The sequence below is a fragment of the Ambystoma mexicanum genome, chromosome 3q (genome assembly GCF_040938575.1).
Source record: "Ambystoma mexicanum isolate Mex_15411 chromosome 3q, UKY_AmexF1_1, whole genome shotgun sequence".
Classification (NCBI taxonomy): Eukaryota; Metazoa; Chordata; class Amphibia; order Caudata; family Ambystomatidae; genus Ambystoma; species Ambystoma mexicanum.
The window spans coordinates 628,446,041-628,734,398 of record NC_090926.1 but is presented as its reverse complement, the minus strand read 5'-3'; positions in this window follow the sequence as shown (position 1 = coordinate 628,734,398).

Below are 288,358 nucleotides of genomic sequence, written 5' to 3'. Positions count from 1 at the left end.
TAGCATAGCATTGAAACGATGATGGGAATATATTGATACATTTACAGGATCTAGAGAGCAGAGATCTCCTGGTGTTTTATATATCTATATTTGTTTTTTTTGTTTGCTATGTGTAGGAAATTGTGTAAATCTTCCCATGCATATTCTACAAAACTTAATGTCACAAACCAAGTGGGTGGGCCAAGGTTTCTTATCATACAGCCTACATTGATGTGACGTTGTAACCAGTATTCATTTGTACCACACGTGTTTGTTACAAGATTTGTAATGCTTGACTACAAAACCTCAACTTTTTCTTGCACTTTTTGTAGTAATTGCGTAGCTGATATATTTTAAAATTGGTACCTGATTTTAATGTTTGTGCAACTCCGTAGCATAGAGTTGCTAGTTCACTTTCAAAGAGAAGGTGGAATATATATTCCACCTTTTGTTTGAATCTGGGGTCTTCAGAATACATTCGTAAAGAGCGGTATTCTGATGCTGTTATTTGTGTGGGTCTTTCATTTTACCTTCCTCCTTTTACAGTAGGAAAGAGTGGAGAAAAGGCACATGCTTCTATAATTTTTTCCCATATACTGATTGGAGATTCTTGGCTTGTCACATTTAGTAAGTTTCCAGTGCATTATCTATGGTGTCTTTAGAGTGTAATGGGTGAATTGTAAAATGGTCTAAAATATTGGATTCTGTAGAAGGATCTGAAATTGACCAGTTTCTGATGAGTCTTGAATTATTTTGGTGGTTTCCCTCAGGTTTTCTTCAATATTTATTTCTTTGTAGTATTAATTGTTGTCTTTTAGATATTGCAGGGCTTGTCTAACTTTATCTAAGTCCACAAATTGTTGCCAATCTTTTTGTCTTTTGTAGGTACGCCATTTACTAAGATAATTCAACATTGATCTACGTGACGTTGCACTCCCAGAGCATATACATTTTCTTTGAGATCTAATGGCAAATAGACTACTGGGCCACAAATGCCTTTCACTAATTCAGAGAGAGGTAGTTTAGCCGTTTTTGTTTGAAGGCGTAATATTGCTTGAAATGGGTGCGCTATTTGAATTATGCTCTCATACAAGTTAAGGAGGGGTTTTGATAGTTGGAATAATTCCAACTTATTAGTGATAGCACGTGAAGGTATTTGGTTGTTGTCAAGTTTTGCAGTGCAGTAAATGCAAAGTATTAAGGTGTCAGAAATTTCGTATTTGTTTTCTGCTATAAGATAGAGAGCTAATTGGAACCATTTGAGATCTTCATTGTCTTCTATTTTGTACATTATGTCTACAGTTTTTGTGCTATTCTTATAAAAAGTCCTGCGGCAGCACACACACACATGGTTTGGTGCCTCAGCAGAGGTGCTTTTAAACTTTAGTATTTCTTTTTTGTATGTGTGTAGTAGAAGGTTGCCATCTGTAAAGTTGTTGCTAGTCTGTTGTAAAGCTATTGCATTTTGTTAGTGGCTTTCACTTCCAAAACATTTTCTCTGGATATGCTCTATTTCTTCGAGTAGTTCTTTGGCTGTACCATGTAGAAGTTTGTTATTTAAATTGGCTACTGCTAAAGCAGGACTTTTGGCATATTACAGTTTATTAAACAGATGTCTAATAGTTGAATGGTGTGTTGATATCATTTTGATATGGTGGAAGGTGCTTTTGCAAATAGGTCCAGAAATGCAGGCTAATGAATGTCCTTGTAGTCCTGTGCATGTTCACACTGAAAAGGAGTCCATACTTTGTAATAGTTTTATTTTCAATTTGTCTTTGCCTTTCACATATTGATTGAGAAACTGGGGTGAAGATGTAAAAGATGTTCTACCTATGTTACACATTGCTGTGCACAGCCATTTGTAGACTGGACGCATTGGTTCAGTGGAATTGAGAGTTGTTACAACGTTTTCTGGGGATATTTTTGTGAGCAGCGTTTCTTGTTCCATAATGGTATTGTTAAGTTTTTCATACCCTCGTCCACTGCTCTATATGGCAATTGGGTTTCTCTGCTTTCGTTTGTATGCTTCTTCATTGAAATATGGTTCTGTGCTGGTGGTGTGACTCCATTCACCTCCACAGATGTTTGTGAAGCTATCTTTGTTGATATTCTGTTTATTGAGAAGCCGTTTCTGTAGTTTAGTAGTTTGTTTTGTTAGTGGTTTCATTGTGTTTAAAACTAAAATAAATAATTTCCTTTTTAGAAGGATTTCACTGTCTATGAGCGCTTCCAAGATTAATTTTCTACAGTAGGTTTTAATGGTAGTGCTTGATTTCTCTCCTGATTTCATAAGGTTCTGACAGACTCATGGCGAAACATTTTTAGTAAAATACTTGTTTTGGTATGCTTACTTGTGGCTACATTGAGATTTATAGGTGCAGTGTTAGAACTAGTGGTAGCTGCAGTCTTTTCAATAACGTTCTGTTTAGTTTTACATTTTGAAAGAGCAGGCAAAGTTTCCTTACTGGAAGCTGCTTTTTTTCACTTAGTGACTGTATTAGCTGTTTTGTTGGAACTTTTTGTATGAATTCTGCTAGAGGTGAATGCTTATTTTGAACACTTTTATTTTGATTTTGTCTACTTCTGTGTTGCTTTCTACAGAGTTGCTTTTTGGTAGGCATTCTTTGGGATCAGTTGGAGAAAAAAAGGAAGTGTGGGTTGGGATGTTGTGCAATGTATGTGTGTTTTGTGCATGAGTGTCTGAGTATGATGGTAGGCATGTATGTAGAGGTGTGTGATTGTGCAATGGGCTGTTACTTCAGGTTGGGAAGTCTATTCTTATATTGTATATTTGTGTGTTATTAAACTGGTGTTCCGATGACAATACAAAATATACACCTGCTGAGGTGCAATCAGTAATACTGAATCTAATGCTGCAGGGTTAATACAATTGTTTGTTCTACAATACTAGAATTCTACAGTGTTTGAGTAACAGTTAGAACATTATGGCAGTATTGCACTTACATTTTGGGATGGAAAGAATAGGTTTCTTCTGAGTTCTGGTTCGTACTTCAGATGCTGCTGGTATTCAGGAGAGTGGTCTTCACTGAAATTGTGAAAGAAAGAAGTTAGTAAATATGTGTGTTAATAGCACTGTTGTTAATGTAGACATGAATTTGTTTGTTTTTGCTGTAATAGTGTTTTATGATAACTGTGCTTAGCATGTAGATGCAGTTTCCTTTGTCTATGTGCATTCTGTATATTTTACCTAGAATCTGTCAGTTGAATTTGCCTTAGAAATGATTACAATAGTAAGCACACTTGGCTTTTTAAGGCGCTGTTATTGGATGTTAAGAGATAGGATAAATAACCGTATGCTTTTCTTGCTATTTATACTGGGTAAATGGCAGGAACTGTGGGGAAAAGCATGCAATGTATGCATTTGTGAAGGGGTGGGAAATAAAGCAGAAGGATTTGATGGGTTCAGCAGCTTATTACTCTCCAGGATAGTTGTAGGGGAGAAGGTTCAAATAATAAAACCTGTAAAAGTGGCAAAGGTACACAGCAATTTTACCAGACTGCAGCTGATTAGCAAACTACTGGGTGATCCTGTGGTGCTTGGAGATGGGAGAATCAGAAATAAAGTAAGAGTTGAAATGAAGGGTCTGGTGCTTGTGTTGCATACTGAAAGGAAGGGGGGCAATGCTATATGTGCAGGTTTACTACACTGTTTGTACTTGATGTGATAGACATGACTGCACCTATGTATAGTTGAATGCTGTTGTAAATTCTAGAACGTAATGGGCAACCAGCTGGAATGGGAGAACTGGCTAGATTTTAAGAACAGTTGTAGAGGCAGTGGTGTTTCAGCTGGGAGCCTTTTAAAGTATATTGGCTATCTTTGTGCATGAATAAAGATGCATGTACTCATCCTGGCTGCATGTCACTTTATAACACCCTTCTTCCACAATGATACTGTTATTTCACCAACCTTTTAAAATGAAATTACACTTTGTTAGACTGCTGTGTGTGTTGTGTCTGATTACTATTATAATCATTCCTACAGGAAGTTCAAATGATAGATTGTATGTAAAATATCCAGAATGTATTGAAAGGAAATTGTATGTACATCATATGCACTAAAATGCATTAAATACTATTATGGTTGAAATGTGGATAAATCGGTGGCAGTGGTTACACAAATGACAGAATGAATGAAGAGAATAACAGTTTGCACATTGCAGTTAGTAATATGGGTAAATACAAATTTGGAGAGCAGACATCTTTTTAAGTGACACTTGATCATAGAAGATGGGAGAAATAAAATGTAAGCTTTTTTTACAGGTTATACAGGATAAGTGACAGTTACCCTGTTTATATGCATTCATACAAGAGCTGTATATGTACTGTGCAGAAAATATTCCTACCTGTAGTTTGTGTTCATGCACTCCCCCCGCCATCCTTATTGTAATATAATACAAATGCTGTCAGAGGTAACAGGGAGTACGAACTAGAAACGCTGTGAAGTAAATCGCGTGTGAACCGACAAGAAGTACAGAATTCACCCACCCGCTCTCCACGAAAAGAACGTACAAGGAAATGACATCCTACACGTACCTTTTGAACCAGCCCACATGTCCAACGTGACTTCCGCGTATACGCGCTAAGGCCCTAACCTCCAATTACACGAGCTGACACTCGGACGTGCAGTTCTTGGACATGTAACATGCACCCGGGTTCAGGGAAACGCCCGCGCGCACATGTCAAAGATGCGCTTACGCGCTAAGGGCCTTTCGTCCAATGAAATCGCGTACGCGTGCTGACGCGCTTACGCGCTAAGGGCCTTTCCTCAAATTACACGCTGACGTGCTAGATTTTCACATGCCAAATCACTCCGTATCAAGCTGGCCACGCGTGCGCACACGGAAGACCACACTCCTGCCCAGAAGGCCGAATTACTGCCCCCCAGAGCCCCAAGCACGCTCCCATCTGCCATCTGCTGCTGACTGATTGCTGGCTGCCCACGTGCCCTGCCATTTGCTGCCTGCACGTCAGCCCAGGGTGCTGTTGCTGTGACCACCCCTGCTGGAACCGAAGACTCCCGACTGCTATTCCATCGCTCCACAGCCCAGCCCCAGGACCCAGTTGCCCACCCACACCTGTCTCTGGGGTTGCCATGTCGGGCACTACACCATCTGGCACCACTGCCAACCCCCAGCCAGAGAGGCAGAGTGCCACCAGCTTCACTGCCACCAAAGTTGGTGTCCTGGTGGAGCAAGTCCTGGGGCAGTATGATGCCCTCTTCGGAAGGTCGGCCGCCGACAAGGAAGGACGGACTCGGATCTGGACAGACATTTTGACTGCCATCAATGCGGAGGGGGTGGCAGTCCGCAACTTCCAACATGTCAAGAAGCGCAGGGAGGACTTCAGGTCCAGGACCCTCAACAGGGCCCGGCGCCTCTTGAAGGCAGCGGATGCTAAGGGGTGCCGTGGCCACCTGTCGGAACATCAGATGAGGTCCTGGAATGCATACGCCCAGCACTCCACGTCCAGGTCCTTGAGAGGCAGACCCGTCTGGAGTCGAGCGGTAAGTGTACATGCATACTGATTGGAAGCTGTGCGTGTGGTGTTGTGCCAGTAGTGTGCAGGTTGTACATGTGTTTTTTTTAAGGCCATGTATGGATGTGTATGTACAGGGCTGTGAGGCTGACACATGCAAGTCCTTTCATGTGTGAGACACATGGATGGTGTATGCGTGGGTAAGCATGCAGGACAAATGCAGATGTGTGAGCACACATGTTTTGATTACTGTGTATGTAAGTTGGCATGGTTGTGGTGTCACACATGGATGTTGGTTCCAGCTGCATGTATCTGCACCGTGTACACACATGCACATGTACACGATGTACACCGTGTACACTGTGTACATGTGCATGTGTTTGTATTTGACATGGGTGCAACAGTGATGCAACATGGATGCATGTGAGACTGATATGTAGAAGACTGATTGCCAGATGTGACATGGATGCCAATCTCATCACTGCAACAGTTGGCGGAGGTGTACACATGCATGTAATTGTGTGTGCATGTCTAGTGCACTCCCTGTGTTTCATGTGATGTCTGGCTCACCTTTGGCTGCTCATGCTGTATGTATATGTATGGATGGTGCTGGCCGTTTCAATATGGCTGTGGAATAGCTCATGTGTGTGAGTTGCAATGACATGTGCGTTGGGGATTGTGATGCCATGTCTGAAGTTTGACAATGCCACTCATGTACAACTGTCATGTGTGTATGAGTCCATTGTACAGTGCCCTGATGCCTGTCTCCTATCTCTCCCTGTCTGAAGCGTCAACTGATGAAGAGGGCGGAGAAGGTGCTGTGGAGCACAGCGGCAGGGATCGCACCGCCAGTCGAAGACGCAAGGCACGGCTCCCCTCCCAGCTTGTCATCTCGTCGGGGAGTGAGGAGTCCGGTGCCGCGTCCCAGGTCGCAGCTGCCGAGGGGAGGTCCAAGAGGCGGAGGTGGGAGTTGGACTCCTCGGCAGCCGAAGGGGCAGCTGAAACCCCACAGGGCCTAACAGAGGAAGATGGCACGGAGTCATCAGGTTGGTGGGGGGTTTGGTGGAGGAGGAGGCCGTGCAAAGGACAGAGATGGGGTCTGGAGGTGGGGATTCCACTGGTGCTAGTGGTGCAGTGCAGGGGCAGGGACAGGAGGCAGCACAGGCCGCCGCAGAGGTGCCTGTGTGTAATCCTGTCCCCAATCCTGTGACTTCATCATCTTGCACCAGCAGGGATACCTGCGTCCAGACCCATTCTCAGGGAGGGGATTGGCTTACACCAACTGGCCTTCCTCTCCCTGCGCATGTGGCTATCTGGCACCGGGTTGAGCCTGTCCTGGGTGGGGTGGCGTTGCGTCAACGTGCCATGCAAGCTTACCTGCAGTCTTTTCATGAGGAGACTGCACGTCTTCTCGCATGGCTCGTTGACCGCGTTGACCCACTGGGACAGCTCACCATGGCCGGATTCCTCTGTTTTGTGGACCTCCTCAACTGAACCCCCTATGCGCCAGTCGTCCTCCGTGCCATCTTCACACCCATGTGTCACCTGGGTGCCCTGTGCAGCTGCCTCTGACCCTGGGGCCAGGCTGGTGGAGGACACATCCCTGCCACAGTCGGGAGTCAGACGTCCAGCAGGGGTGGGCACCTCAACAACTGCACCACAGCTGGAGGAGGATGTGCAGGCAGCAGGAGCCAGGGCACAGGCAGCGGCACAGCAGCAGCAGCAACAAGGTAGGAGCCATGATGGCTCGGGGCCTTCATCATCGGAGGGGCAGGCATCGGCCGGAGGGCAGGAGGACTCTGGACGGGAAGTGTCTTCCTTGTGGCAGCGGTTGGGCCATGCGATAGATGCGGAGCGGCAGCGGGCGGAAGAGGCGCGGCTCACGATGGTCAGGGCGGAAAACTCGATGCGTAGGGCCCTGAGGCGGGCTGAGTGCCTCGAGGCCATTCGCAGGGACCTGGAGTTCCAGATGTCATCTTCCCTGCGAACCCTCGGGTCCATGGACGAGGACCGCCTCCGGGAGATTGAGCAGGAGTTCGATGATGCCCTGGCCCGGAACATCAACATGTGAGCCGTTGCCCTTGTAAATAGTTAGATAGTGTTAGGTTTCCTTTGCTTTTTTCTTTATTTTGGTTGCGCTTGGACAATGCACCACCTTTCTGTATACAGTTTTTCATTAGGTAGTATTTTTCTTAAGTTGGGATCATGGACCCTGGATTGTTCTTCTGTATATAGTTCACTATTGGATTCATCTTTTTATTATTTTATTTACCCATGGATCAATGGTTTTCACTTTTGTTTTTCCCTTGGATTTGATTTTTTGAACTGTGATTTTGAACACCTTTCCTTTGGATTATGATTTGTTGTTTTTCATTATTTTACGGACATGCAATTTTCGTTTTTAATTCCCATTGTCGTTTGTTTGTTTTTAATTCCATTCATGTTGCTTTTAATACATTCATTTCTTAATACTTTGATGTGTGGTATTATCTCATTGGTTTCATGCGTGTCATGATATGGGTTTTCACATTCACTTGCACCCATTGTGTGTGTGTGACGGACATGTGTTCATTTACATACTTGCCTTTGGGGTTGTATCATGAAATTGGCATTTCTATGTGGGTGGATGCAATACTTGGGTGTGTCTTTGGCATGTGGAGGCTGGCCATAAGGGCCAGGGATCTAGATTGTGATGACGTGTTGGCTGGGGGACATGTGTTGGGGCCTGCTGGCAGGTGCCCTGCACTGCTGGGGTGTGGGGGTGCTGGGGGACATCAGTGGGACATGAGTGGGTGCCTGCTGGCAGGTGCCCTGCACTGCTATGGGGGGGGTGCAAGGGGACATGAGTGGGGGCCTGCTGGCAGGTGACCCTCAGTGCTGGGGGTGGGGGTGCAAAGGGACATGAGTGTGGGCCTGCTGGCAGGTGCCCTGCACTGCTGGGGGGTGGGGGCGCAGGGGGACATGAGTGGGGGCCTGCTGGCAGGTGCCCTGTACTGCTGGGGGGTGGGTGTGCAAGGGGACATGAGTGGGGGCCTGCTGGCAGGTGCCCTGCACTGCTGTGGGTTGGAGGTACAAGGGGACATGGGTGGGACATGGGTGGGACATGAGTGGGGGCCTGCTGGCAGGTGCCCCGCACTGCTGGGGGGTGGGTGTGCAAGGGGACATGAGTTGGGGCCTGCTGGCAGGTGCCCCTCAGTGCTGGGGGGTGGGTGTGCAAGGGGACATGAGTGGGGGCCTGCTGGCAGGTGCCCCTAAGTGCTGGGCGGTGTGGGTGCAAGGGGACACGAGTGGGGGCCTGCTGGCAGGTGCCCCTCAGTGCTTGGGGGTGGGGGTGCAAGGGGACATGAGTGGGGGCCTGTTGGCAGGTGCCCCACACTGCTGGGGGGTGGGTGTGCAAGGGAACATGAGTGGGGGCCTGCTGGCAGGTGCCCTGCACTGCTGGGGGGTGGGTGTGCAGGGGGACATGAGTGGGACATGAGTGGGGGCCTGCTGGCAGGTGCCCTGCACTGCTGGGGGGTGGTGCTGCAAGGGGACATGAGTGGGGGCCTGCTGCCAGGTGCCCCTGACTGCTGGGGGTGCAAGGGGACATGAGTGGTACATGAGTGGGGGCCTGCTGGCAGCTGCCCTGCACTGCTGGGGGGTGGGTGTGCAAGGGGACATGAGTGTGGGCCTGCTGGCAGGTGACCCTCAGTGCTGGGGGTGGGGGTGCAAGGGGACATGAGTGGGGGCCTGCTAGCAGGTGCCCTGAACTGCTGGGGGGTAGGGGTGCTGGGGGAGATGAGTGTGTGCCTGCTGGCAGGTGCCCTGCACTGCTGTGTGGTGGGGGTACAAGGGGGTAATGCGTTGGTGATCGCCAGTGCAAGGTGACATGTGGCTTGGCTGGGGGGGCATGCCCATGATGGATGGGCTGCCTGCGGGACATGGCCAGGGGTGCAGGGTAGTCCCCTGTGGTGTGGTCTGCCTGCAGGGGCCGTGGAGGGTGTAGACGGAACACCTGGGAGGACCCACACTGCCAATTCACGTGTAGGACTCCCCTGCAGCCCCGAAATACACGTACCCTACTCGCACAGGGCCTATCGCGTATGAAACTTGCCCACACCCCAATAATACATTTACCCTGCTGAAATCGCGTTTGGAACTTCCTGCGCACCCCAGTAATACACGCACCCTGCTGAAATCGTGTGTGGAACTTCCCGCGCACCCCAGTAATACACGCACCCTGCTGAAATCACGTGTGGAACTTCCCGCGCACCCCATTAATACAGGTACCCTGCTGTGATCGCGTGTTACACTTCCACGCACCCCAGAAATACACGTACCCTGCTGTAATCGCGTGTGGAACTTCCCGCGCACCCCAGTAATACAGGTACCCTACTGAAATCGCGTGTGAAACTTCCCCGCGCCCCAGAAATGCATGTACCCTGCTGGAATCGCGTGTGGGACTTCCGGAGCACCCCAGTAATACGGGTACCCTGCTGTGATCGGGTTTTACACTTCCACGCACCCCAGAAATACACGTACCCTGCTGGAATCGCGTGTGGGACTTCCCGCGCACCCCAGTAATACAGGTACCCTGCTGTGATGGGGTGTTACACTTCCACGCACCCCAGAAATACACGTACCCTGCTGTAATCACGTGTGAAACTTCCCCGCACCCCAGAAATACATGTACCCTGCTGGAATCACGTGTGGGACTTCCCGCGCACCCCTGTAATACACGTACCCTGCTGTAATCGTGTGTTGAACTTCCCCGCACCCCAGAACTACACGTACCCTGCTGAAATCGCGTGTGTAACTTCCCGCGCACCCCTGTAATACACGTGCCCTGCTGAAATCGCGTGTCAAACTTCCCCGCACCCCAGAAATGCACGTACCCTGCTGAAATCGCGTGTGTAACTTCCTGCGCACACCAGTAAGACACCTACCCTGCTTAAATCGCATGTTAAACTTCCCCGCACCCAATAAATACAAGTACCATGCTGAAATCGCATGTGTAACTTCCCACACACCCCAGTAATACAGGTACCCTGCTGAAATCGTGTGTAAAAGTTCCCCGCACCCCAGAAATACACGTACCCTGCTGAAATCGCATGTGGAACTTCCCGCGTACCCCAGTAATACTGGTACCCTGCTGAATTTGCGTGTAAAAATTCCCCGCACCCCAGAAATACACGTACCCTGCTGGAATCGCGTGTGTAACTTCCCGCACACCCCTGTAATACACGTACCCTGCTGTAATCACGTGTTGAACTTCCCTGCACCCCAGAAATACACGTACCCTGCTGAAATCACGTGTGTAACTTCCCGCGCACCCCTGTAATACACGTGCCCTGCTGAAATCGTGTGTCAAACTTCCCCGCACCCCAGAAATGCACGAACCCTGCTGATATCGCGTGTGTAACTTCCCGGGCACACCAGTAAGACACCTACCCTGCTGAAATCGCATGTTAAACTTCCCCGGACCCCAGAAATACACGTACCCTGCTGAAATTGCGTGTGTAACTTCCCGCGCACCCCAGTAATACAGGTACCCTGCTGAAATTGCGTGTAAAAGTTCCCCGCACCCCAGAAATACAGGTACCCTGCTGAAATCGCGTGTGGAACTTCCCGCGCACCCCAGTAATACTGGTACCCTGCTGAAATTGCGTGTAAAAATTCCCTGCATCTCAGAAATACACGTACCCTGCTGGAATCGCGTGTGGAACTTCCTGCGCACCCCTGTAATACACGTACCCTGCTGTAATCGCGTGTTGAACTTCCCCGCACCCCAGAAATACACGTACCCTGCTGAAATCACGTGTGGAACTTCCCGTGCACCCCAGTAATACACGTTCCCCGCTCACCGTTTGCGGTTTGGCAGCCCTGTATACTGGTCCAGGGTTCGCGCAGCCCTTTGCGATGAATTGGGAATTTTGATGGCGCTTCCTTGCGCGAGGGCGTTCTTGGGGGCGTAACTGGTGCAGCTGCATGGTCGCTGCGCCACTCTGCGCCACGGCTGGTTTTGGAGGCTGAAATCCATGAATACGCTGTGCGAGGATAACGATTTTAGCGCACGCGGCTGGCGCAGACATTCGCACACGCACAGTGTGCGAAAGCCACGTGCGCCACTTTTGTGCGAAATTCTATGAATTACCCTGTTAGTGTCCTGTGGACACCTCCATTTTGATTGTGGACAGTGTGGACAGGTAGAGTGTCCTTAGGACACCCACATTTCGGTTAATTGCTGACTTTCTGGACATCTGTGCTGTCCACTGACACCCTAACAGCCTTTTTAAAAAAACAAGACAAAGAGGGATATAGTAACAGCACACATAATATTTTATTATTGTATACAAATATAAAAATTATGAAAGAGAGGGGGAAGCTGACATTGCTACAAATACAGGGGAATTAGGGGTTTGTACATGTTGGATGGTAGGGGAGGAAGGGATTGAAATCTCATCATAACTTTTTTCGTGATGGGGATTTTTTGTGGATGATTGGCTGGGATATGGAGAAGCGGTATAGGTACATGTGGGACAGTGATATTTGTTTTCCTTTATATGGTTCTCTACAAAGTTTTTAAAAATAATGAAATTGGTCATCATTTGTGATGTCATCTTTGATGTCCTGGGTGTTAGTCTTAGCAGTGCACGGTGGTGGCGCGAGTTATGGTTGCTTAGCTCACCATAACTGGCGAATTTCAGGGGTTTTTTGGTTTTACTTGGAACCATAACGTCCCTTTAACAACGTTTTTTTCACTGAATTTCATAGGTTTTTAGTTGCGCATCTTAACCCTAACGTCCCGTTAACAAAGTTTTTATACTGAATTTCATAGGTTTTTAGTAGCACAACTTAACCATAACGTCCCGTTAACAAAGTTTTTTAATGAATGTTTAAGGGTTTTTAGTAGCGCAAGTTAACCATAAACTCCCTTTAACAAACTTTTTTCATTAGCACGCAGACAATATACAAAGATGGAGTGTAAAAAGCAATTTCTCAGTGATGGCTTTACACAGAATGTTGCAAAGTAAGAATTTATGCTCGTTCACAGTGAAGATCAGCTGCTTCCATTTTTTTACTCGCGGGCCGGAGTGGCCCACGACTCGCACTATAAGGTTCTATTGTTTTTTGACCTTGACAGACAGGGATTGTGCCAAAAGACTTCTTTTGAAGGAGGGGTGCAAAAACGTAAGAGACGATAAGGATGAAACTAAACCGCTTTTATATATTATATCACTATGAGAAAGATCGTTGGCACAGACGGAGTCGTATTTAGGGACTGCATTACGCGTAGACAATGGAAAATGCCAATATAATGTAAGTAACCCTTTAGATTATTTTATACCGGAATATAATAACAATACCGTGGCGTTAAAGGCCGGTTAAGTTATACTTGTTGGTTCAATGTGGCATATTGTTTTGTACCACGCACTATCACCGCAGAAGTGGTCCCCTGGCGCTCAGACAGCTCTGAAAAAGGCAGAGGAGAGAGGGTGGGTTAGTGGGAATAAGTTAACATACTCCGTTGCACTATCCTCGCTAGCAAATAGTTTCACGCCCTAATAAATAAAATGAATATTTTTAATGAAGATCGGCTCGTGAGACTAATTTATGTTTTTAAGAAAGGTACATCCTTCCCTACTGTCAATGCCACGATTTTCAGAGCCCGGCCGACGGATTTTTTAACTGCCAGGTGCAGCTACTTCTAAACAACTGCATGACCCTCACCATTTTATGGGACAATCACCAAGGACTTACACGGTACTAGCTGCTAGAAGCAACATACCAACCATTATGGTGGTCTAATGCCTCGTTGTTGGAACAGCCTTCCGATTATCAGTGCGACCATAGTGCTTCTTTTAACATAAACCAACACCCTGTGTACCGCAAAGGAACAGCGGGTGACTCAAGATGACCTTTTGCTGATCGACAGCAAAGACAAATGCAAATCGCTGAATATTCTCTAAACATTTGATGTCAAATAAAAGTACTTTACAAAATGTACAATCTTGCTGTTTGCTTTTAAATCACAGTTTCATATTACAAATTGTTGCGCGCTGTGTTGTGAGATGATCTGTGTTGTTTTCCGGGTTCTGTGTAAAGTCGCGTAGGACTGGAGACGACTGGGCGCGTTTGGCTACGCACCCTGCAACGTCACGGAGAGAGACGGGGAATATGAATGCTTTGATAATGTCAGGCTTAGTGGCGGGAGATATGATTTAGTGTTGCAAAAGCAGGTCAGCCAGGTCGATGGGGCAAGTGATAGGATTGTCACATAATGTCGGCGCACAGCAGCCTGATTTATCGTTTTTTTAGTGGACAAAAAGTCGGGTAAGGCCCATAGGAAATTGTAGTGTCAACGGACATAAGGAGGGTTCTTAGAACACTTTCAACCTGACAAGGAAAAATTCGAACAGCATTCTCAGAACACCCCCATTTTGTTTAATTGCAAACATTACCTCCACGTCCACTCTTCCTCGTCCCAGTACTTACTTCATGAGGCCACTGCCTCCGACACAGGACCTTCTTCGATTTCTTTAAATTCCTATAACTCCTCCCCCACATCCACATCACTCAGTTTCATATTACCAAGCCGGAGCATGGGACCTTCCCCGCAGGCAGGGTGAGGAGGGTCTTCAGTACTGTGACGAGGAAGAGTAGGACTAGGAGTAATGAAGATTACTGGTAAGTAATCAGAGCATTTCAGGACACCACGAGTGTTCTTAGAACACATTCAACTTGCCATAGTACAATATGGACAGCGTCCTCAGGACACCCCCATTTTGTTTATGTACGAACGTTAAGGACACTGCGAGTGTTCTTAGCTCATTTTTAGCTTGCTTGCGAACAAAACGGACACATACTCCGTCCTCAGAACACCCCCCCATTTAATTTATTTAGAACATTTCAGAACAGCCGTGTTGTCCGCAGACAAATCGAACACAACAAAAGTGTCTAGCACATGAAAAAATAGAACATTGAACCTATCTCATACTCCCCCACCCTCCCCAAACACTCTTACACACCAACACACTCCACTAAATACAATTTTTAATCCAAGTTTCACCGCGCTGTCCACGGTCGTCGACGAATGCAAGATGGCGGGCGCCACAGAAAATCTGACGCGCTTCACGCATCACGCCGTCCAATCAGCGAACAAGTTGCATGTCCGCAGACATCACGCAAGCCGCTCAGCCAATCAGGGCACTGTCTGCAGAGCGAACCGGGAAGTTCGCCCGCGGAGCGAACGGAGATATCACAAATTTTTTTGCCTTACATTTTGGTCATTTTAAAAAAAACTACTGAATGGAGTTACACCAAATTTGCAAAAGCACGCTTTCGGGACCAAGCCCCCGCTCCTGCCGCAAATTTGGTGTAAATCCGTCCAGCGGTTTGGGCTGTAGGCGTGCGCAACGTTTTTTCCCATTATGTCTATGGGAAAAAACAAAAGTTTTGGGACCTCCCCCTATAACTTTGCCCCCCTGGACCAAACCTCTCCAAACTTTGCAAAAAAATTCCGAGTGGGCCATATACTTTTTTTGCAAAGTTTGGTGAGGATTCGTCCAGAGGGAGCGAAGTTATAAGCCACCCAAAAAATGCTCTTCCTATGGAAACACCAACTTAACCATAACTACATGGACGCTAGTGCGTCCATGTAATATATATATATATATATATATATATATATATATATACACTGGAGTTAGTACGAGAAAGTTTGTAATCCCACCAATACCTGCAAAGAAAATGGGTGATTCATTTTTATAACACCAACGGTCATCAGAGATGGCAACCCTGACTTTATGGGGGTAATTCATAGAATAAATGTGCACCGAAAAGGGGAGCACAAGCGTGAAAAACGCAGCGCATGCGTGCAAAAGCCGCGCACGCAGCCGTTCGTCGATTCATGCAATGCGCTGCACGTGTAAATTCTGGGATGAGCGCCAAATCCGTGGGTGGTGCACGCGGGCGCACACGTCACCAAACGCTGTGCGCGAAGCGCACAGGGAAAGCGCACAACATGTAGCGTACACAAGAAAAGTGGGCAGAACACGGGACGTAACACACGGAATGGGGAACAACGTGTGAAATTGTGGGCCTAATGGGGATAGTACGGGAGGTAAATGCTCGGGAGGTAAATGCTCGCAAACGCCCACACGCGCGCTAACAACATGTATTCATGGAATCGAACAGGGGAAATCTGTGCGCAAACAATTATGCGCACAGGCCTAAACACGTCCGCCACACGAAGGCAGGCGGTAGCGTCCCTGCGCATAACAAAAGTGTGCGCAACAAACAAACACGTACATACAGCTAAGATGAATGTCCCATTCTGTGGCCCCCCAGGAGAAATGATGTGTCACGCAACACAGGCATCCCATAAAAGCAAGAAAAAGAGGTAAGTGACCCTTGTAGCCCCCGTGCGTGTTAAAAAACACATGCAGTACGCTGTGGCAGCCAGGAACCCCAAAAATATGTACGTGATCAACACGCAGGCTAGTATGGGTGGAAAAAAAGGGGTATGCGACAAACAGCGACACCCGCAGTGGGAAAATAGTGTGTGCGACTCACTGTCTGCCTTGCGTGTAGAAGAAGAACACGTAGCCAACACCCACCCGCTGTGAAGTAATTGCGTGTGAGCCCCTACGCCTGGAAAACACACGCAGCGCTTTCCACAAAAAGCATGTACAGACCGATGGAAACCCACGTGGGACCCTCAACCCGTTGCAGGCAAACACCTACGCATGTTACGTCACATACGCGCTTACGCGTTAAGGCCCTTTCCTCGAATTACATGCTGACGTGCAGTTTTTTCACCTGCCAAATCAATCCGGATCAGGCTGGCCATGCAACAACACACGGAACACCACGCTCCTGCCCAGAAAGCCGATTTACTGCCCCCAGAGCCCCGAGCAGCCTCCCACGAGCCAACTGCTGCTGCCTGCCTGCTGCCACCGTGCCCTGCCATTTGGTGCCTGCACATCTGCCATCTGCAGGGGTCAAGTTACTGCGAACACCCCTGCTGGAACATAAGACTCCCGACTGGTGTTCCATCACTCCACAGACCAGCCCCAGGACCCAGTTGCCGACCCACACCTGCCTCGGGGGTCGCCATGTTGGGGCAAACACCATCAGAGACCACTGGTGACCCCCAGCCAGAGAGGCAGAGTGCTACCAGCTTCAGTGACAAGGAAGTTGGTATCCTGGTGGAGCAAGTCTGGGGCATTATGATGCCCTCTTCACACGATTGCGCGCCGACAAGGAAGGACAGGAGAGGATCTGGGAGGACATAGTGGGTGCCATCAATGCAGAGGGTGTGGCACGCCGCGACATCAAACTCGTCCGGAAGCGATGGGAGGACTACAAATCCAGGACCCTCAAGAAGTCCCGGTTTCTCTTGGAGGCAGTGGATGCAGTGGTGCACCGGGCCCATCTTACCACCCAGCAGATGAGGGTGCAGGCCCGTCTGGAGTCGAGGGGTAAGTGGCCATGCATTCACGTTTGAAACTGTGCATGCTGAAGCATGGTGGTAGTTAGCTACTCGGCTGCATGTGTGACATGGGTCATGTTTGGATGTGTGTGTGCAGGGAAATGATGGTGCTGCATGTGAGTCTAGTCAGGGTGACTCACATGGATGGTGTAGGTGTTACAATGCATCATGCTGATTAGCATGCAGAATGCACACATGTATGCATGCTTGTGTCTGTCCCTTGACATGTTTGTGGTGTGATAGATGTGTGCTGCTGTCATGGACATGCATGATGTACATGTCCGTGTGTCAGAGTAATGTGTGCACCATCGATGCATGACACATGTCCATGACAATGTGTTGAATCACTGATACAGCCTACTAATCCGTGTATCCACTGTGTCTGTGGGCATACAGGGCCAGATGCATGACCCTCCGGCGATGTGTGTGCATATGATCAGTATGTCCCATGATGCATGTGAGTTGCAGCCCACCATTGGATGTATGTACAGTGCGGTGGACATGGATGCAAGTTTTTGTTGCATGTGCCATGCCGGTTCCTGCATGTTTGTTGCCTGCACTGACCCATGTGTTGTTTCGAGACATGATGGAAGTGATGTTTGACAGTGCCACTCATGTGCTATTGCTTCCTGTCTAGGGGACTATTGTACAATACCCTGATGCTTGTGTTCTATGTCTCCCTCTACACAGCGGCGAGTGAAGAAGAGGCCAGTGACGGCGCTGTGAAGCAAAGCGGTGGGGATGCCTCCACTGGCGGCGACGCAAGGCCTAGTCACCCTCCCAGAACTACCATCATCTGGGAGCGAGGGGACTGGTGCCGCGTCTGCCACTACGGCTGTAGCAGAAGGGGTGGGTGAGCCCCCACAGAGGCTTGCGATGGCGGAAGACAGTGTGGAGCCATCCAGGTTGGTGGTTTGCACAGAGGAGGAGGAGGCCGCTACTGAGCCGCACATGGGGCGATGGGAGGACTACAAATCCAGGACCCTCAAGAAGTCCTGGTTTCTCTTGGAGGCAGTGGATGCAGTGGTGCACCGGGCCCATCTTACCACCCAGCAGATGAGGGTGCAGGCCCGTCTGGAGTCGAGCGGTAAGTGGCCATGCATTCACGTTTGAAACTGTGCATGCTGAAGCGTGGTGGTAGTTAGCTACTCGGCTGCATGTGTGACATGGGTCATGTATGGATGTGTGTGTGCAGGGAAATGATGGTGCTGCGTGTGAGTCTAGTCAGGGTGACTCACATGGATGGTGTATGTGTTACAATGCATCATGCTGATTAGCATGCAGAATGCACACATGTATGCATGCTTGTGTCTGTCCCTTGACATGTTTGTGGTGTGATAGATGTGTGATCTGTCATGGACATGCATGATGTACATGTCCGTGTGTCAGAGTAATGTGTGCGCCATGGATGCATGACACATGTCCATGACGATGTGTTGAATCACTGATACAGCCTACTAATCGGTGTATCCACTGTGTCTGTGGGCATACAGGGCCAGATGCATGACCCTCCGGCGATGCGTGTGCATATGATCAGTATGTCCCATGATGCATGTGAGTTGCAGCCCACCATTGGATATATGTATAGTGCGGTGGACATGGATGCAAGTTTTTGTTGCATGTGCCATGCCGGTTCCTGCATGTTTGTTGCCTGCACTGACCCATGTGTTGTTTGGAGACATGATGGAAGTGATGTTTGACAGTGCCACTCATGTGCTATTGCTTCCTGTCTAGGGGACTATTGTACAATACCCTGATGCTTGTGTTCTATGTCTCCCTCTACACAGCGGCGAGTGAAGAAGAGGGCAGAGACGGCGCTGTGAAGCAAAGCGGTGGGGATTCCTCCACTGGCGGTGACGCAAGGCCTAGTCACCCTCCCAGGAACTACCATCATCTGGGAGCGAGGGGACTGGTGCCGCGTCTGCCACTACGGCTGTAGCAGAAGGGGTGGGTGAGCCCCCACAGAGGCTTGCGATGGCGGAAGACAGTGTGGAGCCATCCAGGTTGGTGGTTTGCACAGAGGAGGAGGAGGCCGCTACTGAGCCGCACATGGGGCCTGGTGGGGGTGGTACCACTGGTGCAAGTGGTGCAGTCCAGGGGCAGGGGCAGGAGGCAGCACAGGTTGCCATGGACACTGTGACTGCACCACCATGCACCAGCAGGGATGCCCCATCCCAGGCATGCCCGCAGGTAGGGGGGAGGTCCACGTCATCTGGCACTCCTCTACCTGCGGACGAGGGGACAATTGACCGTATGGAGACCGTCCTGATTGGTGTTGCGTTGTGCACGCGTGACATTCGTGATAACATGCTTGGTTCCTGGGGGAGCACGCACGTCATCACAAAGTGCTTCGTGCCAACGTGGCCCAGTTGGGAGGGGCCATAGTTGGGGGTTTCCTACATGTGTTGGGCACTCTGGCGGCCCTCTCCTCCTCTGTGCAGACTATGCGCCAGTCGTTCTCCATGCCGTCTTCCAGCCCAGATACCACCAGGGCCCCCTGTGGACCTGTCCCGACCAACACAGCCCGCTCGGTGAAGATCCCATCCCTTCCACAGTCGGGAGTCGGAGGTCCAGCAGGGGTGGACACCACAGCAACTGGACCCCAGCAGATGGAAGATGTGCCTGCATCATCAGGCAGGGCACGTGCACAACGGCGCAGGTGGATTCCATTAGCCCGGATGCCATCGTGCTGGCAGAGGTAGTTGCGTTGGAGGCAGAGGCAGGCTCAACGTGGGAGGCATCATGGCTCGGGGCCATCAACATCAGAGGGGCAGGCATCGGCCAGAGGGCAGGAGGACCCTGGAATGGGAGTGTCTTCCGTGTGGCAGCGGTTGGGCCAGCGGATAGATGTAGAGCGGCGGCGGGCAGAGGAGGCATGGCTCACTGTGGTCAGGGCAGAGAACTCCATGCTTAGGGCATTGAGGCAGGCTGAGTGCCTCGAGGCAACTCACAGGGAGTTGGAACAGGCCATGACTGCATCCCTGCGAGACCTCGAGGACAGGGAAGAGGCCCTCCTCCGGGACATCGACGTGGAGTTCATGATGCCCTGGCCCGGAACATCACAGTGAGCGCCATAGGACTTGCCCACCGCCATTGTATATAGTTAATTAGTCTTAGTTTTCCTTTCCATTTTACTTTAATTTGGGGTGCATGGACTATGCCCCCCCTTTTTGCATATAATTGTTTATTAGGTAGGGTTTTTCGTAGGTCTCATTTGGATTGTTGGGCTCATGGACGCTTGATATGTACATTGTATATAGTTGAAGACTGAATTAGACTTAATTTTTTTAATTTTTTACCATGGAGCAATGAATGTTAATTTTTCTTTTTTCCTTTGGATTTCCTTTGATGGACGAACCCTTTGGAGCCATTTTCATTTGTATTTCTTTGGATTCTGCATTCATATTCTTTTTTTTCTATTATTTTGGACATGCAGCCTTTGTTTATTATTCCTATCATTGTGTGGTTTTCTTTCATTCCCTTGCTTTTATATTTAATACATTTTGGTTTCATACTTCATTTGTGTGGTATTCTATCATTGCTTTCATGCATGTCACGATGTGGGTTTTCTCATTCACTTGCACCCATTGTGTGTATGTGACGGACATGTATTGATGTGCATACTTGCCATTTGGGATGTATCATGTAATGGGGATTTCATGTGGGGTGCATGGGATACTTGGTTGGGTGTTTGGACAGGGGTGGCGTGGTGTGGGATTTGGGTGGCCATAAGGGCCAAGAGTGTGGATTGTGATGATGTGTTGTGGGGGGACATGAGTCGGGGCCTGCTGGCAGGTGTCCGTCAATGCTGGGTGGCTGGGGGTGCAGGGGTACATGAGTTGGGGTTTGCTGGCAGGTGCCCGTCAATGCTGGGTGGCTGGGGGTGCAGGGGGACATGAGTCGGGTCCTGCTGGCAGGTGACAGTCAATGCTGGGTGGCTGGGGGTGCAGGGGGACATGAGTCAGGGCCTGCTGGCAGGTGACCGTCAATGCTGGGTGGCTGGGGGTGCAGGGGGACATGAGTTGGGGCATGCAGGCAGGTGCCCGTCAATGCTGGGTGGGACATGTGTTGGGGTTCACAAGTGCATGGTGCCATGTGGGCTGCCTGCAGGGCATGGCCAGGGGTTTAGGGTAGTCCTATGTGGTGTGGGCTCCTGTGGGGCATGGCCAGGGTGGATGGGCTGCCTGTGAGGCATGGGGAGGGTGGATAGGCAGCCTGCGTGAATTTCGGGTTTGCGCAGGAAGTTTCACACGCAATAGGCCCTGTGTGAGCGGGGTACGTGTATTTGTGGGGTATGCGGGAAGTTTCACACGCGATAGGCCCTGTGCGAGCGGGGTACGTGTATTTGTGGGGTACACGGGAAGTTTCACACGTGATAGGCCCTGGGCGAGCGGGGTACGTGTATTTGTGGGGTGTGTGGGATGTTTCACAGGCGATAGGCCCTGTGCGAGCGGGGTAAGTGTATTCTGAGGGGTGCGCGGTGAGTTTTACATGGGTTTTCACTAGCGCAAGAGGGGTACGTGTATTCTGAGGGGTGCACGGGGAGTTTTACACACGTTTTCGCTAGCGCGAGAGGGGTATGTGTATTCTGAGGGGTGCGCAGGGAGTTTTACACACGTTTTCGCAAGCGCGAGAGAGGTACGTGTATTCTGAGGGGTGCGCAGGGAGTTTTATACACGTTATCGCTAGCGCGAGAGGGGTACGTGTATTCTGAGGGGTGCGCTGGGAGTTTTACATGCGTTTCTGCTAGCGCAAGAGGGGTACGTGTATTCTGAGGGGTGCGTGGGGAGTTTTACATGCGTTTTCGTGGCTGAGGGGCTGTATGCTAGTCCACTGGCCATTGCACCATGTACTGGATTTGTGCGCTGTACATGGCGCACGGGGCGGGGTTGGGGGCGTAACTGGCGCTGCTGCAGGGTTGCTGCACCACTCTGCGCCACGGCTGGTTACGGATGTTAAAATCCATGAATACGCTGTGCGATGAAATGGGTTTTGGTGCACGTGGCTGGCACAGACTGCCGCACGCGACACTGTGAATTACCCCCTATAAGTCCAGCCCTACGATTAATGGAGCCTTGTGCTCAATGTTTGATGCATGTGTAAAAGCGTGCGGTCATGCATAAAGTTCACAAAGTATTTCTTAGCGAACAGGAACACGCTAGGGGAAGAATTCTGAAGGGTTGAAACGGGTTCCAAGAGTCACAGGAGGATCTGCTTCAATGAACAAAGCTGTTCACAATGTTCGAAGGGATTTAGGAAGCAAATACTACCCAAGCCAGCGAGAAGGCCAAAATAATCTTCAAAGCTTAAATGTGTTTGGATGAACAACGGGGTACCGGTAAGTGACTTCACTGCTCACCGCGCTTAGCTCGGTTTTGGTCCAGGCTAGGTGGGTCTAGAGGAGGTTGTCAGAGGTTGGATTTCCCACCCTCGGTTCGGCTTCCAGATGCGCAAGTGCTGCGGGTGTGGATACTAGTCCGCTTTGGGACATGAACAGTAACTGTTGACCAGGATGAAGAACGAAAAAAACACTGATACTGTAGGTTTTAGGAATCAGGGATGAGCACAGAAAAACTGCCTTATGTGCAGTGGCAGCTGTTTATTTGGGGTGCAGCCCATCCCCTCCCACCCTTGGAAGTGCAAAGAAAAGGCATGTTTACTTTTGTCTGTGTGCAGTGCATTCATTTTGACACGCAGGCTGCCATGTTAGTTTACCCGATCTGAATGCATAATTATCTGGCATCACTGCATAATGGATGGCTGGACCACACGGCCTGAGAACACAGAAGGGTGGGCGCATCCCATTTTATGCAGTTTTTCATATAGTATTTAGCGCAAAACTCGTAGGCTCACACTGTTTACTTTGTAGAAGGCTGGCGGGGCAATAAAGTTGTGGCCCAACAGTATTAATTTGTGCGCAAACAGCGCTGTGTCAGTTTACCATAGTGACAGAATTTCCATTGGCTGTTTCTCAGTGTTCGGGTTAGGTGATGAGCACACACGTGCCACCTCACTTCTGTTCTTCACAGATCACAGTTCGCTTGTGTTGCTTCAGTCACTCAGTAGAGCCAGGGCGTGGACGGCCAGGCCTAGGCCTAGCTGCTTCATGCAGAGAACTTAACGTCCAGCAAGCCAGACAGTGCCAGGTGTGCACTGTGGACTTGTGAGTGAGTCCGACTCCGTCCGAACCAGTGTCGTTCGGTAAGCACTATGGGCCTCATTACGAGGTGGGCGGTAAGGGATTATCGGCACCGATAAGGGCACCGGTGCCGGTAATCCCTTACTGCCCTACTATGAGTTCCCTTTGCGGGTCCTCCCTGAACGCCTGTTTTTTCCAGGCGTTAAGGACGGGACCCGCAAAGAGACTCTGGAGCTAATAATGGTACCGCAATTTGCGGTACCGTTATTAGCACCTTCCCCATTCCCATTGAGCCCTATGGAGGCTCAAATGGGAATGGGGAATGGCCCTGGTGAATGGGGAATTACCGGTCCCGCCAACCTTGGAATCGACCGGTAATTGCTCCAGAGTCGGAACGAGTTTGGAGGCAGCCATGGCACTAATAGAGCCATGGCTACCTCCAACCTCGTAATGAGGCCCTGTGTGTAAGTGTAGAAGAGTACCATGTCCATGGGCCTCATTACGACCTGGGTGGTAACCATGACACTATTTGTGCCATGGTTGTCACCAGTAAACTACCGATTTGGCCATGGTGAATGGCGGAATTACCGCCCCATTCCAAGGTTTACGGTGGCGGTAATTCCCCATTCACCGTGGCCCTTCACTATTCCCAATAGGGACTCAAATGGGAATCTGAATCCCGCTGCATGCACACCGACTGCGCTCAGAGTGCCTCTGTTGTTCTCCAACCTCCACTCAAATCAAGGGGGCCCCCTCGGTCATCAAATGGTACTAACCAGAAAACAGTAGGCAGCACAAAGGCCATACAATTCGCAGCCGAGTAAATGCTGATGATGGCAAAACCGGAAGTGCAGCAGATCATTCTTATAAGTGCAGCAAGACAACGTAAGCCACTTCAGCACTGAAATAAGTACTGCAAAATGTGCAGGTATTTTGTCAGCTATTTACAAACAGCAGATAACGGTTCTTATCATCTTTGGGAAAAGTGCAGCCGCCCTATGCACTCAAAACACAAAGTGGCAAATCAAATAATTAACTGCAGGCGTCTTAGTCAAGGAATTGCAGCCTATAGTGTTGTGGATATGATGGTTTTTAAGGTCATATGAATTACCTGGCCCCACGTTTAGCAAGCCAAGCTGACTTCGTTGTGCAGCTATTTCAGAGCTGGAAATGCAAACACTGTCCTCCGTCATACAAGAATACTAGTTCCCAGGCTGATGTGGGTCCTGGTTGGGGCACCTGTTTGTAACATAGATGTTCTTTCTACCTCTCACTTACAGGATGCCTTCTCTTCTTTCATATCTTTAGGAGTTGGGAATCCTTTCCCGTTTCCGGCAATGTTTTTAGGGTTTCTGGTTCTGTTCCAATCATAGGGATCATATGACTATGTCGTGGAGCATGGGGCAACTTATTCGGATTGCGACATCGGCATGTTCATCCTGAGGGGGTTTGACGGGTCCCATATTGGGCTTTCTGGTTCCTCAGGTGCAGCTTAGTGGCTGACTGTGTTGTGCTACGTGGTAGGAGGTCTCTCCTGTTTCGCCCACAGTATTTTCAGCACGAGTGCTTCTTCCCATGTATTTCCTGCAAGATGTATTGTGCTCTTTATTATTCGTTGTTTGACCATTAAGCAGAGGACTGGGGGTTGCATTGCCCACAGCAGTATCCATGCATAGGGAACGTTCCCTTTGTGGAGAAACACGTGTAAATCTATGGGGAGGGCATCAAAACATCAATAACCAAGCTATTTAAGCCGTGGGTTTGGCTTGCCATAAGCTTGTGAAAGTTACTTGTTAAAAGATGCAGGCTGGCATTATGTGGCAGACGGCAGACAGTTATTATAATGTTGTTAATGGCTTTCTCAATAGCTGTGTATTTTGTGTCTGCTTTCAGCATACAGTGGATGAGACATACTGTTTTGAGATGCTGCATTTTCTACAAATGCTTGATTCTAGATCTTATAGATTGATGTTTTCTTGCAGGAATTTCTGTTCATCTCAGCGGGCATTGTTTTCATAGGGCTATGGAACGGTTTTTGCATTAGGTTTGATTTGCCTGGCTTTGATAAGTGTATGGTTTCCATTCTTCATGTGTGGTTTACTGTTTGCATTTATTGTTGTTTTCCATGGTGTGCAATTTGAGGTGTAGAAGACAGCCTTGAGTACAGCACTGGCATTCTGAACACTTCTTGCGGATGGTCAAGTGGGCAACTATTCACTTGGAGTTTGGTAGCATTTCCAGTTGAAGACTAGTGGAAAGGGTCACTGAAGCACTGACCATGGTCACATGTAGCAGTGGCCAAGGATTGCACCTTTGGGGTAGGGCTCTGTTTGTAGGTTACAGTTGATGGTAGGGAAAAGTGTTCCTTTCTCTCTGGTGAAAGTGTTTGGCTGCCTTTCACTTCTTGCCGGGTCTGTGTTGCTGTGATGCCTGCCTTTGTGACTTGCCTTTTGGTGCCTTTCTGTATGTTCCCTCGCTCACTGTATAATGCCATGCAGTGTTGGAAGGGGGCATACACATTTCTTGGGCACCAATGAAAAAGTGTCCCACAGTTGCAAATGGCAATTCATTCCTTCCGTGACAGACTGAAGAATACCCAAAGGGGGAGTTTTTTGATAAAATGTGATGCAAATTGTGCAATTTAAATAATAATTATTCAGCAACAATGGTCAAAACAACTAGCCGCATAGTGAAGTAATTCATCAAACTGGCCCACATTGGCCCAAAAAGTGGCCCACTTTGGCCAAAAAACCTGGCCCACACTGACATTTCTTGTTTGACCAATAGGAAAGTCCGAGCCTTATGCCATGTTGCTTTGTTACGGCTAAATTCTATCCTATGTAGCGGATTGTGGGCAGTGTGTTGTTTTCAAAGGTAACACTGAAAGGTGTGGCCTTTTTGTGAAGGTTTGCGGTAGAAGCTTGGGCGTCTCCACTGTTTGGGCTCTTTGCAGATTTCTCATAAGGGAGCTATCTGGAGGTTCCATAAGGATAGCAGTTTGTAAAAAAAAACAGCTTTTTGATCTAACTGTTTGAGTCAAACAGATCATGATTGGTCCTGTAAGTTCAAGTTGAGCTACATCCTGGCCAAGGATGTGGAGAAGGAGGATGAGATAAAGTGATAATGCCTCACTTACTTACAAGTAATCTTCATTACACTGAGTCCTCATCTTCCCTGTCCCAGTATCCTTCCCTCCGGCCCTTCCTCACCAATACTTGTGCCTTGAAAATGACAAAACAAAATGAAATGGGTAGGGAATTTAATAGGAGGAGAAATTAGACTGGAAAGGGTGAGGGGGACAGTGTGAAAATGAAAGGGACAGACAAATCAGAAGAGAAAGGAAAAAGGTGACTCAGCGAGGCAGGCAGGCATTAGAGGTAGGGAGGTAGGACACATTTTGCATTAATTAAGTGGTAAACAAGTAATATTTTAGCTTAGTTTCTCCCTTTTCAGATAATTCCTAAAATCCCATTTTAGTAAGAGGATGAACGCATATGATTGCCAGTAACAACATGAGAACATTACATTTTTCCAGCATCACTGGATATTTATATAATGAATTTCTTTATGCATACAACACAGTACCAGCTATTCTCAATACAAGCTGCTGTAAAATAAACCATCACACTTGCACACGTAAGAATAATGTACCATTAGAGGTACCTAAAACCTAATGCTTTTTAGGTCATGTTTGTGTGGGTTTGGACAGTAAATTACACATTTTGAAAGCCACATTTCCAAAATATGGCCAGAGGGAGAACCCTCCCCACACCGTTTTTGATGTGTGGCAGCCTCGCTCGCTGCACTTGCTCGCTTGCAAATTAGCCCAGCAAAATGTACATTCCACCACATTTCAAAGTCACCAGTGTTGAAATGGGGATACACAGCTTGCATGTCGGGCTCTCTCACCACCTCATCTGCCATACTTGGATTTCCACACTAGTATACCACCACCACCGCTCCACAGTACCCATAGTCAGGGCCCACTGTCACCCCACCCGCCTTGGGTGCGCCATGTCTATGATATCCACCAGCACCCCAAAAGTGAGCCTGAGGGCTATTTTAACTTCTTAGCTGCCAAATTTGGCATCCTGGTTTAGCATTTCCTGGCAAATTATGATTCTCTCTTTTTTCCTGAGAAGCAGCTAGGAACGTGTGGGCATCAGGGGCAGTTATCATGGCTACCATCAATGCAGAGGGGGTGACAGTCCATAGAGTGAACAACACAAGGAATCGCTGGGATGAGCTCGGGATCCAGAGGCAGGCAAAGGCGGCCCTTTAGGCAAGTGCGTCCGTGTAGGTGACCATGCAGGCTGCCATCAGGTTGTCACCCTCCACCTCCGGATCCTGGAGAGGATAAACACAGTGGTCCATGGCCAGGTCCATGACCTGCAGGCACGCATACAAGTTGCTGGTGAGTACTCACAATCGAAAAGTTTCCCCCAGAATAATGTATGTCCTGCATGGGTATGAATGACTTCAGCTAGTTAATACTTTTCACAGCGTGTGTGTTGCACTGTGCTTCACTGGCATATTGGCATTTGTCGACGATGGAAGTATGAGATGGGACACATCTGTTGAGTTGACAGGTGTAGGCATGAGCACTGTCTGCTATTGGGTACATAATGTATTGGTGTGCATGCACTGTGTGATGCTGGCAGCAAGGCCTATGACAGGTATGGTTGCCAGAACGAGATGTTGAGGCCATGTGAGGAACAACCATGCAGGCTCCCATATGGGTTGTTCTACTGATTATGATGATAGTATCATCTACAAACAACAGCTGCAACTGACACATGGACATGAATGTGTGGTCATGTTATTATTGTAAAACAAAGGGGGGTCTGGGAATCTCTCTACCAGCACGAACAAAGCCCAATGGCCTGTTCTTGGGTGAATTACCCCTGGGAGAGACTCTACCAAGTCTTAAGATCACTGTCCCTTTCACAGAGAAGAAATTTCCCTGCTTATCAGTCTTTGTCCTGCCCAGGGGCAGTCCAGCACCGAAATGCTAGACAATTCTCCTAGGAACAAGAGTACCAACAGCAAGCCCATACAAGTGTTTCAGCCTTGTTGGGCATCATCAGTGAGGTGAAGCTGTGCCTCTCTAAGAACAGTGAGCAAGGAGTCCATGTCTGGATCGCCCTGGTAACTTAGGGTGAGACCCAAAGTTAATTTATGCAAAACAAAGGGGGATCTGGGAATCTCTCTACTAGCACAAACACAGCCCAATGACCTGTTCTTGGGTTAATAACCCCTGGGAGAGACTCTACCTGGTCTTTAGCTCACTGTCCCTTTCACAGAGAAGGAATTTCCCCACATATCAATCTTTGTCCTGTTATTATTGTACAACTGACTATCCTAATCAACATTGTGCCCTTTCAATCCACAGAATGACGGGCCATACATGGTATGTCGTCATTAGGTTAGTGTTGGGAGCAAGAGCATTGCTGCTTGATCCTCAGCAGCGGGTTACATGCTTCCATGTCGGACTGTCAGGTGTGCATGTTGCAAGACGTGGTTTAATGTGAATGTACATATGGTGCTATGGACACATGTGGCCAGGTGGCCTTTCCATGGTCAGGACAGCAGTTTTCACTTGGGTCACTGCTGCATTTGTGATGGTGATGTGAGATGAGTTGTAGTCATTTGCATGTGGTCACACATCGATGTGCTATGTTCACATATGCACATCTCATCATTGTGACTTCTCATTTTGCTTTCACTTGTGAGACTGGATCCTATGATTTATCATAGCATGGGCCCGTGTGTGTGAAACAGTTGATTGTTGATTAATGCTGACAGCATGTCACTGATAGAATTGATGGGATTACACATGCATTGGCACTAATGATTGATACCTATTTCCCTTATTCCTGTTCCCACAGTTGCAGAGGACGAACAAGAGGGTATCACTGGTGCTGTGGAGCTGCAACCCAGGGGCAAGGACTGCAGGTGCAGGTGCATATCCCGGGTATGCCCGGTTGTTTCCATTTCCTCTGAGGGTGAGCTGTCAGGGGTAATGCCGCATTCTGATGGCACTGCTGCAGAGGAGGAGTTCCAGGGTCCCATCCTAATGGTGGATATCTCATCAGCAGGGGGATAGGGTGGTGGTTATGTTGACACACACGGGCCCAAAGCATGAAGAGCTAATTGGAGGCATATGGGTGATGGAGAAGGAGAATGAGGAGGAGATCATTGCAGGATTGCCAACAGTGTCAGGTGGAGGTACCAAGGGGGATGTGCAGGCTGCATGCCTGGCTCCAAGACAGGAAGCTGTGCAGTCCACCATGGAGGGGTAAGCACAACCTCCTGTCTCTTTGCCAAGTGCAGCAGCACTGCCCGCTTCACTGATGCCTCCACCCAGACAGAGCACTCTCTTCCGACCATTGTGGCCAACTGGGAAGAAGTACTGCCCCTACTGATAGGTGACTTGAGGCAGCAGGCTTCTATGTGTGGTGCTGGGAAAGCAACCCATGTGTTGGTTGTAGGGCATCACAGACAGATGGGCTGCTTCTTGTCACAATTGGCAGCTGCACTACTTTCCGGTGCCCACTTTGGACAGTCTACTGCAATGGCCCCTCCTCCTCCTAATCCTTCTCTGTGCCACAGTCAACCTCAACTGAGGCCCCCATGCCAGCTACCACCACACCCTCTTTTACCCCTGTCCCACCATTGGCCAGTCTACATATGCATGCACCTCTGGTTGAGGTGGAAGTCCATATTGTGGCAGATGAGGTGGTCACTGAGCCAGACCTGGAGCAGACAAGGGAACAGGCTGTGGAGGAACACCAGGCACTTGATGTCAGTGCAGGAGCTGTACTCACCTGGCGCAGACTGTCATCCAGTCAGAGGTAGTATGTGTGCCAAGGATCCAATGCCAGGTAGCAGGAGAAGGTGATGTTTAGGAGGCAAGTAATGGAAGGCATCACAACCAGGAGAAGGAAAGCGGTACAAACATGGTGCCGGTGATGCAGGAGGCATAATGGCGAATACAGGCACTGGTGTGTTTGCTAGTGTCATTTCCGAGGCAGCAGCAGTTGGGGGAGCAGAGCGCACAAGAAGCAGAAATATCTAGGGCTATGGCTGAGGTGGATGAGAGGTCCCTGACCCCCCACATCTCTCATCCCAGCTGCTGTCTATTTTCTGCACTTACTTAGGCTCACCCTCCCCTCGGGAGGTTTCACTTATATTCTTCTCTTATTAGCACTTCACCCCACGCACATCCCCATGAGCACCACAGCACCTACCCCTCCTCTCCTCCCCCCTGCACTTGCACGTTCTGAACACTCACAAGGCATAGTAGGTTCGTCTCCCCTCCCTGTTATTTTCATTATTTGTTTGTACTATTAATTCCGTTATTTATCTTTTTTGTAATCCATTGTTTGCCTTCCCATTTCCCCACTCTTTTGCCCTATGGGTGCTTTGAAACAGTTGTTGCTAATTGTATAAGTGCCTAACAAATTACAAATAAATAAACAAATAAATAAATAAATAAATAAATAAATGCATGTTCTCTGAGTACGAATGTCCTATGGCTTTCCTGTTAGTTTATTGCCCATTATGTGCATCATGTTTTTACTGAGGTATTTTCTGGGGGACATCTGTGCATGCTTCATGTGTGTGCAATGTTTAGTGTGTTGCATTCCTGTTCAATGTATGTATGTGGTCTACTGTAGATGTGGGGAGTTGATATGTTTTGCGAATCATGTTTTTCGCATCTTTGTCATGCACTCCTGTTGCTTGCCTACTTCTGTGCTGTGCAGTACAGGCATGTTGGCTAATTGTGTACATGGTGTACATGGGTGAGTGATACATGTATGCTCTGGTTGACATGGCTCTTCATTTGTGAATATGTTCATGAGTGTTGCGTAATGTTATGGGTTGTTTGTGGTTGGTATGATTGTATTACTTTGATTGATATGGACATGTGTTTCATCACCTGCGGGGGAGGGACCTTCAGATGGCTTGAGTTGGCAATGGATGGTTGTCTGATGCCATTCCTTGTGCAGGGGCGTGACATATTTGGTGTCAGTGACTCAGTGTTAGTTGAGTAAGTGCTTGATTGTGTGTCTTATGGTGTCAATGTAAAGGTGCATTTGGTGATGACTGAGATGTTTCATGATGGTGTTTGGGGTCTCTCACTGTGGATGGGTACTGACTTCTTTATGTGTCTTGCTGGATATACCACAGGGTAAAGATGTTTGTGGTATCTGGTGACATTGCATTCACCTCTACCCATTCACTACTCAAGGTTCAGTTCTTTGTACATTGGGTTCCTTTCTGGTCCACTGATGTTTCAGCGTCCCTTTGGCACTTGCTTGTCAATGTAGGTCTTATTGGCATTGGGATGCTGAGAAGGGATGTGACCTCACTCTGGATCGCTGGGCTACACACATTACATGTGCATTATGTGACATGTACATCAATTAACCAAAGTATTGCTGCAGTAACAATATGAATAGCTGTTGAAATGCAGCAGTGTGATCCAACGGGGAGCCATGCAAGAGGTGACTGCCCCAGATGCAACGGCACTGCTTCCCCGAGTTCATGTTGGTGAAGGATGTCTTGCAGGTGTACTTCATGGTGGACACAGGCCAGGGAAGTTTAGGTAGGTTAGTGCTCCATATTGAACTGGAACAAAGTGAACTTGTGGGCGCTGCCCTATGTTAGGGGGTTGAGGTACAGATAAGTGGGGGTACTCGGATGAGGGTGGATTTACGGGTGCCGCCTTAAGTTAGGGGATTGAGGCGCAGATTAGAGGGGCTACTGGATCAAAGGTGGACTTCTGGGTGCTGCCTTAAATTAGGTAGTTGCTGCGCAGGTTAGTGGGGGAACTGGGACGAGGGTGGACTTGTGGATGATGCCTTATGTTACGGGTTGGGACACAGATTAGTCGGGGTACTTGAATGAGAACTTGTTGGTGACAGGAGGGGGGTGGAAGTAATGGTGATTGCTGGTAAGTAATCCTTGATTACTTTTTTACATAGTCTGGCGCAGAGGTTGTTCAACAGCACTATGTTCTGTTTGACATGGGGGCGTGTTGTGGGCGTTCCAGACGCTACTTGTTATTCTTTGCACTGCATGTTTCTAAATGTATTTAATTCCATAAATCGGCTCCCAGTGCTATTCTTATCATCCATGCAATGTTCTTGCTTGCGCTAACTACTTAGTGCAGACTGAGCGATTTTTTGTAACTTAGGTCCTAAAGGTCTGTTTTGTTAGAAATCACTAATATGAAATGAAAGTCATCATTGACATTCCTACACAGCCATTGAAACCAAGAACTGTGATTTTAAGTTTGCAGGGGGAATTCGCACACATCGGCTCACATTATTGCCACACTGTATTGCAATTCTGGGTCATATTACAGAAACATTTCATCAGAAGCATCAAATTGCTCATTTGGGTTTTGCGAACATTTCTTTCTATTATCCTTGAAGCACCGCAATTATGATAGGGTGATAGCATTACATTTGCATAATTACTAGCACTCCTATCCTGGAAAGAGCCCATGTTTAATCGCTGTAAACTGTCAAGATAACTCACTTGGAGAGGAAACTTGATTTAGTGATTAAATAAAACGTTCAATTAGCATTACACTCCATGCTTTCCCATGTTTCTTCTATTTTGGTATGTGCGAAGAAAAACATTTGAACGCTTCTGGTTTAAAATAAATATGCAAATGAAGGGGGCATTCCATAGTATTTCGGCATCCTCTTGCTTCACTGGCTGGACAGCACAAACCAACTCTTTTGCCCACAAAATCTATGGCCTGATTTACAAAAGTGTTTTACACTGGTACAATGACATTGAAAAAAGCTTTGTAAATCAGGCCCTTTTTATCGTATGTGTAGGTAATTCTATTTGAATGTCTGTTCATCTGGGAATAGAGCATTTGCGCAGCCATCTTAACCCTGAGACTTTACTCAAATTCTGTGCTGGAAAAGGAAACATTATTGGAGAACAACTGGGTGGAGCGTCTGATGTTGCAACCACTTAATCCTCACGTGGTATTTGTGAGGAATAGCATATGTGTTTCATAATTACAACCATTTTAATGTTTGGATGATTTTGTGAAAGCATGAAAAAAAAACACCAACCATGTGCATTACGTACTTATTGATTTGGATACTAAACCTTTTTTATAACAAATGTATTTGTCAAAACTGTGGTCAATCTTAAATTCCCCAAATGCTCTTTGATTTATTGCAAAGCAGACGGGAACCCTCATTTATGCTATTTGATCACTTCATCTTTCTCATAAGGGTGTTTCCAAAGAGTACAATAGGAGCATACTAGACGTTTCACTTTGGGATAATAAACTTATGTCAGGAAATAATGTATATGGTAATTCTAGGTTTTGATAATACAGTAAGACACATCTAACGTTCTTACTATTACTAAACATATTAGAAATGAACATCATATTGTTTTCAAAACAGCCGGTTTACAATCCTAGCACAAATTAATAATGTTCTTTTTATTGCTGCTTTTCATAGTTGCTTTTGCAAAAAGACAAAAATGACAGAAACAAAGAGTAAGACAAAGAGAAAGATACAGTGAGAATAAACAAAGATACAGAGAAAGAGAAAGAGTGCACAAAGAAAGAGAGTGAGAAAGAGCGATAGAGAACACTAGATCGTCAATTGACACACTGGGTACAGCTGCAGCGTACATTTGTATGTGGAGGTACAATGAATGGCTGTCGATGGTGTTAGAATGAACATTTGCAAAAAGCATTTAACTCTGCGAATATAATACTTTGTATAGCATTATTTTGCGAAAAGAAATTGCACTCCACTTGAACATAAACGCTATGTTTCGGTGGGGCAAAGATAGCACTGATTAATAATTAACTGCCGAAGGAATCAGCAATGCATCAGTGAGCCCTACTGCACTGCTGACCTGGTTCTGTCACTCAGTTCTTCTTAGGTCACATACATACTCCAGTCTCCGGAGACCACACATTGTTCGGTATAGTGATGTTTACTCATAATAGGAGATGCCATGCTCAGTTACCACTTAGTTGCACAGAGGCCTTAATTAGGCTGTTTTATTCTGCCACAGTAAATTATAAATCATGCACTCATAAACGTAATCCAGTTGATTAATGTGCTGAGTTCTACACTGAATTTCACCCAGTTTCGCCAACATCATTATTCCCAAAATGTCGAAGTGACAAATAAGGGCAGCTATAGGTAACTGCTTAATAACTTGGGTGAATGTATTTGCCGAATCCCAAACCATCAACATATTAGCCATATTTAGAATCTCCCGAACCTTATGGTTTTCAACAGATTCAGGACATTTCAAGTTCCGATAGTTTGAGTCCCCTTTCTCTTTGAGGAACTTGGTTCTGGCGTGCTTCATTGGTCACTGGGAATCTTTCAGAGAAGGAGGAAGGTGATGTATGTTGCTGTTTACTTAAGAGCTGGAGCATACTACTTAGGTATGGATTTTAGAAAATACATTTTGGAGTGATCGTAGGCATTGTTAAACAGCATATATGTTTATTTTTTTATTTTTGAAATATTTTAAAAAAAAGATTATGGGCATTTCATTGAAAAAGAAAGGGACGGAAAGCCTTAGTGGGCCAACGTGCTTGCATATTTTTTTGCTGAATTGGCTTGATTGAATGTGCACTCAAGAACAACTGAGTTGAGTGCAATAGCTGACCCATGCATTTGAATTTATTTACAAAATGTATTGGTACACTTGGTTGTGGGATACAACATAACACTCGCCTGGACAGAGGAGGAATTTGAACTGGAATCTGCCCACACACATCTCGGTTGAGAATAATAACTTGCAGGAACATTTGAATGTCTTGTCACATTTTTTGCATACAAGGTGGACAGAGACAAACTAAAATACTTCTAGAAAGAAGTGGTGTACTTGGATCAGTTCATATCTGCAACAAGGAGAAATATAAGCACAGACAGAGCCATAGCCATGTGAAAGACACCACCACCCAACAACATCAGAGAAATGCGACAATTCCTGGATTTGTGCAATTATTGCCGCACATGGTTATTTGACTACACAACACATTTTAGTCCCTTATTGCGGGCACTCAAGTTAGCTCAAAAGATTAAGGGTACAATTGCATGGACAGAAGAAATGGTGAATATTTTGAGGATCTTACCATTTCAATCAGCAGTACACCTGTTCTAGCAATGCCAGATTACAAAAAAACATTCTTCTTATTCTCACATTCAAATGGTCAAGTCATGACAGCAGTACTCACACATCGATCATCATATAAACATAAACCATTGGCATTCTATAATGGTCTCTTAGACCCAGGGAAGCAAGGACACTTTCCGTGGGAGCAAGAATTGGCTGCAGCAGCTATTGCAGTACCGAAATCTGCCACCATAGTTATGCAGTGCTCACTCACTTTGTACATTAAGCACGCAGTTCTTTTTCCATTTTGGATAGAAACAAGTCCATACTCACCACAAAGAGAGCAAGTGAGTATGAGGTAATTTTGACAAATCCAGCCATCACTATAGTAAGATTCCACACAGTTAACCCAGCAATTTACGTTGCTGAGCCAGTTGAGCCACAAGACGAAGTTCATGATTGTGCAATATACGAAGGAGGGCGAATTAGACTATTTCAGTAGGATCAGCGAAGACCCCCTTGACACAGGAGAAGTACTCAATGCAGATGGGGCATTGCATACAAATCAGGAGTGACCAGTGACACATGGGAGCAGCAGTAGTGAAATATGTGAAAAACCAAGAAGAGGAATGTTAAATAGTAATGAAGCAGAGATGGCCTTCACTCTACTCAGGACAAGCAGCACAACTCATAGCACTCATTGAAGCCTGAGACATATCAGCATACAAAAATGTCACTATATATACAGTGATTCGGCATACATGACATCTGCAGTACACTCGGGGATATCAAGATGGAAGAGGAAAGGATACATTGGGCAGATGGGTCCCCAATCCAGCATGCAATTTTATTATCAAGACTAATTGAAGCATTGAAGGGCCCTGTACATGTAGCTATAGTGAAGTGCAAAGCTCACTGCAAAGGAACAGGCTTAGTTTCACATGGAAACCCTGCTGCAGTGCAGCTGCAAAGCAGGCAGCATATATGCCCTTTCGCAAAGAAAGCAAACTGCATGTTATCACAGCCCAACCAAGAAGTTTACCAGAAGCGTACAGTGCATTATCGAAGGAACATATAATTACATTTCAGGGAAGTGCGCCAGCAGAAGAACAATCTTTATTGTTGCAAAGCGGATGCACCCTATTGCCAACCAACATTGTATGGAGACAAAACAGCATAGGTAAACTGATAATGCCCAAACAGCTATTAAGTATTGGACTAGAAATGCTCAATTTCTCCAGACATGCACCTAAGCAGCACATTGCTGATGACATAAGCAAGGACTGGTTTGTGCCATATCTGGCAGAACAAGTTGACAAGTTTGTGTCCCCCTGCACTACCTACCACAAATTCCATCCAAGACACACACTCAAGACATTGACGTGAGCATTGTCCCATCCCACAGGGCCATTAAAAGAACTCCATAGAGATTATATATGTATATATGGTGAACCTTTGCAACACATAAAGGTATGTACTAGTGGTAGTGCGCCCATACTCTTGTTGGATTGAGGCAGGTCCTTGTGAAAATGTCGATGCTAAATCCGCCACCAGGTTCTTAGTGAGGTAAGTGTTTCCTAGATGTATTTCTTTTTATTTTTGTTTTTGGGGTATATGTGTGAGACTTTGAGGTCCGATAATGGTCCCTACTTTCTGAATTAATTCCTGGGAGAAGTCACTCGACTGTTAGGATTGAGGTACACACTTTGTACTGCCTACAACCCACAGGGAAATGGGATGGTAGAGAGGCTGAATTGCCTACTGAAATCAAAACTGTCTACATTGTCTGCCCCTGGTCCTATTCAGTTTATGAAATCTGCCCAGAAAAGACCACCACCTCAAACCACAGAAGGTGGTGCCAGGAAGGAGAATATTTTCTCCAGCGGTGCCCCCATGAACAGTGTCAGATGTCCATCACAGTGCTGATTTGTTAGCGGAGGAATTCAAAATGTCTCGTAAGAAAAAGGCAACCTGTGCAAAGTTAATTTCTTCACAAATAAACATCAGAGAAAACAAAAGGGCCCCAACAGATCAGCGTGGCACAACAACAGAGAAACCAGCTCAGCTACAACATGGTGATATGATCTACACAAGGCCTGAGAAAATGCAGTGACCTGACATTGCACTGGTCCCTCTGAGGTGGAGCATTGGACCCCAACAGCCGCAAAGCTCAATTATTGCCATGATTGGGTGCACTTAACAGATCTACGAAAGGACACAAGAACAGCACCTCCATTTTGATGAACAACAGCCAGCAAGACTCACGTACAAGAACAAAGAACGAAAGTTGAGTATAAACTTTGAACCAAAAAAGCAACTGCATAATGAAAATGAAGCCCTTTGGGTACAGCAGAACACGTGCACCAATTAATGCAGAAAAATCAATACAATAATCGTAGAAATGTGAAAAATGTGTTGATAGGGATATGTCATGTATTTCTCTCTCTCCTTCTTCCTGTCCTCTTAACAGAACTGCTAAGATTAGGACTTAGTGGTACTAAGCATAATGATACAAAGGTAGACAATGTTTTTGCGCTTAGAAATAACCTCATGATTAGACACAGAAGACAAGTGAGTAAAGAAGCAAGTACCATTTTACATGAACATCATTCAGAGGGTACCAACATGTGGTATGACCTAAGTTAAGTATTTAGTAGGGCCCAGGTAAATGAGTCATGATTTATATGTGGGCTTATGTAGGAGGGGGTAGCTCAGGGGTAACATGTTTGTCTTATAAGAAAGACAGCGCATAACAACACAGGTAACAATTCTGGGCCTGCGCTTAGAAACCGGTCCCTGGAACTAAGCTAATTGTAAAAGAACAATTAATATAATAATTATCCCACATGCGGTTGGCACACCAGACTTTTGTTATCACAGAAAGTGGCAACTTCAGAGGCACAAATCTTGGCACATTTAGTAACTTGCAAGGTTCCATGACACACAGTTCACATACAAATGGAAAGGAGATGAGATCAAGAGATGAATTGGAAAACAAGAGGGCACAAAGTGTCCAGAAAAAACACTGATGTTCATAGAAGGTGCAATATTTTGGAACAGGAAGTGTGCTACAGAGCAAACAGTAGTAAATACTGAGGGACACATGGTATTCACAGATGAAAGGAAGAAGTAAAATGAAGAGATGAACTATGTAGACATGTGTGGGCATTACATGTAAATAAGATGTCAAGTTTGCATAAGCATGAACAACCTGTAAAAGTACAGAAACTCACTCAATCTTCATTTTGTTTCAGATGCAAAGGCAGCATGCATATTGGCAGCAATAATAATTGCACCAGGACATACTAGATGTCAGCATTGAATATAGGCACAGTCACAATAATGGATATCATCTGGCATTGTGGCGCCAAGGCCTACCATTTTTTGCCACCATAATGGAGAGGCCTCTGCTCCCTTGTCACATTACATGCACCTGCTATGGTCATTCTTGAGAAGTATGTACAAATGCCCAGAAGAGAATCAGAGTCCCCTCAACAGCCCCCAATGAATGTAAGACTTTTGGACTCACCTAGGCTGTAAAGAAAGAAGTGATCTGGATACTTTTCAAAGGAAGTTGATGAAGCATTGGAAAAGATGCCTGTCCAATATCGGCTTTTTACAAACACTGAGGTGTTCTATACCTTATTGATGGTGGGTTGGATGCAATTAGGTACCAATTCTAAATGGCTTGAGCTCATCTGCTGGAACCTGATGGAACTCTCAAATGCAACTGACCATGGACTGAATGCCATATGCGAGGAACTTCGTGCACTTAGGCTTGTGGCACTGCAGAACCGAATGGTGCTAAACCTAATTACAAGAAGGTAGGGCAGGGTCTGTAGGAATATTGGGAGCTCCTGATGTACCTATGTGCCTCCCAATGATGTAGACAATGTGGCACTGACTCTCACTATCAAGCAAATGGCCAAATTGACGGCTGACATGGAAAAGGAAGGAGGAATTGTTAAAGATGACAACTGGATAACCTAGTTTACAGCATGGATGCCCCTTTGGCTCTTGGGATTTTTGTTGCAGTTTGTTTCCTGTCCTGTTTCCCATGGTATTACGGTGGTGCATATATCATTTAATTGTCACCTGCTGTGTGTCCCGTGACAAAAAAGTAAATTTTCTTGCAGTTATTACAGGTAGTGCCACTCTCATTGGAAAGATGAAAGCTGTCAAACAGATGAGCAACCACAGATAGGAGATGCAAATAGGTACCCAGTGAATATGATATGATATTGCATTTATAACACACCTATATACAAGTGTTATAAGGCACGACAAGACAAGGAGGGGGCACAAGCGGAGGACAAAACAACAATCTTACTAGGCCTTGTGTCATTCAGAACGTGCAAGTGTGGGGAAGAGGGAGGGAGAAGTCACGGGGAGGGCTGCAGGTACATAATAGGTGAGGCCAGCAGGTGGCTCATAAGTGCAGGTAAATAATAAGATAATAAGTGCCGCCAGCAGGTGGCTCATAAGTGCACAGAACAGGACCGTATGGGTACAGGTAGAGACCCTAACCGCTGGGGGAGCCCTGAAGCAGTACAAGGGCTGCTGGACAAGCAGGAGACTGGGCTCAAGTTCAGAGGGTAGCCAGGTGACCTGTGTGTGGAGCAGTCAGGGCCATAAGGGGAGAGGAAGAGAGAAAGCTGAAGCAAAAAGGAAGGTCTTCATTTGCTTCCGGAACCGGAGATGGTTCTGATCAAGTTTGAGATTGGCAGAGAGGCTGTTACAATGGGACGCCCCAACCGAGGAGGGAGATCTGCCCTGCACTCTCTGCATGAAGAAGCTTCTGATCCTCAGAGAGTTGGAGGTAGATGAGCAGAGAACTTGAGAAGGAAGACGTTTAGAAAGAGAAAGTTGGAGGTAGAGTGGTCCCAGGAACCAGATAACTGTGTGGATGATGCAAAGGGTCTTAAACGTGATGCTTGCAGCTACAGGGAGCTAGTGGAACAATGTCAGAGCTAGAAAGATACAATCCCTGTGCTTTATAAGTTGTAGAGGTGGTAGAGTAGAGGCAAGCAGATATAGAAAGAGGATGTTGCAGTGGCCCATCTTAGAGACAAACAGGGCTCTGGAGACAGTGAGTTTCTGGGGGAAAGTGAGAAAAGGAAGAATACCTCTGAGGAGGTGCAGACGATAGTTTTACTTCTTAGAGACATCAGTTATGTGAGGAAAGAAGGAGAGGGTGGAGTCGAAGATGACACCAAGGTTCTTAGCCACACAGGAAGGAGCAGGAAGAGGGTTCAAGGTGGGCAATCAGTGAGAGAGAGAAAAGGGGGGAGCAGATGTCCTAGTGAGGAGGATCTCAGTCTTACTGGTATTAAGGGAGAGAGCATTAGTGGCACACCACTCCTGAAATGAGGCCAGACTGTCTGGTATCCGAGAAGGAGCAGAGGTGGCTGAGGGGAGCCTGAAAGAGAGCTGTCATCCACATAAAATTGAAAGGTGGAGCGGAAAGAGGTGATGCTGTGGGAAAGAGGTGCCAGATAGTGGTTGAAAGGGAGAAAGGTTGGACCTCTGTGGAACACCACAAGTAGAGAGAGAGATGGAAGAGAGAAAGGACCACACTTGGACCTGGGAGGGTTGGTCAGTGAGAAAGTAAGACAACCAGGCCAGTGCCAGTTCACTGAAACCCAGGTGCTCTCAGAGATGGTTGAGTAGGATGGTATGGTTGACCCTATCAAAAGCAGAGGATAGATCAAGGAGAATGAGGACAGAAAGAAGATTCAAGTCAAGGGTGAAGAGCAGGTCTTCACGGGTGTCCAGGAAAACGGTTTCCATGATTCTGGCTGCTCGGAAGCCAGACTGGTGGTCGTGGAGACAACCAACAGATTCAGCAAGCATGTTAAGCTGGGAGATGGTCAGCTTTTCCAAGAGTTTTCCCAAGAAAGGAGTGATGGAGATTACCCATAGAGGAAGGATCGGCAGAGGGCTTTTTTAGGGGGGGTCACAAAGGAGGGCTTAAAGAGGAAGGTTCCTGTGGTCGAAGGAGTGATTGCAGAAATTGGCCAAGGCTGGAGCGAAGGTGTCAATGTGGTCCTTAATGGTTCTGGATAACCAGGGGAGGAGCTACTTTCTCAAGACTTTCATAGATCGGACTTGTCTTGAAAAATTGTCGGGGTAAACAAGAGAAAGGAGGAGAAAGGAGGAGGAGAAATAGCCACAGACATGCCAGGAGTGGTAGAGGAAGAGGAGATAGAGGAAGAGAGAGTGGACAGGGTGTCCCGAGTTTTAGTGGTTAAATGAGAATCCAGGGCCATACAGAGGGCCTGGGAGGGTACATGAAAGGTGGAGACTGCAGCAGGATATGCCGGCTCCTTGCAGACTTTGAAAAGTTTGACTGAGTTGTTAGATGCTGCAGAGACATGGTCTTGAATGCATGTTCTCTTCTTTTTTTTTTTTTTACTATATTTATTGGTTTTACAACATGTAATTTATAATATTCCCTTCCACCTCACCTTAACCCGCCCCCCCACCCCACCCCTGGAATATTCCATACGTCATCCGTACTGTCCGAGGTTTCCTTCACATTGTCAGTTAAATATGTCCAATATTCTTATTTTATGTTGGCACCACTGCTCCATATTGTCACTCTGGAGGTATTCAAGGTTTGCTCCCCAGTCATCTAGAAATTTTTGGTGGGCCCCTTGTATGTTGTATGTTATCCTCTCCATGGTTATATGTGTCCTGACCCTCCTTATCCAGTCGTGGGCTAGGGGCAGCTTCTTTTGTTTCCATTTCTGGACTGTTTTTAGCCACGCGCCTATCAATAGGCCCATAAAGTTCAGTTTCTGTGTTCTGGTTAGTTGTTTATGGTTAGGGTCCCATAGTCCACCTAACCATACTTCCTCTCCTAGTATTTGCATTGTTGGGAAAATAAGTTTCATGTGTGATTGGACATCCCCCTACTACTGCTGTAGATTTGGGCATTCCCACCAGACATGTCACCAGTCCCCTTCTCCTCCACATTGCCTTCAGTATTTGTTCGGGGAGTTCCGAAAGATTTGGTGGAGTCTCTCTGGTGTATAATGCCATTGTAAGAGGATTTTCATCCACATTTCTTTTGTCTGTATTGCCTTAGTTAATTTTGGTATCATCGCCCATATGTGTTCCCATTGTCCTCTGGGGATCGTTTTCTGAAGGGTCTTTTCCCATCTTTTGAGATATGTCCATTTGATTTCTTCCCCCAATGTATTTATATATTTTTAGGTGTTTGACACAAACTTTTTTGTTCCAGTGTTTGTCATTATATATTGTTCAAAAGGAGCTAACACCCTTGTTGCAGCTTCTATGATTCTGCGTGTGTTTAGCCAATGGGTCAGTTGTTCGTATTTGTATCTATCATTGATGTTCAGATTTAGCAGAGTCTTGCTTTCCTCAAACGACCTTCTCTTTAGATCCTGGTACGTATCTCCGACCATTTTACATCCGGCCTCTTCCCACTTCTGAAATGCGTTTTTCTCCATTCCCCGTGGCAAGTTAGGATTTTTAAATAGGTGCAGGATCTTTGTTTAGTGTTCCTTTCCGTTTTGCCTGATCCCAGATTACTAGCATAGCCTTCATTATTTCACTGATTTGTGTGTTTGGATGTCTATATTTCTTCCCTAGCCAAAGCAAGCATCTGGTGGGTGTCTTCACCACTGCTCTGTCTGGTGCCGCCCATATTTTCTGGGAGTTGTCTGGTATCCATTCTTTCAATACCCATAACTATGCTGCTTAATAGTATTTCTTGAAATGTGTGAACGTGCAGCCGCCTTCGTTCCTTGGAGCCATGAGCACCGCTGAAGATACTCTCGGGGTTTTCCCTTGCCACATGTAGGCCATGGTGATTTTCGTTAGGGTTTTGAAGAAGGCTGGTGGTATCCTCATCGGTATGGCTTGGAATAGGTATAATCATTTTTGAAGGGTGGTCATTTTGATAGCCCTAATCCTCCCCCACCATGATATCAACATGGGGTTCCATCTGATCGGGTCTTGTTTTATATGATGTAATATTTTGGGGTAAATTTGTGCATATAGATCTTTAATTTTCCCTATCAGGGTGATCCCCAGATACTTAACCCCTGTTTTGCTACTTTCAGATGCAGGTCTGTCGCTGCCTTGTGTATTTGCATTGTGTCTCCCGCCAATATTAGTACTTCTGATTTCTGTTTGTTGATTTTTAATCATGACACTGAGCCAAATGCTTCAATCTCTTGCATGAGAATTGGGAGGGATGTCTCTGGATGTCTCAGCATGTCATCTGCGTAGGCTGCGATTTTGTGGGTATGTGCTGCTATTTCTATGCCCCTTATCTCTTGATTGTCCCTTATTCTCGCCAGTAACGGTTCCAGAAATATTGCATATAATAGGGGCGACAGCGGGCACCCTTGTTTCGTTCCCCTCCCAATAGTGATGTTGTTCGAAAGGGTTCCATTTAAGGCCATTCTAATATTGGGGGTATTATAATTTGCCTATACCTTCTTTATGAAGTTGTCTCCTTCTCCCATTTTCCTCAGCGTGTGGAAGATGAGCAACCATTCTACTTGGTCGAATGCTTTCTCTGCGTCCAAGGCCAGAACTATTGCAGGGGTCTGTGTTATACCTGTTATTTCTACTAGGTGAATGACCCTCCTAATGTTATTGTGTGTTTGTCTTTCTGGGACAAACCCGGATTGGTCTTGATGGATCAATTTCGGGAGTACTTGCTTTAGCCTAGTGGCCAATATTTTAGTGTACATTTTAACATCTTGGTTTATGAGGGCTATCGGACGGTATGACTAGAGACTTGTGGGCCTTTCCCTTGTTTGTGGATCAGATGTACCCCTTCTAGATAGTTTTTTTGTAGACTTTTGTCAGGTTGATCGAAGAGTAAAGGCGCCTGTAGAATTGCTCGAATATGCTCGCAATGTCTGCAGTTTGTATTTTCCTGTGCCCTTTCTCATCCACCAGCGCCTTCACTGTCTGGTCCTGCTCCTTCCCTTTAAGTTGTCTGGCCAATAGTGTGTCCGCTTTATTCGCCTTTATGTAGTACCAGTCTTTTATTCTCAACAGATGTCGTTCAGCATTTTTAGTGCGAAGGGAGTCTAGTTGGCCTTGGATATGTCTCAGTGCTGTTTGCAACTTAGTCGTGGGTTTCTGCATTATTTCGGCCTGGATTTTTGTTATATTAGCCTCTATTTCTTTTTCCCATTGGATATTCTGTTTCTCTCTTTGGGTTTTAAGTGCAATTAGCTGTCCTCTCATGACCGCTTTCAGGGCTTCCCATTGTGTTTTGGTGGAACACAAAGTTATTGAACGATAGATATTCTTCGATGTGTTCCCAGAGTGTATTCCCTAGCACTGGGTCCCTGATTATTTCTTCTGGGATTCACCAGTTCCACAGCCCCGGGGCCTTTGGGAAAAGTGCAATCTTTGCCCAAAAGGGGGCATGATCAGATATTGTGATGGAGCCTTTTTCTACCTTACAGATTTTCCCCAGAATACCTGTCGAGGCCCAGAGATAGTCTATCCTTGACATTGTACTGTAGACATGTCAAAAATATGTGAAGCCTTGCTGGTTAGTATTTGTGTGCCTCCAGACATCTTCCAGCGCGAGGTTGGACATTCTTTGTTTTAGTGCTTTTGATGGTTCACCCTGTCCCTGTTGTCTGGGTCCAGACCTATCACGCTTGGGATCCCATGCAATATTCAGGTTCCCTCCCATTTTAATGTCCCCCTTGGTGAATCTTTCTAATTTGTCCAAGTTTTCTTTGAGAAAACTCTCCTGTCCCGTATTTGGAGCATATAAGGCACCCAGCGTAATGGGCTACCTTTCTATTTTTGAGTTGGTGAATAGGTATCTCCCCTGTTTATCCGCCTCTGTGTGAGTTATCTGCATGTTGAGGGAGTCCCAGGCTGCAACCATGACCCCTGCTTTTTTTACTGAATTATTTGCCTGCATTATCTTATGGTATCCCCTCCAACTGCCCTGAGGTGAGCTCTGGTTCCTATGGGCGCTCAGGCATTGCGCTGTCAACACCATGCCCACAGTAACTCAGGGATAACTTGTAGGGTATTCTATAACCCTCTAGATTCCAGGTGATGTTCCAACTACCCTCCCCCCCTCCATCGCACCTATGAATGCGGTGCTGTGGCTTCTTTCTTTCCTTCGCTGTCGTTTGTACAGGTCAGAGAAACTCACATTCTCTGATCTTCTGTGTTAATTGCATGTTTGGTTTCTTCATCACTTTTTTTCAGTCCTTCTTCTGTGGCGCTTCCAATCTTCTGTCATTTCTCTTCCATTCCCATTCGGTTCTCTTTTCAGTAGGCCTTTCTCTTAACCTTGCTTGTCTGGGTCCATCTTGATCTTGTATTCCCAGTATCTGTTTTCGTTCATCGCAGAATGAGACCCTCCTTTGCTTCCCTTCCCACATGAATAGGAGCCCAAATGGCAATGTCCATTTGTATCTGACCTGCTTTGACAATAGCTCTTTTACCACTGAGCCCATTTCCCGGCGTTTCTGCAGTGTGGATTGCGCCAGGTATTGCTATAGTTGAATGTCTTTGCCATTAATTCTGATATGATCCATTGTTTGGGCTCTCCGCAGGATCTGTTCCTTTTGGGGGTACGATGTGAGTGCAACCAGGACATCTCGGGGTCTCGCTCCTGGTTCTCCTGTCCTCTTAGGGCCCACCCAAAGTACCCTATCTATTGCCACATCGGCTTCGTCTTTTGCATCACGGATGTCCTTGTATACTTGCTGGAGTGCATCCTTCAGATTTCTGTCCTCCATATTCTTAATTCTGATATTCGATCTTCTAGATCTGTTCTCTAAGTCCTCGCATTGTAGGTCGAGGTTGTGGGTCCAAGTCTGCAATTCTTGCTGGACCTCTGCGTATTGTTGTGCTTCTTCGTTGAGGTTTTGGGTTATTTTTTCCAAGTTGTCAGTCCTTTCCCAAGGTTAGATATCTCTGTTTTGAGTTCTTGTACTACTGTTCTCATGTCCGTTTTCATTGTCTCAAATTGGGATTGCATTGTTGCCATAAACTGGGATTGGAATTCCCCAAACCAGGTTTTCATAATTTCCCTTGTTGCCATGTCGTCGGGTTCAATTCCCGCTCCCCCTTTGGCTGTATGTGTCTCTTGATTTTTATTCCTTGTGGTGGTTGAGGGGGTCGCTACTTCTGTACCCCACCATTGTGGCAGACACTGATCCAGCTTCTTCTGAGATATTTGAGGGGTGGCTTGCGCCCCTAGATTTGGACCTAGATGCGGGTGAGTTTTTTTTCCCACATAGCCCTGTGCCTCGGTATGTCCTCCCCTTAGTGAAGCTCTGAGTCCTTGTGGGCCTGTTGTTGTTTTTTTGGGGTTATTTGCCTCCCCCTTTCTGTTTCCCCCTTAGGTGCCTGGTATTTCCTGTGGTATGGGACTCTGTGAGTCCTGGCCGCCTATGAATTGGGTTTATCAGGTGGCTCTGCTTGTTTTGCTTTCCAGGTGTTTTTAGTAAATGTTGCAAGCATTATAGGAGCATTTAGGTTCGTTTTTGGATAGGATGAGATGCCTCATCTATAGCGCTATCTGGGGGCCCCGGAATGTACCAGTGCCTTTGGTTTGTTGTGGTCCGCTGACTCTAGTTCCCTTTGTGGGTCCCGCCCCCCTGCCGGGCCTGTTTCTCGTTCCTCGACCTCCTCCGTGTCTGATTTAGCCTTAGTTCTCTGGATTGCTGGGTTCTGGGGAGTCTTTATTTTTGGAAGATCTCCCTCCTGGCTGTGGGGGGGTGCACTGGAGGGGCGGGGAGCACACTTTCGCACCCTTCCCCAACCCCTCGCTTCTTGTGTGTACGAGGAGGGGAAGATTGAGTCTACTGTGCTCCACGGAAGCCCGTTCTTCGGTTATGGACAACTTCTGTCTCCCTTCCCCTCAGTCCGGACCTCTGCAGTGGCGTATCTTGTTTCTCCGTGCTGGTCCGTCCATCTGCAGGGCCCCTCCAGTTGTTTTCTGCGGTCTCCCTTGGTGTTGGCTGGTTCCGGATTAGGTAGGTGGCCCCCTCCGGTCCGGCTCCCAGTCTGTGCTGTGTGTCCACTTCGATCTCCTGGTGTGTGTCAGGGCCTCAGCAGGCCGGGCCTCCCACTGCTGCCACACTCTGATAGTGTCCTGTTAAGGGGCTCCAGGCCGCGGCTGGGATCTTTGTGGGACGCTCCCGCGTCTTCGATTGCCCACGATCTTGTGTCGGCTGCTGCTGGCTCTTTCTCCCCAGCACTTCCTCCGGGGCTTTGCTGGTCCCGATTTTTTAAGCCTGCTTTGTTGGGCCGCCCGCACGGTGGTGCCAGCAGCTTCGGGAGCAATGGGCGCCTCCTCCCACCACTCTCTCCTGAGCCTTAATGGGCCCGGTATCACCTCCTCCTTGTCTTCCCGCGCTGTGGTTGTGGCAGCGACAAGCTCTTCTCCCCAGCGCAATGCCTGTCACCTGGCTGATTATTGTTTCTGCTGCTCTGAGGCTAACGAATGATGCAGAAATTCTCCTTTCTGCTGTGCCGTTTGGCACCTCAGTGCCGGCTAGCTGATGTGCTTTATTTTTGCGGCCTGGAGGAGAGAGGACGGAGCTGCACTCAAGCACATACTCTTTTTGCCGCCGCCATCTTGGAATGTATGTTCTCTTCTTAGACAGACAATGCCCAGATAATGGACAGACGCCCTTTTGGTCACAACCCATCAACCCCACTAATTACCTTGAATGCTACATTGACACCAGTTTAAAATGGCCAATTCATGCCATGGGATTATGCCATATATGGGGGAGACCTGAGAGATGTAGATACATATGGATACCCAGGAGTGTCTATGAGTGGCCATTAGATGATGGGGACTATGAGAGAGAGTTTAGAGAAAGATTCATCCCATAGGGGACAAAAGGGGGGAATGTAGGAGGGTATGAACATATGGGAGAGTACAGTCAATGTCCTAAATGTGCATAAAAATAAAAGCCGTGAAAGTCACTATGAAAAGGAACGTAGCAAAGAAGTGAGAAGGCCTATGTAATGAAGGGTTTCCTGCAAAGGCCCTATTAGGCACCAGTAGCCATGCTTTGATTAGGCCATACCACACCTCTTGTAGATGCACATGACCATGCACCGTTAACTAGATCCAGCAGTAGCTAACATAAATCAGAGAAATATAGAAGTGTTTATAATGATGAATACATGATCACCAATGATCTGCATTTGCTGACTACACACTACATGTAGATGACAGGGTTTAGTTAGTATTTCCTGAAGTGTAAAACTACCCATCACCCACAGCAGGGAAAATGAGCCAGGCCATCACAGAAAGGCACACATATTCCAAATTGCAACACACAAAGGCTGAATGTTGCACAATGATTGGTTAGAGCAAGTGGGGGCCCCAGCACATAAGGTCAGAGACAGGTTAGAGAAAAACATGAGAACAGGAAGGGTATGCAAGTAGAACAGGGTGGGCACGCAAGTAATCTCTCCAACAATGAAGTTGCAAAATGAACTGCCCTAGACACATCTTACTCCTTAAGAGTTAAACGTATTGCTGTTATTGATATTAGAATGTTTGAGTCTTTCTCATTCTCTGCTAAGGCTATTTTCATCAGTGAATGTAATGCTACTAGAAGTATTTGATTGGCTTCCATTAGCAATCAGTGGCAGATAACAAACAATCTCTGATGCCACAGTGTCTAATATATTTGTGATCGATGTCTGTAAGGTTCTCTTCGTTGAAGACATCAAGATTGAGAAATCATGAATTGTGACATCAGAAAAGGAGACGTTTGGATGATCTCAGAGTAATTAGAATATTTTGAGGGGGGTCTATTTTTGGAGGCCCACTTGTGGGCAGCAAAAACATAATTTTCTGGTAGCTGAATATCAAAAACCTGTACATTCAGCTCTCATCTCTAATTGTGCTGTCCTGGCTATATATAGCGATTTCAATCTGAACATTGCACCATATGTCATTTATTTAAATTTCACCCAAAATCCCGGAAAGGGGGGATACCTCTTTTGCCACCATTTGATTTTTGCAGGTTGTATATCTACCCTATCAGGTCAAATGTCTGCAATGTATTATTAGCTACCTTTGACAGGTCCTTCGCAGGTGTGTGGATTATGGTGTGGGCTACATGTCTTTCTTGTGAAAAAGGTTTAGGAGGACATTGTTGTATGATCTTGTCTGATCATGAGATGTTTATTTATCCTCTTAGTGTTTGCTTCACAAGGATTTAAACTGGAACAAAGAAGGAACTATGCGTAAGCATAACACATTTGCAGCTTCCTCCTTAGACCTGATTTACAAAGTCTGAAATGTGAGCAACTCCGAATATGTCTGAAGCATTTTTTAGGTGTTCATGTGCAAATGTAATATTCCAGTATAGAGGAAGTTTCAGATCCATGTTCGGATAACTAATTTATTGGTATAAATTCATATTAATCCAACGTGTCCTGCAACAAGTAGCAGTGTCATTGGGTGTTTTTTCATAGCCTTGTTTGCTCTTGGATGAAACCATGTAAGTATTTTACGTTTTTCCAGGCATACCTAAATAATGTTGTTTTCATTCAGTTGTAAAATGTACAACACATAGTATGTCCCAGAGTGTGTCAAGGCGAAATATACTAGCAGTAGCAGGTGCTGCCCAAAGGTTACTAGTGGAATGGTTGAATCAGGAAAAGAGTGAATCATTAAAAGAATCATCAGGCAATCACAAAAAATGTAAGAGAGGAAATAAATTAGAATCTCCCACGCTCCCTCCAACCAATAGCACCAAGCAAAGTACCTGGTGTGCCAACATCAGAATGCTCAACTAGACAAAATTGCTATGCTCCAGATTAATTTAAAAAAAAACACCCTGTGTAGCAACAGGCCTGACTCCCCCGCCACTCGGCCCCCGGCCTCCTTGCAAAACGCACCTCATTTTAACTTCAAGCCAGTTTCTGAAACAGAGGTCATCCACATTATCAAATACATTAAACACTCCCAATGCCAAGGGGATGTCTGCTCAGCTGCTGTTATCAAAGTCTATGCTGAAGCCCTTGCACCCTTCATCTCCGCCCTCACCAAATCCTTATTTGCCACTGGTTCAGTACTAACCAACACAAAAGATGTTTGGATCCTCACATTGCTAATTAAACCCTAATCTGGACCCGTCCATCCCAATGAACTACCACCCTATCACCATTGTCAACTTCCTCCGTAAAAACCTGGATCACGCTGCATACACCTAGATACATTTATACCTTGAATCTAAAAAACTCCTAGGTCTGCGTCAATCCGGCTTCTGACTGTCCATAGCTCTGAATCTGCATTGCTGGATTTGAAAAAACAAAAACTATTGGACACATTCAAAGATACAGCAATGCAGCCCTCCTCCTTCTGCTGGACCTGTCAGTGGCCTTTGACCTCATGGACTACCAGATTCTGTGTCATCACCTTTCCTCGCATCTCACTTCTCTGCTGAAGCTATTCCCTGGATCTCCTCTTTTCTCACTGACAGTTCTATGAGAGTTTTCTCAGCCCCTGCCTTAGCACCTCCTCCGCCTGTCGTCACCTGTGGCATCCCTCAAGGCTGTGTCTCCTCCACCCTTTACAATATTCATGCCAAACCTTTATTGGACCTCTTAGATGACCTGGGTATAGCCTACACCAGGGGTCCCCAACCTTTTGTTAGCAATGAGCAACATTTGAGCGTCAGATGAAATGGTGAGCAACTTCAGCACTTTGATGCAATTTATCGGCATTCAGTGGTAAAATGATTGGAACAAATCATAACATCATTTGACATTAAACTGGTATAGAAATACAATCTTTAGTAAATTAAGTGGCAAACAGTGCATTTCTAGGCACTGGGCCAGCAAAATTATTCAAAAACATTGCAGGATGTATGAAAATATTTGAGTGCTTGGAGTTCTCTCCCAGGAAATGTTCAAGCGATTTAATGGTAAATGTTTTTTAAGCACGTTTTAACAGTAGCATTTACTCCAAAATATAAAGGCTTATTTTGGTGCTGCCCCATCTATCCCTCCAAAGGGATTGTCAGGATCTTTTGGGGCAAATTGGGCATTTTTAGGAGAACAGGATGAGTAAAACTAGACAGAATATGGTAGAATTTAAAGATCATTTCAACCAGGCTTTGTGTGAGGGGAGGGTTATCCACCTAAGAAATCTAGCGGAAAATAGTGCTTTTTAAAGCACTCAAGGTCTGTTACATTGAAGACAAGTGATTAGGAATAAAAAAAACGATTTCTGATGGATTTGGGTACTCTTTCCCCAAGCAATCCCCTGGGAAATATAGTTGTAAGTGGTGCATTCTTAAGCATGCTAGCGGGCCAGTAACATTGTACACAAACTGGAACTTTTGAAGACCACTTTACAGAAGGGGTGGCATTCTTCCTTCATATTGTACACATTATATGTTTATGGTTGTATACCTCAATTGTTAAGTGCACTCCCTTGACATGGGGTCAGCCTGCACTTCGCATGTTCATACCTGTGGCAGGGTCGACTTAGCCATTCATTGCTCGAGGTTGATTAATTCATTACATTACATTGGGTAATATCCGTTCTTAAAGAATTTAGAAGCAGGAAGAATCTAGCAAGAAACACTATACTAAAGTAAAAATAATTTCTATGTCACTAAGAAATTATTTTCAGTAACATAAGTGAATTGCAATTGGTAGCTACACTAATTAAGTGTGCACAATTTGGAGCTCATTCCCCTTAGAAATCCATTAGTCATATGCCAGATAAGCAAAGCATCATACAATGTGAATGTTCCCACCAGGCACTGCAATACAAGTAGTATGTAACATTTGTGCCAATTATGAGGCAGGGGGCCTGCAAACACAAACTTCACATGTAAAGAAACTGGCATAAGCAAATTGTTTAAGGAAAGTTTGAGCATGCATGCCACTTATTTGCCCAATATGTCGGCACCAGCTGTATAAAGGCACAGAAGCTGGCAATTGTCACCAGAACACAAACACAGGCATTTGGTTCAATTATTTTCCCATTAATGCACTTCCATACTAGAAAGAAGAATCAGAAGATGAAAATGTTTTCACAAAGATTATGCAATTATTGTGAAACATTTTGGACCAAAAAATTACATTTTGGCAACAAACTCAAATCATACATGTACAAAAGAATCTTATTGGAACTTCCTTGACAGTTGGCCATTCAAGTCACTTATTTTCTACTTCTTTTCGTACTATTCGACGACTAAACCCTTTGCGGTCTACCTGAGTGCAACGGGGGAAGGCTCAGTTGGCGGCAACATTATCTTCGTAGATTGTATTCTTGATCCAGCCAGCGATGCACCTCATAGTGTACCAGAGTTTCAAGTGGCATATACATTTGAGTGCTAAAACAGAAATTGTCTGAATAAGGGTGGATTCAGTGGGGAGTCCTTTTTACTTCTGATTACAGAGCAGTACCATGGGTATTCACATGGGTGGCCAGGCCAGCTTAGTTTCTGTGCTTCAGGTTCTCTTCAATCACTGGGGACTGTCTCATCTGAAGCCCCAAGAGATTCATTTCTGTAACCGCCCCCCCCTTGCTCCCTGCACCCACCTGGCCTGCCCCACCACTCAGACCACTCTACTGATGCCTCCACAGCTAAAGCGTCAATACCTAACAGTATGTCATGCCTGTCAAATAGAGTAGGCTGATTGGCTAGCCTTCCTGCACAGTTCTGGCTCAGGGTACACTGCCATTGTTGTCTCATATCTGAATGTCCTTCTTCTTAGCCTTCACACAATGACCCAGAGCAATGGGCGAGCAACATTTTAAGGTCAGGAGAGCAACATGTTGCTCGCGAGATACACGTTGGGGATCACTGGCCTACACAAACAATGTGGATGATACACATATCCTCCTCCCCCGCACCAGAAACTGCTCCACTGACTCCAACACTGTGCACTCAGTCTACCAAACCATCCAGGCTTGCATGGCCTCCCATCTTCTTTGCCTCGATGATGATGGGACTGAAATTATTTTGGTCAGCTCGCAATCCTTACTCAGCAAACTTGACCAAGCCTACAACTCTTTCACTATCAATGGCATCACAATCCCAGTATCCAGTGATGTTAAGACCATGGGCATCTACTTAGATGCCATCTTGTCTCTAACCAGGCAGGTCAACACTATTGCATCCTCTGCTGCATACACTACCAAGTTAATCAATGCATGTAGACAGTTTCTGTCTACTGACAGCTGCCTCCCCATTACCCATGTACTTGTAGGTTCCAGACTAGATTACTTTAATGCCTTGTTTGCAGGCACCTCTGCTGGAAACATCAACAAACTTCAGATAATTAATCACAATGCTCTCAGGGCTGCACTAAACATCCTGAGGCATGAGCACATTTCAGCCACCAGGAGAAGAGCGCACTGGCTACATATATTCAAAATGCTAGCCATCACCCGCAAATGAACCTCTCGAACACTGGCCCAAGGTACCTGTCTGGAAAGATCAAAAACGTACAAGACCCACCTGCTCTTCCCATACTCACTGATTGCCAACAAGAACTGGACCACTATATCTCTGGAACTAAGAGCTGAACAATCGTACTGGACCTTCCAGAAACATCTTAAGACATTGCCCGTCCTTGTTGGATCCACATTCAAACGTTCTTTAAGTTAAAATGTATACTGTTCCACTGGCTGTTTAAATTCTGTAACCAGCTCCTTGATGCTTTTGGGTTTAGAGCGCTTGATAAATGCACAAATAAATAAATAAATGCGCAAGCACACAAATGAAGAAAGAATAAAATAGGACGGGAATGTGCGGTATGAAGACAACAAATCAAGTGCAACCCGGAAAAATACATTCTGGATTAAATTATGTAAATGAAGTGAGCAAATAAAGTGCACTTTCGATTCAGTAAGGTTACTAAATATCATTTTAGGAGGAACAGAAGAATGCCAGGAGTCTAGCTAAGGAATGTGTTTTGTATCGGAGAGATTGCCTTACAATCACCATACAGAATGAAGTATTTCCAAAAAGGGGGATTTACATAGACAGGGATAAACGTTGCTATGACAAGAGGACCCTGGAGGGAGGACACACATTAGTAATTAGAATGGAGTTGGTACCGCCCAAGAAAAGGGGCCAGAGGGCGCAGAGTGAGGGAAGTACAGGTGGAGGAGGAAACAAGTGCAATGACGCTGATATTTTAGGATGTAGACATGTTAAAATAGGTAGTGACATTGGGAAAGGGTTGCTTTATTTCATGGCTTTGAATCGAGCCCTGCGTTAGTGTCTATCTGTTTGTTTAAATGGGAAGTAATTATTGCGACTGGGGTGTTGATTTATGTGTTACGGACAGGATGTTAATGGTGACCATAATGTTTGGCTAATTTCGTTAATAGGACATGTGACCAGACGGAGGGCTGTTGATAATGTAATACTGTTTTTTTAACATACTTTTCCTGTCAGGAAGGACATCTATTTTATATTTTAGGATGTCATACATATGTTGTCTTGACTTCTTAGGATATGTGAGAAGGTGCAGCAATTTCCCCAAAACCTTTGGAACACTATTTGGACACATAGATCATTTTGGAAGTTCCTGTACTGTAAATGGTGGCGCTAAATATAGGTGTTACACGGTTACGCCTGTCTTAACGCCTGAATCCACAGTATGGGGAATTTACATTGTTTTTGAAAGCTGTGTACGGGGGCATAACGGAACTTACGTGCCCTCTGCCTTCAAAAACATCTTAGTTTCACGCCACCATGAGATTTTCATTCTGGCTTGGAACCAATGATTTTCTATGGTAACCGTGTTCTTTTTGCACATTTAAAGAGGAGGTGGTTTCCATAGGATATTATTGTAAAAGATGCTTGCCATGCGACATGGCAGGCAGCGTTTACAATTCCAAATAAAGGCTGTCCAATATGCTGGCATGTCGGACAGCATTTAATGTACATTGTGAACACTGCTTACCGCCGTAAGCAGTGTTCAGAATGAGCATTAACGCTGTCTGTAATTGCGAGCACCGCTTGCCATCACTAAACACTGCCTGCCGTGCTTGTATGCCAGGCAGTGTTTACTTCATTTGCACTGCAGACAAATGTAAAGGGCTAAAGGCTGCGTTCAATCTTGTACGCCACCTTTTGCCTTTTAAATATGCACCCTGCAGTGCAAAAGATGAAAATCTGGAGGCGGGGAATTGGCTACGCATCAGTGCAAACATGCAAGGTCCCCGAAGTCAAATTACTTCTAGTAGCAAATTGAGTTCCTCATTATTTCCCCTGGTCTATGAAAGGCGAGTAGAGGTGCATGTCTGCAAGTGAATAAGTGGGGTGTTTGAGTGGATCCCTGTGCGCATACACGTGGGAGAACTCACTGACTGAAACGCAGACACTCAAGAATCCAGTGGATGAGGAGATCTGCTGGGTAGTAGAGCAACGCAGAAGCAAAGACTGTGCTGATCTGGGGCCAGATTACAGAAACTTTGCGCCAATGCAAGCGCAACGTTGCACCCTATTAGCACTAGGGCATTTCTACTGCATTTTTGCACCAGGGCAAAGTTTGCCCTAGTGCTAATACGGAATGGTATTATCACTAGGGCAAACTTTGCCCTGATGCAAAAATGCATAAAAAGTGTATTTTTTAGCACTGGGGTAATTTTTGCCCTGGTGCTTTTAATATGCCTAACGGCCCTTGTCATGGGGCACTAGTTTTCTAATGTGTCCCAGTGTATTTAAAAATAGGGCAAACTTTGCCCTAGTGCTAATACCATGCAACTTTGCACTTCCACCGGTGCAATGTTTCTGTAATCTGGCCCCAGATGTGTGCAGCAGAACCATTATGAAGGGGGATATACGGACAGAATGTCCTGCCATCCATGGCGAAGAGGTCAGATTTGACCACTAAGTGGACCGACTCCCTTTATCTAGGGGTCTGACCGCAACATCCTTGCATTGCATTTGCTACATATCACCCCAACACCCAATTTCAAACCTGTCAGAGGAGTTGGAGAAGGCGATGTAGTGAGAGAGAGGGTGGGGCGAGAGAGAGAAATGTAGCCTCTTGAGGTGTGACGGGTGGACCTGTTGTGAAGGAAGGAGTAGAACAGAGAAAAGGAGACTTTGGGAAAAGACCGACTCCAAGAATGTGGATAGAATAAGAGATTGGTTACGGCTCTTTGTTGTTTTTTTCAGATTTGTAAAAGCATTCTTTGCTCCTGAGCAGGATCAATGTGTTACTAATGTGTTTTCTAGACTAGCAAACTGGCCAAAAGGCGAGTCTGTATTTGAGAACTCTGATTGGAACCCAGAAACATGTCATAGGAGCGGGGCTGGACTGGGAACCAAATGTGGTCCTGGAAAAGTTGTTCAAAGGAGCTCCATATCACACCACGTCAGTGAATACAGCGAACATGGTAAACCTCCCTAAGTAAGATATGGGGGGAGTGGGGGGGGTTCGCCACTCGAGAAAATGTCACAAAATGAATCAAAATGGTGAATTTTAAAGCATAATTGTTTCTATAGAGTATTCTAAAAAAAAAAATAGACATAACAGAAAAACAAACATAAAACATGTGTTAAGAGTGATGAATAACATCATTTATTTTTATGTATTGGGCGCTCATAATGTGCCTATACACAATGTATAATGGAAGCTTAATGACACATTATTTGCTTCAAAGCAGTGTGGGTGATGGGTAGAGATGTGAGGAAGGTGGTGGGGAGACTGGGAGAAAATATCAGAGGAACAGAAGTTCAGGATGTCCACACAAAATAGGCCCATGGTGTTCCCTGTAGTGCTGCCCACCACTACTTAGGAGGTAGCAGTAGGAGCTGAAGAGGGTGTTTGGAAGATCTCATTTGATTTTGAATAAGATAAAGTGAGAATTGATCAATGGAAGGATTTTAATTCAATCAGTAAATAAACAAGGTAAGAATGGCATCAATGGAAGAATTTTAATTCAATCAGTAAATAAAGTGAGTATGGAATCAATGGAATAATTTTAATTCATTTGGTAAATAAAGTGAGCATGGCATCAATGGAAGAATTTTTATTCATTTGGTAAATAAAGTGAGTATGGAATCAATGGAAGAATTTTAATCAATCGGTAAAGAAAGTGAGCATGGCACTAATGGAAAAGGAAATGAAGGAAGCGAATGCCAGCTAATGATCCTAGGACCATTTGGAGGCAGAGTGTTACGTTATCCTTAAGGTTCACATTCCCTAAAGAAGAGTGGGCAGCATTCCTGGTGCCCTGTGTTTGCTGAGAGGTGAGTCTGTCTCCTTGGCACTGGAAGTTGTCATGTTGATGGGGTAGGGTAGAGAGATGCACATAGAGATGGGTGGAGGCATTGTGCCATATGATAGCTCTAGGTTGTTGTGAGATTGCTACACACATAGAGATTAACTCAGAGGCTTCCATCTCCTTTAAACCCTCACAGGTTGCAATTCCTCACAGTTTGTGTTAGCCCTCTGCCACCTTCTCCCTTACAAACTCTTATCTGTGGTCTCATTGAAGAGCAGGGATGGCTGGGCTGTTCCATCAGCGCCTGTAAGCCAGTGTACTGCAACACCAGTCAGGAAGGAGTCAAGAGTATGGTCCAGGCCCAGCTGAAGATGTGTGGGGGCCCATTTCAACATGATGGTGCCCCCACTGCTTTGAGCAGACAAAGCAGTAAGAGCCACCCATGGGGGGCATACATTGTAATGGAGGTAAAGATAAGGTTAATAGCTGCCAATTATCATGAGACTGTAAGCCAGTAGCGAGCTGAAACACTGATTGCCTGCTGAATAGCTATGATTTGGACTATGAATCCGTCTTTGAAAGTAAGTGGCCGACGTGATGGAACCAGTGTTGAAATGCAACGATGTGATACGACTTCTGTTTTCCCCAATGGAAGTGGCAGCTTGACGGGCTCGAGCAAGTGAGTGCCGCAAGTGCTGCAAAGCAGACACTATAAGCCACAGAGTGGAAGTAATATATTAAGCAATATATTGCCGTTTTATTAGACTGCTGGCTGGCAATATTGGGGCAGTTGCCGTGGGCCCCTCATGAGGCTCCTGTCCCCTCTCATTTGAAAAAGGTCAAAGGCCCTTACACCATCCTTGGTTTGGTGACACCTTCCTCGTGAGTGGGAACGTGTACATAGGCAGGCCCAGAAGCTGGAAAGTGTTCTACGCTGGAACGATGCTGAGGGGATCGATGCTGCCTGCTAGTTAATTCCTAATTCAACAGAAACTTAAGGGTCTGCAGTCGATACTTTACAAATCACGGTATTTGCAGGGAAACACAATGCAAATGTCCCCTAAGCAACAGAAAAAAACGCACATTCAATGTGTCAATGTCTTTAATATCGTATTCTTAAATAGAGACATTCCTGCATAAAGGAATCAGGATGGCAAAATATGGACAATTGACCCCTCAGATTAGTCAACCCAATTCAATCAAACACAACCACTTTCTAATACATGAGCCACCCTCATCAGATGTATTGCAGTTCCTTCACTTTCTGGAAGATACCCAAGTAGTGTTATATGACAAATGACAACTTTGAAGTCTGATTAATGAGTTTCGAATGCGTTAAAACCTTCGAAGCAGCTCTGTTCATGTGTTGAACGGAGGCCCATGTGTTGGAATTAAACGGTCTACTGTTAAACACATCTCTGGGATTCTTGCCATATGGCAAACGCAGTTTGGCAGTAAACAGTACAGTAGCTCGCCAGTTAATGTTATTCAGGTCCTCTGAAGGGATGTTTCATTAATTAGTTGTAAGTTGACTTTCTGTCCTAGTTTTAAGTGACATTTATCCACAGCATCCCCGTAGCAGCTGATCTTTAATTCTAATGAAAATTCCCTTCAATCTTCCCACTTAACTTGCCTGCCTCTGACATTCTCGCTGCACTGTTATGATGGAGAGAGAATGCATCGCCTGCTGTGTCATCCCTGCGCAGAATGCGATCTCCATGACCCCACATCCCCCACCGAACAGCAGACATGCTATTAATTGTCCCGGTTGGCTTTCAATAAGCCCCAGGGGAGTTCTCATCCTCACTCCAGGAAGGATTATTGGCTGTTAGTGTTAATGTACTATTGATGAGGCGATGGTAGAAGCTGCTCTAAGTGGTAGGAGTGTTGTTACAGGAGTGCCTGCCCATATGTTCTCTACTTGTGCTCCCATTCTATAATGAATGGGATCGTTTCACTGGATACTCACATGACCGGATGAAGTGAAAATGCGATAAAGCAAAAAAAAAAAATACATTCATTAATGTGTTCCATATGTGAACTTCATGAAATGAGTCATAAGTTTGTTTGACACATTCTATTGATATGTTATAACTGCATAACAATTTTCATCAAGGGAATTTAGAAATGAATACTGTAGGTTTGTGATAGCTGAAAGCAAATTAGGAGAAACATTGTGACAAATTGGATTCTGCCCTGCTGAAATACAAGGATGCGTAGATGCTGACAAGCCCACTCAGCCCGCACACCTCTACAAGTCAAGAGCCAAAGCAATCATAAAGGTAAAGCGGGCACTGTTAAGAGATATACCTCCTTCACATTGTGTGCTGATGTGGGGCGAGCGAAGGCTATCATCCTCTTAAGAGGGGTGTGCATGTGATTCAGAAGTGACCAAAACAGCAAAGGATAACAGTCCAAAATAAAGGCAATGTTCAAAAAATGATCTATAAAAATAGATATACTTTAATAAAACACACCATCTGCAAAATAACTAAATAGAAAACCACAACTCAAACCCACCACAGAGGAAAGAACAGAGAATAAGCAAAGATGGCACAGTGCAGCTCTTTGAGTAGTGAATCAGGCGCGCAAGGCAAGTAAAAACCACAAGGTTATTTTAAAAAGGATATGCTTTCTTGCACACAAAAAGGTATTAATGACCTAACCAGTCTCTAGAGCCCAAAGCTGGACCAAGGGAATAGTTAATTATCAGGTGTACGTGGCGTGGTTCTTGGCGGTTCAACAGTGTCAAACGTTTGAGCTGTTGTGCAAGTGGGTTGAACGAAGTTTGAGGACTGTGCATCGTAATGTAACTGGAATGACAGTTACAGCAGGCTGTGCTGTAATTGCCTCTCTGTCAGAGCAGGCGCTGTGGTTGTAGGGATGAAAAAGCCCTCATGTGCAGGCAACCTAGCCCCATGCCAGTCTCTGAGGCAGGCCCAGCGATCTTTTGAGGACGGAAATTAAGACAAGGAAGAGGAGCCATCCATGTCCATGCATTCCCACCTCCTGCTGCAATCGTTTGGTTTTAACAGGTTCCATGTTTAGAGGAAGTAGAACTCTTCACCTGGGGCGGCGGCAAGGTATATCAGCTTTCTTCCATTTCTCCCAGGTTGGCTCTTATTTGACTGGCATAATACAGTAGAAGTGACTGGCAGTAGAGTAAGAAGATAGCACTGCTTTGCGGTAAACGTAGACTGTCCTTCTATCTCCGTTTCACAATGAGAGGAAGAGTCAAAGTAATGTGTCAGGGTATAGGAAGGGTTGGAGGGAATGGTTATTCTTGCACTTTTTTGTCAGTACACCTGCCCCACACCTCGTAGCCATGCTTTATAAGGGTGTTTTCTGTGTAGCATTTTGAGGAATTCATCACCTTCACACATCCTTGTAATTGTAAAAAGGTATCAAAACGCATTGATAGCTCTGAGTAGGGGACACAGTAAAGTTGTCATTCTGCACAAGTAAAAACATGATATAAGTTCACTACCATCCCAGTCTCCAACCACATTGCTGTGAATAGTGAATCCTAATGAAAACGTGTCTGTGATGTGTTGGTGGCAATGGGCCTCATTACAAGTTATGCTGTAGCCTTGCCGGTAAAACTGGGAGGCTGACGCCAAACTTGCAATTTTTTACGGCACTCGTGAATCAGCAATTACTGGGTCATTACGTCCCCACCAGACCCGGTAATTGCGCATTTGCAGGCACGGGAAAAAAATCCTCCCCATCCCGATTGAGGCCCATCGGATGAGTCCATGTCATTTTACATTTCAGATTGCGGTCAACATGGTATGCGTTATGGCATTTCTGAACAAGATCAAAATTAAATTATTTAAAAAAAAACATTTTCCTTTTTAGTCTGACAATTCTGATGGCAGGATATGATGTATTTTTGCAGTGTCAGTTTTGTCATATGCAGGTAAATAACTGGAATTGTGAAAGTACAAACTAGAATTGGTGGGCTCAATGTGATCAATATCATTACGAATAACTGCCACAGAAGGGTTCCTGAAGAGGTCCTCTGTCAGAAGGGCAAGGCCATGGCACAGGATCACCCGCAAACGGTACCTGTGGAGGATCATTGCATGATTTTAATAACATCAGTTGGTACATGGAACCACATTGAGTCTCAAACCCAAAAGACATACATGTCCCTTGTGTATAACAAACTGTTTTCTGTCACATATATATCAATCAATCATTATTTTGAAAAAAGCCATGCAACCACAGTATGTATTGCTATGTGACACTTCCCGTACTTCCTGCACAGCTATCAATTCCATTTTCTGTTGTTTCCTTATCTCTCCAGCTCTGTAGCCGTTCACCAATGAAGCAAAAGCAATATTTGTACTGTTCATATACTCACCTGTGTAAAAAAAAGTGCATATGAAATAGCTCAGTTACATGTTTTATTATTATCAGAAATGTCCACATTCCCTCATAGTTTTGCTTAATCTCAAGGCAGCCACAGAGTTAAAGATCTCTCTGTTGTCGCCAATGTAGCATCTTTATTGAAAGAATGGCAGCCCAAAAAGCCCGGGAATAAAAACAATCCAACTGACAAAATAATCACTGCACCTCTTTGCATTTGCAAGGGAAAACAAGGGTTATTACATGCAAAAAGGGTCTCAGATTGTCCCGAAGAACCAGACTGGCACAGAGATCTCTGATTTTCCACAGGGTTACAGGCTATATGGCAGCCAGATTGCAAATGAACAATACTATGCATAATAATGATTACAGCATAATCCCACCACCCTCACTGGCTACAACCTATAGAACATGCTATTCTCCCCTATAGTCTCTTGACTGATTGGCCACATCTATGCTACCCCTAAACATGTGGTCCCCTACATCGTCACTGTCAAACTCAGCTATGTGATTGGTGGGGTGATATGATATGATATGTCATTAAAAATGCAACTGTACACAAGTGATCCTAGGTGCGAGATTCTTATCATTAGGTTCGTAAACTTGGGACCATCACGTGATGTGTGCCCTCCTGTTCCAGACATGATCAAAGTATCTTGGCAAGACCAACTCTGCTTTGATTAGACAATAGGTGTCCTCATTAACCCAGACACCATGCTGCACAGGAGCTGCACCCCAACCTTGTACTAAATTTATTGGCATCAGCTCTGCTGCTTTGGTCCCAAATCACAAGATGTTCCAGAGATGGCTCCCCATTAGCTCTTCCCAGCCGCAGGTGCCAAGGGATGACGTGACCAGGGCATCGCTCTCGAGTATGAATGTTGATGATTTGTTGAGTTGTGTGTCTAGGTGTATTTCATATGGGGTGTCTTCCCCAGGGTGAGGGTGGTAGTGTTCTAGATCTTTGTCTTGCTCTTTGGCATCAAAGAGTCTTGTGGCATATTCTCATGAATGTGTCATTCAAAGGGCACTTCCCTTCCACTGTTTTATCAACTAACATTCCACTCCCACTATGTTCAAGCCGTGCAGCTGGATACAATTAATGCTTATCTGTGCATTATGGGTGTCTCAGACCTCGACTGCTCTCCTGCTCAACGGGAAAGGGGATTTGTTTTTGGAGCTGAACTAACAGAGCTGCAGCTGCAAACCAAGGCCAGCGTTCTGTTCTTTTGATCATGTGCTAGGCCTGAGCATTCAAAATGGGGACAATCTGGCAAGTTGATACACCAACCTTACTTCTACCACACTGCCTTGCTACCCTTATCCTCCGCTTATTTCAATCCTTCCTGCTTGTGCTATTCTATGTCACTTCAATACCTCAACTAAACACCAGCCTATAAAGCTGCCATATCTATGACCTCTGCAATGACAACATGAATACATTTGGTGATCTTTCTGTGTTTCAATAGGTAAGTATCTAATATGCATCCGACCTAACTAAGACAATGTATGTGCTGCCGCGGCACAACCACCACTCTGCTCCCACGATGTTTCACTCTAATAGGTTTTCCTCAACCAGAATATTTTGCCTGGCAGAGAGACTATGTGCATGCATCCGAACATTATCAAAGCCACACATGTCAATCTCTGTCATTAAACAAGCAATGCAAAGAGCACATTTCATGGTGTAACCTTTTTAATTCGTTGCTATTAGGAAAGGAAATTAATATTGTTTAATTTAAAAAAAATCAATCCATCAAAAACACTGATGGTGGGTGTTAATTGTTGGGAAACAGTAAATTTTAGTGTCTGCCAAATTCATTTGCAGGTGCCCAACTAATGAGGCTCACACCAGCATCGAACTGTGGTATAGTTTATTGCTACTTTACAAGGTACCTCATCAGCCATACTAGCCACTGTCACTAAAAGCAATGTCATGTGTTTCAATGCCTTTGTTCTTTAATAAATGCTTATGTCAAACACATATTCCACAGTGCCTCTCTGGTGAAATGCTATTTATTTATTTATTGTTTGATTTATTTATTGGGAATTTATAATGTGCCTATACAGAAAATGGTGTTTCAAGGCGCAAAAAGACAGAAGGGGGAGCAGATGAAGAATAACAATAAACACTCCTACTAGGCCTTGTGTCAGTCAGATCGTTCAAGAGCAGTAAGAAGAAGTGCAGGGGAGTGGGGGAAGTGCCGGTCACATTAGAATCCGATAATCTAAGGAGGGAAGGAAGTGCCAGTTTGAGTGGAGAGTGCGCAACTGCTGGGGATGAAGGGGGAAGAGGGCCCCTGGACTAGGCAAGTGCTAAGTGCAGGCCAGGTGGACAAGTGCCAGGGGAATGCAGAGAGTGCAGGGGAATTTAAGTCAACATGCTAAAATTGGGGAAGGGGCTGGATAAGCTCAAGGGGTGCAGGTCCAGCCTGGCTAATGCAGAGGGAGGAAGCCAGGAAGGGCAAGTTCAGGTTAGGGGGGGTCAGGCTGGATGAGGAGGGCCTAGTGCCCTGTATGAATCAGAAGGACTCAAACAGTCAGTCAAAAGCAGCAGACAGGAACATTAGCAGGGAAAGGGGAGAGGGAATGAGGAAGATAACTGGCCGGTCTTGAGAAGTTCCTAGGACTTAAGGAGATCTGGCTCAAGTCTGAGAAGGGCCGGAAGGCCATTCCAGCGGGAGGTTAGGAAAAACATTTGATCTACAGAGAGTTGGAGCTAGAAGATCAAAGACCTCTAGCAGGGAGGCATTTAGGCACAGAGAGTTGAATGTAGTGTGGTCCCAGGCCCCAGAAAGCCTTGTGGATGATTCAGAGGGTCTTGAACGTGATCCTCACAGCAACCGGGAGCCAGTGGAGAGATTTTAGGGCTGGAGAGATGCAGTCCCTGGCCTTGAGGCAAAGGATAAGTCTTGCAGTCCTATACTGGATTAGTTGAAGGGGGCGAAGGGAGGATTTAGGCAGATTGAGGAAGAGGCTGCTGCAGTAGTCCAGCCTAGAGAGGAACAGAGCTCTGGAGACATTGTGTTTCTGGGGAAAATTGAGTAAAGGGAGAATGCCTCTGAGGAGGTGCAGCTGAAAGTGGGCCTTCTTGGGAAAGGTCTGTGATGTAGGAGATAAGGAGAGAGAGGAGGCGAAGATGACTCCAAGTTCCTCCATTCAAGTTAGTATAGAAGCAGGCCACAGATCTGTAGCCATACACAATGGTACGTACATTCTAGCATAGGCAATGAAGGCTAAGATTAGAAAAGGGATATGTTCATTGTATTTAGAACTATGAAACACATTTCTTAATGGTGTGCAGCATAATAATGTGTACTATTGCTAACCATGCAGGAACATTATAGGGTGATACTTTTCTGAAGAGCTTACCCTGAGAACCATGTCATACCTAGGGACTGCCTTTTCTGAAAGATTGAGGCACTGGCAGGTTGGAGACCATGAGATTGAATTAGTTACACAGAATCATACATACATTTTGGTTAATATGTACATCAGGGATTTTTTCTCAGTGTGCTATTTCAGCCCACAAACTATATTATGCCCCAGTTATTGTTATTGCAATGGACAATGATGTGCAAATGTTTTCCTGCATGAAGGAAAAACATTCCTTTTTAGCAGCCATGAGTTGGAAACTATGTGAATCACATAGTAAACCATTGTGCATAGAGAATGTGCCCTGCAGGTTGTGATGTTACCCTATGGATTGTGAACTTTCTCTTTGCTGGCAGTGCTTCATTGGATTTTGGATTGCCGCCAGTTGAAGAAATATAAAATTGCCACCTGCGCCCAGCAGCGTATGTGCACAGTGAGAGTGCACTGCAGACTGTTCTGTTATGTTGTTGATTGCGGACTTTCTCTTTGCCAACACAGCTTCATTTGAATTAGGATTGCTGCCAGCCGAAAACTATAAAATGACACTGTGCACGCACCAGTCGGAGTGCACAATGAGAGTGCACTGCATTGTATGCTGTTATGCTGTTTTGCATGGTGCACAGTGTTCACTTGTTGTCAGGGAATTGTGCGTGGCGCATAATTTCAACGTGCTCCCAGGAAATGCGCTGGAGCTGAGGTGGAGAATTAAAACTCCTCTGCTTGACATTGATGTGTGTTCACACACAAAAGTACATGTAAGACTTCTAGACTGAGTAGCGAGGATGCTAGTTAGTAGACACTGATGCGTGCCTGGGAGAGCGGATTGATTTAAAGTTATGATTTATTGAATCAGCATTTTCTTGAAAAATGTCTACTGTCGGTCATGGCTTAACAGAAGTTAGACTGATAATTGTTCCAAATCAAAGCCCGCATTTACACAGTAGCTTATTTATTTAATAAGATGTCTTTAGTATGCCACAGATGGCCAGAAAGTATCAATTACACAGCAGAGTGCATGATGCAAGTATAAGAGACCTTAGAGTTGATAAAACCATTGGAAAAACAAAAGGCCGAAAGCTGGTAGGAAAAGGTGCGGCTGTAGGAATTATAAGTACTGTGAACGATAAGAGAGGCTGATTTGAAATGTATCCAAATAAAATCACAGATTATTTTAGAGAGCAGGGGCACCATTCGCAAGGTGAAAGACAAGAAGAGGAATTCATGGAGTATAATGAAGAAAATGAACAGAGAAAGAAACATTGAACCACAAAATATAATACCTATTGACAACAACTCCTTATTACATTTGTGCCTAGGTTTACAGAAAGATACAAGTGTATTACCTAATTCAAGGAAAGCACCTTACAGTGAGTAGGAGGAAATCGATATGGTGAAAATAACGCACACTATGGTTAATTTATCTAAGTCCCTGGACCCAGTAAAAATAGTTGAACAAGTTGATGCATCAGAAGAGGAAATACATACCGAGCCAGAAATGTTAATAATGAATAAAGCCATACTGGCACCATGTAATAGCCTCGATACTGCACAACAGGTAATAAAGGGGGGTCTATTATATGTGGTTGGCATGAGCCTGCACATAATGGGGAACTCAGTAAGCTTCATAATGCTAATACAAAAGCCCTTAGTTCAAACTGGAGAGCAACGCACAATAATAGATACTCAAAGTTCCAACGTGGAGGGGCGTAACAAAAATGTGGTGTCATAAGGCGAAGATATAGTAGACAACGGCAGAAATGGGAATGTTCCATTGGGCAAAGAAGCATATTTTCTTGATGCAGAAAGGAAACATTTTCATAAAAGTAGGTAGTCCAAGGCAAAAAGGATGTTTGTAAAGTTGAGAGACATATCTAACAGCAGGACCAGGATAGGGTTGTAGGTGAAAGGTTCGAATGAAAAGGATCGAATGACAAAAGGGTCAAATCAAAAGGACCGAAAACAAAAGGGTCGATATCTTTTCTTTTTGTTACATTTTTTTTGGGGGGGGTTGTCCACCCCAAACCCCCTTTTTTGTGATAAGAACCACTTATTTTTCCTATACGAAAACCCCCCGAAAAATATACATTTTAAAAAAAATCGACCCTTTTGTTTTAGGTCCTATTGACTCGACCCTATGGCATTCGATACTTTTGTATTCAAACCTTTGACTGGACACCGCCTCAAAGACTGCACGATCCCTTGCTAATACTACTGCTAGTGATGTGATTTTCCTTGAAACAGCAACTCAATATGAACTCATGCATGCAGATAACCCACTGGCAGCACAAGGGATGCTTACTACAAAATCACGAGCTACGAGTTCTACAGCGATAAAAAGATAATCTAATTTGCTAAGCCCAGACACACGGCTAGGAAGGAAAACAGGTTCAGACAGAGTTTTGTCTGGGTGCAAGTGAAATAGAATGAGAATCAGGATGATGAAACTGAAGAAGGTGATGATTATATAAAATACAGGGCTGAGGTTAATAGCCTTATTTAAAATCTAGCGACATCAGGAATAAACACAGACTCTTGCCAGCCCTGGTTGAAGGATAAACAACATATAAAATAAAGACTGGGTGCTGGGGTACACTTACATGGGACCACACCACAGAAGGAGAGGTGTTTGCAGAGAAAACAAATATTCAATGTACTCTCACCGGTTACCATTGGTCAATTGATCATTTATTAATCTTCAAAAAGCACAACGCTAATCACAATTAAAACTAGAATTGACTGTACAAGATAAAACTAATGGTTAATAAACTGATACTTAATACACAAATATAATCAACAATTCATTTCAACATCAATACATGGAAAAAATACAGAACAATTAAACTATTCACACTACAATTATTAATTCATAGCAGACAGCATACTTAATGTATAAATAGAAAAAGTTCTTAAGTGACAATATATTACAGTGTGTCTAGCCTTCAGAGTAAGACTAATCGCTGCCGAACATATTTCATTATAATCAAGATGTTCAATAGAGTTATAGGAATTCTTCAGGGGAATTCTGTTTAGATTCTGTGTCGTTGTGGTGAAAACAACCTCAAAAGGGAAGTTGCTAACTCCTTTTTTCGCCTATGGTATCCTGTATTGTGAAATATATAAGGACAACTCTTTATTAGTTGTTCTTTGTCATTTACTTGACATATTTATTGAGGAACGTTATAGGCATTCAATTAATATAGTGCTACAAATAGTTCACTCACTGAACTAATGTATATTCTTTACATAGATCGTCTCAAGGAGTTTAATTTCCTTCATAACCATCTTCCTAAAATAACACAAGTGCATGGACCAATCGTCTGATACCATTCTCTTCTATTGTATGATTAAAAGCCAGTAACTATTTAGAGCATTCACTTACTCACAAAGTTGTACTTTGTTTAGATGTAACTGATATGAGAGTGGTTTTCTTTTTAGCAGTAGACGTCGGTTTTGAACTGGGGATAAACATGCAACATCTGCAATTTAATTAAATTTATGATTTCAATTTAGATGTTTTTAGGTTATTTGGACATAGAGAAATGCAAACTAAAAAACATTGCAAAGGCTAATGGAAACTGATAGATGTTACTCTCTTAATTATACTGGATGACAGAGGACATGAGAGAGATAGCAAAAGTTGCTTTGAGCCCTTCCGACGTGCATCACATCACGTGTTAACACATCTAAAAGTCAATTGATGCTTAATTCCATATGTTGAGACCAGTTTTATTTGCACAAGCTTCTTCATAGCTGTCTATACTGACAACAGTACCCTGTTTGCAGATACGGGCATCAAATGTTCTGTTCTGAAAGAGTGAAAAAAATAAATAGTATATCGTGTGTGAAAGCTCTTTGTACTGGCCAAGTCACTAATCACATTAGACGGCACTGAATCATAGATCAGTGTTGAAGTCCTAACGACACACTCACTCGATAACTGCCCATGATCATATCAGTGAAAAAACGGTTATAACTATCAGTAAAGGGTCTGGAAGCTTCTCACCTGCCTCGCAGCTATGTCGATCACTACAGATGCCCGGATAGCCACTCCACTTGTGAACAGGCTCTGTTCTCGCTGGGATATAAGTTTATGATCTATTTGCTTATGCTTGTAAAACACATACACACTCGAATATAGAACAAATTGCAGTTCAAGTGGTACATCTTGAACTGGTGCAACCCATATTGCAAACAGATCCAAGTACGTCTTATTGGCCAACAATTTACTGATCATAGTTGAACATTGTGCTATGTCTCTTTGTTTATTTATCATTCAGTATGTGTATAGATGCACAAACAAGTGTGGGGTTTACAATGATCCCTTCATCTCTTCATCTCATCTTTTTTCTAACTATTGACATTGTAGCTGACTGATGGATACAGTAAGTACGGCATCTCTCTTCTCTAAGGTGGACATTATCCAAAAGCGTATTACGTGCTCCAACTATAATTCATAGAATTCAGCGCACAAGTGGCACACGCGGCTGGCGCCCAGTGTTTGGGTGCGACAGTCTGCGCCAGCCGCGTGCGCCAAAATCCATTTCTGCGCACATCGTATTCATGGATTTTAACATCCATTACCAGCCGTGGCGCAGAGTGGCGCAGCAACTCGGCAGCAGTGCCAGTTACGCCCCCAACCCCTCCCCATGTGCCATGTACAGCGCACAATCCCGTACATGGCACACAGGTCCCTGACCACGAAAACGCCTGTAAAACTCGCTGTGCACCCCTCCGAATACACGTACCCCGATGCGCGGGAAGTTTCACACGCAATTGGCCCTTTACGAGCAGTGTACGTGAATTTCGGGGGTGCGCGGGAAGTTTCACATGCGATTTCCCCTGTGTGAGCGGGGTATGTGTATTTCTGGGGTCCGCGCAAAGTTTCACACGCGATTCGCCCTGTGCGAGCGGGGTACGTGTTTTACGGGGGTTCGCTGGAAGTTTCACACGCAATTGGGCCTGTGCGAGCGGGGTACGTGTATTTCGGGGGTGTGTGGGAAGTTTCACACGCGATTGGCCCTGTGCGAGCAGGTACGTGTATTACTGGGGTTCGCGGGAAGTTTCACACGCGATTGGGCCTGTGCGAGTGGGGTACGTGTATTTCGGGTGTGCGCAGGAAGTTTCACACGCGATTGGCCCTGTGCGAGCGGGGTACGTGTATTAATGGGGTGAGCGGGAAGTTTCACACGTGATTGGCCCTGTGCAAGCAGGGTATGTGTATTACTGGGGTGCGCTGGAAGTTTCACACGCGATCGGCCCTGTGCGAGTGGGGTACGTGAATTACTGGGGTTCGCGGGAAGTTTCACATGCGATTGGGCCTGTGCAAGCGGGGTACATGTATTTCGGGGGTGCGCAGGAAGTTTCACACGCGATCGGGCCTGTGCGAACGGGGTACGTGTATTACTGGGGTTCACAGGAATTTTCACACGCGATTGGGCCTGTGCGAGCGGTGTACGTGTATTACTGGGGTTCGCGGGAAGTTTCACACACGATTTGCCCTGTGCGAGCAGGGTACATCTATATCCGTGGTACGCGGGCGAAGCATCACACGCGATTTCGCTGTCAGAGCGGGTACATGTATCCAGTGGGGTGGGTGGGGAGGCCCACACGTGAATTGGCAGTGTAGGTCCTCCCAGGTGTGCCCTCTACCCCCTCCACGGCCCAGGCAACCCACACCACAGGGGACTACCCTGCACCCCTGGTCATGTCCCGCACGCAGCCCATCCACCATGGGCATGCCCCCCAGCCAGCCCACATGTCACCTTCCACTAGTGATCACCAACCCATGTCCCCCGCACCCTCACCACCCAGCAGTGATGGGCACCTGCCAGCAGGCCCCGACTCATGTCCCCCAGCACCCCCACCCCCCAGCAGTGAGCCTCAGGCCCCAACTCATGTCCCCCAGCACCCCCACCCTGCAGCAGTGATGGGCACCTGCCAGCAGGCCCCGACTCATGTCCCCCAGCACCCCCACCCCCTAGCAGTGAGCCTCAGGCCCCTACTCATGTCTCCCAGCACCCCCACCCCCCAGCAGTGAGCCTCAGGCCCCGACTCATGTCCCCCAGCACCCCCACCCCCCAGCAGTGATGGGCACCTGCCAGCAGGCCCCGATTCATGTCCCCCAGCACCCCCACCCCCCAGCAGTGATGGGCACCTGCCAGCAGGCCCCAATTCATGTCCGCCAGCACCCCCATCCCCCAGAAGTGAGCCTCAGGCCCCGACTCATGTCCCCCAGCACCCCCACCCCCCAGCAGTGAGCCTCAGACCCCGACTCATGTCCCCCAGCACCCCCACCCCCGAGCAGTGGTGGGCACGTGCCAGCAGGCCCCGACTCATGTCCCCCAGCACCCCCACCCCCCAACCCCCCATCCCCCAGCAGTGAGGGGCAACTGCCAGCAGGCCTCGACTCATGTCCCCCAGCACCCCCACCCCCAGCAGTGATGAGCACCTGCCAGCAGGCCCCGACTCATGTCCCCCAGCACCCCCACCTCCCAGCAGTGAGCCTCAGGCCCTGACTCATGTCCCCCAGCACCCCCACCCCCCAGCAGTGATGGGCACCTGCCAGCAGGCCCTGACTCATGTCCCCCAGCACCCCCACCCCCCAGCAGTGAGGGGCACCTGCCTGCAGCCCCAGACTCATGTCCCCCAGCACCCCCACCCCCCAGCAGTGATGGGCACCTGCCAGCAGGCCCCCCAGCAGTGAGCCTCAGGCCCCAACTCATGTCCTCCAGCACCCCCACCCTCCAGCAGAGAGCCTCAGGCCTGCCTCATGTACCCCAGCACCCCCACCCCCCAGCAGTGATGGGCAACTGCCAGCAGGCCCGACTCATGTCCCCCAGCACCCCCACACCCCAGCAGTGAGGGGCACCTGCCAGCAGGCCCCGACTCATGACCCCCAGCACCCACCCAGCAGTGATGGGCACCTGCCAGCAGGCCCCGACTCCTGTCCCCCAGCACCCCCACCCCCCAGCAGTAAGCCTCAGGCCCCGACTCATGTCCCCCAGCACCCCCACCCCCCAGCAGTGAGCCTCAGGCCCAGAATTATGTCCCAACAAACAACATGTCCTAACAAAACAGACCCATGTCTCGAAAGCCAACCCTAATCCCCCTTGCCCCCCAATCCAAGCAGGCAACCATCCACAGAACCCACTCCCAAATTACCCATGCCATGATAGATGAAATGAACCACCATGTCCATGCAGGAATGCACAATGTAGCCACACAGTGGCATCATGTGACTGAGGAAAGGTTCAATGAGACATGCACAAAACCAATTACAGTACACAACACCAATTCTGAAGTAATAAATGTATTAAAAACATAAAGATCTGACTTTGAGGAATAGTAAACTGAAAATCAATGCACAATGACCGAAGTAGAAAAGAATTATTGTAAATCCAATGAAGTTAAAAAAAAAGAAAAATCACGTAGAAAAAAAAGTGGTCCATTACCAATGTCCATAATAAAAACATAATCCAAATAAAACAAAAAAAAAAAAAAAAAAACTGATCCATGGGAATATAGAAAAAGAAAGTATGTACAAGTCTGTAACTATATACAATGTAAGTCCAAATGGTCCATGATCCACAAACAAAAGGAAACATACAAAAAAGTCCTTGGAAGAAAAAACTATATACACACGAAGTGGAGCAATGTCCATTAACTCCAAATTAAAAGAATAACAAAGGAAACCTAACACTATCTAACTATATACAATGGCAGCGGGCAAGTCCTGCGGCTCACTCTGTGATGTCCCAGGCCAGGGTATCATCGAAATCCATGTCGATGTCCCTGAGGCGGGCCTCTGCCCTGGCCCCGAGGTCTCGCAGGGATGCACTCATGGCCTGTTCCAACTCCCTGCGAGTTTCCTCGAGGCACTCTGCCCGCCTCAACGCCCGATGCATGGAGAACTCCGCCATGACCATGGTGAGCCGCGTTTCTTCCGCCCGCCGCCGCTCCGCATCTATGCACTGGCCCAACCGCAGCCACACGGAAGACACACCCATTCCAGGGTTCTCGTGCCCTCTGGCCGATGCCTGCCCCTCTGATGTCGATGGCCCCGTGCCATCATTGCTCCCACCTAGAGCCTGCTGCTGTTGCTGCTGTCCATGTGCCCTGTCCGATGCCTGCACATCCTCCATCTGCTGGACTCCAGTTGTTGGGGTGTCCACCCCTGCTGGACCGCCGACTCACGACTGTGGCAGCAATGGGATCTCCACCAAGCTGGCTGTGTTGGTCAGGCCAGGTCCACAGGGGGCCCTGGTGGAATCTGGGCCAGAAGACAGCAGGGAGAACGACTGGCGCATAGTCTCCACAGAGGAGCAGAGGTCCGCCAGAGTGCGCGACACATGTAGGAACCCACCGACCAGGGCCCCTCCCAACAGTGCCACGTCTCGACGCTGCTGTTCGTGATGGTGTGCGTGCTCCGCCCAGGAAGCACGCATGTCATCACGAATGTCAAGCGTGCGCAACACGACACCAACCAGGACGGAGCCCATACGGTCGTTGGACCCCTCATCCATGGGTAGTGGAGAGGCAGATGACGTGGCACTCCCCCCTACCTGCGGACGGGCCTGGGATGGGGCATCCCTGCTGGTGCATGGTGGTGCAGTCACAGGGTCAAGGACAGCGACATGCACAGGCCCCTCCGCGGTGACCTGTGCTGCCTCCGGACCCTGGCCCTGGCCCGCACCACTTGCACCAGTGGTACTACCCCCACCAGGCCCCATGTGCGGCTCAGTAGCGGGCTCCTCCTCCTCTGTGGAGACCAACAACCTGGATGTCTCCACACCGTCTTCTGCCATTGCAAGCCCCTGTGGGGGCTCACCTGGCCCTTCCGCTACAGCCGTAGGGGCAGACGCAGCACCAGCCCCCTCGCTCCCAGATGTTGGCAATTCCTGGGAGGGTGGCTGGGCCTTGCGTCGCCACCCGGTGGAGGCATCCCTGCCTCTTGGCTCCACAGCGCCGTCTGCGCCCTCTTCTTCACTTGACACTGCGTAGAGGGAGACATAGAACACAAGCATCAGGGTACAGTACAATATTCCCCTAGACAGGAAGCAATAACACATGAGTGGAACTGTCAAATGTCACTTCCATCCTGTCCCTCCACAACACATGGGTGAATGCATGCAACACACATGCAGAAACAGTCCTGGCGCCTACAATCAACATCAGCATCCATGTACAAGGGCCTCTGTTAACCAAAATGTTGACTTCAAACTCACATGCATCATGGCTCACACTGGTCCCATGCACACACATCACCGGAGGGTCATGCATCATGGCTTGTACACCACAGACACAGTGGATAGCAACAGTGGATACAACAGTGACCGCACTGCATGAGTGAATCTACACATCATCACGGACATGTGTCATGATATGATATGATATGATATGGCATTAATAACGCGCCTATACACAAGTGTTTCAAGGTGCGACGAGGCAAGGGGGGGCAAAGGGAGGACAGATAACGATCTTACTAGGCCAGGTGTCATTCAGATCACGCAAGTGCATGGGAAGGGGGGACAGGAAGAGTGCAAGGGGGAAAGGGAGAGGGGGAAGTTCAGTACATGGGAAGTGGAAAAAATAAGATAAATAAAACACATTTAAAAAAAACAGGCAAGTGCAGGAAGTGCGGACAAGTGCTGGAAAGGGGACTGAAAGGATACAGAAACAGTCCCCAAGTGCAGGGGTTGCCAGGGAGGCAGTGCAGGTGGGCAGTTCACAGGGCCTGGGCCAGAGATCAGAGGGGTGGCCAGGTAACCAGTGCAATTTCAGTCAGGAGTTCAGCAAGGGAGGGGAGGAGAGAAAGCAGAAGCAAAGAGGAAGGTTTTGAGGTGTTTCCGGAACCAGAGGTGGTTCTCCTCGAGTTTCAGGGAGGCAGGAAGGCTGTTCCAGAGAGAGGCCCCTGCCGAAGAGAGTGATCTGCCACCATGGTGTTTCAAAGTGTCACACACACACTTCTGGATGTTACTCATGCTGCCCCGGCCCCCCTCCATGAGGCGCTGGGCCTTGTAGAGGGTCTTGGACCTTAGGTCTTCCCAGCGCTTCTTGACGTGCTGGATGTCGCGGGTTGCCATCTCCTCCGTGTTGATGGCAACTACTGCGTCCTTCCAGATCCTCAACCGTCCTTCCTTGTTGGCGCCTGATGTTCCGAGGAGGGCATCATAATGCCCGAGGACATGCTCCACCAGGATACCAACTTCCTTCTCACTGAAGCTGGTGGCCCTCTGCCTCTCTGACTGGGGGTCACCAGTGGCTCAGATGGTGTTTGCCCTGACATGGCGACCCCCGAGGCAGGCGTGGGTGGGCAACTGGGTCCTGGGGCTGGGCTGTGGAGCAATGTTATCCCAGTTGGGATTCTTCTGTTCCAGCAGGGGTGAACACAGCAACTGGACCCCTGCAGATGGCTGAAGTGCAGGCACCAAATAGCAGAGCACGTGGGCAGCAGGCAGACAGCAGCAGATGGGTGGTGGGAGCATGCTCGGGGCTTTTGGGGGCAGGAAAATGGCCTTTTGGGCAGGAGCGTGGTCTTCCGTGTGTATTCGCGTGGCCAGCTTGATACGGAGTGATTTGGCACGTGAAAAATTGCACGTCAGTGTGTAATCTGAGGAAAGGCCCCTAGCGAGTAAGCACATCAGTGACGTTACGTGCGCAGGCGTTGCCCACAACACGGGTGCATAGTGAATCAGCACGTGAGAAAACTGCACATCACCATGCTATTGGAGGAAAGGGCCTTAGCCCGTAAGCTCGTAAGTGACGTTTCATGTGTGGGCTGGCTTAAAAGGTACGAGTATCACGCTATTTCCTTGTACGTACTTTTTGTGGAGAGCGAGCGGGTGTATCTTGTACTTCTTGTCGGTTCACACGCGATTACTTCACGTTTCCGTTCATACTCCCTGTTTCCTCAGACTGCGTTCTTTTCTTCTTTTGGCGGGTGTGTTGCGCGTCTTTTTCATGTTCTTTTTCAAGGCAGATGGTGAGTTGCACACGCATTTCCCAACTGTGGTTGCCCCAGTGTGTCGCGTACCCCTTCAGTGGTCATTGTAGGCTCTGTGTAACACGCGTACGCTTATGTTTGTGTTTCTGGGTGCCACAGCGTAGTGCGGGTTTATTTTTCCATGCACGTGGTCTACCAGGGGTTGCGTGCACGGGTGCTTTTGTTTTTGGGGGGCCTGTGGGTTGCGCGACCTATCATCTTCACCCAGGGGTTACATACAGTCTTGCTAGAGCACTAGGGTACGAATTCCATCTAGTACCCTACCCCTTTCACCCCAATTGCCCAGGACAATTGTTTACTGCAACTCCCATACGCACAACAACATCAGTGCCATGGTTGGGAGGCGACCAAGCAGTAAGGGAGGCAAAGGTGGCCAACCTCCAAAAGGTGGGCGTGGTGGGCGCGGTAGGGGACGTGGCCAGGATTTGCAGGGTGCCCCTAGACCCCTGTGTGTGGAGGACCAATCAGGGACGCCCATGCCCCCCAGCATGGTTGTGGGAAACGTAGCTGACACCATCCCAGCTCAGCCCTTGTTGGACCGGCCCATTTTGGCACCTGAACTGGCACAGGATGACTCCCAGGCTGACTTCCAGGTCAGCAAGTCTAAGCCACGTGTGGCGGTGCAAGTTGCTGTCACCAGGCCACGTGGATCTGGGGCAGCAATGTCATCTGCTGCCCCAAGTAGGCAGGGTGGGGAGGCTGCAGGGGCAGCTGCAGCTCTATCCACCTAAGCTCTGAGTCTCCCAGCCGGTACAGTGTCGGTCCAGGTCCATCAAACCGATGTTGGCCCTGCCAACATCACCCTGAAGCCAATGGCTGCACCAAGACCTATGGTCATTGTGCATTCGCACACTTCTAGTACCCAGTCCACCTTCGCTTCTGCCCCTACTGACCACAGCGGTGTAAGCCACTCAGGATCCGCACCACCTTTGAAAAAGAAGAAGAAGGTGCTCTGACACTACAGGCACTACAGGCCGAGACCCCAGACACAGCTACACACTCCGGCACATCAAGGAAGCCTACCTTTAATGATGCGGAACTTGATGCACTTGTGGCCTATGTGTCGGCACATAGCCACGAAATGGTGGTGACTGCAGGGTGCAAAACTACACCTGGTCAACGTAGGGCACACTGGCAGACCATCACGGACCACAGTAGTGCCCTTGGATTTGTGAGGCACACAGCAGATGATTGCTACAAGCGGTGGAATGACCTGAAACGCAGAGCAAAGAAGAAGCTGGCCTCAAATCATGCCTCTACTCTGGTGACTGGCAGTGGGTCTCCACCAGAGGACAACCAACTCACTGAACATGAGTCTGTTTCTGGAACCTTCGTCACAGAGGAACAGATCCAAGGCGTGGGAGACCTACCAGATTACGACGCATTGTCCGGTGAGTTCCCATGCATGTGTGTGTAATCCATGTGTATGTTGTTTGGGTGACGGGTTCTGATTGAGTGCCAGGTGAGGGTGTGTACTCCTGAGTGGTATGGGTCACCTATGTGCTTCCTCCAAAACATTCACCGGCCTTGGATTTGGGTATGACAGTATCCCTTCTGCCCACAGTAGCCAATTAGCGCCACATTACTGCAGTTGCCCTTGAACTGTCATCTTGCAACAACATTGTTCTGAATTTTTCAGTGTTCATTCAGGCTGATTGTTTCAATTCTCCCATTTTTGCAACTCATTTTTCAGCCCTAATGCCACATATGTGACATGCTTCTGTCATTGATTACACCCCACATTGGCCCACTTTGGTAACCTTGTTATGTGAATGATTACATCATTCAGGCTGATTGAGTATTGGCCTGCTCACATTAATTTTTGGGGCCTGTTTGAATGTGGAACATGATAGTTGTTTCCTGTCATGTTGAAGTGACCAACCATTGATGTGTACATCTGTCTGCAATCACTGTATTATTGTACACTGGATGTGTTGCAGTGTGTGGCACATGCATATTTTGTCACACTATTTAGCATTTTTCATCTCATCATGTCCATCTCACATGATGGGTGACAGTACTCATTCACTGACATATGGCTGTACTTGTCAAATGTACCATGGCTATGCTACATGCCATCGGTGTGCTAGCATGTGTCATGTATGTGTATTGGACATGCCACTCACAGGCTAATGTGTGATGCCAGTGCTACCCAGGATGCAGCAAATGTGTTGCTTTTCCATCTTGGTGTCTCTAGTGTCTGCTTATTGCCTCCCCTTCCAACTCATTGACAGTGCATGCATGCCAGGGTTATACTCATGTTGGACATGTGTAATTCATGTACTGGATCTCTGGCTTGTCAGGCCTATGTGTGTGCTATGGTGCTCATGCCTGTTTCCATTTGTTGTCTTTCATGTTTTTGCAGGTGATGATGCACTTGATGCTGTTGAGGTTGAGGAGATGGTGCAGACCCAGGAGGAATCTAAGGCACGACCGGGCACCAGTGGAGGACGTGGTGTGGTGGTCGGTGAAAACCCAATATTACTGCAGACCATACTGTCCAGTGGTGTCTCCGGGTGCACCTCCCCAGACCTCTATTCCGGTGCTGAATCGGATGATGAGACTTATGTGCTGTCGCAGGTGAGTGTTTCTAGTAGGGATTCTATTCTGTCCAACCCACCTGCACCAGGGGTAGAACCCTCTATGGGGATGTCAGTGTTGGTAAGTCCGCCTTTGGCGGTTACGGATGCAGGGTCACACTCCACAACATCTGATCCTGTTCCTGGGCCAGCAGATCAGAGGCGGAATGCAGTCCTGCAGCCTCAGGCAGTACCAGCACAGCAAGGTGCAGATCGCCTTGCCCCGAACAGGTGTGGTGCCCACTGACGCAGTCGCCGTACGCCACCAGGCAATACTGTATGGGAAAGCTCCATGTACGGTATAGCAGCCCAACAGGGAGCATCGGTTGAAATGATGGCTCAGGCAATGAAGAGGGTGGCCTCTTCCATTCTCCCCCCTGAAAGGCAGATGGAGCAACAACAGCAGGCAACAGACTCCATTTGCCAATCACACAGGGAAGACATGTTGGCGTCCAACAGGGACCGACGGGCGGCACTGGACACTCTGCGCGTAGCTATATCTATAGAGTCACAGGGCAACAGGAAAGCCCTGAGGGTAGAACTCCAACACCTCAGGGAGACTCTGGGTGAACTTGAGGCTTCCTGGAATTGTAGGTCAGAACAGCAGCTGGAGCAGCTCACACGTTCACTCTCAGCTGAGCTGCAGGCAACTTGGGAGGAGATCCGGGCATCACGCGAGGCCAGCCATACGTGCAGAAATGCAGGCAACCCATCAGGTGCTGCATGGCGATCTCCATACTATCATCCTCCAGAATGAGACCTTCCACACCCGCATGCTTGCTGCCGTGGAGGACCATACCAGGGCTTTGCATGGGCTGCCTCCCATAGCACCACCACCTACTGATGCAGCAGCAGAGGGTGAAGAGAGCGACAGCAGCAGTTCTCCCACAATAGCGTAGCCGTGCAGGCAATTAGCCCATGGAGGTATTTTTGTTTTTCGCAACATCCACGCAGGTGGGTGTTGGTGTGCACCCTGTCCTCGAACCTCCTGGGTGCCCCCCCACCCCTGGCACCCACATGGGCATTTTTTATTTTTTTTTACAGTGTGTTGCCTTGTGTGGCTCCCGTGGACATCCACTGTGTATTCTGGCTGGGCACATGCAGGCTTGTCCTGTGTTTGGATCAGATGCTTGGGTTCCTGACACACACACCCCTCCTGCTTCCCGTTTACATGGGCTTGCAAAGGGTGTGACCAAGTGACAGTGACTTACACAGTGACATTGGGCTCCCATGAGCTGTGTGGGCAGTCTGTAGTCATAACTGTGTGGACATCCCTAGTGGGGATTGTTTTTATATTGAACACTGCATGGTGTATTGATATGTGCTTGTGCATCCATGTCTTCCTCCTTATTCACAAGTCTGTCTCCTTTGCAGATGCAGTTCATGTTGTATGCAGTACACTGACACATTTGCCAGACAGCAACACTCTGCAGTTGCAAGGGGTCGATGTGCTGGCTTATTCAGGTTGTAAGACTTGCAGTACTTTGAGTTTGTACTGTCATATTTTGGCAATGTTTCATGCTGTGTTGCTGTATTGTGTTGCTGGTAAGTATTTGGTCATGTGTGCTGTTTGTTATTGATTACTGGGAGCATATTGTCTGTGGCCTGTTTCAATTTGGGCCAATGCACTTTGTGACACTTGTGTCATGTGTTGTGCATTCCTTTGTTTGCTTTCACATTGCATGACATGCCATGGTGTGTTGGGTGGTGGAGATGGGGAGGGGTTGGGTGACGGTGCTATTTTCATGTTGTATTTTGCAAGGGGGTAGTCATTCATGCAGCATGAATGTGTGTCTTTTTGTGACACAGCATTGGTTGTTTTTCGGTAAGTAGGGATGCACACAATGTAACACTTCCAACTGACCAATCTCAGGCTGGTATGGTTGTGACAGTTGACTGTCCCTTTTGTCATCATCATTGATTGTTACCTGGAATGTGCCAGGGCTGTGTGCACTCCACAGAGGTGTGATTTTAGGTGAAGTAATTTGCCACCAGCTGCGTACGGGCTGCCTCACCACGTGCCCTTTCCCCTCCCATGCGCAATGGCCGTCCATGTGGTTGGGGATGTGGGGGCACCACCATGTCCACCGGCAGGCCCCGGCGTGTTGCAACATTGTGCAGGACACATGCTGCTACTATGATCCTGCACACTACTGGGGGTGCATATAACAGCTTCCCACCAGAGCGGTCAAAGGAGCGAAAGCACTCCGAATGTGCATTCCACTATGCCCCGGGTTGCAATATGGGCTGTGTTGTATCTTACCTCGGGTGGTGTGGTGGGGTTCCGAATTGGCGTCATCATGTGGGTGCTCAGAGGGTAGGCACTGTCCCCTGGGGAGGTGATGATGGGTATCATTAGTGGGGTTGTGACATTACTCAGTATCTGACATGCATGCATGTGCAGAGGCATTTATACTCACCAAGCAGCCATGTATCGACTTCAACATCCACCTTGATGCCTCCAGTCCCCCCACTGCTCTCTTTCGTGACCTCTGCGACTCTCTCTCACTCTCTATTCTCCCGTCTGGGCCTACTCACTCTGCTGGGCACACTCTTGATGTTCTGATCTCTTCTGACCTTCCCCTCACCATCCCTCTCTCCACTCCTCTCTCCTGGAGTGATCACTTTCTCCTATCCTCCCACCTCACCCTCCCTACCCCACAGGCAAAGCCACCCTCTTCACTGCCACCCACCTTCTCGGTCATCCGACCCATGAAGCGTGTGTCAGTTGAGGCTTTCGCTTCTACCTTCTCGCCCCCCCCTGCCCCTTCGGCTGACTCCCACCCTGACACAGCCCTCTCCATGCCCCACTCTGCTATATCTGTTACTCTTGATATCCTTGCCCCCGTCATGAGAATCCGCCTGAAGCCCAAAGCCAAATGTAACTCCTGGCATGACTCGGATCTCGCCACCCTAAAACGCAAGTGCAGGGTTGCAGAGAGGAAATGGCGTGCTTCATGTTCATCCTCTGACAAACTGGCCTGCCGCCTGCTACAAAGGCAGTATCGGCTCTCTGTTCTCACCAAGAAGAGAGCCCTTACCCAAGCCCGCATCTCTGCGGCATCTAACAACTCTGCCGAACTCTTTAAAATCTGCAAGGAGCTGGCCAACCCTGCTGCAGTCTCTACCTCTCCTGTCCCCTCCCAGGCCCTCTGCACTGCATTGGCCTCTCACTTCATCTCTAAAACTCACTCTCGCTCTCCTCCTTTCACCTCCCTCCCTCCCTTCCCGGCTCTTCCTCTGGCCCTTCTGCAGTCACCCCTCCTCCCTCTTTCTCTGCCTTTCCACTTTTCTCTGCTGACGAGGTTTCCAGACAAGTCCGATCTATGAAAGTCTCGTCTAAACAGGTTCACCCCTGTTCCTCCAAAACTATCCAGGACCACATCGACTCCCTGGCTCCTGCCCTGGCTCCTGCCCTGGCTGACTTTTGCAACCACTCCTTCGCCTCTGGAGTCTTCCCTTCCCCCCTCAAGCACTCCCTTGTGCACCCTCTTCTCAAGAAACCCTCTTCCGACCCCTCCTGCCCGGCTAACTATCGGCCTATCTCCATCACTCCCTTCCTGGGCAAGCTCCTGGAGAAACTGGCCATCTCCCAGCTTAACCTCCATGCTGAATCTGTTGGTAGTCTTCATGACCATCAATCTGGTTTCAGAGCTGCCAGAAGCACGGAAACTGCTCTCCTGAACATCCGTGAAGACCTGCTCTTGAACCTCGATTCCAACACTCCGTGTGTTCTCATTCTGCTCGATCTCTCCTCTGCCTTTGACACTGTCAACCATGCCATCCTGCTCAACCGTCTCCGTGAAAACCTGGGTATCACTGGTCAGGCTCTGGCGTGGCTGACCTCTTTCCTTTCAAATCGACCCTCCCAGGTCCAAATGGGGTCCTTCCTCTCCGACATCTTTTTCTCCACCTGTGGTGTCCCCCAGGGATCTAATCTCTCTCCCTGGCTGTTCAACCGGTATCTGGCACTCCTTGCCCACCGCATCGCCGCTCTCTGCCCTTATTTCCAGTGCTATGCAAACGATACCCAGCTCATTTTCAGGCTACCCTCAGCCTCCCCCTCTCCTTCCCTCATCTCTGACTGTCTGTCTGCTATCCAGGAATGGTGTGCCGCCAATGACCTCTGCCTTAATGCCAGTAAGACTGAGATTCTACTCATCGGTACACCCACTCCCTCCTTCCCTGCAGCTCTCTGGCCTGCCTCTCTTGGCCCCCTCCCTGCTCCTACCTGCAATGCAAAAAACCTTGGGGTCATCTTCGACTCCACACTCTCCTTCTCTCCTCATATTTCTGACGTCGCTAAGAAGTCACACTACCAGCTGCACCTCCTCAGAGGTATTCTTCCCTTCCTCTCCTTCCCCCAGAAGCTCACTGTCTCCCGAGCCCTGGTTCTCTCGAAGCTGGATTACTGTAACAGCCTCTATCTTAATCTGCCTGCCTCCACTCTCCGCCCTCTGCAACTCATCCAGAACAGAACTGCGAGACTTGTCCTTGGCCTCAAGCCCAGGGACCGTATCTCTCCAGGACTGAAATCTCTACACTGGCTCCCAGTGGCTGCGAGGATAAAGTTCAAAACCCTCTGCATTGTCCACAAGGCCTTCTGGGGCCTTGGTCCTAAATACCTTCAACTCTCTCTTCCCAAATATCTTCCTTCCCGAGCCCTTCGCTCATCCGCCTCCAACTCCCTCAGGGTCAGCCGCTTCTCGAAGCAACGAGCTGGGGGTAGATCTCTCTCCGCGGCAGGGGCCTCCCTCTGGAACAGCCTTCCTGCCTCCCTGAAACTTGAGGAGAACCATCTCCGGTTCCAGAAGCACCTCAAAACCTTCCTCTTTGCTTCTGCTTTCTCTCTCCCTCTCCCCTGCTGAACAGCTAATATTCTTCACTAAAACTGCACTGATTCTGCAACTGGACCACTCTTAACGGCCTCGGTCCTGGGCCCAGCCACTCTCCACTTGCACTGATGCCCTGGAATCCCCTCTGCACTGCGGGACTGTCTCTGTATCTCTACAGCCCCCCCCCCCTTTCCAGCACTTGTTCTGCACTTACCTTGCACTTGCCACCAGCTGGCCCTATTTATTTATTACTTTACGCCACTTACCTTGTACTGCACTTCCCCCCCTTCCCTTCCCCTTGCACTTTTCCCCCTCCCCCCACCCCTGCACTTGCGCGATCTGAATGACACCTGGCCTAGTAGGATCGTTGTCTGTCTCCCCTTGTTCCTCCCCTCCCTGCCTCGTCGCGCCTTGAAACACCTGTGTATAGGCGCGTTACAAATGCCATATCATATCATATCATGCGGCCCAGCTTCTAGGTCCCGGTTTAGGGTTGACATTCTGAAAATGAAACTGTCATGGGTGGACCCTGGATAGTTGGCATATACTGAGGTGATGATTCCCTTGGCATCACATACTACCTGCACGTTGTTGCAATGCCAGTGCTTGCGGTTTCTATAGATGTGCACAGTTGCCCTGGGAGGACGTAGAGCCACATGGGTGCAATCAATGACACCTAGCACTTTGGGAAAGTGTGCCACCCCGTAAAACTCCTGGACGGCAGCCTGCCTTTTTGCAGGTGTTCTGGGCAGGTACATGTGCCTGCGGACTGATGGGTGTGCAGTCATGATGGCCAACACCTGGTGTAGGCAGCGTGACTGCGTGGCCTGTGACACCCCCCCACTATGGCACTTGTCCGCTGAATTGAACCAGTGGCCAAGAAGTGCAGTACATTGAGCACCTTTTCCAAGGGGCTCAGTGCTTGGGAGCACAGGGTGTGCGATGTGAGGTCATCCTCCCACTCACTCACCAGGTCGAGTATTATGTGAGGTGGAAACCTGTACCTCCCATACACCTGGTCATCAGGCATCCCAAAAAGGCTGGTCCTCGGTGTAAAAATTCTGGCCCTGACTATCCTCCTCCTGCGGTGTCCCACGACCACTGCTGCGAGGAACGGTATATGCATAGTAGCATCTGAGCTTGTTTGTTGTTTGCACGCACTTTTATGCTGCACGGGTCCGCGTACACCTGCTTCCTGCTGGCGTACGTGTTTCCGGATTAGCGTCTTTTTTGCTGCACGCGTTTGCCATGTTTTATTCCATAAATACGTGTTGTAGGCGCGCGTGTGGGCGTTCTGCACATTTGCCTCCTGTACTTCCCCTGTAACGCCCACATTTTCACGCGTTGTTCCCCATTCCACGTGTTACGCCCCGTGTTCCGCCTACTTTGGTTGTGTGCGCTGCGCTACGTGTGCTTTCGCTGTGCGCGTAGTGCACGCCGTTTGATGACGTGTGCGCCCGCGTGCGCCACACAGGATTTTAGCACACATCCCAGAATTTACACGCGCACAGACTTCCATGAATCGATGTGCGTGGCTTTCGCATGCTTGCACTGCGATTTTCGCACTTGCGCTGTGATTCGTACGCTTTTGCACGCTTGCGCAGAGATTTTCGGCGCACATTAATTCCATGAATCGGCCTGTTAGACTGTTCTTTAAAAATATCAAGCCCATTTCTTCTCTTGTGAGTCTCAATTTATCAAATTTGTTGTCATTACTCACATTTATTTTTCTGAGACCTGTCCAGTTCAACTCATCACATTTATGTCCTGTTGTCATATAATGCCCCACCATTGGGGCATTCAGTGTTTCATCCAATGTGCAGCTCTTGTACTCACCAATGCAAACTTTGATTTTATGTTCAGTTTTCCCTATGTAGATTTTATTACAGGGACACCAAACTACGGATGTGATCCATGCAGTATTGCAGTTGGTAAAAACATGTTGTTGCCAAGGTGTGCTTAGACCAATATCGACTTTTGTTGATCTTCTCATTTGCAAACAACATCTACAGTTACCACATGCGCTGTGGCCAATTGAGCTGTCCAAACCCTGTTTTTCTGTATAGTTGTTTGCCTTGTTGTCCGGTTGTATACATAGTTTCTCGTCAACAGCTCTTTGAGGTTACTACTCCTTTTATAGACACATCTTGGTGTCTGAATTGGTTATGTACCCTTGGACAAAAGATGACCATTTTTGTTTATTATTTTCTTAACGCGAATAGACAAGGAATTGTAAGTACTTACAAACACAGTGGGCCTCATTACGAGGTGGGCAGAATGGGTTTAACAGTGCCGGTAATGGAGCCGGTGCCGGTAAACCCATTCTGCCCTATTACGAGGTTCCCTTGTGGGACCCGCTCAGAACGTCTGGTCAGACCAGACGTTCTTTGTGGGTCCCGCAAGGTGACCAGGGAGCTAATGACAGGCCCGTTATTAACGGGCCCATTATTAGCTCAATCCCCATTCCCATTGAGCCCTAGGGGGGCTCGAATGGGAATGGGGATGGGTTTTTTGAATGAGGAATTACCGGGTCCTCCAAGGTTGGAATGACCCGGTAATTCCTCATTCAAGGAACCTGGACCCGAGTTTGCAGGCAGCCATGGCGCTAATAGCACCATGGCTACGTCCAAACTTGTAATGAGGCCCAATGTCATCGCACATGTCTTTTTTGTTGCAGTATTCTAGTGGTGCCTCTCGATTGTTGAAAGCATTTCTTCTGTTTTTTTTATATCCTCTTTCTTATAAATTGATACTCAGCACTTGTCCTTCTTTTTCAAACTCACTCCTACTAGTGCTGTTTGGACTAAGCCGTAAAAACTGCCCTAGAAGTAGGTTTTTATGCGTGTGCTTAGGATGGAAACTGTTAAAGACTAGTAGGGAGTTTGTATCCATTTCCTTGTGAAAAAGTTTAACTTTTAATACCTTCTCATCATTGTACACATAGATGGTGATGTCTATGAAGTTTATTTTCTCCTTGCTACTACTACTACTAGTGAACTTCAAATACGGGTTCTGCGTGTTAAGCCAGTCAAAGAAAGCTTCAAGACTGAGGTCAATAGCCTTGCAAAGCAGCCTGACTTTGTTATGGCATTGAATGGGCAGAAATTACGACTGGAAGACCAGTGGGGTACCAAATACTTGTTGGATATAATTAGAATTTGGGAAACTGAAGCTACTAAGGGAAGCCTTTATCTAACTCGTAGAAATGTATGGACTATCCTTCACTCTTCTGTTGACCTCAGAGTTATTGCAACAAAAGATATAAAATTGGCAGAGGTACCTAATTCCATGTTGTATAATAATTGGGCATTGGACCATTTTGTATCTCCTATGGTGGTAGAAATATTCATGATCCATGCTAAAGATTTGAAGGTTGTGAGTTATATTGTAGAGAGAAAACAATATACTACAAAAGTAGTAAAGTAAATCACAGGGAATGGTTGAAAAATCAACGATAGTTCCACAGGTCGATATTGAGGGAGTAGCAGGGAGAGTCCTAGCTGTGATTAGAAGAATATGTGAACATAATCAATACAATGGACAAAAACACTTGGTGGAAGATAACTTGGATTCGGTTGCATGATTGAATTTTGATCTGCTTACTAGCACTAAATGTTTAAACTGGAACACCAGAGGATTTGGCTCATTCACAAAGAATATTAAGGGATTGGGATTTCTTCTCTCCCATGACATCTTTCTTTTGCAAGAGACTTGGATGATAGAGAACATTTTGCTATATGGTTATAAGATCTACCAGAGAAAGGCTCAATATAATGGAATTGGGATACCCTCCAGTGGCCTGATCATAGGAATTAAGCTTCATATACCGCTGGTAGAATAGGATTGCAGATTTATACATCTGGATATACAGGCCTTATTATATCTATTACAGTCAATATGAAGAGCCAGAAGATCATGCTAATTAATGTGTATAATCCCCCAGCGATCTCATGACTGACAATATCATCTCTAAGGTAGAAGTGATATTAGAAAGATAGTAATATGAGAATATTGAATGTAATTACGTATTGGTGGAGGATCTCAACTATCAGAGATTTATGGAGAAAAATGTGATTTAACATTTCGATGTGTATAGATAATGAGTATGGATTAGGCTTGGTGGTTCCTAGTTAAGAGGAATTAGAATGTCCGCTTGGAATTTGGATGTTATTCATTTCTGCACATGATTTGGGCCAACCCATTAACCAGATTGGTAATGTTCATTCTTTGACTTATACTTGGTATAATGGCGAAAAGTATTCTAGGTTAGATTATATGTTTCTCCCTAAAGCAATGTATGAACTCATTTGTGAATGTAGACAAACACACACTTGTCTTAGTGATCACACCCTAATTTACTTTAGAGGCTAATTCTACATGGTGTAATAATAGATCAATAGGTAACTATTTGATTAATGGAACAGATAAATAGAGTCGCATGGTCTGAACATAATATTCTTGCATTTAATGAATGTGTTTTAGATAAGTTTTTATGTGATCGTAGCTCCAATTTTAAATGTATTCATGCATTTGAATCTTTGATAGAGAGTATTTTACTGCATGTTAATAAGAGACAGAAACAATTTTGCATACAAAGTATCTGCATAATCATTTTAATGACATGGCTATAGTTAAGCAAAAGAAATTGCTTGAGGCAGATATTACACAGGTAACAAAAGAGAATAAGCCAGTTTTGGAGAGTGATTCTGTTGTTCTGTGACTGAAGACCAGATATAAAAACTGACTTTAAGTACACAAGGATTCTGCTGCTACTAAGTGGTTTTCTATGTTTATAACCCTCTGAGCAAATGACAGAAAGACATTTGGATCATTGATAAAGCTGATATCTGAAAGTATCTGGAGAATGCATGTATATGGGAATTTTTTAAAAGGGTAAACGGTATGGACAGTGATCCTGATTATGAAAAGAGTTCCCATAAAAATACACTGTGTATCTTAGGAGAAGAAATAGAAGGTGCAATTAAGAAAATGAAAAACGTCTAGGGCTCCTGGCCCAGATTGTTTGGCCAATCTATTTATTAAAAAAGATCCAACCCTATGGACAGCCATTATCCAGAATATATTTAATATAGTTGAAAGTACAGGAACATTCCCCATAAACTGGACTAAATTAATATTAATACCAATATACAAAAACGGCCCACCTGATAACCCGGGGAACTAACGATGATTAGCAATGATTGATTCTATTGCTAATATTTTTTCAGTGTTTATCCAACAAAGAATAAACAACTCGGTTAAGAGAGGAAATATTTTGGGTAATTGCCAGACAGCATTTAGGAAAGGGGCAGGAACAACCATTAACCTCAGAATATTACATTATCTGTTGAGGATACCCTGAGTACTAAGGGAATGGCACTGCATATCAAGTTTGTTGTTTATGAAATTGCTTTTGACACAGTGAACCGCTAAATACTATGGTAAAAATTGCACAGGTGTGGGTTTTATCCTGTGACACTGCACTTTATTAAATCCCTTTATGTTAATACTAAGGTGCAGATGAGGATGAATCAGGAGTGCCAGTGCATTCACAATGGATTTACCCAGAAAACATTACAACACCAACAACGCATTTTAACTCGAGTAAAAACGGATATTTTGTCTTTTTCTAGTACTATGAGCAATCCTGTGTCCTCTACATTTATGTTTAAAGAAGTATCGGCAAAAGAGATTATGGATTTTGTACAGAATAGTAAACCTACATCATGTAAAGGATTTCTCTTCGAACCTCATACCGTGGGTCACCAGATTTATTAACCCTTCCTTTCAGGAAGCAGTTGTCCCAGATAACATCAAAGAAGCTTAGATCACTCCTTTGTAAAAAATGGAGAATCTAGATCCAACTGAAGCGGGGAACTATAGGCTTATCACAAACGTTTGGTTCATGTTAAAAATACTTGATAACATGGCAAATAGTCAATATCAAACCTTTGTTGAGCAACAAGATATTCTTTTTGTTAGAACATTCTGGGTTTCATACTAACACTGGAACAGTTATAATTGAGAAAGGCAGTATGGCACTTCTCCTACTATTGGACATTTTTGCTGCTTTTGATTTAGTCGAGCACGCTCTTCTGATGCACAGATTAATCAAGGTGGGTAAATGTGCTCCATCAGCGGATTCCTGGTTGAAATAATTTCTTGGACCCAGAACGGCAATTGTGGTTAAAGCGAATGCCTAATCACGAAGAACGTCTCTCACCTGTGATCGTGTTTGTCGCAGCTGCTCTTTAAAATGTATTCTAGACATTTATGTGATCTCCTCGCTTCTCTGGGGGTACAGTTTGCAAATTATGCAGACGATACCCAGATTGTGATTGAACTGGCAGGCTCTTGCACCATTGACTCAGAAAGAGTCGTTGAAGTTTTTCTGGCTATACAGTCCTGGATGACTGTGAACTTGCTGGCGTTAAACAATTCCAAAACAGAGTTGCTTAATCTTGGCACAAAACAAAAGTTGAAAGAACTCGACCCCCAATACAAAAGTTTCATAATTGCTGGTAATGAATTTGAAGTATCTGATTCTGTTAAAACTTTGGGAGTTATTTTTGACTCTCATTTATCTTTTATCTTCCTGCTCCTATTATATTCACCTTCTGTGGCAGATTCATTCTGGCGCAAATATAGCCCTGATCGTTGCTGCCATTGTTAATATGAAATTAGATTACTGCAATAGCTTATTAGTAGGCACTACTCAAACTAGTATAAATAAATTGCAGGTTTCACAAAATGGAGCAGTACGAGCAGTGTGTGGTTTGAAGAGTCAATCCCAGGTATCTGAGCCTCGGAGGAAACTACACTGGCTCCTAGTAGACCAAATAATTCAGTTCAAGGGCCTAGTAATTGTCTTTAAGTGTCGTGCTGGAGAAGCCCCCACCTACCTCTCCTCCAGTGTCATTAACACTCCATTTAGACAAACCCTATGTTCTAATAATAATATGAGACTTCTCCTACCGAGAGTCCTCCTTAAAAAAACTGGTGGCGCAAAGTTTAATGCCTTGGCGACGGCTTTGTGGAATGCTCTTCCTCCGGATCTCAGGGATTGCGTATCATCGGCTCAATTTAAGAAACATTGTAAGACTTTCTTGTTTGACAGAAATATAGGTTAAATCTCACGTTCTTTTTCTCTCCTGCACCACTGTTCTGGCTGACTCTCTTTGTTTCTTGTTTTGTCTTTCTTGTGAGCACCCAGAGGACTTTGGGCGAGTGGCGCAATATAAAAAAATAAGTAGATAGATAAATAGAATAGGGATGTTAAACCCCAAAAATAAAACACATTCCGGGCTTAAACAATCATGTACACTATCACCTACACTGTTTATTCTTTATGAAGCTGATTTTAAAAAATGAATTAAATGATTGTAATCATTTTCCACCACTCATTGTGCTCCATCATGTGAGTTGTCTTATGTGTACAGATGACACACTCCTTATGGATCAAACCTTGATTGGATTACAATGGAGTCCTATGACATTGCAAGATAAGAATCATTTGAGGATTAACTACAAAAAGACAAAAATAATGATTGTGCAGGAAAATAAATGTGATAATAAGTATATATGGAAACTACCTAATGAGATAATTGAAGCTGTGAATAAATATATATATCTGTGAGTTGTACATAACAAATTCCTAGCAGTTGGCACACTAGCCTCAGGAATGATTGCCAAAGTGTGAAGAACATTTGGCCCAATTAAAGGTGTCATGGCGCACAAAGGCAGATACTTCACAAAGGGTGTGCTGGAAATACATAGATCCAGTATTGTACCTAGTGAAATATATAGAATGGAGGTATACCCTGTAAAGAAAACAGCTTGGCTCCCTAAATTGGAGGAGAAATTATGGAGGGCTACTTTGGGACTGCCTAATTCCACTCCTATGGAGGCTATACACAGTGAATTAGGAGCTATATACATGTAGACTACTAAGAAAATTGCTATGGGAATACTGTTGATGAAGATTTTATATTAAAAGGGTAGTGAACAATCTATGTATTCCTATTTTTTATAGATGTTTAAACCCAGCTTAGTTCTAGTGACATTTAAATCCTGGTTGGCAGATATTGATTTATTTTTTGATGAAATAGGATATCATATTGCACATCCTATTAATATTGGTGTAGCCATCAGGAAGACCAAACACTCGGCTCATGTCTGGGACAGAAATACTAATATGTTGATACTTGGTGAAAGAAGGATATACTGTGATTATGTCAATCAAGGATTTCCTGTTAATGCTTCCTTTAAATATATTATTAAGGAAAATAACATGAAGATTAAATGATTCATGTTAATGATGTGATTAGAGCAACTTCCGACATAAAGCAGGATAGGAGCCTGGACCAATCTTCCCCAAAGAAAATAGGTGTTGTTGTGTATGTAAAGATGAAATTGACACTACCAGACACCTTCTTATGGGTTTTGCTAAATTATATATATATATATATATATATATATATATATATATATATATATATATATATATATATACATACATATATATATATATATATATATATATATATATATGTATATATATATATATATATATATATAATGTAGTGATATCACAGTACATTTTTAGAGCAAGATCAAATGTGGTCTTATATTTATTTTGGAGAAAACCATGTCTTAAACTCCTATGCTTTTTTTTTTATATATATTTGGCAAGCGAGTATGATACGATTAATGAATTGTAGATGTGTGCCACTGTTTCTTTCTGTTAACTTATAAGATGGAGTTTTGATCAGACAGGTGAATTTAATGTTATTAAATGTAATGAAAAAGTGATGATGAAATAGTTTCTTGTATATGAATATATGTATTTATTTTAATGTTATTAAGGAACACTTTGTTAAGTATTTGCAAGGTTCAAATGTAATGAGGAACACTTTAATAAATAATACATATAAAAATAACAAAGGCACCATAATAATATTTGATTTGAGTTGTGAAGTGTTTCATCTGAGTTGTACTACTGTATTTCAGTTTTAAATAAACTCAGCCTGCACACCTGTGGATTGTTATTTATGATGTGAAGATGAAGTTTTGGAATTATATGAAAAACAGATTGTTTTTGTTAAATAAGCAGAACTGAAAATGAGCCAGTCATAGGTCTGTGGCGTGTGGCTGGTTCTCTTCTTTACAAAACCACTTACACTCATCTGCATAAAAATTGTAACACACTCTGAGTATGGAAACCATTTTACAGACAACAGCACAGTACTATAAGATGATTTGACCATATCCTCTATATCATATTGTGGATAAGATGGGATATAGGTGTCAACACTGTTTCCACAGTCTTGAATTTAACTATATAATTACCTTTACATGCTCACACTTCATCCTCGTCATTTGCAGTGGGGGACAGCGTTTACAATGTTTGTTTGTAAGAACAGAGCATTAAAACCTGCACTATTCTCATGCTCTACCTTTTGAAACTAATGTTATCTGTTGCATGTTCACTGTTATTTAGCACCAGAGGTGTTACTATCACCACATTCTAAATACACTCAGTTGACCTCAGGGAGACACAGGCTGACACAGTGCAGCCTGAATTTAGTACTGTGATCGTGAGTAGGAGAACTGATCTATATCACGCAGTGAACCAGCTTCTTAGCAAGAGTGTCACTCTAATTTATGAATGTCCATTTCAGCATTGCTTAACGAACATGATCATATGAGATATGTGCTATAGTTTAAGAACATAAAGTATCTGCTATTGTGAATATAAAGCACAACCGCCAGGCAGTAGGCTCAGGCAAGAGAGCGCCTCAGCAGTCTACATGGACAATATCATGACATCATAAATATCATGACATGTTTATTTTTTTGTTGAATAATGGAGGGACACTCACGCCACGAAAGAGGCATGCATTTGGTGGCCCAGAGTCCTGTGCCCCCTTTTCCTTCACACAATGATGTCACTGCCCCATCTTCATGCCACAGTTCTAGCCTACCCTGTTAAGACATGCACAGTACAGCAGTAGGTTTTCAAATAAACACAAATCAACCACAGAGCAATACACCCCGAGCTTGGGGGTCATTAGCACATGCCCTGGAGCATTACCGGAAATGGTAATGCTCCCTTCCCCATCGAAGGGCTTATTGCTATTAGTATCCCGGCACGTTGTACCAGGAAACTAAAAGTGTTTAAGTTGTAAAATGACATATTCGTCGTTCCACGACTTAATTCAAAAAAGATGGTAGCCCTGCATCGGGGAGAAGGGACCTCACATAGTCTCTTTTCCCTTTCCATTGTGGCCATTTGAATGTCAGACCTGCGCCCGGAACACTACCACTTTCCGGCGCAGAAAACCAACAAGGAAGCTGAAGGTAAGTGGGGAGGGGTGCGAAATGTGTGAAAAAGTGGGATGGATATGGGAGATGGGAAGCTGGGGAGCAGGGGAAGCACAGTTACCTGGCAAGCCGGAGAGGGAATATGGCAGCCTCCTGCTCTCATGAGGCTCTAAGCGGGGATGGTAGTGTGTGGTAAAGCCCCTGTGCCAAGCCTCTTCAATGGCTGAGAGGCCGCCACACGCCACCTCGGGCGTGCTAATTTGAAATATATATGCGGACACTTAATGATATGCATTCAAGGTTGTTTCAGCACATGGCCAATATATTTCCCAATGATGTGTAAAACGGCTACACAAGGGTACGTTAGTGAATGTGTGAATATCATTTTTTACAGTGTGACCAGAAGTCACTGGCTTATTGGTTGATGAAAGGAGCCTTTAATTATGAGCATAACAGATTCACAATATAAAGGGGAACACACAAGATGTTAATTCAAATTAGGGATTTCCCAAATAGCACATTTAGGGCCTCATTACACGGTAGGCGGTAAGGGTTTACCGGTACCGGTAAGGGCACTGGTACCGGTAAACCCTTACCGCCTGATTACAAGGTCCCTTTGAGGGTTGGTACTTTAACGCCTGCTTTTTAGCAGGCATTAAAAACCAACCCCCAAAGGGACCAGGGTGCTAATTACGTTACCGCAATTTACGGTACCGTAATTAGCACCTTCCCCTTTCCCATTATGCCCTATGGGGCAAAAATGAGAATGGGGAAGGGCAATGGGGGAAGGGGGAATTTCTGCCCCGCCAACCTTGGAATAGGGCGGTAATTCCCCTTTCCTCGAAGGCGGTGCCGGTATTTTACCGGCGTGGACCAAGGTGCTAATAGCACCATGGTTCTCCGCCTACCGTGTAATGAGGCCCTTAGTCTTTTTACAGATACCCACTAGTTTGCCAAGCAGTTGGCCAAACCTGAATATGAATCCAAATGCAGAGACCAAATGCACATAAGGATGTTGAATATGCAAAAACCACTGCTACTCGCAGTGGCAGGCTACATGAATGCAAAGTTTTAGGTTGCAATGAGCAACATCCATATTGCAATTTGCAAGCAACACAGTAAAACACAAACATTGAAATCTATTTAACAGTGCAAGGTAGCTTAGACAGGGACAGGGACTGAGTTTAGAACCTTCCTCGCAGCTGACGATTAAATGTACGCATGGCATCTGTCTGTTTGTATAGGACATACATCAACTGCAAATGATTCACGGTGGACATGTCAATGATACATGTGGACTCCATCTGCCGCATATTGGCCCCCCATCACCTGGATGAGTGAGAGGTAATTCTCAAAGAGGTTGAGAGGGTTGGATTAGGCTCAATTGCATTCAGACATCTTGGCATGTGAATGTATGGCCTGCCCAAACTAAACCCCATATGTTCCAAGAAGGCACTTGCTTGTCGGGCAGCTGCTCCAGTCCATCAATTCTCAATCCACGTTCACTTAGCTTAACTCCTTCCCATCACACCAAATGATGTCTCTCACTCTTTAAATTTTTAGCCTAAAACAACAGTAGATGATGTGTTCTCTATATCTCTCTCCGGTAGCAAATTCCCAACATGAAATTCCTCTAAGATGACTTTTATGTGGGGGCGTGTCACTCGTCTGCCATATAACTTGCTACCGCTGGCCTCCCAATCTCCAATGCCTGCTAATTCTTAAGGTTTCTCCATATGGCTTTCCCATAGGATCAAGCATGCCTGCTTACCTTTCACTCATTTCACCTCCACTTCTCTCCAATTCACAGATATTGACTTTTGTGTGAGTATGTATGTGTGTGTGGAGAAAGCACTGGCTCTCCCTTTCTCCTTCTGATGACAAGAAATAAAGTAGCTGAAAAGCAAAATGCACAGTTGTCACGTGAGGATATGGGATGGCTTAATACATTGCAGTAGGCGTAGACACTACACAGACAGATAATAGAACATGCTTGCTCAGAATGTAAACACTATACAATCTTCACAATGCTTTCCAATGCAACCGTGACAGGCATAACATACATAGCCTGTGATACGCAGGTTGTCCCAGTGCCCTCTTGTGCACATGCAATGAAATGAGCCAAAAGGGAAAATTGAGACATATAATGGACAAATGATATTGGGCAATACTTAGAACTTCACATTATCTATGTTATACTCTCTGGCTTGCATTAATGTTCAAAGAGTGTTGGTACAGCCATAGCAAGTTAATTGATTAGTCAGTCTGGGATGATAGCTCAACCAATGACCCAATGACAATGCAAATTGCCATTCTACTAACAAAAGAACATTCTGCAACGTAAAAAAAAAAAAAAAAAAAACAAGCATTGGCAATAGGTTCGGCTTTTTGTCTGGGCCTGGGAAAGCACTTGCTAGACACTGGCGTAGTGGTATTAACTGGTTAATGATGGTATAAGGTGCACAAGGGCCTGAGTAGCTGGGCATATGATAGCAGTGCCAGGCAAAGGCCTAATACTTATATGCAAGCCGCAATTGTTTTTGCTTTGCCAATGCTTGTTTTCAACAAGACTTCAGTAAAGGGCACACTCGTGCTTATAAATCGAGTGGCTGAAATCTGACCTGGAGCAATTTTCAATTTTGAATTCAATACTGATTCAATTAAATGAAAAATGTAAAAACATTAGATGACAGTCAAAGGCAAGCTGTTATTTTTCCATGGAAAAAGTAATAGGGACATTTCATGCTGGCAATCGTTTTTTGGAGTTGAACACTTTTTTAAACAAGCTGCACATCCACTTAGGCCAACAGGTTTTTTTGGATGTATAACCAACGGCAGACACACTGGTCCCAGGTACATCGCAATATGTGTGATGGCTGGACAGTTGAAAAGAAGCTTGTGAAATGTGTTAGCAGACAACAGAAATTGTTAATGAAGGTGAAAATGAGGTTGAGTCAGAATTGTCGGTAATCGAATCAGCAACCTGATCTTCACAAATACTTATTCAAATACTTATTGGGTTTAACTGAATTGTATGGTTGTAGAGCAGTCCATGATTGATGCAAAATACTGCTAGAGTATGAAAACCTGTTTGTTGATATTGTGGGACAATATGTTATATATAAGCACAATGAAGCGTGTATTTACCAACCCGGCAGTGGGCATGTAGTTATGGTTAAGTTCCTAAACTCATAGGAAGAACCACTTTTCAGTGGTTTATAACTTTGCTCCCCCTGGGGGAATCCTCACCAAACATTAGAAAAACGTATATGGCCGGCTCTGAATTTTTTCACCAGGTTGGGCAAGGTTTGGTGCAAGGGGAGCAAAGTTTTAGGGGTTCTCAATTTTTTTTTCCATAGACTGAATGGGCAAAATAATTGCACATGGCTATAGACCGAACGGTTGAATGGATTTGAACCAAATTTGTGGCAGGAGCGGGGTCTTGGTCAGAAAACGTGCTTTCGTTTGTTCGATGGGAATCCGATCAGTAGTTTTATTGCAAATGACTGAAATGTACGTCTTAGTGATATCTGGGTCCATGGACAGAAGTGTCATTTGCTTGCAGAATGGCATGCTGTCGGAGAACTTTGGACACGGCCGGTGGTTGGCTGGAGGGAAGCATGCAGTGCGTCAATATTTTTTGACTAACGCCGCCATGGTGTATAAGAGGACAGTGTGCTGGCGGAAGGGTCTGGAAAATATACCATACGCCATGTGGTGGCACCAAATAGGCAGGGAAAGGTTGGGGGTTTGAGAAGTGGTTCATGTGACATATGTAAATAGGTGGAAGAAGACAGAGGAGTGCCTGCAATATTCGTGTGTATTGTGCAACTTCGTGGGTGCCTAGACAGGCAACTACTTTGTGTGGTGAGTGGAGGCAACTGTCATAACGGCCGGATATCTTGTGCCGTGATCTGTTTGCGGCAACCACTTTCCGTGGTGAGTGGTGGCAGGTGACTTTCAGAAGGGTAATGAATTGCACATGGCATAGGTTGGGTGGGAGTGCAGGTGGCTGTTATCTGCAGAAGGATTGCAGTAGTTGGGCAAGTGGTGGCATGCATGGGTGCATGAAGTAGGCGGTAGGGCATGCACTCAAGAGCCTAGGGATTCAGAAAACCCACCGCAGCATGCAATCAAGAGGCTAGGGCTTCAGCACACCCACTGCAGCAATCTATGTCTGACTCTGTAGCCAGTGGAGGGTGGTGCTTGCATAGTGTGGTGTGTGCAGATTGGTTTGAGTAGGGCCCACGTTGCGAACAGTATGTGTGTAAGTTGCCAGTGACAAAGTACTTTCTGAATGGAAGTGGGTATGCCCATAGTATGTGAATGAAAGTGCACAGGGGTGTTCTCTTCCTACATTATGCTAACTGTTGCAAATTATTGCTGCATAGCTCCATGGCATGCATAGTTTGGGTAGGAGTGCTGGTTGCAGTGGTGTGTATGTGGATTGTCGTAGTTGGTGACATGGTGACATGCATGGTGGCATTACGTTGCAGTGGGTGTGTTCAAGGTATAGACTATTGGGTGCATAGCCGAAGGCCGTAGGCTGTAGGCCGTAGGCCATGCACTCAAGAGCCTAGGGGTTGGCTTGAGCACACCCACAGCAGTAATGCATTTTTGCCCCTGCACCAGTTAGAGGGTGGTGACTTGTACAGAATGGCTGTGGAGCACATTTTAGACACACTAAAGCAGATGAAGTGAGATGCCATGCATGTATGTTTGGTTTTGCAGGTCACTGTTAGATCATGGTAAATTTTGTCTTGTGTGGTTGGAGATGGTGCAGTAGAAGGTCACTGAGCGTGGGCACTGGGTGCAGTGTTTGCTTACTGTCAGCATGGAAGAGGTTATGGTTGAAGTGCAGCTTATATGTGCTTGCATAGTGTGGTTTGTGCAGATTGGTTGGAGTAGGGCCCATGTTGCGAACAGTATGTGGGTAGGTTGCCAGTGACACAGTACTTAATGAATGGAAGTAGATAATGCCCTTAGTATGTGAATGAAAGTGCACAGGGGTGTTCTCTTTCTACATTATGGTAACTGTTGCAATTTATTGCTGCATAGTTCCATGGCATGCATAGTTTGGGTAGGAGTGCTGGTTGCAGTGGTGTGTATGTGGATGGTCGTAGTTGGTGACATGGTGACATGCATGGTGGCATTACGTTGCAGTGGGTGTGTTCAAGGTATAGACTATTGGGTGCATGGCCGAAGTCCCTAGGCCATGCACTAAAGAGCCTAGGGGTTGGCTTGAGCACACCCACAGCAGTAATGCATTTTTGCCCCTGCACCAGTTAGAGGGTGGTGACTTGTACAGAATGGTTGTGGAGCACATTTTAGACACACTAAAGCAGAAGAAGTGAGATGCCATGCATGTATGTTTGGTTTTACAGGTCACTGTTAGAACATGGTAAATTTTGTCTTGTGTGGTTGGAGATGGTGCAGTAGAAGGTCACTGAGCGTGGTCACTGGGTGCAGTGTTTGCTTACTGTCAGTATGGAAGAGGTTATGGTTGAAGTGCAGCTTATATGTGCTTGCATAGTGTGGTTTGTGCAGATTGGTTGGAGTAGGGCACATGTTCCGAACAGTATGTGGGTAGGTTGCTAGTGACACAGTACTTTATGAATGGAAGTGGGTAATGCCCATAGTATGTGAATGAAAGTGCACAGGGGTGTTCTCTTTCTACATTATGGTAACTGTTGCAATTTATTGCTGCATAGTTCCATGGCATGATTAGTTTAGGTAGGAGTGCTGGTTGCAGTGGTGTGTATATGGATTTTCGTAGTTGGTGACATGGTGACATGCATGGTGGCATTACGTTGCAGCGGGTGTGTTCAAGGTCTAGACTATTGGGTGCATGGCCGAAGGCCGAAGGCTGTTGGCAATGCACTCAAGAGCCTAGGTCTTGGCTTGATCACACCTACAGCAGTAATGCATTTTTGCCCCTGCATCAGTTAGAGGGTGGTGACTTGTACAGAATAGTTCTGGAGCACATTTTAGACACAATAGAGCAGCAGAAGTGGGCTGCCATGCATGTAGGTTTGGTTTTGCTGGTCACTGTTAGAATATGGTAAAGTTTGTCATGTGTGGTTGGAGATGGTGCAGTAAAAGGTCACTGAGTGTGAGCACTGCTCATTTGCGATGTAGAGGTTGGGTAGGAGTGCTGGTGCCAGTGGGGCGTATGTGCATAGTGGTAGTTGGTGACATGCTGGCATGTATGGTTGCATTACAGTGCGGGGAATGTGTTCAAGGAGCATACCCACTGCAGCAATGCAGGTTTGACAGTGCATCAGGCACAGGGTGGTGATCTTTGGAGAATGGATGTGGAGCACATTGTAGACGTGCGGTGCGTAGGTTGGGTAGGAGTGCAGGTGGCAGTGGTGTGTATGTGGATTGTCATAGTTGGTGACATGATGACATGCTGGTGGCATTATATTGAGGTGGGTGTGTACAAGGTCTAGACTATTGGGTGCATGGCCAAAGGCCATATGCCGTAGGCCATGCACTCAAGAGCCTAGGGCTTGAGCACACCTATGGCAGTAATGCATTCTTGCCTCTGCATCAGTTAGAGGGTGGTGACTTGCACAGAATGGTTGTGGAGCACATTTTAGATGCAATAGAAAGCAGACTGAGCTGCCATACGTGTATGTTTGGTTTTGCATGTGAGGTCACTGTTAGAACGTGGTAACGTTTCTGAGTGGAAGTGGGTAAGACTATAGTATGTGAATAGAAAGGCATAGGAATGCTGTAGACAGTGTAATGTTTCAAGAATATGGTAACTGTTGCACTGCAGGTGTGCAAAAACAGGGGGGGTTCTGGGAGTTTCTCTACTACCGGCCCATATCCCGGGTTAGAGTCTCAGCCAGAGTCTTTAGCTCACCATCCTTTCACAGAAGAGAAATTTCCACTACATATCAGTCTTTGTCCTGCCCAAGGGCAGTCCAGCACCGAAATGCCTGGCAATTCTCTTCTGAACAAGATTACCAACTGCAACCCTTGACACGTGCTTGTCTAAGAACTGTGCGCAAGGGTTCCACGTCTGGATTACCCTAGTAATTTAGGGTGAAAACCCAAAGGTACTCAATATGCAAAAACAAGGGGGGTTCTGGGAGTTTCTTTTCTACCGGCCTATATCCTGGGTTACAGTCTTAACCAGAGTCTTTAGCTCACCATCCTTTCACAGAAGAGAAATGTCCACTACATAGCAGTCTTTGTCCTGCCCAAGGGCAGTCCAGCACCGAAATGCCTGGCAATTCTCTTCTGAACAAGATTACCAACTGCAACCCTTGACACGTGCTTCTCTAAGAACTGTGCGCAAGGGTTCCACGTCTGGATTACCCTAGTAATTTAGGGTGAAAACCCAAAGCTACTCAATATGCAAAAACAAGGGGGTTCTGAGAGTTTCTTTTCTACCGGCCTATATCCTGGGTTACAGTCTTAACCAGAGTCTTTAGCTCACCATCCTTTCACAGAAGAGAAATGCCCACTACATAGCAGTCTTTGTCCTGCCCAAGGGCAGTCCAGCACCGAAATGCCTGGCAATTCCCTTTTGAACAAGAGTACCAACAGCAACCCCAGACATGTGTTTTGGCCTGGTTGGGCCTCGTCAGTGAGGTGGAGCTGTGCCTCACTAAGAACAGTGAGCAAGGGTTCCACGTCTGGATTACCCTAGTAACGTAGGGTGAAAACCCAAAGCTACTTAATATGCAAAAACAAGGGAGGTTCAGGGAGTTTCTCTACTACAGGCCTATATCCAGGGTTAGAGTCTCAACCAGAGTCTTTAGCTCACCAGTCTTTCATAGAAGAGAAATGCCCACTACATATCAGTCTTTGTTCTGCCCAAGGGCATTCCAGCACCAAAATGCCTGGCAATTCTCTTCTGAACAAAATCACCAGCAGTAACTCCAGGCACGTGTTTCGGCCTGGTTGGACCTTGTCAGTGAGGTGGAGCTGTGTGTCTCTAAGAACAGTGAGCAAGGTTTCCATGTCTGGATGACCCTAGTAATTTAGAGTGTAGAGGTGCTACAACAGCACAAGTGAGTTGAAAAGCGTGTCTTGTGCGTTCCATGGTTGTGGTGATAGGTGCCACATGCTACAGTATTTGGTGTACAGCAGGGAATGGTGCAGTGAGAAGTTGTGCAGTGTGGCCACAGGGTGCAGTGCTTATATAATGTGAGTATGGAAGAAAGTATGGTTGAAGTGCAGCTTATAGGCACAGGGAGGTGATCTTTGAAGAATGGTTGTGTGGAGCACATTGTAGACGTGCTACAGCAGCACAAGTGTGTTGAAAAGCTTGTATTGTGTGTTCCATGGTTGTGGTGATAGTTGCAATATGCTACAGTATTTGGTGTACGGCAGGAGATGGTGCAGTGAGAAGTTGTGCAGTGTGGCCACAGGGTGCAGTGTTTATATAATGTGAGCATAGAAAAGGGCATGGTTGAAGTGCAGCTTATATGTGCTTGGTTACTCTGCTGTGTGCAGATTTATTGAAGTAGGTCCAACATTGTGCAGATGTTGTGCTTAGGTTGCCAGTGACACAACACTTTGTGAATGTCATTGGGTATGTGTAGTGCAGGCTGTGGTATGTTTGTGGATTCTGGTAATTGTGACACATTTTCATGAATGGGTGTTTTATGGTATGGGCGAGTTGGGTAATAGTGCTGCTACGTATGTTACGTTTGTGCATAATGTTAGCTGCCCACATGGTTGCATGCATGGATCCATAGTGTTGTGGTGAGTGGGGGCAAGAGCTGCACTGTTGTGTGCATGGCCAAAGGTGTGCTGGGTGCGCGCCTCAGGATCTTTGTGGATGATGCAATCGTGCATTTTTTAGCAGAGGTTTCTGGTGGTGGGGCTTTGGAATCAAACGGAACGAGCACTGAGACTGTTTAACGGTCAATATGGAGTGGTGTACAGAAATGATATTGTGCAATGCAGAGGTGTTGTATATGATTGCTGCATGCGTGTTTGAAAATTTGACACCACCCAATGAGGGAGTCCTGCAAAAATGACAATGCAAAGGGAAGAAGTATTGTGTCTGCTTTACTGGGCCGTGGCCCTCACTGTAGATGGGAAAGCACATGTGCCACATCCTGCCATTATGAGCATGGTGGCCATGGAAATGGAATTGTGGGAAATAGGCACTTAGGTGTTTAGGGTGTGGTTGACCAGAAGGGGCAGTACCATTTCTTCCCAATACTGTGTCATGAGGTTATCGAGATGGAGAGACACACCGTGCTTATCGTCGGTGATACCTTGGTGCGCCATCTGCACAGGTGTTGTGCGCAAAGAGGCGTTGCTGATAATTTCCGGTTGGAAGAAGTGGATGCTTTCTGGGGCTGTCAGGGTGACTGCAGTTTCGGCGGGATGGTACAGCTTTGCAGATATGTGGCCTCCATCACGAACATAGACTTTGTCGTGGTGCACTATGGAAATCTACATTTGGGTTGCATGTCGTGTGGATGTTTCATCTGTCACCCGAAGAGGTTGCTGAACACATTGATGTGGATTTTTCCTACTCCCAAGGTTGTTTTCTCATGCATAACACCAACAGGAGTATGGGCCCATGTCGGTGCAATTTATCTCCAGCCAGAGGTCAGAAGGTGTGTTATAAACAGAAGCATGTGTGAATGTATGCAGGCTGCTGGCATGTTTTGCTGTTTTCTTTTATGCCGTGCAAGAAGCATTGACCAGAATGTAGTAAAAATGTGAGGAGAGTCAAACAGAAACGCATATAAAGAGAAAAAACAAAAAAAAGGTGCTCACACGCATGTAAAAAAAAAATGTTTATACATCTACGATGGAACGCCCAATCCCCTACCCAGCTTGATATTGCTGTCAGCATGCTTTTCTAATGTATACCACCAAGATTACTATGCACATATTCAAATGATTGCTGCCACCAGCTAGAGGTCAGAAGGGGTCTCATCAACAGAAGCATGTATGCTTTTTTGTCCATTCGTGGGATGTTCTTCTGCAACAATGATCCCATCAGTTGTGGAAATGCATAGTTGTTCCAAGCAAATGGCATTTTGTTGTCGTCCATTGCTAATGCAGTTTTGTTTGCTTGTCTACAGGATGTGCTGAAGAGTTTACTGTAACAATGTGAGCACAAAAAACATAAAATCAGATAAAAAACAAAAAAAAGTGTTTCTCTGGAAGTATCTACAAAAAAAACTATTTTCAGAGCTGCTCCTTACAGCAAACTCCTCCTACCCTGGTTGCAATTTATTCCCACAAAAGCCACATCCAGAAACTTTTTCGATGATGGTAATGGAAATGGGACTGCGTAGGCAGAGGGATTGCGCACTAATGTTTATGGGTGTGATGTGTACGCAGAGGACTGTTTTACAGAACTGATACTGTTATATGGGGAGCTCTTCAATGTTATTGGTGGATGTGTGTGCAACTTTGTAACAGTACGCAATGATGGCGTGCTGGAAAGAAGACAGTAGAAAAGGAAGAAGGAATGTTGCTGATTTATTGGGGCATAGCCCTCATCGTTCTTGAGGAAAAGCACATAGGCATACTCCTGGTTTCAGCTTGCTACCCATGACATTGGGACAGTGGGGACTATCACACCTGCGGGTGTGGGTCACAGGAAGGGTCGTTCTTAATTTTCTAAATTACTGTGCACACTAAGCCAGACTGACATGGTTGTATTTACTTGCAAACACAATGTAGCACAGCCCATTTGGTCCAACATCACTTACACAGCAAACCTATGTGGCCTGTTACTGTGTTCTGAAATACTGCAAACAGACTGCGGAGCAGCTCTGGGGTATGGCCTTTTGTAGGGCTGCTGTGGAGAACTTGCCCCCGGAAAACAGGCCTACATTATTCAAAAACCTATATACATGTACAATGATCCATTGTGGTGTGTTTGTAAGCATGTTCTTTCCGAAAAACATTCCCTACGTTCCTCCAACACTGTACTTTGCCACTGTCCATGGGTCCGGGTCTTATCACCAAAATAAGGGCCTGCGCGTGGGCTCTGTCACTTGGTGACATCGCCACTGCTCTCCTTTTGAACCTCTGTCCGCAGGGCGCATTTTGGGTGGAATACGTTGTGGTCACGTGCATACGGTTGCCACTTCTATACTGAATAATAGTACACCATACGTGTGCTGAGCATTTTGGGAGATCCCGGCTGTTTATAGGGTATAGCAGGTGACATGTTTATCTGTATAGGTACATGTCGGCCCTGGGTGGGCACCGCAACCTAATTAATGTTAGTTTGCATATGCTGTACAGTGGCAATGTTACCAGAACACAGAGGAACAGATACACATGTGTGTACTTGCACAACTACCAAATGTCCCCTCCCACACATCATTGTAGGTGGAGGATAACATGCGGACATGCAGAGCATACTGGCATTGTACAGATGCCTCCATTGTCATTGTGGATAGGCCGGGCAACTGCAGTGTCCGTAGAACACCTAGCTTTTCCTTAATTGCGGTTATTCCAATGAGGACTATGTGCCGCTGAGTGAGAACAGCATTTCAACATAAACATCATATTACATATACACGCAACAACCTTTCACTTACTAACATTTACTTCTACACATTCATACAAACCATTAGCAAAGGGAAGGGGTAGCATAAGTGGATACTTATTGTGGGGAATTGGAGATTTGGAAGTTGGTTGTGAGGGGAGGAAGACATTGAGGCATCACCTTAACGTCTCTCATCACACAGGGGGTCATTACGAGTGAGGCGGTGAGGGGTTAATGGCACTGGAAAAGGTGCCAGAGCCGTCAACCCCTTACCGCCTCATTATGAGTCTGCTCGCGGGAACCCGCTAAGGACGCCTGGATTTTACCCAGCGCCCTTAGCATGTCCCGCAAGCAGTCCAGGGTGCTAATAACAGGCCCGTTAATAACAGGCCCATTGTTAGCACCCTCCCCATTCCCATTGAGCCCTATGGGGGCTCGAATGGGGATGGGTTCCTTGAATGAGGAATTACCGGGCCCTGCAAGGTCGGAATAACCTGGTAATTCCTCATTCAAGGAACCCGGACCCGGTACCTGGTAAGGGTGTAGCCATGCCGCTAATAGCCTGTCCTTTTTGCTATGCACAGACTTCTTTTCTTTGCTATGGCCGTATGCTGTTGTGGAAGGGTTGCTGCTTGTGCTGCCTTGCTTTCCTTTCCAATATGTTCTCTCACAGAAAAGAAAATGTGTTTGCTGTACATACAGCAATATATATTACATAATGTACGCTTCACAGTAGTGTGCGTACCGATGGGGTTAGTAGTGTAAGTCATTGCATCATAAGGGGAATTTTCTTCCAGCCACTCTAAGGTGCTTGCCATTGCTCCGTAATAAATGAGACATTATGCTTTTCTATTATTTTTCACTGCAGCAACTATGTACTTACTACACAAACTTCAGTGTGCTTACTACATCGTATTGACGTTCTGGTCTTGGTACTTTCCATCCGTACTGTCTGAAAACATGTTGTTAAAGGGATGTTATGATTCAGTTACACTACTAAAAAACCATCGCCTTTACTGAAAACACTATGCTAAAGCAAAGTTCTGGTTATAGTTCCCTACTAAAAATCTATGAAATTCACTACCAAAAAAACGTTGTTCAAGGGACATTATGGTTAAGTTGCACTAGCAAAAACCTATGAAATTCAATGGAAAAACGTTTTTACAGGGACGTTTTGGTTACAGGCAAAACCGTAACCCCACCAAAATTCACCAGTTATGGTAAGCTAAGCAACCATAAGTTGCGCCACCAGTGTGCACTGCAAGGACTAACACCCATGACATCAAAATACAACATGAGAGCAGTGCCATGTCACCCAACCCCTCCCCAGCACCGCCACCCAACACACCATGGCATGTTATGCTATGTGAAAGCAAACAAAGCAATCCCAAAAACCTGACACAAGTGTCACAAAGTACAGTGTCCCTAATGGAAACTGGGTACACACAATATGCTCCTAGTAATGTTGAACTAACAACACACATGACCAAATACTTACCAACTAAACAATGCATCTAGACAAGTTCAAACATTTCTAAAACATGACAGTACTAAGTTAAAGTAGTCGTAGTCATAGAACCTGAATATGCCACCACATCGCCCCCTTAAAACTGTAGTCTTGCAGCCTTCAAAACTGGTCTGTGTACTGCATACAACATGAACTCCATCTCCAAAGTAGATGGCCTTGTGAAGACATGAGGAATGAACCTGCAAATTCACAGCGATACATGGAAGCAAAATCATACATTAATACACCATGCAGTGTACAATACAACAACAATATACACAAGGAATGTCTACACAGGTCACACCCTTTGCAAGCCCATGGAAACGGGAAGCAGGAGGGGTGTGTGTCTCATGAAACCAAGCATCTAACCCAAACTCAGGACAAGCCTGCATGTGCCCAGCCGGAATACAGTGGATGCCCACGGGAGCCACACAAGGCAACACACTGTCAAATTATTTTTTTCAAAATTCAAAATTAAAAAATTAAAAAATCAAAAATCAAAAATGGCCATGGGGGGGAGGCCACCCAGGAGGTCCGAGGACAGGGTGCGCACCAACAGCCACCTGTGTGGATGTTGGGGAAAAAAAAACACCTCCATGGGCTCATGGCCTGCACGGCTTTGCCAATGTAGGAGAACTGCTTCCGTCGCTCTCATGACCCTCTGCTGCTGCATCAGGAGGTGGTGGTGCTATGGGAGGCAGCCCACGCAAAGCCCTGGTATGGTCCTCCATGGCAGCAAGCATGCGGGTGTGGAAGGTCTCGTTCTGGTGGATTATAGTGCGGAGATCCCCATGAAACACCTGACGTGATGCCCGGATCTCCTCCCGAGTTGCCCGCATCTCAGCTGAGAGCGTACTTGTGAGGTGCTCCAGCTGCTGTTCTGCCCTAAAATTAGCGGAAGTCTCAAGCTCAAGAAGAGTCTGTCTGAGGTTATAGAGTTCTTCACTCAGGGCTTCCCTGTGGGCCTGGGACTCTATTGAGATGGATTGGCGCAGAGTCTCCAGTGCCTGCCGTCGGTCCCTGTTGGACGCCGACATGTCTTCCCTGTGTGATTGGCAAATGGAGTCTGTTGCCTGCTGTAGTTGCTCCATCTGCCTTTCAGGGGGGATAATGGAAGTGGCCACCCTCTCCATTGCCTGAGCCATCATTTCAACTGATGCTGACTTTTGGGTTGCCATAGCGTACATGGAGTTCTCCCATTATTTATTGCCTGGTGGCGTACGGCCACCGCGTCGACGGGCAACACACCTGTTTGGGACAATGCGATGTGCACCTTGCTGTGCAGGCACCGCCTGAGGCTGCAGGACTGCATTCCCCCTCTGATCTGCTGGCCCAGGAACAGGATCAGATGCTGTGGAGTGTGACCCTGCATCCGTAACCGCCAAAGGCGCCTCTACCAACACTGACATCCCCATAGAGGGATCTACCCCTGGTGCACCACCCAACCCTGGTGCAGGTGGGTTGGACAGAACAGAATCCCTGCCAGAAACACTTACCTGTGACGGCACATAGGCCTCATCATCCGAATAGGCACCTGAATAGAGGTCTGAGGAGGTGCACCCAGAGACACCCCTGGAAAGTATGGTCTGCAGGAGGATTGGGTTCTCACCCACCACCACATCACATCCCCCGTTGGTGCCCGGTCGTGCCTGGGATTCCTCCTGGGTCTGCACCATCTCCTCAACCTCAACAGCATCAAGTGGGTCATCCCCTGCAAAAACATGAAAGAGAAAAAATGGAAACAGGCATTAGCACCATAGCACACAAATAGGCCTGTCAAGCTACAGAATCAGTACATGATTCACACATGTCCCACATGACTATAACCCTCCCATGCCTGCACTGTCACTGAGTAGTAAGGGGAGGCAAAAGGCAGACACTGATAACACCAATATGGGAGAGCAACACATTTGCTGCATGCTGGGTTGCACTGCCATCACGCATTGGCCTGTGAGTGGCATGTCCAATACACATACATGACACATGGCAGCACACAGATGACATTTAGCATAGCCATGGTACATTTGACAAGTACAGCCATATGTCAGTGATTGAGTACTGTCACCCATCCATGTGAGATGGACATGATGACATGAAAAATGCTGCATACTGGGATTAAGTACACATGTGCCACTCACTGCAACACATGCAAGGTACAAGAATACAGTAATAGTTGGCTGATCTATTTTTCGTCATATTGACATCGCAGGAAACATCTGTCATTTTCCACATGCAAACAGGCACTCATCTAAACATTTGTGCTGGCCAATACTCCATCAGCCTGAATGGTCTCATTGTGTACATAACCAGGTAAAGCATTGCCCCAGTGTGGCCAGTAAACAATGACTGAAGCATATCACATATGTCACAATATGGTTGATAAATGTCTAGCAAAAAAAGGGAGAGTGGAAAATATTATCCTGAAGGCACACTTACAGATTCTGACCAATGTAGTTGCAAGATGGCAGTACAAGGTCAACTGCATAATTGTGGACCTAATAGGATACTGTGAGCAGAAGGGATGCAGTCATAGAAAAATACAAGGCACGCGATCCCATATGAGGAAGGAAATGGGTGACCCATAACACTCTGGAGTACACACCCTCACCTGGCACTCAGTCAGAACCCGTCACCCAAAATATATACACATGCACTACACACACACGCATGGGCACTCATCGGGCAATGCTTCGTAATCAGGTAGTTCTCCCACACCTCGGATCTGTTCCTCTGTGACGAAGGTCCCAGCAAAAGACTCATGTTCAGTGAGTTTGTTGTCCTCTTGTGGAGTCCCACCGCCAGTCACCAGAGTAGCGGCATGATTTGAGGCAAGTTTGTCCTTTGCTCTGCGTTTCAGGTTGTTCCACCACTTGTAGAAATCATCAGCTGAGCACCTCACAAATCCAAGGGCACTCATGTGGTTGGCGATGGTCTGCCAGTGTGCCTTACTTTGACCAGGTGTGGTCTTGGACCCTGCAGTCATCACCATTTCGTGGCTATGTTGCGACACATAGCTCACAAGTGGATTAAGCTCTGCGTCATTAAAGCAAGGCTTCCTTGACATGCCGGAGCATGTAGCCGTGCCTGGGGTCTCAGCCTGTCATGCCAGAGCACCATTCTTCCTCTTTTTAGAAGGTGGAGCGGAGCCAGAGTGGCTAACGCCGCTCTGGTCAGTAGAGGCAGAATCACCGGTGGACTGGGTAATTGGAGTGTGCCAATGCACATTGACCATAGGACTTGGTGCAGGCATTGTCTGAAGTGTGATGTTGGCAGGGGGAACATCAGTATGATGGACCAGGACCGACACTGTCCTGGCTGGGAGAGTCAGAGCTGGGGCGAATGGAGCTGCAGCTGCCCCTGCAGCCTCACCACCCTGCATGCTTGGGGCAGCAGATGACATAGCTGCCCCAGATCCACGTGCCTTGGTGACAACTTGCACCGCCACACGTGGCCTAGACTTGCTGACCTGGAAGTCAGCCAGGGAGTCATCCTGTGCCAGGTCAGGTGCCATAATGGGCTGGTCCAACAGGGGCTGAGCTGGGATGGTCTCAGCCACGTTTCCCTCAACCATGGGGGGGAGCATGGGTGTCCCTGATTGGTCCTCCACACATGGGGGTCTAGGGGCACCCTGCAAATCCTGCCCACGTCCCCTACCACGCCCACCACATCCACCTTTTGAAGGTCAGCCACCTTTGCCTCCCTTACCGCTTGGTCGCCTCCCAACCATGGCACTGATGTTGTTGTGCGTATGGGAGGAGCAGTAAACTATTGTACTGGGAAATTGGGGGTCAAAGGGGTAGGGTACTAGATGGAATTCATACCCTAATGCTGTAACAAGGCTGTCTGTTACCCCTGGGGGAAGATGATGGGTCACGCAACGTACAGACAGCCCAAAAACAAAAATAAACGTGCACGCAACCCCTTGTAGACCACGTGCGTGGAAAAATGAACCCGCACTATGCTGTGGCACTCAGAAACACAAAAATAAGCGTACGCGTAATACACGCAGCCTACAATGACGTCTGAAGGGGAGTGCGACACACGGGGCAAGCACAGTTGCTAAGTACTTGCGGAACTCACCGTTTGCCTGGAATAAGAACGTGAAAAATACGCACGTGTGCGCTTTGGCAACACCCCCGCCAGAAGAAGAATTGTACGCTGTCTGAGGAGACAGGACGAAAGGAGAAGTGAACACTGTTTGAGGAAACAGGCCCAAAAAAAGTAGAAAAATGAAAGCTGTCAGAGGTAACAGGGAGTACGAACTTGAAACGCTGTGAAGTAATCGCGTGTGAACCGACAAGAAGTACAGAATTCACCCACTCGCTCTCCACGAAAAGCACGTACAAGAAAATGGCATTCTACATGTACCTTTTAAACCGGCCCAAACATACACGTCACTTACGCGTGTACGCGTCCTTTCCTCCAATTACACGCGCTGACAATCGGATGTGCAGCTTTTCCACGTGGGCTCTGTCATCACGTGCTATGAGGGAAATACCCGCACGTGTCATGTCACTGACACGCTTACGCGCTAAGGGCCTTTGGTCTAATGAAATCGCGTACATGCACTGACGCGCTTACGCGCTAAGGGCCTTTCGTCGAATTACACGCTGACGTGCAAGATTTTCACATGCCAAATCACTCCGTATCAAGCTGGCCACACGCTCACACACAGAAGACCACACTCCTGCCGAGAAGGCCGAATTATTGCCCCCCAGAACCCCGAGCACACTCCCACCTGCCATCTGCTGCTGCCTGATTGCCTGCTGCCCACGTGCCCTGCCATTTGCTGCCTGCACGTCAGCCAGGGGTGCTGTTGCTGTGACCTGCCCTGCTGGAACCGAAGACTCCCGACTGCTATTCCATCGCTCCACAGCCCAGCCCCAGGACCCAGTTGCCCACCCACACCTGCCTCTGGGGTTGCCATGTCGGGCACTACACCATCTGGCACCACCCAGCCAGAGAGGCAGAGGGGCACCAGCTTCACTGCCACCGAAGTTGGTGTCCTGGTGGAGCAAGTCCTGGGGCAGTATGATGCCCTCTTCGGAAGATCGGCCGCCAAAAAGAAAGGACAGACTCGGATCTGGACGGACATCGTGACTGCGATCAACGCGTAGGGGGTGGCAGTCCGCAACTTCCAACATGTCAAGAAGCGCTGGGAGGACTTCAGGTCCAGGACCCTCAACAAGGCCTGGCACCTCTTGAAGGCAGCGGATGCTAAGGGGCGCCGGGGCCACCTGTCGGAACATCAGATGAGGGTCCTGGAACGCATATGCCCAGTGCTCCACGTCCAGGTCCTTGAGAGGCAGACCCGTCTGGAGTCGAGCGGTAAGTGTATATGCATACTGATTGGAAGCTGTGCATGTGGTGGTGTGCCAGTAGTGTGCAGGTTGTACATGTGGTTTTGTAGGGCCATGTATGGATGTGTATGTACAGGGCTGTGAGGCTGACACATGCAAATCCTTTCATGTGTGAGACACATGGATGGTGTATGTGTGGGTAAGCATGCAGGCCAAATGCAGATGAGTGAGCACACATGTTTGGATTACTCTGTATGTAAGTTGGCATGGTTGTGGTGTCACACATGGATGTTGGTTCCAGCTACATGTATCTACACCGTGTACATGTGCATGTGTGTGTATTTGACATGGGTACAACAGTGATGCAACATGTATGCATGTGAGACTGATATGTAGAAAACTGATTGCCAGATGTGACATGGATGCCAATCTCATCACTGCGACAGTTGGCGGAGATGTACACATGCATGTAAGTGTGGTGGCGTGTGTGCATGTCTAGTGCACTCCCTGTGTTTCATGTGATGTCTGGCTCACCTTTGGCTGCTCATGCTGTTGTATGTGTATGGATGGTGCTGGCTGTTGCAATATGGCTATGGAATAGCTCATGTGTGTGAGTTGCAATGACATGTGTGTTGGGGATTGTGATGCCATGTCTGAAGTTTGACAATGCCACTCATGTACAATTGTCATGTGTGTATTAGTCCATTGTACAGTGCCCTGATGCCTGTCTCCTATCTCTTCCTGTCTGCAGCGTCAACTGATGAAGAGGGCGGAGAAGGTGCTGTGGAGCACAGCGGCAGGGATCGCACCGCCAGCCGGAGACGCAAGGCCTGGCTCCCCTCCCAGGTTGTCATCTCGTCGGGCAGTGAGGAGTCCAAGAGGCGGAGGTTGGAGTTGGACTCCTCGGCAGCCGAAGGGGCAGCTGAGACCCCACAGGGCCCGACGGAGGAATATGGCATGGAGTCATCCAGGTTGGTGAGGGGTTTGGTGGAGGAGGAGGCCGTGCGAGGGACAGAGACGGGGTCTGGATGTGGGGATTCCACTGGTGCTAGTGGTGCAGTGCAGGGGCAGAGACAGGAGGCAGCACAGGCCGCCGCGGAGATGCCTTTGTGTAATCCTGTCCCCAATCCTGTCACTGCATCATCTTGCACCAGCAGGGATGCCTACGTCCATACCCGTTCTCAGGGAGGGGATTGGCTTACACCAACTGGCCTTCCTCTCCGTGCGGATGTGGCTATCTGGCACCGGGTTGAGCCTGTCCTGGGTGGGGTGGCGTTGCGTCAACATGCCATGCGAGCTGACCTGCAGTCTTTTCATGAGGAGACTGCACGTCTTCTCGCATGGCTCGTTGACCGCGTTGACCCAATGGGACAGCTCACCAGGGCCGGATTCCTCCGTTTCCTGTACCTTGTTCCGACCCCCTCCTCAACTGAACCCCCTATGCGCCAGTCGTTCTCCGTGCCATCTTCCCACCCATGTGTCACCTGGGTGCCCTGTGGAGCTGCCTCTGACCTTGCGGCCAGGCTGGTGGAGGACACATCCCTGCCACAGTCGGGAGTCGGACATCCAGCAGGGGTGGCCACCTCAAGAACTGCACCCCAGCTGGAGGAGGAATTGCAGGCAGCAGGAGCCAGGGCACAGGGAGCGGCACCGCAGCAGCAGAAACAAGGTGGGAGCCATGATGGCACGGGGCCTTCATCATCGGAGGGGCAGGCATCGGCCGGAGGGCAGGAGGACCCTGGACGGGAAGTGTCTTCCGTGTGGCAGCGGTTGGGCCATGCGATAGATGTGGAGTGGCAGCGGGCGGAAGAGGCACGACTCACGATGGTCAGGGCGGAGAACTCCATGCGTAGGGCCCTGAGGCGGGCCGAGTGCCTCGAGGCCATTCGCAGGGACCTGGAGTTCCAGATGTCATCGTCCCTGCGAAACCATCGGGGCCATGGAAGAGGACCGCCTCCGGGACATTGAGCAGGAGTTCGATGATGCCCTGTCCCGGGACATCAACATGTGAGCTGTTGGACTTGCCCGCTTCCCTTGTAAATAGTTAGTTAGTTAATATTAAGTTTCCTTTAGTTTTTTCTTTATTTTGGACCACTTGGACAATGGATCACATTTTTGTATATAGTTTTTTCATTAGGTAGTAGTTTTTGGTAGGTTTCATTTCTTAAGTTGGGCTCATGGACCCTGGATTCTTCAATTGTACATAGTTCTACATCGGATTCATCTTTTTTAATATTTTTTTTGTGTTCACCATGGAGCATGGTTGATTTTTTGAACTGTGACTTTGGACAACATTTCTTTTTGGATTTCTTTTGCTTATGTTTTCTGGATTTTCATAATTTATCGTACATGGACCATTTCTTTTGTTATTCCCATTGTTGTGTGTGTAATTTTATTTACGTTCATGTTATCTTTAATATATATATATTTATACTTCCATTTGTGGTATCATCTCATTGGTTTCATGCATGTCATGATATGGGTTTTGACATTCACTTGCACCCATTGTGTGTGTGTGACAGACATGTGTTCATTTACATACTTGGCATTGGGGTTGTATCATGTAATTGTCATTTCTATGTGGGTGGATGCAATACTTGGGTGGGTCTTTGGCATGTGGAGGCTGGCCATAAGGGCCAGGGATCTAGATTGTGATGACGTGTTGGCTGGGGGACATGAGTGGGGGCCTGCTGGCAGGTGCCCCGCACTGCTGGGGGTTGGGGGTTCAAGGGAACATGAGTGGGACATGAGTCTGGGCCTGCTGGCAGGTGCCCCGCACTGCTGGGGGGAGTGGGTGCAAGAGGACATGAGTGGGACATGAGTGTGGGCCTGCTGGCAGGTGCCCCACACTTCTGGGGGGTGGGTGTGCAAGGGGACATGAGTGGGGGCCTGCTGGCAGGTGTCCCACACTGCTGGGGGGAGTGGGTGCAAGAGGACATGAGTGGGACATGAGTGTGGGCCTGCTGGCAGGTGCCCCACACTTCTGGGGGGTGGGTGTGCAAGGGGACATGAGTGGGGGCCTGCTGGCAGGTGCCCCGCACAGCTGGGGGGTGGGGGTCCAAGGGTACATGAATGGGACATGAGTGTGGGCCTGCTGGCAGGTGCCCCGCACTGCTGGGGGGTGGGTGTGCAAGGGGACATGAGTGGGGGCCTGCTGGAAGGTGCCCCGCACTGCTGGGGCTGGGTGTGCAAGGGGACATGAGTGTGGGCCTGCTGGCAGGTGGCCCGCACTGCTGGGGGGTGGGTGTGCAAGGGGACATGAGTGGGGGCCTGCTGGCAGGTGCCCTGCACTGCTGGGGGGTGGGTGTGCAAGGGGACATGAATGGGGGCCTGCTGGCAGGTGCCCCACACTGCTGGGAGGTGGGTGTGCAAGGGGACATGAGTGGGGGCCTGCTGGCAGGTGCCCCTGCACTGATGGGGGGTGTGGGTGCAGGGGGACATGAGTGGGGGCCTGCTGGCAGGTTCCCCTGACTGCTGGGGGGTGGGGGTGCAAGGGGACATGCATGGGGGCCTGCTGGCAGGTGCCCTGCACTGCTGGGGTGGAGGTGCAAGGGGACATGAGTGGGACATGAGTGGGGGCCTGCTGGCAGGTGCCCTGCACTGCTGGGGGTGGGGGTGCAAGGGGACACGAGTGGGGGCCTGCTGGCAGGTGCCCCTCAGTGTTGGGGGGTGGGGGTGCAAGGGGACAAGAGTGGGGGCCTGCTGGCAGGTGCCCCTGACTGCTGGGGGGTGGGGGTGCTGGGGCCATGAGTGGGGGCCTGCAGGCAGGTGCCCTGCACTGCTGGGGGGTGGGGGTGCTGGGGGACATGAGTGGGGGCCTGCTGGCAGGTGCCCCTCGGTGTTGTGGGGTGGGGGTGCAAGGGGACATGAGAGGGACATGAGAGGGGGCCTGCTGGCAGGTGCCCCTGACTGCTGGGGGGTGGGGGTGCTGGGGGACATGAGTGGGGGCCTGCTGGCACGTGCCCTGCACTGCTTGGGGGGTGGGGGTTCAAGGGGACATGAGTGGGGGCCTGCTGGCAGGTGCCCTGCACTGTTTGGGGGTGGGGGTGCTGGGGGACATGAGTGTGTGCCTGCTGGCAGGTGCCCTGCACTGCTGGGGGGTGGGGGCGCAAGGGGGTAATGCATTGGTGATCACTAGTGCAAGGTGACATGTGGCTTGGCTGGGGGGGCATGCCCATGGTGGATGGGCTGCCTGCGGGACATGACCATGGGTGCAGGGTAGTCCCCTGTGGTGTGGTCTGCCTGCAGGGGCCGTGGAGGGTGTAGAGGGAACACCTGGGAGGACCCACACTGCCAATTCACGTGTAGGACTCCCCTGCACCCCCGAAATACACGTACCCCACTCGCACAGGGCCTATCGCGTGTGAAACTTGCCCGCACCCCAGAAATACACGTACCCTGCGGAAATAGCATGTGGAACTTCCCGCGCACCACAGTAATACACGTACCCTGCTGAAATCGCGTGTGAAACTTGCCCGCACCCCAGAAATACACATACCCTGCTGAAATCGCGTGTGGAACTTCCCGCGCACCCCTGTAATGCACGTACCCTGCTGTAATCGCGTGTTAAACTTCCCCGCACCCCAGAAATACACGTACCCTGCTGAAATCGCGTGTGGAACTTCCCGCGCACCCTTGTAATACACGTACCCTGCAGTAATCGCGTGTTAAACTTCCCCGCACCCCAGAAATACACGTACCCTGCTGAAATCGCATGTGGACTTCCCGCCCACCCCAGTAATACACGTACCCTGCTAAAATCGTGTGTTAAACTTCCCCGCACCCCAGAAATACACGTACCCTCCTGAAATCGTGTGTGGAACTTCCCGCGCACCCCTGTAATACACGTACCCTGCTGTAATCGCGTGTTAAACTTCCCCACACCCCAGCAATACACGTACCCTGCTGAAATCGTGTGTGGAACTTCCCGTGCACCCCAGTAATACACATACCCTGCTGAAATTGCGTGTGGAACTTCCCGCGCACCCCTGTAATACACAAACCTGCTGTAATCGCGTGTTAAACTTCCCCGCACCCCAGAAATACACATACCCTGCTGAAATCGCGTGTGGAACTTCCCGCGCACCTCAGTAATACACGTACCCTGCTGAAATTGCGTGTGAAACTTGCCCGCACCCCAGAAATACACGTACCCTGCTGAAATCGCGTGTGGAACTTCCTGCGCACCCTTGTAATACACGTACCCTGCTGTAATCGCGTGTTAAACTTCCCCGCACCCCAGAAATACACGTACCCTGCTGAAATCGCATGTGGACTTCCCACCCACCCCAATAATACACGTACCCTGCTGAAATCGCGTGTTAAACTTCCCTGCACCACAGAAATACACGTACCCTCCTGAAATGGTGTGTGGAACTTCCCGCGCACCCCTGTAATACACGTACCCTGCTGTAATTGCGTGTTAAACTTGCCCGCATCCCAGAAATACACGTGCCCTGCTGAAATTGCGTGTGGAACTTCCCGTGCACCCCATTAATACACGTACCCTGCTGAAATCGCGTGTTAAACTTCCCCGCACCCCAGAAATACACGTACCCTGCTGAAATTGCGTGTGAAACTTCCCACACACCCCAGTAATACACGTACCCTGCTGAAATTGCGTGTTAAACTTCCCAGCACCCCAGAAATACACGTACCCTGCTGAAATCGCATGTGGAACTTCCCGCGCACCCCTGTAATACACGTACCCTGCTGTAATCGCGTGTTAAACTTCCCAGCACCCCAGAAATCCACGTATCCTGCTGAAATCACATGTGGAACTTCCCGCGCACCCCAGTAATACACGTACCCTGCTGTAATCGCGTGTTGAACTTCCCCGCACCCCAGAAATACACGTACCCTGCTGAAATCACGTGTGGAACTTCCCGCGCACACCTGTAATACACATACCCTGCTGTAATCGCGTGTTAAACCTCCCCGCACCCCAGAAATACATGTACCCTGCAGAAATCGCGTGTGGCACTTCCTGCGCACCCCAGTAATACATGTTCCCCGCTCTTCGTTTGCTGTTTGGCAGCCCTGTATACTGGTCCAGGGTTAGCGCAGCCCTTTGCGCTGAATTGGGAATTTTGATGGCTTTTCCTTGCGCAAGGGCGTTCTTGGGGGCGTAACTGGCGCTGCTGCAGGGTTGCTGCGCCACTCTGCGCCACGGCTGGTTTTGGAGGCTAAAATCCATGAATACGCTGTGCGCGGATATCGATTTTAGCGCACTCGGCTGACGCAGATATTCGCACACGCACACTGCGCCAGCCGTGTGCGCCACTTTTGTGCGAAATTCTATGAATTAACCTGTCTGTTTACAAACCAGTGTACTGTGCATTTTGCTCAGTTTCTGTGTTTGTTTTTCAAATCCTTGTGTCTGTGGGAAAAAATCTGTGTCGGATTAAAAAAACAACTTTATTTGCTATGCTACAAACTATTTCTTTGTTTTCTTTGAGTGTTTCCTTGTTCTTTCTGATTAATGTTATGTTTGTTGCCTTTTTGCAGATTTCTAACAACAGTTAGATACCTGTTGGCATATTCTAACTGTGCATTTGTTGTTACGGATTTGTGGTATTCATTTATCTGTGTCGTTGTTATACACTCTTGGGCAGTAAGATACCTGTTGGCGTTTTCTAACTGTTTATAGTCTTTTACTTGATTGTTTGGTAATGTTTAAGTACACATTAGTTATACCTATTGTTGTAAAGGTTTTCTTTCCAAGTGACACTTGACCGTGTGTGAATCCAGTCAGCTTGCAGTTGTTTTTGGTACCATCTGCCATATTCCGTGAACACTGTAGGTGTTGTCAGGATTGTTTGTTGTGTTTCTATGAAGGACTAACATTTGCAAACACAATTGGTCTGTACTGTATAAGTAAATATTGTTAACAATTGGTGGCAATTGAAATAGAATATTCATTGCTACATTCGCATAGAAACTTACACCTGTTTCATTAGAAAATGTGAATGGAACAGCTATTTCTGTATCTGAGTGCCTTTTTTGGAGTTTCTGTTCCTTTTTTGAAGAAGTACCTTGTTTACTTTCTCTAATAGATTCTTCTTTGCTTGTGGTAACTTATGAAGTTTTCTTTGAAGGATTTGCTGTCAGATCCTGTGGCATTTCTGTTTGAATTTTTTTTCTTTTACCATGTTTTACTTTTTCTGGAACAGGATATTGTTTCAGATAGGGGGTGTACAGTGAACGCAGTCTATTGTATTCTGAAATGCAAGGAATATCAGCTTTCAGTTTACTTGCATCAAAGTTCATTAGAAATAGACCGTTAAGTGTACCTAAGTGTGACTGTGCTAATTAGCTCATGCCTTCTTTAAAGACTGTGTTTCCGATATCTATCAATGTTTTGTCTAGGGTAAGACCTTGGGATTTATGAATGGTGACTGCATATGCAAGAGTCAGAGAAAATTGTTCTCTACGTACGTACATGTCTTTGAAGAGATGGAATCGAGCAGTTGAGCACCCTATCCTTTTCACTTCTAAAAGTTTGTCAAAGCGAATATTGACAAACTGAATGTTGTTGTCACGTGGGTATGTTTGAAAGCCAACAACTGTACCCAGTGCCCCATTAACTAGCCCTGCTCCACGTCAAGGTTACGTTCAAGCATTACTCTACAATTTAAGGATAATTTTAATATTTTTTCCAACCCGCTGAGTTGGAGATTGAATTTTCTAAGCTATTTAGTCTTGTTGTGGCTTGCTCACACATGGGTAGTGTCATACCATGTACGTCTAGTTTGTCTTTAGTGCAATTTTCCATTATTGGTTGCATTTATTTATTTAATATTGTTTCATTGAATTTGAAACAGCTTGTAAGAGTTGGCATTAAGGCCATACAATTGACATTTTTGTGCGCTAATTATACCATAACATCAGTAGCACATGCATTATCGCCATAAAGTGCATGAATGCGCCATTTTTTCAATGTTGCTTCTGCTTCTTGAGATAGTACACCAACTCTAATACTTTTTAAGATGTTTGCAGATTGCCACATGTTTTCTGTTAATTCTCTGGATTGGAAATGTTGCCAAAGGTTGACATTTCCTATGCTGCCAACAGCTTTACGGCAAAGTTTGTGTCCTAAGGTTTTAAAAATAGGTTCACCTTTCACTGGTATCAATTGTAGAAGATCTCTAAAAACAATAATGTGTTTCCCTGCAAATAGCTCTTTGTAGTTTGTTTTAAGTACTTCTTGCAATCTGAGGTGAATCAAAGCCAACATTAGGTTGGAAACCATGCTCACTTCATCTATTAGAAGCATTTTCATTTGTTTTAATACTTTGCGTAGTTCCATTGCAGCTTCTGCAGAAAGTTTGTAATAGTCTCATTTGCTTTAGTGTTCTACTGGAAGGAGTAGTAATCGGTGTTAAGTGACACCGCCTATGTTGTAAGCAGCTAAACCTGTTGGGGCAGTTACAACAGCTGACAGTTTGTTGTTTGTCAATTGTTGAAGGACTTTGCTGATGATTTTGATTAAGAATGTTTTTCCTGACCCAGCTTCACCACTGACGTACAGCAGTATAGGTTTGTAATTTTGGCAGGTACATTCTTTATTTTCGTGTTGTACACCATGTGCAATTTGTTTTGTTACGTCTTCAAAAATGGTGTGCTGATCTTTGTTAAGTTTTGCTTCTTGTACAGTTAAGTCTTGTATATCTTCTTGATAGTGACACATGGTGTTTTCAACTTCTGTCATAGCTAATTCTGCCTCATTTGCTATTAGTGGTTGTCCTAGTGGTTCTTGGCTTCCTGTTACAGAAGTTTGACTACTGTCGGAATAGTCCTTATCTTGTTGGGCCTGTAGTTCTTCGTGTTGCTGCTCATTGTGCAACACTGTTTTGTACTGCGTAAAGTTCACATCGGTGATAGCGCTTTTATTTGCTTTGAAAGCATCTTCATAGCAGTCATAATTATCTAGTATCTCTTCTCTTTTCTCCATGGTTTAAAAAAGTTGGAGCAGAGACATGTAATATAGTTTGTTTCTGTTGAGGAGTTTTTAATGACAATTTAACATGATTAATTAAGCTTCATTTGGTAAGTTTCACTAAGCTGCCTTCACAATCTGTCACTCTATATCCACCTTTGCTTTCATCTGGTTTTATATTATTTTTGTATGCACAGTTTTGAGCTATGTGGTATAGACACATGCTTTCCAAAGTGCTACTCCTGTTTGAATAGTATGTGTCCAGTAAATTGTTTTTTAAAATGTCTTGGCTGTTGGGATAATTTCTGTCAATTGTTTCTATGTCCTCAAATGATTTCAGAACTCTTTTTCTAGATTTAGCAGGACCAAGATTTAGCCATACTATGTTGTCTGATTTTCCATACAAAGCAGTACCAGTTAAACGATCTGCCACTTCATTGGCGCCACATTCTCTATGAGAGAGCATGTTTATGCCTAAGCTGTACAATTTCTGAGATAGTGTTTTGTCTGATGATAGGTCATCCCAGAGGTCTTGAAGCTCTGTTTTTTCTGCTTTTGTTAAGTAGGCTGTAACATATCGGGCAACAGCAGTGGAATTGTCTGCAATGTACTGCACATCTATGTTTGCATTCCATAAGAAGGCAATGATTGCATTGTAATCATTGATATATTTTGATTCTTCTGTTCTTTGTATGCAATATGTGTTCTTAGGTGATTTACCTTTAACACTATGTCGAACTGAAGACATCAAGTTGTTCACTTCACCTGTTTCTGTAACTGGTCTAGGGAAACCAAAGCTGTATTTGGTGTAGTATTTCCCTTTGTTTTTGTATTTGCGATGACAATATTTGCCACATTTGTGTCTTTGAAATTGTAAAATCTGCCCATGCAGGTCACTATGTGTCCGTTGTACAGGGGTTTCACAAGTGACATATTTTTGGATGAACTGAAAAACAGTGTGGATGAACTGAAAAACAGTGGCATCAGTGTCATGACCAAATTAAGGTGCACCTTTGATCCATAAAACCATGTGAATATGTGGTGCTCCTCTCGCTTGGTATTCTTTTCTCCAAAAGAAGTGTTACACTTCTCTGAGAGGAGGAACAGTTTTATTGCTAATAAAGTGTAGCATAGCAATGAAACGATGATGGACATATCTTGACACATTAACTGGATCTAGAGAGCAAATTTCTCCAGGTGTTAATATATCTATGTCGGTTTTGTTGTTGTTTGATATGCGAAGGAACTAATGTAAATCTTCCCATGCATATTCTGCACAACTTAATGTAACAAACCAAGTTGGTGGTGCAAGGTTTCTGATCATACAACATACTTCTCCGTGCCGTCAGAACTAGTATTCTTTTGTACCACACATGTTTGCTAACAGATTTGTTATACTTTATTGTAAAACCTCATCTTTTTCTTGTACTTTTTGTATTAATTGTGTAGCTGACATATTTTGAAAGTGGGTTCCAGATTTCAAAATATGTGCAACTCCGTAACATAGGGTTGCTAGTTCACTTTCAAAGAGTAGGTGGAATGTGTATTCCACATTTTGTCTAAATCTGGGCTCTTGTGAATACATTTGTAATGAGCGGTATTCTGATGCCGTAATCTGAGTGGGTCTATCATCGTATCTTCCACCATTGCCAGTAGGAAATAGCAGTGGAAAAGCACGTGCTTCTATACTTCTTTCCCATATGCTCATTGGTGACCCTTTGGTTTGTCGCATTTCGCATTTGGGTGTAGCTGGACTTTTAGCATAGTATATTTTATACACTAGATTTCTTACATTTGAATGATGTATTGATATCCTTTTGATATCATGGAAGGTGCTTTTGCAAATAGGTCCTGAAATGCAGGCTAATGAATGTCCTTGTAGTCCTGTGTATTTGCGCACTGGACAGATATCCATATTTTGCAGCACTTTCATTTTAATTTTGTCTTTACCTTTCACATACTGATTGAGGAACTGACGTAAAGATTTGAAAGATTTGTTAGGAATGGCGCACATTGACGTGTACAGCCATTTGTATACTGGACGGTCTGGTTCAGTTGAATTGAGAGGTAATTTTGAGTTTTCAGGGGATACATTTCTAAGCAGTGTTTCTTGTTCCATGATGGTATTATTGATTTTTTCATACCCTCACCCACTGCTATGGATGGCAATTGTGTTTGTTTGATTTTGTTTGTATGCTTCTTCATTAAAATATGGTTCTGTGGTTGTTGTGTGACTTCATTCACCTCCACAAATATGTAAGAAGTTATTTTTGTTCACATTCCATTTATTGATAAGTTTCTTTTGTAGTTTGGTACTTAGTTTTGTTTGTGGTTTCATCCTATTTAACACTAATATGAACAACATCCTTTTGAGAAGGATTGCACTGTCCATGAGAGCTTGTAGGATTCATTTTCTATGGTAGGTTTTAAGGGTTCAGGATGATTTCGGGCCTCTTCTTATTAGATTCTGAAGGACTCTGTGGCAAAACATTTTTGCTAAAATACTTTGTTTACTATGGGTTCTTGTTACTATATGAGGATTAATAGGAGCATTGTTAGCAGTACTGGTAGCCGATTTTTTTTCTGAAGAGTTTTGTGTTTCGTGCCACATTTTGATGGAGGAGGTAAAGTTTTGGTAGTTGAAGCTTCCTTTGTTTCGCTAAACGACTGTATTAGCTGTTTTTTTCCAACATTCTCTACAAACTGCTACAGATGGATGCTTAGGTTGGACACTTTTATTTTTATTTGCTATATTTCTGCGTTCCTTCATACAGACTTGCTTTTTGGTAGGCATTATTTGGGGTCTGTTGAAAAAGGCATGGTTTGGTCTGTTGTACAATGTATGTGTGCTGTGTGCATGCGTGCATGAGTTTGAAGGGGAAGCTCTTTGTGGTGGTGTGTTAATGTGCATTGGCCTCTTACAATGATTTGGGAAGGCTATTTTTCTGTTTGTATACTACTACAATGTGCTTCAGATGAGAGTACAAAGTGAGCTAGTGGTGAGGAGAAGCATTAATAGTATACGTAATGGTATAAAATTGAAAGAGCTATTTGTTTTCTAGTACTAACATTCTAAGGCTTCTGTATGTTATTTGAGTTCCAAAAACACAGGGATTTGTGAGCCATTCTGCCTGTTATTCTTTGTTTAATAAATGGGGATTTGTGGGTAGAATGATTTAAAAATCAATGTTTGTTTTGGTGCGCAAATTAAATAAATAACCCAAACAGTCTCTTTGAGGAATAGTTAGAATATAAAGGTAGTACTGTACTTTTTTTTTTTTTTGCGGAATGACCAGGTTTTTTCGGATATGTCGTTTGTAGTGTAGATGCTGTTGATTTTCAGGAGAGTAGTCTTCACTGTGATTGTAAAAAGAAAAAGTTAGTAAGTTTGTGTGTTTAAAGCAGTGATGTTACTGTACATGTTAATTTTGCATCCTTCGTCAGAGTATTCTCCTTTGATATTTCAACACAGTGCATGTGTGCATTTCACTTCACTGTGTGCTGCCTTTGTATGTTATTTGCAGTATGTTAGTTGCACGTGATTCAGAAATGAGTACAATTTTTATGTTATGAAAATGCCTTGTTTTTTTAAAGCTGTGTTATCCATAGCAGAGAGGTTTGTAAGTGATAGGTCATTATAGTGGATGGGAAAAATGTCACTACTTTCATATTATAAGTACGAATCCAAAAAATTGGGAGACCCTTAGAGGGAGATGTCACCACAGCAATCGGGAGCGTTTATTTTTCTCATATGATCGCATTGGAAGTAGCATTAATATAGGCGGTACACAGTAAAAAAATGTGACATTTTCTAATGGAAAATAGGGAGGGTTGTAACATATGTATAGGTTATGCGGGAGACAGTAAGAAGTAGTGCGATTTGTCAATGAAAAATCAGACATATTGCACTTAAAGGGGGAACGTTGGTATGTATTGGCTGTGCAGACTTAGTGGTATTAATTTGTTTAAATGAAATCATAAGGGTTGCACATGTTCTCTGATTAAAATATGCATACCTGTACTTTATACTCATGCATGTGCGCATGCATGGAGCTGTACGTAGAAATCCGCGACACTTGCACAGTAGTTTTTGAAGTAGGTGCTTTGCAATGATATGCGACTTGCATTCAGAGTGATCAATAGTACATTTGAAGTGTGAAATTTTGATGACAGAGTAAGATGTAGAGATGTTGAATGTGATTGGTGGATGGTTGTGTGACTTCTTAGCTGTGTCCAATGAGGGACTGGATTTGCGAGTGATGTGGAAAGGGTAGAACGACTGGCTAAGAGTTACCTGCCGCACTTAGACAAGGCTTGTCCACGGGTAGGGTGTGTCACATACAGGGTTCTACAGCAAATCCAGCATGGAAAGGGGACTGTAGGTGTCAGCCAATCAGATGTTCACATTGCTCTTTTGTGTCAAAAGACGGTGCATATATTGAAGATGGCAGAGGTGGCGACGGTCAGTGTTTTGGTGCTTGGAGATATTTTTTTCCATGGTTTACAGCACTATGCCGAAAGTAGGCATGTGGCACACAATTTCGATGTGAGAGGAGTGGAGGTGGTGTGGAGCGCTGAGACTGATCGCAATGTTGCGGCAATTCTCCAAGTTTGCAGAGACATGCGTACGATGACCACTCCTCATGTGGTACTTTTGCACTACGGTGGTTGCCATTTGGGCTACGTGAGTTCACGTACTTTGTTGGAAGATTTGGAACAGTTGGTTCAAGCAGTTATGAACATCTTTCCAACTGCGAAAGTATTTTTTTTTCGGTTACTCCCTAGAGGAAAATGGAACAACAGTTCTGTTTTCTGTCCTGATCAAAGTATTGGGAGGTGTAACATCAATCGCGGCATGCGCGCTTTCATTTTACAAGCTGGTATGTTTTCCTGCAGCCACGAGAACATTGTTCCCAGTAATGCGGCTTATTTTGAAGCAAATGGTGTTGCGTTATCTTCTTTGGGAAATGCCATGTTCTTTAGGAATGTAAGGCCTGCTTTGGAGAAGGTTCTGTAATGGTTGTAGGAGTAAACTAAGAAGAACAAATATTTAAAAAAAACAAAATAACAGGTGTCTGTAAGGCATCTGCCCAAAAAAATAAAACACGGCTCTTTTTAGAGCCCACCTTAAAGGGGAAAAGGGGAGTAATATTTAAATGTACAGTCGTCACCCCCTGATCCTCTACGTGTCTGCGGACATGGCGGTAATGTGCAGGCAGCGCGTATTACCAACAGGGATTCTGGGGTGTAGACGCATGCAAATGAGAATGTGCGAAGGTAGAGATTGGTCAGTAAAGTTCAGTGGGTGTGTTCTGAAGAGAGAAATCTAGTGAGAAGGTCTTTTCCCTGACAGGAGACCAGACAGCCATGGCTCTGTGTACTCGAAAACAGATTATCTGGATTTTGGGAGACTCATGGATACATTGGTTGAAGGTGCATGCAGAAAGTTATGGTCTGTGTGCAGATCTTGGATTTCCTCATGTGGAAGTGCACTGGCATGGCGTGCGTGAAATGAGGTGGCTGGACTTGGTACCTCTCTGTGCTACTTTACAGACAGACCGTCATCCTGATATACTTATCATTCATTGCGGAGGAAACAGTTTAGGCCATGTCTCTGGAATTTCTTTGCAATTTGCAATGAAGGAAGGACTTGCGAATGGCATGAACATGTTTCCAAATTGCCAAATAGTTTTTTCCTGTATTGCACAAAGACAAATATGGCTGCATTCTTCTGCATTTGGTCCACAAATGGAGAAAGCGATGCGTAATGTCAATAAGGCTGTTTGTGCCTTTCTAAGAGATGTTGACATGTCCTCATTCCACAATGAAAACAATTTGTTTCGCAGCACTTTCATTTTTCACAGAGATGGAGTCCATCTCACATATGCTGGCAATCAGATTTTTCTTCACAATGTACAAAATGCATTGCAACCTTTTTTGGATTCATAGTCAACTATTTGGCAATCCGTTTTTTTCTAATCTACAGTTTTTGAAACACACAAAACACCACCGAAAGGCTCTTTTCAGAGCCACCACTTACTCCCAGCGAAAAGTCCATTGGTTTTGCTACGCTTGCACCCTCCATTTTTGTGCATCCTACGACTGTCAGCAGACTTTTTGAAAAATGCGCGGGGGTCTACAACGGTCACTTGATAGTTCTATTGTTAAACTGAGAAAGGCGGCTCTGAAAATAGCCTTTTTTGTAATTTTTGTTGTTTTCCAGTTTACTGCCTTTGAGCACATGACACACTAGGAGAGGAGGGCAAAGGAGGGTAAGGAAGGGACACCAACCATGGGGATAAGAAAGAGCAGGTGGAGAGAGAAAGATGTAGGGTGGGCTTTACTTAGGTAGGGGACAGTTCTTCTGGTGCTCCGTGACCATAGCCTCAAAAGCACTTCGAAGACTCTCCCCCCTGCAGAGTACTGCATCGCAGTACATACACAATATTGTGACCCTCGAAAGGTAAGGGTCAACAGCATTGCAAATGGCTTGTGAGGCAGCTGGAGGGATGCGCTTCCCCACAGGAGTGTCTCTTGTGGTGAGAGGATCGGACACGGAGGATGCTGTGGAGGAACTCAATCTACTAGGTTCTTCACATGGCACCACCTTGTGAATATCCGCACTGTGGAATGAAGTTAGGTGTCACTTCATGGTTGTCGTACCAAAGCTGTACGCACCAGGTCTCCCGCGACTCAGCACCAACTGGCACTGGTTACACCTGACCAGGTTCGCACATGCTTTTGGTACGTTCCCAAAAACGGAAAACAACCGCCTGTTACAGCTGTCCATTGGGGTCTCGCTACTTCACTTTCCCGTGTGCCTATGCCTGCGGTTTTGCCCAGAATCAGGACTCGCAACATGGAGGATCCCGAAACCGTAAGCAGCACACTAGTGTTTCTCGCACCTCAGACCGAGCGAGTAGCCCCACCCTCGACTTCCGGAATTGTGTATCCGGCTACTGGGACTTCGGTACTACGCATTGCTTCTCTATTCAGAGTCACGCTGAATCCGGACCACATTCAAAACTAGCGTGAGTCTTCACCAGCTGCTTGCTGGAACCCACGCACCCCAGCAGCGCATCACAGGTTTTTTTCCCCTATTGGGGTTTTCCCTGGAGATTCCACTTCTACCTAGCCTTTTGGCTGGGTGTAAGAGGGTATTTTAGGTAATTCTCTCTTTCATCTATTACGAGACTGGTGATCATCACAGAGGTAAGTGTTATTTACAACTGCCGAGAGACATATTTGGTTTCAAGTGCTTTATTATTATAAAGTTATTACACTGCCACACCCACGACTCCCGGCGAGTGATTGTAGTGCGGAGTTCCTACACGTCATTCACTTTTTCCTCTTCTTCCTCGATCTCTACATCCTCACCCGTATTTCCCTATGCAGGCCATTGGGGAGGTGGTGGCGGTTGAGGGTTTAGGGGTGGTGCTGAGGCTACTGAAGCAACAGTAGCCATGGATGCCATAAGGATTACTTGGCTAATGGTCGCTACAGCAGTAAAGGCAGCACAACTCAATCTGCTATAGCCAGAAGCATAATGAAGATGAGCTCTGGGGTGTGGCCATTTATAGGGGTGTAGGGGTGCGGCTCATGACCATATTGATCACTCAAAAGCGTTGCAAAAATTCTAAACAATACGTTCAAAGGTAGAGCCATTGTATTGGACATGTGAATAGTGATTTTATACTGTAAAATAATTTCCCATGTTTGTATAAGTTCTTTTGCAAATTTGCGGAAGCAGATAAACTGTGCAAATTATTCCACATGCTCAGCGTGGGTGCGGTCACATGATGACGTCCTGAACACATCCGCGAGGGAAATGGGTGCCCGCTGGACAGCAAATGCAGAGTAATGGACCTACGCATGCGCGCAAGTGCTCTACGGACAGTGTTTGGGTCCTGAAACTAATTAAAAGTGCGACACAAGTGAGACGGACAGTTAGGGACAGGCGCGATGTTCGCAGTACTTATAGGTGTACTTCTCATGTGCGTACATGATCTGCTGACTGTACGGCTAGGTACAGTGTCCTTAGGACACCTCCAATTTGTTTGACTACGGACATGTCGGCCACCGTGCCTGTTCTACGGACGGTTCCATCTTGGCTGCGGACGGTACGGACAGGTATAGTGTCCTTAGGACACTCCCATTTTGCTCATTTTCAGACATCCCGGACACCTGGTGTGTTCTAAGAACATGTTTTATCTCGTTTGTGAGCGGTACAGAGAGGTATAATGTCTTTAGGATGCCCCATTCTGTTCATTTGCGCACAACTTGAACAGATGGTGCGCTCTAAGATCAGTTCCATCTTGGTTGCCATTGGAACGGGTAGGTGTATTGGCGTCAGAACATCCATATTCTATTGTTTACGGCTAGCTCGAACAGGTGTGCTGTCCTCAAACCCTTCCACTACACTAATATAAAAAAAACTTTCAATACACACACACACATCAATCAAGAGAAATACAGGGGGAAGCAGATACTGAAATGAATATAGGGGAATTAGGGTTTAACACAGGCTGGTTGTGAGGCGATGATTTGTGAGGGGGTGAAGGGATGGATGTTTCATCAAAACGTTTATTTTCTTCTTGAAGGTTTGGGGATGGTTCACTTGAAAATGGAGAATGGGCCAAGTACAGGTGGGACAGTGATAACATATTTTTCCTCTCACAAATTCCTCCACAAATTGCCTTAAACTGTTAAAATTGTAATTTAGTGTGTCTATTTTCACTTCTATCCTTTTTAGCCTGTCTTCCTCTGTGTTGTTTGTTGGCCTTTCTTCTTTTTTTCCTGGTCTGTTAAAAATAAATATATATATATGTTAAATGCCCATAAAATACTGACCATTAATTTGCTTATGCAGAGTAGTGTGTACCATTATTATCGCTATCTTCTGACATTTCCCCATGCGGAAAATTCTCCTGCAGCCACTCCAAAGTACTGCACATTTCTGTGTCAAAACAACAGAAAGAAATTATTTTTTCTGCCCCTCATATAAAAAAGTACACACACATATAAGAAAAATTAAGTTCACTTACTATTTTATTGTAATTTGTCTTCCTTGAACTGTGTGAGTCTACTGTCGCTCCAGACTGCACAGTTTCTGTGAGGTAATTACGTTGGAGGCATATTTTTTTTTGTTACGGTATAATCCATTTCATTCTTCATTCTACATGGTCATTAAATGCGTGGTTATTGTTTCAGACGTTTAGGTTTACCTATTTATTTATTAGTACTTATAATGTCTTTATGTGTCCTTTTTCAAAGTTGTGCATTTTTTATGTAACACAATAGTACAATTTCAGATACCCCCTGACTGTTTATGTACTGTTGACCTCATCCACGCCTGTCCGCAGACAGGTGTTCAGTCCGTGCCTTTCAAATATTGTTAGTGAGGGGGTTCAGTATGTTCTATGTTACATTTATATAAAGTAAGGAAATTATACTACATATCTCCCAAAATCACATGATGAAAGTGTATATTCAGCAAAAAAACTTTATTAACGCGATGTTATGATTAAGTTCTCCTTCTAAAAACCTGTGAAATTCAGTATAAAAAACTTTGTTAAAGGGACGTTATGGTTAAGTTGTCCTACTAAAAACCTGTAAAATTCACTAAAAAAAACTTTGTTAAGGGAACGATATGGTTAAGTTGCTCTACTAAAAACCTATGCAATTCACTAAAAACTTTACAAATGTACCATTATGGTTCAAAGTAAAACCGAAAAACACCTGAAATTCACCAGTTATGGTAGGCTAAGCAACCATACCTGCCCCCACCACTGTGCACTGCTAACACTAACACCCAGGACATGAAAGATGGCATCACAAATGTCATTGATGACATCACTGATAATATCACATGTGTAGCCCCTTTGTTTTTGTTCACTGCCATATAAATATATATATATATGTATATTCAGTAAACAAAATTGCTAAAGGGACGTTATGGTTCACAGTTAAACCGAAAAACACTTGCCATTTGCTAATTATGGTAAACTAAGCAACCATAACTCGTGCCACCTACGTGCATTGCTAAAACTAACACCCAGGACATCAAAGATGACATCACAAATGTCATTGATGACATCACTGATGACATCACATGTGCATTGCCTTTCATGAAAAGTCTGTACAAGGGATTGTTATTGTAATGTTAATAAAAAGTGTCAAGGATCATTGGAATAAATATCATGAGGTATGTAGTGCATTAAGTAATGCATTAATCCAAATAGCATTGAATTATGAAGTTTTTTCCAATATACTAAGGTACACATGTAGTAACATAGGCATAGTGTGCAGCAGACATGAGTGAGACCCTCCGTGCCCCTGTTATCTCCTCGTTTGGCATTTCCCACCATTTCTAAGCCAACGACACTCAACTCTTCCTTTCTTTCTCTTCTTTCTCATCTGACCTCCACCTGAAACTCTCTTCCTCTCTTACTGCCATAAAGAACTCGATGTCTTCCCGCTTTCTATCCCTCAACACTGAAAAGATTGAAGTCCTCTTTTTCCCCTCCATCTCTCCTCCCCCTCCCTCTCCTCCTCCTTTCATTCACTTCCCCCCCACTAATCTTCCAATTTCTCTCCATGCTCGTAATTCAGGCATTCACTTTGACTCCTCTCTTTCCTTCTCCCACCATATCTCGCTCACTTCTCGCGCCTGTCGCTACCACCTCATAATATTTGCAAAGTCCGTCCCTCCCTGACCTTTCATGCCACTAAACTTTTAATCTCCTCCATTATCTTCTCGTGCCTCTTCTACTGCTCCTCCTTACTTTTTGGACTACCTACTTCTCATCTCACCCCCCTCAAATCTATCTACCATTCTGCTGTTCGTACCCTCTGTCTCCTTTCCTCCTGTGACTCCATCTTGTCTTCTCTATCCTCGCCTGGCTGGCTTCCATTTCACTCTCAACTTAAAGTTTGCTGTCTCTGCCTTGTCTTCAAATCTCTCCATGATCTTGCTCCTCCTTACCTCTCCTCACTCCTCTCTTTCTACACTTCTTCCCGCTCCCTTCATTCAGCTGACCCCTTCCTTCTCAATGTACCTCCTTCCCCTTGTGCCCCCTCCCATTTCCGCTCCTTTAAGCTCCTAGCTCCCCTGCATTGGAACTCCCTACCTCTCTCAATCCGTTCTATTCCTACCTTCTCCTCATTCCGCTCCTCCCTTAAATACCTCGTTCTCCACCACCCGCCTTGAATCCTCTTCCCTTCTTATTCCCCTTCCTTCCTTTATCTCCCCCTCGTTCATCTCTCTCCGCTCCCCGCCCACCCCACTCTCATCCTTCCCCTTCTCTCCTTCTTCTCCTCCCCACCTCACCCTCTCTCTCCCCGTCCCACTGCGCTACTCTCCCTGTTCCCTTCAGATTAATTGCTCTTCTTACTGTTTTGTTGACTGATTCATTACTGTAATTTGCTTCTACTGTTATATTGTTTTATGTTTTTTTAAGTATCAAGTTGTTCAATTGTGCAGCGCTTTGGTGTAAAGCGCTATATAAAGCAATAAATACAAATACAAATACTAAAATTATAAATGCTTTCTTATTAGAGTCTTGCATACTGTGAAACATTAAATAAGTACCTAATCAAACCCACTTACTACATTATTGCATTACTGCACACAAAACACAAACAGACAACAACACATATAATAAGAGCATATACAGGGAAAGTGACGTAAGCAAAAAAACAACATTATTACCCAACAATCTTCATAATCTAACTCATTATCTTCATGCACAAAAAGTATTGCTCTGCTTCAAAGCTACTACTTCCCTATGTATAACTATCACATATTGTGACTAGACCCTAAGTAAAGTAGTGTAAGTGCAATGTGTGCAAGGCGTAGACTATTGGATGCATCGCCGCAGGCCGTAGGCTGTAGGCCTTGCATTCAAGAGCCTAGGCCTTGAGGACATGCACGCCAGTAATGCATTTTTCAATGTGCATGAGTAAGAGGGTGGTGACAGGTAAGGAATGGGTTTGGAGCCCATTTCAGCCGTTACAGGCCACTGTTGCAAATAGATTGTGAGTAGGTTGACAGTGGCTCAATAGTTTGTTAATTGTAGTGGGTACACCCATGGTATGTGATTGAAAGGGCACAGGGATTAAGGAGAGAGTGGGCCTCATTACGACTCAGGCGGTAAGGGGTTTACGCCGGCGTAAACAGCGCCGACCCTTACCGCCTGAGTACGAGGTCCCTTAGCGCCATGGCGGATTTAACACCTGCTTTTAACAGGTGTTAAAATCCATGGCGCTAAGGGACCATGGAGTTAATTACGCCACCGTAATTTACGGTGGCGTAATTAACGCCTTCCCCACTCCATTATGCCCTATGGGGCAAAAATGGGAATGGGGAAGGGTAAATGGGGATTGGGGACTTACCGCCCCGCCAACCTCGGAATGGGGCGGTAAGTCCGCCAACCACCATGGCGTAAACTTAGTTTACGCCATGGTGGTAAAGTCACGGCCCAGGCGGTAACTTACCGCCTGGGTCGTAATGAGGCCCAGTGTCTTGTTTGTACATTATGGTAACTGTTGCAATTTGTTACTGCATACCTTCATGGCAGTGCTCTGTGGTTGGAGTTGCTGCAGAGAAAAGTCACGCTGTGTGGGCACTGTTTGCAATGCTTGTATACTGTCAGTATTTTACATGGTACGGTTGAAGGGCAGCTTATATGTGCTGGTCCAGTATGCTGTGTGCACAATGCTAGCAGTATGGGCAATGTTCTAAACATGTTGTGCTTACGTTGCCAGTGAAACAATTCTTTCTGAGTGGAAATGGGTAAGAGAATAGTATGTGAATGAAAGGGCATAGGGGTGCCGGAGACAGTCTAATGTTTATACATTATGGTAACCGTTATACATGTGTATGTCCATTGCAGTGTCGAGGTTGGTTAGGAGTGCTGGTGCCAGTAGTGCATATGTCCATAGTGGTAGTTGGTGATATGTTGACATGTACTGTTCAATTAAGGTGGGGGGAATGTGTGCAAGGAGCAGACCCACTGGAGCAATGCAGGTTTGAAAGTGTATGTAGCACAGGTTGGTGATATTTGGGGAATGCGTATGGAGCACATTGTCATCGTGCTACAGCAGGTCAAAAGAGTTGCAAAGCGTGGATTGTGTATTCTATGGGTGTGGTGATAGTTGAAACATGCCACAGTATTTGGTGTGCGGCAGGAGATAATGTGATTATGAAAGTGGGTATGGTTGAAGGGCAGCTTTTATTTGGTTGGTTACTGTGCTGTGTGCACATTTATTGAAGTGGGCCCAATGTTGTGAAGGTGGTGTGCATAGGTTGGCAGTGACACAATAGCGTGTGAATGGTAGTGTGTAGGGGTCGTGCAGGCTGCGCTAAGGTTGTGACACACGTTTTTGTGAATGGGTGTTTTATGGTTTTATGGTCTTGGGGAGATGGGTAGAACTGGCGCTACATATGTACCATTTGTGCATAATGGTAGGTGACCACATGGTCACTTGCTTGGATGTGTAGTGTTGCGGTAGGTGTGGAAAGGGTTGCAATGTTGTGTGCATACCTAAAGGTGTGATGGGGGCATGTTAGGATGTTTGTGGATGTTTCAATAGTGCCTTCTTTAGCAGAAATTCTGGTGGAGGGGCTTTGCAAACAAACGGAACGTGTACTGAGTGTGTTTAATGGTAAAAAGAGGAGTGATGTATAGAAATGACCGTGGGCAATGCAGAGGTTTTGTATACGATTGGTGCATGCATGTTTCAAAATGTGACAGCACCCTATTTGGAGAGTGCTGCAAAAAGTGACCATCCAAAGGTAAGAAGTATTGTCAGAGCTGTATTGGACCATGGCCCTCACTGTAGATGAGAAAGTGCATGTGAATATCCTCCCATTATGAGCAGGGTGGAAATGGAAATGGAATTGTGGGAAATAAACCATTAGGAGTTTAGGACTTAGTTCATAGGAAGGGGCATTTTTATTTTGTCACAATACTGTGTCGTGAGGGTGGTCGACATGGAGAGACGCACCGTAGTGATCGTCAGTGATATCTTTGTAATTGTTATTTTAATAGTTTATTTATAGTGCGTCCCGGGCCCATAAGCATTTGGGTGCAGTAAAGGTTACATAGTTTCATAATGCCTGGACATTAAATACAAATATATTCAGGTACAATTTGTGGCAAGCATGGAAATTAACTACAGAAATACACAGTTACAATTTTGTGCTAAAATGTACATATCTACAGACGATCAGATTTCTCGTACTGTTTCTTTCTTAGGTAAATTCTACAGGAATAAGTAAAGTGATACAAGCCTGAATGATCACATGTTTAGGGAGTGCAGCCATTTCTTGACATTCGTCTTGAAGCAGTGGAAGGGAGATATTGCTCTTAATCAATCGGGGATGGAGTTCCATAATTGCGCAGCCAGTACTGGAAAGCTGGCGCCTCCTGTCTTTTTGAGTTTAAAATTGGGTATTCTTAGGCTATTGGATTGCGCTTTTCTGATAGTTCGTTCTGATGTGTGTTTGGTAAATCTGTCGCTTAGGTATAGGGGAGCCTTGTTGGAGAGGCATTTGTGAGTGAGGTTTATTGATTTGAGCTTGATTCTGTCATTTATGGAGAGCCACTTAGTGGCACGTCTTACATGAGATATATGCTGTATTTTGGGTATGCTTAGGGCAGCTCTTAGATCATTGTTTTGGATTATCTGGAGTTTGTTGGTGTTGCGTATACTAGTTCCTAAATATAGGGCATTGCAGTAGTCTACTTTGGAGAGGATTAAGGCCCTTGCAATTGTAGTACATCTGTCTGTGGACAAGAATGGTTTACAAGCGTAAATCAGTTTGCACGTATAGTTGGTGGCAGAGGCTGTGGCATTGATTTGTTTGTTAAGGTTGAGAGCAGAGTCCAGGTAGTAACCTAGAGTATTAACTTCTTTGGAAACTTTGATCTTATTACCGTCAATGAGGAATGAGGACAGAGTTGTATTGGATAGAGAGTTTGGTTAGCCTATTCAGGGAGCCAACAATTAGAAACTCTGTCTTTCCATCGTTTAGGCATAAGCCATGTGTGGCCATCCAAATTTGTATAATTACGTAGATTTTGTTGTTCATGGTTACATCTTTGTCATAGTCTCCTAGGATTGGGATGAGAATCTTGGTGTCTCAGCATAGTTGGTGTATGAGACACCCAGATTGTCAAGAATGTCAAAAAGTCCTTTGTATATATATTGCATAGGGTGGGGGTAACACAAGAGCTCTGTGGTACTCTGCATGTGATAGATACCGGGTCTGCTGCGGCGGAGGGTGAGAAGACTCTCATGGATCTGTTGTCCAAGAATGTGTATATCTTGGTGGTGGCTTCCTTGGAGAAATAGGTGGCTGTTTTAAGGTGATTGCAAAGGACTTTGTGGTCGACTAGGTCGAACGCGGCGGATAAGTCTAACAGGCGAAGAATGGAGACTTCTCCTTTTTCTTTACAGTCGTCTAATTGATTCTTCAGATCGATGAGGGCCGTCTCTGTCCCATGTCTCGGTCTGAAGCCTGATTGGCGGGTGCCCAGTAGGTTGTTGATCTCGAGATAGGCTTGAATCTGGAGATAGGCCACCTTACCCAGAATTTTGAGAAGGAAAGGTACGGTTGTGTTTGGCCTGTAGTTGGTGGGGATGTTAGCATCTGGTGGGGATGTTAAGGTCTGGTGGGGATGTTAGGGTCTAGTTTTTTTTTTTTTTAGTAGGGGTAGTACCCTGGCATCTTTGCAATTGGTTGGTACTGAGCATGATTTAAAAGAGGAGTTGATGAATGTGGCGATGAAAGAAGCCAGGTTTTTTTAGGCTTCTTTAATGATAGGTGCTGGACAGGTGTCCCCTAAGCATTTATAAGGTTTGAGGGAGGATATGATCTTTACAGCCTCGAAGGTTGAGATAGAGTTGAATTTGAATTGGTGACTGGGCTTGGTTTGTTTGAAGGAAGTTTCTTGCAGTATGGCTTCTTGTGTTTCAATGTCAATCTTGTGTACCGTGGCTGTTTTTGTGCTAATATTTTCTTGGAGCAAGGTTATTTTATTTCAGAGGGCCTCTTGGATGCCTATGCATGAGGATTTGTTTTCGATGGATGAGTCCCTGGGAGTGACCGGTAATTCCATTTCCCTTAGGATGCTGAAGATTTCTCTCATGCTAGAGTTGGCTTTTTTATTCTTTCATTAAAGGTGTCTTTTTTGGTTTGAATGATCTCCATTTTGTATTTAACAGCCAGTGAGGTGAGGAGGTGCTTGTTTTGATCTGTCGGGTTCTGTTTTCATTTGGCCTCAGAATTTCTTTTCTCATTTCATAGAGCTTTTAGACTGGGAGTAAACCACAAGTTTAAGTGAGCTATATGTTTCTCCTTGCTGAGTTTGAGTGGTGAAATGGAATCAATAGCTGGGTTGATATTGTTATTGTACAGGTCAACCAGATCTGTGGTATTGGAGTGTAGGTTAGTAAAATTGGTGATGGGTTGTAATAATGGTAGGAGGTTGGGGACAGTAATGTTTTTCCTATTTCTAGTTAGGGAAGGTGGGACCATGGGTCTAGTCGAGTTAGTTTGGGGACTATCTTGGATGGTGAAAGAGATCAGGTGATGATCTGTCCACACGCATGGCTCGGAATTTGTTATGCAGGATAAGCAGTTGATGTCTGCGATCCAATCCAGTATACAACCTTTTGCATGTGTATGTTTGATTTTCCTGAGGGTGAGGTCTGCTTTTGTGATGGTATTAGAAAGGATAGTGGAGTTGGTGTCATTGGAGTCATTCAAGCCTAGGTTGAAATCTCTTAGTAAAATAGTTTGGGAGCCAGGTTTGGTGTTGGTATTAAGGAGGGTCATTATGTCTTCTTTGAAGGTTCCTAGCGAGCATGGGGGGCGGTAACCAGGTGCACGGAAATGTTGCGAGAAGCAGATAGAAGTCATTTGACTGAGAGTAGTTCAATGGAAAGCAGAGGGGTGGATTCCATTTCTCTCATGTCAATACTAGCTTTGCAAATGAAAGCTATGCCTCCTCCTTTCGAGGTTTTCTGTCTTTCCTAATAATGGTGACGTTCTCAGGGACAGATAGGGATAGGGCAGGGCTAGCTGCTTTGTGGAGCCAAGTTTCTGTAATGGTAGGAAATGGAGCTGGTTGGATGTAATCATGTCAGCGATTTCTGTGGCATGGACAACTAGAGATCTGGCGTTAATGAGTGCTCTGCTAAATGTGTGGGTTTCCTTAGTCTTTTTATTAGTTGGTATTTTTTGGAGGGGTGATACATGGTCCTTAGTGAGTTTGGAGTTGTAGTTGATAGTGCGAGTGTAGACTTTGTAGACAGGTTAATGAGTATTGAGCCTAGTCTGTAGTTTCTCCAATTAGTGGAGCATGGTTGGTTAGGCTTTGGTTTACTTGCAAAACGAAGGATCCATTGATATGGGAAAGTGTCTCTGGTATGTATTGTGTGTCTTTGCTGATTGAGCATGTTTGTTTCGGTGCAGGAGTGAAAGGTGGTAGGAATTAGATTGGCCTAATCTGGTTAGGAGGTGGAAGAAGATTTTTCATGGACAGGAGCCTAGAGGTCATGATGGTGATGGCCAGGATGCGGCGAGCCACTGGGACAGATGATGGTGGGGCAATGTATGGAAGTTTGGCTGTGGGGAAAGTGAGGGAGATGACAATGATGCTGAACACTAAGATAGTAGTACTCTTGGCTAGGAAACATGACTGATGTGGTAATAGTGATGCTGAGGATGCTGTAAGTGAGGTAGGTGCTGTGGACAGATTGGCTATGGCTGGGATTCAGCAAGTGCGTTGAGGGAGGGATTGCTCAGTGATCAATCAGTGTAGATGCAGTAGGCTGTACTCATCAGAGAGCATCAAGTAGGATCAACTTGGGTGAGATGGATGGGCACTGTGCCGCTGCAGTGGGTTAGGTCAGTTGATGTCTCGAGCAGGGCACCTCCCTTGAAAACTATAGTGGGGCTACACAGCTGTTATCTAGACCAGGGCTACTCATTTGATGACTAGAGCAGGGCAGCAGAATTGGAAGCTAGAGCCGGCCAACACAGTTAATGGTAGGCGCAGGGTAGCACAGTTGAGAGCTGGAACATGGCAGCATGATTGATAGCTAGTGCAGGGCAGCACAGTTGATAGCTAGTGCAAGAAACATAAAAGGTGATTAGAGTGGGGCACATAATGTGTACTTAGAGTAGTGCAACACAATAGGTAACTAGAGTAGGGCACACAATTGGGAATTAGAGAAGGGCAACACAAATGGTAACAAGAGCTTTGTAGGGCAGCACAGTTAATCGCTAGAGTGGAGCCACACAGTCGGTAAATAGTGCAGAGCAACACAGTTGATAATTAGTACAGGACAACACAATTGATAACTGATAACTAGAGCAGGACAGCACAGTTAATAGTTGGCACAGTGCGATACAATTGTTCACTAGAGCAGGGCAGCACCATTGGAAACTAGAGTAGGGCAGCAAAATTGGTGACTGGCGCGGGGGCAACACAGTTCATAGTTGGCACAGGTGCAATACAATTGATGACTGTTGCCGGGCAGCACAAAAGGTAGCTGGAGCAGGGTAACACAATTGATCATTTGCGTGTAAGAAAAGGAGCAGGGCTACAGTAGCTTGATCAGTTGGAACTATTTGTGCACCATCTGCACAGGTGTTGTGTGCAAAGAGGCTACTGATGTGGTTGCTGACCGCAGTGATGCATATTTTCCCTACTGCCAAGGTGGTTTCCTCATGCATAACACCAAGAGCAGTGTGGGTCCATGTCGGTGTAATTTGTCCCTAGCCAGCGGTCGTAAGGCGTGTTATAAACAGATTTATGCCTCGTTTTATGCAGACTGCTAGCATGTTCTCCAAATACTATGAGATCATGAGGTCACAAAATATGCAGTGGTTCTGTAGAAATGGCATTTATTTGAGCGTCATTGGCAATGCCATTTTCTTTAGCGCTGTGCAAGAAGCATTGACCAGAGACTGAATCCCCTGCCTAGTTTCATATTGTTTACCACCACCCCCCACCTTCACTATCAACAAAAAGGTAGTGGATTACGCGGTACTTTCAGGGTGGCACGTGGTGGCCATGTGGATGTATGTGGATGGAGAAATCATGCATACTTTCATTGAACTTTGCTGCAGTGGACGTGCTTTGGAATGGCAAGACATTTGTACTGTGAATGTGTAACGGTACATTTCAAGTGTTGCACAGCAGTGACATTGTTAGATGATGGCGGCTTTAATGCAATTTGTGGATGCATGTGTCCTTATTTACCAGTAACCTAATGAAGTAGAGCTGCAGAGAAGGGAAGAATGACTGTTCCAGTTTTACAGGGGTGTGGCCCACACGCTACTTTGGGAGGCGCACGTGGCAAAATATGCCCTTTACACTACCTGCCCAATTGCATTGGCAGTGTGGGGATTAGCCAATCAAGTAGTGTGGGTGTGGTTAACAGGAAGGGGAGGTGAAATGGTTGCACATTATACTCTGCGTACTGAGGGTGGCTGACAAGGTGAAATGTATAGTGTTGCCTGCAGGCGGCTCCCTTTGTAATAGATGTGCACAACTGTTCTCTGCAAAGAAATTTTAATGTCAATTTTGGTTTGGAAGGAGTGGAAGCATCGTGGAACGCTGTTCATGAGTGCCATCTCATCGATATGCATGCAATTTGCAAAGACCTCACCACGTTTCCAGTAGTAGATATTATTCTAATTTATTACGGCGGCATGCATATGGGTTACCTGCCTTGCTTACATTTGTCCCATAGACTGAGGAGGTTCTTCTGCAACAATGACTTTATTACTTGTGGACATGCAGAGTGTTTCGAAGAAAATGGCATTTTGTTGTCCTCCATTGGCAAAGTACTTTTGTTTGCTCATCTAGAGGATGCGGCGGAGAGTTTACTGAACTAACGTGCGTAGAAGAAAACACAAAAGGTACTAAAACAGACTCTTTTTAAAGTCACCCCTTACTACAAACTCCCCCTGCTCTGGTTGCAAGTTAGTCCCCCCTGCCCGCACGCAACAAGAAAGTCACATGCAGGGATTTTGCGGGCGGTGGCCATGAAAATGGAACTGTAGCGATTGTCCAATGAGTTGCTTAGGATGTTTGGCAATAGGAATAGGGACTACTGCTGCACTAGGCATGGCCCTCGACGTTCTTGGGGCCCGCATGGGCCACATTCGACACTCCTCAACATGCTGGCCTATGGAAATGGGGCTGTAGTGATTGCCCTATCATGTGCTGCTCTGGGTGTGCGTCAGAGCAAAGTGTGCCAATAGGAAGAAGGACTCCTCCGGCTTTACTGGGGCACAGTACTTGGAGAAAGGCACGTGCCACATTCTGCGTTTGTGAGCATGCAGGCCAATAGAAATGGGACTATGCTCTTTGGCCAATGAGGTGGTCAGGGTGTACGTTACAGAAAAGAGCACCAATAGGGAGTAGAAGTCCTCCTGCTTCACTGGGGCACCTCCCTCACGGTGACTGGGGAAAGGCGCGTGCCACATTTTGCCCTTCTCACCATGTTGGTCAATGGAAATGGGACTATAGCCTTTGGCCAATCAGATGCTCTGATTGTGTGTCACAGGAAAGGGAGGCATTCACTTTTCCAGAACTTTGTGTACTGCAGCTAGCAAACATGGCAAGGTGCACAGTTTTCGGCATGGGTGATTACTTTGTGGAAGTGCGTGTATGGCCTCCAAGAAGACTTGTCTAGCAATTTAGGTTTGGAGGGAGTGGACGTTTTGTGGAGTGGTATGGAATCATGCTGATCCGGTGGATTGCTTCTAGAATGTCGACGCGTGGCCTCTTCGGCAACTGTACATGTTGCGATAGTGCACTTTGGAGGCTTCTTTTTGGGTTCCATGCCTTGTTCCTGTGTGTTCAGTCAACTGAAGATTTTGATGAAAGCAGTGCAGTGCAGTTTTCCTACTGCCAAGGTGCTTTTCTCATGTATACTTCTGAGAATCGCGTGGTATTATTCCAATGCTTCCTGTCGCCAGCCAGAGGTCGGAAGGGGTCTCATCAACAGAAGCATGTGTGACTTCTTCAGTGCTGCTGGGATATTCTCCTGTGAGAATGAGAACATTGGTCCCCAATACATATACCTTTTTAAGGGAAATGGCATGTCTTTGTCAGCCAGTGGCAATTAAATGTTCATGCACAATCTACAGACTGCAATAAAGACCCTACTGTAAGAATGTGAGCTGAAGTTCAAAACACACATTCAAATTTGAAAACCCGCAAAGAAAGTGTTTCTAGGGAAGCAACTTTAAAAAAATAAAAAAATAAAAAAACACAAAAAAAAACAAAGGTTCTTTTAAGAGCCACCACAACCAACAATGTGCGCTCCCCTGGTACAAATCTATTCCCTCACTCCCGCGCATGTGCAGCATGAAAAGTCTGCAAATATTGCGGTAGTTGCAGGGGGCACGTGGTACATACTCCCCTTTTGCAGATGACGCCTACAGAAATGGGCCTGCAGAGGCTACGGGATTGGGCCATGAAGTTTGTGGATGTGGTGTGTACGGACCGAAGGAGCTACACTGTGTGTGTATTTGTTCACAGAAATGCAGAGGGTGCCGTTATGGGTGTGTGTTTTACGAGGCACAGCGTGTGGATTTTAGGGTATGCCGACATATTTTCAGTGAAAGTGAATGCCGAACACTGTGCACTCGCTACTCATTTACCAATCTATGATTTACATGTGTAGTACTATGGGCTTGTTACAATGAAGTGCCTGATTTTGGTTTGTGTGTGTGATACGCAATTATGATGACATTATTGTTGTTCATTTTGCAGGGAACATTGCAAAGCATGTTACACATGTTTCAGTGCTGTTTGTGATGAAGGAGGCACTTGCCCAGTAGATGCGTTTCTTTCCGAGCTCTTGCATAACTTTCTATTGCAGTATGCAGCTACCGATGTGGCAGCTTCATTTTCTATTTGGTCTGTCAATGGACACAGCGCGGTACATTGCAAATAAGTGTATTTGTGCATTTCTTTGTCATGTATCAATGGCATACTTCACCATGGCATTATGACATTTCACAGCACGAACACTTTTCCCTACCTACAACGTTCATTTTACTGTGCCAGTTATCTCGATTTCTGCACACCCCATCTACATTGGCTTGGTGCCTTTCTTGCAAGTAGTGATATTTTCTTGTAGTAAGTGTTGCGCTGTGAGTGTCTACAAAATGCTCTGCAACACATAAGGAAACCTCTTTGTACAGCGCACTACTTTCCAACCGACTGCACTACAGTATTCTCCACAATGCCACGCCTCCCGCCCAGCATGCATGCATTGGCAATTCCGTTGTTCATCTGTCAACGGTTCTTTCTTTGTTTACCTTTTTTCGTTCCCCAGTGCATCTTTATTTATTATCGTTTTCTCACACACGCCACAGAAGAAAAGCCAGGAAAGGTCCATTACAGAAGGGGCATCACCTGCCTAGATACTATAAGGGGCATGCCGGGAGACGGAATTATTGGGTGACCATCACCTATATAGGCGGCACTCATTGTAATGCTCCTGTAACGACCATTGCAATGCACTTCCACGTACCTTCCCTGTGCATAGTAGCGCACTGCAATACATGTACAATACAATGTCATTTGCCGGGTAAGGGTCTGTAGTGCAGCATATGCTTTGGAAAGGTTGGATTACAGCTCCGCTGCCCCACAGGAGAGCCCCTCTTGTTGGCTGCAGCAGATGTGTCAAATGCTGTACATGAAAGTACCCAACGTCATTCCTTGAAAGGCGGTAGCCGGCCCACTGCTTCTTTGTCCTTCATTTTGAGTTGTCGTCACATGCAGTACAAACACTTTATGTCATGCCATTACTGTTAGCGGTACCATTCACGGATATACATACATTGTGGAATACAAGAATGTTTACAACAACGCCAACCACAGCTTATTTACGTATGCAACAAAGCCATTTATTCTGTGCAATCCATGCACATACAGTGCTTTTCTAACCGCCAGTAAGATTGTTTGTGCTCTGCATTCTCTGCTGTGTCCTTACTTGCCTTTACATGGACTAGTATGTGCGTGCATAAGGTGCACCAGCTTTGCAATTTTGCAGCCTTACTACAAACTGTCCCACTTGCAGTTACATGTTTTCTTCAACCTTATAACTGGCACGTGACCTGTTCATACTTTACATCACACAGTTCAGTGCACACACAATGTATCAGTTTCACGAGTCATGGAAAGGGAAGCAGCAGATACATCTAAGTAATGCCACATTTAATACGCCCACGTCACAGTGCAGATTGCTGTTTTTTGTTTACCAGTGGCCATTATACAGTTAGGAGTACATTAGCCACACATTGCTAAGTTTGCAGAGCCTCCCACGAAGTGGACAGCAATACTTTAAATGCAGTAGCCTACTGCAAGAATGTGTAGGGCTGGCGATAGAGGCAGTGTTATCAGCATACAGTGAATTACCTCTGCATGTGTCTAGGTGTGGAACGTAAACATGTGTGCTTCTTCAACTACTTAAAAGTGCATTTGAAGATGCAGACATGCAGACTCTAATAGAGTCCTATGGATACTTGCCGTGTAATTGCACATACGCCAAGCAGGTGAAGTCTATATATGTTACTAAAAATCTTTTCCCTTAACTGGAAAAAATACCCTAAAGCAACATTAAGCTTAAAGTACCCTACTAAAAACCTATGAGTTTCACTAACAAAAAACATTGTTAAAGGGACGTTATGGTTAGGTTGCACTACTAAAAAACCTATGAAATTCAATGGTTTTACCTGTAATCATAACGTCCCTTTAACAAAGTTTTTGTTAGTGTATATATATATATATATTAATTGTTGTGACATAGTTAATAATTAAAGCATTCTTTATATATAGTTATAATTTTCATAATTAATGTATAACAATTCACACTACAATAGAGACATTCCACACATGCCCTTCAAAAACATAAGGAATACAATTACTTAATTTAAGTGTAATACTATACAACATCAAAACCCAGTACATTGGACATTTAAAGTGTCAAGTGTAGCTTTTACCTACACATTGGGACATCTCAAATGATAAAGTTACAGCATAAACCCTCACCTTTAAACCAATAAAGTGTCAAGTGCAGTTTTGGTACTCACTTGGGTCCTTACCGCCTAGGACCGTGATATTTCAAATTGATAAAGTGTGAAGTGCAGTTTATTTATTATTATTTTGGTACATGTTTAGCGTGCAAACCCAGAGGAATCTAGGCACTTAAACTTAAGGATATGGTTACAGTAAGTTCATAAATAAATTTGCTCAATAAATGCAATCATTTGGCTTTGAAAGTCCAAATATAGTACATACTTAGCAGGGCTTACACTTGTTGAGAGGAAATACATCCTAGTACATGGGGACATGAGGGGTATATTAATTACATAATTTGGAGAGCTCACCTCATGGTGCGGGGAACTGCAACATAATATATATTGGGACATATCAGGTAAATAAACTACATACTTTGGAAAGCTCACCTCTTGGCGCGGGGAACTGCATCACTGTATACAAATGGGCATTTCAGGTACATGGAATGCATACTTTGGAAAGCTCACCTCATGGTGTAGGGAACTGCATCATTGTATACAAAGGGACATAGCAGGTACAAGGAATGCATACTTTGGAAAGCTCAGCTCATGGTGCGGGGAACTGCATCATTGTATACAGAGGGACATAGCAGATACAGCCATTATGAGGCCCACAATGTTCATGTGAAGAGGTCTTAATGGCAGATGCGAAAGGTAATGGATATGTGTACTGCATATTGTCATCAGTAAGGATAGTGACATCCATAGTGCCAGGATCAGTCAGAGATGTGAATGTTGTAGAATAGGGAGAATGTCGTGCATTGAGAGGTTGTAGGTCAAAGGATCGACAACCAAAGGGTCGAATGGTCAAAGGATCGACACCAAAGGACCGAAAACCAAAGGATCGAATTATTTGTTATTTTTTTTTACATTTTTTTTTTCACTAAACGAAAACCCAAAAAAAATATATAATTTTTAAAAAAAATTCAATCCTTTGGTTTTCGATCCTTTGGTGTTGATCCTTTGACCATTCAACCCTTTGTATTCGATCCTTTGACCAGACACCGCATTGGTATCTGGGCAAGTCAGATCAGCGCGGCGGTCCGTGGTTGGAATACTGGCGATCCATAGTGTAGACTACCGGGGTTTCAGGGAGGGGGGATCCGGGTGGTAGTGGTACATTCAACTTGAAGTGAGCAGCTTTAGAATACAGAGCAATACACATGAACAGCTGGGGAGAAAAAGTTACAATTTCTATATTTATCATTTTATGTCCAGCAATATTGTTCCTATAACATTAATTGAGGCCTGTATCAGGAAATGTGTTTGCCTGTCGATATGCAAAACCTTCCTTTTCCATCTCGTGACTGTATTTCATGAACCAATAGTTTCTTAATTTCTCCAATGCTGTGCATACTATAGACATGTGAAAGAGTGTCTCAATATAATTACTTTAGCAAAGGTGACAAGAATTTAAGATTTCATTATTTTTGTATCTCATGGGCATGATTTCTTGTGGCTCAAATACATGAATTCTTAATTTTAGTTACGTTATGTTATGTTATTTTGCATTTATATAGCGCCTTAAATACCATTGGGATGGTCTGAAGGTGCTGGTAGGTTGAACACCCTTGGGAACCGAAGTTCAGATCAGTAGAGAGAGTAGAGAGAGTCAAAAAGTGCGTGTGAGCACCGGTTATGTGTACAGCTCATGCGGTATCCGTGTAATAGCAGCTTCTTAGCGGTAGGTGTGGTGGTTGAGAGATCAGGAGTATGTGTTCGCTCTGGCAGGATTTATCCAGACCGGACGTGGCTGGGTTAGGACTGAGGAGAACGCCTGGCTGGGGGGTGTGTAGCCAGCAGTGTTTACTTAGAATGATGTGGAGTGAGCGGCAGATGTTGGTATGAGAACAGTTATACCGAATGGTGTCATAGTATCACTGTGTTCTAGTTGAGTGGTGATGTAAAGGAGAGGGTAAGCGTGGTGGTGTGATATGATGGTTTATATGCTCTTTCAAACGTTCTCTGCATTCCAAGCCATAATATATACGTCACGCAATTCTATGTGCTCCAGTCCGTTCCATGCACTCCTATCCACTCCATGCATCCCAGTCTGCTCCATACACTCTGGTCCGCTCCGCGAACTCATGCATTACAGCTCGTCCCGCGTGCTCGAGTCTGCTCCGCGCGCTTCAGTCAGCCCCACGCATGCACTCTTGTCTGCCCCACGCACGCACTCTTGTCTGTCTCACGCATGTACTCTTGTCTGCCTCACGCATGCATTCCGTTCGCTCCAGGCACTCGTTCGCTCCAGGCACTCATCCGCTTTATGCACTCACATGAAATATGCATTCACCTGTTCTACGCAGTCATCCCCTCTACGCACTCATCCTCTCTACACACATATCCCCTCTACGCACTCATCCCCTCTACGCATTCATCCGCTCTACGCACTCATCCCCTCTATGCACTCATCCCCTCTATGCACTGATCCCCTCTATGCACTGATCCCCTCTATGCACTCACCCCCTCTACGCACTCACCCCCTCTACGCACTCACCCCCTCTACGCACTCACCCCCTCTACGCACTCACCCCCTCTACTCACTCACCCGCCCTCTACGCACTCATCTGCTCCCCGCACACATCCGCTTTAAGCACTCATGCTTTTCACGCATTCAACAGCAATATCCTGTTCTATATATTCATCTCTATACTCATCTGTTCTATACCTTCATCCGTTCTGTACAATCATCCTCTCTGTACAGTCATCTCCATGCATCCGCTCTATCGACTCATCCGCTCTATCAACTCCTCCGCTCTATCCACTCCTCCGCTCTATCCACTCTTCCGCTCTATCCACTCCTCCGCTCTATCCACTCCTCCTCTCTAACCATTCATCCACTCCATATACTCATTTGTTCTACACACTTATCCGGTTTACGCACATCCGTTCTGGACATTCATCTGTTTTACGCACTCCTGCGTTCTACTCGCTTCTCTGTAGTTACGCACTTATCTGCGCTACAGGCTCATCCGTTCTACATACCCAGCTGCTCTACACACTCATCCACTCAATATGTTCATCCATTCCATACACTCATCCGATCTACATATTCATTCGATTTCCACACTCATTCGAGCTATATGGGAATCTGTTCTTCCACTCATGCATTCTTCCACTCAGCGCATTCATTTTTTCCACCTGTTTCATCCATTCTAACTAATTAATCCATGCCATTCACTTCGTTCACTTCTCATGCATTCTGTCTATTTCAGGAGTTTAAATCTTTCCGTATGATTTACTCTTATTGACCATTTCACTGCTTTGATCTACTTTATTCGTTTAATTCCGTTTGTCCTTCTAGTTTATTTTAGGGGTTATTTGATGTCAATTTCTCGTATCAGGTGGTTTGATCGATTGGTGTCGTTGAGTTGCTGTTGGTCTGTTTGGGTTAGTTTTAGTACGGGTTGGCTTTAGGGGAAGAGCCAGGTTTTCACCAGTTTGCGGAAAGACGTTAAATTCTCAGTTAGGAGGATGTGGGGTGGGAGTGAGTTTCATAGGTTGGGGGCTAAGGCTGAGAATGATGATCTGCCTAACCTGATTGAGTTTGTCTTCAGTATGACTAGGAGGCCGGCTGACTTTGATCTTAGGGTGCGTGGGGGGTGATAGGGTTTTAGCTTGGCTTGAAGATTTTGAGGTCCGGTTTTATGCAGTGCTCGATGGGAGATGCACAAGGTTTTCAAAGTCACCCTTTGAGCTACTGGAAGCCAGTGCAGCGTCTTAAGGGCTGGGGCGATGTGGTCTCTTGGGCTGAGCGCAATTTGGCTGCCGCGTTTTGTGCCCTTTGGAGTTTATTCAGCTGGCACGCGTGGATTCCGAGGTATAGGGGGTTTGCGTAGTCCAGTCTTGATATAACGATTGATTGGACCGCGGAGAGTCTGTTGGGAAAGGAGAGATATGGAAAGATGCGCCTAAGGGTTTTAAGGTGGTAGTGGCAGGACTTTGAGACGTTGTTGACTTGGCGCGAGAGTGTTAGATCAGAGTCAAGGGTGCATCCAAGATTTTTCACTGAGTTGGAGGGGGTCGGTGAGTTGACTTCCTAGGGAGTGGAGGTGGTCTAGGAGGATTGAGTGATTGATTGTGTCAAAGGCGGCAGATAGGTCAAGAAGAATTAGTGCTGCACATCCCACGGAGTCTGCTGTCATTTTAAGGTCATCCCAAATTGAGGTCAGGGTGGTTTCAGTTCCGTGACGGGCTCTGAAACCTGATTGATTGGGGTCTAGGAGATTGTTGGCTTCGACAAAAGCATTTAGTTGGGAGTAGGCGGATCGGTCAATGAGTTTGGCAAGGAATCTGGTGTTTGAGATGGGGCAGTCATTTTTGGGCTCGAGAGGGTCGAGCGAAGGTTTTTTATTAGAGGTTTGACATGAACCGTTTTGAATGCGTCGGCAAAGATACCAGAGGAAAGGGAGGCATTTATGATGGATCTTGCGTGTTCTCCTGCGCAGGTGGAGGCAAAAATTTCTTTGAGGGTTGTGGTTGGGTAAGGGTCCAGCGGCATGCCAGATGGTTTGCGGGCAGATAGATTTTGTGAAATTGCTCTGGTGATATTGGACTAAAGGATTCGAAGGTTGGTTGCATAGTGGTTGCAGCTGGTGGGCTGGCTGGTATAGGGGGAGAATTGCTTGGTGGATGTAAGAGAGCCAGTTTGGTGGCTAGGGTGTTTGTTCTTTCGAGAGCGGAGGGAGAGTGAGTCGCACAGCGATTGTGAGGCGGTCGGGACCGTCGCGTTGCAAGCCGGATTGGTGAATTCAGAGATGATTTTGTGGAGTTCTTTGCTTGGGTTTTTGCAGTTTAGGATTCAGGAGTTGTAGTGGGCTTTCTTTGCTTTCTGGATTTCGGCCTTGTACTGATAAATGTGTCGGGCCAAGGTGGCCCTGCTCTCCTGGGTTTTGTCTTTCTGCCATTTGCGTTCTAGGTATTTATATTGTTGTTTAGTGATCTTCAACTCAGGAGTGAATCATCTGGGCAAGAGGCCATGGCGGGTTGATGGTTTGCAAGGGGGTGTGAGCTGCATCAGAGGTGCGTTGAGCCATGAGTCAAAGGTGTCATGGGTTTGTTGTTTGTTGAGTTGGCAGGTAGGTGACTGGAGGAGTGCATCGGCTAGGTCCAGGACGATTATTCGATTTTTCCAGCATTTGTGTAGATTCGTAGGTTCAAATTCGAGTACGGGAAGGGGGTCGGGTGAGTGAATGGCGAACGAGAGAATGAAGTGATCGGACCAGAGGATAGGGGTGGGGGGCTTTAAATGAATCAGGGTGTTTGAGCTAAAAATGGCATCAAGATTGTGTCCTTTATAGTGAGCTGGGCCGTTTATGTGGGGTTGGAGGTTAATTGCGTCCAAACCGTCAACCAGAGAGTGTGTCATAGGGTTGGTGGGGATGTCGAGCCATATGTTGAAGTCTCCAAGAAGGGTGAGGTTGGGATGGTTTAGTTGAAGGGTGGCAATAGAGTCGCACAGGTTGTTTGCAAATTGTCTATCATAGCGAGGGGGGCTGTAGATTATTAGGAAGCTGTGTGAGAGCAACGGGGAAAGGGATAGTTTAACGAGAAGCAATTCGCAGGAAGGAATGGAAGGTTGGTTGTCGATGATTGAAGCGTGGAAGAGAGACTTGAAGACGAATGCAAGTCCCCATCCTCTGGAGGGACGGTTCAGTGGGATGAGGGAGTAGTCTGGGGTGAAGGCTTCATTAGCGATTGGGGCGAAGTCGTCAGAGAACCAAGTTTCAGTGATGAAAACCAGTTCTGGTTTGTCAGAGGCGAGGAGGTCAAAGATGCAGTCAAAGATGCAGTGTCTGTTTTTTGCTACGGATCAGGCATTAAATAGGATGCAATTCACATCGGCAGCCGAGGTAGGTCTTGGAGCTGGAGCGGAAGGGGGTGGTGGCGGAGAGAGTGGAGACTGGGGAGGGAGGGGGGTAGGGTGGGTGGTGCTCGATGGGAATAGTGGGTGAGCAGAAAAATTGGCTGCCTTCGGGCGGGATTGGGTGGCTGCGTGTGTTAGGATGAACGGGTTTGGTTCGGTGGGGTTGAAGGTGGGGTGTGGGCGGTTAGGAGTTTCAGTTGCAGTTGATGAGAAATCCAGGGAAAGGGGTTTTAGGAAGGGTGAAGGCACGGGGGAAGAAGGTGATTGCGGGAATGTGGTGGTGGGTCGAGACAGGGGAGGTGAGGAGTGCTTCTTTGTAGCGATTGGAGTGTGAGAGAGGGTAGGGGGGTCAGAGGGAGAGTGGGATGCAGCTTCGGTTCTTGCCAGTGCTAGGCGTGCAGTTTTTAGGGAGGGAAAAGGTGCGGTTGGGGGAGGAAGGTGGCAGGGGTTTGTGGGCAAGGCGGGGGGGTTGATGATTGCAGGGCGGGGTGTGCCTGTTATGATAGTGAGGGGGGCAGGCGTGGTTAACATTGGCTGGTCGGAGGTGGGGTTCAGGGGAGGGGTGGTTTTAGGGGGGTTGGCTCACCATCGTGCCCCTCTGGCTTGGTGTTTGGAGAGGGGAATGGTAGGGAATGCGAAGGGGGGTGGCATGATTTGGGCAGGGGGGATGGGATGGAAGGCAGATCGGGGGGTGGGAGCGGTCCATGGTGGTCGTTTCCGACAAACTCTGGTGGAGTGAGTGTACCCATGCTTGGTACAAACTTTTAGGTGGATTTTAGGAGGGCTTTCTAATTGTCATTCTAAACTCAGTGGGGGCACGCTTTAGGCACACTTCTAAGTTCAATTTGCACAGGGATGATATTAGACTATTAGGTGCACTTCTCAGGTCGACTGTAAATAGGCACACTTCTAAGTTCAATTTGCACAGGGATTATATTAGACTATTAGGTGCGTTTCTAGGTTCGACTGTACATAGAGGTGATATTGGGCTATTAGGTACTATTAGGTACACTTCTAGATTCGACTGTACACAGAGATGATATTAGGGTATTAGGTACTATTAGGTACACTTCTAAATTCAACTACACAAGAGATGGTATTAGGTCTACTTCTAGATTCTATTTTGTATAGAGGGGATATTAGACTATTAGGTGCAGTTCTAAATTGAACTGTACACTGAGATTATATTAGGCCTACCTCTAGATTTAATTGTATATACAGATGTTATTAGGTGTATCTATAGATTCATTTTTTGTGTAGAGGGGATATTAGACTATTAGGCACACTTCTCTCAATTCGACTTTATACAGGGAGGGTATTAGGCATGATTCTAAAATCAACTTTGTACAGAGAGGTTGTTAGGGAGATTAGTCAATTCAACCAGGCACGGTATTAGGTTAATAGGATATTGGGCACACTTCCAATTCAACTTCACAGAGGGGCAATTGGGATACTTCTAGATTCACAGAGGTTATTGGGCACACTTCTAAGTTCAACTTCTAGTGCACTTCTAAATTCAACTTTCACAGAGAGTCTATTGGGTGCACTTTTAGATGCAACTTTCACAGAGCGGCTATTGGGCACACTTCTAAATTCAACTTCTAGGAATATGGAATTAGGAATATGTTTCTAGAGGTACTACAGTGACATTTCATCAAATAAGGAGATAAAGGAGACACATTATTGTTATAAAGTCCATTATCTTTTTATGACTTCTATCCACTGTTTTCCTGCACCATTATATCTTTAAATAATTTATATTGGTGGAGATTATCTTCAATTTCTAACCATGCATTTTGCCACAATCCTTTCTTTGCAGTTCTTTTAACATTGTCAAACAAATCATTCACTCACATCATGTTCCTGTCAAATGGTTTAAAAAACAATTACCTATTCATCAAGGACCTATTACCTATAATATTACACTGTATGCCTCAAGGAACATCACATTTGCTGTTATGGCTCAGATTAGGTCCTCATTTTGAAACTGCATATGTTGTACATGTTTTATCTTTTGGTTTGATTTAAAAAGAAGAGTTGATGAATAGCACAATCCTAATCTTTAATAGCCATTTTGTCAGTGATCAAATTTGTCACATTTGCATTCACTTTCTTTTTTTTTTTTAAAATACATGGTTCAGAAAATTATTGTTATATGGCCCATGCTCTTTTTACGACTTCTATCCATTAGAGCTTGGGAATTCTTAATGAATTGAATGAACAGCACACACAGGGATCATTGGATGCACTTTAGTTCCAGGTCTACCTTGCATCCAACAAGTATATGCTCTGTATGCCACAAGTCAGTATTATCTGTTCAGAGGATTGGCAAAGATAATTTGATTAAAACGATATAAAATGAATGAAGCTTTTCGCAATTTTTTTTTTTTTTTTTAGCTATGAGACATTTGTATTATCCATGCCACACCTCTCCTCGCTGAACACACATGTAGCTTGACTGCAAACCACAAGGTGAGTTTAGGTTGGGGCAAGTATACAGGGGACGTTTAGAAATGACAAAATACAAGAGCCAATATCCTAGCATAGACTTGTTTCACTGATCAAAGGGTATGAATTTCTTCGCAGTGCAGCTAAGACCTTCGACCATTTTACATTAACAAATATCCATATAAATCCATATTACATTTATAAAATCCACTTTCAGCAATAATGAAACAGTTCATATCTTTTTTATTGTTGCATATATAGTTTGCAAGAAACCTTACACAACATAATACATTTTGAAAAAAACTGAAAAATGAAACAAAAAATCCATAAAAGAAGCATATATCGTACATAAAATCAGAGAATAAAAAAACAATCCATGTTCATAAAAAGTTCAGAACAAAAGTGAAAAGTAAACATTCAATTCAGTACAATTCCCCAAGATCTGATCTTGTAGTACTCTCATTATGACATTTCCAATTTTTTCTTATCAAGTTCAAAATTAAGAGAGGTTAAAAAAAATTCTAAGCATAAACCAAAGAAATAATTATGCTCCACATAAACCTGCACCAAAAGTACTTCCTTGATATTTCTGAGTTATCAGCATTTTTCGCCCTAAAGCATTTAACTTGTGCTTCCTCAAAATAAGTGCACACAGTAATTTCCTCAAATGTCTCAAGGTTTCTCGCAAATCAAGAACTCCACAAATCCTACATTTGTTGTCAGATATATTACTACCATTCAACAAAGGTGCGTCCCTCAAGTGCTTAATCCTCTCATAAACAGGCAGTTGGTTGAGCCTAAAACGCATGTAGGTCATGTGGATGATGGAACAAGGAAAGCGCTGGAGGTACAATGGTACACACTTTCTGGCATGGGGAAACTGAGAGTATTCCTCATAGGTGGTATAAGAGGAAATTCAGTCGACTTTCTTCGCCCAATTGGTCCTAAACAAAATCTTTTTGATTTGCCCAGGTCTTTCCACCAGATCTTCCTCAGAGACTCCAAATGTAGCTGACCGTCAAAGTGACAAGACACAGCTTGTGTCTAATGACCACATTTGGGATAGCCATTGAGAGACCTAATACCTCCTTCAAAAGCTTCCCTTGTAAGATGTTTAAAGTATTTCCCATTTCCCAAGTATTACAAACGTCAAAGCCGTACAGAATGATTGTCTCAAATTTGGCTAGATAATAATGCCTGAAGGGTAGCAGTGAAAATGTGCAGATTCTATGCTTCAGAAATCTGAGTTGAACAGTACGTTTTTTAGCTTTTCGGCCAAAATGCTTTTCCAGTATTCAATGCTAGCCCTATTAGAGAGGTAGTAGCCTAAATAAATTACCACCTTGACCTGTTCCACACTATCCAGTCCCATAGACCAAGCACAGTGCTGACTCTTAGTTCTTCGAGAAAATGTCCAGACCTTCATCTCTCAGGCCTCGCGGAGTTCTATCAAGGAGTATAAAGTCATCCGCAAAGGCCATCCACTCCAACCTAATACTCCCCAAACTAACTGGCGTGAGGGAAGGACCCTGCCACAGTCTCTCCACATCGCACACAAATAGATTGAAGAGACTAGGTGCCAGGGTGCACCCCTGTTTCACCAATGTAAGTACATATCTCTAGTGACAATAACCCATCCTCTGTGAGACATACTCGTATGGTGGTATGGAATGAAGGAGGGCAATAAATTGGACCAATTCGCGGAAGATGTTCAAGGTGAGCATTTTCTGCCAAAGCCTAGACCTTATGACATCATCGAAGGCACTGGTCATGTCCAGGGAGGCTAAGTACACATCCTCCACCTGTGAATGATGAACAAATTGTCTAAGATGGGACAAAATGGTTGCATTAAGTGAGGTGCCTAGTTCTTCCTGGAACCCCACCTGGAAATGACTCAAACGATTATTTCCCCAATTCGCACAATTGAGGTCCCTTAAAAAAAGGATAGAAAAGACCTTGCTGGTGGCATCTATCAATGCTATGGGTCGGTAGTTATTCAAATCCAATTTGTCCCCTTTTTTATGAAACAGAACAAAAATAGATTGTACACATGAGGCGGGGACAGTATATACAAATATAATCAAACATAGGCATCAAGAGCTCAGCCCATAAACCCTGTTCCTCCTTAAGAACAAAAGGAGGTATACCGTCCTGTCCAGGGGCTTGCGACGGCTTAAGCCGACCAATGGCCCACACAATGTACTCCCTATCCCAAGTACACACACCTTCAACAGGGATACTCAAGTCGAAACCTTCAATGGCCCTAAAGTCATCAGGTAGGGCATATTTATTCTAAAATTCCACCAGATTCTATCGGGCAGTCCAAGCCACCTTTAACATTACCAAATATCCTGTTGACAGAAGACCAATATTGTCCTCCTTTACCTTTACACAGGTTTTCAAACATATTCTGCTGAAGCTTGTGAAAAGCATCCATCTTGACAGATTTTACATAGTTGTTATGTCTTTTCAGGAGTTTGCGCTTGCGCACAGCATAATCAGAAGCAGTCAAGCACAGCCTTCCTAGAGCAACAAGTTCCCGTCTTTTATGATTGTTAGATTGGAAGATTCTATCATCACTCACTTACACAGTTTTCCTAACACTGGCTGAAGTTTGTTGTTCTCTGATTTGACAAGTACAAGCATAAATAGGATTATACAAATAATTCTTACATCCATCCCTCAAGATGCTTATGGGGGAAGCAGAAGCATGATCCTTCAATTATGCAAGCAACAAACTATTGAATTTAAGAATGGTTTTCCTATTCCACACCAAATTTGTCCCCTACTATTGGTATGCAAACCAGCCAAGTCCGGTCTAAGAAGGGGGTAGGAATATAGATAAACAGAGAGAAGGAAAGGGGTAAATGGTCACCCAGCTCAGAGGGAATATGGGTCAGATAGCTACAACTATTCTTGATGTCAATGGAAATATAAAAGAAGTTGATCCTATAGGTCATGGCCCCTCTATAAGAGGTGTGCTTGGAAGAGTGGAAGGAGGGGGACTGATCCAATAAAAACATATCCCAATCCCCCAGTAGGAGATCCCAGCAGAAACTTTGTTTGGTGTTCAGATGTTGGAAAGTTGGAATAGCCCCCATAGTATTCTACAAGGCTCCCTCTGCACAGAAGTAGTTAAAGTCCCCTCCCAAAATTACTCGCTTACTGCATCCCCTCTCAAATCACTCATACAGGACCCAAACCATCTTTGATGGTTTCAAAGGTAACCCTAATGGGGTTCCAATAAAGATTAAGTGGAAAAATGGGTTGAAGACCAGGCCCCAGCTCCAAGCTGGTTGCCAGAAGCCATTCATTGCTACATATAGTTTCCCATGTAAACCCCAAATTGCGATCTATGACAATGGTAAGGCCCCCTCTAGGACGCCCCCCATACCCTCTAACCACTGGACAGGAAACAGTATGAAAACTTTCCAAATGTGTGTTTGCCATAAGCATAGTCTCTTGGAACAAATACATTCTAGGAAGTCTGTTGCCTTCGGAATTGAGCATTAAACTTGTGCATATTAGCACTACCTCCTGCATTCCAGCAGATAATTTCAATCTCAATATTGTCATGCATGTCCTGGACCCTGCCTAATGCTCTCTTAGGTCTTAAGGGCCGGCTGAATCCAGGACCAGTCCTGACCATTGCCCAGAAGGTTAGAAATAAAGGACAACACATTGCCAGAGTCACTCAATAAAGCAGTTGTAGGCCTTGCCAATACATCTGCTATAGGCGTGGCAGATTCCTTAAAAGCGAGAAATGTGTTAGCTTCAGAAAGATTTTCCAATTCCACCAGATCGAATCCCATGGAATTAAGATGTTTCCATTGATCCCACACCATAGTAGCAGCCATTACCAGCATAACAGTTCATATCAAAATGAATAATTTGAAATGTTCAAGTGTCTGCCACAATTTCATTGTCTACTGACCAGATCTGAACCCCACAATCAAAGCCTTGGGGATGACCACAAAAATGTATAAGTAAAGAGACATTGATGACAAAATATTCTGCAGCCAAATATATTCATATTACAGATCGGGACTGATGGACGACTAGAAGGCTGGCAAATGCCACACACGTAAGAGCAGAAGGGTTATTATTTAAACATAATCCCATGGAAAATAATACAGCCATTCAGGCTGGTGAAAGTGCAGTCATGTTATCATTAGTGGGAGCCCCTGGATAAGCAGTTCCCTGGTTCATGTATCAATGCCATCAGCATATGAAGAATGGAATGTTTAAGACATACTGATCCCATATTTCTTGAGCAATTCAGTGCCCTCTTTGAGGTATATTTTTTGTATAGGTAGGAACTACAATTGAGATTAACCTAGCAATAAGTGTTTTCTTGTTATGTGGCCATCATTTCACTCTGCTGGCATTGGCACCAAATGGACATATTGTTCATAGGACTTGGATTAGGTTCGGGAAACTGGTCTTCAGTTTCAATGCCTTGTACAGGAAGTTTTTGAATTTGTCCTGCATCCTTTTCTTCATCAGTGTACTTAAATTTAAACACAAATGTGTGAAAACCATCAATTATAAATTTCATAGAAATGATGTTATTGACCTATGAGAATAGCAAAGATAAAACGTGTATTAGCTATATTCCTCCTAAACAACTTTAAAACAAATATGGAAGGGTGTCACAAGTGTCATGAATCAAATCTTTTTTTTTCATTTAATGTGGTCCTGTGTGGTCACATAAAGCTTTTGGTCAGAGGTACTTTCTCAGAGACCTCGTTGTGAGCCAATACTGAACTCATCCTTTCTCTAACTCCTTGAATGGAAGGGACAGTACCAGCAAGCATTGGTAAGTGTAAATTCTCATAAAGAGAATTTTTAGGGGGATCAATCATTACAAAGAAAGCTGTCTCCAAATGTAGCTGACCGTCAAAGTGACAAGACACAACGTGTGTCTAATGACCACATTTGGGATAGCCATCGAGAGACCTTTTACCTCCTTCAAAAGCTTCCCTTGTAAGATTTTTAAAGTATTTCCCATGTTGTGGATACAAACGTTGAAGCCGTACAGAATGATTATCTCAAATTTGGATAGATAATAACGCCTCAAGTGTAGCAGTGAAAATGTGCAGACTCTATGCTTCAGAAACTTCAGTTGAACAGTACGTTTTTTAGATTTGTCGGCCAAAATGCTTTTCCAGTATTCATTGCTAGCTCTATTAGAGAGGTAGTAGCCTAATTGAAAAACTGCCTTGACCTGTTCCACACTATCCGGTCCCATAGACCAAGCACAGTGCTAACTCTTAGTTCTTCGAGAAAAGACCAACACCTTGGACTTAGAGGCATTAGGCAAAATATTATTGTCCAGACCATATTTAAAGAACAGCTGCATTTCATCTCTCAGGCCTCGCTGAGTTCTATCAAGGAGTATAAAGTCCTCCGCAAAGGTCATCCACTCCAACCTAATACTCCCCAAACTAACTGGCGCAATGGAAGGACCCTGCCACAGTCTCTCCACATCACACACTTATAGATTGAAGAGAGTAGGTGCCAGGGTGCACCCATGTTTCACCCCAATGTAAGTAAGTATCTCTAGTGACAATAACCCATCCTCTGTGAGACATACTCGTATGGTGGTATGGAAAGAAGGAGGGAAATCAATTGGACCAATTTGTGGAAGATGTTCATGGTGAGCATTTTCTGCCAGAGCCTAGACCTTATGACATCATCGAAGGCACTGGTCATATCCAGGGAGGCTAAGTACACATCCCCCACCTGTGAATGATGAACAAATTGTCTAAGATGGGACAAAATGGTTGCATTAAGTGAGGTGCCTAGTTCTTCCCGGAACCCCACCTGGAATTTACTCAAAAGATTATTTCCCCTGATCGCACAATTGAGATCCCTTAATAGACAGATAGAAAAGACCTTGCTGGTGGCATCTATCAATGCTATAGGTCGGTAGTTATTCAAATCCAATTTGTCCCCTTTTTTATGAAACAGAACAATCATAGATTGTAGCCATGAGGCGGGGACAGTTTGGTACAAAAAATATAATCAAACTTAAGCTTCAAGAGCTCAGCCCATAAACTTGGATCCTCCTTAAGGACAAAAGGAGGTATACCGTCCTGTCCAGGGGCCCACGACAGCTTAAGCCGACTATTTGCCCATCGCTGTTATACGGCCCTTCATTGTCTTTACTACTTAACCACTGCATCGTATCTGTTTGTTACTGCATTGTGCTAATCATTGCAACTATGTTATACCCATATGCAAGCACAGGTTATCATATTTTGTACAATATTAGTGCTATGCATACATGTATATTTGATTTTTGAAGTGTCACACACTATATGTGTAGCCCATTGTCTATTTGCATATCATAGCGCATTATGCACTATACAGCAAATGTGTAGCCCATTGCCTATCTGCATATCATAGTGCCTTATGCACTATATTCCAAATGTGTAGCCCATTGCCTATCTGAATATCATAGCGCCTTATGCACTATACTGCAAATATGTAGCCCATTGCCTATCTGCATATCATAGCGCCTTATGCACTATACTGCAAATGTGTAGCCCATTGCCTATCTGCTTATTATAGCACCTTATGCACCATACACTTAATGTGCAGCCCATCACCTTGCTGTATATTTGCTTAATGTGTCTAGTAGTCTAACGTACTAGACCACTGTCCCATTTGACTATACTGGACTACCACCCTCTCGCAGTACACTATGTACCATGCATATCAAACCTTACGGCTATTCCTCGTAGTATGTCTTATCTCCATACTTAATTGCTACAAATCAGGCACTAAATTTAACTGCCACTGTGCAACCTACCCCCCCAATATGGATCTAGCAATTATTACACCCGCACAGAATCAATATATGAGTAACGCAGCCTTATGTATCAAACACTTCCCGACCAAACCAACACCTAACCAACCATGATCCACCAAATACAGGTACCTAAGACTAGGATCTAGAATTACACAGCAAACACCTAATAACTCAACCTCCTCCTCAACTAAACCAGGCCACTGCTTAAGCAATGCCACTCCCACTGTCATGCTTAAAAAAGTTATTTCTCTTAGCACTACTCTGCATAAGGCTAAAGACACCCTGATCAAATGTGCCCTTATCAATGCCAGATCTATCCCAGCAAATGCACTAGACATTGCTGATTTCATCGTAACTGAAGCCTTGGATTTCCTAGTCGTAACAGAAACATGGCTACATGCAGCATCGGGCCCCTCATTATCATTAGCAGTTCCCGAGAACTACGCCATAACTAGATGTGATAGAGACTCCCCCTTCTCCAAAGGTGGAGGTGTAGCCTTCATTTTTAAAAGATCTCTTAATTTGCGACAAATACTAAACTCACACATCAACTCTGCAAAGCTATTAACGGTCAAACTGCCGATATCTCCCACGTAAATAGTCACAATATACCTTATCTACAGACCACCTGGCCCAATCAACACCTTTGTCGTAGAAATAGCATCCCTTATCTCAGCTAATACTAAGCCCAATTCCCAAATTATCTTACTTGGTGATCTTAACCTAGGTTATCAAGACCCCAAGGATCTGGCAGCACAAGACCTAACCAACTCACTAGTAAACTTAGGATTCACTCAACACATCCGCGAACCAACTCATAGTAAAGGAATAACTCTGGATTGGCTTGCCGATCTCAACTGCTCCATCAATCTTGGATCTGTCACACCATGCACTTGGTCGAATCATTATAACATTACCTTCACCATTAAATCTATCCCCCTAGTCTCAAATCTAACCCTGCACCTCCCATCCACACTAGAAATAAAAAAGACATCTCCAAGGAGAAACTTCTCCCCCTAATCCTTCCTTTTCTTGACAAAGCCTCTGAAGCCTACTCCGACCCCAAAGTCCTGGTAGACATCTACAACATCTACAACCAAACTGTACTAAAGGCATTAAATGTCATAGCCCCTCTTAAACTAAGGAAATCTAAACCTCGCCCCCATTTGAATTCATGGTTTACTCCTCACTTAAGCGATTTACGTAAAGCCAAGAGAAAAGCTGAGGCACACTGGAAAGGCCACCCTACAGAATCTAACAAAAATATCCTAAACATGGCACCAGCTACTTACAAAGATGCTATATTCATGGCCAAAAAAGACACTTACAACAAGTGCATATCCCTGGCAGAATCGAACACTAAAGAGCTCTTCAAGATTGTCAAATAACTCAAATCTCCCATAGCCCCAATTGACAACTGTACCACTGACACCACTTGGTGTACTAATATCCAAAAAGCACTCCTAGAACAAATCTCCACTTTACAAAGCAAAATCAACTCCAAAAATGTAGCCTTCCTATAAACCACCTCTATAACCCTATTACCAACCACCACACCACTCATATAAGCATGCTCAAACCCTTTAACTTCTCCCCACTTTCCATTTGGGAAGTAGAAAACATCATTCAAAAAATCAAACCATCCAACTGCCAAGGCGATACATGCCCTGCCCCAATGGTTAAAGAGGCTGTGCACAAACTAGCTCCTTTTATCACCTCTTTCATTAATGCCTCATTTAAATCTGGGACTGTCCCAGGCAACCTTAAAGATGCCTGGGTCATCCCGCTAATCAAAAAACCTACCCTTGATCCTAACAATCCTACCAATTACAGACCCATCATAACGGTGCCCGTCCTTCTAAAAATTATGGACCGCGCAGCATACATCCAAATTCAGGCCTACCTAGAAGCAAATAATCTCCTAGGTCTACGCCAATCAGGCTTCCGACCTAGATATGGTACAGAAACTACCCTAATTGATTTAAAAACACAGATGGAGGACCTAAAAGACAAAGGCAAACTGGCTCTATTACTACTGCTTGACTTATCACCGGCTTTTGACTTGGTGGACCACCATATCCTTTGTCACCACCTTCAAATCGCTGCACATTTCTCAAACAAAGCCAATTCTTGGATGAAGTCCTTTCTGGCCAACAGATCCATGAGGGTCTTTTCACCTACCGCTTCTGCAGAGCCATCCCCTGTACTATGTGGGGTACCGCAAGGATCTTGTGTTTCCCCCACCCTCTACAATGTTTTTACTAAGCCACTCTTTGATATTCTTGACTATCTGGGTGTCACCTACACAAATTATGCGGATGACACCCAGATACACATACCTATCTCTGGTGACCATGTATTGGACTCCATCACCCTCAACAAGGTCTATGCGACCATCCAGGCTTGGATGCCCCACCATGGGCTTTGTTTGAACGACGAAAGAACGGAATTACTTATTCTAGGCTCTCGCCCCAGACTGAACAAACTTGATGCATCATTAAAAGCATTCAATATCGATGGGGATACCATTAAGGTGTCCAATGATACTAAAACATTGGGCATCTATCTTGACTCCACCTTATCTTTCAACAGACAAACTAATGCTGTGGCATCAGCAGCTGCTTATACATGCAAACTGATAACAGCCTGTAGAACCTTCCTCTCCACGGCTTACTGCATCATTCTTGCTAGAACCCTAATAATGTCTAAGGTTGACTATTGTAACGCTCTCTATCTTGGAACTAGGCACAGAAACATCCATAGACTCCAATTAACGCAAAACAACGCCATCAGGGCTGCCCTTAACATCCCAAAGAAAGCACATATATCAGACACCAGGTGGAACCTGCACTGGCTATCTAGTGACCAAGGAATAGCACTGAAAACACTCACCTTGACTAACAAGTGCCAAATGAACCACGCTCCGGAATACCTCACTAACCGCTTCTTGGCACACACCTCCACACGACCACTAAGATCCACCCAAACCCATTCGCTGCGCATACCCAGATTTAAACTGAAAAAAGCAGGTGGGGCCAGCTTCCCAGTCTTGGCAGCCACGCTATGGAACACCTTCCCTACTACAGTAAGACCTGTGCCTTCCTTCTACTCATTCAAGCACAAAGTCATAAATTGGCTCTCTAATTAGGATCTAGCTGCGCCCATACTTAATTGGCAATTACATTCCCTAACAGCACACTTGTACCACTGTAAATACTTCATGTAATTTGTCTAATGTTTCCGTGTGATTTTCGTGTATTTATCTGTAAATCTGTTACTACATAACTGTCTATAATTGCTTGTATTGCATATTCATCACTATGCCTGATTTCATCCTGAATTTAACTACAGATGGATCTCGTTCATGTATAGATTAGACCTACTCAATATTGCTGCAGCATAGGTCTTCTAGTGCAGGTATTTCACCTAATATATGTAATAAACAGGTGCTGTTCCAGTCATGCTTTGGGGAAGGATGGATTCTGCATCTTAAAATTAGGCTATGCAAGCATCGACTCTTATATTGTGTAGGTATTCTCAGAGTGGGGCTCTTGTTTAATGGGGAGGTTGAGTGTGAAATTGAACTTTCTTATTTTCACTGCCACCATGAGGAGGTTGTGAATACCGTTTCAATTAGCTAATTCTCAGTAGAGACACATTCGCCACCTGAGACGAAGTAGGTTGGGAGAGATAAAGTTGTACAGATTTGGCAATCTGCTCCCGCCTCTGTTCCAAAGTCTGAAAGTTTTCACCCTCTCTTATAAGGATTGTATGCTCGGGATTAGAGGTAGGTGTAAATAAATTGGGCTTTGTGCTTGTTACAGCATCTTTAATTACCACCAGAGTGATAGCCTCTTCATGGTTTTGTTCGCTTAACTTGACCAGAGTGTCCAGGGGTTCATATTCTATGACTCGGTCCTGTGAGTTTTGCACATACTTACGTTGTGTTCATTTGCAGTATTTTTTTGCAATTGCTGATCTAGTTACACTCATCTTTGTTTTCGGAGGTGTCAGATTTTGAATGAAATGTTGAGAGCTGGAGGTTTAAACAGCTTCGGTCAACTTCATATTGTTGTTTTTATTGGGATCTAGAACTGAAGTAGTTGGCTTGATATTAGTTTTAAACAAATCATAATTTAATTTACAAGGTAGTGCAACCGCTGTTGGATCTTGAGACACTTGTGAGTCAATTAATATTGTATTCATATAAGATTCATTAGGCAAAGGTTCTTCTTTTTTTTTTAAACAAGGTCTATCCGAATGGCATAGTGGATCTATGCTGCTATTGGAGGGGGAGGATGACAAACTGGGCATTTCAATCAGGGCTAGCGCTTGAGTGGAAGATGTTACTATCACATTCATTTTGTCTTGGATTGGTTGCCTAGGGGTATCATGTTGAGTTGAGGTGCTAGCATCTCTCATCTTCTTGTTTGTCAAGTTTTGTAATAAGTTGAACTGATTATTGAGTTTTTTAACTAAAGACTTGTATAGTTTAGAGAGCGAAAATAATGCAGTATTAATCGCCCACAAAGATGTTTCAACACTCACATTAGAGTCTGCAGCTGCAATATTAGCAGTCCGTGAGGAGAGATCTTCTTGCATCTGGGAGTTGTGTAAAGGGAATTGAGAGAATTGATAAGTTTTGTGCTCAGGGGTAAAACATAGCTGGCGACTGTGAGAGGTCTCTTGTCCTCGAGTCATTAATCAGGCCCTCAAGAGATTTATTTGGTTTGTCCCACAGCTCTTCCACTGCTACTTGGGTGGTTGACTCTTATATTGTGTAGGTATTCTCTTGTTTAATGGGGGGATCAAAACAAGGTATTAGTTCAATGTGATTGGCTGCCATATCGGAAAGTGGGCATGAGGTCAAAGTATCTATCGACCATATTGTAGGTATGGGGAAAGCATCTGCTAGAGCCATGATTTGCTCCCGTGGAGAGATGAGCATAACAGCTCATAACAGCTGGCAGCTGGCAGGCCCCATAAAAGGGTGAAGTTAGTAAAAGACCTACTTCAACGAGTGAGTCTGTGGGTGTAGCTGAAAGGTCCTTTTTCGTGGTACTCGCTTCTGCCACATGGGTGGAGTTCAGTACCGCAGTGGGTCACGCACCGGCTTGCTTTCCACAGCACAGAACTTCTGTATGTTGGAAGTAAAATAAATCGAATGGGCACGTAGGTTCGCATTTCTACTGTTCATTAAATTAATGGTATGTGATGTTGTTTTTGGGGTAATCTGAGCCTCAGAAAACCAGGTAAAGATTTCCTTGACAGGTGGCATATCGGAAACCAAGGTGTAGAAAACTGCATGAACAATTTTAACCTTCATAATCAAACACACACGTAGTTCAACAATCGAAGTTTGACCTCCTTAATATAAAGAGAGCTAAATACTCACACACCCCTTTCCCAGCATCCAGCAAGACAGCTAGACAGCACTTTCCAAACAGCATTACTCAAAATACACGTGTGCAAAATGCATGTGGCCCACAGAATGTAAAGGATGCTGGGAAGGGGGTGGAGGTAGAGCTGAATAGTAACTGAAAGTAAGAGGAAAAATAGGAATAAATAAAAATAAAATGGGTAAAATGGGAACATTCAGCATAGTAGATCTCAGCTCTTTTAAATTAAGTTCTTCAGAGTCTTTTAGGTCCATCCATACCAGGTTAGTAATTCTTTAGTGAATCAAGCAGCGTGTCAGTCCAGGATCCAGAAGCTAGACCGTACTTTCCAAACAGCACTTCTCAAAATGTGCGCATGCAAATTGCGCACGGCCCCCAGATTATAAAGGATGCTGAGAAGAGGGTGGAGTTAGAGCTGAATAGTAACTGAAGGAAAATAGAAAAATAGGAATACATTTAAATAAAATGGCTAAAAGAAGTAAATTCAGCAAAGCAGATCTCAGCTCTTTTTCATTTTCACACATTTTATTAGGTTTTTCAGCATAGATACACATCAACATCAGTAATGCACTATTCAACAGCATACAGTCTTAGTTCGAGCCAGATACAAATGTCAAACCAACCAGCGTAGAAACGGGCCAAATTTAAGTTGAATTCTTTAGAGTCTTTGAGGTCCACCCATACCAGGTTAGTAATTCTTTGGTGAATTGAGCAGCATGTCATGCCAGGAGCCTTGAGCTAGACAGCACTTTCCAAACAGCACTTCTCAAAATGCACAAGCACAAAATGTGCACAGCCCCAGATTATAAAGGATGTTTGAGGGGGGAGGAGTTAGAGCTGAATAGTAACAGGTTAGTAATTCTTTAGTGAATCAAGCAGCATGTCGTGCCAGGAGCCAGGAGCTAGACTTTATGTTATGTTAAAGAATTGGTAGAGCGTGCGTTCGCCAAAGGCATCTTGGCGCTGATAGTACAGTCCAATGAAGTGAATCCTGTGCAGATCAGAATAGAACAGTTTTCAGAGCGCGCCTAAACATAAGGTGATGTACTATAATTCGGACACTCCGTGGAAATGTGTTCCACAGCTTGGCCGTGGCTACCGAGAATGCAAGTCCATCAGTTCTGGACAGCTCGCAGAGAGGAACCACCAAGAGATAACTGTCCAGAGTGACAGAGTGTCCTGGTAGGAACATAGAGCTGAAACCTAACCCGAAGATATTCAGCTCCCACTCCATCTATGTCATGATGGATGACACAAATAGATTTGAATTCAATGCATTTTCCAACTGGGAGCCAGTGAAGATGACGTAAAATGGGTTTAGTATGCGTAACATAGAGTGTCCCAGTAGCCACCAATGCCTCAAGATACTGCAGTTGCTGAAGGCATTTCATAAGATATAGAGGCTGAGTCAAATACAGCGAATCACAGTAATCCAAACAGCTCATAGCCAGGGAGGCTACCACTGGTGCATGAAGAGGTCTTGGAAGATAATGGAGAACTTTCTCAAGTATTTTTCGCTGTAGATGCCCTCCATGACAGAATGTGAAAACCTGAGCTTCCACCGAGAGAGAAGAAGACAGCTTTACACCCAAATCTCTGACAACTGTCACAGGAGAGGGAAAGGGTCCCAATGATAGAGGCCAGAAAGAAGGGCACACAGGGCAGCTATAGCCAGAGGTCCAACCACAAATACCTCTGTCTTGTCCCCATTCAATTCAAGCCAGCTGGAATTCATCCACCGCCACATGGCCTCCAGGCAACTCCGGAACTGAGATGATGTGTCAGAATGCAGAAGATACATCTGTACTAAAATGTGTGTATCGTCTGAATATCAGTAACACCTAAAGCCATTGGAGTGGATGAGATCAACCAGAAGCTGCATATAAGTGTTAGACAGAATGGAGGACAGGTCTGAGGCATGTGGAACACCACAGGAGAGAGAAACAGATGCAGAGCGGAAAGGAGCAATACATAGTGTCTGTGCCCTTTCTGATAGGAACAAGGAGTACCATATCAGCACCAGGCCAGAGAGGCTTGCTAAGGCAAAGTGACCTGGCAGGATGGAGTGATCAACAGTATCTAATGCTGCAGAGGGATTTAATAATTCCAGCGCCCCTACTCTACCCTGATCGGAAAGCCTCATCAGATCATCCATGGCTGACACGAGCACACTCTCAGTCCCCCGAGATGGGCGAAAACCCGACTGAAAAGGGCTAAAGAAACCTGAATCCTCTACGAACCGGTTGAGTAAAGGAGAAACAAGAGACTCAAGAAGCTTCATTGGAAAAGATAGAAGAGAGATAGGTCGAAAATAAAGGGGTCCAAAGACTGTTTCTTTAAGAGCAGAACCACCAGTGCCTGTTTCAGCTCTATGGGAATCAACCCAGTGATGCACAAAACATTCACTGCCTGACCGACCCAAAGAGTTATTTTAGGCATGAATTCTTTTCAAATTTTCAAAGCGATAGAGTCCACAGGAGATGCCGACTTAAGTTTGGAGGTTGCCTGTAGAATGTCTTCTTCAGAGAATACCAGGAAGGAAGACCAGGATTGAATAGAGATTTCCAATATAGAGCTATTATCAGGATGGTCAGTGGCAGATATACGTGCCCAGATATCAGTTATTTTCTGGACATAAAAGGACAAAAGAGAGTCACAGAAAGCTTGTGATGGGGCTGCCCTGGATACCGAATTTGGGGTGGATGTGAGTGCGCCTACCAGGGAAAAGAGTTCCTTGGGCTGATTCAAAGCTACTTCAACTTTCTCCTGAAAACCTGAAAAAAAGCATTTGTACTAGCAGATAGCACTGAGACTATAGAGGCCTCTAAAATGGTTGCCTGTCACTCTGTGAATAGCCCTCCTGCCATTTGCGCTCGGCTTGACTGTTTTAGCTGCAGAGCTTTAAGATCTTCCACAAACCAAGTTTGCTACAGATGGTTATGGGTCTTAACCAGACCCATTGGGGCCAGCTCATCAGCATAACTGAGGGCTGCTTGTAGATGTGTGTAAGTCCGTTGTCTTTTCTGTCATCCAGGAAATAATGTGTTCCTTATTCACTGAGTGCCAGCTACGTTGGGAAACCTTTGCAGAGATGGGTTTTGTGTGATCTACCCATGTTTTAATGGAAAATGGCACAAAAAGGTGGTCTGACCATTTCATTTGAAAAATACGATAAACCCTCACAGATGGAGTTGCTGAAAACACTAAGTCAAGCATGTTGCCCCATCAGTGGGTTGGTTCACGGACAAGCTGAATGAATCCACAGATCTCCAAATTGCCGAATAAGTGAACTACAGGAAGATCTGACTTATGATTAAAACTAAAATTAAAATTGCCTACAATCAATAACCTATTCAATTTAAGGTTAAGATCTGCCACTAGATCCATACATAGAGCTCCGAACAATGAGGTATAACCAGCGGGATGAAAGATCACTAATAAATGAAGTACCATAGAAGAAGGTAAGGTGCAACAGACCAAAATCGCTTCAAGTTTGATAGAATGTGCTAGTGTCAATTGAAGTACCGTAATTGTAGATTGAAACACAACTGCACTACCGCCCCAGGATGAGACTAGATGTAGTCCGTATGAACCATATGATAATCCTCAGGAAGAAGCCATACAATGTCGGGGCCTGAAGAATCAGAGAACCAGTTCTCATGACACACAGGATATCAGGAACATGATCAATGATCAGATCATGAAAAAAGCAGCGTGTGCAGTTAATGATCGAGCATTAAGAAGAGAGTTTGCACAAGAATCCATGGATGTAGAGGAAGAGTTTATTTCAACAGTAGGGCAAGAAATGCATAGTGGAAAAAGAGTGTCCACTGGTGCAAGGGTTAGCAAAGTATCCCTAGATATACAGCCTGTGTTTATCTCTGAAGACACCATGGAAAGAGTGTCTATCCATGGCCCATCCACATTCATTAGGCACGCCCGCTGAGCTCGCCCGCTGCACCATCTCGGCTGCCGGCACATTTATGCCGCAAAAGAAGTCACATGACCACTATGAAGCAGTAAGCGATGAAGGACTTTGCACAGTGACGGAATGCCCCCACAAGTAATAATTTCAGCACATATAAACAAAAGGATGATTGGGCCAAGGAAGTTTAAAATAATGCATAAAACAATTTAGCAACTACATGATTCAACAAACCGTATCAGATTGCTAAGTGCTCTTCACCAGCTCGAGAATAAATACCAGAGGAGAAGAAACGTGACTGCTATGAATCAGCAAGCGAAGAAAGACTTTGCATAGTTACTGAATGCCCCCACAAGTATATTACCATAAGATGGTCATGGCGCACAAGGGTGGCTTGTAGTGCTCTGTAAAAAAAACACTTACAATGCATCTCTGTGTGGTGCAGAGTGGGTGTACTGATGATAAATCATGAAAAAGTACAGCTGTGAACCTTCCTTTATGAACACTGGCGTGTACAATGTTAGGGCGGAAATGTATCCCTGTGGTTATAGCCTCTGCTATTTACAAAGGAGACCCGTATATGCAAATATTGATTAAAAAGCATGTTCTCAACTTGCTAAGCAGCATTTCAACTATAATGTTGAAATAGGACTTCAAATACAATGTTTACAATGTTCAGGGCTCGATGAGCCACAGGTAACAAGGATGCTCAATCAGAGAAGGAACGTAGGCATCCTTGAATCTGTGCATTCCTCTACTTACATTATTATCTCCAAGAAAAATCAAGTGGATTATACGTTCATCCTGAAGACAGGATGAAGCATCCTGGCTCCAAAAGCAATGACCATAGAATGCGACACGGCTTTGTTGTTACACAAGGATCTATGTAGAACATATATCGAGATATAGCAGAAGGGATGATTAATGTTACATTGAGGATACCTGCAGTCCATGAAGCAGGGTCACCAACAAATTAAGTATGTATTCATGCCATTGATCAATAAAATATAACATGTAATGTCATTTAACAATCAGCTTAAGGTTTAATAGAATCTTTTCTCCAGTGTGATCACTCTTTTAAATTATTCAAACTATTTGTTTAAATCATTAAGCAAAATGATCCAAAAACGACATATTCCATAGATAACACATTACAATTTAATCCTTCCTCTTATTTGTATGTTGTAAAATATGCCTATTGCGTAAAACTAATAATTTTACAATAGAATCATTAACTTAATTTGTCTAGCTAGTAACTGTTAATAATATTACACTCATATGACTTGTAGAATAATTCATATTAACTCAATATAACTCCTTACTAAATGACTTCACCCATCAAGAACTACGGCAGCAACAACCGTTCTCATCCTGTACAGCCATGTTCAAATTTTCAGCCGAGTGTACTAGATTTACATACGGCATATGCACCATACAGTGCACAATGGACACTAAGTGCCTCTGTTTATTACACATTCTGTGAACATTCAAGATTGTTCACCTTGAGAGGTCAAGTTGAAACGTTGCATGTCATAGGGCATTTACTCAGCATGAATGAATGGACAGTCTCATGAAGTCCAGCACTGTAGAATAAATTGGAAAAAGCTCAAGATTTATATTTTTCCAGCCCTTTTATCTGTTTAGCAGCCCTTTTATACGCATTCATAATTTGAACACATATGGAATCGGAAGAATAGGGAGATAAAAAGAGTCATTTTGACAGAAATGCTAATTGCATGTAGGCGACCTCTAATTTCTGTCCGGTCACATGCGTGCAAGTTTAAACTTTTACAATGCGTAATGCAAAATTGAAGAGTGAAGTGAAGTCACTTATTGAATCCCCAGCTCATTGCACCTTGAAACAACGTTTGCTGTATAGGCGCATTATACACACCCAATAAATAAATAAATGAATACATCTGAGGCAGCTGCTATAGAGATCCATGTTTTCTTTTTCTCCTGCATCCTTAAAAATGGTGCTCTTCCAAGATGGTAGAGGAAAGCAAAGCAGAGATGCAAACTCTGATGTGTCCTCCTCGTTAGATTGGAAGGGCACGAAAATGAGCTGTAGCACAACATGAGGGTGTAAAGACATTATACCTTGCTGGTACACTTTTATTTTGCACTCCGCACATTGCAAAATAACCCCCAAGGTGATTTGGCCATTGGCCAACATCGCACGATTTTGGGAACCTGTGAGAGCCAAGATCGAACCATAATGTGCAGGTTTCCAAGTAAGCCAACTATCGATTAGATTTTATCTCTTGCATTTCTGTGAAGTAATGATGCAGTAAAATCCTCCAGGGCAATCCGCTTCTGCCGGTAACAACCCATTTGCCATACCCTAGGGTACAAGCAGAGCAAGGGCCCTTAAGGAGGGCTGCACAGGCACTGGTATGCATATCTCCATTAGAAACAACGATCGACAGATATGGGTACTAAGCACAACTTAATTGATTTCAGACAAGGTGTTCCTCTTTCTTTGAGGGTGCTTCCTGTGTTGATTATGCTGATGTAAGCAACGCAAAGAATGGATTTCTGTTCGCTATGTCGGTTCTTTTTTAGTTAATTTCTAGATAGTGAAAGGTTTGTAATAAACCATATACACTTAATAAAAAATAAGAATGGTCTTCAGATATACATCGTAACTTTCTGTATTCTATTTTTCTTTGTGAAAAGATGCTGTGCAGAAGGACATTAAGGCAATGACAGAGGGGACAAGGGTTCCATGCAACAACATTGCTATATAAAACGTACTTCTGAACAATGCCATTGTTCATGCATTGATCTGCCCCTACCAACATATTCTAGAACGAGTATAATTATATGAATACATCTAGTCCTAGAATTTTGGAGAAAAGTGCTGGATAGTTAGAGTAAAAATATGATCATTCTCTTGTGAAATGTGCTGTACATGAAATCACAAGTTATTGAGGTAATCAGCACTGAGCTCTCAGGCTGTTCAGAGCAGGTGCTGTAGCACCAGGAAAGCTAAAATGTGCTAGCTGGAACATAAATCCAACATCAGACAAGCATCTGAGAAATCAACAGTTGTGCAACACTTCAAGCAATCAAGACACACCACCACTGTGCAAATTTAATTAATAATTCTGGAACACGTAGTCTTATCCAGAAGAGGTGGTAACCTTAACAGATTATTGCAGCAAAGGGAGGTTTATTGGATTGATCACTTGGACTCCACATCCCCTCGAGGGATGAATTTACACTGGAACTTGAGTTGTTTTCTGTAGTCCTATAAGTAATCTGAACTCATATGCCTGGTTTCCCAGCTATTAATACAGGTGTGGTCCCTCACTTTGATGATGTCACCCATCCCCCTTGCTTGTTTAAATTGTGCCACATGCATATGCACAATTATATAATTTGCAGCAATGCAGATAAATTAATGACACACAAGTTTTGGTTATCTTCTCAGCTGATGTTCAACGGTTTTCAGGATAAATCCGTAAACCCACTCAGTCTGCATTAAACTACGTTATACGTACTGTAGCAGAAACACCCTTCCAAGATGGTGTTCTGTTGCCACCACAACCACAGCTATTGACATCACTTTTCAGCATCAGTGCACGTGTTTTCGTTGCGCAGCAACCAGAAATCCTTTCGGCCACAAGATTTATTGTTAAACATGTGCACATGAGCCCCGGTCGCCTAGTAACCAGTGGCGTCTTTGTACGCGCCCTGCCAGCTGGTCCTCTCCAAGGTTACGGCATTGTGCTCCGCATTCGCAAGAGTAAGTTAACTACATGTTTGAGTGAGAAATAGAGTGTTTGAGAAGTCATCTTTGATGTCCTGGGTGTTAGTCATAGCAGTGCCCGGTGGTGGCGCAAGTTATGGTTGCTTAGCTTACCACAACTGGCGAATTTCAGGGGTTTTTCGGTTTTACTTGGAACCGTAACGTTGCTTTAGCAAATATTTTTCACTGAATTTCAGAGGTTTTTAGTAGCGCAACTTAACCATAACGTCCCTTTAACAAGGTTTTTTCACTGAATTCCATAGGTTTTAGTAGTGCAACTTAACCATAATGTCTACGAACATCTGACTTAATTGCAGACCTTCCGGAGAGTGCCACACAACCATATGTTAGCACGCGACATGATAACGTGTCCGAGAACCCATACACACGTCACAATAAGATCTGTGCTTCACGGACAGTTCGGAACTGAATTTTCTACTCATCTAGGAACTTTCAACTTCAAGTTTTCCCTTGCACAGCTTCAACACCTATTCCTACTCATCAATTAACAATCTAGTACACAGTACATACTTTTAGCAAAACTGCTATTTATCTTAAAATGGCATCAGCTAAGGCCATCCCTCCTCCCCAAGAGACACCACCACTGCTGTAATCAAGGAGCATGAGAAACACTGGCCCCTACCTTAGAAATAACACACGGGCAACATTTTCCCCTGTACACCTGCCCCTCCATATTAGTGTTTGGTTCCTCTTCCCTCATTTCCTTCCCCACCTTTCGTTCTTAGCTCTCCTGCCAAAAAAAAAAAAAATACATCCAAAAACAACAAAAGAAATGTTCCTTTAGGAACCACCTTTCACAGTTGAAAAATCGAACTAAAAAAAAGTATAGACTCCATCTACTTTATATTTCTCAGTAAAGTAAGTAGACTCAATAAGATTTTCCAACATTTTCATTTGCATTTTGTGTTATACTAATGACAATATTGGGGAGTTCATCCTCCATTCCAGAGACTGGAACGGTGGATACTGGCCCAGCAACCCAAGTTATCAGCCCAAGCGAAGCGAGGGTGGATAATGAGATCTATGGACCATTATCCCGCCATTCCAGCCCCTGAAATGGGGGATGAAGTCCATTAGCAGCCTAGGTTCCCAAAGCGGGAACCCGTGGTACTAAATAAGAGGATTTTTCGTCCTACACCGAGACGCCTGTGGCGTCCCATTTTAGGAAGGAAAATCCTTTTCCAAGATGGCCACCATGGAAAGGGAAGGCGGGGGTTGCATACAGGCCCCCTCTTCGCTTTCCATGGCAGCCTGCAGAAGGCAAAAAGAACACCCTATGACCATATTACCACAAGCACATTTTCCTTCCCTTTCAAATATATCCTAATTTCGAATAACCTCACCACAAAGCCAGTCCCAGGTGGACATGGCTACTTTAATCCTACGTTTTGTCCCTTCTGGTAATGACCAGTAGCCAGATTGTCCGGATCATGACCTTATTCCATGACCCGGACATTCTGGCCACTGCCCATGGCCACAGGCTGCCCCTCAGTCACTAAAGCTATACTACATTATGACACTTATCAAATAAGAAAACACTGCCACATTTGCACAACCATACTTGTAGATCCTTGCCAATGCACCTTACGCAAGTTTGTTGGAAATCCACACACGTTTCATTTTTTCAAAACTGTCAAATGAATGCACATACAATCGTCATATAAACTCTGCACAAAATCCCACCAAACTTTTTAAACTCATTCAAAAACAGGTCAGAAATATTCCATACCATCCTCATCACCCCTAACCTCCCCAGAGATTATTTCATAAGTTTGAGCAGTGCAATGCTCAGAAAATATTATTGTCCCGAGGGTTCGGCCATGTAGTTTTATACATACGTTGATCTATCGCAAACATTTCCAATGCACCTTACCTGACTTTTCCTCTTTTATAAACATGCGAAATCTGGCAGCAGGGTGCGTCCATCTTGTGCTATTCTTATCCGTTGCTGCATTGGCCTAAGGTAAACTGCCCTGACATCACTAAATCATATGCCCCGCCCCTGAGCCTCACATCACCAAACCTAGTGATATTCTCCACCTTTCTCGGTGACGTTCCTCGTCAGCGTAGCCAAACCCGCCCATAATCACCTACGTGACGTGACGCAGAACCCGAAAATCAACACACATCGACTCACTACACAGCATGTCACAAATCGGAATACTAAACCATACTTTAAAAGAAAACAACACTGTACAATTTGTAAAGTACTTTTATTTCACAATAAATGCTCCGAGAACATCTGACTATTGCCATATTCAATCAAATTGCAAATTTGTTTATTCGCTCGCGATCCAAAATATTTATCGTGAGGCACTCGTTGTTCTTTTTGCGTGTTCGTTTTTGGTAAAAGAAGTGCTTGGGTCGCACAGTGAATTCCAGTGCTTCTGCATCAACATGAGCCTAGACCACCATAAAGGATGTTATGTTGCTCCTATTCGCTAGTACAGCGTAAGGACATATGGGCCCATGGCGATCGTCCCAAAATATAGTCACTGTCATCCATTTATTTACAACGATCTGCAGCTGCCAATTAAAAAAGCCGTCAATTGGCATCTGAAATCAATGACAATCACAGAATGGCAAGATGTACCTGTTTAGAAAAAACATAACAGAAAACGTGTCTCACTATCCGAACTTCATTACAATTCATTTATTGACTTATTAATTCGGCATAGAGTTTAAACTAACGATTAGCAGAGACATCAAACAATCTCAACAAAATGAAAACAACGTGGAAAGTGATACACAATTCGACATGGTCATACATGACATTTTAATGAAATATTAGCGTTGACCATGGGGGAACCGAGGGGTGGTCTACATGCACCTCGATGCTGAACTCCCCATAACCACGTTAAAGAACAACTGCACACAAACATTGTACTTGTGTTTCATTGCAATAAGCCACACAAAACAGATGAATAGTATGTAACCCAAAAATAATCTTCAGATAATAATAAGTTAATGCTTGTTCCGCTATACAATCGTCGAAAATAAAACTTACATTATATTCACCATTTCCATTCTCTTGGCGTAACTCAGACTGTAACGCTCACTGCATGCACACCAACGATTCTTCATAAACTAAATTTACATGTTCCTTACACACTTTTAGAATGCATAACCTTCTCTTACCTTCATAATTACAAACCTCCTTTCATTGAATTCCTGTGGGAATAGTCCCTTTCTCTCAAGGTCAAAAAACAATTGAACCTTATACTATGGGCCTCATTCGAGCTGGGCGCAAAGGTATACCGGCACCGTTAAGGACATCGGTGCCAGCAATCCTTTTGCGCCCTATTCCGATGTCCCTTAGCGGGTCCGCAATGGGCGCCTGGTTTTACCAGGCGCCCTTAGCGAGAGCCGCTAAGGGACCAGAGAGCTAACAACGGTACCGCAAATTGCGATACCGTTATTAGCTACTTCCCCATTCCCATTGGGGAATTGATTTTTCAATGGGGACTTACCGGTCCCTCCAGGGTCAGAATGGACTGGTAAGTCCTCATTGAACCAAATAGCGCCATGACTACCACCATACTCGGAATTAGGCCCTATGTGTCCGATGCATGGGCTTCCTTAGCTTGCAACTACAAATTCAAAGCTGGTGACCTTCACTCAGAATCAAAATACATTCCTACTTCACAACAACTTGCCTCACCGCATCCATGAGAAGTGTTATTCTCATCCGACTCCATCAGGCATTGCAGGTGGCTGCCTGACTTACCAGGCTCTAGGGGGCGCCACTCTGACTCCATTATTATTTTAATTACATTTTAACACAGACACATTAGCCCTTTATTTGCCACGCTCTGGGAGTACCACCATCACATCAATTTATAAACATTAAGCGTTTTACTTAAGAGTGTAACATAATCGGAAATTGCTTCTATTTAATATTAATAAATGTTGGGCAACCAATATCAACAATTTAGAGGAACGGGCATTCGGAATGTAGTATTACTCTGTAGTACCACAAGGTAAGGTTGGGATTGCAGACTGCAGAAGCAACAATCTACATTTACAAGTCCACAATTCCATGATTATACATCTCCATCCCTTGAATGCCAAAATGCAATGTCTTTCGCACATATTGTGGAACACGTCCAAATGTACTGTGTGACTTTCGTGACAAAAACACCCATTTTTTGCTTCTTGCAGCCATAGCCCATCCCATCCTCATCACCCCTCACCTCCCCAGACATTATTTGATAAGTTTGACAAGTGCAATGTTGTGTTTTTTAATATGTTGTTACTGCGATGTCCGCGGAAACCAAACACGGATCCAAGATGGCGGGCGCATCGGAAGAATCTGACGCACTTCACGCGGACATGACGCGAGCTGATTAGCCAATCGGTATCCCATCCGCGGAGCTAACAGCAAAGTTCTTTTCCCCATTCAGTCTATGGGAAAAAAAGACATTTTGGGTCCCCCACCTATAACATCCCCCCCCCCCGGACCAAACCTCACAAAACTTTGCAAAGAAATTCAGAATAGGCCATATACTTTTTTTTGCAAAGTTTGCTGAGGATTCGTCCAGGGGGACCGAAGTTATAAGCCGCCCAAAAAGTGCTCTTCCTATGGGATTAGCAACTTAACCATAACTACACAGCCACTGCTGTGGCTGTGTAATATGCTATTCTTGTACAGAGAATTTTGTTTGTGGAAAATAAATATGTGAATATATATTCTAACATAATTGTTCTTTGTTGCTCTGTTCTGATAAGCCTTTTTCTTAATTGTGTAATTTTGTCCTAATTCAAATAATTGGAAGTGTTGACCATCCTCTCTACTCCACCAAGCCATGCATTGTTCTTCTGCAATTGTATAATATGTCAGCACACTCATTCTCAACACAAGTAAACTACTGCCAGGAAACTATTAAATGTTCTCAAAGCAAATAGTGCAGTGGCAAAACATTGATAGGAGCTCCAGCTGAAAGCTACAGTTAATACTTCAACACATTTTTTGAGACGTGGTTCAATGCCAGCTCTGGCACTGCTTTTGACACTCTCCTCTCTGAGGGCTACAAGATGCTCTCCAAACCCAGACCTAATCAGTCTGGAGGCTGAGTGGCTCCTGTCTTCCCTGATTGGGTCCCCGCATCTGTCATACCCACTCAATCCTACTCCTCCTTTGAATTTCTTGTCTGTATTATGTGTGTATCACCTTCTTTTTAAAAAAAAGTGTTTATATGATTTAATTGCACTTGCAATTGTTACAAAAATAAGAGGTTCAATTTGCATATATTTCAAAACAATTAAATCCGCCTATATGTTAAAATCAATTCATCAAGTAGTCTTCTTAAATTCAATCTTTTCCCATCCAGGGCTGTCAGCATCAGTCGTTCTGGTACAATTTCAATCAATAGCTAATACGCCAGGATCTATATTCTCTGACTGCTATATTTGCTATTTGTAAATCCTCTGGGAAGTTAGTCCTGGCAGCAAGCCGCTTGAGTCTTCTCATGTCTCTTCTCCTTGTCACCACCAGTATATCCAAAATATTTATCGTGAGGCACTCGTTGTTCTTTTTGCGTGTTCGTTTTTGGTAAAAGAAGTGCTTGGGTCGCACAGTGAATTCCAGTGCTTCTGCATCAACATGAGCCTAGACCACCATAAAGGATGTTATGTTGCTCCTATTCGCTAGTACAGCGTAAGGACATATGGGCCCATGGCGATCGTCCCAAAATATAGTCACTGTCATCCATTTATTTACAACGATCTGCAGCTGCCAATTAAAAAAGCCGTCAATTGGCATCTGAAATCAATGACAATCACAGAATGGCAAGATGTACCTGTTTAGAAAAAACATAACAGAAAACGTGTCTCACTATCCGAACTTCATTACAATTCATTTATTGACTTATTAATTCGGCATAGAGTTTAAACTAACGATTAGCAGAGACATCAAACAATCTCAACAAAATGAAAACAACGTGGAAAGTGATACACAATTCGACATGGTCATACATGACATTTTAATGAAATATTAGCGTTGACCATGGGGGAACCGAGGGGTGGTCTACATGCACCTCGATGCTGAACTCCCCATAACCACGTTAAAGAACAACTGCACACAAACATTGTACTTGTGTTTCATTGCAATAAGCCACACAAAACAGATGAATAGTATGTAACCCAAAAATAATCTTCAGATAATAATAAGTTAATGCTTGTTCCGCTATACAATCGTCGAAAATAAAACTTACATTATATTCACCATTTCCATTCTCTTGGCGTAACTCAGACTGTAACGCTCACTGCATGCACACCAACGATTCTTCATAAACTAAATTTACATGTTCCTTACACACTTTTAGAATGCATAACCTTCTCTTACCTTCATAATTACAAACCTCCTTTCATTGAATTCCTGTGGGAATAGTCCCTTTCTCTCAAGGTCAAAAAACAATTGAACCTTATACTATGGGCCTCATTCGAGCTGGGCGCAAAGGTATACCGGCACCGTTAAGGACATCGGTGCCAGCAATCCTTTTGCGCCCTATTCCGATGTCCCTTAGCGGGTCCGCAATGGGCGCCTGGTTTTACCAGGCGCCCTTAGCGAGAGCCGCTAAGGGACCAGAGAGCTAACAACGGTACCGCAAATTGCGATACCGTTATTAGCTACTTCCCCATTCCCATTGGGGAATTGATTTTTCAATGGGGACTTACCGGTCCCTCCAGGGTCAGAATGGACTGGTAAGTCCTCATTGAACCAAATAGCGCCATGACTACCACCATACTCGGAATTAGGCCCTATGTGTCCGATGCATGGGCTTCCTTAGCTTGCAACTACAAATTCAAAGCTGGTGACCTTCACTCAGAATCAAAATACATTCCTACTTCACAACAACTTGCCTCACCGCATCCATGAGAAGTGTTATTCTCATCCGACTCCATCAGGCATTGCAGGTGGCTGCCTGACTTACCAGGCTCTAGGGGGCGCCACTCTGACTCCATTATTATTTTAATTACATTTTAACACAGACACATTAGCCCTTTATTTGCCACGCTCTGGGAGTACCACCATCACATCAATTTATAAACATTAAGCGTTTTACTTAAGAGTGTAACATAATCGGAAATTGCTTCTATTTAATATTAATAAATGTTGGGCAACCAATATCAACAATTTAGAGGAACGGGCATTCGGAATGTAGTATTACTCTGTAGTACCACAAGGTAAGGTTGGGATTGCAGACTGCAGAAGCAACAATCTACATTTACAAGTCCACAATTCCATGATTATACATCTCCATCCCTTGAATGCCAAAATGCAATGTCTTTCGCACATATTGTGGAACACGTCCAAATGTACTGTGTGACTTTCGTGACAAAAACACCCATTTTTTGCTTCTTGCAGCCATAGCCCATCCCATCCTCATCACCCCTCACCTCCCCAGACATTATTTGATAAGTTTGACAAGTGCAATGTTGTGTTTTTTAATATGTTGTTACTGCGATGTCCGCGGAAACCAAACACGGATCCAAGATGGCGGGCGCATCGGAAGAATCTGACGCACTTCACGCGGACATGACGCGAGCTGATTAGCCAATCGGTATCCCATCCGCGGAGCTAACAGCAAAGTTCTTTTCCCCATTCAGTCTATGGGAAAAAAAGACATTTTGGGTCCCCCACCTATAACATCCCCCCCCCCCGGACCAAACCTCACAAAACTTTGCAAAGAAATTCAGAATAGGCCATATACTTTTTTTTGCAAAGTTTGCTGAGGATTCGTCCAGGGGGACCGAAGTTATAAGCCGCCCAAAAAGTGCTCTTCCTATGGGATTAGCAACTTAACCATAACTACACAGCCACTGCTGTGGCTGTGTAATATGCTATTCTTGTACAGAGAATTTTGTTTGTGGAAAATAAATATGTGAATATTTTCCATGAAATAAATGTGTTTGCACTAAATCCAAAGATGAATTCAAATATTTCTGTACCTAATAACAGACAGATTATATTGTACATATATTGGTAGTGGATAAACTCAACCTGCATAGGCAATTGGGAAATGCACCCTTAATCGTATTATGAAACAGATTATAGCCTCATATATCAACAAGAAAGGGTCCTTAGCAAACGAAAGGATGGATCCTCATTAGTTCCAGGTGTGGCTGGTCAAAGATAACCTGCATGACAATACTATGTACAAGCAGATGTCTACACCAGATATGAAATACACAACAGCATAATTCGACTTGTCATTAATGGGCATCTATATACAACACTTTGCCACATTGAGCACAACAATTAACAACATGAACAACTACGTGATGGACACCAATGAATGCAGAAACTGTGATTATGAAAACTGGAAAAAGCAAATTCACAGACTACCTGATGTGGAAGAAGCGTTGGGACCTGTTGATGAGACAGCAGATCATGTGCATCTCCTGCAGACACAAGTGGATTAACGGAGAGCACAGCATACTGATCTGGGTGATGGCAGCAGTAATGATGAGCTGCTATTTATTGGATTTCCTGAAAATGTAGAATTAAATGACCCGATAGACTTTCTGAAATTGTGGCTCCCTGCCACGTTGAAAAGTGAGTTTACCCGCATGCTTGAAATCCAAAGATCTCACAGAGGTAGAAGAAGTGGAGTTAACATCTCCAGAAAACGCTCCCTTCTTTGCACATTTTCATAGATGCCAATGAGTGCATCAGGTCTTGGCATTGTTATGGAAAAAGAGCTCACACCAGTGGAAGACCACAACGTGTATATCTACACCAACTACTTTGAAGAGACCATAGATTTCTGGAAGTGTTTCTTGGAAATTAAATCAGAGCTAATACAATGGGATGTCTACGGAACAGTCACGCTAATGACACTACAGTTCTGATAAGAGTTATGGGATTTCTTACACACCCATGTGTAATCTTCCATGGGTGGCTCCAAGAAACTACACCTCTTGATCAAATAAAGAGAATGAAAACAGTTTGAAGAAAGTGTAGACCCTGGATGCTTGACCTCATCTAAGAGATAGTTGATTAGTTGGGAGAAATAGTCTTTTGATGTGTTTTTTCTGTAAATGGAAAAAAGAAGTAAAGATCACCATAAAGGGGTCTAGACAGTAGTCTCATTGTATTATGGAGTCATGTGTGCCCATATATCAGTGAATTACAGATATTCTTTAATGAAGAAATATAAACATCAGATAACTGCCTTCTCTATAAGGCAGGTTTCCAGTACAAGCTTGGAATTTGTATTCTGAAAACAGTGCCATGTGTTGACACAAAGCAGGTTCTAAAGTTCTAAAGTTCTAAAGAATGTTATAGGCCAGGACACATTAAGAGGAAGGGGAAAGTTGGGATTAAGATGCAAGGATTTTAACTCCAGTGACTAGTAAGTGGAAGCTGTCAAAGTAGGTCAATGGGCCTCATTACGGGTCCGCTGGTAACCCTGCAGATGTGACCGGGCTATTCCAAGTCCAGTGGCCGGAAGTCAGGCACCAGTAATTTTGTTAGTCCCCATTCCCATGGGGGACTCCATGGGAATGGGGACACGGGAACACTGGCACCTTTAACAACAGTGCCAGTGTTCCAGTGAAAACTTTGCAGGATGTCACCCGCCCGCAGAGTTGTGGTGTGCCGGTACAGAATCAATGGTGCCGGTGGCTTACTGGCACCGTTGTTTCCGGACCGGCACAATTGCAATGAGGCCCAATGTCTGTTACTGCAAAGGTTGAATCTGACACTCTGGGATCATTTTAGACAATCTTCCTGTTGACTTAACTGTTCAAAGGAATTCTGCTACATTTGACATGGTTTGGGTCAAAATAAGCCCAGCCGTGAGCATGTCTTAAACAAAATACACAGATTGGTGTATGAAGAGCCTATGGCATCTTGTGGGACTGAAGGCTATATAATATTATTACCCAAATATGTCCTGCTGGTTCGAGAAGAAAGGGTTCTGTTTGGCATCCAAATCATAGTAATTTAATCACTCAGCAAGGTTTAGTGGGCTTTTGGATGTTTGGTAACCCTTTTAAAGGACCAAATCATGCCCCCTTTCTTGTATAGGGGATGTGCTTAGCTACAGGTCTTCGCATGTGTTTTGAAGGAGTTTTGATAGATTTTGGAAGAGTTTGGTGATCTTTATTGACAGTGCATTAGATTTTAGCCCTCCTTGCTGAGTTTCCTGTTTAACCTTACTCAGCAGAATAAACCCATACACAACATTCCTTTTATTTGTTAACCTTTTGCGTCACCTGTTTGGAAGTGGGCAGCCTGCTCCAATCCCCTAGGCGCTTTAGAATGAGGCAAGATGCAGTTGAAGCCCTGTGATGGGCTATGCGGAGGGACGGTGAGAGGACCACCTGCCAGTACAAAAGGACCTCACTTCAATATAATCAAATATAATCAACACACATAGTGTAGCATCGGGCACAAGCAGAATTGCTATTTTGTGTAGATATTAGTTCCCATAGGTAGAAGGGAAGGCCTGCGCTGCGAATGCGGCAATGCATGCACTAGGCCCAAATTGTGAGACGAGGGAAATCTCCAGCCATGCCCAAGCTCCCATGAAGACAGCCCACACCCCCAACCGCCACAATGCCTATTAAGTTTTCTTACAGTGTTGCATAGATGTGTTTTTTACCCAAGAGGTTTGTGCCCTACAAGGTTGTGATCACAGACCGGTGCCTGGTGTGCATGTTAAATCACACTGGCCAAAGCATGACCCGGGCCCATCACCAGGTGACCACGAGTTATAGCCCATATAACTGAATAAACCTTAATCTCCCTAAATTCCTTGGCACCAGGTGCCCTTTGACCACCAACCCCAAAGTAACAAGTCCTGAAATGTTCAAAGAGGACGGACAGGGCACATCCTAACATACAGCTACTTTATCACTATACTGTGCACCTGGCAAGTCTTAAAGCGGGAGGTTTTGGGGCACTCTAACCTTCACACACACATTTCACTCGCTCCCTTTCGCACCATTCAGCTCCAAGTTATCCACCCTAATTTTGCACTAAAATGTATCCCTCCCAGCACTTAGCAATGAAAATCACACGATTGTCGCTCAACAAGTATAGTTAATTTTTTCTTTGACGTGAGAAGAAGATGAACATCGCAGCACCCACGTGTCAGAAGACGGACGGATTGGGCTGGAAAAAATGGCCTGGCATCTCTTATGGAGCAAGCGGATCATGCAGAGTCTCACAACAACCAGCTGTGCAGGGTTTTACTATATGTATTGCGTTATGTATTTCAATGGTTTCCTTTATAAGATTCTGCTTCTGTCTCATTTCAGGACTTGTTCAACTTGTACAACGTTTCGGCAGAACATTCTGGCAGCAGAGTTCTTTGCTGTTTCTCTCATCTGCGTGTGGGATTAAAACATGTTATCCTTATAAGATCGACTTGGGTTGTATTCTCTCTGATGTGAGAGTTTAGGTGCCTGCCTTCACACCCTAAAATGTTTAAAATAGCATAAAAGAGTCCATTAGGCATTCCTAATCCTGTTTGGCGTTGTATTTGTCATACTGGGAAGTGTGTTAATTGTTCCATTTGTTCCATTACCTTGCTTTTACCCAGAACTAAGAAAGCAAAAAGTTCCTTTTTATATCTGTTTGTTTGTGTATCCTTACCAACCAGATATGTCTTCCTGTGTTATTCATCTTTCTTTGTCTCTGAGAACCATGTGTGAATTCATCTGTTTGCCCTAATCATTCACTTGGCTCTGTTGTTACTCTCTAGTGTTTCAGTCCTTCTTCTAAGAAGAAGGTAACTGACATGAAATAGCATGCTGGGTAGATACAGTAATGCCTTCCAAAGGCCATTGCCACCATCCTGATGGGGGAGGACCAAGGTTTGGAAAGCAGATCTGAAGTTGTTTTCCGGGATGAAGGGCTTGATTTTCTTCCAGGAGATAAAGTTGATACCAAGACATTTGTGTTTCTATTGCTATGGGCTGTTTGAAGGAAAGGGCTCAGTCAATGTGGAACACAAGGGGCATGGGATCAGCTGAGTTGTGAAGCCCTCAAGGTTTATAGCAGAGAGCCAGGTCTGGATGTCAGATTGTTCGGTGTTGTTGGCTAGCAGTAAGAATCCAGTCTGGTATGGATTGTGCTTCAGGCAAGAACTGGGCATCCATGAATGGATCAATGTGAGCAGGTCTTGTACCTGTGGATGTCTTCGATGGAGGTTATCTTGAGGTAGAGCTGCAGGTCATCTCTACATTGGTGCCTATGGTTGTTGTATCGAGCGAGGAGGGTTCCATGCGGTTCCATGTAAAGACTGAAGATCACGGGGAAGGGGATGCATCCTGGCGGGATTCAACAGGTGATGGGTATTGTTTGTGATCTGGAGGAAACCATTTGTATGAACTGGTGGCGATTACCATGGTATGATTTGAGCCAGCATATTGCAATCTTGCTGATCCCAGCGATGTAGATTGTCAGTGAGTGTATTTTGGTCTATCGATTCAAATGCTTCTGAGAAGTCAAGGGGAACCAGAATGTGGGGATGAACATCATCGAGGATTTAAAGGGCAGCATCAATCATCTTGATGGTAGCCATTTGTGTGCTGCATATGGGGCTAAAGCCAAATTGGTAGAACTGAAGGAGGTTGTTGGCTTTGATGTGTTGTAGGAGTTGTGTTCCTACTGGTCTCTCAAGGATGTAAGTTAGGGTGGGTCATGGAGCATCAGTTGCTGAGGTCATCAGGCTCCTGTGTTGGTTTCTTGAAAAGTGGGAGGATTTGTCCAGTCTTGATTGTCAAGAGGAAGGTGCCTTGAGTTAGGGGGCTGCTAATGATGGTCAGGTAAGGCAGGAGTGCTCCAGTTGGAAGCATCTTTATTATGATGGCAGGGAGGATGTCATCCACATATCATGTGGTCTTAAGGGATGCTAGAGTGGCAGTGAGGTATTCGATAGTGAGTGTCATGAAAGTTGTGCAATGTGCTGCCAGTTGTGGTTTTGGTTTTATGTGCTGGTGGATCATGCTAATCTTGTTGATGAAAGAGTTGAAGTCGGTGTATTTTTTGATGGCGTGCAGGATGAGTGGGTCTGGCAGAGGGTTGATGTTGTGCTTGATGGCTTTGAAGAGGGGTCTGATTTCATGTTTGGCTTTCACTATAGACTTGCCAGTGGTGATCAGTCAGCTGTGTGCAGCACAGAGTTCCTTGCTCAGGGCAAGGTTGGATGCTCAGCAGGACTGTTACGAAGTAGTTTTTTTGTTTTTTGATGGTTCATTTGTTGAAATTGAGAGTACCAGAGTGTGGAAGGTTTATGGTTCAGTGTGAGCTGTTACACCAGTGCATGGCGATGGATGTTAGTTGTGATGGTGGTGTTGAGACCTTGGAGACGCGAGTCACAGTCCTGTTACATCAGAGCCAGATCAGCACTTCTAAGCTGGAGTTTGAGGGGTCTTAAATGAGACCCTCCTCTGGTAAGTTCTTGAATGACCTGAAGGTGTGGTTGCTGTGTTTCCTCATTGGTTTGCTTGACTGGTGTGGTGTGACTAATAGGTGAAGCGGGATTGGAGAGCTATTATGCAGGATATGCAGGCCAGTGATAATGAGGTTGAAGATATTACCTTTCATATGAGCTGGGCATTTTGTGTGCAGTGTGAGGTTCAGAGTGCCGAGTAGGCAGATGAGCTCTTTCTTCATTGACTTACTTACTGGTTGCCAGAAATGTTGAAGTTGCTGAGGAAGATGTTGTGGGCATGTGAGAGAGACATGGTGGTGACCAAGTCTGTGAAGTTTTTGATGAAGGAGGTGTTTAGCTGTGTCTGTTGGGGAGAGTTGGGTGTGACAGGAATGGTTTTCAAAGAGCCACTGGTGGTGATGCCTAATTGGGTGCACAGCCTTCTCTACTTCCATTTCTACTACCGCAAGTGATAGTTGTCTGTTTGTCCCAAGATTCATTCCCGCCCTTCCTTCTCTCTAAAAAAGACATGCCTTTTGGTGAAGCTCTACCTTGAGTTCTGCCTTTGAAGGAGCATTTATGTTCAGAATTTGATTCTCCTCTTTTAAATGTTTATGACGTCCCATCATGACTATTGAAAATGTCTCCTTCTTTACTTCCTTCAATACTACTGTAAAATGTGTCATGTAATCTTACTCACCTTGTCCTACTTTGCTCTACTTCTCCCTCATTGAATCCCTGTCCAAAACAGGGTTTATGTGTATCCAATACATATGGAAATGGATTTTCATGGGTTTGAATTGTTTAGGTCTTTTTTTAAAAACATATTATACATTCTGAAGTGGTGACATTTTTTAATTGATCCACTTCTTGATTCAAATTATCCACACTTTATTTTTAAGGTTTCCAGAGGGACACATTTCTATATATCCTCTTCCTGTTTGACTAATCATTCCTAAATGTGTTTAGCATTTTCCTGCACATTGTTGATAATTAAAATCACCCTGTATCTGCCACATTTATCAGTGATGTAACTCAATTTCAATCTGAATTCCTTATTATCTGAAAATAGTTGTGGTTAATTCATTTCTTATAACAATCCCTTTTGACAGGCATTTACGCTGCACATATTCTAACATAATTGTTCTTTGTTGCTCTGTTCTGATAAGCCTTTTTCTTAATTGTGTAATTTTGTCCTAATTCAAATAATTGGAAGTGTTGACCATCCTCTCTACTCCACCAAGCCATGCATTGTTCTTCTGCAATTGTATAATATGTCAGCACACTCATTCTCAACACAAGTAAACTACTGCCAGGAAACTATTAAATGTTCTCAAAGCAAATAGTGCAGTGGCAAAACATTGATAGGAGCTCCAGCTGAAAGCTACAGTTAATACTTCAACACATTTTTTGAGACGTGGTTCAATGCCAGCTCTGGCACTGCTTTTGACACTCTCCTCTCTGAGGGCTACAAGATGCTCTCCAAACCCAGACCTAATCAGTCTGGAGGCTGAGTGGCTCCTGTCTTCCCTGATTGGGTCCCCGCATCTGTCATACCCACTCAATCCTACTCCTCCTTTGAATTTCTTGTCTGTATTATGTGTGTATCACCTTCTTTTTAAAAAAAAGTGTTTATATGATTTAATTGCACTTGCAATTGTTACAAAAATAAGAGGTTCAATTTGCATATATTTCAAAACAATTAAATCCGCCTATATGTTAAAATCAATTCATCAAGTAGTCTTCTTAAATTCAATCTTTTCCCATCCAGGGCTGTCAGCATCAGTCGTTCTGGTACAATTTCAATCAATAGCTAATACGCCAGGATCTATATTCTCTGACTGCTATATTTGCTATTTGTAAATCCTCTGGGAAGTTAGTCCTGGCAGCAAGCCGCTTGAGTCTTCTCATGTCTCTTCTCCTTGTCACCACCAGTATATCAAAAATATGTATATTCAATTGCTGATCTGTATTACAATCTTTTTTATTTTTGGATTCAATAACATTCCAATAAGGGAATATAGTCAATTGAGTGGTAGTGTGGAGTACTGTTATTCCCTGTGTTATCGTCATACATTTGGGTGAATTGTTTCACGTAACTCCTTGATATTCTTAATCTCGTACCTCCATGATATTCTTCCCCAGGGAGGAGCATTTGGTGTTTTTTTTCCCCTGTGGCCACTAGCCACGTGGCATATATTAAGTTGTGGTCACTGTTCATAGTCCGGATCACCCTGAATGATGTTATTAACGTGTACAGACTTCTTGACATATATATCGTAATCAATGCCTGCGTGTTGCTCTTCCCTTTCCCCCGTAGGTGTCAATTTTTTGGGACCTGCAATGGAGACATTTCCTATGTAAATCCCACGATGTCATGAGGGTGTTCCATAATTTGTCTCTCTCATTTTATTTGTAATGGGTATTTTGGTCCAGACTCAGATTCAAGTCTATGCATGCTATAATGTACCTTGCGCTCTAGTTGGAATACGCATCCTCGATAAGATGTGAGACTGTTGTTAGCAAAATCAAATTTGTGATGATCTGTGGATTCCAGTACACATTTATTACTAATAGAGGTGCAGTTTCTGGTTGTTTAGTTTCTTCTGACGAGTTATTCCATAACAGTAGAAGCTCCTGAGCGAAAATGCTTGAGGAAATTGATCGCTTCACCATCAAACCACTTCCTGATCTAATTGCAATCAAAAACCTTTAAGTATGGTGTCCTTTAGCCTCTTTCTTTGCTGGGGAGAGGATAATTTCAAATCCATCCATTATTGGACTTCCTCTCAACCAGGTTTCTTGGAAGCAAAGTAGGTCGAAATCACCAAGGTTAACATCACTTAATGCTGTCAAATGTTTGAAGCCATGACAGTTCCATGAAGCCATTTTTATCTTTGATATCACCCTAGATATCGTCAGAAGACTCTTCAAGTGGGATTTATCCAGTTCCCTTGACTTCCCTTGCTATGGACTCTCATGCTGAGCCAGGGCTTCAGGGATCCAAGCCCATTTGTCTGTTTCATGGGTCTCATACTAGATACCTCCCATTGAGTCTGTTTTTTAAGCCCTTATGTAGAGGTGTTGGTTTGAAAGTGACATTTTGGCTTATTTTTGGTCCTTTAGGATGTCATCCAATATTCAAAGGATCCTTGTACAGTTCCAAGTCAGTTGATTTAGGTTGCAAGCTCAAATCGTGAAGAGGGATCTGTCTAGTCGACTTTAGTGCCGGAGAAGAGTACATTTTTTGTTCTTCCTGTGATATTGTCTTGTAATGCCTATTATTTGCCTGCCTTACTGCTGTCAGATCGAACCCCAGCATCAGCAGACTTTCTGCCACTTTCAGCAACATACCTATGACCAGTGGCGGCTGCTTACTTAGGGCGGGGGGGCGCCGCCCCCCCCTCCCCACCACAGAAAGAAGAAGAGACAACTCTTTTTGCTGTGCTGGAATTAATTTAATCAATTTTTGCAGAGCGGCAGATTATTTATTTATTAATCTGCCGCTATGTCTGCAGTATGCTGGGCTGCCAGGCCTGCTCCTGCCCAACCTAGAGCAGCGGGGCACGTCCGGATCTACGTAGACTACGTCCATATTCTACCATGTAGAGTGCGTGGAGCTCTGAGCTCCACGCACTTTACGTATCCCATTCCCACATTTGGGAGGCTGTCGGGGCGGTGGAATGGTGGCCCCTCACTGTCGGTATTCTGCGCAAACAGCGCAGCAGTAGAGGAAACCTGACTCCTGTGCTAGCATTGCAGGCCATGCAGGACCATAGCAACAGGTTGTGTTGGATTGTCATTGGCTGTCTACCAGCCAATGACAATCCGTGTGGGTGGAGTCGGGTGACGGTCATGGGCACACAGTGTGCCTCACCTTCTTCTCGTTCTTTCCATCTGATCCTAGTTGCTTGCTGGTGTGGTGGTCGAGGACTCGTCGTCGCAGTGACCCAGGCCCAGAACCAGGCCCATCCACGGACGGACGTGTGCTGCTGCAGCCCCAGGTAAGTGAGCATATAAATTGTGTTTGTGTTGGCTTCTTAGTTAAGTGAACTCTTAGTCTTCCATGCCGCATTGGCGAAGAAGACTAAGAGTTTCCTTAACCTTAACTAAAACTGAGATGTAGGCTGAGTGTCCCGCAGCCGCCATTAGGTTTCAGTTAAGGAAACTATTAGTCTTCTAAGAAGACAGTTTCCTTAACTAAAACTTAATGGCGGCCGCGGGACACTTGGCCTACCTCTACCTGACTCTCAGTGAGAGATGTATGCTGTGTCCTCCCGAGTAAAAGACACCTATCATGTTGTCGAGGCCTTGAATGTCTTTTAGCGGCTCAGCGGCTGGCCTGGGTCTCTTCCGTGTGCTATACACTGTCATCGAAGTGACCCAGGTAGCAGTAGCAGTGGTATGTCTAATTATAACTATTTAATTTCTGACTGGAGTCTTTTATGGCCTCAAAGCGGGGATTTAAAAAAGCTCCATGTGAGTGTCTGAGTTGAAAGGGTGCGGCTGTGAGGATCCTGCTTTGCTATTTAACATGAGAGACTTTTCCAGTATAACGTGCGCAGCTTTTGGCAAAGCAGTGCATGCGGTTACCATCAGGCGTCCTTCTGGAGATAGGGAATAGTACAAAGGGCTGGAATATTTTTGGAAATGGTAAATTTTCAGGGAGGCGGATTGGGTATGGAGGAAAATATCAGTCACTGAAAGCTGCTGGTGTGAGTTTGTGCGAAATGGGAAGGTAGCGGGTTGAAAGTGCATTTGTTCGCTAATGCACTTGGTGAACCCTGACGAATTAAATTGGGGGTAGGTAAAATGAGTATTACACAGTCTTATATTTGAAGAGCAGGTCTTAAAAGGGGCGCCCGCGGGACCTTAAGTGGCGTGCTTACGAAAACTGCCCTGTGTTTCCATGGCATGGTGCATGTAGAATGTTGAGGGATTTGAATGACCAGCAATGCCGGACACATAGGCAGGGTGGTCCTTCCCGAATCCCGCCAAGCAACTCCCGTCGCACCTTTCACGTCGCTGCTGCAGCTATGCGTAAGTGATGCAACCCTGCACTGCCACTGAAGCCCCTAAGAAGTGCACAAAACGCTATCTAATCTGCCCCAGATCCTACATCATCATTGATAATAATAATAATGATGTACCATCTACATAATAGCCAGTATAATTTAATAGAGTTTAGTGTAATAGCCCTACCCGACAGAGGGAAACTTTTGGGAACATATGTTTTTTGCTTATTTGAACTATATCTAATAAGTTCTTGGCAGACATAGCTTGTGGTGTCTGTTGTGCTCGACAGAACGGTCAGAGCCCCTGTTGACTTGAATTTTATTTAGATGAGTTATTCTTCTGTTCTCCATATGCTGTTTTATGATCTTTTGTAGAGGATGTAGTTTGTGAAGGGTTTGCTTACCCCTCCTCCCCTGTCAGCCCCTCTTTCTCACGGCGGGATGAACCCAGATTTTGTTGATGCAGACAAATGGGGGTTCACGGTTTCCTGGGTTAGGGTCGGGACTGGGAGGCGATTGCTCACATCGATTCATTGGAAGACCAGAAATGCAACGCAAGTTTGAGGTTTATTTTTTGATGAAATGGTGTCTTGGTTAGGAAAATGCATTCTATCAACACTTTTGCTCATTTTAAGAAAAATGTGAATCAAATTGCAAAAGTGTTTGTTAAAGCAAAAGCACACTTTTAAGCAGATATATCTGTTTCCAACACATCTTTGAATTATTTAAGTGCTTTTGTTGAGTGCAGCTGCGCCCACCTTATGGGATATTTCAGAGCCAGGTGAAAGAGAACGGGGGTACAAAGGGCTAGGAGGTACAGTACGTGGGTACAGAGAAGGGGGTGTGGGGGCTAGGAGTGGAAGAGGCCTGAAAGGTAGAGGACAGGGGTTATAGAAAAGGGGAGGGCTAGGAATGTAATAGGCCTGAGAAATAGAAGACCGGGGCCACAGAGAACAGGAGGAGTAGGAGGAGTAGAAGTGGCCTTAGAAGTGAGAGGATGAATGCATATGAATGCCAGTAACAGCATGACAAAATGATATTTTTCCATCATTACTGACTATATAATGATGAATTTCTTTATGCATACATCATAGTACCAGCGATTCTTAATACAAGCTGCTGTAAAATACACCATCACACTTGCACACGTAATAATAATGTACCACCATTAGTAGGTAAAACCTAATGCATTTTATGTCATTTTTCGGTGGGTTTTGGACAGTAAATGGCACATTTTGGAGGCCATTTTTCAAAATGTTTTGCGGGGAGAACCCTCCCACACCCTCCTTGGGTGGTGCGGGCTTGCGCGCTGCTTGCACTCGCTCCCAAATTCCACCTGGGAACTTTACGCCCCACCAGCTTTAAAACTCACCAGCCGCCACTGCCTATGACCACCAGAGATGGCATGTCGTGGAAAACAATGTCAGTTCTGCTTTCTCTTTCGAATTCTATGATACTTAAATCGGTAGAACGAATTGGTCTCAAGTATATTTGTCGCCTTTATCTAGGATCATTTCAAATTTAATGTGAATATAATGTGTTTTTGTTCTTTTCGGTCATTCTTCTATTTTTGAAAGCTCGATTCTCCGTAGGACTTTCATTTTCTTTTCTTTTCTTGTTCTGTAGTTTGAGCGTGTCGACTTTCTGGGTGACTCCAATTGAGTCTATTTAGTCCCTGTTAGCTGGGAAGGCTCATGGCTACTTTTGAGCTCTCTTTTTGAATACTGGTCTTTTCCCACAGGGTGCTTTCCCCTTGACACAGTTTTTCTCGATAGATTAAACCTATTTAGGATTCCATCTTGAGAACTCTGTCTTTTTTCTGCCAGTGTTTTGAATATTGGGAAGGATTTTGATTCTAGTTCAGGCTCTTACAGCTCTTTCGATTTAATTTCGGACCTCTGTTGGTTTCTGCTTTTCAGCTGCTAGGAGGAATTTGCTATCAGCTCTGATTCTGATTGTTCAACAGAATAAGTTGACAAATCGATCAAATCCTGTGAATTTTGTGAGTCCTCGTTGTCCTCAGGAATACTTCCCTACTGTTATTCTCGTTTTCTGGTTTAGTCACTTGATCCTTTCCTTGTACACCCTTTCCTATGATTTTTGATCTTGGAGCTGTTTGAGGGGGTGTACACCTCTTTTCTCATTTTCCTTGTCATCAAAAGACTGTACATGTGTTGCGTCCTTTATTTGGGTCCACCTTTGGGGGCACCCCTTGTTGGATTTTTTTATTAGATCCAGAGAACACCACAAAGTCAGAAGTATTGTCCTCGGCTCCTCTCAAAACAGATGCAGGTTTTCTCATTTTTTCTTTATTTGGTTGTTGATTTACTGGACCTTTTTTACTTGGAAGCCCGTTGCTTCAGGTCTCTCTTGTTTCCCTAATATTGTGGGAATTATGATTTTCCACTGTTTTTTTCTTCACCAATAAGCCACATTTCAGAGGATTATTTACGGTTCCATTTTGTTCTAAATATTCATCATAGTTCATTACACATCCATTTTTTTGTCATAGGGGACTGCCCCTCATAGCCTCCTTATCCACTCCCGATTTAGTCTGGGCTGGCTCTGGTGAGGTTTATAAATCAACCAGGCCAATGCAGGGGCCTTTCTGAATATATTCTTTGTCAAACCGTCACAATTTAGGCTCTTAAGGTCTGTTTGAGTGTTTGAGTCTTTGAATAATATCTTTCTTTGTTGGAGTGTTTTTTGTTTTACATTTGTTAGGTATCTCAAGTTGGTTTTCCATTTTATCTGGTTCGATTTTGAGGCTGATCTTCTTAGTAGTCATAACATATCCCTCCAGAAAGACCAGTTCTGGACGTCCTTTTCTATAGGGTCATTTTGCAGATCTATTTCCTTTTCCTGCATTATGGGTATGGAAACAGGTTAGCAATGTTCACCTGTAACTTCATGTAATTGGGCAATGGTCGGCCCTCGAAAAATTTTCCTGACTTCCACCTTTTGCCCGTTTGTCCGGTATTGGTAGTCGGTGGGTTCCTGGTCTCACCGTTTGACTTCTCAAATAACTACTGGAATCACCTTGTTAGTTAATCTCTCAGGAACAGGGGCCTTCCGACAAGTTTGTCGGTAAGGGAACATTTGTTGCCCAGTTTGACCCATACTGTACATTTCTATGTAGCTTTAAAGGGAATCAAGGCGTGATTTGGAAATCCGAGGCCTTAGGTTCTGGGTAGTCAGTTTTTTTTAATTTTATCTTTCGACTTCATTTAGGTTCTGTTTCCCACTTTCACGCTCTGGTTCGTTGGCCCAGTTTTGTTGTTGTTCAACTGTAGTCGGATTAATCGTACCAAATGGTCTGTTATTTAAGGGCCCAAAGTGCCATTTGGTATTTTGGGCTTCATTATAAAGGGACCCAAAATGTGGACTGGCTCCTGTGTTTGTTCATTTGGATACGAGGTACCTTCCAGAATTTCTGCATCCGAGATCTCATTTACTCGGTCCATGAGAGGAAAGGAAGTCTTTTTGCAAAAAAAATATTTCTGGCAATTTCTCCTGTCCCTGCTTTCCTTATTAACTTCTTGTACAGTCGTAAGTCTATTAGCGATTTTGATGCCGTAGGTTTTTCTAATCCAGTTACTTGAAGCCGTTTCTGAGGAGTTTCTTTCACATTAGCTTTCGTAATTGGAGTGCTTTTATTCAAATTTGGCACACTCGTATTTCTTTCCTTAATTCCATTGGCATTGCCGAACTGTATGGCATCTTTGTCTCCACATATCCAGTTTGCCGGGTTTGCTTTACAAACACTTACAGGGAAGTCCTCCGAAGAGTCCACAGTTACATCTCTATTCGTATTCGGGATAACTTGGTCTTGAAGTCTCTTCAGGTTCCTTTCGTCGTTCCGTGAAGGTAATGGTTCTATTTCGATGTCAAGGGCAAGAATACCTTCATTGATAACTCTGTTCATTTTTTCTTCCTGAGCTGGAGCTATTATGAATTTGTACTTTGATGTTTATTTGAGCCCCCCTCTGTTCCTCTGGTGTTAGTTCCGAGTTTGATTAAAGGGGGGACTCGATGTCATTACATCCGGCAGGGGGTACGAAAATTCCTTCATAAAGGATTTCCTCGTTGGACCGCTGCACACTATTCAATTAGAACAGAATTTCTTCCTGAGGATTTTCTAAGAGGACCCAACATAGCTCTGTTGACATAGTGTCTTCATACTAACCGACAAGACTCCATCAATTTCCTGTTGAGCGCATTCGAAAATAGTATGAGGTTGGGGTAGTAGCAAGATTTTCATCCTTTTCCCCAACTTGTCTGCCTTCATTAGACAGGAACAGAGCGTAACCGTGTCATCCAGACTGGATAAGAACTCAGGACAGTTTGATGCACAGTTTGATGATTTAAAAGATTTAAGGGCGTGCAAAACGGGGAGCAGTGGTGGCGTTGGGGAAAGAGAAATATTAGCAGAAGTCATAGAGTTCTGTTTTGTTTTCCTGCCTGACATCATTTTGCTTTCACTTTCCATTGACAAGTCTTCCACCAACATTCTCGTTGGTGTGTGTGGAACCACAGACAAAGTGGCTATTCCGCCTTCAGAATTTCGATCCTCATGTTGCGTCCTTGAGCTCCGTAACAAACAACCCTGCTCCATGCTTCTATCACGGCACGGCTCCAGCAGCCCATGCACACAGCACAGACTGAACTCATCTGCCGAACTCCAGGGCTGCTCTGTGGCTGGAAGGGGGTTATGAGAAAACACCTCCCACTTGCTGGATACTGCAGACAGAGAGAACAGACGACAGCCTCTCGCAAATTCTCACTGTTTCACACTGCGCAGACTGAACTCATTTGCCAAACTGCATATCCCCTTCCTTCTCGCTCACTCTCGCTACCATCTACAGGACCCCAAGGGCTGACCTCCTTCTTCCACTCAGAGTGGGCCGACCTTGTCTCTTCTCTTCTGACCGCTACCTCTAAGCTTCTCTTCCTTGGAGACTTCAATATTCACCTAGAGTCTTCTGATGCAGCCACTCTACCCTTCCACAACCTCTGGGACTCTTTTCCTCACCATTCTTCCCCTCTGCTCCAACCCACTCAGCCGGGCACACCCTTGACATGCTCATCACTGCTGATAGCTCTCTCTCTAGCCCTCTCACTACCCCTCTCTCCTGGTCTGACCATGCTCTCCTCTCCTCCCATCTTGAGCTCCCTGGCTCCCCGGCTAAGCCCCTGCTTTCACTGCCAGTCTCCTTCTCCATCATTCGACAAATGAAGCGAGTGTCAGTAGCTGCTTTAGCTGCCTCCTTCATTCCTCCTCCCACTCCTTCTATCGACTCCCATACTGACTCTTCCCTTGCTATCCTTCACCTCTCCTTCTCAAACACTCCTGATATCCTTGCCCGTCCCAGGAGGATCTGCATGAAGCCCACCTTCAAGTGCAATAGCTGGTATGATTCTGACCTATCTTTGTTTAAACGCAAGTGTAAAGTTGCTGAACGAAAATGGTTGGCTTCTAGTACATCCTCTTACAAACTGGCATGTCGTCTGGCTCAATGGCAATACAGACTCTCCATCCACTCTTAGAAATGGACACATATCCAAGCCAGCATCTCTGGGCCCACAAACAACAGGGCAGGACTTTTCAAAGTCTGTTAGGAACTTGTCAATCTTACTTCTATCTCTACTTTGCCTCTTCCTTCCCAGGCCCTCTGCACAGCCTTGGCCACCCACTTCACTACCACAACTCAGGACATCCTATATTCTCTCTCTTCTATCCCCCAACCCTCTATACTCAGGCCTCCTTTGGCCCCATTCTCTCCTTCCTCCTTTCTTTCCACCTTCACACCCATAATGCCGGATGAGGTCACCAAGACAGTCTGTTCTATGAAAGTATTGTCCAAACAGGTGGTCCCCTGCTCCTCTAGGACTATCAAGGACAACAATGCCTTTCTTGATCCCTCCTTGGCTGAGTTCTGTAACCATTCTTTTGCCACTGTCTCCTTTCCATTACCCCTCAAGCACTCCCTTGTGCACCCCCTCCTAAAATGCCATCAGCTGACCCTTTGTGCCTGACTACCTACCGCTGCACTACCTCTTTCTAAGCTGGTCATCTCCCAACTAATCTCCCAACTAATCCATCAAACTGAATCTGTTGGCTGTCTTCACAACCACCAGTCTGGCTTCAAAGCAGCCAGAGGCATGGAAACTGCTCTCTTGAACACCTGTGATTACCTGCTCTCAAACCATGATTCCAACACCCCCTCTGTTCTCATCCTCCTCAATCTATCCTCTACCTTTGACATGATAAATCATTCCACCCTAATAAATCAGCTTCATGATACCCTAGGCATCACTGACTGGGTACTGGATTGGTTGACATCCTTCTTCTTGAACAGGCCCTCTCAAGTTCAAATGGGCCCGTTGATCTCATCTATCTCACTCTCCACCTGCAGCATCCCTATCTATCCTCTCACAGTGGCTCTTCAACATTTACCTTGCCCCTCACGCCCACCTGATCTCCATCTTCTCTCCTCATTTTCAATGCTACGCTGACAACACTGAGCTCTCCTTTAAGCTCCCCCCCCTCTTCCTCCTCTCTCATTCCCGACTATCTGACTGCTATTTAGTAATGGCATGCTTCTAACAATCTCTGCCTTAATGCCAGTAAGACTAAGATCATTGTCATTGGGACTCCTGCCCCCTCCATCCCCCCTACTCTCTGGCTGCCTTCATTGTGCCCCTTCCCTTCACCCTCTTGTGAGGCAATGACTCCTGTGTCTCCTCCGCACCTCACATTGCTGACCTTGTCAAGAAATCTCACTTTCAGCTTTACCTCCTCAGAGGAATTCTCCCTTTCCTCACCTTCCCCCAGATACTCAATGTATCCAGAGCTCTGGTTCTCTCTAGGATTAACTACTGCAACAGCCTCTTCCTTAATCTGCCCCTTTCCGCCCCCCCCCCCCTCTTTAACTAATCCAGAATAGGACTGCAAGGCTTATCCTTGGCCTCAAGCCCAGGAACTGCATTTCTCCAGCATTAAAATCATTCCACTGGCTCCCAGTGGATGCAAGGATAAAATGCAAGACCCTCTGCATCATCCATAAAGCTTTCTGTTGCCTGGGACCACACTACATCAACTCGCTCTCCCTAAATACCTCCCTGATAGAATTGTTCTGTCTTCTAGATCCAACTCTCTGCAAGTCAGGTGCTTCTCTAAGCACAGAGTGTGGGTTAGATCCCTTTCACTGACAGGAACCTCACTCTGGAATGGCCTTCCTGCCCTTCTCTGTCTTGTGCCGGCTCTCATCAAATTCCAGAAGCTTCTTCTGCTCCTTCAACCTGCTAGTTTCACCTGTCTCTATGTCTGGTGGCCTGTATCCCCCATGAGCCTTACTGGGGAAGGCCCACCTTCCACCAGTCTCCCTGTTACCCCTTACCAGCACTTGCCCTTGGGCACCCTTCCCCGACTAGCCTACTGAGTCTGGTCCACATCCCCTCCCTTGCACTAGTTGACCCTTATTTCCTTGCCTGAGCACTTGCCTTACTGGACCTCGCTGAGCACTTGCACAGCCTCTTGCCCCCCCCCCCTTGCACTTCTCCCTCTTCCCCTCTCCCTGCACTTCCTGTTATTGTACTTGCACGATCCGAAACTCACAGGGCCTAGTAGGACCGTTACTGTTATTTCACTCCTATCCCCGCCTTGTCTTGTGGTGCCTGGAAACACTTTTTGATGTATAGGTGCGATACAAATGCTCAATAAAGAAAATACATAAATAAATATACCAAATCGTATCATACATTAAAATAATTAGCACAAAGCAGAATTAGAAAAAGTGTACAAAATTCATAAAATGATAGACAATTTCAGTCCACTTCGCATCTGTGAGGAGAAACATGAGCATAAACATATGAAGTTGTGGCAATTAAAAATAAAGGCAATTAAACAAATACTCTTTATGGAATACCCATCCAGTAGTAGACATCTGATGGAGACCTAAGCGCTGAACTGAGGAGATAGAAGGAGTGTGCACTGCTGTGGAGAGCAGGAAAGAGTTCCCAGATGATAGTTCTAGCAATGATCAATGACAGTGTATATTCAAAGGATGTTCTACTCAGCTGCATGTAGATGCAGTGCCAGGAAGTCCAAATACAGTTTCATAATACTAGGTGAAGGAGTATTTCCGACCCAATTTCATGTAGGCTGGCAGGAAAGAAGGGGATGTTGCAATTGCACTCCTTAAAGTGGGCCAATGGTTAGCAATGTGTGGACAGAGCTAGTATAGAGGGTGTTACAGGCATTCCTTTGACATGTATCCGATAGTAGAGTGGACATTCCAGGTTTGGTATGGGCCTGGGAGGATCTAATGTTGCTGTGGGGAAGATAGTTAGGGGCAGGAAGGGAGAGGGATATGCAATCTGGGCAACATCAGGTTGAAATTGAGTACACAAAAGGAGCTGTTCTACCAGTGAACCACTGCAAATACGCATGGGTGAGAATTAGTCCTAATGCATAGAGATATGCCTTTAATGACAGCATCCTCCTGCAAGGAGGAGATGGGTGTCAAAGAGGGAGTGTCTGCATAGGACTATGGGTGCTCTCGACCCGCCCAGCGGGCCCTACTACGCTTTCACTGTGCAACAACTGCCTTCAAGCACGCACGTCCTGAACCTTTGCCCCCAGTGCACCTCATTGTCATATCCTGACCCGATCTGCCACCACGCTAGGCGTCCAGGACACTGTTCAGTCATGTAGCACTCTGCCCCAAAAATAGACCTAGCTCAGAATTCACGACCATCACTGACTCACCACAGCCCTCCATGCCTCTACCCATGAATGCCCAACCTAACAACAGCACGTCTTGAAGTCTCACAGACTGCCTCTTACCACCGTCCATCTTGCCACCACCCACAATAGTCTCATTACTGATCACACGACCAGCACTTGTGCCCGCACCTAAGTATCATCTGCCGACCAGGTCTGCCACTTCAGCCGCTGTCCAGTGCTCTGCTCTGCCAGCATCTGCCTCGAGTCACAGAGGTTCGCCACAGCCCTCCATGCTACTACCTATTAGCGACCAACTTGCCTCCAGCCACTTGATCACCTCGCAGCCCCCTCTGCTGCCCGTCACTGTTACACTTCCTGTTCCTAGCCTTTCTCTCACCTCGCAGCCGCCTCTGCTGCCCCTCACTGCTACCCTTTGGGTTACTAGCCTCTCGCCTCTCAGCCCCCTTTGAAGCACCTCACTACTACCGTTTCTGTTACTAGCCTCTCTCTTGCCTCTTAGCACCCTATGTTGCCCCTCATTGCTACCCTTACGGTCACTAGTCTCTCTCTCGCTTCGCAGCCCCCTCTGATACCCCTCACTGCAACTCTTTAGTTACTAGCCTCTTTCTCGCCTCGGAGCCCTCTCTACTGCCCCTCACTGCTACTATACCTGTTACTTGCCTCTCTCGCACCTCGCAGCCCCCTCTGCTGGCCTGCACTGCTACCCTTGCAGTCACTAATCTCTCTCACACCTCGCAGCCCCCTCATCTGCTCCTCACTGCTACCCTTCTGGTCACTAGTCTCTCTCTCTCTCTCTCTCTCTCTCTCTCTATCTCTCTCTCTCTCTCACCTCTCAACCCCATCTGCTGCCCCTCACTACTACCTGCATACAGCTCAACTTACCTACTCTGGATCCTGTTCAAGTAGCAACCAATTCAATGGCCTGCCCCACACCGCCAGTTAAAAATACCAGCAGCATCACAGAAGCGCTCTCATACCACATCCTGACTCTCACCTGCAACCAGACCGTCCTGCCTGCCTTGGCACCTGCCCAGAACAATAAAACTCCCCACAATACGGCTAACGCCAACCAGGCAAATTGCTGACTTTAAAATTGTCCCGATCCACATTAGCACCCTAACTATTAATCGACTCCCAGCCCATTAATGTCTTTCGAAGATGACATTACCTATCTCCTATCGGACAATGCTAATCCCGCCACAAAATCTGTCTTCCTGGGTGATGTTAACCTAGGCTAAAATGACAGCTCTGATCGTAATGCCCAGCTCATTGTCAACGCCTTAGAGGCCCTAGACTTCACACAATGCATTCTGAACCCTGTACACAACAAAGGTAACAAACTAGACTGGCTTGCGGATCAAAACTGCAACATTGCAATCACCTCAAATACAAAGTGCCCGTGGTCAGACCACAACATCATCAGTTTTAGCATCCCCACCGGGATAGTTCCACACTCTACACCGGCACAACTCCCTTTCCACACTAACAAGAAACAACATTGACAAGATTACCTTATCCACCAGAGTTATTTGTCATATTGTATTTGTTATTTATTGTGTTACAGTCACAGATGCGAGTTTTCACATTATACAAAACAAGCAATTTGTTTAACATGCTATACTCATATTAAACATAAATAATAAATAGAATCCTAATTACTAACAGAATCAGATCAATTGTAACTATCTCAACAAATTAATAACTTCACGCGTCAGCAAAGTACCATGTCCAGAGCTCATTCTTTCCCAGAATGTTTGAGTCCCTAACCACCAATCGTTTTCTACAAATCTTGAGAACTTATTAACCCTGAAATCCCAGGTGCCCTTACATACCATCATAATATGTCTGAGGGTTTGGATACATGACACCACACACAATGTGCATAGATTATCAGTACATTGGTCCCATAAGGACTTCCCTTGTTGATAAAAGATTGAAATGAAACCTAAGAAACTCAGATCTATATTTAGCTGGGAAGTGCTTCAAATAACCTAATAAGAAACCTTTGAGTTTATCACATATTACCACTCAGCCTGAATTCATTCCAATAACACATTCCAAAACACACCCAAGGGAACCATTCTATCTAGCGCCTTCATCAATGCCAGGTCCTTAGTGGCTCACGCCACTGAAATAGCAGACACTCTACTATTCGAAAAACTTGAACTCCTGGTAGTCACCGAATCATGGTTACACGAAGCTGCAGGCCCTGCACTCTCCCTAGCTATCCCTGAAAATTACCAATTAATTAGAATGGACAGACCGAACAGCAAAAGAGGGGGTTTAGCTATCATAGCTAAAACTGACCTCCCCATTAGACTACAAACCTCATCTCCCCTCAAATCATTTGAACTCCTCAAAGCCAAACTGCCCATCTCCAACTGTCACACACTAACAATATACCTAATATATAGGACATCTGCCCCCATTGGGACCTTCAAAGAAGATCTATCCAGTCTCTTAGCTAATAACACTAAAGACTCCTCACAAATCTTATTACTAGGTGACCTAAATCTAGGATTTAACTACCCAGACGACAAAAAAGCCCAATTTTTATTTTTTTTTTTATTTTTTTTATTTATTTGTTTGGTTAATACAATCAACCTTTCAAATTTTCCACATACAAGAGAGAACAAAACAAATTGCATTTCATGATTATTTACCAGCAAATTTGCACAGAAACAGCAATTTCAGTAAATGAATTTAATAGTCTGGGCTGCTCAATTGGTATTCTTTTTGATGTTCAGTAGGATTTAACTGCAGCATATTGTGATCATTAGGAAATACAGCATCCAGAAATTGTATAGTGGCTATCTTTATGACTAGCTTAGGTGATGGAAAGATGAATTGCCACAGATCTTTGTATATATACCTATTTTGTTCTTCCAGATAATTTTTGAAGTATAGCTTCCGAGTCGCTGCCAGTTGAGAGCAGTACACAATGTTCCAAAGTCTCTTTCTGGTCTAGAACTTTACAAAATCGGCAGTAATTTTCAGCCTTCGGGATTAAATTTCTGCGAGACAAAACATCTCGAGTTGGCCACAAATTTAAACGAAAGCGAAGCAGCTTGTGACGTATTTTGGAGCATGGAAATTTGACCAAATAATCAGCCATGACACTGTGACGCTTGTGACCAAATAAATTCCGTTTGAAATCTTTGTAAGTTACGCATTTATTTTGGTTAGTACACCAATCATGCTGTTGAATTTTTTTTTTTGCGCTGCCTTCATTTGATAATAAAAGCTCCAGCGAGATTGATGCATCAGCTAATACATTTAGAGTTAACTTACACCATTGTTGGGAGAACAATTGATCTCTCCTTAATAAAAGGACCGCCACTTGACCCAAAATATCTGGACGATCAAGAGAGAGAAGACATTTCCCGAGAAATGCACAGTATTTCCAAGTAACATACGAAAAAATAGAAAGAGAGCCCAGTTCAAACCTAATCAACGGCAACGGTGTACTTGCCGGAACATGTAGTACTTGCTTCCAGAAAGATGATTCCAATCTATCCCACCAAATTTCTTTTTTGGGGGCCTGGGCCTCTGACCCATAAGTTAAGATTGGAAGGACTTTCTGCACATAGAAAGTTACCACATGTTTTGCCAAATTTGCCCATTAATAATTTAGCCTGGGCAACTAAAGTCTGAAGTTTGCCCTTAATTTCCATATCTTGACTGGGGTTTGCAGGAGTATCGGTGATCAAAATCCCCAAATATTTGTATATGGAAACCTTGACAAGGGCCGAATTATGCAATTTCCATGTGAAAGGTTTGACTTTTACTCCCGCGTGCCATTTGCAAACCATTATTTGTGTTTTATTCGTGTTTATATTTAGGTGGTTTGCATCCACATACGATTCCAGACAATTTAAGAGATTTTGTAAACCACTTTGAGTTTTTGAAATGAGAATCAAATCGTCTGCATAAAGAAGATATTGGATTTTGGTCAAACCCATACTCGGAGAGTCACTACTTATCTGCTTAAGAGCAATGCCCAAATCAAAAATAAAGAAATTAAATATAGAGGAGGCCAAGATGCACCCCTGTTTCAATCCTCTGTGTGTTTTAAATTTAGCCGATAAATCGCCCCCCAAAGCAAGTCTGACCTGCATGGTAGTATTTGTGTGTAGGAGAACTATTAGTGATATCAGCGAAGAGGGGCAATTATGTTTAATTAGTTTTGAGAATAAAAGAGATCTGTCGACTGAGTCAAAAGCGACTTTAAAGTCAACAAAGGCTAAGAATAAAGTCTGTTTCTGAACAGTATGCTCAGAAAGAAGTGTATTTAGAGTGAAAATATTAGGGATAGTGCCTACTTGTGCCACAAAGCCTGCTTGAAAAGGATCATTAAGTCCAGCCTGCATAGTGCATTTTTGAAACTCTCTTAAGATTATACGTGAGAAGATCTTACCGGGAGCGTCCAATAATGCTATGGGTCTGTAACATGTAGGATCTTTCCTGTTCCCTTTCTTAAAAATGGGAATGATTATTGAGTGAGTCCAGGAGGGGGGAGAGTTTGTGTGTTAATAATAATAGAGAAATTTGAAATAATATTTTGGACCAGATTTCTGGATGATCTTTGAACATTCTGTTAGATAAACCATCAGGTCCGCATGCACCAGATCGACTGGACTTCTTGATAAACAGGCGAATGTCATCCAAATCAAAATTTAGATGAAACTTCGTCGTGCACTTGTCGGATAATGGTGCAGAACCCCCTTTTGGAATACTATATAAAATTGAGAAATGGGAGATCCAGTCCGCTTCAGAGACCTCGTTGGCCTGTATTATTGCCTGAGGCCCATTAGTGGCTTAATTGAGCAGGGACCAGGTATTAGCAATATTCAGGCTTTGAATAGTGGCCAATAACAGTTGGCTGTCAAGATGGTATAATGTGGCACGCCTGGATTTGATCCAGTTTCTGTAACTGGTTTTGATTTTTGATAACTGACTGAAACGAATACTATGAGGTAATTTCATAGCTTCTCTTTTTTGAAGTCTGAATAATATCTTTTGATTTCTGACTTCAGAATTGAAGTTATGAAGAGAGGGAAGTCGAGTCTTAGGTTTGGATACAGTGCTCGCCAAAGGAGGTCGAAAGGCTTGAATCATGTCAGAATAGCAGATGTTAGAATTTGCCACATTCAGTTGGATTTTGTTACCTTCATGATTCAATTGTGTGTAAAAGCGGGCTAAAGCTTTGTCCGTCCATCTTACTTTATTACCTGCATTATTGGTGATCAATTGAGAATGTTGATATTTATCTCTCTGCAAGTTTGGGAGACCATTGAACAAAAAATTAGCCGTCAGTTGATTATGGTCACTCACGTCAGATTGTACAATTTCAAAGTCTATTACATAAGAGAAACCACTGAGATTCATGTACATATAATCTATGATGGAGGAAGACTTCCCTCTATGCCACGTTGAACCCGGGGGGATATCGGATTTAAACGCACCATTGAGTCTATAAAGATTGTGATATTTTACAAATTGTAACCATTTCTTAATTCGAATTTGGGAGTTTAAGGTTTTCCCACCTATACAATCCAGATTTAGGTCACCAGCAATCAAAATTTTGTATACTGTGTTGTCCATATAAACCAGACTGATCATATCGCTCAACATTTTCAGAAAGCATTCGTCCGTTATCCCCGCCGGATTCCAGTATACATTAATAATGGCGAACGAGGTAGCATCCAATTTTAACCGTGACATTTGAATAAAGGGATTAGGTGATGACCAAAAAGTGAGACTGGTATTGATGTTCGCTTGAATGGCTGTTAAAAGACCACCATAAGGTCTGCCACAAGAACTCTTGCTAGCAGTATTAATTAAAACATCATGTGTGTCCCAAATTGGCGTACTAGTTAGCCAAGTTTCCTGTAACATAATCATATTGTATTTGCTTAGTGAACTCAGATCATTATTCATAAGGTGAGAAAAGCCCCTTGATTTCCAACTTAAAAGTGTGAATTCACTTGTTGTCAAAGCTTGATCTAGTTACTGCTGGTGTTCAGAACCTATAAAAGCTCTAGATTCTTTAGGCCCATACGAATAGCTTTCATATGTAGCATGTTTCGACTGACTGAGAGAATGTTGTTGGTGGGCAACCTGCGGATTAGGGTTGGATTCAGAGTGTACTTGGAAGCCAAGGTCAAAAAGGTCCTTTCTTGCTAACCATATTGCGTTTTGGAGTACACGAGATTGCATCCAAAGTCTCACAATATGTAAGTTCGAATTGTCAAAGAAATCTACCAATGTTAAATCGTCAGAGCTGATATCCTCAAGTGCCGCTATGTCTGCAAAGATATTCAAAATGGAGTTTCTATTCAAAACAAACTGCTTATATGGCAACGGTCGACATTTTAACACTAGACAGAAATTAGCTAAACGTTTTGGAGGAAGTTGAGTAGTAGTGAATTTCTTATTGGGAGCCAAAGAAACCGAGTGACTAGCGATACGTTTTTTATCACTAGTTAAAGCTATGCTAGATGGCATTTGAAGATCCTTGGAAATAGCGGCTTTAAGTAGGCTAAATAATTCGGGAACTATTTCAGCCAAAAGTAATTTCACAGACTTATCAGATGGGGGCATGGTCAAAAAGTTAGTTTCAGAACAGTGCTTGATGGGAGATGCCTTGGGCTCGGTAGATGCAGACAAAGGATTACTCGCAGGTTGACGATCTTGTTCAACCACGGGCTTTGCCTGTTTGGTCTGAATTAGTTGAGTTACGGGAGAGGACTCATGTTTGCGGAAGCCCTGATCTGACATATAGGCATGAACAGCCTGTCGAATTCCAAACGGTGGAGCTCAGATGAAGATCTACTGACTTTAAAGGATGAGGGATTCAGGGTGATATCTCTTTCATTTGGTGGTATAAGATTTGATGATTTAGGGTCATTAATTGCGGTCACCAGAGCATCCAATGGGGCATAAGGCGGCACGATAAGCCCAATCTATAGCCACTATGTTAGCTGAACATGGCCTAAACCAAAATGTTCTCAACCCAACCCACAACAAAGGAAGGAGCCTGGACTGGGTCGCCACCCTGAATTGTGATACCGCTATTACCAAAGTCACGCCCCAACACTGGTCAGACCACTACCTCATCAACTTTACATTAATGCTTAATAAACAAATCACCAGAGAGAAAATGATGGCACCCCCCCGACCCGCTAGAGCCAAAAAACATATAACCCCAGACAATCTCCTTCCATTGCTACTACTTACTATCAATGCTTTTCTAAACAACCAGCACCCTGAGCTCCTGGTAGAAAGCTACAATAATGCTATGAAAATAGCACTAGACACCATTGCCCCTTTAAAACTTCAAAAAAATAAACAACAAGCTCACCTAAATACTTGGTTCACCCCACAGCTAAAAGAACTAAGAATGCAAAAAAGAAAATTAGAGACTATATGGCGCCATACCCGATCTGAAGAAAATAAACTGTAACTAAGACTTTTTGCCAACAAATACAAAAAAGAAATCCTACTCACTAAAAACAAATCTCTTTCATGAAAGAATCTGCAATGGAACCTCCAACACTAGATAATTATTTACCATCCTAATGGAGCTGGAATCCGCAGTGCCACCACCTGACAACATTGCCAAAGACAAAGAATGGTGCACCAGCATCCAAAATGCCCTAGCAAATAAAATTGAAACACTCCAAACTAAAATTGCCTTAAAAAAAGACTCCCTAACCCCCATTGAAACCTCACTCAGATCCATCCCTACAACCACCAACTCACCTGGCCTCGACCCTTTCAAATTCAAAAAAATATCCATCTTGGAAACCGAAAAGCTTATTGTATCCCTCAAGCCTTCCAACTGTAAGGGCGACAGCTGCCCAGCCCAGCTAATTAAGGATGCCGCAAGAGACCTAGCCCCATTCATAACCAAATTGATCAATGCCTCCTTCTCTTCCAATACCATCCCAAATAACAAAGGATTCCTGGGTTCCCACCAACTATAGACCCATCACCACGGTACCATTTATCCTCAAGATAATAGACAGAGTAGCATACCTACAAATCCAGCACTATCTTGAAACTAACCACCTCTTAGGTACCCGCCAATCAGGATTCAGACCACAGCACGGCACAGAAACTGCCTTAATTGATCTTAAAGTACAGATTGACGAACTCAATGACAAGGGAAACACCGCCATGCTACTCCTCCTTGACCTGTCGGCAGCCTTTGACCTGGTGGATCACGCAGTCCTGTGCAAACACCTGGCGTCAGCTGCCCACTTCTCAAATGAGGCTATAGCCTGGATCCAATCATTTTTGGACAACCGCACAATGAGAATCCTCTCCACACTGGCATCAGCGGACCCCATCAAAATAATCTGTGGTGTACCCCTAGGTTCTTGTGTCTCGCCAACTCTACACAACATCTTTACCAAGCCCCTATTCGACAAATTGGACAGACTGGGTGTCACCTACACTAATTACGCAGATGACACTCAGATCCTCATTCCCCTTTTGGGCAATTTCGTTACGGATACGGCCTTGGTAAACAAAATATATCTCATCATTCAGGCATGGATGGCCACACATGGACTATGTCTGAATGATGATAAAACCGAAATCCTACTCCACCGATCTACTTCCAAGTTCAAGAAACTCAGCCCTAACTACTCAGCATTTAACATTGATGGGAATATAATCACAGTGTGCAAAACAGTAAAAACATTAGGCTTTCACCTCGACTCAACCCTAACACTAAACAAACAAGGTAACTCCCTTCCATCCTCTACAGCCTACATGCACAAGCTCATTAGGGCAAGCAAAGCTTTCCTCACCAAGCCAGTTGTATCATCATTGCCAACGCCCTTATACTCTCTAAACTTGCCTATTGTAATGCTCTGTATTTGGGAGCTAACAAATACATCAGAGACAAAATGCAAACATTGCAAAACAATGCCCTTAGAACTGCCCTTAACTTACCTTCTAAAGATTACATCTCCAACACCAGAAGACAATACAAAAGACTCAACATTGATGATAGAATCTCACTTAAGACAGCATCTCTCACCTTCAAATGCCTCAACAATGCAGCCCCCCCCCTACCTGGCAGCAGGAATTGTGAGAAAAACGTCCACGCACCCCACCAGAACCGCCAATGCCTTCTGCCTTCAGATACCCAAATTCAGACTAAAAAAAACAGGTGGCATCAGCTTCCTAGTTAAGGCAGCCAAATATTGGAATGATCTCTCACTTGACATCAGAACAGACCAGTCCTATTACAGCTTTAGACAGAAAATCCTTGCATGGCTACACTCCAATGACCCCCAAGAGTAATCATCTAGGTACCAATCCACACCTACTAACCTGACTGTACATATGTATATTATTTGACCGATTTATTATATGTTGCAATGCGTATGTTTATACTGTGCCTGCAACTAAGTTTTTAAGCAATCTTGTTTTCCTGTTCTCTGTAGCTCCCTGTTACCTTTTGGGTTTGTCGCGCCATACAAAATCAATAAACAAACAAACAAACAAACATAGAGATAATGAATGAGATAATTTTGAACTTTGGATCTCAGTCATTGTTCTTATCCAATCTGTTCTTTTGAAACGTGCCTTGACGTGCATGGGATTGTGTACTAGATCCGTTTCATAGCACTCACTATTCCCCAAGATCTCTAGGGCACATATTCTAAGAACACACAGAAAGTGATCAGAGCTTACCAATAACATATCTTTTAGATCTTCATATAGTGAATAACACCAAGGTACTCATTCTATACAGTGAAATTACCCTCCACTTTACATGTCAGCGTACGTACTGTAGACCCAGTTTGTACCTTAAACAGGAAATTGGCAAGCTCTGAGGAAACATGAGGGTACATTTGCATAGTTTGCTCTCCATCCTTGCCCAGTCCAACGTTTTTATTGTTGGGTTGATAGCTAGGCCATAGATGAGTGAAGTAATTACCTTACTGATGTAAAAATTAATCAGGGGTAGAAGTGAGAACTTACAGTAAGCATAATTAAGTTTCTTCATTTGACACGCCAGTTGGATTCATTTGCCTTCCACAGTTGACCTTGCATGAGTCTGTGATGGAAAAGACCTCAGTTTGAATCGAAGATACAGAACTTTGTTGACCACTGATATTATGTGGCTGGATAGTCTCCAACTAAAGGGGGCTCCTTCTTCAAAGGTCACTTGAAAACCATTATTTTCAACTTAAGAGGATTTATCTTTAGGTTTTATATCCTTGCATACACCCCCAGGGCATCCAACAAATGTTGAAGTCCTGCCGGGGTGTAGTCAAGCAACACAATGTCATTGATGTATGTCACCCAGTTTAACCTCTCCTATCTTAGGACTTGCCAATCCGCACTTATCCAGTTAATCCACATGGTCTTCTAAATAGAGGTTGAAGAGGCAAGGTGCTAATATGCAACCGTACCTCAATCCCCTCCCGGTAAGGATAGGAGCAGACAGACCTCTGTGAAGGTTTAACCTGACCTGTAGATAGGTACGCTCATGCAATTTTGTTATTATTACTACACGTGGTGCTGGGATACCCCACTGTCTAAGCTTCAACCACAGATGAGCTCTAATTACTATGTTGAAGGCTTGGAACTGGTCAACCCAAGCCCCAAATATGGAGGCTCCTCCCTTCAAAAATGAATTACTAAAGGCAGTGCTCATAATCAGACCATTTAACGATGTGGCTAGGCCCCTGCGGAATCCTACTTGATGTTTGGACAGAATAACAGCCTTGACTCCCCAGGATTCCAGTTCTTTCAACATTCTCCCAGAGAAAATGTTACTGTCTGCATTGAGAAGGGAGATTGGGCGATAGCTTGTAAGATCAGTCGGATAACCATTCTTGTAAATTGGAATAATTATGGCCCCACGCCATGACTCAGGTATAGTCATGGTCCTGACCACCTCATTGAACATGTGAAACAGTATTTGCGACCCCAGTGGTATATCAGATTTTGGTATCTGATTAGTGAGCCCGTTGGGGCAAGTCGCCCTTTAAGCAGAGAATTTCTTAATCAAGTCTTTAATGATGTTGCGAGTAATGTTCAATTCCATTTAACTTTATTAAAGTTCATCTCTTATTTGCCATATTACTAGCGCTGGAATCTCCTAGTCCCCCTTCCAACAACTGCTTGAAAAACAAAACCTGCTGCACAAACATTCAAACTGCCCTACTCGACAAAATATCATCCCTCCAAAAAAAGATCCTGTTAAAGAAAAATAAACTCATCCCAACAGAGGTTTCACCAGATTTTATACCCACTCCTGCCAATCTCAATATTCACCTTTTCCCCTTCAAACCTGTTATTTTGTTATGTTATGTTATGTTACTTGGCATTTATATAGTGCTGTACATATCATTGGTATGAACTCAAAGCGCTGGTAGGTTGAACGCCCTCGGGAACAGTAGTTCAAGTCAGTAGAGAGAGATAGTGTTGTATGGTGTGTGGGTGCACCGGATATGGGTGCAGCTGGTGTGGTTCTCAGATGATAGCTGCTTCCTAGTGATAGGTGTGGTGCTTGAAGATATCAGTTGATGTTTCAGCTCTGGTGAGTGGACACACACACAGGGTTCTGCCTGCGTTAGGCCTGAGGAACACCTATGTGAGCAGCTGGCTGGAATGTGCTTAGCTATCTGCATTTTGTTAGGGTGATGAGGTGTTCATGGGGTCATATTCGTATGTGGACAGCTAGGCCAATTTATCAGGGGTCTACCTGTGTTCTGCTTGAATGATGGTGTATAGTAAAGAGTAAGCGTAGTGGTATGATATGGTGGTTATCTGTAAAGCGCCTGCGACCAGGCATGCAAATAGGATGGTGGGGACATACATAGTGACATATGGATATATAGCGACAGGGGTCAGTACAAATATATATGGGGATACAGATTTATAAGATGAAACATATATAGCATATGTAGGGGATACATATATAAGGGGTACATATATATGGCAACAACACACAAGCAGGTGTATAGTGATTCAACACGTGGGGTGAATTGCAGCAGGTTCCACTCATTCTATTCTGCCCCATTCGCTTAGTCCACTCCGTTCATTTTTCTGCTTCGTCTACTTAATCCATTCCATCTTTGTTATCTATGGCATCTATGTCATCTATTCCACCTATTCTCTTCACTCTATTCATTCTACCTATTCCAGTGTGGGATATGCTATCATTCACAATTCTAACTAAGTGGGAGGTATGCTACCAATCATAATTATATCTGAGTGTAGCACATGCTATCATTCACAGTTCCATCTAAGTGTGGCACATGTTAACATTCACAATGCCATCCATTCCATCTATACCATCCACTCTATCCGTACCATCCACTCTATCCGTACCATCCATTCATCTGAACCTTCCGCTCCGTCCATGCCATCCATTCCATTCCTGCCATCCACTTCATCCGTGCCATCCACTCCATCCGTGTCATCCACCCCATCCGTTTCATTCACTCCATCCGTGCCATCCACCTATCCGTGTGATCCACTCCATCGGAGCCATCCACTCCATACGAGCCATCCACTCCATTGCGGCTATCCACTCCATCCGAGCTATCCACTGCATCGGAGCTAACAACTGCATCTGTACCATTTGTACCATCCACTCCATCCGTACCATCCATACATCTGAAAAATCCACTCATCTGAATCATCCACTCCGTCCATCCCGTTCATTCCATCTGTGCCATCCATTCCATTCGTGCCATCCATTCCATCCATGCTATTCACTCCATTCGTGCCATCCATTCCATCTGTGCTATTCACTCCATCCGTGCCATCCACTCCATCCACTCTATCCATTGTATCCATTCCATCCACTCCATCCATTCCATCCACTCCATCTGTTCATCCACCATCTTTTCCATCACTCCTTCCGTTCCATTAATTCCATCCGTTCCATCTACTCCATCCGTTCCATCCACTCCATCCATTCCATCCGTTCCACCCGCTCCATCCTTTCAATCTGTTCATCTACTCCATCCGTTCCATCCACTCCATACGTTCCATCCACTCCATCTGGCCTATCGGTTCCATCCACTCCATCCGTTCCATTCACGTCCGTTGCTCTGTGCTATCCGTCCCATCCACTCAAGGTGTTCCATACATTCTGTCTGTTCTGTTTACTTTATCCGTTCTATCAACTGTATCTGTTCCATCCGCTATGTCTGTTCATCTACTCTTTCGGTTCCAAACACGTTGTTCGTTCAGTCAACTCTGTCTGTATCATCCATTCAATTTGCTCCATCCATTCTGCTAGCTCCATCTACTCTATCTGTTATATTTGTTCTATCCGATCCATCTATTCAGTTTATTCCATATGTTCTATTTGTTCTATCCACTCTAGCCATTACATCCAACCTATTCATTCCATTTATTCCAACTAGTCCATCCACTCTATCCTATACCAAGCGCTCTATACTGTTCCTGTTGATTTTATCTACTCCATTCACTCATTGATTCACTCAATACATCAATTCCATCTGTTCCATGCACATCATTCGCTCCATCGGCTCCATATGGTCACCTATTCCTTGCACTCCATCCACTTCATTCCACTCGTTCCAGTCATTCCACCGTTCTACACAGTCCATTCATACAGCCCGATTCCAGTCAAGTCTGTCCACTTCATCGGTTCCTTCCACTCCATGCATTTCCATCCAGTCAATTCGGTCTGCTCCATATATTCAATAAATTCCATCCAAATGCGTCCACACCATACATTCCATCCACACCACCTATGTTTATCCACTCGTCGGGTTCTAACTGCTCCATCAACTCCATTATTCCTTTATTTCCTCCGCTCTATCAACTGCGTCATTCTATCCGCTCCATCTATCCCATCCATGCACTCCATCCACTCCTTCCTGTGGGTAGGTGCTCAGTTTTTGAATGCCTGGCAGACTAGTCTCATTGTGTGTTTCTTCATTGGGTTTTCAGATGCATTTTTTGGGAAGATCATTAGTGTTATGGGAAGAGCCATGTTTTTAGTAATTTGCGGATTGTCAAATAGTTTTCTGTGTGACGGATATGTGGTGGAAGCGAGTTGCATAGAGTGGGCGCCAAGGCTGAGAATGAGGATCCTCCGATCCTGATGGGGTTGGTTGTTGGAATCACTAGAAGGAGGGCAGAGCTTAATCTTAGGGTGCAGGATGAGAAGTACGGTTTTAGCTTGCCTTGTAGGTATAGAGGGCCGGTCTTGTGCACTGCATGGTGAGTGATGCACAGGGTCTTGAAAGTGGCCCTTAGTCCAACTGGGAGACAGTGGAGCGTTCTGAGAGCTGGAAAGGTGTGGTCTCTTGGGCCCAGTGCTAGTAGCAATTTGGCGGCAACGTTTTGTGCTCTTTGCAATTTAATAAGATGGTATGCCCGGACTCCGAGGTAAAGGGAGTAAGCATAGACTAGTCTTGACATTACAATAACATAACAGCAACAACTCTGTTAGGAAAGGAGAGGTAGGGAAAAATGCATCTGAGCAGTGTTGCCGCACATCATGATTTCAGTTTTTGTGGGGTTTAGGAGGAGGTGGTTTGTAGTCATCCAACGGTCGATGTCAAGGATGTCAGGGAGGCAAGATGCGAGGTTGGGGTTGGGGTCTGAGTTGAGGAATTTCAGGATGATTTGTGTATCATCAGCGTAGTTGTAGCACAGGATATTGTGCAGGCTGATGATTCCAGGGAGGGTGAACATAAAGAGATTGAAGAGGAGGGCTGATAGGCATGCTCCTTGTGGTATTCCAGTATTGACTGGGCGAGCGGCCGAGGCAAAAGTTGAGAGAAGAGTTATTTGTTTCCTGTTGTTGAGGAAGGAGCGATCGACTTGAGAGCAGTTCCACAGATTCCTAGGAAGCGGAGGCAGTCAAGTAGGATTGAGTGGTTAATTGTGTTCAATGCCGCAGAGAGGTCTAGAAGGATAAGTGCGGCGCATCCTGCAGAGTCTGCTGTGATTTTAATATCATCCCAGATTGAGGCCATAGTGGTTTTGGTTCCGTGTCATGGTCTGAAGCCTGATTGTGCGCGGTCTATGAGGTTGTTGACTTCAACAAATGCATTTAGTTTCGGAGTATGCTGTTCAATCAATGATATTTGCAAGGAATCTGGTGTTCGAGATGGGGCGGTAGTTTTTGGGTTTGAGGGGGTCGAGGGATGTTTTTTTTAGAAGAGGTTTTGTAGGGACATGTATAGCATTTTGCCAGCATACAATAGCATTTTGCCAGTATGTAATATAGCATTTTTCCCAGTATGTAATATATAGCTTTATTGCCAGCATGCAAAGTACAGGATTTATAACACAGGCCCAGTTTGAAACTGCAGATATTCAGAGCACACATAGAAAAACTTAGTGTGCTGCCAGGTTCAAATAATGAGGTGCACCATGTATTTTGGATGCTTCATGTATGAATACTTCATTAGAATACATAACCGACTAACATTACTAACACAACTCAAGTACTAATTGCTAACTTTTAACATGAGAATGTAGTCTTCTATGCAAAATGAGGTAAAGTCCATGTTTTGGTTGCACTATTTAAAATTCATTTTTAAATGCACACTAGCGTTTTATTCAGTATAAGAGAACAGAAAATATGCAAGATGCAAGAAGCAAAGTGAAACAGTTACTCTGGACCTGAAGCTTTCATTATTTTGAAAACGAAGGCTGGCATAGAGCACATTCTTTTACCCTGATTGGTAGAAAATGTAAGCAGACAAGCCACGTCAATAAAGGGATGGGTAAAAGTTTTCTTAAGAAAAAGAAATGAAGACAACAGTTAGTTCATGCTGGGCTGAGGAGACAGAAAAACAGAGATTTTCAAGGGGGTTGAGCGCTGACTGAATCTCATCAGTTGGTTCTCCCCCACACAAGTGTACGGAGGAGTTTCACGCTGACATTGGGACTGCAAAAGAAGCAAAGTCATGCGGGAATCAGATTACTGGCCTTGGTAAGAGATTTGTGCCAAGTGAGGAATACTTTGTATGCTGTGGGTGTGGCTAGGATTTTTTCACTGCATAAAATTTAGAAATCATTGCATGTTTATTTCTCTTTATATTCAAAGTGTGGGAACATTAATTCATGTTTTCAAAATACCTGCTTGTTCTGTTTGTTCTTTTATGTTGCAGATGATGCTGTAAATAGTGCATGGTAAAATCTGGTGACTTGTAAATGATATGCAATACAAAAATCATGTATAAAAACAATTGGGATTGTTGTGTCATTCATGCATCTGTGAATTATTTACGTATGTGAAGTACAAAGGGGAGGTTCATATCAGTGCAGTAGTGCATTTACCAATTTACCACTGTAACTAAAATAGAAAACAAGAGAAAGTTAGTAATAAACAGCTAGAAAGTAGAGGGTTGTGTGCGGTGTGATGAATGTTTCCTTTCTTGCATGCTGATGGGAAGGGGGTGTCTAATCTGACACATAGGTTACGGGATCTACATAAGCCAGTACCACCAGCCACAAACTGTAGTTGGCACTATGAATAAACTCATTGGGTTCTGTGAGGTGTGCTAAATCTGGGGCTCTCTACAGGCAAATAGAACATATTCTAATGTAAAGGAAATGTTTGTTTTTATAATGGGGTTATAGTATAAAAAAAAACATGCTCACCACTATACCACAGGAATAAGAAAATTCCGAAAATACCAGGAAAGCAAGATACCACTAAAATTACCACCAATACAGGATAACAAGGTAGGCTTCCTAAAATAATATGATACCAGGCCCACTCTAAATGTAAGACTAATATACTGCCAAATTACCGCCAATATTTTTACGGTAAGAAAATACCACTAAATCCCGAATTTACCCCAATAAAATAAAATCTCCTACAGTTTGACATGTACAATTTTGAAGGCATCCTGAAATATTCCAGAGCTGAGGGAGTCCTTTAAGATGGTTCTCGCGTATTCCCCAGCGCAGGTGGATGAGAATATTTCATTGAGGACTGAGGCGGGGCAGGGGCCAAGGGGGGAACCAGAGGGTTTTCGAGCAGAGAGAAGGTCAAGAAATTCATCTCTGGAGACTGGTTTGAAGGAGTTGAAAGTGGGTGGAGTTGTTGTTGCGGTGGCAGTGAGGGGTATTTGGTAGGGCAGAGGGATTTTGTGGCAGTGAGAGGAGGGCCAGTTTGTTGTTAAGAGAAGTTGTTCTGTTGAGAGCGGTGGTGTAGAAATAGAGCGAGAGTGAGTCGCAGAGAGATTGAGATGGGGTAGATTGGGCTGAGGTACAGGTTGGTTTGACAAACTCAGAAATTATATTGTGGAGATCCTTGCTGGGGTTTCCACGGTTAAGAATTTGATTGTTGTAGTGGCATTTTTTGGCTTTCCGGATTTCAGATTTAAAGTAGCGATGGTGCAATGCGAAGGTGGATCTACTCAGATTGGTTGTTCTTTTCCGCCATTTGCGTGCCAGGGATTTATTTAGTTGTTTCGCAATTTTCAGTTCAGGAGTAAACCATTTGGGATAAGGACCAAGACATGAGGGATAGCAGCATGAGGGGTGAGCGGGATTAGTGACTTGTTGAGCCATGAGTTGAAGCAGTCAATGGTTAAGGGTTCATCCCGGGGGGTGGTTGTGGGGGGTGTGTGAAGCAGGGCTTCGGCTAGGTTAGGGAGGATCTTTAGTTTCTTCCAGCATTTGCGATGGAGGGGGGTGGCTGGTTCAGGGTTTGGCGCGGTGGCAGGTTGAGCGGATGGAGAAAGGGACGACAAAGTGATCAGACCAGATGAGAGGTATGGGGGAGCTAGATGTATCTAGTCATGGGAGCTGCAGATGGCATCAAGGGTGTGTCCTTTGGAATGATTTGGGCCATTCATGTGAAGGGAGAGGTTAAGCGCATCATGGCAGTCGACCAGTGAGTGGGTCATGGAGTTGGTCGGAATGTCTAGCCAGATATTGAAATCTCCTAGGAGGGTCAGAGAGGGGTGGTTTACTTGGATGGTGGCTATAGTGTCACAGAGGTTGTTTGTGAAATGTCTGTCATAACGGGGGGGTCTGTAGATGATTAGGAAGCTATGGGAGAATGTCGGGGGCAGAGAGAGTTTAACGAGAAGGGATTTGCAGGAGGGATTGCAAGTCTGGGAGTCGACGAGTGAGACGGAGAAGTGAGATTTGAAAATGACTGCCACTCCGCCACCTCTAGAGGGTCTGTTGAGTGGGATTAGGGAGTATTCAGGGGGATGGCTTTGTGAGCAACAGGGGCAAAGTCGTTGGAGAACCAGATTTCTGTGATAAAGACTAGGTTGGGTTTTGTCAGAGGAGAGGATGTCAAAGATGGAATGTCTGCTTTTTGCTACAGAGCAGGAATTAAAAAGGATGACCTTAGAGTGTGGGGTTATCCTGGAGGATGTAGGGGTGTGGGTGGGGGGATTTGCAGGAATGGCATGGAGTGTGGCAGGTCAGTGGGTCAGCAGTAGGAAGGGAAGGGATGGGGTAGGGTTGGAAGCGGGTCTTGGATGGTAGCGGACTGGTCGATGGAGGTTGGGAAGAGTAGGCGGGAGGAGGAGGATGAGTGCAGGGGTGAATGACTTTGGCGGGCGGTCATCAGTTGGCAAGAGGGCAGTGGGGGATTAGGAGCAGGGGGCTCATGTGTGATTCTCCTGGGGCTGGGGATGTCAGGTGTGATGGGTGAGAAATTGAGGGAAAGGGGTTGGAAGCAGGTTGAGGGAAGGTGGGAGGGTGGTGATGGTGGGTGGTGAGAGATTGTGGGAATGGATCGAGAAAGGAGGGGTGAGGACTAGAGAGAGATAGAAGGGGACCAGGCTCTTTTTCTCCTTTTCAGGGTTTTCAGTGCAATCGGTGTGTGAGAGAGGGTGGGGGGGTTGGACAGTGATGGGGATGAGACCAGTGTTCTTGCAAGGGCCAGACGTGCAGTTGTTATGGAGGGGTAGGGATATGGCAGGAGGGGGATGTCAGTTGCTGTCGATGGCAAGGTAGGGTATGGGTTCGGGTTAGCTGGGGGTGGGTCTGCGGGGTTGGATGGGTGTCTCAGTGATAGGATGGGGGTGTGGACATTGAGGTAAATGGGGCTGGGGGAGGTATGCTTGCAGGGGAGTGGGGGAAATGATGGAAGCAACAGGGGGCTTTCGGACTTTTGGAACGCCATCGGGCTCCTCTGACTTGGGAGTTAGATAAGGACTGAGGGTTACTGGTGAGTTTGTGGTGGAGGGTAGAGGGATGGTTGGGAGCGGTGGGTTTGTTTGGGATGGGAGGTGCGGGGGTTTAAGGGGAGGAAGGTGTGTGGCATGCCAGAGTGAAGCTCTCATTTTGGATTTAGATGGGTTGGAAGGAGTCACGCTCGGAGGACGCTCAATGTTGTTGGCCACACTATCTAGGTGGAATTCAACACAGTAAAGCTTTTTAGGTGCACTTAATCTTGTTTGGTCACACTATCTAGATGCACTTCAATACAGTAATACTTTCAGGGCCCACTCAATGCTGTTTGGGTACACTGTCTAGATGCAATTCAACATAGTGAAACTTTCAGTGTGCACTCAATGTTGTTTGGGCACACTATCTAGATACAATTCAACACAGTTAAACTTTTAGAGGACGGTCAGTGTTGTTTGGGCACGCTATCTAGATGCAATCTTGTATGGTCACCCTATCTAGAAGCAAGAATCAACAGAGTAAACTTTTTAGACACACTTAATCTTGTCTGGGCACACTGTCTGGATTCAGTCCAACACAGTACAACTTTCAGGGTGCACTCAATATTGATTGTTCACAATATATTGATGCAATTCAACACAGTTAAACTTTTAGAGGATGCTTAGTGGGCACACTATCTAGATGCAATCTCGTTTGGTCACCCTATCTAGAACACAGTAAAACTTTCAGGGCACACTCAAAGTGGTTGTGTATACTGTCTAGATGTAATTCAAAACAGTAAAACTTTTAGAGGACGCTCAATCTTGTTTGGGTACACTATCTAGAAGCAATAATCAACACAGTAACATTCTTAGAGGACGCTCAATCTTGTTTGAGCACACTATCTAGAGGCAAGAATAAACACAGTAACATTTTTAGAGGATGCTCAATCTTGTTTGGGCACACTATCTAGAGGCAAGAATCAACACAGTCAAACATTTAGAAGACGCTCAATCTTGTTTGGGCACACTATCTAGAGGCAAGAATCAACAAAGTAAAACTTTTAAGGCACACTTAATCTTGTTTGGGCACACTATCTAGAAGCAAGAATCAACACAGTAAAACTTTCAGGTCACACTCAACGTTGTTTGGGCACACAGTCTAGATGTAATTCAACACAGTAAAACTTTTAGACTATTTGAATGCATTCAACACAGTAAAACATTTAGAGGACGCTCAATTTTGTTTGGTCACACTATGTAGAGGCAAGAATAACCAGAGTAAATCTTTTAAGGCACACTTTATCTTGTTTGGGCACAGTATCTAGAAGCAAAATTCAACACAGTAATACTTTTAAGGCACACTTAATCTTGTTTGGGCACACTATCTAGAGGCAAGAATCAACGCAGTAAAACTTTTAGAGGACGCTCAATCTTGTTTTAGGTACACTATCTAGAAGCAAGAATCAATACAGTACAAGTTTTAGGCGGACTTCATCTTGTTTGGGGACACTATCTAGAAGCAAGAATCAACACAGTGAAACTTTTAGGCACACTTAATCTTGTTTGGGCACACTATCTAGAGGCAATTCAATACAGTAAAACTTTTACTTGATTAAGAGTGGCAGGGCTTTCAGGAGTGAATTGATTGCTTCAGTCCCTACCTGTGCCACACTTACTTTAGTGGTTGGTACTGGTTGACTGCAGGCTACTGGCTTCTTGCTTCCCCTGCGGACACCTGCAGACACTTTCTGGAGCTGCCTCTGTTGGAGCCGCCCTTAGCCGAAGGGGCTTTACGGGCAGAGGGCTGCCCTGGGAAGGTCAGTTATGGCTTGGGTAACACAGACTCCGATGGCTAATCAGGGCGGGGGTGGGCGGGTCGGGAGGTGGGAAGGAAGTTAACCAGGAAGAGGGTGCAGGGTTGGAGAAAGGGACTGTCTCAGGCATTTCACAGGCCTGGGGCCATCAGGAGATACCAAATTGGAGCACAATGGGCACAAAAAGGGGCTCACTCACCGTGCTTCCACACAAACCAAAAGTGGAGCCGGATCAACACAAGGGTCATTAGACCCAGGGACACAGGCTCAGATGGCTAATCAAGGCATGGGGGCGGGTCGTGAGGCGGGAGAGAAGCTAACCAGGAAGAGGGTGTGGGGTGGGAGAAAGGGACTGTCTCAGGGGTTTCACAGGCCTGGGGGCCGACAGGAGATACCAAATTGGAGCAAAATGGGCACAAAATGGGGCTCACTCACTGTGCTTCCACACAAACCAAAGGTGGAGCCGATACAACACTCGGGTCATTAGACCCAGGGACACGGGCTCAGATGGCCAGGTGGCCAATCAGGGCAAGGGGGGGTGGGTCGGGAGGCGGGAGGGAAGCTAACCAGGAAGAGGGTACGGGCCGGAGAAAGGAACTGTCTTGGGGGATTCACAGGCCTGGGGGCCGACAGGAAATACCAAATTGGAGCTAAATGGGCGCAAAATGGGGCTCACTCACCGTGCTTCCACACAAACCAAAAGTGGAGCCGGTACAACACATGGGTAGCTAGACCCAGGGACACAGGCTCAGATGGCCAATCAGGGAAGGGGGGGTGGGTCGGGAGGCAGGAGGGATGCTAACCAGGAAGAGGGTGCAGGGTAGGAGAAAGGGGCTGTCTCAGCGGTTTCAAGGTCCTGGGGGCCGACAGGAGATACCAAATTCAATTGAATGGGCGCAAAATGGGTCTCACCGTGCTCCCACACAAACCAAAACCTGTTTCAGAACCAGAGTAGCAATTATCGTCAAAGGCCTTAAACCTTCTATATGCCTAGGGGATATCTGCCCTGCTTCAGTTATCAAAGATTGTGCAGAAGACCTTGCACTGTTGTTCTCCTCACTTATACATGATTATTTCTCTACTAACACAATACTAGCAAATCTCAAAGTTGCCTGGGTCCTACTGCATCTAGAGAAACATACGCTATATCCGAACATCCCTACCAACTACCACCCTATCACAACTGTCCCTTTTCTCCTTAAAATTTTAGACCGAGCAGCTTACCTACAGATTCAGGCACTCTTGGAATCCAATAACCTCCTGGGCCTGCATCAGTAACGGTTTCGACCAGGCCATGGCACCGAATCAGCCCTACTGGGCCTAAATACCCAACTGGATGAGATCAAAGATGCCAGCAAAATGCCTCTCCTATTAGTGTTGGACCTCTCAGCTGCCTTTGACTTAGTCCCCCATCAAATCCTCTGTAAACAACTCTCCACAGCAGCCCATTTTTCTAAAGAAGCAACCACTTGGATCTCATCCTTCCTCACTAAAAGAACAATTAAAGTTTTCCACCCTCCATATGTTCCCGGCCAGCCCTTATCAGTTGTGGCATCCCACAAGGTTCATGCATCTCCCCTACTCTTTACAATATCTTCACAAGCCAGTCTTTGACCTTCTGGAGTCCCAGGACGATACTCACATTATTCTACCTATCTTAGGTGATGACACTACGGACACCAACACTCTTGGTACAGTCTTTTATACCATCCACGATTGGATGGCATACCACTCACTCTGTCTCAATCATGATAAGACCGAGTTGCTCTTGGTCAGCTCGTAGGCCCAGCTAAACTAACTCAGCACTGCCTACAAATCATTCATCATTGACAGCATTTCCATTCCAGTCTCTCAGGAAGTGAAACCCAGTGGGGTTTATCTTGACTCCAACATATCCTTAGCCAAACAAGTTAATGCGTTTGCCTCCTCATGAGCCTACGCAACTAAATTAATGCCTCTAGACCTTTTCTCTCATCAGACAGCTGTATCACTATCTCAAGAGCACTAATAGGGTCCAAGCATGACTATTACAACTCTCTATTTGCTGGTACCAGTGCCCGCAACATCAACAAACTGTAAATCAGAAAGATTTTGTAGAACCTCTACAAGATCATGACAGAGCTGATTGTGAACCACGGACGTCGAGGTCTTCAAGGAGGTGCAGGCAGATGTCAGAGGAGTGTTTAATACCAGAGTGAGAGTTGAGGGTAGCTAAGAGGAGCTGGTTGCCATTTTGAAATTTTTCCGAGGAGGGGTACAGGAATGTGGTACACCCGTCAGAGGTGACAGAGGGGCCAGAGGGGTGGCAGAAGGAGGAGTGTCAGGAGAAGGGAGGAAGTTGATGAGAGATGGACAACACCTATTAAGAAGGAGGAGGTTGGGCTCAGAGCCCTAGACCATGACAGTGTCATATAGGTAGACATTAATGATGGCCCTAGAGGATGGAAAATATGCCAATAGTACTTCCCAATGGGTGCCATTATTAGTGGGTGAGGAAGAGAAAGGGGAGAGCACTGAGACCATACAGGGTCTCCAAAGGCCCGGAGAGGGAAGCACAAAGAGGATGTCAGTAACAGTCTGCCTGGAAGAAGCATTGCCATAGGTGTCAACGATGGGCAGGCCTGGATTGGAGACCAAGAGATCCTTATTAAACCTTTTCCTTCCAAACTTTGAAAGAGGGATAGAATAGGTGATAGAGTAGCAGTTCGAGAAGATAGGGGAGATTGAAAGCACCATGGAGGGAGAGCAGGGAGAGAAGGAAGGGGGAGAGAGAGAGTGGGAGAAACTGCAGTGCACAATGCCTAATTTCAACACAACAGCAATGCAACATCTAGACTTAAGTGCTCAGAATAAAGGTGGAAAAAGCCTATGTTTCAGCATTCGGCAGAAAAAGCAAAAACACCTATATGAGAAATTCCTGGATAGAGGGAAAAAGCCTATCTAGAAGGATAGAGGGAGGAACACACAGCAATGCAAAGCACCCAGATTCGATTTTCCTAGATAGATGGAAAAAAGCCTACATCTCAAACACACAGCAAATGAAAAACACCCACATTCGACTTTCCTAGATAAAAAGCTTACATTTCAAACACACAGCAAATGAAAAACACCCATGCCCAGAATGTTATGATCTTGTTCCAGCTGTTCTATATAAGACAAGATAAATCACTGTGAAAAATGGTCCTTCTATGCCATGTCTACCAACTCCCTATGTTGTGATGTTACACTTTTAACTGCATATCTGGCTCTGGAGTTCATCACACTCATCTATTGAGAAGAAGAGGCCATATTGGCTTGCATAGTGGCATTTGAGAAACCTTATAGGAGCTAAAGAAGCTGTTTTCAAAAATGTCATTCACAGACTCCTACTCTTGCAGTGTTTTTGTTGCTCTATAGGCTGCAAAACCAATGAATTTCCCCAGAAAAACGGTTTCAAATCGGGCTAAAGTTATCATTATGCATGCTCCATGAAACAAATCCAGGGAATGTGTCAATTCTTCCCAGGGGGAACCACCCCCTTTGAGACCAGGGAGGTGTGCCCCTATGGAAAAGACTCCCTAGAGGACAGGGAAAGTGGGATATTACTGGAGGTGACCCCCCTCCCTTTGACTCCCCAGTGAATAATTCTAAACTATCTCCCTTAATACCAATGTCATGTTTTCAGCTTATATGGGGACTGATAATAATGATAATGTAGTGGGACCTTTAACTGTGATTGGTTGTACTGCTGACTTCTCCTGGAGGCATGACCCACAAGAACAATCAAGTTGAATTACTCATTACAGGGCAAGAACCATACCTGGAGAAAAGGAGCATCTGGCAAGCCAGGATGTGGCTTGGAAAGGGCCAGCCTGTGTGAGACTACGTAAACCAGCGAATAGGCTTCAGTGCAGAGCCCAGAGAGTCTGAAGGCAGGACAATGTCCCTTATATGGTGGGTGGAGAGCCTGCAGAATGCCACAGAGAACAGGAAGACTGTGAGTTCCAAGCTCAAAGGTCTCTATTGGAGGGAGGCCAAACCGCTACTGATGCAGCTCCTGGGAGGGTTCAAATAAAGATGCCCATTCAAAGAAGGCCCAGAATTTAACTGAAGATCTGATAATATCATTTCTGATGTGATCTGAGCATCCATCTCCCCAGAAAAACAATGATGAGACACAGATACGTGATTCACGCCAAAGAGGAGGATGGCTGAGCTCTGGAGCCTTCCAGAGGGGAACGACACTGAAACAAAGTTAGGGAAAGTAACCACTGGCCATGATGGGGATACCATAGACCTGTGACAAACCTGCAGATCCAAATGATGTGATCAAGAAACCAATATCCTACAAGGGATTAAGAGAAAGCAGAACTTAAGGAAGAAATCTAAAGAGGGACAGATAAAGTCCCATGCCTAGCAGGGGTTACCAGAAACCAGAAGACACACAAAACACTCAATGAGGGTAAATAAGAATGCAATAACATACATGGGTATAAGAGAAAGACAAACATAAGGAAATATCTAAAGAGGGGGAGATACAGTCCCCCTCTTTATATAAGGTCCCATTCCTTAGAAGCGGTAACCAGAAACCAGAGGAAAATTAAAATACCCAAAAACTCAGAAGCTGTCACCTTAAAATGGGTTACTAGAAGCCTCAAAGAAACAAAAAGACCCAGAATATTAGAAAAAGATACTAAATTAAGGCCAAATATGTCTGAGAGCTAAAAGCCAATTCCAGGCTGAGAACCAAAGATACTCACAGAGGGTGGAAAATCAGAGCTTATCAGACCCTCAAGTAGAGTCAGCAGATCCATACGGGCCCACACACCCCTGTCACTGACAAGAAGCTGATACTCCTTAGAAGGGTGATCAGATGAAATCTGTTGCACTCTTCAAAAGCATACACATACAAGTAATATTCTTAAAGGATAAACTGTCTCCATTAACTGATGCCATGTGGAGGAGTAAAAGGATTCACCCTTCATAGATGGGGTTGAAAATCAAGGAATATTGATTTTTTACCAAGGAGAAAGAGGGGTGTTTAAACCATAGCAAGTCAGACCCTCACTATAGCCTGCTGGACCATTCCTGAGCCCAAAATTCTATCACCTGTACGAAGGTGGAATTTCCTGGATGGGGTGAAAGAGACATCCGATGAACTCCTAAAAGCTTACAAATCCAAACATACTTTGTGGTGGGACCCTGGAGTTTGCCCTTTTTTAATATTATGAAACTTGTTGTTTGTGAGCTGTGAAAGCAGGCAAACACCTGATAACTCTTGAGGGACATTTCAAGAGACACTTTGAGAGGGGATCATGCACTAATCACCACAAACCAATGAAGGGGAGAGAATAATATGTTTCTATATAGAGGTTATTTTTGTTTTATTAGTCATACGGCCAGTTAGTACCAGAGCATAAGTCTGGACAGATTACCAGTTTTGCTTTGAGTAGAAATTCTGACAGGCACATTTTGTTATTTTCTAGAACAGGGATCCTTCATCATAGAAATAGTGCTAGGTGAGGCCTTTCCATTACCTTAATAAAGTGAATCACATTGAACCATTTTTCATTGTTTGTCTCCTGTTTCCCATTCCCCACATATTTATAATTGCTCTTGCGACTGTGGCCACTTTTTCATGGCAATATCAATGCAGGATTTCCATGATAAATTTGATGAAAGGGACACAACCACATAAATGAAATAGTCAACATGTCTGATCAAATCTCCCTCCAGTGTGAAGCTTGGCTTTGGTTTTGAACAGCAGTGAATATTGAACACAAACATTTTGGTTTTGGACTTATTAGATGGTTCACATCAAAATACAACGTTTTGTAATGTGCTCTGGGCGCAATTGGTGTGCCAATCAGAATGTAATTGTCCACATACAGAGCATTGGAACTCACTTGCCAGCAATGAATAGAACGTCTTTAGGTGCGTGCTGAACTTCATTTGCCATGATGTTAATTCAAAGGCAGAAAAGACTGGTGCAACTAAGCTTCCAACAGAGGAACATATATCTGAAAATTGGCTAAAATATAGATGTGCACATTCCCATTACCCTCTCTGTCCTCCAGGATAAACTGCAACTCCTGTTAAGGATCATTGCTGCCCACCGATATAACAATAAACAACCGGGAGAAGTAGGATCCCCACTCATCTTTGGAGATGTTTGCATCAATGCATGATTTGAGTTGGCCTTAACCTTGGACTAAACCTCTTCAGAAATACCTCAAGTCATTTCACTAGCTGCTCTTACCAGTTGTTACCAGTTACCGTTCTAAAATTCTGAGGGATATAAGCAATTTCTGTCAGCTCCAGTGGTGTGCCCAATAACCACCTGCAAATCACTTTTAGCTTTGTTGCATTCTTTGACAAACCAGTGTGGACCCCTGTACCCAACAAACTTCTTAGTTGGTTGGACCTTCTTTTCTTTAGTACTAAATGGACATCATTTGATCATAAAAATGACCAATAGCTACTCTGTTCTGCAAACTAACGTCGGTTAGTTGTCCACACTGGTTTAAAATACTTTCACCGCCATGAAGGCATACAACATTTTGCATTGCATGCATTTAACTCTACCTGACTCGGTCCATATTCACTGGAAGCCATTGGGCCTCATTACGACCCTGGTGGTAGGGGGGTTAACGGCGCCTTAGAGCTGCCGGCGTCGTTAACCCCCTACTGCCTCATTACTAGGTCTGCTCGCGGGACCCGCTCAGGACGCCTGGTTTTACCAGACGTCCTTAGCGGGTCCCGCAAGTGGCCCAGCATGCTAACAACGGGCCCATTATTAATGGGCCCGTTGTTAGCATGCTCTGCATTTCCATTGATCCCTATGGAGGCTCAAATGGGAATGGGGATGTACCGGGTCCGGGTTCCTTGAATGGGGAAATACCGGGCCCTCCTAGGTCGGAATGGTCCGGTATTTTCCCATTCAGGGAACCTGCACCCAGTACCCGGAATGGAGGCAGCCATGCCGGTAAGTATGGCATGTCTACCTCCGTTCTCGTAATGAGGCCCATTGTATGTCTCCCTCGAGTAGACCCTCAAAATATGCCGTAAACTATTAAGTAATACAAATATCAGAGGATGGTTTCATGGGACTCAGAACAATTTAGGGCATGTTCTGGGGTCAAACAAATGCCTGGGATGGTTTCTCAACTAACTCAGTTTGGAAGAGTTTCATGTCACACAAGCAATTGACAGTAATGAAAAATAGAGATTTTGTATTTTCTTGCTAGTTGTATGTAAAGTGGTTTTGGGGTAAACAATAAAGGAAAAGAAACGGAAATTCAAAGGGAACATATGTTTGTGTTTGTTTTCAAAAAAACACATAAAAAGGAATGAAACCAAAGAGGGCATACCAAAAAAAAATCGGGAAAATCCACGAAGGGGGAAAAGACACACCCCTAAACCACTTTAATCTCTAAAAACAAGTTCAAAAGCCATATTTTCACTCCATCAATCGTGAGCCGTTTTCAAAAATCGACAGGCCAGCAAATGTCAACAGTGAAAAGAAGTGAATAGGTCCTCAAATCAAATTAAATGAAAACCAAGGCTTGTGATTGGATGCTCGAACTCTTTCCATAATACTGCTCATCAAATTATGATGAGGCTTGAACACTACCTAAAGATTTAAGGGCGTGATCAACCTCCTGAAATGCCAACTGGTTGCCTCACACGGGTCTGGTTGAATTCCCACCAAATGAATTGTGGGAAATGAGAGACCATTCGAAGTTTGAGCATGCTTACACTCCATGCATTTTACCATCCAAATTCTCATGGATTGTCCTAAGAGAACACCCCGAAATACCAATGACCTTATCAATATCATGTTGAGGGGGCACTCAGCATCAGGAAATTATTCAGTTTCGGCAGTCAAAATCCCTTCCATATCTCACACTATGTCCTATAATAGACTATGCCCTGACTGAGTCAATGCAAGTCCTACGCCCCCCACCCCCGGGTTACCCTAGGATGATATATGATCAACTTGTTATCATACTCCCCAGATTATCTGGAATGCTGCGGTTAACCGTACCTGGCAGGGTAATGATTTATGAATATGCCATACCATCCTTTGAGATTATTTAAATCAAAATTATTACAGGCAACCTGCATCAGCATTTATGCCTACCTCTCTGTGAAATACTATGTGGAGAGAGTGTAATTTTTCAAAGGTTTACTGTGTCAGCCTTTATTATTTACTACATTCCTAACATCCCAACAACTAGATCTACACTTTTGATTACAGCTATCACTAGCTGAGTCTGTGAATCACAACCTACTTGTCTACGTTCAGGTGTTAATATCACGCCCCAACACGATAGGAGGCAACTTCTGCTAACACCTTCAATAAGACAAGGACTTTGCGCGTCTTGAATGTCATAACAGAGATTTAGAAAACGATCATAGCATTTTTAATGCAATGAGTAAGGCTGATAATTGCGGAGGCTTGCATTAACACATTATCAACATTGTATTGCATATGAGCAGGATTATATCTCAGGGTTCCCTCTTGAAACGCAGACCCCCATGTGCCTTAACCCAGCTCACAGAGAAAATGTGTTCCCCTTGCCTATCTCGCTAGTACAACTAGCTTCAACCCTACTCTCTCTCCACCTTAAAGGTGACAAGAGACTAAGGCCGTGCAGATGGCAGATGTTGCACTATGCCAAGACCGAGTTACATTACATTACATAATGCACCGTTTTAAGATGTGTACCCTGTGTCATCTTTTGCATTGTATCACTACTTTACATACAGCACGCATTCAATATACTATCACATAGTTCTAATGTTTTCAAATTCTATATGAGGTTTCACAATGACATTCAAAGTAAAACTATGTGCTGACATCTCTCAAATGTATTCTCATTTGTTATGCCATCCATCTGGTTTAATGTTATTTGTTAAAAGATGATAATGTTGTACACAGGCAATTCCAGACTATAATGTGAAGAGAATGTGCTTTGAAAAAAGGATGCAAGGATGGTGACAGATCGGAGCGGCTGGTGGATCCTTTGAATGAGGAGGTGTAAATATTACTGAATAATGAGCACACGAGAACAAACCTAGGAAGGGAGAATTGATCCACCAAGGTATATTTGGGGGTATGATCCAAAAAAATGTTTTTAAATAGTTGGTTACAATTCAGTATTTTCCCATACATTCTTTTTTTTTAGAAAAAATAGATAAACTTCCATCCAAATTACCATCAGTTTTGTAGTGTACAACATGTTCACCAAGAGCACACAAGCGCATTTCAAGATGTCTATGCCCACAATATTTGCTATAAATTCAACACTGTATGAACACATTCAAGTTGCTTTTATCCAATAAAGCCTGCACCACCACTGCAACACTATGAGGGTCATTCCGAGGTTGCAGGTAAGGGAAAAAACGATGCCGGTAAAGGATTACCGGCATCGCTGACTGCGCCGGGCTATTCCGACCTGCCAACCCGCTATTAGCGGCACCGTAAATAAGGGTGCCTCTAATAGCGACATGGGCGCGGATACGCGGCCCACCATACCGGCAATACAGGCATGCCGCACTTGGGAGGAAATCACAAGTCAGGCGGACAAGCAAATACCGGCATCATGAAGGCGCAAATAGAGCATACCGGCATGGCAGTAATACCGGCATCTCGAAGCAACCGTAAAATGCTATGTGCAGTGTTCCCAACTGCCACAGATGCACACAATCAGCACAGGTGGATGCAATGGAGTCTGGGCCAGTACAAAAGGAGCACACCCACACACCACACCCCTTCCCACACCGAGATGAATCCAATTGTAGTAGCAATACTGGAGCTGGAGGACATGCTTGCATTGCAACACCAGCAACAACAAAAACAACAACAGCAGGCATCACAGAGGAGACGCAGGAGGAGAAGGAGGGTGAGACAGGCCCAGCAAGCCCTACCAGTGCAGCCAGCGGCACCACGCAGGCAGCCCCCAATCCCTCGCATCATAGCCAGTCCTTTCAACATAACCCCGGAGCAGATCCACACCCTGTACCATCTGGACCGGGACACCATCACCACCATCGCAGACATGATACATGATGACATTGTTAGCCTCATTGAAATACGCACCGCCATCGCCCCTCTACTGAAGGTGATGTCGGTGCTCCACTTCCCTGCCACAGGCACCTAACAGCACAGAGCGGGGTACATGCATGGCATATCACAACCCTTATTGTCTCGCATTCTGAACCAAGTGCTGGATGCCCTCCTCAAGCACACAAGGGACTACATATCCCTACCATGGACTCCCCAGGAGATTCTTGATACAAAGTTGGCTTTCATGCACTGGCAGGCATGCCCAATTGTATAGGGGCCCTCGATTGCACCCACGTGGAGTTGTTGGTTCCGCATGCCATGGAGGTGGTGTACTGCAACCGCAAGCAATACCACTCCATCAATGTGCAGATGGTAAGTGACACCAGCAAATTCATAACACATAGTTGTGCCCGATATCCCAGATAAAATCATGACTCTATGGTCCTGCGAAACTGCACGCTACCACGCTACATGGAGCTACAGGCTGGAAGACGTGCCTGGCTGCTTGGTAAGTTACATGACAGGCATATGGCAATGAATCGGGGGGAGAGATGTACACACCACCATGGTGTCAACGTTGATGTCACAGCATGATGTGCACATGACTAAACACTGTGCCCCATCGCATCCCAAACAGAACATGACATTCAAATCCCATAGGACAGAAGTAAGGTCGACACCTATCACAACATGACAAACAGTAACCCCCCCCCCCACAACCCACTAAACGTGCACCACTCATCAGCGGACCTCACCTTCCGTAACACCATTCAGCAACATGAAGTGAATATGCACTATGTTGCTGTCTCCAGCAAATCACCATACAGCACAAGCATCCATGGAAGTGCATTGAACCAAACCACCAAGGGAACCCACTGTCTGTCACAGGGCCGCCACAACCACAGGAATGCAGCATGTCACCATGGCAAACATCAGCGCTGAATGCCTAACATTGCAGAGCCTACTGCCAACGCTCCAAGTCAGCAATTACTACAGGAGACAAATTAGACACAAACACAGCTGTATGCGTACACGATGCATGTGCAACAAGACGGCAGTGCACACCGTGCATCATCTTGAAGATGCAACCCACACCATTAGTCCATGGCACAGGACACAATGAGGGCCTGAAAATAGCATACATACCACCAGGGACATGTGCATGTGACCAACGATAACCTGCAGGCATGTGTGACTAGTGCAGCTGTCCATCATGATTCCACTGACATGTACCTTTTTTTGCCTCCCATGCAGGTGACAGTGGCTATCCCTTGATGCCGTGGCTCCTCACCCCTGTCCGAAACCCACAGAACAGGCACGAGGAGGACTACAATCGTTCCCACACTCGTACCCGTGTGGTCATTGAGCAGACCTTTGGCCTGTTGAAGGCACGATTTCGCTGCCTCAGCCGGTCGGGTGGGGCACTCCTCTACAGGCATGAGAAGGTGGCCAAGATCATCATGGCATGTGTAATGCCGCACAATATGTGTATCCGACGGAACATGCCCCTGCCCCCTGACATTGAACTTCTACCACCTGATGATGATGAAGGGGATGAAGAAGATGTGGCTGCACATCATTGCGGTGCCGATGCACATGAGGGACATGATGTGCGTCAGTCCGTGATAGCACAATATTTCTGACACACATGGCTGCAGAGGGTGACATGATAGTTCGACAGAGGGCACAGGGTGTGGGAGTACATGTACACTATGCACTGTATATGAATAAATGACACATGCGCAATGATGAATGTCCACTCAAGATGTTTTTTTTCACACAACGGGTGTATTGAAATATACAATGAAGAAGAAAGTGCACCAACACCCCACAACCTTCACCCACCTCCCCAACCCCCTAAAACTCCCCAACACACCCTCACCCCCCTCCCACTCCCCACAAACCTCCCCAACACACCCTCACCCCCTCCCCCTCCTCCCAAAACTCCCCCACACACCCTCATCCCCCTCCACCTCACCCAAAACTTCCCCACACATGTCAAAACAAGTATCCATTGCCATCATCAGGCTTGCCAGTCTAATTCCTGCCACTCCCTGCACCTGGTGGTGGCATGTCCGGGAGGCGCAGGGTGCGCGTTCCGACCTGCGCAGTGGGCTGGTCTGGGTTGAGCTGGAGGAGGATGGTGTGGCCGCCTGCTCCATCTGGGGTGCTGGACATTCAGCCTCCATAGCATTGGCGATGCAGCCGAGGACCTGCCGCAGGGCGGAAACCTCCTTGCTGAGTCTATTAGTATTGTCAGCAAAGATCTTGCCCAGGAAGACGGTGTTGTCTGCAATTATCTTGTCCAGAGAGGCAGTGTTTTCACGCCACTCAAGCCTTAATTGGGCATTGTCATCCACAAACTGACACACAAGGTCAATCAGCTCCTCATGCCGCTGTGGCCCCGCCGGTGCACCTGTGGTGGTGGACGGTGCTTAGGTGTCATGTTCAGATTCAATGCGCTCAACTATTGGACTCATGGCCCCTTGACTATACCCCCCCCCCCAGACTGATCCGGGGTGGTGGCGTGGTCAGACTCCAGAGATGTGATCTGGGGCGATGGTAGTGGACTTGGTGTGTGGGGCGGTTTGGAGGATTCGTCCTCCACACCTCTTCCTGTGCCTCCTCCTCAGCCAGGGGTGCTGTGGCTGCCACCTACCCAACTGACCTGGACTCTGCTGAGTGTGGAGCCTCAGCTGTGTCCTGTGGCAGTATGACAGGTGTTGGGGCTCCCGTCTCGATGGCCCTTGGCAGCACCGGTGCTGTGGCATCTTGAGGTGGTTTCCTTGGTGGTGCATGGCGGGCCTTGGGTTGGCCCTTTGAGGTGGAAGGCCTGTTGTCCTCACCCCGGGATGTGGTTGGCTGTGGGGGTGAGTCCTGTGCCTCGCAGTCATGGTCTGAGCCTGTGGGGGTCAAAGTGATGTACGGCATGAGTGATGGTTTGATAGGCATCATGCATACATTTGTATAATTGATCATCTACACAAAAGAGGGTGATAGGCATTTGAGTTTGGATGATCACGTTGCTTGCTACATGGGTGGGTAATGCAGGCATACGTCGGGGTCACTCATGTTAGGGACGTATGCTATGTGACATGCATATTTGTTGGGGCCTGCATGCAGTGTGACTTATGCCATTTACATCTTTGTGTGGTTTGTGTCCGGTACGGCATTGCCTTGCTGCAGGCAACTGCATGTGTCTGTGCTGCGTCCAACAACTTTGCAGGAAATACGTGTGTATTGGCCCATGGCTTGCCTCTTTGGACAGACATATTGGTGGACTTTCATCAGACTCTGCATTACAGTGTTTTCTTAGGACACTCACCTCCATTGGCCGATGTCATGGCACCACACTCCATGTCTCCGACCCCTTCTATGGACTCCATGCCGATCAGGCTAGCACAGATGTCCTCCCACCGGGACGGCTTAATGGGAGAGCTTGCTCCCCCACCAATTGACATGGCCTGGCTCCTGTTGGCTGAGAGGATATTGCGGACCCGCAGGCGCAAGTAGTCCCACCTCTTCCTGCAGTCCTTTATTGTGCTGGGGGTGTTACCGACCGCGCTTACTTTTTGCACCACCAGTACCCAGATCTCCTTCTTACGGATTATGGCCTGCCTCTTGAGACTCTGGGCAAAAAAGACATCTGCATGTTCTTGCAGGGTCTCCGCTAGCATGGTCAGCTCATCTTCATTGAAGCGGTCCTTGCGCTGGCGAGAAGCGCCCTTCTTCACAGCCTTGGGCATTTTGGTATTGCAGTGAATGAGATTTCACAAACAGCAGTATCATACAGTTCCTGGCTGATGAGGATGGCAATGGATTGTGTTTTTAAAGAGGGCCGCCGTGCTCCTTCCCGTTCCTGTGCGATGACACTATTTCTGGTTCCTCTTATTTACGGTGACCGCTATTAGCGGTGGCTGCTAATGGTGCATTGGTTCATGCCGGTAGTGCAATCTGCGCTTTACATGATGCCGCTAAGGGCCTTTTTCGGGCCTTTTAAGGCAGGGCAGTGTAGCCCTTACCGGTATGGCGCAAAGCTCGTGCCCGCAAAGTCGTAATAGCCCTCTATTAGCAGGCTCTTTACTACATGGACATGGTATTTGATACATGCCGGTAAGGACAGTTACTTACCTCCAAATTCGGAATGACTCCCTATGTGTGTTGGCTTTATCCAACAATGCCAGTACTGGCACTGTAAGAAGATATGCCCCTGCTGGCCATGCCAATGTATGGCAGTACTATCATTGTAAGTAGACATTAGTTTTGTCTTTGTCAAATAAGGCTGGTACCCCCACTGTAAGTACACATATCTTTTGGCTTCTCTCAATAATGTCTGGTGGGATGCAGTGCCACACTGTTGGAAGCATCCTGCACACATATACATCACAGAATCTCACACATACCCTCATGCACTGAAACATACACAATTGCATTCATACATACAGGCTGAGACATTCACATGAACACACTGTGAAATATTAGACTTCAATAGGAATCATAGCCCTCTTGGGACAAGCCATACCGGTCTATGTAAGTGAGGAATTGCCACCTGGCAAGGGAGTGGAAGCCCTGGCTGTTTTGATTTTTATTAATTCATAAAATGATGCAGGTAATTCAAACTCTGAAAGGGAAATCTGCTAATCACATTTCACTTGCATAGGCTCTGTGTCAGAAGAATAGAGTGTACCTGTGCCCTGCTGCATCAGTAGCCTGATTTGCAGCACCTGCTCTCCAGGAGCGAAGAGCAGGTTTTGCGTCCCTGGTGCCCATCTGACACTCACAGTGACAGCCAAGTCTCTGCAGCGTATGGGTTGTATTTAAGATATGCACCCCTGGTCCAAAAACGACATTAGTATGAGAATGCTGTCCTGGGGCATGTTAAACATTAAAAGTAAGTCATACCTGAGTTTAGGGTATGGTGGCCAGCATCTGTCATAATTTTCCAAAGCACAGCAATTTGATATCACATGTAGACCATTTCTGTTAGCCCAGCTCATCTAAGAAATGATTGTGCAAATTCACCTCAGCAAGGATGTTCCTGCGGTTTAGGTTGAAATGCTCTAAAACAAAAAGGTCAAAATGACCAAAAGTTCGAAAAATGCTATCACCAAAGGATCGAACACCAAAAGTTTGATCCTTTGGTGGTAGCATTTAATAAAAACGGGGGCTGCAGGGGTGTCCCCCGCATTGCCCCGCTCACTATACTTTATGGTATAGTGAGCGGGGGCTGCGGGGTACACCCCCGCAGCTGTCTGTGTAAAAAAAAAAAAAAAAAAGCAAACGGGGCTGCGGGGGTGTCCCCCGCATTGCCCCGCTCACTATACTTCATGGTATAGTGAGCGGAGGCTGCGGGACACCCACGCAGCCTTCTGTTAAAAAAAAAGAGAAGAAAAGGACCCTGCCGCGCTGGTTCCCTTTCACGGAAGTGAAAAACAGCGTGAAGATGAAGGTAAGTGGGGTTTGTGTATGTTGGGGGTGTGGGTGGGGGTGTGCTGGAGGTGTGGGTGGGGGGGTGTTGTGTTTGTGTATATGTGTGTGTGTGTGTGTGTTTGCAAATTATCGCGACTGTCATGTCCGAAAACAAAGTGTTCGAACTTTTGGTTATTCGAACACTTTGGTTTCGGTCATTTCAGCCTCGATAATTTTGGCTTCGGCCAAATCACTGGGATTCGTTCCTGCTGCTTCTAACAAGACTGGATCCCTCTGAATTGCCTATCTTTGTTCCTTTATGAGGGCAGGTAACACCTTTCCAAGAGAGAAAGCCACTCCACAGAAAGCTGTCCTGGGAAGAGGATTCAAAAGGACACACCCTTTCACAGATATAGTATCTTCACAACTGGACGCTGCATACTGAAGGGGCCTTTGATTCTGTTGGAAGGAATGTCCTACATCCCACACGTGAGAGGAAATACAAATTAAGAAAACCCATGAACAACGAGTCAGAACACACATCAAAGGGCAAAGGTTCAGGCCGTAAGCAGATTACCCTGTCATTCCCACCATATCCCTTCACTGACAGGTAAAATGGAGAACATCCACACACACACATGATTTGCAGGTTCAGATGTGCAGAAAGACGGCAGACATGATTAACCCGCAATTTTGCACCAAGAGCCAATTTAGCGCACCCTTAGATGTAGGATCAAGTAGGTAGGCCCAATAGGCAGAGGGTATGATAGGCAATAGTGTAAACATTTATTAGATAGAGCAAGCATTAATAGATTTAGGTGATGAACATTACGCATTAGTAGTAGGGATAGGTTTTTTTTTGACACAAGCGGGATATCAGCCAATGAAACGCGTTTGCATAGATAAATGCACTCATAGGTAGGCTAAGCCATGAAAGGAACGGTGACGACAGAATAACATATGGACCAAAGTTAGCCCTAACCAAACACATACACACACACAGACATCAGCACAGACTAAAAAACCAAAAAACACATCAGGTAGTTGGAAGTGTGTAGTAGCAACACTAGGGAAGAGAGAGTACATTGTTATTGTTATTTTACATTTATATAGCGCCTTATATACCATTGGTATGGTCTGAAGGCGCTGGTAGGTTGAACGCCCTTGGGAACCGAAGTTCAGGTCAGTAGAGAGAGTAGAGGGAGTCCAAAAGTGCGTGTGCGCACCAGGTATGTGTGCAGCTGGTGCGGAAATCGAGTGGTAGCTGCTTCTTAGCTGTAGGTGTGGTGGTTGAGCGGTCAGGAGTATGTGTTCGCTCTGGTCGGTTTTACCCAGAACGAGTGTGGCTGCGTTAGGCCTGAGGAGAACGCCTGGCTGGGGGGTGTGAAACCAGCAATGATTACTTAGAGTGATGTGGAGTAAGCGGGAGAATGTAGATATGAGAACAGTTATACCGAATGGTGTCATAGTATCTCTGTGTTCTAGATGAGTGGTGGTGTAAGGGGGAGAGTAAGCGTGGGGTGTGGTATGATGTATGTTTTCAAGTGTTTCATTCATTCCAAAGCATATTAAGTATCGTCCGTTGCACATATTCGTCCGTTCCTCATACTCGTCCGCTCCACACATTCGTCCAGTCATTATCATCGTCTAGTTCACACCCTCGTCCAGTCGGCACACTCGTCCAGTCCGCACGATTTCTTTGGTGCGATTGGTGTGAGAGAGGGTAGGGGGATCAGAGGGGGAGACAGAGGCAGCTTTGGTTCTCGCTAGGGCTAGGCGCGCAGTTTTTAGGGAGGGGAAAGGGTGCGGTCGGGGGGGAGGTGGCAGGGGTATGATGGCAAGGCGGGGGGTGGGCGATTGCAGGGTGGGGTGTGGTAGTGGGGGGAGTGGGCACGGGCAGTGCTGGTGGGTCGGCAGTGGGGTTCAGGAGATGAGTGGTGGCCCCTGTGGTGCTGCAGCATCTTCTGAAGCAATGCATCGAGCAGGCAACTTACAGAAGCCTCTGCAGTCCTGCAGCATCTTCTGAAGCAACGCATCGAGCAGGCAGTTTACAGAAGCCCCTGCAGTACTGCAGCATCTTCTGAGGCAACCCATCGAGCAGGCAGCTTACAGAAGACCCTGCTGTGCTGCAGCATCTTCTGAAGCAACCCATCGAGCAGGCAGCTTACAGAAGCTTCTGCAGTGCTGCAGCATCTTATGAAGCAATGCATCGAGCAGCCAAGCAGCTTATAGGGGCCTCTGCAGTCCTGCAGCATCTTCTGAAGCAACCATTCAAGCAGGCAGCTTACATAAGCCCCTGCAGTCCTGCAGCATCTTCTGATGCACCCATTGAGCAGGCAGTTTAGAGAAGCCCCTGCAGTGCTGCAGCATCTTCTGAAGGAACCCATCGAAGAGGCAGCTTACAGAATCCTCTGCAGTCCTGCAGCATCTTCTGAAGCAACCCTTCGAGCAGGCAGCTTACAGAAGCTTCTGCGGTGCTGCAGCATCTTCAGCAGCATCTTCTGAAGCAACCCTTCAAGCAGGCAGCTTACAGAAGCTTCTGCGGTGCTGCAGCATCTTCTGAAGCAACCCATCGAGCAGGCAGCTTACAGAAGCCCCTGCAGTCCTGCAGCATCTTCTGAAGCAACCCTTCGAGCAGGCAGCTTACAGAAGCTTCTGCGGTGCTGCAGCATCTTCAGCAGCATCTTCTGAAGCAACCCTTCAAGCAGGCAGCTTACAGAAGCTTCTGTGGTGCTGCAGCATCTTCTGAAGCAACCCATCAAGCAGGCAGCTTACAGAAGCCCCTGCAGTCATGCAGCATCTTCTGAAGCAACCCATTGAGCTTTGCTTCGAGCAGGCAGCTTACAGAAGCCCCTGCAGTGTTGCAGCACTTGTGAAGCAACCCATCGAGCAGGCAGCTTACAGGAGCCTATGCAGTCCTGCAGCATTTTCTGAAGCAATCCATTGAGCAGGCGCTTACAGAAGCCCCTGCGGTGCTGCAGCATCTTTTGAGGCAACCCATCGAGCAGGTGGCTTAAAGAAGCCCCTGCGGTGCTGCAGCATCTTCTGAGACAACCCATTGAGCAGAAAGCTTACAGAAGCCCCTGCGGTGCTGCAGCATCTTCTGAAGCAACCCATTGAGCAGGCAGTTTACAGAAGCCCCTGCGGTGCTGCAGCATCTTCTGAAGCAACCCTTCGAGCAGGCAGCTTACAGAAGCTTCTGCGGTGCTGCAGCATCTTCAGCAGCATCTTCTGAAGCAACCCTTCAAGCAGGCAGCTTACAGAAGCTTCTGAGGTGCATTTGTTTTTCCTGACAAGCTTAGCACCATTGAGTCCACTATGACAGTATCTGCTAGCTATGCATCGCCTCCCGTAATGGAGTACATTTTAGACCCAAACTTTAATATAACTACTTTCTCTGGCTAACTCCAGGATGCTACAGCTGTTCCAGATGCTGGTGCTAGGAATATTCTGTATCATATCGGCTTAAGCAGTACTTTGTTTCTCCTGCCCCAACTCGTTCTCTTGAATTGAGATCCTTTGAAATGGATTCTAGAATTTCCTGTACCTCCTTTCTGGTGCTGATCGGCCACAGCTGTCGGACTACATCCGTTGCCAGTTATTCTGCCTTTGCTGATTTTAAATGGCGACCAAAGAAGCCACTGCGTCATCTAGCTTGTTATGGTCTGCTTTGGACTGTGGTAGATCTGGGAAAGAGTGCACCTTCTCCTCACGCTTTTGGAGATGAACACTGGACGTGTGTGGCGAGAGGACGTGTGTGGCGAGAGGACGTGTTGTGGCGAGAGGACGTGTTGTGGCGAGAGGATGTGTTGTGGCGAGAGGACGTGTTGGCGAGAAGACGTGTGTGCCGAGAGGACGTGTGGAGGGCCGACGAATGTGCAGAACGGACGAATTGCTTAACTGCATGACGTCCATATTATACCTAGAATGCATGGATCCTTTGAAAGATCATACCTCATATCACACCCCACGCTTACTCTCTCCTTACACCACCACCCAACTAGAACACAGAGATACTATGACACCATTTGGTATAACTGTGCTCATATCAACATCTGACGCCGCTCACTCCACATCACTCTATTGTAATCACTGCTGGTCTCGCACCCCCAGCCAGGCGTTCTCCTCAGGCCTTACGCTGCCACTCTCGGTCTGGATAATTCCCGCCAGATTCGAACACATACTCCTGACCTCTCAGCCACCACACCTACCGCTATGAAGCAGCTTCCACAGGAATTTTCGCACAAGCTGCACACATACCAGATGCGCACTCGCACCTTTTGGATCCTCTCTCCTCCCTCTACTGACAAGAACTTCGGATCCAAAGGGCGTTCAACCTACCAGCGCCTTCAGACCATACCAATGGTATATAAGGCACTATATAAGTGCAAAATAACATAACATAACATACTATATATATATTACAGGGCCTGCGGTAGTGGCCCTGTAGTTATGGTTAAGTTGCTCAACCCATTGGAAAAGCACTTTTTAGGCAGCTTGTAACTTTGCCCCCACCCCGGCCTCCCCACCCCCCAAGGACGAATCCTCACAAAACTTTGCAAAAATTGTATCCTGCAACGTTTAGTGAGGTTTAGTGCAGGGGGGGCAAAGTTATCGGGGCAAACCAAAATGTGTGCTTTTTCCAATAAACTCAATGGAAAAAAAATGTGCTCCCAGCTAGAGCCCAAACCGATGGACGGATTTTCACCAAATTTGTGGCAGGCGTGGCGACGTGGTTCCGAAAGCGTGCTTTTGTAAATTTGGTGTAAATTGATCCAATAGTTTATTTTTAAAAAGGGCAAAAAGTAGGTAAAACAAATTTGTGATATCTGGGTTCGGTCCACAGAATAATTTCCCTGTTTGGTCCGCGGGCGGGCATCTGATTGCTCTAGAGGGCAACGTGATGTCCGCGCACATCGGACGCACCCAGTGATTGGTCAATAAAAAGCATCAGATTTTTGGAAACGCCCACCATGTTGGATTTGCAGATAGCGGCCGGTGTCTGGGGACAGCGTGGTAAAAACATATAAAAAAAACAACATTGCACTTGTCAAAATAATGAAGCAATCTCTGGTGAGGTGAGGCGTTATGAGGATAGGATGGGATATGGCCTTAAAAAGGCAAAAAACAGGTGGTTTTTCAACTCTGATGTTCGGGGACAGTCCTGTGATAGACAGTCATCTATGCCTATTTCTGCTTTACAGGGTTGGTCAAAAGCAGTTTTTGGGTAGCTTATAAATTTGGTGCCACTCAATGAAACTGCATACAATGTTGAAATTGTATTCTAGACCTGTCTCTGAATCCTTATGCAAAGTGTGGTGCTGTTTTGCCAAGAGAGAACTAAATTAGTGGGGTCCCTTAATATTTTAAAGGCTTATAAATGTGGTGCCATTTGACGATTCTGCAAAAAAGTTTGCAAAAAAGATTTTAGACCTAGATATGAATGTTTTTTCAAAGGTCTGTGGGATCTTTTCAAGAGCGGGCAAAATTAGAGAGGTGTCTCAACATTTTTAGATGGGTTACAACTTTGTTGCCATTCGACGAGTGTGGACAAACCTCTTCAGAAAGATTATAGACCGAGCCTTAAATGCTTGTGCACAGTCAGAATGGATTCTGTCAAGTGGTGGCTAAGTTATATGACTATTGTATGTACGTACTTTTGGAAACTTTAAAAAAAATAAAACATAGGCAGATTTGCAGCCAACTCATGCAAGGAGCATTGGCAAAGCATGGTTTTGCAAATGTGTCTGTGTTTTAAAAAATAGTGGTATACCTTTGGTGACTAAGGTATAGCCTGTGGCCATGGGCAGTGGCCAAAAGCCATGACCTGCATAATCTGGCTATTGGTCATGACCACGAGGTAAAAGCAATGGGGTCAAAGTGGGAATGGCCACCAGGGACCGGCAATGATGTAAAGTTTTTCGAAATTGGGATATATTTGAATGGGAAAAGAATTCTGCTTGTGGGTACAGGTTGAAGTGCTGGAAGGGATTGCAGCAAATATGCACAAGGAGGTTCAGCAAGAACTTTAAAGTACGTTTTTTTCAAATATGCCCTGCGCTTTATTTTTTGGAAAGTGTGAAAATGTAAGTACACAACATAGTGATATAACATTGCTGTCTGCGCAATGGGCCTGTCCATCAGCAAGGAAAATGTGTACTGTAATTTGCTTATTGGGGCATGCCTGCATGGCCGAATTGGTAGGTTTGAATTGGAAAAGATATTCTGCTCGCGGTTGCAGCCTGAAGTGGTGGACTAGGTAACAACAAACTTGGCGCAACATGCTTTAGCAAGGACCTGAAGGCATATTTTTGGAAATATATCTTGTGTTTTATTTTTCCAAATTGTAAGAATGTAAGAATGCAAGTAGAAAAACTAGTGACATGCATTTGGTGTCTGGATAGTGTTCCTGGCCCTCGCCAAACACAAATGTGTACTCTGATTTGGTTATTGTGGAATGCACATTGGCCATAGCCCATGCCCCATGGATTTGGAGACTGGCCATAGCTGTAATACATGAGCACTGGCCATTGGTTACATTATTAGGGTATATGAGCTAGGATGCAGGGTAGGCACAGTTAATAATAGGGGTGGTTTGGTTTGGATGGGATCATGGCTGAGCCTTATGCCATAGAAAATTGAACGATGATTTTCATCCCCAGCATGAGCTGCTGATAAGGACAGACATAAGTATGTATTGCAAAAAATATGTTTCTTAAAAGAGGTTTATATTTCTTTCATATATATGAAAAGGGGAATTATCAATAACAGTGATGTAACATCTTGAAACATTTTCACTTATAAAAACCCATTAAATTGACAGAAAAAACATTGTTAAAGGGATGTTATGGTTAAGATGCATCCCAGAGTTAGGACCTCTCTGCCCCATTAGATAGCCAGTGGCGTCCCACCTTGGCATTCCTTGGCATTTCCTTCCTGGGTTATTATGAGTACTTGCCCATCTGTACTGCACCTTCTCTCACTGCAAAATGCATATGTGTGCCATTCTGCCAGCAAATCCACATTTGTTAAACACTGATTTGCGGGCAGAATGGCGCATAAATCCCGATTTTTTGGGCACAATAAATCCATGAATTTCCCCGTTTGTGTCAAAGCAGAGCTGAGGCCGGTGGATGGGGATCCGTGGTGAACAGTGAATCACCCGAGACATTGGATATGTGAAAATCCTGAGAACATTGTGTTGAAGTGGATCTGAGCCTGGCGGAGTGGGATTCAAGGTGAATAGTCAATCCCATAAGAAAACTGTATTTGTGAAATACAAAAAGGAAAGGAACTTTATTGGTTGTTTGTTGCATTGGGCGCTCTGAAAGAAGAGACTTTAATTGGCAAAGAGTCTTTTGCATAGAATGCCATGATGTTGAAGTTTTGAACTGCACCCTCATGCTAGAGGAGCCAGAGATTGTGCTAAATTCAAATGTTCCGCCTAGTCCTGTGCTGAGAACGTGGGGAAGGGAAGCCAACAGCTTGAATATCCTGACATATAATTTCTTTACCACTTTTATTTTGCATAACATTGTTTCCCACACTATTTGTATTTAGAGGTAAGGATTGGCAATAGGTTTATTAGTATATTCCTTTTATTTTGACAAGACTCCACTTGGACTGCGTTATTATAATTTGATGGTAGTAGCTAGCTCCCATCTTTAGATTTAGAATTAGATAGGCGTTTTTTCAAACCCAATTGAAGTTCAATAACCACCCTAGAACTGTGGTTACTTGTGTCTGTCTTATTGCTGAGACCATGCCTTCCTTACACAAAGTTCATGGAAACATGACGTAATCAGAAGTTGCTAAGAGAAGCAGGGTCTGAAAGGGTAAGGGGTAGACTGCTGCTTAAGGATTCAGAGAAAATCTCAAATCGGTCCCACACATTCAGCAAGTGCAACACGTAATATAGGTTTTGTTCATGTTCATAAAACTAACACATACAAGGTCATAACCCTGGTTGTGGCGTTGCCCCGTGAGGGTGTGCGCACGCGGCGGCGTGACGTTGCACGTCGCCGCGTGCGGCTTAAATAAACGGGGCGTTCCCGGCCGCGGGAGAGTGACCGGGGAGCCCGAAGCATACAGCTGTGTCCTGTGTGAGGTCTGTAGGCGGAGGGGCTCACGGGCACGCATGGGGGCACCTAGAGACCCCCAACAGTGGCGACGAGTGTTGCTGGACGCCCGGGCCCGGCGGTGAGAGCCATCCAGGATAATTTTTCCACAAGTCGGAACATCCGCGGATGTTTCGTCTCACACTGTGGCCGCGGACCATACACGCGGCTGGCGGCCATTTTGCACACGTGGTTGCGGAACTTCCAGGAGCTCCGGTTTGGAGTCGGAAGGTGATCCGAGCCAAATTTTTGGATATGCTGACTGCGGGCAGCCTAACCTGCAGGCCCATGCCTGGGTTTTGATGTTTTGACCACTTTTGGGTCTCTGACATCGTGTAGTAGCTGGGAGACGGACTGAGGTGGCTGGGCCTTCTCAGCCCACTCCACTTTCCAAGCTCAATTTTTGGAACCTCCGGTTCAGGAAAACTTCTTTAACCCCTTCATCATCACGAGGAAGGTGGCAGTGTGGGGAGAGGTCCAAATTGCGGCCCTCAGATCTGGAACGAGGGTGCCTGTGCGTTTGGGCCTATGAGTGATATCGACGCCCTGGAGGGTGCGGCTGCCACGACCTCGGAGGATTCACAGGACGAAGGATTGGCAGATCTATTTCGGCAGAATCCCCCACAGCCACCCCCACCTGTTGCAACATCTGGACTGCCAAGGCCTGCGGTAGGTGCCGCTGCTCAACCACCCCATCTGGCCATGGCCCAGGCCAGGGCGCAAGCGGCCCTGCAGCCCATTCCGGAATTCGACACGGCGGGTCCCCCATCCAGCCTGGGCCCCCGGTGGAGAAGATGGATCGGACGCCTGGACATGTACTTCCGGGCCGCCCAGGTAACTGACAATGATAGTATGGTGGCTACGATGTTGTATTCAGCCGGAGCCGCCGTCCAGGAGATATTCGAATCACTGACTCCGGCAGACAATTCCTACGACCAAGCCAAAGCCGCTCTCCTCGCACACTTCATTCCCCTTGCCAATGTGGATTATGAGAGATTTGTTATGCTGTCGGCCAGGCAAAAGGAGGATGAGACTCTCGACACCTTCTATGGTCGCCTGCGCCGCCTCTCCCAAGGGTGTGCGTGGGGGGATGCGGAGGACATGATGCGGACCATGCTAATCCAGGCGTGTTCATCGGGCAAACTGAGGCGGCAGGTCCTGAGAGAGCCTGGCCTTACCCTACCCCGCATTCTAGAACTGGGGCGGTGTCATGAGGTGGCCGAGGCCCGGGCCAACAAAATGGAAGCTGGATCCCGCGCCGCGCGGCCTGAAGAGGTGTGCGCCGTCTGGCCGGGCGGCAGAGGGGTGCGAAGGCCTGGTGGAGCTCCCAGAGACAGAGCAGGAAAACCCGTGAAGTCATGCCAAAAGTGCGGCTATGACCTCCCCCACTCGTCTGAGTGTATGGCAATAGGGAAGATCTGTGGACGCTGCGGGATACCCGACCATTTCTCGAGGGTGTGTAGAGCGACTCTACCTGTGCTGATTCCGAGAGGACAACCCCGGCTGTGGACTCCTCGCCAGAATCGCCCGCCCAACGTAGCTCAGGTGGAGCAGGCGGAAGAGGATGCGCCGGCGGAGGAAGCGGAGGAGGAAGACGAGGAAAATATTTTCTTCGTCTCCAGCATGGAAGTCCTAAAAGGGAAAAGCAGGAGACAGCCGAGATGCGTCGTGAAGGTGAACTGCTCGCCGGTCCCGGTGCTGGTCGACACTGGGGCATCAGTCAACGTAATGGCGAGAGCACATCATGCCGCGCTCAAACCACCACCGAGTCTGGCGACGCCGAGAGCCCGCATCTTTGCATTTGGGGGGCGGGAGCCCTTGCCTCTGGACGGAGCGTTCGTTGCAAAGGTGGAGCATGACGGGTCCATGATCAAGGCCCGCTTCTACGTGACTCCAGTGAGCAGCAACACCCTGTTGAGTTGTGCGGCAGCGGAGGCTCTTGGCATCGTGAGTTTCGCATACTCAGTTTACCTAGAGGACATAAACGACCTGCTGGACAAGTATGCTGCCATCTTTAAGGGGATTGGGAGAATGAATGGTGACCCGGTGAGGCTCCACATTGATGAGTCGGTGCAGCCGGTGGCTCTGAAACATAGGAGGATCCCTTTTCATCTAAGGGACCAGGTTGACAAGGAACTAGACAACCTGGTGAACCTGGACATAATCGAGAGGGTGGAGGGTCCAACACCCTGGGTGTCCCCCATCGTAGTGGCGAGGAAACCGAAACAGCCGGAATCTGTCCGGATCTGTGTGGACATGAGGTTGCCCAACAAGGCCATCAGGAGAGAACGACACCTGACCCCGACCATCGATGATATAATTGCAGAAGTGCAGGGGGCCAGGTTCTTCTCCAAACTGGACCTACGAGCCGGATACCATCAAGTTGTCCTCCACCCAGAGTCCCGTTACATCACGACATTCACTACTCACAAGGGGCTCTATCGATATAAGCAGCTGAGCTTCGGAGTATCATCAGCAGCCGAAGTGTTTCAAAACATAATTCGAGGCGCCCTCGCAGATCTGGAGGGCGTCCTCAACATTAGTGACGATATTCTAGTCTTTGCCAAGACTGAGCTGGACCATCTGAAACGTCTTGCCAAGACCCTCGAGAGGCTGCAGTCGCTGGGGCTCACCCTCCATAAGGACAAATGCGAATTCCTCCGACCGACCATTGAGTTCTTTGGGTTCATATTCAAGGAGGGCGGCGTATCGCCGGACCCGAGGAAGGTCTGTGACATCAAGACGGCGCGACCGCCTGAGTCGGCATCGGAGGTGCGAAGTTTCCTGGGTATGGTGACATACTGCGGGCACTTCATCCGGAACCTGGCCTCGAGGTCGGAGCCGCTCAGGGCCCTGACAAAGAAGGATACAGCCTGGCAGTGGGGCCCGTTGAAGCAGTCGGCGTTCGAAGACATCAAGGGTGCCCTGACAGCAGATGACACAGTGGCTTTCTTTGACCCGGCCCTTGAGTCTGAAATTGTGGTGGACGCGAGCCCGTTCGGTCTGGGAGCGGTGCTCACTCAAGTGGGCCGAGATGGAGGAATCAGACCAGTGGCCTACGCCAGAAAGGCCTCTCTGAAACCGAACAGAGATATTCCCAGATAGAACGCGAAGCCCTGGCCGTCCTGTGGGGCTGCCGGCACTTTCGTCTGTATGTGCTGGGAAGACCTGTGACGGTGGTGACGGACCATAAGCCGCTGATCCCGATAATGGCTGGATCATCATCGAAGCCACCGGCCAGAATCGAGAGGTGGATGCTTGCCCTTTTGGAATATGGCGTCACCCTGATCTACCGGCCGGGTGCCAACAATGCGGCTGACTATCTATCCCGGCACCCGGAAGGTGGTCGAGAATCAGTGCAAGACTCCTGCGCAGAGGAAGCCGACGACCACATCAGAATGGTGGTAGAGGGTGCCACTCCCAACGCAATGCCGCTACCCGAACTGGAGGCTGCCGCGGCCAACGACGAATGTTTCCGAATATTGAGGAGCTCCATGCGGTCGGGATCCTGGAAGTCCGTGCTGGAGCTGGTGGCGGGGCGCACTCAAGAGGCCAAAGTGACCCTCGAGCAACTCTGGAAAGTAAAGGATGAGCTGTCCTTCTCGGAGTCAGGCCTTCTGCTGCGGGGCGATCGCCTGGTGGTGCCGGGGTCCAAAGTCAATGAGGTCATCAATCTGGCACACCAGGGACACCAAGGAGCCGCCAAGACGAAGGCGAGACTGAGGCTGAAGGTGTGGTTTCCCGAGCTAGAGAGGAAGGTGGACGATTTCGTGGCGGCCTGCGTGTGGTGCCAGGCGGCCTCCCCGGTCCAGCGGGAACCTGAGATCGAGGTAATGCCATGAGGGACCCGACCATGGGAGATCGTACATGCGGACTTTGGATCCACAGCTGTGGGCACCCACTTCCTGGCCATTGTCGATGAATACTCCCGATACCCCGAGGTAGAGTTCGTGGAGTCAGTGGCGTTCGAGCACGTGGTGGGAGCAGTGGAGAAGATCTTTGCCACCCATGGGTTTCCAGTAACCCTATGCTCGGACAATGGGTCCCCATTCCAGAGCGCCCGGTTCTCGGAGTTCCTGGAGTGCTGCGGAGTGACACACAGGAAGGTGTCCCCGCTGTGGCCCCGGGCGAACGGGGACGCAGAGCGGCTGATGAGAACACTCAATAAGACGTTCCGGATAGCCCAAGGGCAGGGCCAGCCCCTACAGCGGGCGCTATACCAATTCCTGAGGGTCTACCGCACCACCCCACACGCCTCGACGGGGGTTGCCCCGGCGGAAGTCTTATTCCGACGGTGCCCCCGAGGCCTCCTGCCGGAGGTACAAGAAAAGGAGCCTGGTGTGATAGACAACCAACGGGTGGACGCGGAGCGACAGACAAGGACACATCAAGAAAATGTCAGGCGGGGTCTTCGTCCGCAGCGGCTGGAACCGGGGGACGAAGTACTGATCCGGAACCGGCATCCCCATGGCAAGCTCTCGCTCCCGTATGAACCGGAGCCACTGGATGTGGTTGCAGTAAAAGGGTCAATGGTGACGGCCTCGGATGGGAAATCGGCCGTCACTCGGAATGTGAGTTTCTTTAAGAAGCTGGGTGACTCTCGAGCCGAACTCCCGCCGGATCCGGATGAGACGGACCTCCCGGATGAAGACACCCCCCGGGGGGAAATCTTGGGGTCGCCAGATCGAGGGACTCGAACGATGGGAAGTCCTGCGGTGGAGGTAGGTGGGAGGTACCCCCAGAGGGCTGGGCGAGGGAAACCTGCCTACCTCGGTGACTATGTGCTGGGGCCGATTGACTGTGTTCCGAAGTGAGGGGATTCGGGCGGTTGACATTAAAGGGGCATGGGCTCTGAGTTTTTCAATTGTTATTTCGTGTGCAGTGCAATATTTAGAAGTGTGTGTTATTGTTGTTCCTCCCGGAAAAAGGAGGAGTGTGGCGTTGCCCCGTGAGGGTGTGCGCACGCGGCGGCGTGACGTTGCACGTCGCCGCGTGCGGCTTAAATAAACGGGGCGTTCCCGGCCGCGGGAGAGCGACCAGGGAGCCCGAAGCATACAGCTGTGTCCTGTGTGAGGTCTGTAGGTGGAGGGGCTCACGGGCACGCATGGGGGCACCTAGAGACCCCCAACACTGGTGAGGACAAAGCTACATGCAGAGACATGTAGAGGACAAAGTCAGTTAGACAGAAAATACACATTGCCCCCTGTAGGAAAATATCCTTCCAAGAATGGAGACACACGCAATGGAAAGTCAGTTTCTAGCTCAGGTAGAAATCAATATACAAAGGTCCAAGCTCATAGCTCAACAGAAAAGATGTAATGAAGTTTTAGCATCGATAAGGACCCATCAATGAATTACAGGACTGATTTCAGTTGCCATATTACACGTTCATATATAAAAAAAAAACACACATAGACTTGACAAGTGTTCTGTCCAGAGCAACAGGCTTAGGGGCACATCACATGAGGCCATGCACATGAGCCATGAGAAAGAAAGATAAATTACATGTTTCCATTCAGAAGTTGCAATAACATGATGCCAGTTGATGCAGTTCAAAGGATCAGAATGGTAAAATGGTGCCAACGTTCAATTCCCATGAGAACAGGATGTGAACGCTACAATTGTTGCCAACTGTTCACACCCCACAATTTCATTGATCAACAATGATTGAAGTGGCCCATACCAGCCTGGCCACAGGAACTCCTCAAATCTAATGCCAAGGATTGAATGCAACAATATTGAACATTGACCTGAGAAACAAGATGGTACCACCGTCAAGGAATTTTTAGGAGGTAAATAATAAAAACGGTCAGGAGGGATAGGATGGGCCAATAGGGCGAGGCAGTGTATAGATTTACCTACAGAGCAACCATGTACGACCAATCCGCTAATGACATTGTCAAAGCATTCTGAAACATTGTTTATGATGATGCTTCACTCTCTACTATGAGACACTACCATTTTGTATTGATGTTTGAATATTTTTTTTTTTCAATTGTCCCAGTCCCTGGTTGCATAGTAATAATAATTTAGCATTTATATAGCGCTACATACACTCAGGCATCTGATTGCTGCTTATTATTACCCACGGTGTGTGGAGCTCATTTATCAACCTCAGAAGGATGAAAGGCTAAGTTTTAGCTTGCTGGGATTTAATCCTGTGTCAGCAGGCTCTGCACAAATGTCAAAGCAAGCGCTCTACTCACTGTGCTATCGGACCAGTATACAGTAAACATTTTGTTTTTCTTGCCCCTGTGCACTTTATTGGCTTATTGAATTATTTGTATTATTAAGTTTTGGGGTCTTACCCAGTTCGATTGAGAAGGGAAGGGGTGGGAGTAGTTTAGACAGAGATCCTCTTTACATCTCGAGGAAGGTTCCACCCTGCTGTTTCTCTCTGCCTCTTTTAATTTCCTTCCTGTCCCCTCAACATCCTGTAGCACAGAGCACATTGTATGTGATGTCAGAAGGAAAAGTCCCCTAAAGCAGGCTAATTTTATTCCAATCATCTGGTGCATTTGCCTATAAAAGAAGGGGTCTCCACTCTTTCTTTGATACAGCTGTATACACACACTTAAGAAAGAATTAATTGGACGTTGGTTGGGAGAGTTGATCTGAGTGGCGAAGGCAGAGGTGAGCACTTTCCCATTAACATCCCCTGGGACCATTGGGGCTTAAATGTTGCTGGGACAAGATCTGGCGGCAACAATGTTACTCAGGATCTCACTGTGCTGAAGGACCCCTGCAATTGTGTGCCAGCCTCCACCATGTCTGGGACCCTGAGAACAAGGAATAATCTGCTCCTTGAATCCCTGGATTGGGATTCACAGCATCCATATAGCCACAACAACCAGGAACCCTGTTTTCATTTCCTTTAACTGGTTGAACTGCTTTCCACAACTCACTTTGAGAGACAATAGGTAATGTTTTTCACAACCTCTTGTGAACAGCCCTCTACAAAAACACTTGTTTGACAATATACTATGTTCACAGTGTCACTTGCTTCCCCAGGTCCATTCGTGGTTATCCCTTTTGTATATGATTAATACTCATTAAATTCTCATATACTACACAAATTTATATCAAAAATAATTATTTGTTTTTATAACATATCCTCAATAAAATAATTTTTTATCACATCTACAATATAACTGGTTGCAGGATGAAGCATTGGAGGTCTTCACATATGCATCGACCCCATAGAGCTTCTGTTCCCACAGACAGTAGGAAACCATTCATTCATGAACAGTGCTCTTGAAATGGAACATGTGTGTGACAGATTGAATGACTTTTAGTGCATAATGGGAAGGGGTATGCCTAAATGCCCAATTTTCACCAGCCTCACTCGCGATAGGGTAACAATTGTATATCGAGACATAGGGCCTCATGACAAGGTTGGTGGTTCGGTAATAACGATACCAGTAAGGGAATACCGGCATCATTTACTGGACCAGTATATTACAACTGGCAATGCTGGTGCTACCGGCATCTCCAGGGACCCGTTGTGACCGGGTAGCACCAGCCCAGAATGGGCTCAGGCATGCAGTAGCCGTGGCAGTAACAACGGCATGCTGTAAGCAAGTGCACATTATGAGGTACACGGATATGCACTTACCGGCATCCAGATGCCAGTATGAACTGGTACCATGATGACGTCAACACCGGCATTGCGGAGAAGCCGTTAATAGCAATTTGCTGTGTCCAGACCTGCCACAGGTGCACACAATCAGCACAAGTGGAGGCAATGGAGTGTGGCCCAGCACAACAGGAGAACACCCACACATCACACCCCTTCCAAGTCCAAAATGATACCACTAGCAGTTGCTATACAGGAGCTGGAGGACATGCCTGCACTGCTACTCCTAGAGTAGGCAGTAAACCAGGGAATGCAGAGGAGGCACAGGATGAGAAAGAGGGTGAGAATGGGCCCGCCCTTACCACCAGTGCACGCAGTGGTACAACACAGGCAGCCACCAATCCTTCGCATAAGGGCCAGTCCATTTGACTTAACCCCTGCACCGATCCACACCCTGTACCGCCTGGACAGAGACACCATCACCACCATAGTGCACCTCATTCATGATGATCTGGTCAGTCTGATCAACATCCGCACTGCCATCCCTCTGCTGCTGAAGGTAGTGTCTGTGCTCCACTTCCTGGCCACAGGCACCTACCAGCACACAGTGGGTCAGTTGCATGGCATCTAACAAACCATGTTTTTCCCGTATGCTGAACCAGGTGCTGGATGCACTCCTGAACCATGCAAGGGCACACATATCCGTACCATGGACTGCAGAGGAGGTGAATAGCACCAAAATTGCATTCTATGCATTGGCAGGCATGCCAAATGTCATTGGTGTCCTCAACTGCATCCATATGGAGCTGGTAGTCCGGCATGCTGTGGACATAGGGTACCGCAACCGTAAGCTATACCACTCCTTCAATGTCGAGATGGTGTGTGATGCAAGCAAGATAATCACGCATTGCTGTGCTAGATTCCCTGGATCCACACATGATGCAATGGTGCTGCGGAACTCCACGCTTCCCTGCTACATGGAACGACACGCTGCACAACGTGCCTGGCTGCTGGGGTAGTCTGGCCACCGGCCATGGAGTTAGTTGTCGGGGGGACCACAGGCATATGCAACCTGTCAGCTTCCTGGGTCATGGGGTGCTGTTGGGGGGGGGGCACAGGCATATGCAAACTGTCAGCTTCCTGGGTCGTGGGTGGTGTTGTTGGGGTGGGGACCACAGGAATATGCAACCTGTCAGCTTCCTGGGCCATGGGGGATGTTGTTAGGGGGGGCACAGGCATATGCTACCTGTCTGCTGTCTAGGCCATGGGAGTGTTGTTCAGGTGTTGTTCGGGGTATGGACACCGTCCTGGGTGCTAAATGATTTCAACAGAATGCATGAGACTGACAATGGATGCATATGTGCCATGGCTGCACAGCAATGTGTAAATGTCAGCAACAAACACAGCATCCACCCGTGCACATGCACATGGTACATCATCAGACCGGAGCCACAGGTACCACAGTGCACCATTATGCTGTCACAAAACAAAATTCACATGAGCGCTGCAAAGCACATCCCTACACTGGCGGATCATACCACCAATTCAATTGTGCCGACATGAATTCAAATGGACGACATGAGCATGGCATCATCAAGTAGTCGAAAGCATGATGGGCAAACCTACATGTAAGTGATTGCACAAGTTCTGCATAGCTCACTGTCAGGCAGTTTATAAAATATTGTTATTATATATTCTTGTGACATTACACTCTTATACTATCATTATACTCTGAGAGGTGCATAAAAGCCCCATAGAAAAAGTGTCTCCCTGATCATTCACTGCATAAACACATGAGAAATGAGGATACCCTCACGGGGAGTTCCCATATCACCCCAGGCATGTAGGATAACCACATGTGGGTCTGCATATCACAGATACCTGCAGTTATGCTTAGGGAGACAGTGACATCTATCTATTGTAAGTTCAGTGAAATTGCTCACACCTGAGTGCCGATTTGCCATTCCATCTTAAGTGACGTAGGCATCTATAGGGTCAAGGTGTGGCTGTCAACCGGACAATTTTCATGGAAACTAAAGTTTACAAACGAAAACACTTGTACTTTATTTCTGTATCCAATCCTTTGTTATGGTGTTAGTTTTAATTTGGGGCGGTCAGAATGTATACTTTTCTATGCTGCTCAGCGGTTGGTTTATGGTAATATGTGCTTTGGGAAATGTTATTAGCTTGTTTCTATTGATGTATGGATCCTCAGATGTTGTCTCGCAGAGATTTACTCATTTTGTGTGCAAAACAGCCACCATGAAACCCGGATAAAAAAAAAAAAATATGAAGTCGCTATTTTTGCGCCTTAAAAAGTGTTCCTTTTGCAAAGCAGTTTAAATGCTCAGCATTTCTCTCCCGAGTGTGGAGTAAAGCTGACATCACGTATTCCTTTCAGGACCATGAAAATGCATCATTCCCTGACAATAGAATTACTTAAAGATAAGCTTGGAAAAAGAGATAGCACTAATTAGTGTGCAGATGCACAGCCCAGTTAGCTAGAACAGTGATAAGAGGAAATGTGACAGATGAACATTGGTCTGTGAATAATGAGCAAGCATTTAAAACATCAGTCCCTTAATTGCTTTAAAAATAATTATGTTGGAAAGACGAACACAAATCTGCACACCTCTTTCACTCCCCCCTTTGCATATTTAAGACAGTATTGTTATAACTTTAACATAAACATCTCAGTTACCTAGGTTTTATATCATTACCAAGTACTTTCTAAACACCCTCATATCTGTGTATGTTTTGAAGTGATCCCTTACAACATTCTGATGTCACGGTTACCCTGATTTGCATCACGCCCTGCATGCCACAGCCTAGCCTACAGTCAAAAGCCTTCTAAATGACCACCTTGGGACATGGCAGGGATTGTGGTAGAGAATAGTGCTGGACCCAACATAGGGCTCTCGAGAGTGCTGAATCTATGTGCTTAGTGCTTACTATCGGGCTGCAATTGTGGTGGGTCCACCTCCAGAGCATCTGGAAATGAATGCTTATTAAGCCTCCATGTATGATAAACATCTCTTGTTAGTAATTCTTACATTTAAATTATGGCTTTGTAGGCACAGTCTGTCAAGGCGACAGATGTAAGTTACGGGTACAATTATTCAAAGATAGAAGATTAAATTCCAAGTCGCGTCTAGTCTGTGTTGTGGATAAAAAAACCAATTAAACCACCGGTATAGGTTATATGATTCAAAAGACTCAGATAAAAGACAGTGGCAAATCCAGTTGTGCAAATAGACAGTTTTAATTGGTCTGATTGCCCTTCTGTGACGACACTTGTTGCGGTTATATCCACTAGCCTTTTTCAAGTCAGGGCCTTAAGTATTACAATGATCAAATACAGTCACCAATAGACAGTGAGAGGGTAGAAAGAGGGGAGGAGGGACAAGTGCGATTGATTAGGACATTTTTTGACACAAAAAATCACACATGTACATACATGTCATTCGTGACAATATGGTGGTAATAATAATTATTTTTTCTACCCTCTCACTGTCTATTGGTGACTGTATAATATCATTGTAATACTTAAGGCCCTGACTTGAAAAAGGCTAGTGGATATAGCCGAAACACGTGTCAGAACCTGATTTGAGATAACAAACTTGAAATTATGCAGCGATAAGGCCCTGACTTGAAAAAGGCTAGTGGATATAGCCGAAACACGTGTCGTCACAGAAGGGCAATCAGACCAATTAAAACTGTCTATTTGCACAACTGGATTTGGCGCTGTCTTTTATCTGAGTCTTTTGAATCATATAATCTCTTGTTAGTAATCTCTTCCTTATGGTATTGCATCTCTAAACCAACAAGTATTTGCACTTATTTTGTATTATATACTCATGAAATGAAACACACTGAGATTCTCTCACTATCCTCATCCAAATGTATTTCCATACATTCATATAAAATGTTAACAATAAAGTAGTTGAGTAGATACTCATCCTATTCTTCTTCTAATCACTTCTAAAACGTTGTTACGAAACAATCAGCAGTGAATGTGGGTATGCATGTGTGTGTGTGTGTGTGCGTCTGTGTGTGTGCGTGTAGTGATTGTGGCACAGTCAAACTTAAAATCATACTCATGATAGTGGTTTTGTCTGGATTAGTGAGCTGGGGATAGCTGAAGTTATTCATACCGAACCCTGAAAAACCCATGAAATGGAAAGCATTAAAAAACTCTGTCAAATGTCCATGAGCCTCATTACGAGGTTTGGCTAAAACCCGCAGGTAGCTACCACTGATACCGCTGCCTGACATCCCAGTACTTCCGGGATATCACAAGTGGGAGCGGTATGGTAAATCCCCATTCCCATGGAGTCCAAAAGGACTCCATGGGTATTGGGACACTAAAACACCAGCACCATTGTTAGCAGTGCCAGTGCTTCAGTGGAAAACATGCCAGTAGGGGCCTGAACTCCCGGCAGGTCAGGCCTGCCAGTAGTTCAGTGCCCCTATACTTATAGTTTGGCAGTCCGGAAAGAGTGCTTGTATGTTGCTACCTGCACCTTTATTTCTGGACCGCCAAACTTGTAATGAGGCCCATTCTAAGGGCAGTTAAATAGGAATAAACTAAAAGCAATCTGATGGCATGGGTTAAGGAACTGTCGGTAAAGCATTTTAAACCCACATCCAAGGACTCCTCTTGCCGTCATGGTGTCTCTTAACTGTGAAACTATGGAAAAGAAGAATATATGTTGCAAAAAAAGGATAAGGTGGATTATTTCTGCCAGATAAATAATGAAACTGTTAAAAAAATTGGAATTTTTGAAAAACTGTCAAAGTACCAAATGTTGTCCCCATAAGCAGTTCATTGTCTTGATGTAAAGATCCAGGTACAATGCTGTCAAGGGGGGCACACGTATCAGTTGAGCAAGTAACGTGGTGATGACGAGGGTGGTGTGGTGGGTGACATCAGGGGTCGAGATGTCATTAAACACGGTGCTGCTTGCATAAAGTGACACCTGTTGCAGAAAGGTGCAGAGGAGTGCTGTATGTACCATGGCAGAGCATGGACAGAGATAATTTAATGTATAGGTTGCCATCCCGCGAATGAGGAGCAGTCAAATGGAAATATATTCTTGAGAAAGAAGCAGCCGGGGTTACCCTGGTGATTGGCAACATAAGACCTTATTCACTGCCATAGTGGGTGAAAGTGGGGACAGAAAATGAGAGCAGGCAGGATATTGAGTAGTAACATACAAGGTGGTGCAATCTTTAACAACTGCCATGTGCACCGGTGAAAAGTATTAAGGAATATGTTACCAGATATATTAGACATGGGGGCCATTTTGGCCTGCAAAATTAAACCAGATGCGTACCTTACAGAATACATGCAACATATACAGGAGATATGAACACTAGAGATGTGACAATCAGGAGATGTGAACATACCACTATTTTATCACATACTGGTCCAATGACTCCCCTCAGATGTGCAGACATCCCTAGAAAAGGTGGTTGGAATTGAGATGAAGGGACGGCCAGAAACACAGACCACCAAAGTACATTTCTGTAAGAAGAAACAGGAATATGAGAAGGACACAGCAGAAAATGCAATTAAGGCAGGGGCAAAATTGGTGGAAAAGAAACAAGCAAAAATATCCATGGAAGGGGCTGTACTTACCAACATTGTCCCAGGACAGCTCAAAATTGTCCCTGTAGAGCAAGTGGGGTTCAATGTGGGGGGTGTGTGCCACATTGAGGAGTGTATCCGCACCAAGGGGGTTCCATCAGCAGGAGGATATCCCCAACAGGGAGTGTATCACCAAAAGGGCTATTATCAGCAAGCACGGTATTACCCACAGATGGGATTTTACCAACAGGGCAGAGGATACCCACAGAGAGGGAGGAGGTTTGAATATGGTGGAGTGGAACCGAGATTTGGAAGACCTTTTTTATATATGGGCAGAGGGGACACTTTGCACAAATGTGTCCACACAGACAACAGCAGCAGTATGACCAAGTGGGGCCACTAGTATATGTTCAACCCATGCAGCCACAAATGCAACAAATGCAGCCACATGGGCAGCCTATATAATCACAGATGCAGCCACTTCAAGCACAAATGCAACAATCACAGGTGCAGGTGATCATCACACAGGCAATGCAAACTGTAGGGCACACAGTTGCCCTGACACCACAGGTAAACACACAGAGTAGGCAACAGTACCAAAGAATGCCTTACAGGCCCGAGCACACATATACATGCACAGGGACAGCATATTGATAGCCCAGAACACAGTAACACATTATACAGGAGTGACAGTCTGGGAGTTAACCCATTTTGATTTTCAGGATGAGGCTCAAATGCTCAATAGGCCAGCCAACAGAAGACACATGTGTGCCAAATCCTTTCAGTAATTGAAGACCCTGATGACCCTGATGAGGAACCTGAGGTAGAACCCGAGGTAGCAATGAAGATTGGACAAAATGATTTCTCATTTTTGGTTGACACGGGAGCCACCAAATACTGCATTAAGGGAGGTGTTTTTCCCCTGTTGGACAAAGTATGGAAACACAGGAATTTTCAGGGGCCATTATAATGGTCACCATCATGGAAGATTTACCACTCACAGTAGGCACACAGCCAACAGTAGTGTCCCTATTGTATTCAAAAGAAACTGATTCACACCCGGTATCTTTCATGAGCGGGTCGCTGCCATCATACAAGCATTTTGCGCACACATAACTTTAAATGGATTACCACACCACACAGAGGTATTCCTTTATGGGGTACAAGTATTGGTAGGGTGGGTGCCCAGAATTAAAGACTAGATATTCTTGTTGGCCACAGAATTCTTGTTCAGACCAGCAGTGCACAAAGATAGAGTATCAGGAACAAAACTCACATTTTATTTAGAAGCAACACTCATGAGGAAGAACATGGTAATCTGGTGTGAGGTAGATGAAGATGGTACAGAGTGGCTCACAGTCCTCTGTATTGATCCAACATTAAGACTAACTGACTTGACTGATGAACAGCTGTTCTCAGAGGACAAAGAAGAATGCATTCCAAATCAGGTAGACACAGAGGAGAGGCAGGTCCCCCAAAGGATGCAGATAGTGAGCAAGGCATCAACTCAATTATGGGAAGATTTGAAAACAGTACCAGAGGTTCTATGAAACAGTGCCCCCCTTGAAGTAGGGTTGTTGAAGGGAATAGGGACGGTCCACATAAAAGTGAAGGAAGGGGCACTGTTGCCCTGGGTTAAACAGCAGCCATTATCATGTGAAGCAGACAAAGCTAAAGATGACATACTCCTCACACAATGGTGAGATGGCATAATAAAAACACCAGAATACCCATGTAACATGGCCATCTACCCTGTCAAGAAATCAAAAGGTGGGGCCAGGAGAATCATTTAAGATCTCCACTTCTTGAACAATGTAGTGGAGGCAGAGTTTCCACTTGTACAAAACCCAGCCACAATATTATGTAATATACCTATGTGACATGCTTCACAGTCATTCTTCTCCATCCCATTACATCAAGAGTCACAGTATCTGACCGCGTTCACTTATCACAAGGTTCCAACATACTCATTTGCTCAAGGGTATTACGAGTCACCTAATGTGTCCAACAGGGAGATCCAGATGGACCTAAGCAACTTGCAAATGTCTAGCACAGTCATCTAGTATGTGGATGACGTCCTGGTCTGCAGCACAATGGAGGACCATTGACGCAAAGATTCAATTACACTTCAGACCAGGTAGACACAGAGAAATTGCAGTACTGCCAAAAAGAAGTAGTATACCTAGAACAGATTATACCAGTAGATGGCAGGAAGATCACTCTGAAGAGAAAAAAGCGATACACAGCACACGACAGTGACGCACGATTAAGCAGTTGCAGCAGTTCTTAGGCCTATGCAATTATTGCAGGGCCTGTGTCTTTGATTTTTCCACATTTATTAAGCCCCTCCTTCAGAGATTAAAAGAAGCACAGAAGACAAAAGGCCCCATAAAATGGATATCTGAAATTAAAGAGTCATTTGCCGAATTGAAGGATGCGTTAGCACATGCACCAATTTAAGTAACCCCAAACTATAAACTATAAAGAACATTATTTTGGTTTTCAAATTCTGATGGCAGAGTGAGGATGGCTTTTCCTCACTCAAAAGAAGCCACAGGGACACAAGCTCCTGGCCTACTGCACAAGCCTCCTAGACCCAGCAATGCAAAGCCACTTCCCATGCTAACACTTCCCGTGCTGCAGCGGCATTTGCCATCGAGAAATCAGCAACAATAACAAGGGTATGCACAGTCATGTTCTATGTGGAGCATTTTGCTTTTTGCGATACTAGAAAAATCAAAGTCCACTTTGACAACCCGGAGAGCGTCAGGGTAATGATTTCCAATCCAGCAATTGAGGTAGTGTGTTGTCGGGTTGTCAAGCCAGCGACAATGATTGCACAATTGGTGGTGTAGGGGGGTATGTGCATGACTGTGCCTCATACATGGTCAGAATGGGGGGCGACTCCCAGGTACACAAAGTTCTCATAGAAGAAGGATAAATGCTCTTTGTTGATGAGTCATCAACTATAGATTCAAGCATGGGTTGTCCTCATATGGGTGTGGCAGTGATTCGTTATCACGATGGAGAATTTCAGGTATAGGCTCAGATGAGGTTGCCACTACACTATTCAGCACAGGCAGCTGTACTGACAGCCCTTATAATGGCTGTGAATTTGTTGGAGGGGCATGCAGTCAAAATGTTTTCAGATTCAGCCTGTGTCACATCCACGGTGCATTCAGGATTTGCCCTCTGGGAAAGGAGAGGGTTCTGGAGGAGTGACAGCTCCCCTGTACAACATGCAGAGTTATTGTCATGGTTAATATTGGTACTGCCCCCCCAGCAGAACTGGCAATAATAAAATGTGCGGCCCATACCTTTGGCACAGATTTAATGTCACAATTCAATGATGGGGCTGAGCAAACGAAGTAGCATATTTGTCATTACTCACAAATCAGTACATGCCTTCGATATTTGATCAAGCACTTTTGATGGCATTGTTGTAAAGGCAGCACCCTACACTCACAGAGCCATTTAACACATTGCCCATTGTGCAAGTGATTGAGTTGCAGTTGGGTGAACCCCAACAGGGACAGGTGAAAAAGAGGGGCTGCACCCTGTCACTTACAGAGACCTGGGGCCTCATTACGAGGTTGGAGGTAGTCATGGAGCAATTAGCTCCATGGCAGCCTCCAAAACCCTACCGACTCCTCCCTGGTGAATGGAGCAATTACCAGTCCATTCCAAGGTTGGTGGGACCGGTAATTCCCCATTCACCAGGGCCCTTCCCCATTCCCATTTGAGCCCCCATAGGGGTACCGTTATTAGCTCCAGAGTCCCTTTGCGGGTCCCATCCTTAACGCCTGGAAAAACCAGGCGTTAAGGGAGGACCCGCAAAGGGAACTCGTAGTAGGGCGGTAAGGGATTACCGGCGCCGGTGCCCTTACCGGTGCTGGTAATCCCTTACCACCCACCTCGTAATGAGGCCCCTGGTGTGGAGAGAGAACAGTACAGAGAAGCTGGTTATGCCAGAGAGGCTGCTCCAAACAGCCCGGGATCAAATGCATTTCCCAGCACATGTGCCAAACGAGAATGTAACTGCAGCGATTAACGAACAATGGTTTGTGCCTAATTTACAAGAACTGGTAACTGAGTTTGTAAATAATTGTGTAACGTACCAGAAATGCACACTAGTGCACACTTTTTATACTATTAAAGCAACATGACCATGCCAGGAGGGGCCCTTCTGACATTTGCATATTGAATATGTCGATATGCAGGATTGATGTAGCACTTATAGCGTCATGGCGTTCCCATTTGCATGTTGGCTTGAGGCTGTCCCATGTGTTCATAATGATGCAAAATCAGCCGCCAAATGTTTGGTCTGTGAAATATTCCTGAGGGGGTATGTAATGTATTAAGGTACGACAATGGGCAACACTTTGTCAATTATCTTTTTAAGGAGGTAATGTCCTTACTCGACATCAAGCAGAAACTGTTTTCTGCATACAATTCCTAAACCTATGGACATATTGAGAACATCAATGGCCTGCTTAAAGAGCGCCTTGCCAAGCTGTCAGCGACACTTGGCAAGAATTGGGTCAATTGTCTTCCGCTCACTTTATTTTACTACACATCTCCCCTGGCATGGATCATCATTTCTCTACATACAAAATTGTTACTGGCAGGAGATTGCATGCACCTCTCACTCCTGTGTGCACAGTTCTGGACACTAACAGCTATGCCCAACTCCTTGGAGATGAATTTAAAATGTATTTAAGTGAGCTCACAACATCTCTACAGGCCTGGCGTAAAACACAGATCCTCCAACTGCACAAGAAGTACAGAACATTCACAGCGCACCCTGGTGAAAAGATACTCATCAGGAATTTCACAAGATCTTGTAAAGAACCCCATTTCACCTGACCCTTCACTGTGCTGCACCCCGGCATCCATAAAGGTAGCATAGAGGCCCCCATGGATCCATCTTCAGACGTCTGCCAGGACAAGACCAGTGCTCCCCTCATAGGAGGAGAGAAGGGCCAATTAAGGGAAGTATAAAACAACCGTCCATAACATTCTTCTCTTTCCTACACCAGTATAGCAAACCTGTGAGTGCACCTAAGAGTTGTGCCAAGTGAAGGGGGCAAGAGGAAGAAGGGCACTGTATGAGCTATGTTCAGATAAGAATGTTTACACGCCTTGGTTATAGTTTCAGCCAATGGTCATCTGTTCCTTAAGAATGATATGACCAAGCATTTTTATGTTCATGACATCAAATGGTCAATATGGCAGATTTTCAGATTCATGATCTCTGTTATATATTACAATGAAAATGACTGACCTGCCCTTCTTACAATTTACAAAGATAAGATGACATGAGAAATATAAAACTGTTTCTCTTATAGTGTGAAAACGATAGTTTCTCAATAACCTGACAACGATGATTAAATTACTTCAATATGTTTTTGAATGATCGTTCGTTTTCCATAATAAACTGAGAATAGCCAATAACATTCAGCGTTCACTCATTTTGGCATATGTAGGTAATACAAGTTACCATTGAACCCTATTGCAGTGCTACATAACCTGTGAGGTTTGCATACATTTTTTTTTTTTTTCATTTTAAATCTATTGAGCTTTTCTGGCTTTAAGTCAGCACACGCCATGCTTACAAAGAAGAGATGTGAACGAAAATAGTTTTGAATGCACACATTGAATATACATCTCCCTATGGGTTTCTCCAAACCCGGTCAAAGTCAATAGTCAATATATTATCTTGCCTTGCAAGAGGAAGAAGGGCACTTTATGAGCTATGTTCAGATAAGAATGTTTACACAGCTTGGTTATAGTTTCAGCCAATGGTCATCTGTTCCTTAAGAATGACATCACCACGCATGTTCATGACATCAAATTGTCAATATGGCAGATTTTCAGATTCATGATCTCTTTTATATATTACAATGAAAATGACTGACCTGCCCTTCTTACAATTTACAAAGAGAAGATGAACATGAGAAATAGCCAAGTAAGATGTTCAAACCACAGCTATATTTATGCAGTTTGGACAAGTGGTCAGGATCTAAGGATCATGACCAATATGCAAGATTTACGATTATGTCTGTCTCATTTCTCACTTTCTCCCATGTTCCCAGCTCTTAATCATTAACCAATATAGCTCTCCAGTCTTGCTGATGCAGTATTCCTGTTATGTCATAACAATTTATATAGTGCGACCGTGGCCCGAAGGCATCCTGGCACTAATCAGATAGCCCCCGATCACAGAGAGGTGCGACAACCGGTGAACAGACAGGGAGGAAAAAGAAAGAAAAGGGCATAGTTACTGGTTGAACAAGAAGGTTTTTCAGGCCTTTCAGAAGTGGAGCTGGTCCTCAATCTCCCGCAAAGGCGTCAGGAGGGAATTCCATAACAGTGGAGCCACCATTGAAAAGAAGGCTCACCCCCAAACTTTAAATTTGCAAAAGTCTGGACCATGGAGCAAGGCTTGGCCAGTGGAGTGCAGATTCCTAAACGGATAATAATGCTTGATCTTCTGCCTTGAAACCAGCTCTGATGCTATGAAAACCCTGAAGAACCAGACAAAGCATTTTAAATGTAATCATGCCAGCAAATGGGAGCCTGTGCACCTTCTAGAGCACCTTTGTGGTTCCAGCATATTTCGCCAATCCCATCACCAGCAGGTCGGCTGCTTTCTGCACAACCTGCAGATGGTGGAGAAGAGTTTTGGGGTGAGCAAAAAGGGTTGCATTACAATAGTCCAGGTTCCCCATGACAAAGGTGGAAAACACCAAGCCATGGAGACCAAAGAGCACAAAAGGGATGATCTTCCTCAGGTGCTTGAGCATGAAATGGGCAGCACTGCATCTCGCCTTAATTTGAGTGGCAGCCAAAAGGGAGACAACAATGGTAATGTCTGAGTTCTTTACAGTAAAGACCGGGGTGGGAAGTGGGTCCAAGGCAGGTGGCCAGAAGGCTGTCGACCAGGTAGATCCCTCTAAGGAGTCAGCTCCCAATACCATCACTTCTGTCTTGTCTGCATTGAATTTGAGCCAATTTCTGTGCATCTAAATGTCAATGTTAGACAAGCATTTTTTTTTTTTAAATGGGTAAATGCTGTCACTTGTTGTCATGCGCCCAAATTCCTGGAAGCAGTGGAATCGCTTCCATTGGAGCAGCCATTGAATGTTCCATCACGCTTTCCTTAAACCTATGGTGGCATTCTAGTCTTTACTTCCCAGGTTGCCGATGCTCGGCTCGCGAGGAGGTACTTTACTGCCTTCCTCCCAGCGAGCCGCACGTTGCACGTTGGAGTGTTTGCTTTCGCTTTCTCTCCGGTACTGTTTTCAACGCTCCCTCTGTTTTTCTCTTTCACTGCGGGTTCCTGTTTTCAGGCCCCCGCTTACTCTCTCCCTCTCCGCTCTTTGCTCCCTCCTCCTCCTCCGCCTCTAGTTGCTACCCTTTTCCCACAATTCTTTGGTTTCTTGTTTTCTTTCTTGCTCTATGTTTTTTCTGGTCACGTTTCCCTGTGCTGCAGTCCGCGGCGTCATCCTCGGGATCCTTCTCCGCCAAGGCTGTTTCTACCATCCCTCATTCATATTTCCGGTTGTTACCGATTGGACTGCACATACCTGTCAAGGAAGAGAAGAACTTTCCTCTGTACGTTCCGCTCCAGCTACACCGTCAGGAGGACGTCTTCTCCACCACAGGGTTTTTTCTGCCACAGGCTTTTTCCCCGGATTCTCGCCTGCCTCGGTGGAGGGGCCTCAGTGCTACCGTTCCCATGAGGCCACTGTGGCTTCTTATCGAGGCAGGCTTCTGTTATCACAGCTGCAGCCATATAGAACGAGCCCCATACATTATCGTTCGGACTCCAGCTCTGCAAGTGAGGAGTCGGAGGGAGGTAGTGGGTCGTAAAACAACAAATTGAGCACAAGTGCCAGTGGCAAAATTGGCAGTTTGCAACGCCAACAAGAAATGGCTACTGCAGAACAAGTCCAGGAGTTAGTGGGTGCTGTGCAATCATTATCCACAGAAGTCCAGACCCTAAAGAGCGAAAACCGGATGATTTCACATGAAGTACAAACCTTGAAGGCAGAAAACCTTGTACTTAAGCAGTGGTAACAAGCAGAGAGCCCTCACCGGCTCCTGAGCTGCCACCTATGCCATTATCCACGGGTAAATTCGATGGCACACCCAAGAAGGTTAAGGAGTTCCTCGAAGATTGTAAAGTGTATTTCACATTCCGACCTGTCATGTATGCTACCAGTCAAGCCAAAGTGGGCTTTCTCATCTCCAACACGACAGGTAATGCCTTGGAATGGGCCACACCCCTTGTTACTGGGGGGGATCCAGTTCTTCAGGATTTTGAAGGGTTTCAGTCTCTCTCAAGGCAGACCTTCGAAAGAGCAGACATAACATTTTCGGCATGTGAGGAATTACTTGATGTTCAACAAGGGTCCATGGACGTGCTATCATACATATCCACGTTCAAGACTTTAGCCACTCAAGCAGGGTGGCCAGAACAAGCTCAGTACACCATTTTCAGACGCGGTCTGAAAGCAGAGATCAAAGACGAATTGGCGAGATCCTCAAGGCCTACTTCTTTGAAAGATTTGTTCTCTTCAATTCTCCAGATTGAAAACCGTCTGACAGAAAGACGGAACGAGAACATAAGGGTCCGATGGAGAACTATGCCGGAAAAACCCTTGCCATCTTCCCCTACTCCTGCGGCAGCTTCACGACAAGACAAACCTATGCAGATAGGCACCACTCGAGGGCCATTCTCTCTGAAAGAAAGAAGACGACATCGAGAAAGAGGTTTGTGTGCCTACTGTGCTTCAGAGACCCATACCATCCAAGGATGCACAGAATTGTTGTCTCAAAGGTCCGGAAACGACCACCCTCGAAGCTAAAAGGGACAAGCATCTGAGGGATTAAATCTACTGTCAGTCACTACGTTTCACTATCAGTCTCTTCTAGGCAACAGACTGAAGACTCTCGACTATTGGCAATCTCAGTTCACATCAATGGAAGCTCAGACTGGATAGAAGCTTTATCTCTGCTAGACTGCGGAGCAGCCGGCAACTTCATTGACACCCATTAGGCAACTAAGATGGGCATTGCTAGACTCGAACGGTCTGAAGACCAGAAGGTGGAAGGAGTTGACAGTTCTCCTTTATCCTCGTGGCCAATCACTCACCAGTCCGAAGATCTTCAGCTGAAAATCTTTCAACACACAGAATCCCTCAGATTCGATATCATTCGGGAAGCCCATTTTCCCATCATTCTAGGCATATCGTGGCAACGCAAACACAATCCTCACATTGACTGGTTCAAAAATCAAAAAATCAAACCCAGACCCCCTTACCCGAAGGTGTCACAGAAGAAGAAGAGTTCTGGTTCAAGGGCAACCTGCCCTTGGGGCACAGTAACCACTGACTTCATCGTTGACTTGCCAAAATCACACTCTTGTACTTGTATTATGGTAACTGTAGAAACTTACAACAAGATGGCACACGTCTCTCCTCTGCCCCAGGTTCCGTCAGCTGAAGGAATGGCAAGAGTGTTCCTCCAAGACATATTCCGCCTCCATGGTCTGCTTGACAAAGTGATATCGGACAGAGGAACGCAATACACTTCAAGATTCTGGAAAGCTGTATGTCACCTGTTGGGTATAGAAAGGGCCCTATCGTCTGGATACCACCCGCAATCCAATGGTCAAACAGAAAGGACCAACACAAAACTCGAGCAGTATCTTCGCGCTATTGTAACCAACAGCAGGACAACTGGAAGCCTCTATTAACTATGGTCGAATTTGCATATAACAACTCTACCCATGCTGCGATAACCATGCCTCCCTTCTAATGATCCTATGGTTTCCATCCTCAGAGCATCCACCCTACAACCCAATGACAGTCCAACCTTGCAGCAATTAATGAGTTGCACGGAAGGATTTAGGAGGCACATTCAACTGCCAGTTCATGTCTTGAAGCAACTACACAAAGAAACAAACAGCAGGTGGACAAACACTGTCAAAAATGTCCCGAATGGGAGGTTGGCTCAAAAGTTTGGCTTTCTACAACATTTTTTCCTCGATGGGTTCACCCCTCCAAACTATCCCTTCGGTTTCTGCATCCTTTCACCATTCTATCTAAAATTAACCCAGTAGCCTTTAAGCTCAAGTTACCTCATAACCTTAGAAAGATTCATCCTGTTTTTCATTCTTCTCTTCTCAAGCCTTGTATTTCACATTCACCTGGTCGCTCCCAGTCCAACTGCAACAACTTGTTACCTGATTCTGAAGAGGAATATGAGGTTTCTCATATATTCGATTCTAGATTTCGCAGGGGACGGGTGGAATACATTATTGGATGGAAGGGTTATCCAAGATCCGAAGAGTCTTGGTAACCTTCCTCTCATAACAACACCCCCATGCTCCTGCGCAAGTTTCATAGGGCACACCCGGGGAAACCCGGGGGGTTGGCTCTGAAGAGGGGGCATACTGTCATGCGCCTGAATTCCTGGAAGCAGTGGAATCACTTCCGTTGGAGCGGCCATTGAATGTTCCATCAAGCGTTCCTTAAACCTATGGTGGTGGTCTAGTCTTTACTTCCCAGGTTGCCGATGCTCGGCTCGCGGGCAGCTACTTTACTGCCTTCCTCCCAGCGAGCCGCGCGTTGCAACGTTGGAGTGTTTGCTTTCACTTTCTCAACGGTACTGTTTTCAACGCTCCCTCTGTTTTTCTCTTATGCCGCGGGTTCCTGTTTTCAGGCTCCCGCTTACTCTCTCCCTCTCCACTCTTTGCTCCCTCCTCCTCCGCCTCTAGTTGCTACCCTTTTTCTGCCATTCTTTGGTTTCTTGCTCTCGGTTTTTTCTGTCCATGTTTCTCTGTGCTTCTGTCCGCGGCGTCATCCTCTGGATCCTTCTCTGCCAAGGCTTTTTCTACCTTCCCTCATTCATATTCCTGGTTGTTACCGATTGGACTGCACTTACATGTCAAGGAAGAGAAGAACTTTCCTCCTTAAACTCCGCTCCAGCTACACCGTCAGCAGGACGTCTTCTCCACCACAGGGTTTTTCTGCCAAGGGCTTTTTCCCCGGCTTCTCGCCTGCCTCGGTGGAGGGGCCTCAGTGCTACCGTTCCCAGGTGGCCACTGTGCTTCTTATCGAGGCAGGCTTCTGTCATCACAGATGCAGCAGTATAGAGAGAGCCCCATACAATATCGTTCGGACTCCAGCTCTGCAGGTGAGGAGTCGGAGGGAGGTAGTGAGTCGGAAGACAACAAATTGAGCACAAGCGTCAGTGGCAAAATTGACATTTGTTCATGATCAACAGCCAACATAATTTGCGTGTCATTGTCACAGGAGAAAAATCTACAGTCATGAGCAGGAATCATTTTGGCTAGCGTGAGCATTTAGCTATTAAAAGGAGGGGTCAAATAGCTCAGCCCTGAAGGACAACACAGGTGAGAGGAACTGGGGCAGAAGAGAAGGGAGGCAAAGACAAGGACTGGGTTTTATCAGATGCAAAAGACCAAAACCATTCCAAGACGGAGCCCCCAATTCCGATCTCCCTGAGGCGTTGACAAAGAATAGCATGGTCAATCGTGTCAAACGCTGCAGAGAGGTCAAGTAATATAAGAACACCAATCCCACCCTGATCAAGGATCAGAGAGAGGTCATAAATCAACGTCACCACGAATGCTTCAGTCCCCATAAAGGGCGGAAAACCAGATTGAAAGATTCCAGGATAAGCTTGGATTCCAGCTAGTCTCTCAATTGTGGCATTACAATAGACTCAAGAACCTTCTTCAGGGACTGCGGCAAAGTTTGCAGATACAGCCGGGTCTAAAGAATCCTTTTTTTAACAAGAGGGTAAACAATGCATGCTTCAAAAACCGTGGAATGATACCAGTCTGAAGTGAATGATTTATCAGGCCAGTAAGCAGCTCTGCAAGCTGTTTGCCAGTAGATTTCAAGACTCGAAGGGAGACAGAGTTGAGTGGGGAAGCAGATTTCAGAAGTCTAGTTGCCTGCAGAACTTGGGCCTCCTCTGCCATATGAAAGGAGACAAGAGAGGAGTAAGCAGAAGATGAGAGACATGGAAGCACAGGAAAAAAGGGTGTCTGAACACCATTGGAAGCTAGAATATGCAAACGGATCCCCACAATCTTTTGGAAAAAGAAGTCAGAGAACATATCACAGACATACTATGACCCGCGTATCTTAGGTGTACTCATAGTGGGCTGAGACAGCGCCCGAACTACAGCAAAGGTTTCTTTGGAATGGTTTTTGTACTTTGCGAATGCGAATAGAAAAGAAAAGCCCCTTTTGCTTCCTTAATAGCTTGAAGGTACAAAAGCAGTTGAGCTTTCAAAGAAGATTGATCAGACTAAGAATAACCCTGACACCACTTGTGCTCGGTACATTTATACAAACGTTTGAGAGAGCTCAGGTGATCAGTAAACCAAGGGGCTGACACCATCTGAGGTATCTTGAGCAGCTTAACTGGGGCAAGGTCATTTGCTGCTGGGGTGTGGGCTGAGTAGAAAGCCGATAGCGGGTCTGGTCAAGACTTGGTACTGGCAGTCGTTAAAGTGGGTCTTTATCAAACTGGCCAAACAGGTCAGATCTACTTGGCTCCAAGAGCGAAAAGAAGATCATGCCAGTCTGGCCATCAGTCTGGAGCCAAGGATCAGAAGTGTAAAGGGAATAACAGAATGGTGACCAGACTAGAGGAGGCTGCATGGACGGCAATGCTGCTAGCCTCTGCAAAAATTAAGTCAAGGGTGTGCCACTGTAAGTGAGTGGGGCCTGATACCATTTGGGACAGCTGGAGTTCAGAGAGGACGGTAAGGAAATTAGCAGTGTGGCTGTCCGAAGGATCGTCCGGCCGCAGATTTAAGTTGCCAATAATGATAAGGAGAGGATATTTCAACAGCAAATCTGCAACAACATTAGAGAAGTTGTTGGAGAAAGCAGAATCAAACTATGGGGGATGGCAGATAATAAAGTAATGTGTAACAGTAGCAGAAAAAGACTGCCACACAAAAAGTGCTCCATTTGAATCTTGTGCTGGAGCGTAAACAATGAACACTGAAATAGATTTTTGAAAATTAATTCCACCCCACCTTCAGAATGCTCCAAGAGACGGTCGACATGCAAAATGGTCAACTGGTCAAAAGAGTATGACAAAGATCTGGGGCTGATCCCTCTGAATGCCATGTTTCTGTTACACAAAGGAGATCCGGGGAGTGGGTCTCCAGAAAGTAGAGAACAGTCAGACATCATGATTGGCACGTTAGGTTCCTGAAGAAGGGGCAAATTAACTGGCCAGCAAGTCGCCAGTGGAGCCAGGCAGCAAAGTGACTGCCGTGAATAACATTGACTGGCTGTGCCAGTCATTGGCAAAGAGGGAGCCCAGAGTCCCATCGTAGCCAGAATGGGCACAGATGGGCTTGCCTCAAGCAGTTCCTTTTGCGTGGTCAAGGCGCACCCGCTGTGCCCGTCCATTGCCATTTCTCCTAGCACTTATGTGCATTGGGTCACGTGTGGCGCGTAGAGAAAGAAAAATAAAACTGGAAGAGAGAATTCCAATCTGAAGTATATCAGCAACAAGTATAACTACATACGTGATAAGACTTGCTCTGGTACAGATCTGACATGAGCCACTTTGCAGGTAAGAACGTTACTTAGGTTCAGATACAGGTACAGGATGACAGGGCACGAGGGAAGGGAAGTTACATAGAGAGAGAACATCCACCAGCCCCCTTAGTCTGGCCCAGGCTCCCTTCAACTGACACAACAGGAATTTAGGGAAAGGAACATTCCAGGTACTCACCAACATTCCATGCATACTGTATCCACTCAGAGAGACCAAGACATAACAATGAGCATTAATAAAAATGGTGCACTAGCACATACACTCACTATAATTCCTGACACACAGCAAGATAGCTATGCTAAATCCCGGCATTTAACTGGTGTGCTTTCCAGACCTTGAGCGATTTAGCAGTAGTCTCTGTGATGCTGCTGTTTCCCCAAGCACATATGTGTAGTGGGTGACGTGCGGCATGCAGAGAAAGAAAAATGAAACTGGAAGAGACACTTTCCATATGAAGTATATTAGCCACAATGATACAATTGTTAAAAATGTACATGAGCATTAATAGAAATGTCACTACTAGCACATACTATTTAACTCCAGAATAACAAATGCCAAATCTGGCACCAAAGAAATCTTCTCCATTTTAAGAGAACTTGAGACTCCTGCCTCTCCACCCCCACCCTCTTAGAAGATGCAGCCTGATGCAACTCTATTCAATCTGCCATGTTGGCGAAGCTGAACACCCTACATGGGAAAATCCTTGTTCAACAACAGGCCCTCTCTAATCTGATAGCAAAGAGCCATCATTGTTCGTCTCCTGCCACCGACACCACGCCATCCCCTTCTTTGAATTCAAAGACTTGACTATAGCAGAAGTCACTGCTCTCCTTGATTCCATTAAACCCTCCAATTGCAAAAGGACACATGCCCACCTCAGGTCATCAAGGACTGTGACCCCTCCCTTGCCCCCCTCATCCCTGCCTTTATTAACGCCTCTTTCCAATCTGGCCATGTCCCTACTGGACTTAAGGAAGCCTGGGTTCTCCCACTCCTAAAAAAGCCTTCCCTAGACCCTCTGAACCCGGGAAACTACAGGCCCATTTCCACTGTCCCCTTTCTTCTAAAAATACTTGACAAGGCAGCCTACATTAAGTACAAAATTTCTTGGAGGACAACCACCTTCTGGGTCTCCCGCCATCAGGGTTTTGGCCGAGGCACGGTACCGAAACGGCCCTCCTTGATCTTAAAAACCAGATGGATGACATAAGAAATGCTAGCAAACCTGCACTACTTCTCCTCTGGACCTTTCCGCTGTCTTTGATTTGGTGGACTATAAGAGACCTTTGCCACCATCTCTCCACTGCAGCTAATTTCTCCGCAAGTGTTTGTAAATGGATCACCTCCTTCCTGAAAGGAAGAGCAATGAAGGTATTCTCTGACCTTGCATCAACTGACCCAAGCATCATCCAATGTGGGGTCCCACAAGGGTCGTGAATTGCACCTACCCTCTACAACCTCTTCACAATGCCCCTGTTCAAAATTCTGTACGCACTGGGTATCTCATACACAAACTATGCTGATGACACCCAGGTGCTTATCCCCCTGTCGGGGGATTACCTGTCTGACCTGAACACCCTCAACACTATTTACTCAATGATCCAATCATGGATGCCGGAAAACTGGCTATGTCTCAACAGCGAGAAAACCAAACTTCTGCTGATCGGATCCCCCTCCACCTTGGGTAAGCTGGACAAGCAATACAGCTCATTCATCGTAGACAACATCCCCATCACTGTCTCACCAGCTGTCAAGACCCTTGGTGTCTACCTTGATCCCAACCTTACCATGGCCAGGCAGGTTAATGCCATTGCATCAACCTCAGCCTATCATTCCAAACTTCTTAACGCAGTAAGACCATTCTTGTCCCAACAAAATTGCCTCACCATCGCCAGAGCAATAATCGGCTCAAGATTGGACTACTGCAATGCCCTTCTTATAGGGACTTCCAGCAAAAATCTTGCTAAACTCCAGCTGGTCCAAACTAACGCCCTCAGGGCAGCCACGGGCGTATCTCGCAAGGACCACATATCAGGGCTCAGAAGACAGGTCCACTGGCTACCCGTTAAAGAAAGAATTATGTTCAAAACTCTTGCTCTGACCCACAAGTGCCTCAACGACCCAGACCCCCCTTACCTTGCCAACAGGTTCTCCAAATCTGCTGCTTCCAGACCTTCTAGATCCGCATATTCCAACACGTTAATCGTACCCAGAACACACAGATGCGCGCTGGTGGTTCTAGCTTCCCTGCCGTGGCTGCCACCACCTGGAATGCCCTTCCACCCCACACCGGTCAAATTGACTCCCACGCTTCCTTTCGCAAGGCCATCAAAACCAGCCTGTTTGTGTAACCTGCCTGTACCTTTAGTCACTCTCTGGGTGACCAAGTATCTATCTGTGTAATCATGTACCGTAGCTATGAATGTCCTTGTTGTGCGGCTTCACTGTAACCCTTTAAGTAAGCCCTCGTTTCTATCTGTGTAATCGTGTACTGTAGCTATGAATGTCCTTGGCCGGCTTCACTGTAACCCTTTAAGTAAGCCCTATTATTCTCCATGTTCTCAGCGCCTCGATGCCCGTGGACTGTAGTGCGCTCTACAAATAGAAATAAATAAAATAAATAAATAAATACTCAGGATAATTCCTGACACACTGGTGTGCTTTCCAGAACTTGAGCAGCCTTATGGGTCATCTCTGGTAGGCATGGAGAGCTATGTGCTTGTACTGAAAAGATCCCACTCAAAAGAAGCTATACATTGCAGCAACATGTGATAAATGTGAAACCTGATTTACTTCAGTCTTACTATACGCACCCATTTACCATTCTCTCCTTCAACTGGCATCCACAGCCCAAACCCCAGTTCTTGTTTTTCTTTTTTTCTTTTTTTATTTGTGTGTCTTGATTTCAAGCAAATCTTTCATGTGTTCATCCATAAATTATGAACATAAAATGTGTATAATTATATACAAATACTAACAATATTAATCCAATAATATAGATGTAAAACTATATATTTTATTATTATTTGTGTTTTGGTTTCCTTAGCTAACTCCTTTCACGATTTAAACTAAAATGACATCATGCAAATATAATATAGAATGAATCCACAGTAAACATTACACATTTACATTAATCGAGTAACATAGACATGTAAACATACATTTGAAATTGACTATTTAGTTACCAGTAAAATGTAACTTGATTGTTGTCTAATTCATACTGCTTATTCACTATATCATGCTAATAGTCTAAAATACCAAATCTGGGAGATGTGAAAGATTCTAATAATCCAATTCCAGGCAAATTTCATCTTTATAAAGTCAACATTATCCATGAATTCCCCAAAAGTATTCTGACGCAGGATATCGACATAGCAGTACTCTATTACTAGTGTTTTTTTTTATATTACTTTATTTCAGGTCGAGTGATACATGTTTTTTCAAAATCAATTCACACAGACACTTAAATAAAACGGCAATTAAAACAGCGTGTTATACTTGCAAGCAAGACAATTTTATAAATAGATAGTTACATTCACCATCAAAACGTGATTTTACACACATGTGTACACCTTCAAAATTAAATATACCTTATTTAATTGATACAATCCAGGTTTCCTATAGTGTGCTACGTCTACATATGTCAACATTGTTCGTAGTCATTCTCAGCAGAGGTTGTTATGCAAAGCCACAACTCTTCTCTGGTTCTCCATATGTTATTGCTATTAAGCAGGGGTTTTTAGATATTTAAGTCTATGGGCATTATACAAGTGGCATTGAAATACAAAGTGGGAGATTTCTTCTTCCCAAACTTCATGAGTACAATGACTTGCATCGCCTTCTTTCCAATGCACTTTCAAACTTGCCAAAGGTAGTATGCCTAGTATTATATTACTCATTAGAATTGTTTGTTTTTTGTCTTACAAGGGACATTCAAGTACTTCTTCCAGATACTGGGTTATTAGCTTCGTGTTAGTACTACTAGCCCAAATTTCTTTTTGGAACCATATCTCATATGTATGCTTTCATTCATTTTCGCAGTAAGGGCTAAAACCACTTGGATCTTCCCAGAGTTGATGCATTTCTATGTTCTGGGACATATCCCTTACATACATCAACCACGTGATATTCTTTGCTCCCTACTGATTTAAAACATCACATAGGCCATCAGGATGCATTTGACGTTCAGTGTAGTTCCATATATTGAGCTAGTATAGCAATGCCTCAGTTTGACCAGATAGTGCATGCCATACCAGCCCAATTCTAATTTTACAGGGATGTTGGGTCCACGTATTGGATATCTCCTCTATCACCAAAGGGTTAGTATTAGCATGGCCCCAAATTTCTGCTCCAAATATGGCTGCCAGAGCAGCCTGTACTTTACATACCTCCATCGTATCCGAGATGGTGCAGCCACTGTGTTGTTTTTAAAAGGTAATGACCACCATTCCCCGCCCTAGCCAACGTAGCTGCAAACATTTCTATTTGGTTCATCCCATTTAAATGTTTTATGCATGTGGATGCACAAATAATTACATCTTATTATAATCTCACCTACAATCACTCCTAATTTGATTTTTCGGGTTAAAAACAATGATTTTCGTTTTAGTTTTATTACCATTGAGCTCCTTTTTTTCATTTTGTGACAAAGGTATCTTGTTTGTTTTGGAGTCCATTGGGAGATCTGGATATAAGTTTTTCAATGTTGGCAAAGAGTTTAAAGTTCCGGTTTGTTCCATAATTTGAGCCAGTATAGCAATGGCCTCAGTTTAATCAGATACTGTATGCCATACAAGCTCAATTTTGATTTTACTGTGATGTTGGGTCCACATTTTGGAAATCTGAGCAGTCACTTTTACTAGTTAGAATGTTGCTCAGGAGATTTTTAAGGTGTTGAGAGAATTGCGGCAGCGTGTGGCAGTCAAGAAAATTTTGATCCCCACACAAGTTTTGTGATGAGATGGGTGAGTTTCTGTCATGATCTCTGCTTCCAAAAGGTCAGGGTTTTCCCAACTCCCTTGGAAGCAGATCCATAACCCAGGTTCCGAGTGCCAACCAGTCCCAATTGGGACCTTTTGGACCCAGTCCTGGCGCCAGTGGCACCAGGCTCATAAATATGCCCAGTCCCAGCGCTGGAAGCGCCGGGCTCATAATGCTTGGGTGGACTTACCTGCAGCAGACCATGCTGCTCACTTGCCTGCCAGTTGAGCCTCTGATCCTCTTCTGTTTGGAACTACTTTTCCTGTTGGGTGGGGCAGGAGCCACTCCCTAGATTCAGAACACTGGAACTCTTCTGGAAAGCAGGAACTCTTTTCTTACCTAGGCGTGGCTGTGGAAGGAGACACCTAAGCACTACAGGAGGCTATTTAAACCATGTAACGCTCACCTGATTCTCGCAGAGGCGCCGGTCTTGACTGGGCGACTACCGTATCTTCAAAGGTGATGTGTAGCACCCGGTTGGCTCTTTGGGCTGGACCTCTGTGCACTGTATGCCTGACGTGTAGAGTAAGATGTCTGCAGATAGAAAATATGGGGTTAATGAACTGGGGTTATTGGGGTGTCCCTATCTCTTTCCTCTTCTCCTCTCCTGTAGACCCCCAAAGGTTAACGCTCTCACCTTAGGTAAGTGAATGCCGAGCTCTCCATCTGCCTCGGGGCAGGGTGCTGTAACCAGTTTCTTCACTGGATAGGTAGCACAGGCCTCTTGACTTCAGAGGACTGCTGTCCGTCGTTTACTGCACGAACGGTAAGTTTCGAGTCATTCAAATGTCTTTAAAGTCTTTAGTAATGATGTCTCTTGTTTTGCAGGGTTCCGGCGATGGCGGATGACGGGCTGAAGTGAGTTGAAGATGGAGCCCGTGTGATGAATAGAAGCGCCTGGAAGCACGTAAGTAAGCGCTTGTTGCCTGCTTCACTATGCGCTCTAACTGTCTTTTTATTTTGCAGGTACGAGTTCGGAGCGGCTGCAGGGTGCCGGAATACCCACTGGATTAGATGTGGAAAGGAGTAATGGCACGTGAGTATTAAAGTTCCCCAATGTCTTTAAACGCACCTTGTTTTGTCTTTCAGATGCGGGATGCAGCGCCGAAGGCCTCCGGAGCGTGCGAAGAGTTGGTAAACTTTTGTCTTTCAGATGCCGGAATGCAGTGTGAAGACCTCCGGAGCGCACGAAGAGTAGGTGAGCCTTTGCCTTTCAGATGCCGGAATGCTAACCTGTTCTTTCTTGTCTTTATAGGTGTTGCTGAAGACTGGATTCAGGATGGTAAGCCTTTGCCTTTCAGATGCCGGAATGCTAACCTGTTCTTCCTTGTCTTTATAGGTGTTGCTGAAGACTGGATTCAGGATGGTAAGCCTTTTCCCTTAGGCCCAGGACCGGATGCAGAAAACACGATGAGCGTTCTGCTGCAGAGGTTGCAGAATAACGCAAAGCAAGATTCATCTACCGGGTGTGGTTTAAATAGCCTCCTGTAGTGCTTAGGTGTCTCCTTCCACAGCCACGCCTAAGTAAGAAAAGAGTTCCTGGTAAGAAAAGAGTTCCTGCCTTCCAGAAGAGTTCCAGTGTTCTGAATCTAGGGAGTGGCTCCAGCCCCACCCAACAGGAAAAGTAGTTCCAAACAGAAGAGGATCAGAGGCTCAACTGGCAGGCAAGTAAGCAGCATGGTCTGCTGAAGGTAAGTCCACCCAAGCATTATGAGCCCGGCGCTTCCAGCGCTGGGACTGGGCATATTTATGAGCCTGGTGCCACTGGCGCCAGGACTGGGTCCAAAAGGTCCCAATTGGGACTGGTTGGCACTCGGAACCTGGGTTATGGATCTGCTTCCAAGGGAGTTGGGAAAACCCTGACCTTTTGGAAGCAGAGATCATGACAGTACCCCCCCTCAAGGCCCCTCCCAAACCGGGCTTCTCCGGGGGTTTTGGCTTGTCAGGAAATGTTCGGTGAAATCTTTTGATTAGGCGAGGAGCGTGGACATATTCAGCAGGTTCCCAGGATCTCTCTTGGGGGCCGTAGCCTTTCCAGTCAATTAGGTAGAATAGTTTAGATTTGGAGATCTTGGAGTCCAGAATGCTTTTGACTTCAAACTCGAGTTCTCCATCCACTAGGATAGGTTTTGGAGATTTGGTTAGTCGGGTTTGAGGTTGCACGGGTTTTAATAGAGAGACGTGGAAGACCGGATGTATCTTCATGTGCGGGGGCAAGTCCAACTTGACCGCTACTGGGTTTACTATGGTAGTGATGGAATAGGGACCAAGGTATCTTGGGTTGAATGTGCGTGGCCCTTTTAGAGATAGATATTTGGTGGATAACCAGACTTGATCCCCTACTTGATAGTGAGGGGCTTCCTTCCGATGTTGATCTGCTCCTTTCTTGTATTGTTCTTTAGCCCTTTGAAGGTGAGAAACAGCTTCCTTAAAGGCTTGGGTGATTGTAGAATGCAGGTAGTCTACTGCTGGTGTTTCAAGATCTTGGAGGGGATCCAACTCCTAGGTTCGAGGGTGACTGCCGTACAAAAGAAAAAACGGGGTTTTCCCAGTTCCCGAATGGACAGAGTTATTGTAGGCATACTCGGCTATCCAAAGGATATCTTTCCAAGTTTTTTCAGTTTGTTGCAGCATGCAGCGTAAATACTGTTCCAGAGTTTGATTGGTCCTCTCGGTTTGTCCGTCGGTCTGAGGGTGGTGACTGGTCGATAGTCTCACATCAATTTGAGCCGACCGACAGCAACTTCGCCAAAAATGAGAAATAAATTGACTACCTCGATCCGAAATTAGAACCGAAGGAAAACCGTGCAGTCGGACGATGTTTTCGAGAAATTCTCGGGCCAGAGTTGCTGCTGTTGGCAAGCCTTTGAGCGGAATGAAATGCGCCATCTTGGAGAATAAGTCCACGATTACTAGAATCGTATTGTATCCGGAGCATGGAGGTAGATCGGTGAGGAAGTCCATAGAAAGCGTATGCCAAGGGCGAGGTGGGATGTCAATAGGGCGTAAGAGGCCTGCTGGTCTTTCCTTTTGACTCTTGTTTTGGGCGCATACTCCACAGGACATTATAAAGTCTCTGATATCTTTTTTCCAAGACGGCCACCAGAAGTAGCGCTTGATCTTTTCTGAGGTCTTGGCTATACCGGGATGACCTTCCATTAAAGAGTCGTGATAACAAGAGATTACTTTTTTCTGTAAATCTGTGCTGGGTAGGTATAATCGTTCTTGGAAATACAATAACTTGTCCTTTACTGCAAAGTCCTTTCCCTGCAGATGCCAATTCTGTATGTCTGCTGGAGTTACAAGTTGCCTGGCTTTATCCTTAACTTCCTCTATGGATTCTGTGGCTATTACACCCAGAATTCTTTGTTCGGGAATGATTGGTACAGGTTTAGGGTTGACCAAGTGTTCTTCCACTCCCATCCGAGAAAGGGCATCGGCTTTACCGTTCTTTGTACCAGGTCGATAGGTAATTATGAAGTCAAACTCGGCAAAGAATAATGCCCAACGGAGTTGTCTAGAGGATTGGGCTTTTGCGGTCTTCAAATATTGCAGGTTTCGGTGATCTGTAATCACAGTAACGGTGTGTCGGGCCCCCAGCAGATAATGCCGCCAAGCCTTAAAGGCAGACTTGATAGCCAGAAGTTCCTTGTCAGTAATCGTGTAATTGATTTCAGGAGGCGAGAATTTGCGGGACCAAAATGCCACGGGATGCAACTGATTGGTTACCGGGTCCTTTTGTGATAGAACTGCCCCCATGGCAAGGCTTGAAGCATCAGTTTCCACGATGTAGGGTAGTTCGGGGCGAGGGTGTTTTAAGATTGGTGCAGAGATAAATTTAGTCTTCAAATCCTGGAAAGCTTGTTCCGCCTCGGTAGACCATTCAAAACGTTTGTTTTTCTTTAACAAGGCAGTGATGGGCTGGACTATTCGAGAGAATTCGGGGATAAACCTGCGGTAAAAGTTAGCGAAGCCTAACATGCTTTGCACACCTTTTACGGAGGATGGTGATGGTCATTTGAGAACTGCATCGACCTTCTTTGAATCCATACGCACTCCGCCAGGTGATAATATGAATCCCAAGAATTCAACTTCAGTCACGTTGAAAACACATTTTTCCAACTTAGCGAAAAGTTTGTGTTGACGCAATCTTTTGAGGACCATTTTCACGTGTTTCCGATGTTCAGATTCCGATGAAGAATAAACGAGGATGTCGTCAATGTAAACAACAACACATACATCTATGAGCTCTCTGAGGACATCGTTCATAAAATATTGAAAGGCGGCCGGGGCATTGCAAAGTCCGAAGGGCATGACCTGATATTCAAATAGCCCATACTTGGTGCGGAAGGCCGTCTTCCATTCATCGCCCTCTTTTACTCGTACCAAGTGGTAAGCTCCTCTAAGATCCAGCTTTGTATATATGCATGCTTTTCTGACTTGGTCCAGGAGTTCAGGGATCAAAGGTAACGGATATCTATTCTTAACGGTGATCTGGTTCAGGGAGCGATAATCGATACAAGTTCTAAGGTCTCCTTCCTTTTTTGGAACGAAGAACAAAGCTGAAGAAGCAGGGGACTTGGAAGGACGAATAAACCCATTTGCCAGGTATTGATCCAGGTATTGTCGAAGGTGAAGGTTCTCAGGCTCGGTGAGGGCATAAATTCTACTACAAGGAGGAGTAGATCCAGGTATCAGGTCTATCTGGCAGTCATAAGACCTATGAGGAGGTAGAGAGTTAGCCTGATCCTTCCGGAAAACATCTTGGTATTCTAGGTATTCAGGAGGTAACTGGGGAGTCTCTGAAGAAATTGCGGCCAGTGCAACACCAGGTGGAGGGTGACAAGTAGAGACACATTCTGGAAACTGGACCGTTCTTGCTCGCCAATCGATCAGAGGATTGTGTTTCTCTAACCAAGGTATTCCTAGAATAATCTGAAACTGAGGGGCCTTGATCACATCGAACACGATCTTCTCATGGTGTCCATCTTGACTTACTAGCGTCACCTCTTGAGTGGTATGCGTTACTGGCCCGGAGGCTATCTCCGTACCATCCACCGTAGTAATGACGTCCTTTACAGCCTTGGGACAAAGAGTTAGATTCATCCTCAAAACCATTTCATGATCCACATAATTGCCGATTTTTATTTTTTATTTTTATTTATTTGCATTTATAAAGCGCACAGAACTGCCCTGGGGCATCGTGGCGCTGTTACAGCAGACTTAGTCATGAACACAAGCATAGGAATGTGTTTACAGATGTAACCGAGTTACATAGTACATTTCACATTGGTAATAAACATTGAGCTTAAAGGTTATGCTATGCTGTGGATACAATGCAAGCATGAGAGTGAATGTGGCAGACTTTAGCGGAATAGGAGGGTTTTGAGGTTTTTACGGAAGGTATGGTATGATTTTTCGTTTCTTAGTGAGGTAGGTAGGGAGTTCCAGTTTTTTGGTGCGAGGTGTTGGAAGCTGGTTCCTCCCGCCCTGGATCTTTGAAACGTGGGGACATCAATCATGTTGGTGCGGTGAGCTCTGGTGGGTCTGATGGAGGCTTTCGGTGTGATTCTTTCTGCGAGATAGGGTGGGGCATCCAGGGATAGGCATCTGTGTGTGATGGTCATGGCTTTGAACAGTATGCGTTCCTTCACAGGTAGCCAGTGGGCATCTCTCCTTGCTTGCGAGATGTGTTCTCTTTTTGGAATGGACAGTGCTGCCCGGAGCGCATTGTTTTGCGTGATTTGGAGTTTTTTTAGGTTGTGGGCGGAGGTGCCTAGGAACAGTGCATTGCAGTAGTCTAGTTTTGTACCTATAGTGGCTCTGGCGATGGACAGGCAGTTTTTGGCGGAGAGAAACGGCTTGACAGCATTTATCATCTTGGTGGTAAGTGCTGAGGAAGAGGCAATGGCGTTGACTTGGCGAGACATAGATAGTGAGGCATCTAGGTGAACGCCTAAGGTTTTAACAGACTTGGAGACTGAGATGGTGGAGTTGTCAATGTTGAAGGATTTGTATTGGGGGGGGGAGTTTGTTGAGAATTTCATTGGTCCCTACTATGAGGATTTCGGTTTTGTCCCCGTTTAGGCAGAGGCCGTTGGCCGCCATCCAGGTTTGGATGGCTGTGTAGATTTTGGTTAATGCAGTAGCATCTTCTTCGTAGGTCCCAGTTAGAGGGAGTAGTACCTGCGTATCGTCTGCATAGTTGGTGTACGCTATGTTACGACAGTCGAGGTCCTTGAAGAGAGGAAGGGTGAATATATTGTAGAGAGTGGGGGCGGTGCAGGAGCCTTGTGGGACGCCGCAGTGGATGGTGGTAGGGGTTGCCGAGGCAGTGTCTGAGAAGACTTTCATGAGTCTGCCATTTAGGAATGAGGCAACCCATGCAATGGCTTCCGGGGAGAAGTGTGCTTCATTTTTTAGGTGCATGCCTAGGATATCGTGGTTGACAAGGTCAAAGGCGGCAGATAGATCCAGTAGGAGAAGGAGTGCCGGTTTGCCTTTATCCATAGTGTCTGCAAGCTGTATTTTCAGATCAAGTAGGGCTGACTCTGTTCCGTGACCTGGTCGGAAGCCTGACTGTCTTTTTCCTAGGATATGGTTGGTTTCGAGATAATCCTGGATTTGTGTGTAGGCCATTTTATCCAGAATCTTGAGCAGGAAAGGCACAGTGGTGATGGGCCTGTAGTTGGTAGCTACTTCAGGGTCGAGGGTGGTTTTTTTTAGAAGCGGGCGCACCCAGGCTTCTTTTAGACTGTCAGGGACAGTGTTGGCTTTGAAAGAGGCATTGATGAATGATTTAAGGAAAGGGGCGAGTGTTTCAGTGCAGTCTTTGATCAGGCTGGCGGGGCAGGGGTCTCCTTTACAATTGGATGGTTTGATCTTGTTCATTATCTCAATAACTTCGTGTTCTGTGACTTCCCTGAATTTGAACGGGGTAGTGGGGGCTTTGGTGGATGTGGTTCCCGAGCTAGGGGTGGGCATGTGGCTCGTGGTGGTGTGAGATTTGAGGTGCAGTGATAGGTTTTTGTGGTGCTCCTTAATTTTTGTTTGTAGGAGTTCAATTTTATTTAACAAGGCAGATTGTATGGAATTGCACCAGATTTGGTCTTTAACAATGTCTTGTGATTTGGTGGCCGGTGTGGTGAGTTCGTTGAAAATGGCGAAGAGTTCTTTGGATTCGGAGCTTGCATTAGCAATTCTATCATTATAAGAGACTGATTTAGCTGTGATTATGGCTTTTTTGTATTGGGCAGTGATTTTTTTGTAGGAGGATAGGGTGGCTGGGGAAGGCGATTTCTGCCAGGAGTTTAGAGCTTTTCTTTTCTGTGAGCGGAGTTCTTTGAGTTCAGTGGAGAACCAGGTGTTTGAGTGTTTGATAGCTTTGGCTTTTTTGGTCTGCAAGTGGGCAATGGCGTCAATGGCGGTGCTTATGGTGCTCTTGTAGATATCTGCTAATTCTGACGGGTCAGATGACTTGAGGTCTGTGGAGAGGATGTGAAGGTGGGGAGTAATTTTATCTTTAGTGAGATTTTTTACACATCTTGCCAGTGCTGGGGGAATGGGGTTAGGTTTGTTTGTGTTAGATACAGCGGGAATAAAGAAGTGAATGAGGTGGTGATCTGACCAAGGAGTCGGGGTGATGGAGCTAATGTCGACGTGACAGTTGTGGTCAGCTATCCAGTCCAGGATACGGCCTTTGTTGTGTGTGGGTGAGGTTATTTTTTGGTCGAAGCCTAGTTCTTTTAGGGCTAGTGCAAGAGATTTAGCAGGCTTGTCCTTTTTGTCGTTATACCCCAGGTTAAGGTCACCTAGAAAGATGCTTTTGGAGGTGGGTTTTAGGTTTTCTGTTAGGCGGTGTACAAGGTTCTCATGGAACTCTGTTAGTGGGCCGATGGCACCGCTGTCGACGTAAGCTTCAATTGCATGTAATCGATCCGGATTATCAGGGCTAATGAGGACCATAGGTATCACGAAATGCGAGGTCACGGAACTGGTTTTCACGCTCGGCAAGAGGACCTCTATTCTTGTCGGGCGAGGTCGTTTCCCTGCTCAGAGTTTGTAACTTTGGTAACTGCAGCTCCTACTGCCTTCTTGGCAGGTTTCACCGGACAGTCTCGAAGAAAGTGCCCTGAGTTTCCGCAATATAGGCATAATTGCAACTGTTTCCTCCTTTCCCGCTCCCTTTGTGTTAGAGGACCTTTCAGACCCCCTATTTGCATGGGTTCCCCGGAGTCTACTCCTTTGGAAGGAGTTGGCGGTTTGGAAAATACTCGAGCATCAAACTTGGAACGATCGGCCTTCCTGTTCTGCAGCCTGTGATCTATTTGAACGACCAAGTCTATATAATCCAAACAGTCTTGTGGGGGATTCACTACTTGGGCTAAAACGTCTTTTAGCTCTCCACGTAGACCTCTATAAAACAGCGTAATCCTTTTGTCCTCAGGCCATTGAGTTTCCACTATTAGTCTATTGAAAGATGCAATATAAGCCAAAAGGTCTTGATTACCCTGTCGCAACGAAAGAAGCTCATTGTCCAAGGCCTGCCCCTGTGAATGTCTTGCGAACAGTTTTTCCATACTAAGCTGAAAGGCTTGAAAATCATGGAGAACCGGATCATCTTGATTAACTAGAGGGATCGACCAGTCTGCCGCATTGCCACTAAGGTACGAAAGTACAAAAGCTACTTTTGCTTGATCAGTTGGAAAGGCTGCTGGCCGGCATAAGAAGTGCAACCGGCACTGATTGATAAATACTGCAAACCTCTTTGGGTCACCAGAAAATCGTTCGGGCGGAGCCAGAGGTACATTCCCAGGTAGGTTGATCTGCACTGGATTCATAGAGGATGTTGAAGGAAGATTTGCCCCTGATGCGGGTAACGGGGTCTGTCCGGCTTGTGACTGTAGCACTTGTCTAGCAAGATTGTCTGTTCTCTCCTTGGAAATAATTAGTTCCCTTCTTAGAGCATTCTTTTCCTGACGAGCTGCATGCACTTCTGCCCTTAGTTCCCCAAGTAACCGGGCTAGGGGGTCAGTATCCGAGGTTTCCATAGCGCCTGGGCGAGAGTTTTGCGGTAGGCTTTGCGTTCTGTAACGCTCACCTGATTCTCGCAGAGGCGCCGGTCTTGACTGGGCGACTACCGTATCTTCAAAGGTGATGTGTAGCACCCGGTTGGCTCTTTGGGCTGGACCTCTGTGCACTGTATGCCTGACGTGTAGAGTAAGATGTCTGCAGATAGAAAATATGGGGTTAATGAACTGGGGTTATTGGGGTGTCCCTATCTCTTTCCTCTTCTCCTCTCCTGTAGACCCCCAAAGGTTAACGCTCTCACCTTAGGTAAGTGAATGCCGAGCTCTCCATCTGCCTCGGGGCAGGGTGCTGTAACCAGTTTCTTCACTGGATAGGTAGCGCAGGCCTCTTGACTTCAGAGGACTGCTGTCCGTCGTTTACTGCACGAACGGTAAGTTTCGAGTCATTCAAATGTCTTTAAAGTCTTTAGTAATGATGTCTCTTGTTTTGCAGGGTTCCGGCGATGGCGGATGACGGGCTGAAGTGAGTTGAAGATGGAGCCCGTGTGATGAATAGAAGCGCCTGGAAGCACGTAAGTAAGCGCTTGTTGCCTGCTTCACTATGCGCTCTAACTGTCTTTTTATTTTGCAGGTACGAGTTCGGAGCGGCTGCAGGGTGCCGGAATACCCACTGGATTAGATGTGGAAAGGAGTAATGGCACGTGAGTATTAAAGTTCCCCAATGTCTTTAAACGCACCTTGTTTTGTCTTTCAGATGCGGGATGCAGCGCCGAAGGCCTCCGGAGCGTGCGAAGAGTTGGTAAACTTTTGTCTTTCAGATGCCGGAATGCAGTGTGAAGACCTCCGGAGCGCACGAAGAGTAGGTGAGCCTTTGCCTTTCAGATGCCGGAATGCTAACCTGTTCTTTCTTGTCTTTATAGGTGTTGCTGAAGACTGGATTCAGGATGGTAAGCCTTTGCCTTTCAGATGCCGGAATGCTAACCTGTTCTTTCTTGTCTTTATAGGTGTTGCTGAAGACTGGATTCAGGATGGTAAGCCTTTTCCCTTAGGCCCAGGACCGGATGCAGAAGACACGATGAGCGTTCTGCTGCAGAGGTTGCAGAATAACGCAAAGCAAGATTCATCTACCGGGTGTGGTTTAAATAGCCTCCTGTAGTGCTTAGGTGTCTCCTTCCACAGCCACGCCTAAGTAAGAAAAGAGTTCCTGGTAAGAAAAGAGTTCCTGCCTTCCAGAAGAGTTCCAGTGTTCTGAATCTAGGGAGTGGCTCCAGCCCCACCCAACAGGAAAAGTAGTTCCAAACAGAAGAGGATCAGAGGCTCAACTGGCAGGCAAGTAAGCAGCATGGTCTGCTGAAGGTAAGTCCACCCAAGCATTATGAGCCCGGCGCTTCCAGCGCTGGGACTGGGCATATTTATGAGCCTGGTGCCACTGGCGCCAGGACTGGGTCCAAAAGGTCCCAATTGGGACTGGTTGGCACTCGGAACCTGGGTTATGGATCTGCTTCCAAGGGAGTTGGGAAAACCCTGACCTTTTGGAAGCAGAGATCATGACAAACCACACCCGATGGATGAATCTTGCTTTGCGTTATTCTGCATCCTCTGCAGCAGAACGCTCATCGTGTCTTCTGCATCTGATCCTGGGCCTAAGGAAAAAGGCTTACCATCCTGAATCCAGTCTTCAGCAACACCTATAAAGACAAGAAAGAACCGGTTAGCATTACGGTCTTCAGTGACAGCTCTTCACTTACCTGGTCCATCGGCTGTCACCAACGCCTCGCGCTGCATTCCGGCATCTGAAAGACAAAGGCTTACCTACTCTTCGTGCGCTCCGGAGGTCTTCACACTGCATTCCGGCATCTGAAAGACAAAAGCTTACCAACTCTTCGCACGCTCCGGAGGCCTTCGGCGCTGCATCCCGCATCTGAAAGACAAAACAAGGTGCGTTTAAAGACATTGGGGAACTTTAATACTCACGTGCCATTACTCCTTTCCACATCTAACCCAGTGGGTATTCCGGCACCCTGCAGCCGCTCCGAACTTGTACCTGCAAAATAAAAAGACAGTTAGAGCACATCGTGAAGCAGGCAACAAGCGCTTACTTACGTGCTTCCAGGCGCTTCTATTCATCACACGGGCTCCATCTTCAACTCACTTCAGCCCGTCATCCGCCATCGCCGGAACCCTGCAAAACAAGAGACATCATTACTAAAGACTTTAAAGACATTAGAATTACTCGAAACTTACCGTTCGTGCAGTAAACGACGGACAGCAGTCCTCTGAAGTCAAGAGGCCTGCTCCCCTTATCCAGTGAAGAACCTGGTTACATCACCCTGCCCCGAGGCAGATGGAGAGCACAGCGTTCACTTACCTAAGGTGAGAGCGTTAACCTTTGGGGTTCTACAGGAGA